Consider the following 288,358-nt stretch of genomic DNA (forward strand, 5'->3'; position numbering starts at 1 on the left):
CTCCAGCCCTGATTCATCAGTTACAGTGAAATTTACATGGAAAAATGGCTGTATTGCTTAATTTTAGTTGATCCCTTGTTTGTAAGGCAGGAGCTCTTCATTCATCTCTTGCTATTTGTTCATCCTTGCATTAGAGAGTATGAATATCTTTTGTGTTCAGAGCAGTAGTGAGGATTATCCATGGATTCATTCTTGTTTTCTATTTTTCCCTTCAGTAACCTGTGGAGCGGTTACTGTTCTGTGTGTGGCGTGCGTGCATGCTGAGGTCAAGTGGAGAGTGACTCAGACAATCAATATTACATTATTACAGACACTCTCTTTGAGTATGAGGCTGAATTTACCCTTTGACTTTTAAGGGATTGCTGCAGTGCAGAGAAAAATTACAGCGTCCTCTGCTACAGAAAGGCATTTTTTAACCTCTTCATTCAGGCTGGACGGTAACAGTGTAAGCAAAATAGACAACATTGGACAACGAAATTTAAATGTAAAAGGGGCCAGTTACATTGAAAGTTTTGGGATTATGTGGATCATTTTCTCTATTGCCTGTGTGGATTAGCTGCTGTGAAAACAGACATTGTCCTGGGACACATGTGATTTCACATCAGTCAGTTAGTAATAAGAAAACAAATTGAGAAAATTTTCTTGTCACGAAATATTTCACTTATCCCCTTGTGCACTGTTCTCTGATGGAGACTGTGAGCAGGTATTGGCTCTCGGGCCTTCACCAGGCAGAGCTGTTGGGTGGTGCAAAAATGCTGAGCCTTTCTTGTGGAGAACCATCTGGTCTCCATTGTTGGCACTGGCAGATCAGGAACTTTCCACATGAGGAAATACACACTTGAACCTGTGCCCCACCCCTTTGTGATACTGTTTAACAGCTCTGGAGCCAGCCCATCTGCCGCTGTGTAGTTCCCTGACAATGCTTTCTAAATAATAGGATCCTGTGCGAGAAGCAATGATGACAAGATATAATGGTGTTTCACTGATCTTCATTCTAGGTTTCCTTTTACAGAGGATCCTTGCCGGAAAACATACCTGAGGAAGCTGCCAAGAAACGAAAAGGCCCAGATTCAATGTGGCTGGCCACTTTGCCAATCAAATTGCCAGTAAGCTGCTTTATTTCCTTAATGTTGTCTTTTCTTCAGAGGATTGAAACAAAATTAGAAGCTGCCACAACTGGATCACTGCATGAATTTTATTAAGAGAAGAAAAGTTGGTGTTTAAGAAGCACTATATCACATTTCAAGAATTAAAGTGCATTGACTATTGCTATGTTGGCAAATGTGGCAGCCATTTTGTGCACAAGATCCTCTTAACATCAGCGAAATGAATTGGAGGTTTGCAGATGTTGTAGCATTGTTTAAAAAGGGTGCGAGGGATAGACCAAATAATTATGGGCCGTTCAACTGACCTTGGTGGGAAGCAAATTATTCGAATCAATTCTGAGAGAATAAACTGTCACTTAGAAAGGCACGGATTAATCAGGGATAGTCGGCATGGATTTGTTCAGGGAAGGTTGTGTCTTACTAACTTAATTGAATTGTTTGAGGAGGTAACAAGGAGGATTGATGAGGGTAGTGCAGTCTACATAGATTTTGACAAGGTCAGACTGGTCAGAAAAGTAAAAGCCCATGGGATATAGGGGAATGTTGCGAGTTGAATCCAAAATTAGCTCAGTGACAGGAAACAAAGAGTAATCATCAGTGGATGTTTTTGCATATGGAATGTGGATTCCAGTGGCATTTCACAGGGTTCAGTGTTGGGTCCCTTGCTGTTAATGATTCGGACTTAAATGTTTGAGGCATGATTGGGAAATTTGCAGATGACTCAAAAATTGGCTGTGTAGTTGCTAGCAAAGAGAATAGCTGTAGACTCCGGAATGATATCAATGGTTTGGTTGAGGGGGTGGAAAAGTGGCAAATGGAATGCAATCCGGAGAAGTGTGAGGTAATGCATTTAGGAAGGGCAAACAAAGCAAGGGAATACACAAGAAATGGGAGGATATTGAGAGGGGTCGAGGAAGTGAGAGAGCTTGGAGTGCATGTCCACAGGTCCCTGAAGGTGACAGGTAGATAGAGTGCTGAAGAAAGCATATGAAATGCTTTCCTTTATTGGCCAAGGTATAGAATACAAAAGCAGGAATGTAATGCTGGAACGCTGGTTAGGCCACAGCTGGAGTACTGTGTATAGTTCTGGTCACCGCATTACAGGAAGGACATAATTTCTCTGGAGAGAGTACAGAGGAGATTTACAAGAATGTTGCCAGGGCTTGAAAATTGCAGCTATGCGGAAAGATTGTATAAGCTAGGGTTGTTTTCCTTAGAACGGAGGAGGCTGAGGGGTGACATTTGAAGTGTACAAAATTATGAGGGGCCTAAATAGAATAGACAGGAAGGACTTGTTTCCCCTAGTGGAGAGGTCAATTACCAGGGGCACAGATTTAAAGTGACTGGTAGAATGATTCGAGGGGACTTGAGGAAAAACCTTTACACCCAGAGGGTGGTGGGTGTCTGGAATTCACTGCCCAGATCGGTGGTGGAGGCAGAAATCATCAACTCATTTAAAAGGTACCTGGACAGGCACCTGAAGTGCTGTAACCTGCAAGGCTACGGACCAGGTGCTGGAAGGTGGGATTAGTTTGGACGGCTAGTTTTTTCAGCAGGCGCAGACACGATGGGCTGAATGACCTCTTTCTGTGTCATAACTTTTCTATGGTTCTGTGAATGGCCAGTTAATCTGTCTCTCCTGGGACTAGTTGAGAGAGAAATATTAGCCAGAAAGCTTCAGAATATGTCCTTGTTAAAGTAGTGCCACGCGATCTTTAAAGTCCATCTGCAGCTCTGTAACAGACGAGCAGGTGATTGATTTAATGTCTCACTCTGAGGGATGGCATCTCTGATAACGCAGCACTTCCTCAGTACCTGAAGGTTATAGATTCAAGTCCAGGAGTGGGGCTTGAACCTATAATGTTCTAATTCTGATGTTAGACTGGTAACAAATATTATCTGTTTGCATACAGTCCAATTTCAAGCATGGTTTTTTAAAAACCTGATGCATTTTCTCTAGAAGCAGAAACCAAGACATCATAATGAGCCAAGAATGGAATCGTCCTATCCACCATTAAATCTAGGTGATGAAGGTGAGACTTATTACTTTCCAAATGTTAATTTTTGGATTTTTCTTTGAGCTGGTCGAAGTGTTGGGCCATGGAATACATTTTCTTCCTTTGCGGCCTAGTGTCAGTCGGCACCATGAATTCCCACGTCCAGTAAGTGTTTTCCACTGTGTCTGAACACTGTATCTTAGGACGAACTTTAAGAGGTTTACTGCAGCAGAAACATGGGTTCTGCTATTTCTGATATCATTCAACCATACTGCTGGACTGGCATCCTTATCTTGATAGTGATGGAAAAAATTAGACCATTTCCAATAGGTAATTTTGTGCCTTTTTTAACCTTCTGCCAGCAAAGCTTTTTTTAAACAAAGAGAAGAGAATCTTATTTTGTGAAATGAGAAGTATGTTATTAATGAGTATTTATGTCTCATTCTCCTTCTGCATCATCTTGCTATCTTGAATAATAGTTTTGTGGTAAACGCAAAATGGTAATCAATGTTGAACCATGAATAAATCTCATGTATGATTTGAATGGATGGTGTCAGCAGGCTTCAACTAGCATAACATTGTAAAATGTAAATATATAGGATTGCTTAAACATCCATTTAACTGCAGCACTTGATAAATTACTGACACTCCACCCCGGTAAAAGGCAAAGATAGACCACTAATGTCAACAATGCTATTGTCATTCATTGCTCGTTAGATTGTATCAGTAAAATAAAAACAAAATACTGCAGATGCTGGAAATCTGAAATAAAAACAGAAAGTACTGGAAATACTCAGCAGGCCTGGCAGCATCCGTGGAGAGAGAAACAGTTAATGTTTCAGGTCTGTGCCCTTTCATCAGTTCTGATGAAGGGTCACTGACCTGAAACGTTAACTCTGCTTCTCTCTCCACAGATGCTGCCAAGCCTGCTGAGTATTTCCAGCACTTTCTGTAGATTATTTCAGTGTCTGGCCATGTCTCAGAGGATGTGAGTCATAAAACATATTTTTCATTCATTCCTTGGGTTCAACTGCTTAAAAATATATTACATTCCCATTGAAGAGTAGTTTTCTTTTACTAAAACTGAATTTGCTGATGAATATTTTTGTTTGTGTTGTCTCCAATTTGCATTATAAAAATACCTAACAATACCTATCAGCGTATTAGTGGCCTTTACCAGCTTACATGCCATAAATCGACCAAGTAAATACACAAAAGGAAGGTCAGTGAGGGTCGGTCCCCAAGTAATTTGGGCCATTAGCAAGAAGTCTCTGGGGAGAGTTATAATACCACTTCCAGGTTAATGCACACCAATTCAATGTGAAAATGGCAGAAGAATTCTGGGGTTGAGTCCTGATCTGACTCCAGCACACAGTGGTTTAGACCCTTTCTGGAAAGTTTTCTCACAGGCTGTTTTGGGATTGACACTGGCTGGACATCCTGACTATTTTATAAACCTACTGTCATCTTTTTGAATGTTTTGAGAAAGCAGATGGTCGTGCCCACAATCTCAAAACATTAGGAACACATGATGTGGAGTTGGTATTTACAGTTTGGTGCTCTTTGCATTCTGCAGCTGCTGCTGTTGGGCTGCCAGTATATTACAACCTTTATTGAAGTTGCCCATTACTGGCATGGACAGTGGTAGCTTTAGCTAATACCCTTCACCAGGCAGGTGTCTCGTGATCTTTCTGATGATTTACTATTTGCTGGCATGAAGTAAGCCTGCTAAGTTTTGAGAATTCTCCCTTATTGTTACACAGTGAGTTGAAACTATATTCATGATTAGAACCCCAGTAATGGGAAGTGCTAACAAATAGATTCTAGAGCTACATAGCACTCACAGGTTCATGATACCATTACACATTGTTCTAAATACTTTCTTACTTTACTTTTGGACAGAAACCGGCTACCTCACTGAAGCTAATCTTTTGAGTATTGCAAGGAGAATCGGGCCGGAATGGCGGAACATTGGTATAAATCTCGGTTTACCCTATTTACAACTGGAAAGAATAGGATATAATAATAGGTGAGGAAGACATTTCTTCATGACTGTGACCAACAGTTTTGTTTAGTGTATTATTCTTAGTGTCATGATGCTTGTTACATTAATTTGGAGGACAGCAGCAATAGAAGATCTGTATTCGTCTTTTAACTCTTCTGTCATATGTTAGTGAGGGCAATGCATGCAAAGAAAAAGCCTGCATTTGTACCATTAGTAGTCAAGCCCAGCAAAGTGAGCTTCCAGATAAGCCCTCCTTCGCATTTAAGGGTGAGAAACATGGGTTTGAAACTAGTACCTTAAACTGAAATAAAGGCAATTCCAAAGATATGAAGACAGAGTTGGCTACAGTAGACTGGGAAAATAGATTAAAAGATAAGATGGTAGTGAAGCAGTGGCAGACATTTAAGGAGCTATTTCATAACTCAGCAATGATATCTTCTCCTTCTTCTTTGGCCTCCTTGTCTCGAGAGACAATGGGTAAGCGCCTGGAGGTGGTCAGTGGTTTGTGAAGCAGCGCCTGGAGTGCCTATAAAAGCCAATTGTAGAGTGACAGACTCTTCCACAGGTGCTGCAGATAAAATTGGTTGTCGGGGCTGTTACACAGTTGGCTCTCTCCTTGCGCTTCTGACTTCTTTCCTGCCAACTGCTAAGTCTCTTCGACTTGCCACGCTTTAGCCCCGCCTTTATGGTTGCCCGCCAGCTCTGGCGATCGCTGGCAACTGACTCCCACGACTTATGATCAGTGTCACAGGACTTCATGTCACGTTTGCAGACGTCTTTAAAGCGGAGACAAGGATGGCCAGTGGGTCTGATACCAGTGACGAGCTCGCTGTGCAATGTGTCCTTGGGGATCCTGCCATCTTCCATGCGGCTCACATGGCCAAGCCATCTCCGGCGCCACTGGCTGAGTAGGGTGTATATGCTGGGGATGTTGGCCGCCTCGAGGACTTCAGTGTTGGAGATACGGTCCTGCCACCTGATGCCAATTTACCTATCAACCTGCAAGTCTTTGGCTGTCTGTTTTTATATTTCTTGCTAGTTTACTCTCATATTCTGATGTCTCCCTCTTTATTTTTTTAGCCATACTTTGCTGGTTTCTAAAGACTGCCCCCCGCCCCCCCCCCCCCAGCAATGATATATACCATTGAAAAAGAAAGACTCTACAAGAAGGGTGCACCATCCATGGCTAACTAAGGAATTAAGGATGTTAGCAAATTGAAAGAAAAGATGTACAATACTGCAAAGATTAGTGGTAGGCCAGAGGATTGGGAGAATTTTAGAAACCAGCAAAGTATGGCTAAAAAAATAAAGAGGGAGACATTAGAATATGAGAGTAAACTAGCAAGAAATATAAAAACAGACAGCCAAAGACTTGCAGGTTGATAGGTAAATTGGCCATTGTAAATTGCCCCGAGTGTAGGTAGGTGGTAGGAGAATGGTGGGGTTGTGGTAGGGAATATGGGATTAATGTAGGATCAGTATAAATGGGTGGTTATTGGTCGGCACAGACTGGGTGGGCTGAAGGGCCTGTTTCAGTGCTGTATCTCTAAATAAATAAATAAAATAAACAAAAAGAGCTTTTACAAGTATATAAAAAGGAAGAGAGTAGCTAAAGTTAGTATTGGTCCCTTAGAAGGTGAGACTGGGAATTAATACTGTGAAACAAGGAAATGGCAGAGATCTTGAACAAGTGTATTTTATCTGTCTTCATGGTGGAAGACACAAAAAGCATTCCAAGAATAGCAAAATATCAAGGTTCAAAAGGGAGGGAGGAACTTACAACTATCACTATAGACTTACCTGAAGATAGGAGCGGCAGCAGCTGGCGGACTTGGGCAGAAGCTGATCCAGAGCAGGAGCTGTAAGAGAGAGTGCGGGGCTCGAGGCCCTCACTTACCTGAAGACAGGACCGGCAGTGGCTGGTGGACCTGCTCTCTTGGTGCGCATTGAGACTCGAGAAAAAAGCTTAGTGACATCACGGGAAATCTGCAAGGTGATTGGTTGGGTGAGTAGCAGCTGTTAGTGTATTTAAATAGCTTAAAAAAAGGGAAAGTTTTTTTGTTGAAAAAAAAAACCTCTAGTGATAAAAACACTACCGAAGTGTTTTTTTAAAATTCAGTGTAACTTATTAAGGACTTTAGATTGTAGTGGGTAGAACAAGGCCCCTAGTGTAATTAGTATGTTTCAATTAAGGGAGTAACTAATTAATCTAAGGGTAAGTAATGGCAGGAGAGCTCAGCCCCGTGGTCTGCTCCTCCTGCACTATGTGGGAAATTAGGGATGCTTCCAGTGTTCCTGACAACCATGTGTGCAGGAAATGTATCCATCTGCAGCTACTGGCTACCTGCATTACGAAGCTGGAGCTGTGGGTGGATTCACTGTGGAGCATCCGCGATGCTGAGAACATTGTGGATAGCATGTTTAGTGAGGTGGTCACACTGCAGGTAATGGCTGCACAGGCAGAAAAGGGATGGGTGACCACCAGGTGGAGTAGTAGGCGCAAGCAGGTAGTGCAGGAGTCCCCTGTGGCCATCCCCCTCTCAAACAGATATATCACTTTGGATACAGTTGGGGGGGGATGACCTCCCAGGGGAAAGCAGCAACAGCCAAGGTCGCGGCATTACAGAGGAAAAGGGGTGGAAGAGCAATAGTGATAGGGGATTCTATCGTAAGGGGTGCAGATAGGCGTTTCTGTGGCCGCAAACAAGACTCCAGGATGGTATGTTGCCTCCTTGGTGCTAGGGTCAAGGATGTCACGGAGCGGCAGTAGGACATTCTGAAGGGGGAGGGTGAGCAGTCAGAGGTCGTGATACATATTGGTACTAATGACATAGGTAGAAAGAGGGATGAGGTCCTGCAACAAGAATTTAGGGAGCTAGGTAGCAGATTAAAAAGCAGGACCTCAAAGGTTGTAATCTCTGGATTACTCCTGGTGCCATGTGCTAGTGAGTATAGGGATAGGAGGATAGAGCAGATGAATGCATGGTTGAGGAGATGATACAGGAGGGAGGGCTTTAGTTTCCTGGATCACTGGGTCTGTTTCTGGCAAAGGTGGAACCTGTACAAGTTGGACGGGTTGCACCTGAACCGGAACGGGACCAACATCCTTGCTGGGAGGTTTGCTCGTGCTGTTGGGGAGCGGGGGTTTAAACTAATTTGGCAGGGGGATGGGATACAGAGTGGAGGTACAGTAGGGGGTGAGGCACAGCCAAATATGGAAGAGAAACTGAGTCAGACTGGAAGGCAAAGCAAATATAGACCTGTTAAGGCACAAGTGAAAAATGCAAGGCTGGATTGCATATACTTTAATGCAAGGAGTCTTACTAATAAGGCAGGTGAATTGAGGGCATTGATTAGCACATGGGATTATGATATTGCTATCACAGAGACATGGCTGAGGGAGGGGCAAGACTGACAACTCAATATTCCAGGGTATAGAATCTTCAGGCGTGATAGGGGAGAGGGTGAAAGATGAGGTGGTATTGCACTGTTGATCAAGGAGTCAATTACTGCAGGAAGGAGGGATGATATCTTAGAAGGTTCCTCAAATGAGGCCATATGGGTAGAACTTAAGAACAAAAGGGGGACAATCACTTGGCTGGGCGTGTACTACAGGCCTCCAAATAGTCAGGGAGAGACAGAGGAACAGATATGTAGGCAAATCTCAGAGAGGTGTAAAAATAATAGGATAATAATAGTAGGGGATTTCAACTTACCTAATGTCAACTGGGATAGTCTTAGTGCAAAAGGCTTAAAGGGGGCAGAATTCTTAAAATTCATACAGGAGTGCTTTTTGAGCCAGTACGTAGAAAGTCCGACAAGGGAAGGGGCAGTACTGGACCTAATCTTCGGGAATGAAGCTGGACAAGTGATAGAAGTATCAGTGGGGGTGCATTTCGGGGCTAGTGACCATAATTCTGTAAGATTTAAGGTAGTTATGGAAAAGGACAAAGACAGGCCAGGAATAAAGGTACTGAATTGGGGGAAAGCCGATTTCAATTTGATAAAACAGGATCTGGCCAAAGTGGACTGGGACGAGCTACTTGTAGGAAAGTCTACATCAGGCCAGTGGGAGTCATTCAAATAGGAAATAGTGAGGGTTCAGAGCCAACATGTACCCATTAAGGTGAAAGATAGAACCATCCAGTCCAGGGAACCCTGGATGTCAAGGGATCCCTGGATGTCAAGGGATATAGAGGTATTAGATCAGGAAAAAAAAGGAGGCTTATGGCAGATTCGGAGCACTGAAAACAGCGGAGGCATTAGAGGAATATAGAAAGTGTAGGGGGGTACTTTAAAAATTAATTAGGAGAGCGAAGAGGGGACATGAAAAAAACATTGGCAGTCAATATAAAGGAAAATCCTAAGGCGTTTTATAAGTATATTAAGGGAAAGAGGATAACCAGGGAAAGAGTAGGGCCCATTAGGGACTAAAGTGGCAATCTGTGTGTGGAGCCGGAGGACATAGGTGGTGTTTTAAATTATTACTTTTCATCTGTGTTCACTGTGGAGAATGACGATTTAGGTGTAGAGATCAGGGAGGGGGATTGCGATATACTTGAACATATTAACATTGAAAGGGAGGAAGTATTCGATGTTTTAGCGGGCTTAAAAGTGGATAACTCCCCAGGCCCAGATGAGATGGATCTCAGGCTGTTATGTGAGGCAAGGGAGGTGATAGCAGGGGCTCTGACACAAATTTTCAGATCCTCTCTGGCCACGAGAAAGGTGCCAGAGGACTGGAGGACAGCGAATGTGGTACCATTATTCAAGAAGGTTAGCAGGGATAGACCAGGTAATTGCAGGCCGGTGAGTCTAACATCAGTGGTTGGGAAACTATTGGAAAAAATTCTGAGGGACAGGATTAATCTCCAATTGGAGAGGCAGGGAATAATCAGGGTTAGTCAGCACGGCTTTTTCAGGGGGAGATCGTGTTTAACTAACTTGATTGAATTTTTCGAGGAGGTGACTAGATGTGTTGATGAGGGTAAAGCAGTTGATGTAATATACATAGTCTTCAGTAAGGCTTTTGATCAGGTCCCGCATGGAGATTGGTTAAGAAGGTAAGAGCCCTTGGGATCCAGGGCAATTTGGCAAATTGAATCCAAAATTGGCTTGGTGGTCGGAAACAGAGGGAATTGGTCAAGGGTTGTTTTTGCGAATGGAAGCTTGTGACCAGTGGTGTACCACAGGGATCGGTGCTGGGACCCTTGCTGTTTGTAGTGTACATTAATGATTTAGACATGAATAAAGGAGATATGATAAGTAAGTTCGCATATGACAAGAAAATTGGTGGTGTTTTAAATAGTGATGAGGAAAGCCTTAGATTACAGGACGATAATAGATGGGCTGGTAAGATGGGTGGAGCTGTGGCAAATGGAATTTAATCCTGAGAAGTGGGAGGTGATGCATTTTGGGAGGACTAACAAGGCAAGGGAATATACAATGGATGGTAGGACCCGCAGAAGTGCAGAAGGTCAGAGGGACCTTGGTGTACTTGTCCATAGATCACTAAAGGCAGCAGCACAGGTAGATAAGGTGGTTAGGAAGGCATATGGGATACTTGCCGAGGCATAGAATATAAGAGCACGGAGGTTATGATGGAGCTGTATAAAACGCTGGTTAGGCCACAGCTGGAGTACTGTGTACAGTTCTGGGCGCCACACAATAGGAAGGATGTGATTGCACTGGAGAGGGTGCAGAGGAGATTCACCAGGATGTTGCCTGGGCTGGAGCATTTCAGCTATGAAGAGAGACTGAAAAGGCTAGAGTTGTTTTCCTTGGAGCAGAGAAGGTTGAGGGGGGATATGATTGAGGTAAACAAAATTATGAGGGGCATGGATAAGTTAGATAGGAAGCGACTTTTTCTCTTAGCAGAGGGTTCAATAACCAGGGAGCATAGATTTAAGGTAAGGGGCAGGAGGTTCAGAGGGAATTTAAGGAAAAAAATTTTCACTCAGAGGGTGGTTGGAATCTGGAATATACTGCCTGAAGTGATGGTAGAGGCAGGAACCCTCACAATTTAAGAAGTATTTAGATGAGCATTTGAAACGTCATAGCATACAAGAATACAGGCCAAGTACTGGAAAATGGGACTAGAATAGTTAGGTGCTTGATGGCTGGCACAGATATGCTGGGCTGAAGGGCCTGTTTCTGTGTTGTATAACTCTATGGCTATAGAAAAAGTACTTTGAAAACACGGGACTGGAGGCTGACAAGTCTCCTGGACCAGATGGCCTGCATCCTAGTGTCTTAAAAGAAGTGGCTGCGGAGATAGTGGATGCATTGGTTGTAATCTTCCAAAATTCCCTAGATTCTGGAAAGGTCCCAGTGGATTGGAAAGTCACGAATGTAACACTTCTATTCGTGAAAGGAGGGTGACAGAAAATAGCAAACTATAAGCCAGATAGCCTAACATCTGTGATTGAGAAGATGCTGGAATCCATTATTAAGGAAGTAGTAGCAGGACATTTAGAAAATCATAGTACAATCAGCAAAGGGAAATCATGTTTGACAAATTTATTAGAGTTCTTTGAGGATGAAACAAACCGGGTGTATAAAGGTGAACCAGTAGATATAGTGTATTTGGATTTCCAAAAGGCATTCAGTAAGGTGCCACATGAAAGGTTACCACACAAGATAAGAGCTGATGGTGTTGGGGGTAATTATTAGCATAGATAGAGGATTGGTTAACTAACAGGAAACAGAGAGATAAATGGGTCATTTTCAGATTGGCAAACTGTAACTATTGGAGTGCCACAGGGACCAATGCTGGGGCTTCAATTATTTACGATCTATATCAATGACTTGGATTAAGGGTTCTAGTGTATTGTGGCCAAATTTGCAGACGATATAAAGATAGGTAGGAAAGCAAGTTGTGAGGACGACACAAAGGCTAGCATTTTATTCGGCAATAGGGGTCTTAACCACTGGCAAATGCGCCAGCGAGAGCCCTGTTTCGCCTCCTCTGGGGATGTCCCGCCGGATCAAATGCCACTTAAGCTCTTAAGTGGATAGAGGTGGGCCTTCCCTGGGATTCAGGATCCCTGTGACAGAAGACCTGACTGCTGCCAGCCAGTCACAGGACGGCAATTCTTTACTGAGCAGCACCACTGTGGAAGCGGTGGCTGCTGCCATTGGAGCACTCGCCCGAGGCCCCGGACCCAGGTAAGTCTCAGGGGGGTGGGGTCATGGGGGAGGGGTGTGTAACGGGGTCGGGAGCAAGAGCAGGGAGTGGATCTCAGCGGGTTCCCCCTTCCCGATGTCAGGTCTCTCGTTCAGGCACTGTGACATTTTACAAGGGACCTCCCCTGAATTGCCCACTTAAGGGCCTCAATTGGTGTGGCGGGGGTGGGGGGGGTGCGGTGGAAGGCCGATCACAGGCCTCCCTGCCCTGGACTTAATTTGGGTGGAAGCAGGAAAGTGGCAGTATTCTCCCCCACCACCACATCCCGGTCAATTATATACTCTCCCCGCCTCCAAACCCGCCACGGGGGAGAGCATAAAATTCCCCTCAAAGTGTCTGCCAAGAGATATAGATAGGTAAGTGACTAGGCAAAAATTTGGCAGATGGAATATTATGTGGAAAAATGTGAGGGTGTCCACTCTGGCAGGAGGAATAGAAAAACAGAATATTATTTAAATGGAGAGAGACTGCAGAATGCTGCAGTTCAGAGGGATCTGGGTGTCCTTGTACATGAATCATAAAAAGTTAGCATGCAGGTACAGCAATTAATTAGGAAGGCAAATGGAATGTTGGCATTTATTGCAAGGGGATTAGAGTATAAAAGTAGGGAAGTCTTGCTATAACTGTACAGGGCATTGGTGAGGCCTCACCTAGAGTACTGTGTACAGTTTTGGACTCCAGGCTGGGTCATTGAATATATTCAAGGCTGAGTTAGACAGATTTTTGATCTACAAGGGAGTGAAGGGTTATGGGAGGATGTCAAGAAAGTGGAGTTAAGGGCACAATCAGATCAGCCCCCCTGCTCTCATGCTCACATCTCTGTCCTGGGATTGCTGCAGTGTTCCAGTGAACATCAGTGCAAGCTCGAGGAATAGTATCTCATTTACCGATTAGGCACACTACAGCCTGCTGGACTGAACATTGAGTTCAATAATTTCAGAGCATGACGGGCACCCCTTTTTATTTTTAGTTATTTTTTCTTTTTCTTATTACTTTTATTTGCTTATTTTATTTTAGTTTGTTACATCATTTTTATACTGTGTGCCTACCCACTTTTTTTTCATGTTTGTGCTTTGGGCCAGGGCTGATGATTTTTCTGTCAATTAACACCCTCTCTGCACTAATGCTTTGTCTTTCAACACACCATTAATATACCGTTTGTCTTTGCTCCATGACCTCCTGATCAGTTATTCTCTGTGACCCTCTGTCCTATCAACACCTTGCCTTTTGTTATCTCTTGCCCCACCCCTGCTTTATTTGCTTAAAACCTATTACATTTCTAACATTTGCCAGTTCCGATGAAGGGTCACTGACCTGAAACGTTAAATCTGCTTTGCTCTCCACAAATGCTGCCAGACCTGCTGAGTATTTCCAGCATTTCTTGTTTTTATATCAGATCAGCCATGATCTTATTGAATAGCAAAGCAGGCTCAAGGGGCCAAATGGCCAACTCTTGTTCCTATTTCCTGTATTCTTATATTCCTTTCTTGTTCTGATGCACAACTACTAACTGTTGCCTTTTGATGTCTACCACCCTTTTGCAAATGGCTGCATGCCAACCTGCCCGGTATGTGTAGCGCATTCCGAGTAAGTCATTGGCATAGCACAGTTGCTCATGTTTTGTTTGAGCTTGACCGTGAACCATTTGCGTTGGATGCCAAACTTATGTTTTCCCTTAAGTACAACAGATAAAGGTGCAGCTCTACTGGATCATTCACTGTCACCACATGGCTGATCCAGCATTACTCCAGCTTTATTAGCTTTGCCTTAATCCCAGTGATACTCACCCATGCAGAACCTTGATGTTGGGTGCTTTGATATTCAGGGTGGTGGACAGATTGCAGCCTCCTGTGTTTTTGACATGCTTTCTGCAGCAGGTTCAAGACTAGCAGCTGTGCAGTGGGGTGGATGTAATGACTTCTTGGTAAACTTTGACCTTAGCATGCATCTTTATACTGTGTTGATTAAACGCAGGCTTCCTGAGATACGTAGAGGATGCATTAGATTTTTTGATCCAGCTAATAACCTCTGGGTCAATAATATCTGAGTGGTGATGATGCCCCGGCTGGGAAAGTTTTGACCCCTTCAATTTGGGCTGTTCAATGGTAATTATTGGTGGAGCATGCAGATTGGGTAGGACAGGTTGGTAATCTTAGTTTTCGAGAGACTGATCATTAACCAGTAGCAGCTGTGACCAAGAACAAAGAACACAGAACAGAACAGTACAGCACAGGAACAGGCCATTCGGCCCTCCAAGCCTGCGCCGATCTTGATGCCTACCTAAACTAAAACCTTCTGCACTTCCGGGGACCGTATCCCTCTATTCCCTTCCTATTCATGTGTTTGTCAAGATGTCTCTTAAACGTCACGATCGTATCTGCTTCCACCACCTCCCCTGGCAGCAAGTTCCAGGCACTCACCACCCTCTGTGTAAAAAAAAATGTGCCTCGCACATCCCCTCTAAACTTTTCCCCTCGCACCTTAAACCTATGTCCCCTAGTAACTGACTCTTCCGCCCTGGGAAAAAGCTTCACTCTGTCCACGCCACTCATAACTTTGTAAACCTCTATTATGTTGCCCCTCCACCTCTGTCGTTCCAGTGAAAACAATCCAAGTTTTTCCAACCTCTCCTCATAGCTAATGCCCTCCAGACCAGGCAACATCCTGGTAAACCTCCTCTGTACCCTCTCCAAAGCCTCCATGTCCTTCTGGTAGTGTGGCGACCAGAATTGCACGCAGTATTCTAAGTGTGGCCTAACTAAAGTTCTGTACAGCTGCAACATGACTTGCCAATTTTTATACTCTATGCCCCGACCGATGAAGGCAAGCATGCCGTATGCCTTCTTGACTACCTTATCCACCTGCGTTGCCACTTTCAGTGACCTGTGGACCTGTACGCCCAGATCTCTCTGCCTGTCAATACTCCTAAGGGTTCTGCCATTTACTGTATACCTCCCACCTGCATTAGACCTTCCAAAATGCATTACCTCACATTTGTCCGGATTAAAGTCCATCTGTCATTTCTCCGCCCAAGTCTCCAACCGATCTATATCTTGCTGTATCCTCTGACAATCCTCATCATTATCCGCAACTCCACCAATCTTTGTGTCGTCCGCAAACTTACTAATCAGACCAGCTACATTTTCCTCCAAATCATTTATATATACTACAAACAGCAAAGGTCCCAGCACTGATCCCTGCGGAACACCACTAGTCACATCCCTCCATTCAGAAAAGCACCCTTCCACTGCTACCCTCTGTCTTCTATGACCGAGCCAGTTCTTTTTTTTTTTAGAGATACAGCACTGAAACAGGCCCTTCGGCCCACCGAGTCTGTGCCGAACATCGACCACCCATTTATACTAATCCTACATTCCTACCAAACATCCCCACCTGTCCCTATATTTCCCTACCACCTACCTATACTAGGGGCAATTTATATAATGGCCAATTTACCTATCAACCTGCAAGTCTTTTGGCTTGTGGGAGGAAACCGGAGCACCCGGAGAAAACCCACGCAGACACAGGGAGAACTTGCAAACTCCACACAGGCAGTACCCGGAATCGAACCCGGGTCCCTGGAGCTGTGAGGCTGCGGTGCTAACCACTGCGCCACTGTGCCGCCCGTATCCATCTTGCCAGCTCCCCTCTGATCCCATGTGACTTCACCTTTAGTATCAGTCTGCCATGAGGGACCTTGTCAAAGGCTTTACTGAAGTCCATATAGATAACATCCACTGCCCTTCCTTCATCAATCATCTTTGTCACTTCTTCAAAAAACTCAATCAAATTAGTAAGACACGACCTCCCCTTCACAAAACCATGCTGTCTCTCGCTAATAAGTTCATTTGTTTCCAAATGGGAGTAAATCCTGTCCCGAATAATCCTCTTTAATAGTTTCCCTACCACTAACGTGAGGCTCACCGGCCTATAATTTCCTGGATTATCCTTGCCACCCTTCTTAAACAAAGGAACAACATTGGCTATTCTGCAGTCCTCTGGGACCTCACCTGTAGCCAATGAGGATGCAATGATTTCTGTCAAGGCCCCAGCAATTTCCTCCCTTGCCTCCCTCGGTATTCTAGGGTAGATCCCATCAGGCCCTGGGGCCTTATCTACCTTAATGCTTTGCAAGACACCCAACACCTCCTCCTTTTTGATAATGAGATGTCTGAGACTATCTGCACTCCCTTCCCTGGGCTCATCATCCTCCAAGTCCTTCTGTTTGGTGAATACTGATGCAAAGTACTCATTTAGCACCTCGCCCATTTCCTCTGGCTCCACGCATAGATTCCCATCTCTGTCCTTGAGTGGGCCAACCCTTTCCCTGGTTACCCTCTTGCTCTTTCTATACATATAAAAAGCCTTGGGATTTTCCTTAATCCTGTTTGCCAATGACTTTTCATGACCCCTTTTAGCCCTCCTGACTCCTTGCTTAAGTTCCTTCCTGCTGTCTTTATATTCCTCAAGTGCTTCATCTGTTCCTAGCCTTCTAGTCCTTACAAATGCTTCCTTTTTCTTTTTGACGAGGCTCACAATATCCCGCATTATCCAAGCTTCCCGAAACTTGCTAAACTTGTCTGTCTTCCTCACAGGAACATGCTGGTCCTGGATTCTAATCAGCTGACGTTTGAAAGACTCCCACATGTCAGATGTTGATTTACCCTCTAACAGCCGCCCCCAATCTAAATTCTTCAGTTCCTGCCTAATATTGTTATAATTAGCCTTCCCCCAATTTAGCACCTTCACCCGAGGACTACTCTTATCCTTATCCACAAGTACCTTAAAACTTATGGAATTATGGTCACTGCTCCCGAAATGCTCCCCCACTGAAACTTCGACCACCTGGCCGGGCTCATTCCCCAATACCAGGTTCAGAATGGCCCCATCCCTAGTTGGACTGTCTACATACTGTTTCAAGAAGCCCTCCTGGATGCTCCTCACAAATTCTGTCCCATCCAAGCCCCTAGCACTAAGTGAGTCCCAGTCAATATAGGGGAAGTTAAAATCATCCACCACTACAACCCTGTTACCTTTATATCTTTCCAAAATCTGTCTACATATCTGCTCCTCTACCTCCCGCTGGCTGTTGGGAGGCCTGTAGTAAACCCCCAACATCATGACTGCACCCTTCCTATTCCTGAGCTCCACCCATATTGCCTCGCTGCATGACCCCTCTGAGGTGTCCTCCCGCAGTACAGCTGTGATATTCTCCTTAACCAGTAATGCGACTCCCCCACCCCATTTACATCCCCCTCTATCCCGCCTGAAGCTTCTAAAGCCTGGAACATTTAGCTGCCAATCCTGCCTTTCCCTCAGCCAAGTCTCTGTAAGAGCAACAACATCATATTTCCAAGTACTAATCCAAGCTCTAACACCAGTCCCGCTGTGCTCAACAACATCTCCCTGCCTGCTCTTCCTCTTAGTCCTACTGGCCTTATTTACTATGTCCTCCTCATTTATTTCACTAGCTGTCCTACTGCTCTGGTTCCCACCCCCCTGCCACACTAGTTTAAACCCTCCCGAGTGACGCTAGCAAACCTTGCAGCCAGGATATTAGTGCCCCTCCAGTTTAGATGCAACCCGTCCTTCTTGTTCAGGTCCCATCTGTCCCTGAAGAGAGCCCAATGGTCCAGATATCTGAAACCCTCCCTTCTGCACCAGCTGCTCAGCCACGTGTTTAGCTGCATTATCTTCCTATTTCTAGCCTCACTGGCACGTGGCACAGGGAGTAATCCAGAGATTACAACCCTAGAGGTCCTGTTTTTTCACTTATTACCTAACTCCCTAAACTCCCCCTACAGGACCTCATCACTCTTCCTGCCTATGTCATTGGTACCGATGTGTACCACAACCTCTGGCACGTTCCCCCTTCAGAATGCCCCCTGTCCGTTCAGAGACATCCTTGACCCTGGCACCAGGGAGGCAACATACCATCCTGGAGTCTCTTTCACGTCCACAGAAGCGCCTATCTGTGCCCCTGACTATAGAGTCCCCTATAACTATTGCTCTTCTGCACTTTGTCCCTCCCTCCTGAACAACAGTGCCAGCCGTGGTGCCACTGCTCTGGCTGCTGCTGTTTTCCCCTGATAGGCCATCCCCCCCAACTGTATCCAAAACGGTATACTTGTTAGAGAGGGGGATAGCCACAGGGGATTGCTGCACTGACTGCCTGCCCCTTCTAGCGTTCACCCATCTATCTGCCTGCATCTTGGGTGACAAAGCAATCCCTAAAATCTCTTGTGTGAGTGATAATTCAATGCTCAGTAGTTAACTCAGAGAGGCCCATGGGATAGTGGATATCATCAATTTCACCTATGTCATCAGTCAAAACATTCACTCTGATAAGCAAAATGTTGGTTCATTTTGTTTAAGGCGCAAAGTGCAGCAGTCTGAGGACTTACTAGAACAGTATGCAGCTGGAAAATATATATCACATGATGTAGTACAAAATGTATACTTCATCAATAGCTTTAGTTAATATCATTTTTCATTAGAAATACATCAGATTATTTCATACATACGAACATATGAATTTGGAGCAGGAGTAGGCCTTCCTTCTCATTTATCTGGTTAAGATGGTAGGTAGCCGAGCTGTATAGATCAGGATGATCAAAGATGGACTAATGTTTAGGGTGCTGCAGTTGCTTGGTGATGTGGGGTCAGTTTTTCAGTTGTATGCTATTGACGCTCCTTCTCCATCTCTCTGAGCCTCTCCACTGCTTGCCCGTCATCCACTCGTGGATGAGCCTTGACTTATTCCACTTAAAGCTCAGAAAGGCTGAAGCCATCAGTTTTGGCCTCTGCCACGAACTCCATCCCTTTCCACTGTCTCTATTTTCCCCCACAGGCAGTGTCACCGTTTGAACTAGCCCATCCACAACTTTGGCATCCTGTTTCATCCTGATTCAGCTTCTAATCTCATAACCACCCAATCACAAAAACTGCCCAGTTCCACCTCTGTAACACTGCCTTCTTCTGCCCCTACCACAGCCCTTCAGCCACTGAAATCTTATCCTTCCTCATCTCCAGATTTGTTTGCGCCAATTCTGTCCTCGTCGGTCTCCCATCTTCCAGCGTCTGTTCATCGAAAACATTGCTGCCTTTATCCAATCTTGCTCTAAGTCCTGCTCACATATCGACTCTTCCTTCACTGATCTACATTGACCCCTGAACCCCTTGCATTTAAATCCCTTTACCGCGCGCAGTGGTTAGCACCGCAGCCTCACAGCTCCAGTGACCCGGGTTCGATTCCGGGTACTGCCTGTGTGGAGTTTGCAAGTTCTCCCTGTGTCTGCGTGGGTTTTCTCCGGGTGCTCCGGTTTCCTCCCCCAAGCCAAAAGACTTGCAGGTTGATAGGTAAATTGGCCATTATAAATCGTCACTAGTATAGGTAGGTGGTAGGGAAATATAGGGACAGGTGGAGATGTTTGGTAGGAATATGGGATTAGTGTAGGATTAGTATAAATGGGTGGTTGATGTTCGGCACAGACTCGGTGGGCCGAAGGGCCTGTTTCAGTGCTGTATCTCTAATCTAATCTAATCTCTGTAACCTCCTCCTGCACTACAACATGCCTCACCCCACCTCTTGCCACTCCAGAACTCTTCATTATTCTGTCTTGAGCCACTTGTGCATCCTCCCCTCCATTTACCCCATCATTGTCAACTGTCCCCCTCTTGCCTAGACTTATGCTTTCAAGTATTCCTCTGAAAAGCTCTTCATTTCCCTCTCCTTAAAAACCTTGCTTAAATCCACCTCTTTGACCAAGCATTTGATCACACCCAACCATCCCCTCCTCACACCTCTGATGTGGATGTTTTCTACATTTGAAGTTATGCAAATGCAATTCCTTGTCATTACAAGACATTTTAATTTTTAAAATATGATTAACAACTGGTACAAAAAATGCAAGTGTTGCATTTGTACAGTATCTCTCCAAGCACTTTGTTTGCATTTGGTTGCATGGAAGTCCACTGACTGTTTTATAGCTAATCGTGGCAGCCAATAGGCACAGTAGCATCCTACAAACAGCAGTTAGATGAAAGACCAGTTGATTTTGCTCAGTGGTGTAGTTGAGGGAGGAATTTTGGCTGGAGCACCAGGGGAACTCCCTCCTCTACTTTGAATAGTATAATGGGAATCTTAATGTTCACCTGAACCAAATGGAACCTCCGTTTAATAGCCTGTTTGATGCTGTTGGCAATTTGGCACCATCTCTGTACCACAGGGCACTATCAAATCTAGTTGGCATGTTCAAGATGTTTAGTGGACCTTGAAACCAGCACCTTCCAACTCGGGTGAGATTTGGTACAGAATGAGAACTTTGTTAGGCCTAAGCCTCACAATCTGAAGCTTGAATAGCTCTAGGGATACATGCATTTAGCGCACTGTAAATACTTTTGTCCAGCACCATATAAATTATTGTATTGATAAGCAAACATTTTTCAAACTTGCTATGGCCTTTTTGAAATTATTGCTTTTACTTTGAGCCCTCAAAACTAATTTTGTGGTCGTTATTTTTGTAAATAATGTCATCTTTTGAAATCAGGACAGATATTTTTCTCGATTTGCTACAATTAGCTTTTACCTCCTTTCTCACCTTTTCTTTGCTAAAATTGGCAGGCGAGCAATCTAAGTTTACATATATTAAATAATTGTTAGGTATTTTTGAGGATGTAATGCTTCTTAATTTCTTTATGTTTCATCCGCTCTAGTCTCCTCAATCCAGTGGTTACCTAGCTCCACCTGCCCATGCTGCTCTGAACCAGCTGTGCCAGGAGGATCACAGAAGTGTTTGCTATTCTTTTTCTAGCCTTAAACTCCATCAGTAGCTGATATGGGGAACGCAGAAGAGTGGAGAACCAAGCATGTGGGCAATGTTTAGTTTAAGTCCAGTGAAAGCAAAATGTTATCCTTCTTGGATATTGCCTATAAAAGAAATGTTATTTAAACCAGCTCTTGTCTTTTCAAAACATTAATTCACTTTCTTTAGTGACAACCTGGACAAGCAAATCCTGGAGATGCTCTTTACCTGGGCGCACCGCAGCATGAATGAACCAGGGTGCATCAGTCAGCTAATTCAGGCAATGAAGAAGAGTGATCGTGAAGATATTGCTGAAGAAATACATTGTATTATTGAACTGGGCAGGAAGAAATATCATGATTCCATTCGCCGAGTTGGGCTGAGCCAAGAAAGCAGCAACGAAGATTCAGCTATAGCAATGGTATAAACTGGCAAACATTGCTCCACTATACAAAATGCATATGAACCTTTGTGGTGGTGCTTGAAGATAGGGCAGGTGTTATTCTACTTTAGACTTTTATTTTTGCTGGCAGGAGGTGTCATGGGGGACACTGAACTCTTGACAACATTGTATGGGAAATGGTGCGCTGTATGCGACGTCATCAGAGCTAATTCCACAAAAGTATCAAGACACCACTGTGACTGTGTTTTACAAAGAAACACAGAGCAGGCCACCAAGATTTGATGGTGGAGCCAATCGATTTGAGGTGATGTGCAATTTACAATTTTATTTATCTGGGCTGGAGCATTTCAGCTATGAAGAGAGACTGGATAGGCTAGGGTTGTTTTCCTTAGAGCAGAGAAGGCTAAGGGGGGACCTGATTGAGGTATACTAAATTTTGAGGGGCAGAGATAAGGTAGATAGGAAGAAAATTTTTCCCTTAGCGGAGTTGTCAATAACCAGGGGCACAGATTTAAGGTAAGGGGCAAGCGGTTTAGAGGGGATTTGAGGAAAATATTTTTCACCCAGAGGCTGGTTGGAATCTGGAACACACTACCTGAAGGGGTGATCGAGGCAGGAACCCTCACAACATTTAAGAAGTATTTAGATGAGCACTTGAAATGCCATAGCATACGAGGCTATGGGCCAAGTGCTGGAAAATGGGATTACAATAGATAAGTGCTTGATGCCTAGCATGGACACAATGGGCTGAAGGGCCTGTTTCTGTGCTGTATAACTCTATGACTCAGCCGGAGTGACGTGCAGTTTTATTCCACTGCTTGTTATCCAGAGTAGTATAACCTGCACTTAGTTTAAAGTTTTTTTTTGGTGAACTTCTTCACTGCCCTTCACACACAAGATGTCCACAGTGCATCATGGAATCTTATACATAGAATCAAGCCATTCGACCCATTAAATCTGCACCAGTGTTTTCTCCACATGAGCCACCTAATCTAATCCTACTCTGTTACTTGCTCCCCATGCACTTTAAATCTGGGATATCGGGTCTTTGCCATTTAAGCACATAAGCCTGAGAATTGAGAATCCTCTTGTATCACCGAGCCTCACCGTTGGTGAGCATGGATTGAAATTCCGGTGTACCACTTAGTTGCTATGAGCCATCCTTTATGGCAGGAATGAAAAAAACCAGGATAAGTGGGGGCCTGCAATGCCAGCCAGCGTCTGCTTCCTTGCAAAGAAGGAGTTATGTTAATGAGCTTCCATGCTAAAATTTGTACTGTTTGGATGATCTTCACCCCTTGTGTTTACCAGGCCTATATAAAATGACTGGCTAACTAATTCAGTGACCTGACCTTGAGTAGTTGGATTTTTAAAGGTGCCAGTGGCAGTGCCTACTCAGTCCCAACACTGTACTATCTCTCCAGCTCTGACTGCACTAGTATGATTTTTTTTTCACTTTTATCCTTTTTGGCCACACTGAGTGCAATTGTGCCAAACTAGGGACTTTTTTTCCCCTTGATATTACATAAATTTAACTACCCGCAGAGCACTATAAATGTTTACTGCAATCAACTGTAGGGTTTAATGAAAGTTATAATAACTGTTGGCATTTGGAGAAAAGAGAGCAATTAAAGTAGGAACAAGTATTTGATGTACCACTCTTTCTTCATTTAAAAGTTGCAGGTATATATGATAGCATGGGCTATTCCCTTCTAGTACAGAATAGTATGCCAAAACTTTGCCTTTCTGGAGTGCATGTAGCACGGTGTGGAAATGCATGAACCCCTAACTGAACTGGTTCTATGGGTGTGAGAGTACATAACTTATGGTCTACAGTACATCAGTTCAAATGCAAGTTGTCATACTTATTCCATCAGGCTGAAACCAAGTAAGCCTAATGGTATGTAGATGTTTTAAATGTTTCTCTTCATTTAACTGTGTGTGTGTGTGTATATATATATATATATATATATATGTTAATGTAGATATTCTGTGTTTATGTATGGCATCTTAAAATATTTTTTGCACTAATCTTTAATGTTTTCATCAAAAATTGCACTGAGCTTAGGAGCCTAATTTGTAAATTTCTTCTCTAACAAGTATAGCAGCCACTTCATGTTAATGTATTTTGGAAAACATCAGACTGAGGGGAGTTGTACAGTGAGTCATAAATAGCAGATAGTCAGGAATTCATTTATTCTAAAATGAATACAGCAATATGAATATGGATTGCCTCTTGCTTTCAACACATACTTAACTTTTCAAATATGGAAAATTGGGAATAACTTATTCCTCTTTTGAGACAAATACATTTTAAGAAAAATATACTGTCAGTTCTTTGAGTAATCGATATCTGATGCAGCTGCCCACAACATTATCAGCTGCCAGTTGCCTAGGTCTGAATCAATAAGTGAGTGGCATACTTGAAGGGTTGTTGAGTCCCAGGGATTTGTGCACTTGGAACCACAGCCTCCCAAGTACATTCAGAAATGTAGACTGGTTATGCCAGCCCAGCACAATGACATATTGTTTCTTTCAATATGACATCTTTCAGAATTAATATGTGCTTTATATATTTACCCTACTGGAGTATCTACCACTCTTCCAATACTCATTTACATTTCAGATGATGGGTTTCACAATACCACAAAACAGATATAGATGAGGAAGGCCATTCAGTCCACCTTAATTCATTCATCGAAGAAGGCTCCAAATATTCCTCTGGTATACACCCAAACGTCCTTTCCACGTGTTGATCATTTTTTCATCTATGTCAATCTAGCAAGTTAGCAAAAACAGACCAATGGATTCAAAATTGCTGAGAACTCAAAAAAAGAGCTCTGAATATAAGTGATTGGAAAACAAGTAATAACACTGAATATGAGGCAGGACACAAGGCTAGCGAGCTGTGGATATGCCCATAATTCCTTCACTCATATTCGAGTTAAACAAACATTAACTAATGAATGCTTGAAAAGGAATGCATTGTTTGAGGCACAAGATTAGTTTTCTAGGGGAATGACCCTCCCTCACCCCAGAGATTTTGAATTTGTGGCACTTTATTTGCTGTATTTGTAGCATTTTTTAAACTTATTCATTCATGGGAAGTGGATGCCACTGGCAAGGTAAGATTTATTGCCTGTGAGAAGGTCGTGGTGAGCCACCGGCTTGAATGGCTGCAGTCCACCAGGTGAAGTTCCTCCCACAGTGCTGTTAGGGACAGAGTTCCAGGATTTTGACCCAGCGACAGTGGGGGATCGGTGATATATTTTAAAGTTAGGATATATTTGACTTGGAGTTGGTGGCATTCCCATGTGCCTGTTGCCCTTATCCTTCCAGGTAGTGGAGGTCGTGTATTTGGAAGGTGCTGCCAAAGAAGCCTTGGTGAGTTGTTGCAGTACATCTTATAGACGGTACACACTGCAGACATGAAATGCTGATGGTGGAAGCAGCCAATGCTTTAAGTTGATGGATGGGGTGCCAAACAAATAGGCTGCTTTGTCCTGGATGGTTTGGAACTTCTTGAGTGTTATTGGAGCTTCACTGATCCAGGCAAGTGGAGAGTATTCCATCACAATACTGACTTGTGCCTTGGTAGAAAGGCTTTGTGGAGTCAGGTGACCTGCTCATTGCAGAATGCCCAGCCTCTGACCTGCTCTTGTACCCACAGTATTTATATCGCTGGCCCAATTAAGTTTCTGGTCAATTGTAAACCCCAGGATGTTGATGTTGGGGGATCCGACGATGATAATGCCATTGAATGTAAGTGGCAGGTGGTTAGACTTTCTCTTGTTGAAGTTGGCCATTGCCTGGCACTTGCATGGCATGAATGTTATTTGCCACTCAGCCCAAGCCTGAATGTTGTTCAGGTCTTGTTGCATGTGGGCACGGACTGACTCAGTATCATGTATATCAGTGGAACTGAATCTTGTGCAATCATCAGTGAATATCTTCTTATTATGGAGGGAACATCATTGATGAAGCAGCTACAGATGGTTGGGCCTCGGACAATGCCCTGAGGGACTCCTGAAGGGCTGAGATGATTTCCTGCAACAACCATAACTATCTTCTTTTGTGCTAGGTATCATGCTAGCCAATGAAGAGTTTTCCTACTGGTGGCTCCTTGATGCCACACTCAGTCAAATGGTGCCTTGATGTAAAGGGCAGTTACTCTCACTTCACCTCTGGAATTCAGCTATTTTGACCATGTTTGGACCAAGGCTTTAATAAGATCTGGAACCCAGTGTTCCTGGTGGAAACCAAACTGAGTACCAGTGATTAGGTATTGGTGAGTAAGTGCCACTTGATAGCACTGTCAATAACACCTTCTGTTACTTTGACAATTGCGAGTAGACTGATGGGCGATAATTGGCTGGATTGGACCTGTCCTGCCTTCTGTAAATAGGGTATACCTGGGCAATTTTCCACTTTGTTGGGTAGATACCAGTGTTGTAGCTGTACTGGAACAGCTTGGCTGGAGGTGTAGCTACTTCTGAAGAACAAGTCTACAGTTAGGAACATAGGAGCAGGAGTAGGCCATCCAGCTCATCGAGCCTGCTCCACCATTCAATACGATCACGACTGATCTTCCACGTCAATGCCTTTTTCCCACACTATCCTCATATCCCCTTATGTCATTTGTATTTAGAAATCTGTCAATCTCTGCTTTAAACATACTCAATGACTAAGCTTCCACAGCCCTCTGGGGTAGAAAATTCCAAAGATTCACAACCCTCTGAGTAAAGAAATTTCTCCTCATCTCTGTCCTAAGTGGCTTCCCCCTTATTTTGAAATTGTGTCCCCTGGTTCTAGACTCCCCAACCAGGGGAAACATCTTAGCTTCATCTACCCTGTCTATCCCTTTAAGTATTTTGTAAGTTTCAGTTAGATTACCACTCATTCTTCAAAACCCTAGAGGATACAGGCCCAGTTTCCCCAATCTCTCTTCATAGGACAGTCCCACCATCCCGGGAACAAGTCTGGTGAACCTTTGTTGCACTCCCTCTATGGCAATAATATCCTTCCTAAGATAAGGGGACCAAAACTGCACACACTACTCCAGGTGTGGTCTAACCAAGGTTCTATACAATTGAAGCAAGACTTCACTACTCCTGTACTCAAATCCTTTTGCGATAAAGGCTAACATACCATTAGCCTTCTTAATTGCTTGTTGGAATGTTGTCAGGGCCCAAAGCCTTTGCTGCATCCTGTATGCCTTCAGACGCTTCTTGAATCAGCTTGGCTAAAGACTGGTTTCTATAATGGTGAGGACCTCAGGAGGAGGCCAAGATGGATCATCCACTCAGCACTTCTAGCTGAATATGGTTGCAAGCATTTCAGCCTTGTCTTTTGCACTCACATTCTGGGCTCCAGCATCACTGAGGATGGGGATGTTTGTGGAGGCTACTCCTATTTGTTGTTTAATTGTCCACCGCCATTCATGACTGGATGTGGCAGGACTGGAGAACTTTGATCTGATCTGTTGGTTGTGGGATCACTTAGCTCTGTATAGCATGCTGCTTCCGCTGTTCAGCATGCATGTAGTCCTGTATTGTAGCTTCACTAGGTTGACATCTCATTTTTAGGTATGCCTGGTCCTGCTCCTGGCGTGCTTTCCTGCACTCCTCATTGAATCAGGGTTATTTGACTGGCTTGATGGCAATGGTATAATAAGGGATATGCCAGGTTGCAGATTGTGGTGGAATACAATTCTGCTGCTGATAGTCTACAGCGCCTCATGGATGCCCAGTTTTGAGCTGCTAATCAGTTCTGAATCTATCCCATTTAGCACAGTGGTAGTGTCACACAACACAATGAAGGGTGTCCTCAGTGTGAAGATGGGACTTTGTCTTCACAAGGACTGTGTGGTGATTACTCCTACTAATACAGTCATGGACAGATGAATCTGGCTTCTATATCCTCATCAGTGAGGATGAGGTGAAGTAGGTTTTTCCCTCTTGTTGGTCTTCTCACCACCTGCCGCAGGCCAGTCTAGTCGCAGTGTCCTTCAGGACTTAACCAGCTTGATCAGTAGTGGTGCTACCAAGCCATTCTTGGTGATGGGCATTGAAGTCTCCCACCCAGAGTACATTCTGTGCCTTTGCTACCCTCAGTACTTCTACCAGGTGGTGTTCACTATGGAGGAGTATTGATTCATCAGCTGAGGGATGGTGGTAGGTGGTAATCAGCAGGAATTTTCCTTGCCCATGTTTGACCTGATGCCATGAGATTTCATGGGATCCAGAGTCAATGTTGAGGACTCCCAGGGTCACTTCTTCCCAATGGAATAGCACTGTGCTGCCACCTCTGGTGGATCTGTGTTACTGATGGGACAGGACATAGCCAGGGATGGTGATGGAGGAGTTGATTGTAGGATGTTGGCTGTAAAGCATAATTCTGTGAGTATGACTCTGTCAGGCTATTTATTGACTAGTCTGAGTAACAGCTCCTCCAATTTATTAGTACAGTAACACAACCACTATGCTACCATTACCCTGTATTCATTTTGGAATCTAGTGAACATAGACATTGCATTTTAAGACAGGTGCATTTACTCAGTTTTATTAAAAGCTGTTTTCTATTTGCCATTTTAAAAGCTCTTGTATTAGCAACAGGTTACTAATTATTATCCATTACTGGGAGGGAATAATGTTTCAAATTGCCAAATACTAATTTTGGATTTGAACCCAAACATATTGGCCGTGGGCATAATTCCGGTCAGGGGTGCAGGCAGCAAATTTAGAATTGTACAAACTCCTTCCACCTGCTGCCACAGCATTCCCTTCGCAACACCTAGCAGAATCAATTGCAAAGGTATCCTGGTATGCTCTGTTGGAACATTTTTAATTTTTGCACTAAAATTGCTGCATTCTGGTTAATTTTAAACTGTTTTATATTTCACGATTAAGTAGTTTAATCTTTTTTTAAAAAGTAGGAAAACATTTGTGTTTTTTCTACACATCAAGACCATATTTCTCCAAAAGCTACTTGAACAGACACTACCCTCCCCTTTGCACAGGGACATTTCCTCCCTCCAGCTTTCCCACAGTTTAGAGGTATTCTCACTCCCTTTAATCAAATTTCCCAGCAGTTCACGCGGGCACTCTTTTCACCCTTTCCTATCACGGTTTATTAAAGTTGGCATTTTTCTCAGCCCCCCCACCCACCACCATAATTTAAACTAGCAGTGTTCGATCCCTCTCCTCCAGTTTAAAGTGGTACTCCTCCATCCGGGGCTTCTCCTGCCTCCTCTTGCTGCAGTCCCATGACATCTTCTGTGAATTCCCATTCACATTGTGCAACAACATCTAATTTCCTAGAGGAGGAGCACCAGGAGTTACCCTGAGAACACTGACCACATGGAATGTAGACATTGTGTGAAGGAGATCTTCCTGATGTCAGTCCTAAGTTTTCCTTTCACCACTGAAACTCTGTACCCTCTGAGGATTAATTTCGTGGCTCTGCACTGACTCCCAATGCTTGAATGCCTGGTGTCATCGATTGACAGTTGCAGCAAAAATTATCTAAATGGTACTGTTATCCAAAACTTTTTGTGACTTGTACATCTCATTCATTCAATCCAAATTTAAACAATGAATATAATTTGGATTTAGAAACAGAATTCTCGAAGATTATTTTTATTTTGAATGCATAATATGAAGTTAAATTACTCATGTAAAAATGTAGCTCCTAAGGTAACATGTCAAATGGGTTAAGTTGTAAATTCTATTTATAAAACTGTTTTACCAATAAAATGTGCAAAATTGTACAAAATTTGTCCTTCTGTGACCATGGACATGCAGACTAAGTGCACTGAGCTGAGATCATGGACATACAGATTGAAGGCACTGAGGTTCTGCCAAGATTGACATACATACGCAATGGCTATTGTAGGGAATGCAATGGAGGTTGTCTATTTAGATTTTATGAAAGCATTTGACAAGTACCACATAAAAGGCTGATTAACAAAATTGAGGCTCATGGAATAGGAGTGTCAGTGTCCGCTTGGATAAAAAATTGGCTTAAGGACAGAAAACAGTGAGTCGTGGTATAAATGGTTATTTTTCAATCTGGAAGATGGTCAACTATAGTGTTCTTCAAGAGTCAGTACTAGAACCACTTTTTGTAAAAAAAAACATAAATGACTTGGATATTGAAATTCTGAGTAACATTTCAAAATTTGCCTATGGTACCAAACTTGGAGGAGTGGCGAACAGTGATTTGATGCAAATCGACTGCAACAGGACACAACAGAATGGGCTGACAAGTGGCAAATGGAATTTAATTCAGAGAAGTGTGAGGTTGATCCATTTTGGCAGAAGGGATGAGGAGAGGCCATATAGACTAAATGGTACAGTTCTAAAGAGTATGCAGGGACAGAGGGACCTGGGGGTGCATGTGCATAGATCTTTGAAAGTGGTTAGCAAAGCAAATGCAATCTTGGGCTTCATAAATAGAGGCATTGAGTACAAAAGCAGGGAGGTTATGCTGAACCTTTATAAAGGTCTGGTTGGGCCCCAACTGGGGTATTGCATCCAGTTCTGGTCACCAAACTTTAGGAAGGATGTGAGGGTCCTTGGCAGGGTACAGAGATTTACCAGAATGATTCCAGGGATGAGGGCTTTTTGTTACAAGGTTAGGTTGGAGAAGCTGGCGTGTCCGCCTTAGAGCAAAGGAGATTGAGGGGAGATTTGATAGAGGTGTACAAGATGACATGTTTCAATAGGGTAGACAAACAAAAGCTGTTCCCATTAGCTTAAACAGGGAATAGGGGACACAGATTTAAGGTTTTGGGCAAAGGATGTAGGGGGATGTGAGGAAGAACTTTCTTATGCAGCAAATGTTAATGACCTGGAACTGGCTGCCTACGAGGATGGTGGAAGCACAGACAATCAATGATTTCAAAAGGAAACTGAATGGGCACTTGAAGGAAATAAACCTGCAGGGCTATGGGGATAGAGTGAAGGACTGGGACTGATTGGATAAATCTGCAGAGCTGGCACAGGCTGAATGGACTGATTGGCCTCCTTCTGTGCCATAAATGACTCAATGACATGGGAACAGGAGAAGGCCATTCAGCAACTCTCATCATTCAATGAGATCATGATTGATACCCACGCTCCATCCACCTGACTTGGCTCCATATCCCTAATACCCTTGACTAGCAAAAATCTATCAATCTCAGATTTAAATGATTAATAGTTTTTCGTGGGGAGAGTTCCGCACTTCTAAACCACTTTGCATGAAGAAATGTTTTCTAACTTCGCTGCTGAAATGAGTGGCTCTGATTTTAAGTTTATGTCCCCTTGTTCTAGACTCCCCTACCAGTGGAAAATGTTTCTCTCTCTCTCTACCCTATCAATTCCTTTCAAAGTCCTAAAAAATCTCAAGCAAATCACACTTTAACTTTTTATATTCCAGGAAATACAAACCTATGTAATATAATCTCTCCTCATAATCTAATGCTCGGAACTCTGATAACATTCTGGTGAATCTGTGCTACACTCCTTCTAAGACCAACATATTCTTTCCAAGCTACAGTGCCCCAACTGTATACAGTACTCCAGATGTGGTCTAACCAGGGCTTTGTACAGCTATTGTAAAACTTCTTCCCCTTTATGTTCTAGCCCTCCAGTTATGAAGGCTTCAGCCTTCAGACAGACATTCAGACCAAGCACATTGAGGTCCTCCTGAGATCCAGCCTGTGGGGGAGTGGTGTACTGTTGGAGGTGCTGTCTATGGATTAGATGTTAAACCAAAGCCCCAGCTGTTCTGTCCACTGGTTGTAAAAGATCCCATGATACTCTTCAAAGAGCAGAGGAGTTCGCCCAATGCCCTGACCAGCATTTATCCTTCAACCAACACCGGTAAAACAGTTTAATTGGTCATTTATTTCATTACTGTTTGTAGGCACATTTGCTGCTGTGTTTCCCACTTTACAACAGTAATTACACTTCAGAAAAAACCTCCTTGGTTGTAAGGGTCTCAGAGATGTCCTGAGGTCTTGAAAGGTGCTATAAATATGCAAGTCCTGTCCTTTTCTTGCGTATCTCAATAAGATTGCATTTCAGATACCTCCTTTCAAGGCTGTAAAAAAACCCTGTGGCCTTTCTGGTTTGTAGGACCTGGTTCTACAGTTTGAATTGAGTTGGAGATGGGAAAACACCTTTACTTCAAATAACAGCTGTCAGTAATGCTCTTTACAACAAATTATTGTGAAAACAGTCTCCAAATTAACACAGTATTGAGTTTACCAATTTCAGATCTTAACCACTGTTCTGATGAATGCCTCCTCTTCACTATGGACGTCCAATCGCTCTACACCTCCATCCCCCACCAGGATGGTTTAAGGGCTCTCCGCTTCTTCCTTGAACAGAGGCCCAACCAGTCCCTATCCACCACCACCCTCCTCCGCCTGGCTGAACTTGTTCTCACATTGAACAACTTCTCCTTCAACTCCGCTCACTTCCTTCAAGTAAAAGGTGTTGCTATGGGTACCCGCATGGGTCCTAGTTATGCCTGTCTTTTTGTGGGATATGTCGAGCATTCTTTGTTCCAGTCCTACTCAGGCCCCCTCCCCCAACTCTTTTTCCGGTACATTGATGACTGTATCGGTGCCGTTTCCTGCTCCCGTCCTGAACTGGAAAACTTTATCAATTTTGCTTCCAATTTCCACCCTACTCTCACCTTTACATCGTCCATCTCTGACACTTCCCTTCCCTTCCTCGACTTCTGTCTCCATCTCTAAGGATAAGTTGTCTACTAATATCCATAATAAACCCACCGACTCCCACAGCTACCTAGACTACACTTCTTCACATCCTACCTCCTGTAAGGACTCCATTCCATTCTCCCAGTTTCTCCGTCTCCGACGCATCTGCTCTGATGATGCCACCTTCCATGACAGTGCTTCTGATATGACCTCCTTTATCCTCAACCGAGGATTCTCCCCCACTGTTGTTGACAGGGCCCTCAACCATGTCCGGCCCATTTCCCGCACCTCTACCCTCACCCCTTCCCCTCCCTCCCAGAACCGTGTCAGGGTTCCCCTTATCCTCACTTTCCACCCCATCAGCCTCCATATCCAAAAGATCATCCTCCGCCATTTCCGCCACCTCCAGCGTGATGCCACCACCAAACCCATCTTCCCCTCCCTTCCCCTGTCAGCATTCCGAAGGGATCGTTCCCTCTGCGACACCCTGGTCCACTCCTCCATTACCCCCAGCACTTCGTCCCCATCCCATGGCACCTTCCCCTGCAATCGCAGGAAGTGTAATACCTGCCCATTTACCTCCTCTCTCCTCACTATCCCAGGCCCCAAACACTCCTTTCAGGTGAAGCAGCAATTTACTTGTACTTCTTTCAATGTAGTACACTGTATTCGCTGCTCACAATGTGGTCTCCTCTACATTGGGGAGACCAAACGTAGACTGGGATACCGCTTTGCGGAACACCTCTGCTCAGTCCGCAAGCAGGACCCTGAGCTTCCGGTTGCTTGCCATTTCAACACTCCCCCCTGCTCTCATGCTCACATCTCTGTCCTGGGCTTGCTGCAGTGTTCCACTGAACATCAACGCAAGCTCGAGGAACAGCATCTCATTTTTTGATTAGGCACACTACAGCCTACCGGACTGAATATTGAGTTCAATAATTTCAGAGCATGACGGGCCCCCCATTTTACTTTTATTTTTAGTGATTTTTTTCTTTTTTACAATTTTTTTTCTTTTGTTTATTTCATTTCATTGTAGTTTGTTCAGTTTGCTTACCCACTGTTTTTTTTCATGTTTGTACTTGCTGCTGTTCAATCTTCAGTTCGTTAACTCCCTATCTGTACTAATGCTTTGTCTTTCAACACACCATTAACATATTGTTTGCCTTTGCTCCATGACCTCTTGGTCAGCTATGTGGCCTTGTCCAATCTACACCTTCTCCTTTGTTATCTCTTGCCCCACCCCTGGCTCACTTGCTTATAACCTTTGACATTTCTAATATTTGCTAGTTCCGAAGAAGGGTCACTGACCCGAAATGTTAACTCTGTTTCTCTTTTCACAGATGCTGCCAGACCTGCTGAGTGGTTCCAGCATTTCTTGTTTTTAGTTCTGATAAATGAGTCTGCTGTTGCCATTTACAGCTTTTTTCAACCTATCTTTTCTTTCATAACTTGTCTTTAACTTGTCATAACTTTGCCAGCGATGCTCATATCCCATGAACGAATGAAAAAAACCTTAACTTTTGCTCACACCATCATCATGTTTGTCATTTAATCATTCCTGCCTTTGACCCTATCACAGATCTTCTGTTTTGTTCTTCCCTTCCTCCAGCCCCTTTCCCTGGCTCTGTACTTGCTTAAAACCAAACATGGACAAAAGAGCTGAGCTCCAGAGGTGAGGTGAGAACAAAACAGCTTGCTTGATCGGCACCTTAAACATTCACTCCCTCCATCACCGATGCACAGTGGCAGCAGTGTGTACCATCTACAAGATGCACTGCAGCAATTCGCCAAGGCTTCTTCACTAGCATTTTCCAAACCCTCAACCTCCACCACCTAGAAGAACAAGGGCAGCAAACGCATGGGAACACCACCACTTGCAAGTTTTGCTCCAATCATACACCATCCTGACTTGGAACGATATCATCGTTCCTTCACTGTTTCTGGGTCAAATTCCTGGAACTCCATTCCTACCAGCACTGTGGATGTACCCGCACCATATGGACTGCAGAGGTTCAAGAAGGCAGCTCACCACCACTTTCTATCGGGCACTTAAGGATGGGCAATAATTGCTAGCTTTGCCAGTGATGCTCACATCCCATGAACGAATAAAAAAAAACCTAACTTTTGCCAAGTCTGACAAAAGGTCATCAAGCTGTTAACTCTGTTTCTCTCTCCAAAGATAATGCCTGACCTGCTGAGTATTTTCACCGTTTTCTTTTTTTGTTACTAAATAGGCTGTTTAGAATTTGAATACTCAGTATGTATCGTGGAGGAGGTGCAAAATAAGGAGAGAAGAAATTACAAGGAGTGATCAAAAGCCTGTCACATTTCTTGATTCTGTATGAGTTACAATTTTAGCCTTTAAATTTGGGTGTTATGAATAGCATTCCCTTTGATATTCACTGCAGATTGTTAATTGACATAACCACACATGGTATTCAGGGTCTGTGATGCAGCAGGCTGAGATTGCATCTGTCTTTGGCTGTGTTGTCTGGATTGAACCTTCGTTTGGGAGCATATGTGAATTTTAAGTCATCTGTCACTGTGTGAGATAATGAATTGCTTGCAGAGTGTTATGTTTTCTATTCTAAGGGGAAGAATGTCTTAACTAAGTGTATGTGTATAATTTGAGTACATATCAGGCAAAGCCAGATACCTGGACTTCAGACAGGCCTAAGAACCAATACAAATAGGTTGAAGGTATGTAGTACAACATGTTATAATGAATCACAGATTAGTAGGTGATATTCTATAAAACAAGTAAATTACCTGTGTTACGACCAAATTGGGAGGAATGCACTGTCTTTGTCTAGTTCCACTTCTCCACAGGTCACTACATATATTTAAATATGTACCCAGTTACCAATACGGCCAATTATATACTCTATTTTTATTTCAGAATAAAATCCACTAATCAGGTTTCTTAGAGAAATAACAAAAGTATTAATTTATTGTAAAACAAGGCTGAGTCAATAAAAATGCAAAGCTTCAACAAACAGGTTGAAATATGACTAACTATGGTGACAGAAATCACACCTGCCAAATGGAAACATATTAATTTTGTCATATGAGACACTGCTTGAAACTTTTTATCTGACACTGCAAATAACTTGTCTAAAAAAAAAAGCAGAGCTGAGCGGCTGAAAACATGGTTGCAAATTTGCATTCTGAGAGACATGAATGGAGAGACAATGTGGGTGCTCCTTGAATCAATTAACAAGATTGGTCTGGACAATAGGGGTGATCCACATCCTTTGTGTAAGAGCCAGAACTCCACCCCCCACTGAGTGTGTCCGAAAAACTTTGAAATCCAACAACCCTCCCAGAAGCTGCTGTTTCAAACAGAGATGGTCACATGACCTGCCTGCTGGTAAGACTGCGACTTTTTTGAATTGTGCCTCAGAAAGGAAACAGACTGCAATTCAAACAAAAAGGAAAGACTGCAACTGGACTGGCAGAAGGAAAAGTTACTCTCTCTCTCTCTCCAGTAAAGTCCCAGGAAAACCACGGTGGCAGCGTAAACTGCAAGGCTACAGATAAAGCCTCTCTTTGGCTTTCTGGTACCAGAGAAGCAAGCTTGAAATTGTGCACTGAGGCCCAGTGAGGACTCCAAGATCTTAACTTCAATTGAAGACATTGTGTCAAGGACATTACCACCCACTAACAATTCCATTTATTACAAACTCTGCTTCAACCCGCCCCCCTACCGCCAATTCTTTCTTCCGCTCTGTATCTATTTGCGTGTGTGATTCTCTCGTATGCATGCAGTAGCAACACGTGTGGTGTTTGCCACTAACAGGATGCTGCCTATCATACAAATGAGTAATGTGGTGTATGAATTTCAATGCCAGTGTGATGCTAGGTATATAGGCTGTATGTCCCAAAGACTGACAGATCGTATCAAACAACATGACCCTTCCGCTGTTCACAACGGGCAAGGCATAGGCTGTACCCTACCAGCCCGTGCTTGCAAAACTCAGAACACAATGTCCAACATTAGATGTGATTCCCCGATTGGGCAACATGTGCTAAATAATCCTCAGTGTGCAAAGAATTATGCTGACAACCAATTTAAGTTTGTCAGTCGGGCTCACAGTGTGGCACATTTGCGGGTACTGGAAGCTATATATATTAATTCACAGGGTTCTGTTCTTTGCAGACACATTGAAAAGAATATGTACACACATTGCGCCTCTTTCAGCTAAACAAAATAAGTGACGGACATTCGCTGGTTCATTCCTCAGGGCAATGCCTTGACCAATCAAAGTCAAGCTGCCTGGTTTAAATTTCAAACAAAGCATGGAAGTTAACTGTCAGTCACCATAATCTGGTGCATTCTCCATGGCAATGCCTCTAATAATCAGGGTCCACTTGACAACCAATTAGCACTCTCTTCTCATAGGGTATAAATTTGTTGTTTCCCTTACATTGGTATTCTTGCGAATTGTCCTGATAAGTGCAAGCTTTGACAAAATGCCTTTATTTTCAGCAATACTCAAGTTCTGCACTTCCAAACGACGAAAAGAAAAAGAAAAAAACACGTTCATTCTCTCTCACTCCTCAAATTCACTCATTAATCTTAGAACTTCTGCAGCTGGCTTTGTCTGCAACAGCAATGCTGATCTAATTTTTTGGAGTTTTGACTGGGATGATTATATGTCATCAAATGGAATTAAAGTTTCTCTTGTTTCAATTTGTAATACCCTGGGAATGTGATCTCAATAAACATGTGGTTGTTGGTGAAGCTTCGATATGCAAATTTCCATTATTGCTTAAGGCAAGTTGTCTTGTATGTAATAGCTTCAACTGCTGTTCTTGCAACAAGTGGCTTTGATCATCCAGATTCCAGTACCTCGATAATTTTTCTCCCTATAGTGGTCATGGGTAATAAATTGGTTTTTAGCCCCTGTGAGTTGTCTGAGATTTCCACTGGGCCCGTGTCCTAGCGGAATTCTGAATTGAAATTGCTGGATTTGATTAGCTTGGGGTTTGGGACCTGATCATTGGGTTCTTCACTGGGTAGATCCACACTGACCTCACTTTTAGTTTTCTGGTGAGTCACAAAAGTGCTGTTTACTTCACGGCATTTTTCCTTCCCTTTTCCTGCTCACAGGTGTCAAACCCCCAGCTTTCACTGCACTCCCCTGCGCCACTTAGACTAGCTGAGACATACCCTCAGTGTTGATTTGCCCATTTGGGAACTTTCCTTGTCCCTCCAGGTTTCTGTAAATGTTGTTAGGAGCCTTAGGAGTTGTTCGGAGTTGTAAGGTGCCCCTTTGGCTTGCATTTACATAGGAGAGTGTGGGGTATAATTTCCCCAACATTTCAGCGTTGGCTAACCGGACAGTAGGGGGTTCCATTGGGAATCCTCCCTGCCCTCCTCTAACCGTCCACACTGTCCTTTTCGTCCCTTTTCTCCTAGTTGTCTGACAGACCTATGCATGTCTGTTCCCTTTTGTTTTTGGCAGGGGTCCCACACAATTCATCAGCACTCTCCTGGAGGGTTCCCCAAAAGCTGCTATGGGAATTAGGGGTGCAGGTTGGGGCTTCCCCACAACCTGGCACGTGTGGCAAGTCTTACAGAACTCCACCACATCTTTGTGGAATTTTGGCCAGTCAAAATGCTCTCTTATGCAGGCTTGGGTTTTTCGTACACTGACATGTCCAGCCATTGGAAGGTCATGAACCATTCTCAGTATTTCTTTATGGTGCCTCACCGGCACCACTATCTGGTGAACCACTGTCCACTCTTCGTCTTCAGGTCTGTGAGGAGGTCTCCACTTCCTCATCAGCACCTCATTCTTTAAATAGTAGCCCTCAGGGAATTCCTCTGCTTCAGTTTCAATTTGGACAGTCTGTGCTAACTTTAATATTGGGTCGGCTTGCTGAACCCAACTAGGGAAGATCTGTTTAATCCATTCTTTGGGTCCTCTAACTTCCCAAAGAAGGTTTCAGATAACCAGATAGTAGGATCATCTGTCTTCAGTGCTAGTTCTGCCTCCTCTGATGGAGCTTGTTTAGCCATGGACCAAGTCACCACATAGTCAGGGGAAATGCTGGGAACCCTCTCCTGCAAGTGCTTGGTTTCCCTGACCTCTTTCGATCTCTCTAAAACTACTGGGGAAGCTGCCACCTTCGCCTCCACCAGATTATTACCCAGGAGCAAGTCGACACCATCCACAGGCAAACTAGGGGCAATCTCCACGGTTATCGGTCCTGAAACTAGGTCACACTCCAGGTGCACCCGATATAAATGTATGGGCATATACCGCCCTCTGATAGCATTCACAGCACTCTCTGGGGGATAGGTCATTCCTTTTCCCAGCAGAAGGCATTTGGTGGCCCCTGTATCCTTGAGCATGACTTGCTTGCTTGCCCCACTCGAGGGGTTTGGGGTGACTGTTTCCTTAGGATACAAAATCCTAGTAACCTTCAGGGATCTTGTTAAATTTTCCCGCAAACACGGCAGTATGTTAACTTGGTCTTACTGCTGCAGTTAAAGCCACAGCCATCTCTGCTTTGCTTTCCATCAGGGCCCTGTCTCCTGCTCTGGTGTGGTGTGTCCTGATTAATCCTACAGGTTTTCTCCGCAATTTCCAGCGGTCAGCTCGGAGGTGACCTGCGTTGTTACAATGGAAACACACAGGTCTTTGGGTCTTACTCCTGCTCTCAACACCATCTTTTTTAGCTGATGGAGGGCCCCCTGTGTGTCCAGCTTTCCATTCTCGCCTAGGCTGTTCAGGCTCCTATCACCCTCCCACCTTTTATCCTGTTTGGGGTTGTGGGGGTGACTTGGGAAGGGTTTCTCTTGGGGTAAGGACTTGTGTACAAGGGTAAATTGATCAACCAGAACTGTGGCTTGCCTGGCTCTTTGAACCTTTTGTTCCTCTACATGGGTTTAATAGAAAAGGGTAGTGAGTCTTTGAACTCCTCGAGAAGGATCACTTCTCTGGGTTTTCATATGTGGGCTGTACCTTAAGTGCCCTTATCCACTGGTCAAAAGCAAGCTGCTTAACTCTTTCAAACTCTAGTTAAGTTTGGACAAGTTGCTTCCAGAAGGTTCAGAATTTCTGGCAGTACACTTCTGGTACTAGCTCAGATGCCTCTAGAATATCACTTATAGTCATCTCATAAACTGATGAACTTCCATCTAGCAATAGTGAATAAACTTCATGGGCTATTCCTGTTAACTTGCTTTGTAACAACAGCTTCGAGCTCACGGCCAGCCATTTCAGCTGTCTTGCAAGCTTTTCAAAAGTGACAAAAAATGCTTACATACCCCCCTTATTGAACTTTGGAATCAACTGGGAGAAGTTTAAGAGCTCAGCACGCACTCCTGAGATAGGGGTAGCTTCCTCGCTAGCCATGCCTTCACTGGGTGTACTGGGTCATCCCCTAGTTAATTCAAGCTGCCTGAGCTCTCTTTCCTCCTTCTCCTTCTGGAAAGCTCTCTCTTTTACCCTTTTTTGACATACTCTCTGCTCTTTCTTTCTCTGGAATTCTAATACGAGTCTACTCTGTTCTAATTGTATTTTTGCTAACATTACCCTGTCCATTTCTGACTCTAACCCTATTTCTGAATCTTCAGGTTCAAGTGAAAAATGGTTGGCCACAAGTCTTAGGATTTCAGATTTCTTAGCTTTTGCACAGAAAGTAATAAGAACATAAGAAATAGGAGCAGGAGTAGGCCATTCGGCCCTTCAGGCCTGCCCCACCATTCAATAAAATCATGGCTGATCTGCCCCAGACCTCAATTCCTCTTTCGTACTAGCTCCCCATAGCCCTCAACGCCCCGATATTTCAAAAATCTATCTACCTCCTCTAAATACTTTCAGTGATCTAGGCTCCACAACTCTCTGGGGTGAGAATTCCAGACATTCATTACCCTCTGAGAGAAGAAATTCCTTTGCATCTCAGTTTTAAATGAGTGTCCCCTTATTCTGTAACTATATCCCCTAGTTCAAGATTCCCCCACTCGTGGAAACATCTTCTCAACATCTACCCTGTCAGCCCCCCTCAGAATCTTGTACGTTTCAATAAGATCACCCCTCATTCTTCTAAACTCTAATGAATAAAGGCCTAAACTGTTTAGCCGTTCTTGATAAGTCAACCCCTTCATTCCAGGAATCAGACTAGTGACTCTGTTTTGAACGCCTCCAATGTAAGTATATCCTTTCTTAAATACGGGGACCAAAACTGCACACAGTACTCCAGATGAGGCTTCACCAACACCCTGTACAATTGTAACAAGATTTCCCTACTTTTAAACTCCAACCCCCTAGCAATAAAGGCCAAAATTCCATTTGCCTTCTTAATTACTTGCTGTACCTGCATGCTAACTTTTTGTGTTTCATGCACAAGAACACCCAGATCCCTCTGTGCTGCACTTTTTTGGAGTCTCTCTCCATCTAAATAATAATCTGCATTTTGATTCTTCCTACCAAAGTGCATGACTTCACACTTTGCTACATTAAACTCCATCTGCCAAGTTTTTGCCCACTCACTCAACCTATCTATATCCCCTTGCAGATTCCTTATGTTCTCATCACAACATGCCCTCTCACCTATTTTTGTATCATCAGCAAATTTGGATATATTACACTCTGCCCCCTCCTCCAAGTCATTAATATAGATAGTAAATAATTGAGGCCCAAGGACTGATCCTTGTGGCACTCCACTAGTTACGTCTTTCCAACCTAAAAAAGACCCATTAATCCCGACTCTCTGTCTTCTGTGAGTTAACCAATCCTCAATCCATGCTAATACATTACCCCCAATACCGTGAGCTCCGATCTTGTGCAATATTCTTTTATGTGGCACCTTATTGAATGCCTTCTGAAAATCCAAATACACTCCATCTACCGGTTCCCCTTTATCAACTCTGCTTGTTATATCCTCAAAGAACTCTAGCAAATTCGTCAAACATGATTTCTCTTTCACAAAACCATGTTGACTCTGTTTGATTGCGTTAAGCTTTATTAAATGTCCTGCTATTTCTTCCTTAATAATGGACTCTAGCATTTTCCCAATGACCAATGTTAGGCTGACTGGCCTATAGTTTCCTGCTTTTGTCTCCCTCCCTTCTTGAACAGGGGCATCACATTAGCGGTTTTCCAATCCGTTGGGACCTTCCCGGAATCCAGTGAGTTTGGTAATATTTCAACCAATGCCTTCACTATCTCTGCAGCCACTTCCTTTAAAACCCTTGGATGTAGGCCATCAGGTCCTGACAACTTGTCTGCCTTTAGTCCCATTAGTTTGTCAGATACTTTGTCCTTCGTGATGGAGACTGTTACAAGATCTTTCCTCCCATTAGCTCCTTGCTTATCTGATATCTGTGGGATGTTTATAGTGTCCTCCACCGTGAAGACCGATGCAAAATATTGGTTTAAGTTATCTGCCATTTCTCTGTTCCCCGTTGTCAATTCTCCAGTCGCATTCTCCAAGGGTCCCATGCTCACTTTAGCTACTCTCTCTTTCTTTTCATATACCCATAGAAGCTCTTGCTGTTTGTTTTTATATTTCTTGCCAATTTAATTTCATAATTAATTTTCTCCCTCTTTATTAGCTTTTTTGTCATCCGCTGCCGGTTCCTAAAAAATTCCCAATCCTCTGGCCTACCACTATTTTTGCCGCTTTGTATGTCTTAGTTTTTGATTGGATACTCTCCTGAACCGCATTTGTTAACCCTTCTCAGAGTTCTTTTTGACCAGGATAAATTTTTTCTATGCGTTATGAAATATCTGCTTAAATGTCTGCCACTGCTCATCCACTGACCTTCCCCTTAGTCTATTTTCCCAGACCGCTTTAGATAATTCTTACTTCATACCTCTGTAATTGCCCTTGTATAGGTTGAGGACATTGGTTTCAGACCCAAGTTGCTCGCCCTCAAACTGAATTTGAAATTCTACCATGTTGTGATCGCTACACCCTAGAGGATCCTTAACTACGATATCTCTTATTAATCCGACCTCATTACTCTGCCCAGCTATCTTCCACAACTCTTGAATGGATAGAGCCTTTAACCTATCCCAAGTTACTTCACCCTGGCTTAGGAACGTACTGGCCTTGAGTGTGGACATGTTAGCATTTTAGTATTCTAGCAGTGAAACATAAGAAAATTTGTATTGAAGTTTTAATTTTTTTTTTCTTAGATCAATTTGGTTTCCCACTTCCAATTTCATGTTGTCATTGGGTTATGATCCCGGACGAACCCCCAACATTCTGTTACGGCCATGTGAGGAGAGCGTCACAGTTGCCCCTCTTCCCCTTCCTCTTATTTGACTGCAAAAGGGTTTATTCCTTTTAAAACAGAGGTTGTGCTTACAACCTCCGTGAGTGTTTTACCTTTTACCTTTCCTGGGATCATGAAAGAACCAGACAGGTTTTCTTGAGTTTAAACAAGAAAGTGGCAAGTTTATTATACTTAATAATCTATCCCCTGATTTAAAAATATAAAAAAAATATGCTGCACATTCACATACACATTCACACGAGAATCTCACACACACACACACACAAATAGATTACAATGGAAAAAATAGATTTGGTGGTTGGATTAGAGTCCAGAATAAATGGAACTTAAATACACAGTCCGTGGAGTGGATGATTCGGTAGACTTCTGGCTGAAGCTGTATTCTTGAAATCTTTGGCTGGTCAAAGTGCACTTTGTGGTTCACCTGCTTTGCTCAGCGTTTTTCTTTGAGGCAGCATTGTAGTTGGCTCTCTTCCCCTGATTTCTGTCTGTAGCAGTCTGTAGGCTTGGAGGGTCCACAGTCACAGATGGTTTTCAACTTGATGTTTTCTGGAGAGAGAGAGAGAAAAGGTAGCACGCAGCCTTTTGCTGCTGCACACACCAAGTTGCCTGTCTTTGTCCAAGGGAATAAAAACACCTTCCCCAAGATGGACAGATGGTTTCATGGCTGCCTCAGGCTTTCTGGAATCTTCTAATGAAATTCAAGGTTGGGAATTGGCTGCACAGGCCCCAGGGTGCCAATTTACACTTGGAGGGGATTTACTCTTTCATAGTCAATGTGTTAGGATTGTCTCGACTCCATGCTAATGAAGACATTTTAGGCAATTCAATCACTTAGAGCAAGGCATTGTCCTGGGTCCATGCTGTTCAAACCTCTGGCTTGGGTGGATCTTTTAATATGAAAAGGTGTTTCAGATGCGAATTGTGGTGAGTTTTCTTGACACATTCAAATGACTTTTTAAAAAGAAACAAGTCCAGCAGTTATGGAATCACCAGTCCTAAACGAGTCCACATGCACAATTTTCAACCACGAGTCCTAAAATAATGTTAAAAATAGAAGCACTTTCATAACGCCTGTTTTAAATGAACTGGTTTCCTTCTACATTGAAAGAAATGGCCAATTTTGGCATATATACATGGTGGTGGATACAGTGTAGCCTTCGCATGGTTTTGAAAGTATACATAGTCCCTCAATTGTATCCCATTTTTGTACCCTAAAGTAAACTTCATTTCAAATGTCTTGAAGGTCCAGTTTGAAGATTGAAGCTGGGAAATTTGATTGTGTCATGACGTATTTATGCTGCCATGGTACCTTTTTGGGTGTAAAATGGTGTCCAAGCTGCATGTACACGTTTGGTGCATGCCACGCTGGATGCCATTTTGGATAGGTTGTTAGTACAGTTGCTGGAAGTGTGCAGACTAGGTAGATTGTGGCATCAGGCAGCTTGTTAACACCGATTTGACTGTAGCAGTGCATTTTCGACCTCAATGCTACAGCTAATGCCCACTCTTAACCGCGCGCAGCTGGCAGTAGCAGGAAGAACCATGCCCCTCCCCATAGTGCTATTTAAAAGGATCATCAATCATCCTCCGATTAGTTGCTGCTTGATTCCTACAGGCTGATGATGAGTTAGTAGACGTGTTTGGAGGTTTGTCTTGCTATTTAAAGTTGAAGTCTACAGGGAGTGGTGTATCACACTTCAACAGCTCTGCTCAGACCACTTGCTCCCAGTCATGGGTGTAGTAATTTTTGTCCCCCTTGACCTGCAGCATGACAGGGAGAATGAACAGAAGCAACACACAGAGGAGGACAAGCTGCTCAAAGAGAGAGAGGAGGAGGAGGGGGAGAAAGGCTTTCAGCAGGAGGTCATATCCAGCCATGGTCTTCAGGGAGCAATAATTCTACCTCAAACTCAGCGAGGAACAGTGTATGCAACATTCTGTTTCACTAAAGGGATCCTCACTGAAATTTGTCTCCCGTTACTTGCAGACCTATCCCCTCAGAGCAGGGTGAGGATGGCATTGCCTGTGGCTGTCAATGTGACTGTCGTTATGTTTTTTTTGTGTTGGGCTCCTTCCAAGCTGGAACAGGCGATATTTCCAACATCTTCAAGTTGCCGTCCACTATTGTATAAGGAAGGTCACTGAGACTCTGTATGCAACGAGAGCTGAATGCACCTCTTTGTCTCTTGCTAGGCAGAAACAGGTGGATTGAGCAGACGGCTTCGCCAGGATAGCAGGCTTTCCCACAGTATAGGGTGCTACTGATTGCACGCATGTCACTCTGTGGGTGGCGTATGCAAATTCAGAGATATGCTGCAAACAGAAGGGTTCCATTCCCTCAATGTCCAGCTGGTGTGTGGCCATACTCAACATCATGCAGGTCAATGCCTGGTATCTTGGCAACAGTCCTGATGCCTTCATTCAGCACCAGTCCCAATTACCATCAGCATTTCAGCCACCATGATTAACCAGAGTGTGGTCACTGGGCGACACAGGTTATCTGCTAACTTCCTGCTCCAGTGCATAACCCAGATATACATCCACTGCATAAAAAAGTCATGCTGCCACATGAAATACCATTGAGCAGATTTAAGTGCTTAAGAAACGCTTCCATTGCCTGGACCATACTGGAGGAACCCTGTAGTACTTAGCAGAGTGCGTCTCATGATTCATTGTGGTCTGCTGCATCCTGTGCAACCTGACCATGATAAGGGCTCAGCTCTTGTCAGGTATACAGTGAGCAGCTGAGGAGGAAGGGAGGAGGTGACCAACACAACCTTTTTCTAGTTGGTTGTCAGTCAATCCCAATTCCCCATTCAATAATAGTCTCACATCTTACCTTCCCTCTATTACTGACCATCACAGGATTCTCTGGGCCACATGCTGAAGTAAAAGCCATCGTAAAACAAATATTCTAAAACAACTTTATAAATTAAACCATCTAATATTCCATACAGAAATCAACTAATCCCCCTTATGCATTCCCTTAGTGCCTGTCTTCCATGTACCTTTGCCTGCCCTAGTGCTCCTTCACAGTCTTACCCAGTAGCTGCAACTTGGCTGGTGGAAGGCTGCAGATTTTCAGTGGAACAGACTGCACAAGGTCTTGAACAGCTATGGCACTAGAAGGCATAGCTTTGAACTGCACCACCTCAACAAGTGTGGCAGCAATCTGGGCGGGCTGGTTGACAGGCAACAGCATGGATACTGGTTGAGGAGCAGTGGTGGGAGGTCAAATGCTGTCATCTCAAGAGAACAGCAGGCTAATGCTTCACAGAACCACTGCCAATCCTTCAGAGTGGCATCTCAGCAATGCTAGTATGTTGGAGGACAGATTGCTGGACTAGTGTGACACCCTGAAAGCCCATTGAGCACTGGTATCTATTGCTATGATGGCAGCAGTCTGAGCTTGTGTGACATCAAGTTGAGCTTCTGTGACTTCAGTCTGAGCTTTCACCGCAACATTCAGATGTTGGGTGGCTTCTGCCTGTGCTGTAATGGAGGCTGAGACATCGGCCACCAGCTGCTGCGTCATGGTTAGGTCCGCAAGAGTTCTTGATGGGTTGACCACCACTTCCACACTGGAAAGGATGGGCTCCAAGCTCTCTGCAAACCACTCCACACTCCTTAAAAGTGACCACTGGCTTTCTGGCAGGTGCATCAATGCACCTAGCATTTCCATGTCCATACCCATCAGCCTTTTCCTGTACACTTCCAAGTCCTCATCTGGGTCCTCTGTAGCAGAACTCATGTGTGACCTTGCCCTCTGGCAAGCTGGCACCTGCACTATCCTTTCCCCCTGCCCTGGATGCAGGCCAGTCATGCCTGATGACTCACCAGGTATAGATCCTACTTCTATGCTATCCTGTAAAATAGACAGAGCCAGTATCTGAACTGGTGGCTGCAAGTGTGAGATCAAGTGATGGTGTTGCATCATTATCAGTCTCCTCTTTCTCTTCACACTCCTGCATCACTGCCTGGCCAGTTGGCAACTCTTGGGTATCTAGGGTTGCAACAGTGGTGTGTAAGCAATAGATGCATGCTTCAATCGTGCACCTTGTAAATCAGAATTGATTGTGGGATGAGGGGAAAGTGGGATGTGAGAAGGAGGATTCAGCATGAGCTGAGTCATCTTTGATCCTTTCAGCCCTGCCTTCTGTCATGGCCATTCCAATGATGATGAGCACCATCTTCTCCATCAGGGTGAGGACATGCACCAGTTAGGTGCTGCTGCCTTTAGTTATGCACCAATTTGTTCTGCAAGAGACAGGGAAGTGTGTCAGTGAGTGAGGTGCAATCTGTTTGGGTGATGTGCCTGTCATGGTTGGCACTGTGTGCAAGCTGTGAGATGTGCATATGAGGCTTGCAGCAATACTGACTGAGGGTGAGGTGAAGCTATGCATGCTGGGTATGAGTTGTGATTGATAGAGTTTGTTGGTAGGTGAGTGATGGAGGTGTGGTGCATCGAACAGTGTGTGAGGCTCATGGTGCAGCTGCTGGAATGTGACATTTGAAGATGCATCCACTAACCTTGACCAATCATGTGAGGTCACTGAATTTTTCTCGGCATTGCACACGGGTCCTTGGGACTACTGTGCCGACATTGACCTTTACGGCTCTCTGCTCCCATTGCCTTATCATTTTGGCTGGATGGTCTCTTTGCTCCTGTGGATAGTGACATCTCTCTTCCTGTTGACCTCCTGCACCAAGGCTTCCAGTGCCTCATGAGAGAACCTTGCAGCCCACTCACTGCCATATTGTGTTATTCCTGTGTCTTGCCCTGGTCAATGTCATTTGTGCAATAAATTTCAGCACCTGCTACAGCCAAAGTTCACCTCTTTAAGAAGTGCAGGCTTGCTTGAACTCATGCTAGTCTCGCACAATTGTACACTGCCTACTCAGACATGCAGCTACTCAACAGCACACTCATCATTGGCTGACCACTGCAATCTTGTAAGTAAGCAGGCAGCACAAAGTTTGCATGCTGTCTATGTCGGAACACAGTGCCCATTATCAGGCTTTATTTAATTTCCCCCCTGAATACTTAGATTTGTTTGTCTGTTGGATACTAAATTGTAATATTGCCATTGGCATCAATGGATTCAGAACACTGTATTTATTCTCTTAAGGAGTACAAAGGCTTCTAGCTGAAGAAAAAAGTGTAATTTTTATAAATAGAGTAAAAAGCTGTTTTACAGAAAAAGGGAATCACAATAATATTCGTCCCAACATTTCTCGCAATCCATAGTAAACTATTTCATAAATAGAGGTATTGAGTACAAAAGCAGGGAAGTTATGCTGAACCTTTATAAACCTCTGGTTAGGCCCCAACTAGAGTATTGCATCCAGTTCTGGTCACCACACTTCAGGAAGGATGCGAGGGTCCTTGAGTGGGTGCAGAGGAGATTTACCAGAATGATTCCAGGGATGGAGGATTTTAGTTACAAAGTTAGTTTGGAAAAGCTATGTTTGCTCTCCTTAGAACAAAGGAGACTGAGGAGAGATTTAACAGAAGTGTACAAGATTATGACAAGCCTAGTTAAGTTAGACAAGGAAAAACTGTTCCCATTGTTACGACCAGGTGAGAAAGGTGTCTAGGGTTCCCTCTCAGCCTTCACCTGATCTTACTGTAGCAGGGTTTAATTTTAAACACACTGTTTTTAGCTTCACCTTGGTGAATCCTTGTTCACTGCTTTCCAATTATAAGGCAAAGAAACCAGTCCAAACAGGTTTTCTCAGGTTTAAAGAGAAAGGTTGAAATTTATTAAACTTAAACTCTAATTCGGTTAACGCCTACAGATATATGGCGTGCCCGTGCTAGCATGCATACATGATAAACACACATGCAGATAGAGACAGAAAAAAGCAGAAGAAATAAAATGGAAAAGTTTGAGGCAATATCTGAAGAGGGCTTTTGTTTAGGTTCTTCGAGCTCACTGTAGAGTCCTTGATTGTAGGTAGATCTTGCTTTTCACTGGGGCCCCGTATTCTTCTTAAACCTTGATCGCTGTAGGAGACTTTTCTCTTTTGGGGTTCATATGTCTTCAGTGGATTTGGAGTTCTGTGAGAATGAGATGGGAGCAGACAGACAGGGGAGGTCTTCTTCAACCCAGGAGCATTCTGCAGTCTCTCAGATCAAACTTTGTACAATTCAGAAAAACCCAGGTTGCCAAGCAGGTTAGTCATGTGACTAGCTGGTCTGACCATGTCTTGGCTTTGTGGATTGTATCATCTTTGCAGGGCCTGGAATGCGCTTCTCTGCCTTCAACATCTGGTGCTCAAAGTCCACTGTGGGCTAAATGGATAAGGGAAGTAACCTAGTGACCTCTCTTGTCCCTATTGGTATGTAAATATCTTCCATCCAGGTGTCTGGCAGCCCTTGTAACAGGTCTTCTCTTCTTCCCAGCAACAATTTGAAATTTAATGTTCAAATGGCAAAATGAATATGCCTAATTCTTGGTAGGTGGGGATCTAGCCTGACACCCTTAAAAAATGGTACAAGGACTAGGGGACACTGATTGAAAGTTTTGGGCATAAGATGCAGGGGGAATATGAGGAAGCACTTTTTTATGCAGCAGGTGAATATGACCTGGAACTCTCTGCCCACAAGGGTGGTAGACAATCACTGACTTCAACAGGAAGTTGGATGGCACCTGAGAGAAATAGACCTGCAGGGCTATGGGGATCGAGCTGGGGAGTGGGACTGACTGCATAGCTCCGTGGAGAACCGGCATGGACTCAATAGGACGAATGACCTCCTTAGTGTACAAAATCATGAGAGGTATAGACAGGGTGGATAGCAAGAGGCTTTTTCCCAGAGTGGGGGATTCAATTACTAGAGGACACGAGTTCAAAGTGAAAGGGGAAAAGTTTAGGGGGGATATGCGTGGAAAGTTCTTTACGCAGAGGGTGGTGGGTGCCTGGAATGCGTTGCCAGCGGAGGTGGTAGATGCGGGCACGATGGCGTCTTTTAAGATGTATCTAGACAGATACATGAATGGGCAGGAAGAAAAGAGACACAGACCCTTAGAAAATAGGCGACATGTTTAGATAGAGGATCTGGATCGGCGCAGGCTTGGAGGGCCGAAGGGCCTGTTCCTGTGCTGTAATTTTCTTTGTTCTTTGTTCTTTGTTCTGTGCCGTAAATGACTCCATGATTCTATGGATGCAACTCAAAATAGCCTTCAACTTTATTACAGCTTCTCATTTACCTGTGTAGGTGAGTACCTTCGGACCTGAGCTTTTTAGCACCATACAGTTCACACTTCTACAGACAATGCAGATTGGCAGTATATATACAACATCGGCTACTGCCCTTTTCTGCCGCTTGCCTGATTTGGAATGTTTGATAAATTCACCTTTTGCACTAAAGTGCTGTTTGTCTTTCCTTGTCACTGCCTTGGTTAAAGTCAATTGAGGAGTGGTCCAGCAGAGGTCTAGTGCTTGTATAGGGCATAAAATAAGATCACTCAGAGTTTTGGAGGCTTTTCAAAATTTTGATTCGGGTTAAACAGTCTGAAAATCAATCTGTCACCATAACAGTTAAGAGAATGCGTAATGCTTAATAAAATTGTAAAGCAACTACATACACAAGAAGCCACCAGACAGCAAAACTCTTTCATCAGAAGAAAATATCTATTGACGACTGCAATTAATTCGCTTGCATTTTATTGCTTTCTCAAGTTATGGATGATTTTCCTTTGTTTACCTTATTGTAAAAGCTCCTGCTTTATATAATTTGTAACCTTTCACTGAAAACTTTTGCAAGGTTACATATGCCAGGTTTTTCCAGCTAAAGGATCACCATTTACTTACTTTTATTCATATCCCTTGACATATAGTTAATAAATTTCTATCAATCTTATTTTTGATAATTACCATTAACCTAGCATCCACAGCTTTTGGGGGATAGACTTCTTTATTTCCATTATCCATTTCATGAAACGCAAAGCTGAATGGTCTAGCACTAATTTCAAGATTATGCCCAGCCAGTCAGGTAGCATCTGTGGAGAGAAACAGAAATAACATTTCAAGTCTCTGACCTTTCATCAGAACTGTGCTGCCAGACCTGCTCAGTATTTCCAGAATTTCTGTTTTTATTTCAGATTTCCAGCATTTTGCTTGTGTAAAGATTATGCCCCCTTGTTTCCCCACCAGTGAAATCAGTTCTCTCTATTGACTCTGTTGAATCCTTTTATAATTTTAAAGACCTTGATTACACACCTCGATCTTTTAAACTCAAGGGAATACAAACCAAGTTTATGCAACCTGTCTTCTTAATTTAACCCTTTAAGCTAAGCTATCATTCTACTGAATCTGCGCTGTACGCCTTCCAATGCAAATATATCCTTCATGAGATGCGGTGCCCAAAACTGAATGTAATACTCCAGATGGGACCAAGACTCTGTACAACTGAAGCATTACTTCCTCCCCTTTGTATGTCAGCTCCCTTGAGATAAAGGTTAATATTCCATCAGCATTTTTCATTACTTTTTGCAAAAGTGCATGAGCCTTTAGTTATTTGTTTACATGGACACCCAAATCCCTTTGTTCTTTTTCAGTTCCTGGTCTCTTGCCATTAAGAACATTTTCCAATTTGTCTTTCTTGGATCCAGTGGATAATCTCACAATTCCCCACATTTAATTCCTCAGTATTACCACTCGATTACTCTGTTTATGTAGTTTGTACAATTTATTGTGCCTTCAAACTAGGTGACATCTACAAATTTGAATATATTACTCTATTCTTTCGTCTTAGCCATTAATATATGTGGTAAATAGTTGAGGCACATTAAAGATCCCTGGGGAATACCACATTTCACATCCTGCAAATCAGAGAATACTCTCTTTACACCTACGCTCTTCTATCTCCTAATCAATTACCTAACCATGTCACGTATTTACCTCCAATTCCATGCACTTTTATTTTTGCTAATAATTCTGTGCAAAACCTTATCGAATGCTCTCTGGAAGTCCATGTAGACAACATCCATAGATACTCCTCTGCCCACAATGATACCAACCTCCTCAAAGAAACAGCTTAGTCAGGCATGACCTACCCTTCACAAATCCATGCTGACCTTTTGATCACCCCATCCTTGTCCAAGTGCTTAGCCACTCTATCCTTCATGATAGATTCCAGCATCTTCCCACATATTGCTTGGGTTTCTATCTGGGCGACAGGGGTCTTGGCCAATAGCGAGAGCCCCATGTTGCTTACTCTGGGGAAGGCCTGCTGTATTATGTTGCAATTTGGCACTTAATTGGACAGCGGTGGGCCTTCAGGACCGCGATGATGGAAGATCTGCCCGCTGACAGCCAATGGCCAATCAGGTTGGCAGATTTTTAACTGAGCAATGCCACCGCAGAGGCGATGGCTGCTGCTGGTACTGGACTTACTGGAGGCACAGGACCCAGACAACAGGTGAATCAGGGTGGGAGTGGCTTCGTAGGGTGCAGGTTGTGGGGGGAGAGGGGGTTGGCAGCAAGGACCTGGGGGTGGCTCTCAGCAGGCCCCTCCCACCTTCCTGATGCTGGGTCCCTCGATCAAGCACAAAGTGTCTTTGAATGAGAGACCACCCCCCATCCCCGGAGCCGGCAAGCAACCTACATGGGTTTGCTTGGCATATACACCTGCGGCACAGTGGCGCAGTGGTTAGCACCGCAGCCTCACAGCTCCAGGGACCCGGGTTCGATTCCGGGTACTGCCTGTGTGGAGTTTGCAAGTTCTCCCTGTGTCTGCGTGGGTTTTCTCCGGGTGCTCCGGTTTCCTCCCACAAGCCAAAAGACTTGCAGGTTGATAGGTAAATTGGCCATTATAAATTGTCACTAGTATAGGTAGGTGGTAGGGAAATATAGGGACAGGTGGGGATGTTTGGTAGGAATATGGGATTAGTGTAGGATTAGTATAAATGGGTGGTTGATGTTCGGCACAGACTCGGTGGGCCGAAGGGCCTGTTTCAGTGCTGTATCTCTAATCTAAAAAAATACCCCTTGCAGCAACAGGCCCGTCCATCACTGGGATAATACCATTGATAGCAGAATAAGACCCTTAATTGGGCATTAATTACCCATTTAAGGGCCTCAATTGGTGGCAGGGTAGGCAGGCCGCCCCATGGCCTTCCTGCCTTGGACTTAATCTGGGTGGAGACGGGGCTCACCACCCCCTCCCCCACTGCCACCATCCTGCTTGATTATATGCTCTCCTCGCCTCCAAAGCCGCTGTGGGGGAGAGCATAATATTTCCCCCATTATGTTAGACACCTCGGTCTGTAGTTTCGTGGTTTCTCTCTCCCATTTTAAATAATGGTGTGACATTTGCCATTTTCCAATTCAAAGGCACAATTCTCAAATCTAAAGTGGTTTGAAAATTATGATTAACGTATCTGCAATTTCCTCATCTGTTTCTTTTAATGCCTGAGGCTGCAAACCATCAGGCCATGGAGATTTGTCTACTTTAAATCTCATTATTTTCTCTATTAGCATATTTAAGAAAACATAATATATACAGTGTTCCTCCCACTTATTTTTAAGATGCCCTTGTACCACCAGTTTTTTGTCCTTCCTCATTTTAAAAATGAATATAAAGTATTAATTTAACATCTTATTATTCATTATAGAATCACCTGCATCTGCCTTTTATGGAACTACGTTCCTCCTAACCACTCTCTTTCTCTTATGTATATGCATGAAAACAGTTACTAATGCTTTGATATTCCTTGCCAGTTTTTTTTTCATATTCTGTTTTCATACTTCATTGATTTCTTTGTATTGTTTGTTGTTTTTTATAGCTCTCCCAATCTGCTAGATTTTCACTTTCCTTTGCATTTGTATAAGCCTTTTCTTTTAGCTTCATATTGTTTCTTAGCTCATTTGTTGACTGTTGTTGCTTAACTGCACAAATGGAACTTTTGTTTCTCAGGTTATGTATTGGTTTGTATCGTACCAAATACTTCTTTGAATACTTACCACAATTTGTCTGTAGGTTTACCCATTAACAGTTCAGTCCTGTTTACTGCGGACATTTTATTTCTCATCCCTTGGAAGTTTACTTAATTATATTTAAACCCTTGGTTTGTGACCCTCCCTTCACTCTCTCAAACCTAATATCAAACACAATTAATTTATGATCGTTATTCACAAGTTATTTTCTGTCAGATTGTTAATTAATTCTGGTGTGTTACTCATCACAAAATTTAGTACAGCCTGTCCCCTTTTCAGTTCTAAAGCATATTGTTGTAGAAAAGTACCTGAAACATTCCAGAAATTCATTGCCTTTACTACTTGAGCTGTTTTGCTTCTTCCACTTTATGTGAAAATTAAAACCTCCTATTATAACATTGTTTCTGCTGCAAGTTTCCCAGAGTTCCATATTGATACATCACCTCACCTACATCACTACTGTTCTGTCGACAATTCATTTGTTTTATTTCTCCAGCCCTGCGGGAGTGAGCTGGAGGTGGGATGGGGGCATAAAATTGAGTGGGAGGCGAGGAGTGCCATTCCCGTCTCCTTCCCGCCCCCCACTGCATTTTACCAGCCATGGGGGGAGGTGACAAACAGCCCACCCTCGGCCAATTAAGGTTCTTAAGTGGCCAATTAATTGCCACTTAAGGGCCTCCTCCCACTGCAAGCAGTTGAGTAAAACCTGGTGGCCTCCTTGCAAGCTGTGGAGGGGGGTGGGCGGTCCTCCTGATCGGACATCCTGTGCCCCACGGAGGGTCCCTCCCGTGGCACCAGCTGTCCCCACTGCAGCATATCCCCCCCTCCTCACAAGTGACCCCCCGCCCACCACCCTGCCTCGCCGGGGCCCAGTCGATTGTCCCTGGTGAGGCCCCACACACCTACCTGTATTCCGGGGCCTCGTTCATGTTGCCAGTCCTTGCTGGGTGCAGTCCCAGCAGTGGCCACTGCTCCCAGTGCTGACTCGCTGAATGGCCGGCAGCTCTTGGAGGAGGGATTTTCTACCTCAGAGGGGCAGATGTCCACCCGAGGCCAATAAAAGGCCTGGGCCACATAAGGTAATGGTGTGGCTTCCAGGCCTGGAGGAGGCAGGCTCGCCACTGACTTTTTTTGGCGGTGGGCGGGGCCTCCGGACTGGTGTAAAATTCCAGCCATATCTTTATATTGGGTAATTGTTGCCACTTTGCCTGTGCATTTCTCACACATTTTAGCTTATCAAACTTTTTGTCACTGAGGTTTTCTACAATGCTATAAAGGGGATGTAGTATTTTCTTATTTGCATCACCCCTGCTTTATTTTTAACAAGTATTTTATTATTACTTCCTATAACCTTTTCTTTTCCTGGACCATTTATAGCTTCGTTATCACTTTTTCTACTCTGACCTTTGTTCTGATCCCTTTTTCTTATCTTAAGATAATATTGTTCCACCTGCCACTCCTCCCACCGTCCCTGCCTCCCCCTGCCCTCAACCTTTAGTGGTTTAAAGTCCTTTCAACACTACTAATTCTTCCAACTCAGACTTTGGTCCCAGCAGTAACAGCTCCTTCCTGTCTGTCTCACTTGTGTCTCCTTGAAGTGCATCCTTCTCCATGTTGCCTTGTTTAGCATTCTGACCATTATTCCTGCAACCTAAGAGACAGAAAATATGATTTTAAAAAAGTCAGTACGGATTCCAAAAGTTATGCTTAATGAACCTGATAGAATTCTTTGAAGAGGTAATGAAAAGAGTAGACAATGGAAATGTAGTAGCTGTCATATACTTGGATTTTCAAAAGGCCTTCAATAAGGTACCACACAGACTCATGACAAAGGTTATGACATGTGGAGTCAGGGGACAATATATATAGCAAATAGGCTAAAAAATGCAAAGCAGAGTGTCTGGATAATGGGTAGTTATTCAGATTTGATGAAGTGGAAAGTGGTCTTCCACAAGGATCAGTGTTATTCATAATTTACATTAATGATTTTGACTTAGGAATTTAGGTCAAAATTAGCAGATGATACCAAACTGGGGGTGCAGCTGACACTGAGGAAGAATGCAACATAATACAGTAAGACATGAGAAAACTTGCAGACTGGGAAGTGGCAAATGAACTTTTTGTTAGATGATACACTTTGGTCAGGAAAATAGAAACATCACTTACAGCCTAGCAAATAAACTAAATGGGATAATAGAGCAAATGGATCGAGGGATACAGGTGAAAAAACTCATGAAAAGCAGCATCGCAAGTCAGCAAAGCAATTAAAATGCTAACAAGGAAAAGTGACTTATTTCTAGGGTTTCAGAATTCAAAAGTAGTGAAGTTATGTGAAACTTGTTTCAGACCATGGCTAGGGTGCACACTGTTCTGGTCTCCATACGATGAAAAGGACATAGAACCACTGGAGAAAGTGAAAAAAAGTTTTAGAAGGATGGGACGAGATATGTGAGATTAGAGCTATTGGGAAAGATTAAACAGGTTGGTCTATTCTCTTTAGAAAAGTGACTTGGAGGTGACCTGATAGCAGTTTTTACAATTATGAATGGGTTAATGAGGTAGATTCAGAAAGAATGTTTCCACTTGTTGGAGAATCAAAAATTAAAGACATAAGTATAATATAGTTACCAATAAATCTAATAGGGAAATAAAGAGAAATTTCTTTACTCCGAGAGTGGTTTGAATATGGAACTCACTTCCACAGGAAATGGTTAAGTAAATAGCTTAGATGCTTTCAAAAGGAAATTACATGAGTACAAACAAGAACAAAGAACAGTACAGCACAGGAACAGGCCATTCGGCCCTCCAATCCTGCGCCGATCTTGATACCTACCTAAACTAAAACCTTCTGCACCTCCGGGGTCCGTATCCCTCTATTCCCATCCAATTCATATATTTGTCAAGATGACTCTTAAACGTCGCTATTGTACCTGCTTCCACCACCTCCCCCGGCAACAAGTTCCAGGCACTCACCACCCTCTGTGTAAAGAAATTGCCTCGCACATCCCCTCTAAACTTTGCCCCTCTCACCTTAAACCTATGTCCCCTAGTAACTGACTCTTCCACCCTGGGAAAAAGCTTCTGACTATCCACTCAGTCCATGCCGCTTATATCTTTGTAAATCTCTATCATGTCGCCCCTCCACCTCTGTCGTTCCAGTGAAAACAATCCGAGTTTTCCCAACCTCTCCTCATAGCTAATGCCCTCCAGACCAGGCAACATCCTGGTAAACCTCTTCTGTACCCTCTCCAAAGCCTCCACGTCCTTCTGGTAGTGTGGCAACCAGAATTGCACGCAATATTCCAAGTGTGGCCTAACTAAAGTTCTGTACAGCTGCAGCATGACTTGCCTATTTTTATACTCTATGCCCCGACCGATGGAGGCAAGCATGCTGTATGCCTTCTTGACTACCTTATCCACCAGCGTTGCCACTTTCAGTGACCTGTGGACCTGTACGCCCAGATCTCTCTGCCTGTCAATACTCCTAAGGGTTCTGCCATTTACTGTATACTCCCCACCTGCATTCGACCTTCCAAAATTCATTACCTCACATTTGTCCGAATTAAACTCCATCTGCCATTTCTCCGCCCAAGTCTCCAACCGATCTATATCCTGCTGTATCCTCTGACAATCCTCATCACTGTCCGCAACTTCACCAACCTTTGTGTCGTCCGCAAACTTACTAATCAGACCAGCTACATTTTCCTCCAAATCATTTATATATACTACAAACAGCAAAGGTCCCAGCACTGATCCCTGTGGAACACCACTAGTCACATCCCTCCATTCAGAAAAACACCCTTCCACTGCTACCCTCTGTCTTCTATGACCGAGCCAGTTCTGTATACATCTTGCCAGCTCTCCTCTGATCCCATGTGGCTTCACCTTTTGTATCAGTCTGCCATGAGGGACCTTGTCAAAGGCTTTACTGAAGTCCAGTGGCGCAGTGGTTAGCACCGCAGCCTCACAGCTCCAGCGACCCGGGTTCAATTCCGGGTACTGCCTGTGTGGAGTTTGCAAGTTCTCCCTGTGTCTGCGTGGGTTTCCTCCGGGTGCTCCGGTTTCCTCCTGGACAAAGACTTGCTGGTTGATAGGTTAATTGGCCATTATAAATTGCCCCTAGTATAGGTAGGTGGTAGGGAAATATAGGGACAGGTGGGGGTGTGGTAGGAATATGGGATTAGTGTCGGATTAGTATAATATGGGTGGTTAATGGTCAGCACGGACTCGGTGGGCCGAAGGGCCTGTTTCAGTGCTGTATCTCTAAACTAAAACATCCACTGCCCTTCCTTCATCAATCATCTTTGTCACTTCCTCAAAAAACTCAATCAAATTAGTGAGACACGACCTCCCCTTCACAAAACCATGCTGCCTCTTGCTAATAAGTCCATTTGTATCCAAATGGGAGTAAATCCTGTCCCAAAGAATCCTCTCTAATAATTTCCCTACCACTGACGTAAAGCTCACCGGCCTATAATTTCCTGGATTATCCTTGCTACCCTTCTTCAACAAAGGAACAACACTGGCTATTCTCCAGTCCTCTGGGACCTCACCTGTAGCCAATGAGGATGCAAAGATTTCTGTCAAGGCCCCAGGAATTTCTTCCCTTGCCTCCCTCAGTATTCTGGGGTAGATCCCATCAGGCCCTGGGGACTTATCTACCTTAATGCTTTGCAAGACACCCAACACCTCCTCCTTTTTGATAATGAGATGAGACTATCTGCACTCCCTGCCCTAGGCTCATCATCCACCAAGTCCTTCTCCTTGGTGAATACTGATGCAAAGTACTCATTTAGTACATCGCCCATTTCCTCTGGCTCCACACATAGATTCCCTTCTCTGTCCTTGAGTGGGCCAACCCTTTCCCTGGTTACCCTCTTGCTCTTTATATACGTATAAAAAGCCTTGGGATTTTCCTTAATCCTGTTTGCCAATGACTTCTCATAACCCCTTTTAGCCCTCCTGACTCCTTGCTTAAGTTCCTTCCTACTGTCTTTATATTCCTCAAGGGATTTGTCTGTTCCTAGCCTTCCAGCCCTTACGAATGCTTCCTTTTTCTTTTTGACGAGGCTCACAATATCCCGCGTTATCAAAGGTTCCCGAAACTTGCCAAACTTATCCTTCTTCCTCACAGGAACATGCTGGTCCTGGATTCTAATCAGCTGACGTTTGAAAGACTCCCACATGTCAGATGTTGATTTACCCTCTAACAGCCGCCCCCAATCTAAATTCTTCAGTTCCTGCCTAATATTGTTATAATTAGCCTTCCCCCAATTTAGTACCTTCACCCGAGGACCACTCTTATCCTTATCCACAAGTACCTTAAAACTTATGGAATTATGGTCATTGTTCCCGAAATGCTCCCCTACTGAAACTTCGACCACCTGGCCGGGCTCATTCCCCAATACCAGGTCCAGGACAGCCCCATCCCTAGTTGGAATATCTACGTATTGTTTCAAGAAGCCCTTCTGGATGCTCCTTACAAATTCTGCCCCATCCAGGCCCCTAGCACTAAGTGAGTCCCAGTCAATATAGGGGAAGTTAAAATCACCCACCACTACAACCCTGTTACCTTTACATCTTTCCAAAATCTGTCTACATATCTGCTCCTCTACCTCCCGCTGGCTGTTGGGAGGCCTGTAGTAAACCCCCAACATCGTGACTGCACCCTTCCTATTCCTGAGTTCCACCCATATTGCCTCGCTGCATGACCCCTCCGAGGTGTCCTCCCGCAGTACAGCTGTGATATTCTCCTTAACCAGTAATGCAACTCCCCCACCCCTTTTACATCCCCCTCTATCCTGCCTGAAGCTTCTAAATCCTGGAACATTTAGCTGCCAATCCTGTCCTTTCCTCAACCAAGTCTCTGTAACAGCAACAACATCATAGTTCCAAGTACTAATCCAAGTTCTAAGTTCATCTGCCTTACCTGTTTTACTTCTTGCATTGAAACAAATGCACTTCAGACTACCAGTCCCACTGTGTTTAGCAACAGCCTGCTCTTCCTCTTAGTCTTACTGGCCTTATTTACTAGTTCCCCTTCATTTATTTCACTTGCTGTCCTACTGCTCTGGTTCCCACCCCCCCGCCACACTAGTTTAAACCCTCCCGAGTGACGCTAGCAAACCTCGCAGCCAGGATATTTGTGCCCCTCCAGTTTAGATGCAACCCGTCCTTCTTGTACAGGTCCCATCTGTCCCTGAAGAGATCCCAATGGTCCAGATATATGAAACCCTCCCTTCTACACCAGCTGTTCAGCCACGTGTTTAGCTGCATTATCTTTCTATTTCTAGCCTCACTGGCACGTGGCACAGGGAGTAATCCCAAGATTACAACCCTTGAGGTCCTGTTTTTTAACTTTCTACCTAACTCCCTAAACTCCCCCTGTAGGACCTCATCACTCTTCCTGCCTATGTTGTTGGTACCGATGTGTACCACTACCTCTGGCTGTTCACCCTCCCCCTTCAGAATGCCCCCTGTCCGTTCAGAGACATCCTTGACCCTGGCACCAGGGAGGCAACATACCACCCTGGAGTCTCTTTCACGTCCACAGAAGCGCCTATCTGTGCCCCTGACTATAGAGTCCCCTATAACTATTGCTCTTCAGCGCTTTGTCCCTCCCTGCTGAACAACAGTGCCAGCCGTGGTGCCACTGCTCTGGTTGCTGCCGTTTTCCCCTGATAGGCCATCCCCCTCAACTGTATCCAAAACGGTATACTTGTTAGAGAGGGGAATAGCCACAGGGGATTCCTGCACTGACTGCCTGCCCCTTCTAGCGGTCACCCATCTATCTGCCTGCACCTTGGGTGTAACCACTTCTCTAAAACTCCTGTCTATGACACTTTCTGCCACTTGCATGCTCCTAAGTGCATCCAGTTGTCGCTCCAACCGATCCATGCGGTCTGTGAGGAGCTGCAACTGGGTACACAGCCTGCGGATGTAGTCGTCCGGAACACTGGAAGCGTCACGGACTTCCCACATCTCACAGGTGAAATACTTCACCCCTCTAACTGTCATTTCTAGCACTAATTAGTTAATTAATATAAAATAAATAAATACTTATTAAATCCTTACTAAATTGTTACAATTAACTATATTGTCCCTTGTGCTAGATTTCTACAATAAATATTAAATGCGAACTAAATACAGCAATCTCCTCCCTCTGGTACATGAGAGAAAAGGGAATAGAAAGATATGCTGAAAGACTGAGATAGATGGAATGGGAGGAGACTCGTGTGGAGTAGCACGAGTCTTGGAGTAGGCACGAACCAGCACAGGCTAGTTGGGCAGAATGGTCTGTTTCTTTGCTGTACATTGTACGCAATTCTATGTATCTCCACAGATGGAAAATATATTATACCTGCTGGACAGGACCAAGTTCTGTGTTTCTTCCATCTCTAACTCCACTAGGTTTTCCCTATCCTGCCATTTACACAATCCTCTTCCTGTACCTGTACCGGTCTATGTGGCGTGACAATGTTGTAAATTATCCAGATATTTCTCCTGCTCCCTTATGTGTCAGAGTGTCTCTAACCCACGTTCCAGCTTAGTGATTTTGAACCAAAGTGACTCAACAAAGACATTTCCCAGGAGTGTGACCATCCAGGAAAGTTTCGATGTCCACAAATCCCTCCTGACATTACCTATTTTCTAGAACTTGCATTTATATGTGCCTTTCATGACCTCAGGATGTCCCAACGCTCTTTACAGCCAATTAATTACTTTTGAAGAGTAGTCACTTGCATTGTAGAAAAATACAACAGCCATTTGTGCATAGTAAAATCCCACAAATATGACAATTAAGCTGTCTTAGTGCTCTTGGTTGAGGGATAAGTGTTGACTAGGACACCAGGAAATCTCCCTTACTCTCTTACTCTTCTTCAAATAGTGCCTCTTTTAAATCCACTTAAGAGTGCAGATCGGACCTTGGTTTAATACATCATCCAAAAGCTGGCACCTTCGTCAGTGCAGCAGTCCCTCAGTACTGCAATGAATTGTCAGCTGAGATTACCTGCTCAAATCTCTGGAATGGGGCTTGAACCTACAACCTTCTCAGAGGCAACAGTACTGTCACTGAGCCAAGGATGACACTTAAAAAGCAAAGTAAGGTACTAAATGGTATAAAAAAAGTTAAACCTGCAACACGACTTAAAATTAAATCATGACAAGCGGATACGGATTCGAACTAGTGAATGACAAATTTAAGACAATTGGGACGGTTTTGACTTAAGAATGGTTAATGCACAGAATGGACTCGAGGGTAGATTAATGGAGTCAAAACATGGAAACATTTAAGAAACAGTTGGATACTATTAACTCTTTCTGGATGGATGAACTAAGTCGAACCCTTCAGTCTTTTCATCTGTACATTTAATACATTTATTCACTGTTGTCTCTCCTCACAATTTTGGTTGCATGCTCGCATTGAGGTGGGTTGTGCTCACCTTTGCAGGATCTACTGTTAGTAGCGTAATTGCAGCAACTATATGGGCATTATAAAACAATGTTGCAAACTACTTGGGGAGGAAGATTTTGTATTAAGTTGCCTATTCATATTCTTTTGCTCCCTTGTAGTGAGTAACTTGAAATGCAATCTCTGACATATTGGCAATTTATTTTCCAAACTAGTACTCCCCACATAAAAAGTAAATAAGTTGGTGTGGAAGGAACCTTATCTGCCATTCAGATGTTGCAATATACAGCAGGAATAAATTACTTCCAGTATTATATTTGAAACCTACACTGCTGTTGGGCGATGACTAAGCGAATGAACAGGACTGTTTTTTTTTGGATGGGAACTACAAAGCATTCATGATCTTCCATTTGATGTACGTTAGTGGATGCATTGGTTCTAATTTTCCAAAATTTCCTAGATTCTGGAAAAGTCCCATCAGATTGGCAAATAGTGAATGTAAGTCTGCTATTCAAGAAGGGAGGAAGACAGAAAGCGGGAAAATACAGACCAGTTAGCTTTACATCTGTCATAGGAAAAATGCTGGAATCTATTATTAAAGAGGTTATAGCAGGTCATTTGGAAAATCTCAGTGCAATCAGGCAGAATCAACATTGTTTTGTGAAAGGGAAATCGTATTTGACTAATTTATTCGAGGTCTTTGAGGAAGTAACAAGCAACGTGGGTAAAGGGGAACCTGTGGATGTGCTGTTCTTGGATTTTCAGAAGGCATTTGACAAGGTGCCACATCAAAGGTTACTGAACAAAATAAGAGCCCATGGTGTAGGGGATAACATATTAGCATGGATAGAGGATTGGTTAGCTAACAGGAAACAGACAGTAGGCATAAATGGGTCATTTTTAGGTTGGCAGGCTGTAAGTAGTGGCGTGCCATAGGGATCAGTGCTGGGGCCTCAACTATTTACAATCTATATCAATGACTTGGATGAAGAAACTGAGTGGATGGTTGCTAAATTTGCTGATGGCACAAAAATAGGTAGGAGAGTAAGTTGTGAAGAGGACATAAGGAGTCTGCAAAGGGATATAGATAGGTTAAGTGAATGGGCAAAGATTTGGCAGGTAGAGTATAATGTGGGAAAGAGTGAACTTGTCCACTTTGGCCTAAAAAATAGAAAAGCAACATACTGTTTAAATGGAGAGAGACTGCAGAACTCTGACATGCAGAGGGGTCTGGGTGTCCTAGTACACGAAACACAAAAAGTCAGTATGCAGGTACAGCAAGTGATTAAGAAGGCATAAGCAATGTTGTGATTTATTGCAAGGGGAATGGAACATAAAAGTAGAGATGTTTTGTTGCAGTTATATAGGGCATTGGTGAGACCACAACTTGAGTATTGTGCACAGTTTTGGTCTCCTTGAGAAAGGATATAATTGTATTGGAAATAGTTCGGAGAAGGTTCACTCAACTGATTCCTGGGATGAGAGGGTTATCTTATGAGGAAAAGTTGGACAGGATGGGTCTGTATTCATCGGAGTTTAGAAAGATGAGAAGTGATCTTATTGAAACATGTAAGAGCCTGAGGGGATTTAACAGGGTGGATGTTGAAAGAATGTTTCCCTTTGTGGGAGACTAAAACTAGATGGCACAATTTAAAAATAAGGGATCTCCCATTTAATGAGGAGAATTTTTTTTCAATTCATTCATGGGATGTGGGTGTCACTGGCTATACCAGCATTTATTGCCCATCCCAAATTGCCCTTGAGAAGGTGGTGGTGAGCTGCCTTCTTGAACCGCTGCAGTCCATATGAAGTAGGTACACCCACAGTGCTGTTAGGAAGGGAGATCCAGGATTTTGATCAAGCCACAGTGAAGGAACGGCGATATAGTTTCAAGTCAGGATGGTGTGTGACTTGGAAGGGAACTTGCAGGTAGCGGTGTTCCCATGCATTTGCTGCCCTTGTCCTTGTTGGTAGAGGTCATAGGTTTGGAAGGTGCTGTCTCAGGAGCCTTGGTGTGTTGCTGCAGTGCATCTTGTAGATGGTACACACTGCTGCCACTGTGCATCGGTGGTGGAGGGAGTGAATGTTTGTAGATGGGGTGCCAATCAAGCGGTCTGCTTTGTCCTGGATGGTGTCGAGCTTCTTGAGTATTGTTGGAGCTGCACCCATCTAGGCAAGTGGAGAATATTCCATCACACTCCTGACTTGTGTCTTGTAGATGGTGGACAGGCTTTGGGGAGTCAGGAGGTGAGTTACTCGCCACAGGATTCCTAGCCTCTGACCTGCTCTTGTAGCCACGGCATTTATATGGCTACTCCAGTTGAGTTTCTGGTCAATGGTAACCCCTAGGATGTTGATTGTGGGGGATTCAGTGATGGTAATGCAGTTGAATGTCAAGGTGAGATGGTTAGATTCTCTCTTGTTGGAGAAGGTCATTGCCTGGCACTTGTGTGGCGCAAATGTTACTTGCCACTTATCAGCCCAAGCTTGGATATTGTCCAGGTCTTGGTGCATTTCTACATAGACTGCTTCAGTATGAGGAGTGGTGAATGGTGCTAAATATTGTGCAATCATCAGCGAACATTCCCCACTTCCGACCTTATGATTGAGGAGCCTGAGTCTGTGGAACTCTGGAGAACGGTGGAGGCTGGGTCATTGAATGTTTTTATGGCAGAGATAGGCAGATTCTTGACAAACAAGTCAAAGGGTATTGGGGGTAGGCAGGAAAGTGGAGTTGAGTCCACAAACAGAGCAGCTACGATTTTATAGCATGGCACAGCAGTTTCGAAGGACCGAATGGCCTCCTCCTGCTCCTGCTTGTCAGGTATGTAAGAGATAACGGTTTAAAATCACAAATCTGTCACATCGGTACAAGCTGCCTTTTCCTAACCAATTATCCTTAAATTTGGACGGCGGGGGGGGGGGAACACTAAATAACGAATGCAAACAAGTAACGCATACGTGCCACTCATTTGCTACAGGACAAGGTTGCTCTGAAGACTGGTGGAAGCTGGAGAGTGCAACCCTGAGAGTCTGGCGCGCGCAGCTTGACTGCCCACCCCCGGGAGACGTGCGCGCGCCCGCACCTGTCGGCAACACGTGCGCGCCCACGCCCGCTGCCAGTCTGGGTCTGTGGACGTCGCGAGCAGCCATCTCAATCTTGTTCATAGATGATTTTTGCGGGAGAGACTCGGTGAGGTAAGGAGCGCTTGGCGAAATGCAATAGTTAACAATAGCAGAATGCAATATATAAGAGAGGAGGGTGGAGCGGTCTTTCAGATTTTGTTTAGTTGCCGCTCCTTGCACTCACCTAGTGGTTTTATGAATCAAGTCGCATTTTGCAGCACGCATACTCACAATTTGGGAAGTCCAGAGCGATTAATGGAACGGCGGGGTACTATGTATCAAAGTAACTCGTAACCCAGTCAACGTGCTGGAACCGGTGTTATTGTGCAAAGTGTGTTCTGTAAATGCGCATGTTTTTTTTAAAGCATGGATTTTTATGTGAACGTTTAATCGAACGACAGCCCAAACATCGTCGCCGGTTCCTATCAATTTAATCCTGACGCGATTAACGGTGGAAAGCTGCAGAGAGACTCGGTGGAACCAACTACAAATCTGGCTCATTATCCAATAGGAGACGCGTCAGCCTGTTTAATTCACGTTTTATTTATTTTTGTTGTAGTTCGCAGCCGTGCAGTGTTTCAAGTAACTAATTGCAAACCGAGTTGACAATGAATGAGTGAGGACAGTGCAATGGCTGCTCTAGAATGTACTGAAGAGAAACAAGACTGAAGGAAACATTCCTGGTTTATGTTAACAGATGGTATGCGAGAAGAGAAGGGCGTCCTTTGATTTTAGACTTTGAGAGAAGTCATTTTGTTAGTATTTATAAGGGTCGTTTTTTTTTCACATGAAAATCTAATATGTTTATTTTTTTTCAAATGTCTTGTTCGGATTTTACTTTGGTCTCAAAAATATTGGTATAGAATGGACAGCAGAGAGCGGAGTGAGTCTACAGGATTCCGTGTGCTGGGCTTGGCATTTTGGCATAGTTTGGAATTCCACTCTGAGGCAACAAACATTTTCCAACCTTCACGTTCGCAGTAAAATTCCAAGGATGATGAAATAAAACAATGATGAACATGCATTTTTTTTTGCTCTTGCAGCCCATTAAACTTTGCTCGCCTCACCGAAACGGTCCAATAAGGTCAATCGTGATAATCTGATGAAGGCTGATAAGATGAGGCCATTTATTACATTGTGTGTAAAGCCAAATTGCTGTCAACTTCCTACAATGTTGAGTTACTTCAAAGCATACTGTGTGCAATGTTCCCATTAGTGTTTTAGGTTTACTGAAAATTTGAAAGGAAGGTTTGCATTGCTGTGAGCCTTACGCTGGTATGTTCTCGTTAGTAGAATTTCTGTACTAACATTTTATTTGAAGATGGCCACTGTACATATTGGGGTGTTTGCAGCCATCATATTCTGAGTGTTGAATTTTTAAGAGTATTGCAATGGTCAAATATCACGTAGGGGCACTTGATTTTTTTTTCCTTACTGAGACAGCTTGGTGAAGGACACCACCAAGATGGAAAAAAGTGGGAAGGGGACAAGATCATTTGAGAACAAGTGTTTGTGATGTAAACGTTAGGCTTTATATGGCTACAGTCTGTAGGAGGAAGAGAAACTAAGAGATCTGGGGAAAGGTAAGTCAGGCTATGTTGCCATTGGTCTTGAACAGGGCTGCTGGTTTCTCACAACCAAAGATGTCAGATTCTGTTTTTAATACATTGGTTTTGAAAGGTGTTTTGGAATTCGATTCTGTGATTAGGATCATTTTGTGTGCAAAGGTGGAAATCAGTAGTCCTCGTTCTGAACTGAAAATGTAGGAAAAAGGAAAAGTATATAGGCATATATACAGGGATTGGTGCTGGGACTCTTGCTGTTTGTAGTGTACGTTAATGATTTAGACGTGAATATTGAAGGTATGATCAGTAAGTTTGCAGATGACATGAAAACTGGTGGTGTCGTATGTAGTGAGAAGGAAAGCCTTAGATTACAGGACGATATAGGTGGGCTGGTAAGATGGGCAGAGCATTGGCAAATGGAATTTAATCCTGAGGAGTGTGAGGTGATGCATTTTGGGAGAACCAACAAGGCAAGGGAATATACAATGGATGGTAGGACCCACAGAAGTACAGAGGGACCTTTGTGTACTTGTCCATAGATCGCTGAAGGCAGCAACACAGGTAGATAAGGTGGTTAGGAAAGTATATGGGATACTTGTCTTTATTAGCCAAGTCATAGAATATAAGAGCAGAGAGGTTATGATGGAGCTGTATAAAATGCTAGTTAGGCCACAGCTGGAGTATTGTGTACAGTTCTGGGCACCACACAATAGGAAGGATGTGATTGCACTGGAGAGGGTGCAGAAGAGATTCACCAGGATGTTGCCTGGGCTGGAGCATTTCAGCTATGAAGAGAGACTGAAAAGGCTGGAGTTGTTTTCCTTAGAGCAGAGAAGGCTGTGGGGGGACATGATTGAGGTATACAAAACTATGAGGGGCATTGATAGGTCAGATAGGAAGAAACTTTTTCCCTTAGCAGAGGGGTCAGTAACCAGGGGGCACAGATTTAAGCTAAGAGGCAGGAGGTTTAGAGGGGATTTGAGGAAAAAAAAATTCACTGAGGGTGGTTTGAATCTGGAACGTACTGCTTAAAGAGGTGGTAGAGGCAGGAACCCTCACGACATTTAAGAAGTATTTAGATGAGCGCTTGAAACGCCACAGCATACAAGGCTACGGGCCAAATGCTGGAAATTGGGTTTAGAATAGTTAGGTGCTTGATGGCTGGCACAGACACGATGGGCCGGTTTCTGTACTGTATAACTCTATGACTATGACTCTGAGACTGAAATTAAAAAAAAAGGGAGCAGTTCAGAAGAGCACTGATGGTATATTGATAATGACAAAAGAGATTGTGACTTGGAAGGAGAAAGCTTGGAGGTTGGAGATGAGAGAAGGTTAGCCTATTGGTAGACAAACCTTGCTTTTGTGTCTTGTGCCAGAGGTGTTCAAAAGGTTTCCCTAATATAGCGTACACCATTTTACATCTCCTTAACTTAAGAGCTTGAAGGATGTGATAGCTACAATTCTGTTGATATATGGCACTAATGTTTATCATTTTTAAAAATGAGACTTAATGTAAATGTCACCTTCATCTCTTACCCAAGGAAATGGGGGATGAAGGTTTTCATTAGCAGATATTGGGCATCTTCCCTGGGGACTTCCTTTTTTTGAGCTGCTTAACACTAAATTTGTAGATCATGTGATGTTATTGTACACAGTACAATATGTAAATGAAGGAAGAGTGCCTCTCTTTTCAAACTCCAACAATGTTTAATTGTGACATTGGATTTGCACTTCAATATGATCGTAATCCCTTCATTGCTCCTGACAACTAGAAAGAGAGTAGTGAATACCTAGAAGGGCTATAATCTCACTCGGGTTCAAAATCCAGTTTAAACCATTAGGGTAAAGATCACGCAGTTTATAACTGCCATTGAGCACAGATTAGATTCTAGTCTGAGCATCATTTTTAGGTACTTATTACAATTTTTAATTTTACCTCCATCTTTCCCCTCACGACGCTGCCCCCCCCCCCCCCCCCCCCCCCCCTTTTCCTGAAGACACTGCCTTTTGCTGGGATGCAGTTCCACATTTGCCACTTGCCCTCCAGTATCTCGTTCAGTTGGTCAATCTTATGTGAACGTATCGTATTGTTGGTTGACTATTTTAGCATAGAGGCCTTTGCAGCCAGTCTGGTTTTGTGCCCACCCAATGACTCCATCCCCAAGAGTTCACTGGATAGTAATCAGGAACTGACTTATCTCCACTTTAGCTGAGCCTGATTGGAATATCTGAACTGCTGCATTGCCTGAGATTGGCACAAAGCAAGAATCAACCTAGAAAGCTCATGGTCTCTGTGATTTAGTTCTCAATTTGCTTAGTGCATTTATGCAATAGACCATTTAGAAGCTTATTATTTGTTATATTGGGGAGTATACCATTGAATTGATGGGGTGATTTTATTTCATTGTGCTCCATTTAAATTACAATGGGTTCCACGGCAACCATCAATGGCTACTGCATACCATATCATTGATGTGTGATGACCTCCATTTTGACAAGATTAGCAAATGTGACAATCAGTGCAAAGTTATCACTTGGTTGGCAATGGGCCTATTTAACTCAAGATTCTTCAGGGAGCCTTACCACTGCCTACGAGAGAAGCATTTTTAAATTTAGAAATTGTTACTGTGGAGCCAGGATAAGCACAAATGCTTCCACGACTCCAGAGCACTTGCCATCAACTCACTCTCCTCCGATGCCATTCCACCTTTACCTCACAGGACTTGCCTTCAGGCTGCTGCAGCTGTGACAAGTGACCTGACATTCCACTTTACAAAATGAGATGCGACAGGCAGCAGCCTTTGACCTCGAGTATAGTGTAGCTGGTTGCAGAGCTAAGCTCCCTGTACCCAGCAATATCCCTTAACTCCAACCTCAGAAATGAATTGCTCTTCCAATGGTGATGCAATGCAGGCTGTGTGAGGTAAAATAAACCATCCTACCTCATTCATGTTCTCTGGGCTACACTTTTAGTCAGGAGCATATGCTAAGATATCTAGGCATGTGGTTGCTCCAAGCTAAGGAAGAAACCAGTGCAACCAGTATATGCTGCCACTTTTACCCAGCTATACAGACAACTCATTGTTGATGTCAGTCTATGAGGATGAGGAAGTTTGAGTTGATGTCACTTAGTATATAGGCAAGCTGTCTGGAGAAATGCTATATTCAACTATTTTGCTGGAGCTAACATCAATGGACAGAGAGAATGTGACTTTTCAATGATAAGGCCAGAATTAACAAGGATACTGATTTTTAAAATCTATTGTGCTGCTATGCCATCATGATGATTTTGTGCTTCACTAGTAGTTTAAGGATAGCATCAGTTTAAAATCAATTTTTGTCTGGAAAATAGAGAAGGAATTTTCATTCTGTCTTGGATAGAATCAAATTCAGGCTGTAGCAGGTTTATTGTTTGTATTTATGTCTGTCATGTGTGTATGTATGTATATATTCATAATCAAATAGATCATATATTCAAAAAAAACTCTCCAGTCACTAGTTATGAAAACAAATAACACAAAGATAGTACAGTTTATCGTTAGAGGTGGAGAAAGAAAGTAAGATTTTAATCTTCTCTAACTTTTTAAACATGCTGCTTTGGTAGTTGACAGCGTTTGATCTAGGTGTGTGAGATTGGGATAGAGAGTCATGGATTTATGGGACGTGAAGGAAGCAGTTCTTAACAAGGACTGGGGATGAGTGGGATAAAGGCTGACATTGTGCTGTAGGCAGCTGAGAGCGTAGCAGAGAAGCTGACGAGAGTGGGTTGCTAACCCTCATGCGAAAAAGGATTCAGGGTAAGAATGGCTGTGCAGGGGCAAGTGATGATTCTGCTATCTGGCTTCTCAAATTGAGGAGGAGAAATGGCAACGATGCCTGATAAAGCCTGATGACCTGGATGGTAGGGAGACAGCTGGTTTTTCTGTTTGTGATATATGATTTTGTGCATACAATAGCAGCTGTCCAACCTGATAATTGAACTGCCAATCTGGATAGTCACACTGATTTCACTCCGTTTTGCATTAGCTAGATTCTGCTGTATTTAATTTAAGATGAAAATTTATGTTCCTCTTTGAGTGGAAAAATGTTGGGGTTGTGTTTCACCGGAATGCTACATTTTCAATTAAGTACAAAAGCTGTTTTTATTGCAAGACATTTGAAAAAAATCCTTCTAAACAGGATTAAAAAAAAACTAAATTAGGCAAAAGAAAATAACACTGCACAATTGAGGCAGTGTTTGATTTGTAATATGATTTGGTCTCTATAGAGAGAGAATAAGCAGCCATTTTATCTGGAGTTGGTTTCCTTTTGTTGTGCAAAAAACTTTTTTTTTAAAAGAAAGAACTCTTCATTTAGAATGGCTGTCTGGCAAATATCCAGACCGCTGCTTCATAAAGTGATTTTTTTTTCTTTTAAAATAACTTGAATCGTGCTTCACATTCATCGATGTGCACACCTGTGAAGCATTTCCACATCTGCACTTTCATTACATAAGGATTTTTAATTTTCAGATGAAACAGTTACCCCATGTAAAGCTAAAACCAATACCATAACTGCAGTGGTGTTCATCTGTATACCTTTCCTCCATTCTGTTTCCTGAAGGCACAGCCTCTTGCTGGAGTGTGCTACCATAAAGCTAGGGGCAATCTCACCCAGACTTGTCCATATTTCATGTATGGCAGTGAGTAGTGGAATTGTGATTTACTGGGATGGTGATTGTGGGGACAGATTAAACACAATCCTAATTGTGTAGATTTATTTTCTTGTACTTTATTTCCTTTCATTTTGCTCAATTTTAGAAGTTATTTTGAAGGTGACAGGATAAATAAAAAAGCAGTTTTTATATATAATATATCTAATTAAAAAATGAATCATCAAGGGTCACTGGATACCATTCATGATGAAAATTCTGGCTGGTTTCCTCCCTGCCCCACCCACTCCCATTAAAGCCTGACTTGGCTATAAAATTAAAACCCGACCCAACCACAGCCAGCCCGGGCCCGAGTCCTTCAATTTTTTTTTCATGCCCGACCCGAAAATATCAAACACTGACCTGAAAATATCAAACATTGACCTGAAAATATCAAACATGTTATTAGTACAGAAAAAAAAATCGTATCAAAATGTAGATTAAAAAGAAAACAATACAAAATAAACCAGATCACAGCCAACCTGAACCTGACCTGAGCCTGAATGCTGGACACTGAATCTAGACCCAACCTGAACCCGACACGTAGTTGGATTTGGTCGGGTTCGGGTTGGGTAGCCAGGCTTTACCTCCCATAAGTTTAGGAATTTGATGGAGATTACAGTGCCACTATTACTTTCCTCCCTAGCTGAAATCTGCTAACTGGCATAGACTGATGATGGAAGCTAAACCTTCCTGGCATTGGCCAGCTACACAAAGGCACTGAACAGTTAAAGGGAACTTAAGCTTACAGATTTGTAAAAGCACTGATTCCACTTTTACAGAAACTTATACTCTTCAATCAGGTTTGTCCATTAAATAGTTGCACTCCAAAATAACTTCAAATAGTAAAGAACATTCCTAAATTATTTCACTGGTCAGATGTTCTCCTCTTCTCATTACAGTGTTCATAAACCTGCAAATTTCACATGCTCATTGTTCCATAAGAGTTGCAGAGCTAGAGAGCACTGCATAATTCACATTCATCTTTGAATAGCCTGCAGTGTTGAATCTTCCATTTTGGTGCCGAGCTGTTTCTGCACAGATTGGAGGATTAAGGGCTTAGTTCTGGACTGCCTGCTTCTATTTTTTTTTAATTCATTCATGGGATGTGGGCGTAGCTGGCTAGGCCAGCATTTATTGCCCATCCCTAATTGCCGTTGAGAAGGTGGTGGTGAGCTGCCTTCATGAACCGCTGCAGTCCATGTGAGGTAGGTACACCCACAGTGCTGTTAGGAAGGCAGTTTCAGGATTTTGACCCAGTGACAGTGAAGAAACGGCGATATAGTTCCTAGTAGGGATGGTGTGTGACTTGGAGGGGAATTTGAAGGTGGTGGTGTTCCCATGCATTTGCTGCCCTTGTCCTTCTAGGTGATAGAGGTTGCGGGTTTGGAAGGTGCTGCCAAAGGAGCTTTGGTGTGTTTCTGCAGTGCATCTTGTAGATGGTACACACTGCTAACACTGTGCATGGGTGGTGAAAGGAGTGAATGTTTGTAGATGGGGTGCCAATCAAGCGGGCTGCTTTATCCTGGATGGCGTCAAGCTTCTTGAGTGTTGATGGAGCTGCACCATCCAGGCAAGTGGAGAGTATTCCATCACACTCCTGACTTGTGACTTGTAGATTGTGGACAGGCTTTGGGGAGTCGGAAGGTGAGTTACTCGCTAAGGGATTCCTAGCCTCTGACCTGCTCTTGTAGCCACGGTATTTATATGGCTACTCCAGTTCAGTTTCTGGTCAATGGTAACCCCTAGGATATTGATAGTGGGGGATTTAGTGATGGTAATGCCATTGAATGTCAAGGGGAGATGGTTAGATTCTCTCTTGTTGGGGATGGTCATTGTCCGGCACTTGTGTGGCGTGAATGTTACTTTCTGCTTATCAGCCCAAGCCTGGATATTGTCCAGGTCTTGCTGCATTTCTACATGGACTGCTTCTGAGGAGTTGCGAATGGTGCTGAACATTGTGCAATTATCAGTAAACATCCCCCTTCTGACCTTATGATTGAAAGAAGGTCATTGTTGAAGTAGCTGAAGATGGTTGTACCTAGGACACTACCCTGCTGTGATGTCCTGGAGCTCAGATATTTGACCTCCAACAACCACAAACATCTTCCTTTGCGCTAGGTATGACACCAACCAGCAGAGAGCTTTCCCCCTGATTCCCATTGACTTCAGTTTTGCCAGGGCTCCTTGATGCCATACTCGGTCAAATGCTGCCTTGATGTTCAGGGCAGTCACCTAGGTCGATGCCGGGTGGTCCATCCGGTTTCATTCTGTTTTATTGACGGTTAGCAGTTAGATACAACTGAGTGGCTTGCTAGGCCATTTCACATGTAAGACAGACCAGGTAAGGACAGCAGATTTTCTTCCCTAAAGGACATTAGTGAACCAGATGGGTTTTTACAAGAATCGACAATGGTTTCATGGCCATCCTTAGACTAGCTTTTTTAAAAATTCCAGATTTATTAATTGAATTCAAATTCCACCTTCTGCTGCGGTGGGATTCGAACCCAGGTGCCCAGAGAAATACCCTGGGTCTTTGGGTTACTAGTCCAGTGACAATACCACTACGCCACCGCCTCCCCTAATTTACTGTTGAAAATGCATTTCCCTATTTGAGTCTAGTCTACGTAATATCATGTAAAATAAATATCGGGCTAAATTGTTTTGCTTCAAATTATATGTGAGGTTACTTGCATTCAGTGGAATTTTCATCGTTATTGCTGGAGTGAGCTGACAATGAGTCATGCTCCTCTGAAAAATTCAGGAGATGAATTCCACTTGAGATTTGTGATGTGGCACACAGACATAAGAAGGGCCCCCTATGTGATCTATTCCTGCTCCCTGACTTTATATAAGACTTGGAGTCTTTGGTTCATTGTCAGATGCGAGAAGGAAATTGTGAGACACATTGTTTGAAAGAGGGGAAGAGTAGGTGTCTTCATCAAGTACCCCTTCAGTCCCTGAGCTGTGTAGGGTGGAGTAGCCATACTCTTTGACTGTATGTTACTTTGACGACTTGAGGGTTGTCCCTGTCATGACCTGCAGATGAGTACTTTCTCAAAAGGAAGCTTTGCCCTTGCCTACTGTTGTGGGGAAAGCCATAAGGTGATGCTATTCTTTTTTGAGTTTCTCTTCTTCTGAACATATTAGCTAAGGAAAAAAGTAGCTCTTTTTGTATAACATCTGCCATCTCCTTAGTATGTCCCAAAGTGCTTCAAAACCAAGGAAATACTTTTGAAATGTACTCATTGTTGTAATAAATGTAAACACCGCAGCTAAATAGCACAAAGCAGACTCCCACGAACAGTAGTGAGATAGATGATGAAATAACCTGTTTTTTATTTAGTGATGTTGATTGTGGATAAGTATTGGCCAGGAGATGGGGGAAAACTCCTCTGTTGTTTATCGAAATATTGGCATAGGATCATCTTTATGTACTTGATCAGGAAGTTGGGGCTGCAGTTTAACATCTCATCTGAAAGATGGCACATCTAACAATGCTGCTCCTGCTCAGTAGCGCACTGACGTGTTTACCTACTTTATTATGGTATCGCTACACAGAGAGCATTGACCCTGCAACTTATTCAAGTGTTTATTATTCATGGATGTGCCTCGGCAGTGAGTGCCAGCAAGCCATCCGATGCTGGAGCATATCACAGGTGAACCCGATCCTGCCCCCGCTTGCGCTTCAGCAGAACCCTCTGTATATGGATTAGAAGCTGGACCTCTGGCTGATTTTTCCAGTATAAACTGGGTGGCCAACTGTAGTGTCCCCAGCTACTTTCCTGCTCAGATAATGTGGTAAGTCTGCTATTGTTAAATGGGGCGTTCGTTGTGTCAGTCACAAATTTTATGATTTCAACATCTCTGTGCTTATGTGTACATAATATATTGTACAATTTTTTAAGTTCGATTTAAATGTATGAAATTGAAAGATACAAATCTTTGAATTGGCTTTTTTCAAAAACATTTCAACTATAAAGTGCTGATTTCTGTCACATGCCTTTATTTCTGTTTACTTAAAAAGCCTAAGGGTCAAATGTTAGTTACATGGTCACAGCTTAGCATGGAACTTAATACCATAGACTGTAGATTAAGGGAATACGTGTAAGTTTTCTAAAACTATATAATCAGGTATTATAGTACGTACAGAGGCATTGCATCTGTAATTTAAATGAGTTGATGCTAGTACTTTTGAAGTCTTATAAGGGAAAGATTTCATGAGGTAGGCTTCTGAAGAAGCCTCCTGAGACAGAAGGCAAATGTAAACTGCAGCTCATCATAGTGTTGGGCGCTGTGGTTAGATTAACCTCTCCAGTGTTCACATTGCTGGTCCACATTGAACCGCTCCCAACTGAGAATGGAGAACTTGATGGCCAGAAACTTAAAGTTATGACTGCAACTTTACAATGATGTACATTGTTTGTTTGTTTGTTTGTTTATTATCAGCATTATCATTGGTGCTATCCAACTGGCTCCCAGTGTAAACAGGTTAATTCATTTCAACTGCATCCTCGTCACTGTAGAAATGTTTCTGTTGACAGTAGTTTGTAATGTAAGCATGCCAGAAGATGCTTCCTTTTTCCCCCGTTGGGTTCAATGCAGTTTTACTGAATTCTGGTAAAATGACTGAAGATCAATGGATCTATATTCAAAACATGGCCATTATTATACAACCTGGAATTTCAGTCACTCTGTCTCATAGGACATTTTCCTCCAAATATAGGAATACAGTTTATAAACTAAAAGATGGATTACTCTCATGAGTAAGGATCAGCACCTCAAATGCAGCATTTGGATGGTTGAGTGTAGATCTTTGATTGGAGCATGATGCAGACCCTGCCTCAGTTCTGGCAGATACTGTTCTCAAACCCAAGGCTGCAGTATAACCATGCCATACTATTGCTCTGCAGCTTGATTCTATAGCACCTTTTAGTTGGTGCAAATTCTTATTTGTTGAAATGGTGTTTCCTCAATAAGGGTATAATATTTAAAATGAATGCAAGATTGGCTGTAGGCCAAGCTCCAAATATTGCTGTGATCCTGCAGTGTCTGATCCTCCAGCTCAGATACTTTCATTGTAACCTGTTGTTTCAGATGGGCTGACATTCTAAAATGAAACTGCACCATAGGATATTATTAAATCTTTACATCCTTAAACTACAAGATTGCCAGCCATCATATCAGTATAGTTTAGTTACATTGCAGTTGTGACACATTGATTTGTGTTCTTATACCTTGTTTTTTTTTCCACAATTGTAATTTTCAACCCATTATCTTTCAGCTGATGTATCAGTGTCTTTTAGTTACATGCTTGAATGAGCACAATGGAAACTGGTACAAGTGTAGCCCTTTAAAATGAGATCTCGTTTATAACAGTGTACAATATTAGCAGCAGACTGCATGTTAATTAACAAAATGCAGCAAGAGGAGAAAGCAGCAAGTTGAATTAACAGTTTAATGATGTAAAGCTATGATGCTCACTAACATTCAATGAGCATGACGCAAAAAAGTGTCTTGCTCGTCGGCTGTTTTCGGGCATGCTACGACATGTTTTACTGTACCTAAGAGTGATGGCAAATGGGATTGTACTGGCTATTCCCTGCACAGTGAACTTCTTATTTCACTGTGGGAATTTGGCAAGTGGAGAATGGGCACTTTCCCACACCAGTGGGAAATAACATGGGATCAATGAGAATTCCGTTAAATATACTCCTATTTTTGCCTGCCTAACAATAGTTACTGCACTCCAAAATGAATTTATGTGAGATGCTTTCACACATTTCAATGACTCAATGATAATGTGCCATCTAATTGGTAGTTTCTTTAAAATTTTAATCGAGCCCTTAAATTTACTATTGGAACCCCTAATCATGCTGCTTCCCAATTGCTTTGCTGCCTTTTACTGGAAAGCAAAAATGAGAAGTAATAGCATTAAAGTTAAACTTGATCAACATCCCTCAACTGGGAAGCTTGTGATTGGAGTCCTGTAGACAGTAAGTCTGATAAGACCAATAGCTTCCAGACTGAACTTATGAATAATAATTTTATGGAGTAATTCCAAGACCCCCTAAATACAAAGAAGGTACTGAATTCACTGTGTCTTCAGACTCCAAAATAATTTTAACTGAAAGATTGACTCCTGAATTGGAGTAAACCTTTTATACAATTAAGATGAGCGCCATCAATGCAGAGCAAGCTTTTTAAACTTCAATATTTCCTTTTTTAGTGCTGGGAAAGAGCAGACTGTTCCTCGGTTCCTCACCAATCTTTGCCATCAAAATATGGATTTAATGTAGAGTGGAGTTTGGCTGACTGGAGAATGTTGCAGATCCCAACTGTAAAACTCAGCTGCTGACTCTGAATCATTTTAGCAGGTACTGTTCTCAAACCTAAAAGTGCAGTATAACTATGCCATTTGTTGCTTTCTAGTTTGGTTCTAGTTCACCTGGAACTGAGGCAGTACTAATTGATCTATCTGGCTTAGAGACACCTTCCCATGTTCAGTGGCTTCAGTTGCTCCCATAAATCGTCTGAGAGTCTTACTTTTATGGCAGTTGACTCACTGTCCTGTATCCCCTTGTAATGTACTGGGAACTTGGAATCTGGGCCAGGTAGCTAGTGTCTTTCACTTGTGTTTTTCTTTTTAATTTCTTCAGAAGCAGATCAAGTTAACCTTGGGCGGCGCAGTGGTTAGCACTGCAGCCTCACAGCTCCAGCGACCCGGGTTCAATTCTGGGTACTGCCTGTGTGGAGTTTGCAAGTTCTCCCTGTGTCTGCGTGGGTTTTCTCCAGGTGCTCCGGTTTCCTCCCACAAGCCAAAAGACTTGCAGGTTGGTAGGTAAATTGGTCATTATAAATTGCCCCTAGTATAGGTAGGTGGTCGGGAAATATAGGGACAGGTGGGGATGTGGTAGGAATATGGGATTAGTGTAGGATTAGTATAAATGGGTGGTTGATGATCGGCACAGACTCGGTGGGCCGAAGGGCCTGTTTCAGTGCTGTATCTCTTTAAAAAAAAACAAACCTGAAATGGAAACAGAAAATGCTGCAAATACTAAGGTCTGGCAGCATTTGTGGAGAGGGAAACAGAGTTAACCAGGTCAATGAAAGGTGAGTTCTGACAAAAGGACTTGAAATGTCAACTGTTTCTGTCTCCACAGTTGCTGCATGACCTGTTGAATAGTTCCAGCAGTTTCTGTTTATATTTCAGGTTTCCAGCATCCTCACTGTTTTGCTTCAAGTTAACCGGAGATGAGATGAAGCTTAATGTTGAACTATTGAGTGGCTTTAGTCCATAGTATGGGGAGCTATCAGAGCAATGGTTATGATCAGTCATTTAGTTCAATCATGATGTCATAAGAATAATGAACAAGCTGCACTTTTTAGTTTCATTTAGGTTGTCATCCTTGACTTTAACTCCTCTGCATTTTGTCCTATAGCCCCCCTCTCTCTCGTCTCTCTGCAGATTCCTGTCTTTTTGCAGCCTTGTAGCACTTTGCTAGCTGACTGCCTATTTCATTTCTGTATTCAGGTTTAAAAATTCTCCTTCTGTGAGAAAAAGCCTGTCCCTCTCCAATTCACCTCATAGAACAACAAGATCAAAAGCTTTTCCAATGCAATGATAGGTATTTTTCTGATTAATGAATCTCTAATTGTTTAGTCACTGGGGAAAACAACTTCACATTACCCACCTTTTATCTGATTTCAGATTTGAATCCCATTGGCACTGTCCTGAGGAACTGACCTATTTTAAAAAAAAATGAACTTTAGCTTAAAACGTATTTTAAAGTTACTCCAATCTAATTCCTTTGAGAATATGTGGGGCAAATGATGGTAGAGTCTTAGAATATGGCCTTGTAGGATGTAGTTTTAAAATCATTATAGAGTGAACATTTCCATTAAGAGAACTTTCACAGGTGAGTAGTTCAGTAAATAAACAATTATGTCAAAATGTGAAAGGATTCTGAGATGGTTCATAGCTCTTTATGCTGAACAATGGCAAATAAACTCTGAATTTCATTATAGACAGATAACAATCTCACCATAACCAAGTAACTATTCCATTTTCTCTCTGCGTGAAGAAACTAGGTCAATTTTTCTCTGTAAACATGCTCCTCTATATATCCAAGTTCACTTAACTGTGCTTTGCTCACTCTCCTATACCAGCTTATTTCAAAGAGAAAAATCGGACTTGAAATCATATGAACCATCTGAGAGTCCTTTCACATTTTGCCATAACTATTTATTTACTGAATTACTTCTCTTTGAAAGTTTTTTTAATGGAAATGTTCACTCTATAATTTTAAAACGACACCCTGCAAGGCCATATTTTAAGATTCTACAATCATTTGCGCCCCAAGTGCGGGTATCCTGATATATCATTTTGCTTTAGGGCCTACATTCTGACTGCCTCAATGTAGCAGCCACCAAGCCATCACCTGTTTTTAAAAAAAAAATGTATTTCAATACACAACCTCTCAGATTTGCCTTTAAAGTTGTGGCCACAGTCACTATTTTGGCGATACTTCTCATTCCTACAGCATCTTTCCACATTCTTCCTGTGTCTTCCCTTTTCCAACTGCTATCTACCTTTGATATTTTTTTTTTCCTCTTTCTCTTTGTGCCAAAGATGTTCTTGACCAGTGACTGACACGTTGCCTGTTCTTTCCTGCTAGTATCAAATGTTGAATATATTAGTTGCAAAGTCAGTCCTTCCCTCTGCCACATCAAACCTTTTATTAATTCATGCTATATCTGCTTCCAGTGCAGTGTATTTTGTACAGGACTGGAATATGATAGTCTAATTAGTATTCTGTTTTTGAAAAACATCCCACAATCTATGAAGCAAGTCACATAAACACCTTTGTAAAGTGGTACTTTAAACGCATAGGAATGTACAACATCTGAGCTGAATACTTGGTAGTGGGTTGGGAGTTTGATTGTCACATTATTGTTTCTCGTACCATTGCCCGTCACCCTCAGTTGTTTGGACATCAGCGTTGCACAATTACACCCTGCTGGGCCTGTGAGGCAAAGAATCTATTGGGTGCATTTGTGATCTGCAATTTGATACATTTCCCAATGTCACTTTGGTGTTTAATCATGAACCACATTATCCCCCACAATTTTATGTCCCGCTTTTCTGACAAAGATGACTCGTGCTCGGTATATTCTCTCAGTTGGCCATTTTGCTTATGCAAGTTTTCCAATTCTCATATACAAATTCCTCCTTGGTGTTAAAGCACCCACGTGTGCACCCTCCTCCCAGCTTGCAACCTCTCCAATCTTGACTCTGGTCTATTAAGTGTGGCACCTGCCTTTTTCCTACCCCAATTCCACTATTGGTGGTTTTTTAAATTCATTCATGGGATGTGGGTGTCACTGGCTCGGCCAGCATTTATTGGCCATCCCTAATTGCCCTTGAACTGAGTGGCATTTAAGAGTCAGCCACACTGCTGTGGATCTGGAGTCACATATAGGCCAGACCAGGTAAGGATAACAGATTTCACAGGACATTAGTGAACCAGATGGGTTTTTACAACAATTAGTGGATTCATGGTCACCATTAGACTAGCTTTTAAATTCCTGATTTATTAATTGAATTCAAATTTCACCACCTGCTGTGGTGGGATTTGAACCCATGTCCCCAAAGCACTAGCCTGGGCCCTCTTGAACTAGTAGTCCACTACACCACCGCCTCCCCCGAGGTTAGCTGGAACCTTCATTCAGTCTGCTTTTGTACTTTTAGAACTCTGTTTCTAGACTCTTCCTCTAAGTTTATGAAACCTCGCCTCTCAATTTAACCCTTTAATTGCCAGTATCATTCTGGTGAATCTGCACTGTACCTATTTCAAAGCCAGTACATCTTTCCTGAGGTTCGATGCCCAAAACTCAGTGCAGTACTGTAGATGGGTTCTGATCAAGATTTCTTTTCTACGACTGAAACATCACTTCCTCTTTTTTTTATTCCAGTCCCCTTGAGATAAAGGCCAATATTCCATTACCCATTTTTGATTATTTTTTGTACCTATGCACTAACTTTAAGTGATTTATGCACATGGACACCTAAATCCCTTTGCTTCACAGTCCCTGGTCTATTGCTATTTGGAATTCTTTGATCCAAAATGGAAGATCTCACGCTTGCATTGAATCTTATCGATCACAGTTTGCCCACTCACCTATCTGTCCCTTTGCAACTTCCTGATCTTATCTTCACACTTACTGTGTCTCCTAACTAGGTGTAATTTGCAAACTTGGATATACAACTCTTGATTGCTTCATCCAAATCATTGATAAATGTAAAGCTGAGGCCCCAGTAGTGTTGCCTGTTGCCAGTCAGAGTGCATTCCCTTCATCCTTATCGTGTGTCTCCTACCTCCCAGCTCATTATTAACCTGTGCCACAAAGTTACTTCCAATTCTGTGTGCTTTTTTTTTTACATAGAATATGCAGCACTGAAATGGGCCATTTGAACCTACTAGTTGGTTCTGGTGTTCATATTCCAAACGAGTCTCCTCCCATTGCATTTACTCATCTCAGCCTTTCAGCATATCTTTCTATTCCCTTTCCTCTCAAATGTTTTGGTTCGCTTGATATTTTATCCTCTTCCTCTACTGTGACAGTGTTCGTTTCGCAAGTCTACCATTTCCTTATTGGCCATTATAGTCTTACCTGCATCTATCTTTAATTTGCCCACATTCCCCAACTTGCTCATGTGCCCCGATGGTGCTTTTCTCACGCTTTTTAGACATATCACCCTTTTATTTCATTGTCCTCTGTACAACACTATACAGGCAATATGTTCTTATTTTTCATCGCTCCTATATTTATAACTGGTGTTTTATTACCACCAAAAGCTTTTATTTTACTGGCATATTTATATTCATCACTTTTTGTACTCTGACCTTTGCTCTTGTCCATTTTTTATTTTTATGTTAATATTTCCACCATTTCCTCGCCCCCCCCACCCCCCCAATTAATGGTATAAAGTCTGATTTGTACTATGAAGCACCTTGGGATGTTTCACAATGTTAAAGGTAGTATATAGATGTAATAAAAACAAGAAATGCTGGTAATACTCAGCAGGTCTGGCAGCATCTGTGGAGAGAGAAGCCGAGTTAACATTTGAGGTCAGTGACCCTTCATCAGAACTAGCAAATATTAGAAATGTAAAATGTTTTAAGCAAGTAAAGCTGGGGTGGGGCAAAAGATAACAAAAGAGAAGGTGTTGATAGGACAAGGTCACAGATATATAGATGTAGATTGTTGTCAGCGACCTATTTAATCATGTGAGTGATCATAGCTGAATCTGACCATGTGCTGGCTAGATGTTCAAGCATGTACTTTTCAATATGCCGGATTGTGATCAGTAGCATGATCCTTCATCAGTTTTTCCTCTGTCTAGAACAGTAGCTGTATGATCAACTAACTCAGAACAGGTTTGGGAGCAAACACAAGACCTTGTTCTGTATGCTCAGTTACATGCTGGACAGCGCACTTACCCATTGAGCCATTAGGGAGGCTAATAAAGAGTTCCTTAAATGTCGTTATCAGCCTGGTGATTTTGTCAAGATATTTGTGCTGTTTCGAGGCACTTGAAGTTTTTGTAAAGTAAATGAAGTATGAAAGTGTGGCATTATAATGTTAGTAAATGGTTTCAGTTAATTTCACCTTTTGGAAGTTTGGGAAACAAATTGGAGATGCACATTTAGACTGGTCCTCCCTTCTGTTTGTCAAGGTCACTGGAATCTTTTAACATCTTGGTTCCTTCTGAAGGACTAACTCCTATGTTGTGATTCCTTTGTGTTGTTCTCTCTGTGATACTTCATTTAGTCAATCTATCAGCCTAGACAGAAGGTCGCCACTTGACTGGAGAGATGGCTGATCACAGCCAGACCTGATGGTGCCTTCACCTGTTATCTACATGGATGCAGTTTAGGAACAGGAATAGACCATTGAGCCCCTTGAGTCTGTTTGTCTATTCAATGAGCTTGTGCTCATCTGCACCTCAAATCCACTTGACTAATTTTTCTTCATATGCCTTAATACTGTTATGATCCCCATGGAGACCACCAACAAATGAAAAGAATCGAATCCACTGATTGATGCCAAATTTAGGAAACCAAACCAAATGGGCAAGATTTCACTTTTATAAATTTTACTTCCAACACTCAAACTAAAACCAACATAAATTAAATATGAAGCAACAGACAGCTCATGGGTCTCTAAATTGACGTTCCAGTCACCAATCAGAAATGACATTAATGGAGGAAGCCACAATGCATTCCAATTGTCCTTTGCCTGATGATTTAATACAGGCGCTATCTTGGCTAATTTGCATGCGTTAATGCCTCTGGAAAAATGGTGGACAGAGAAAAGCATTAAATGTCAAATGTTTAATATGCTAATGGTCACTCCTTGGTTCATTACTCATCCAAAAATTATATGAAATTCTTAACAGATTTGAAGCCCAGCAAAAGATAACTGTTTAATATTTACAATCTCACTCATACTTTTAATGCTTAATTCTGTTAATGTTCTGTGCAGATCAAGAAAGTACAAAAATGTTGTGTTAAGTGTACTGATACCGTTAGGAGAACTGACTTAGTGGATGGGCAGTGTGAGGATGCAGGCTAAAGTGTCCCAGGTCAGCTAGTTGCCCAGCTGATGTGACTGTACAATATTGGCTTCAGTAACTTCAGACTAGCCTCGCCTGTTGATATCAGTGTTTACTGTTTGAAATTATGTTACTGCAATCATAATTCACTGCACCTGTGCTTTTCTTCAAAGAACGATGGTGGTTGCCATCATTTTTAGAGGGCTTTGAAGATTTCCTCCATTCCTTATGTCAGTTGTGTGCATTAGATGTGTGTTTTAAACAGGAACTGCAAAAGGTCTGTTCACAGGAAGCAAATGTGCAGCACCCTTGAATTTGTTTTTTCCCAAAACCACTTAGAATGTTATTTCCTGCTATCTCCCTTCCTGCCTTCAGAAGCAGTCCCCAAAAATTAATCTGGTTAACTGTGCCTTCAGTCTCCTGCCTTCCCCATGTTGTTTTACATGTGGAACACTGCATAAAGTGCAACGATGGAATCCTAAGTGATCCATGGCCCAGTGTGGATCCAGAAATCGCGAATGGTTGATGCTGTAATTTGTGTGTGTTTTTTTTTTCATCAATCCAACCATGGCTGTTTTGCCTTTTTATTTGAATGCCTCCTCCATAGTGATGCCATCTGCTGATTGTTCTGCTCAATCTGCAGCTGATGGCTTATTCCACGTGCCTATGTCTCACCAGCCCCAATTTTTTTTAAAAAACAATTTCAGGGTTTATCTTGGGGAGAAAACAAATTACCCCCTCATCAAGAAATTCACAACCAACAAAATTCAAGATCAAGACTTACCGGATAGAATTATCGAATGGTTACAGCATAGAAGGAGGCCATTTGGCCCATGATGTTCATGCTGGCTCTCTGCAAGAGCAACTCAGCTAGACCCACTCCCCTGCCTTTTCCTTGTAGCCCTGCAAATATTTTCTCTTTGGATAATCATGCAATTCCCTTTTGAATCTGCCTCCACCACATTCTTAGGCAGTGCTTTCCACAACCTAACCACTCATTGCATAAAAAAGTTTTTCCTCATGTCGCCTCTGATTCTTTTGCCAATCACTAATTTGGTGTCCTCTGGTTCTCGATCCCTCCATGAATTGTAAGTTTCTCCCAATGTACCCTTACAACCGATCGCTCAATTCAAAGCCCCCAATCAAAATATACGATTCTGATTGTGGTGGGAGAAATGCACTGTTAATTCAATCCCATCTCTCCACAGATCGCCTAACATATCATTTTTAAACTTTCCAAATTAAAGAAAGACCCAGCCAAATTGTGTCATCTATTAACCCCCAAATGAGGCTAACCAAACCAGGTGTCTTTAAATCAACAAATAAACTGCTTAATTAGAAAAACTAAATTCTTAAACAACACTAAGGTATAAACAACATTTAAAATAGAAAAAAATAGAGTCCTTGCAGCTTTGTGCTCCTGCCGGATGTGGAACAGTCCAAGGTTGCTTGAAGTCCTCTCGGCCGTCCGATGGGGAAAAAAGGTTCTTCAACAGCAGAACAGTCCGTAGTCTAATTCAGAAGTTGAAATTGTTGCTCCTTCTCCAGCGATGAACTTCAACAATTAACAACTTGCAAACAATTTTTAATGAATCAATTTGGCTTTAGAATTTTTGAGGGATAAAAGATTGTCACAGTCGAACTTCCCTTCCTTCAGTTTGAATTATCAGAGATCTCTGTTTTGGCTTGACATTTTTGAATTTTGAGAGAGAATAATAAATAAACAGACTCAATTCTCTTCCTTCAGTTTAACTGGTCTGAGAGCTTTCCTTTCAGGTGCTAACACACAGCTGTCTGTGTTTCAAACTGTGTCTCAAAAGCCAGCTTTTCAATTAGTTTCAAATGTCATTCGGCAACAGTGTGTCTCTCGATGATCAGTCCGAATGGCTGTATCCCAGGCAATGAGAATGCTCTCTTTGAATCAGTTTCTGGCTTGCTGTCTTAAAGCAGTACGGCTCCCTTTCCAGCCTTAAAGGCACACTGCATTGTTTCCGAAAAAAAAAACTACAGGATCATAACCATACTCTGTCCAGACCCCTCATCATTTTGACCACCTCTGTAAATCTCCTCTCAACCTTCTCTCAGAACCCCAAGTTCTCCAGTCTATCCTAACTGAAGTTCCTCATCCCTGGAACCATTCTCGTAAATAATTTCTGCATCCTCATGCCTTCACATCTTTCCAAAAGTGTGGTGCCCAGAATTGGACACAATACTCCCGTTGAGGCCCAACCAATGTTTTACAAAGGTTCACCTTTTGTACTTTATGCCTCTATTTATTAAGCCCAGGATTCTTATATGCCTTATTAAACACTTGCTCAACCTGCCCTACCAACTTCAATGATTTGTGCACGTATACCCCTAGGTGCCTCTGCTCCTGCACCCCATTTGGAATTGTAGGGTATTACTGCTACTTTAGCTCATGTTGGTGGTCCATAAGCTAAGTAGGCTTTTCAGAGTGAACAGGATAGGGATTCACATGATGCAGGTAACTTTAGGAGTGCAAATATGTATTTTAGCCAAAATTATTTACTTTTTATTGTTTTCTTACATAATAAGTCACTTGTGCCTTGTAAATGGTGGACAGGCTTTGGGGAATCAGGAGGTGGATTACGCACCACAGAATTACCAGCCTCTGACCTGCTCTTCTAGTCGCAGTGTTTATATGGCTGGTCCAGTTCAGTTTCTGGTCAATGGTAATCACCAGGATGTTGATAGTGGGGTATTCAGTGATGGTAATGCCACTGAATGTCAAGGGGCGATGGTTATATTCTTTCTTATTGGAGATGGTCATTGCCTGACACTTGTGTGCGTGAATGTTACTTGCCACTTATCAACCCAAGCCTGAATGTAGTCCAGGTCTTGCTGCATATGGACACGGACTGCTTCAGTATCTGAGAAGTTGCGAATGGTACTGAACATTGTACAATCAGCAGCAAAGATCCCCCACTTCTGACCTTATGATAGAGGGAAGGTCATTGATGGAGCAGTGAACATGGTCGGGCCAAGGGCACTACCCTGTAGTGATGTCCTGGGACTGAGATGATTGGCCTCCAACAACCAATTTACATTGCTGGATTGTAAGAAACTGAACACCAAGAATTTTATTAAGATTACCAGTACCTCTCAGTACTTCCCTCATCAGGCTGTACACAGCTGGACGTAACTCTTAAAAATTCCACAGGACACTTGCTGATGTATGAAGTATGGGTCGATTTTTCTTTTTACCAGTCTGTTGCGAAGTACAATGGGTTATACTATCTTTCAACTCTTGAACTGGCATTCACTTACAGTTCAGATTCTTGGGATGACGCGTGTTCTTTTCTGTCAGCCAGAAAGATCCAATGTAAATGTGTTTGGACAGTCTCAACCCGGTTCTGATTGTTGTGAAAATTGCCCAAAGCCTGGTACCAATGGTTGGTCCCACTCGGAGAAACGGTAAGGTTGGTTGATGTGGAAAGTAGAAATGCCACACCAGCACGGTTAATCAAGCCTTTCATGAGGTTGGGACTGAAGTACCTTGTTGGGGGAGAGCAGAGGGAGCCTGCTCTATATTGGGCAATGATGTGTTTGAGCTGAGAGATCTTGGTGTTGACACTAAGGATTGATTTTTAACTCCCATGCAGCAAAGTGAGCAGCATTTCCAACCAGGAGTGGCAGCAGGCAAGCTCAGCCCAGTCTGGTGGCCAGGCCTCAATTACATTACTGGTGGCCTGGCCATTAAATTTGGGCAGCAGGAGAGCAACCCCTGGGATCCAGGGGCTTGTTACCCCAACACAAGAAGGGGAATCCCATGGGGGGGAGGGGAAGGGCGAGGAAGGCCATGGCAGGGGAGACCTAAGGATTTTTTGTGAGGTTCGTAGACTACACTAAAAGTGTAGCTCCTGCTACTGTTGCACCACCACTGCTGCTGCAGTTGGCCCACGAGGAAACTTTTTTGTAAAAAAAAAGGTGTGTTTTTGTGGTCTTGGCTGTTCCTATCAGGTTTTGCCGGGTGGGGAAGCCACCACTGCTACCCTGCTCAGGCCTCTGATTAAAATGGCACATTGGATTTCGGTGATGGCATCTGCTTATGTGGGTGCTGTTCGGTGCGAGAAAGGAGCGGATAAGTCCCCTGCTCCGTTTTAATTACCCCACTGCCTGGGTAGTGTCAGATACGGGGAGTTAAAAGCAAACACAATTCAACAGTAACACCTTGTACAGTTTAATTTCTTAAAGCTCCCTTGATTCTTCACGGTCATAGTGCATCCTTCCAACCAACGTTGAGTGTAGACTTCTTAAGCGTACATGCCCAAGACCAAATCTACCTGCTTCTTTTCAGTGTGTAACAAGGGTAATATTCTGTAACACTGATCTGTATTCTGTCTCTTCCCAACACCCCACTCCCTCCATTGCAGATGTTAATCCATTAACTTTTTGTTTACTGCTCGTCTAAGTAGTTTACTAAGTAAGTCTTCAAGTATTTGCTAGCTCTATTACTACAAATACTGTGTGCTGTCTCTGAACAGATCTGCAGAAACTTAGCAAGGGTCAGTGTGCCTTTCTTAATGCAAAGTTAGCATAATGTATATCAGTGCTAAATATTGTGGCTGTCATTACATAATAGATATTGTTAAAATAAAGAACAGCAAAGAAAACATTTGGGTGTGTAACTTGACCAAATATTTAAAGTGTTACATCAGAAGGCAGCAGTTACAAAGACAAATGGTAGAGTGCAGTCTGTGGGAGAGCTTTTAACTCTGGAATCATGGTAAGAGGCTGTTGATTGCCTGGATATCCTACTTGTAAAGTGACTGAAGCAGCTAAAAGGACTAAAAATAAATTACTCACCGTGGTGACAGGTCTTAAACCAAAGAGGCAGAGGAGCTAAATCTGACTCCTTCAAAGACATTGTAGGTAGATCAGTATGTGATTTAATACTGAGGCCAGGAAAGTCCCAGCTTTGGTTCCTGTTTTGTCCTGAGTTAGTTGGGCTGAGCTGAAATGGAGATGTTTCGGTTAGTCTAGGTAAGGGCTGCTGCAAAATGGCAATGTAATAATGACCAAATAAACTATTTTAGTGATATTCATTGAAGTATAAATATCACCCTAAGGAAAGTGAACTAATTGGGATAAACTAATTGAAATTTAGTTTCTTTTGTATTATATTATCTTAAATTTTTTTTGTTTGTTCTGTTGTCCCAGAACCATGGAGATCAGAAATCCAATTTCTACATCAGTGGTGTAAAAGTAAATGCCACGCTACACAGGCTGCTCTTCAGTTCCACTGAACTGGATATTTGCAGACATATTTTCAGGTTATGCTTTGAAAGGTCATTTAGTGAGAACAGTTCCACTGTTAGTGAAACTTGCGTTATCAGTAATGCATCCATTGTTTATGCATCCTGTCTATTCCTGCCAGCCAATTGATTGTGACTAAATTTTCACTCCCTCTGCCTTTAGACTGTTGGATTGGTTATCTGTGATCAGATTTTCCCTCTGCTATGTTCAATCGAAGTGCCTTTAGGACCTCTCATCTTTCAAGTGTTTAATTGGTGCTGGAAAGTATCTGATGTTGCAAAATGGAAGGCCTTGTGATAAATAAGTGCAGAGGTACTGCCTTGGTCATTTAGTGTTTCACAGTTATGCCTTTGGGAATTTCAGTCTATTTGACCTGGGAAATTTGCAGTCCAACAAAGGTCCTAAATTGGTGAATTTTCAGTCAACTCATTGAGCAGTGTTAGTACAGGCCATATGCAAGCAGCCTGGACTTGTCATTTTGCCTTATTAATGGTGTATAATGATACATAGGAACATAGGAGCAGGAGTAGGCCATTCAGTCCATTGAGCCTGCTCCACCATTCCATTAGGTCATGATCATCCACTGATCATCTACCTCAATACCACTTTCCCACGCTATCCCCATATCCTTTGAAGTCATTAGAACCCAACTTTCTGTCCTTAGAACCATAGAAAAATTACAGCACAGAAGGAGGCTATTCAGTCCATCTTGTCTGCGCTGGCTGATTAAAACTAGCCACCCAATCGAATCCCACCTTCCAGTTCCTGGTCCGTAGCCTTGCAGGCTACAGCACTTCAGGTGCACATCCACTTACCTTTTAAATGAGTTGAGGGTTTCAGCTTCCACCACTGTTCCTGGCAGTGAATTCCAGACACCCACCACCCTCTGGATCACACCTCATTCTTTGAGGAAACTAAGCCTGTATTCCCTCAATCTCTCTGCATAAGACAATCCCACCATTCCAGGGATTAGTTTGGTGAATCTCCCTCTATGGCAAATATATCCTTCCTTCTGCAATATGTAATCTGCTTAATCAATGAAAAGCAGTTTCTGTGTTATACTTTTTCTTTCCCAAGTCTCCGTTTTCCTCATTTGTCCTTAAAAAAAAATTAGAAAAACAGCCTCCCTTTACGCTTTGTTTACAAGTTAAAGTATGCATGAGTGAGTGAGTGAAAGTGCATGTGCGTCTGTTTGTAGATTTGATGTGCTAGTACTTAGCTTTTAATCCCTTGTGAGCCAATTTCCTTTTCCTTTCCCAGTATTTAATGATGGGGCCTAAAGGCAGGCTGTGAGACATCCAACTCCAGATTAGTCTGCTGTTCTTGCAAAATGGCCAAATATTTTCCTCAGCGGAAAGTGTTTTCCTGTCCCTTTCTGGTGTTTCTCTTTTGGCTATCTATGCAGTCATATGAATTGCCAGGTCAATTATAGGAAAAAATTGCTTCCTGTTTTTATTTTAAAGAAGTTTTTAATTTCATACTTGGAGCTGCATTCTCAGCAATTTCTGCTCTCGCACTTTGAGGAAAAACTGAAATATTGTTAATTAAAACCAATTACTACATCATGGTTTACTTGAAAGAAAACCTTATTGTATGCCCATCTACACTTTCATTGTGCCTTGTAGGTTCTCAGCAAAGGTGAATGAACTGATGACAGCAGCGCTTGATTCATTGTGATATATCTGGTGCATTTGCACCATGTTGCCATTCCTGTGATATAATAGATATCTTGTAATCACTTCAGTATTGTCCTTTGCACAACCATTTTTGAAAATGTAGAATGCATCACTCCAGTGGTTTCAGTAATTTATGGGTTCCCAGAGAATGCTCAAATGATTAAAAATATTCAAAATTGCTTGATATTAGTGAGGAAATAACTATTATGATTTGAGCTTCCTTCCAACTATTTTGCATTCCCAGTCGTGAAGAAATTTCTACGAGCAGAAGGAGTTTCCTGTGGACTGAACCTTGCACTATTAAATGTTTACTGTGAGTAGGATAGCTTGTCATAAGAATAACAATTACCCATACCCTCGCTATCTCCATAATCTCCTCTAGCCCTTCAACCATCTGAGATATCTGCATCCTTCCAATTCCTCTTGAACATACCTGGTTTAAATTGCTCCACCATTGGTGGCTATGCCTTCAACTACCAAGGCCCGAAGCTCTGGAATTCCCTCCCTAAATCTCACCGCCTCTCCTATTCTCTCCTTTGAGACCCTCCTTAAAACCTACCTCTTTGCCAAAACGTTTGGTCATCTGCCGCCTTATCTCCTTACGTTGTTCAGTATCAAATTTTGTTTGGTAACTTTCCTGTGAAACACCTCAGGATGCTTTACTATGTTAAAGGTGCTATCTAAATACGTGTTAGTTTTTAAAGGTCTGGCAGTTCTGTGTGATATCTACAACATTCTATTGCCTTCTGCAAAGCACAATCAATACCATACGGTCAGACTGTTGGATCAGGCTAAAACTAATGTCCCGAAGTATGATAATTACCCAAACAATAACAGTCAGTGAGAAACTAGCACAAGAAATAAAACAACAAAGATGGTATCAGTGCACATTTGGGTTAATATCCATTTTTAAAATGTATTTCTTATAGTCCAATAATTTGAAAGACCTATGGATGAAACCGCCTTTGCCGACTTCTGAAAATAACGTTGGAGTTGAGTAATATGATTCCTAAGTCAACCTCACAAACTTTAACATGCCAGTCAAACTGAGCTAGCGTTTAGTGGCTAGTGGATTTTTATAACGAAAGAAGTCTGTTGTGTCTCAGATTTTTAATGGTACTAAAGGGACAGATCAAGTAAACCTTAATGCAAATCAACAGTTTCCTCCATGATGGATCCTTTGTGCCCTGTTTGAATCTTTCCAGTTGGGTTTCTGTGCCTCCCCTAACACCAGAGCCCATTAACCCCAAATGTTGTCTGTGACTATGGGGCATTACCCCTCTTCCACTTCTCTGCAGCTTTTGTTGCAGTTCATCTTTCTGTGCTCATCTCCAAAGTCTATCATGAGTTGTCCAGCTCCCTCGGACTGCTTTGATCAAAGCCAGAGCATCTTCACTGGCTTCTCTTCGTTTGCATTGTTAACCTCTGGCATCACTCCAGTATCTATTCCTGGACCCCTCCTCTTCCTAATTGGTCTGCTTCCCCTTGGCAACATCATCTGCAGATACACTGCCAGCTTTGCCATCTATGCTGATCCAGCTGTACCCCTCCTCCACTTCTGTCGATCCCTCCACTGCCTCTGTACTGTTAGCCTGCTTGTCTGACAATGTCTTGCATGAGCAGCAGTTCTGATCTGGATCCAACTGTGAGAACTATATTCACAGAATTGGCCATGGAGGTCGCTTTGGATGTAACGGTGTTGCCATAAACCTAATCATTGAAGAGGACAGGCGGACACTTCTTGACATTGAGTCGTTCAACACTGCTGTGGATGAGGTGCCGATGAGTGTGGCTGATCTGATCTAATTTGGTTTTGCGAACCTGAAATTCAGGCTGTGAATGCTGACTTGTTTACTTGCAATCACAGATTCTTTTCTTTTAAACACAGTGTTGAGTGTCACCTGGATGCTCAGAACTGATCATATTGCAGTTGACCATGGAAAGACTGAAGCTAGTGTTTCTAGTCCCCTCTACAAACTCTGTACCTTCAGCGCTGATTCCAGCCCCCTCCTCGGCCACTGTTTCAGGTTTAACCAGAGTTAGCAACTTCGCTGCTTTATTCAACCCCGAGCTATTCAATCCCATATCTTCTGTATCACAAAGACTGCCAGCTTCCACCTCCATCAGTACCCCATCCTATCTGCCATTGAAACCTTTATCCATGCAATTGTTCCCTACTGATTTGACTATTCTGATGTTCACTTTGGCCTCTTCCCATTCTCCACACTCCCTAAATTTCACTTCATTCAAAATGCACTCCACCCTATCTCTAAACTCTCTGTGCCTCTTATGCATCCCCTTTTGACCCACCATTGGTAGGTGTGCCTTCAGCAACAGTGGGCGCTGGAATTTCCTCCCTAAATTTCTCTGCTTCTTTACCTCTTGCCTTCAAGATCTTCCTGAAAACTTGCCTTTTTGGCAACTTTTGGTCCCTCTTCCTAATATCTTCCCTTCTGGCTTGGCATTTTGTTTTAATTGATTATGCCTAAATTTGACTCTCAGCCATATAAAGAGATATTAGGACAGGTGACTAAAAGTTCCGTCAAAGAGGTAGGTTTTAAGGAGCGTCTTAAAGGAGGGACGAGAGGCAGACGTGTTTAGGGAGGTGTCGTTAAACAAAAGCCTGCTGAGAGCGAGTTGATTCAGAAGTTGTAACAATTGTTTACAAATAGAGTTTATTTCATAGTGTAATTTCTTTTAAAAAGTGTATAGTTGCGCAAGGTGGCAGGACCGTATCTCCAACACAGAAGTCCTCGAGGTGGCCAACATCCCCAGCTTATACACACTACTGAGTCAGCGGCACTTGAGATGGCTTGGTCATGTGAGCCGCATGGAAGATGGCAGGATCCCCAAGGACACATTGTACAGCGAGCTCGCCACTGGTATCAGACCTACCGCCCGTCCATGTCTCCGCTTTAAAGACGTCTGCAAACGCGACATGAAGTCCTGTAACATTGATCATAATTTGTGGGAGTCAGTTGCCAGCGATCGCCAGAGCTGGCGGGCAGCCATAAAGGCGGGGCTGAAGTGTGGCGAGTCGAAGAGACTTAGCAGTTGGCAGGAAAAAAGACAGAGGCGCAAGGGGAGAGCCAACTGTGTAACAGCCCCGACAACCAGTTTTTTCTGCAGCACCTGTGGAAGAGTCTGTCACTCTAGTATTGGCCTTTATAGCCACTCCAGGCGCTGCTCTACAAACCACTGATCACCTCCAGGCGCTTACCCATTGTCTCCCGAGACAAGAGGCCAAAGAAGAAGAGTTGTGCAAGTGCAATATTGCCTCTAAAAAGAAGGGCCTAGCCCTTGTTGAATTGCCAGATTGCATTGGAGAATTGCTACATGAAATCGGAAATAGGGATGAAACCGGACGGACCACCCGGCATTGACCTAGGCACCGGAAACGACAACAGCAAACCCAGCCCTGTCGACCTTGCAAAGTCCTCCTCACTAACATCTGGGGGCTTGTGCCAAAGTTGGGAGAGCTGTCCCACAGACTAGTCAAGCAACAGTCTGACGTAGTCATACTCACGGAATCATACCTTACAGAAAATGTCCCAGACACTGCAATCACTATCCCTAGGTATGTCCTGTCCCACCAGCAGGACAGACTCACCAGAGGTGGCGGGACAGTGGTCTACAGTAGGGAGGGAGTTGCCCTGGGAGTCCTGAACATCGACTCCGGACCCCATGAAGTCTCATGACATCAGGTCAAACATGGGCAAGGTAACCTCCTACTGATTACCCCTACTGCCCTCCCTCAGCTGATGAATCAGTACTCCTCCATGTTGAACATCACTTGGAGAAAGCACTGAGGGTGGCAAGAGCACAAAATGTACTCTGGGTGGGGGACTTCAACGTCCATCACCAAGAGTGGTTCGGTAGCACCACTACTGACTGAGCTGGCTGAGTGCTAAAGGACAGAGCTGCCAGACTGGGTCTGTGGCAAGTGGTGGGGGAACCAACACGAGGGAAAAACATACTTGACCTTGTCCTCATCAATCTGCCTGCCGCAGATGCTTCTGTCCATGACAGTATTGGTAGGAGTGACCACCGCACAGTTAAACAATTAAACAACTAACTGGAGGAGGTGGCTCCACAAACATCCCCTTCCTCAATGATGGGGGAGCCCAGCACATCAGTGCGAAAGATTAGGCAGAAGCATTTGCAACAATCTTCAGCCAGAAGTGCCGAATTGATCCATCTCGGCCTCCTCCTGAAGTCCCCAGCATCACAGATGCCAGACTTCAGCCAATTCGATTCACTCCACGTGATATCAAGAAACGACTGAAGGCACTGGATCCTGCAAAGGCTATGGGTCCTGACAATATTCTGGCAATAGTACTGAAGACCTGTGCTCCAGAACTTGCCGCGCCCCTAGCCAAGCTGTTCCAGTACAGCTACAACACTGGCATCAACCCTGCAATGTGGAAAATTGCCCAGGTATGTCCTGTACACAAAAAGCAGGACAAGTCCAACTTGGCCAATTACTGCCCCACTACCGTCTACTCTCAATCATCAGTAAAGTTATGGAAGGTGTCATCAACAGTGCCATCACGCAGCACTTGCTTAGCAATAACCTGCTCAGTGATGCTCCGTTTGGGTTCCGCCAGGGCCACTCAGCTCCTGACCTCATTACAGCCTTGGTTCAAACATGGACAAAAGAGCTGAACTCGAGGTGAGGTGAGAGTGACTGCCCTTGACATCAAGGCAGCATTTGACCGAGTGTGGCATCAAGGAGCCCTAGCAAAACTGGAGTCAATGGGAATCAGGGGGAAAGCTCTCCGCTGGTTGGTGTCATACCTAGCGCAAAGGAAGATAGCTGAGGTTGTTGGAGGTCAAACGTCTGAGCTCCAGGACATTACTGCACGAGTTCCTCAGAGTAGTGTCCTAGGCCCAACCATCTTCAGCTGCTTCATCAATGACCTTCCTTCAATCATAAGGTCAGAAGTGGGGATGTTCGCTGATGATTGCACAATGTTCAGCACCATTCGCGACTCCTGAAATACTGAAGCAGTCTGTGTAGAAATGCACCAAGACCTGGACAATATCCAAGCTTGGGCTGATAAGTGGCAAGTAACATTTGCGCCACACAAGTGCCAGGCAATGACCTTCTCCAACAAGAGAGAATCTAACCATCTCCCCTTGACATTCAACTGCATTACCATCGCTGAATCCCCCACTATCAACATCCTGGGGGTTACCATTGACCAGAAACTCAACTGGAGTAGCCATATAAATACCATGGCTACAAGAGCAGGTCAGAGGCTAGGAATCCTGCGGCGAGTAACTCACCTCCTGACTCCCCAAAGCCTGTCCACCATCTACAAGCTCCAAGGCACAGTCAGGAGTGTGATGGAATACTCTCCACTTGCCTGGATGGGTGCAGCTCCAACAACACTTAAGAAGCTTGACACCATCCAGGACAAAGCAGCCCACTTGATTGGCACACCATGCACAAACATTCACTTCCTCCACTACTGATGCACAATGGCAGCAGTGTGTACCATCTACAAGATGCACTGCTGCAAGGCACCTTAGGCAGCACCTTCCAAACATGCGACCTCTACCACCTTGAAGGACAAGAGCAGCAGATGCATGGGAACATCACCACCTGCAATTTCCCCTCCAAGTCACACACCATCCTGACTTGGAACTATATCGCCGTTCCTTCACTGTCGCTGGGTCAAAATCCTGGAACTCCCTTCCTAACAGCACTGTGGGTGTACCTACCTCACATGGACTGCAGCGGTTCAAGAAGGCGGCTCATCACCTTCTCAAGGGCAATTAGGGATGGGCAATAAATGCTGGCAAAGCCAGTGACGCCCACATCCCATGAATGAATTTTAAAAAATGATCGTTCTTTCAGTGATTATGTTGGAAGTGTTGTACACTTGCTAGGATGAATCTACTTTTGAGTATAGTCACATTTCCTAATTTACAACTGACAACACTTCAAAATTGCTTCATTGACTGTCAAGTGCTTTGAGACATCAAAGGTCATGAAAGGTGCTATATAAATGCAAGCCTGTCTTTATTTTAGTTAGAAAGCAGATTTGTTTCTGGCTCGTAAGGAGTTTCGGATCTCTGATACCCTGTCATGTGGGGGAGGGAGGTGTAGCAGAGGGGAGAAAGTACTGAGTCAAGGTGAACTGCTCACTCTCAGAAAAGAACAATCTGAATGCAGTCCACCTTGGGGAACACTCACATTTGCAAGCAGGTGGTTGAACAGCAGATTTGGCAGAGAACTGGCAGTGCGTCACCTTGGCCCACACTATGGGTTTGTGATGCAGCAAGCTTAAAAACAGTTTTTTTTCCACAAAGTACATACACAGTGTGACATGATGCTTTACTGTGAACCGCATGATGAGTCTGTCTTGTGCTTGATAAATTTGACTGCATGTATCCAATATAATCGGGTTTGATCAATGAAATCCTGAAAGTAAGATCCTGATGTGCATTACAGGCTATTCAGTTCTTCGCTCCAGTAACCAAATTCTTCATTGTCTGTCCTCCCCAACAAGAACTGTACTTCCATATCATTATAAGGACGACCAACCTCCCAGGAAAGAGGACTCTTTCCAAGCCATAGTATGGATGTTTAAACATTTGGGATTTAAGTCTGCCAGTTCCATTGTTTTCATGTTGCCTCTGGCTCATGCCCAGTCAATCTTTATAAATGCTCATCAATCAACTAAATTAACCTAAACATAGAACAGTTCTGTCACATGGAGTTACCAAAATTGGGGCTGATTTAAACTAGAGACTTCATAATTGTATTCAGAAACTTAAAAAAAAAAAAATTGTCAATTCTAATTCAAATAAATAAATGATTATAAACATAGTTTATAAATTCAATAGTGAATGATGTTTAATATAAAGCTAACATCTCTGCATGTTCAGCCTGTCTTGTACATCACATTATTTGAAGATGAATGAGTCACTTTGCTATTGCTGAGCATTGTAAATCATGGTCCAACAGGACACAGTCCTGGAGCACTGTCTGGTTTTATTCTCAGGCAGTTAGTCTATTACAAATGAGTGTGGTAGCTGTGTCACATGTAACTATTCCAGCGATGGTTTTTTATTAATATATAACTTGTTTCTGCTTGATATGCATAACACTGAATGCATAAGGTGCTCTGAATCAAAATTCATCCTAACAACAAACTGTCGAGATGGATTGATTTGAAAGCTTAAATTATTCCAATTGATGTGTTATTGGCTCAACTCAAATTTTCAAAACATTATAACAATGATTGGTGAACTAAACAAAGGGTTCGTTATTGAAAAATAACAGGATTCTAGGAGAGCTCTTCAATACGCATGCTGCTTGTTGACTGACAGTGCTCCAATATTGCATCACATGTTAACTTGCATCACTTCCTCTGATATATACTAAATTATTTACATATCAGTAATATTTTAATATTAAAGCAATATCACACCAATCTTTTTCTTGTTTCTGTTGACTGTTTTCTCTCCTCAGTTACGATCCCCTCTCCTTCAAATCTGCCGTCATCACCCCCACCTCCAAACAAAACTCTTGATCTCCCCATCCTTGCAAACTGCTGTCCCATCTCCAACCTTCTATTCTTCTCAAGACGTTGAATGAGCCTTCGCCTCCCAAATCCATGCCCATCTATCCCGTAACTCCATGTTTTCTTCCCTCCAGTCAGGTATCCGCCCTGCCGCAGTACCAAAACAGCTATTATCTAAGTCACAAATTATATCCTATGTGTCTGTGACAATGATAAATTATCCCTCCTCGACGTACCTGCAGCCTTTGATAAAGTTGACTACACTATCCACCTCTGACATCTCCCCACTTCGTCCAGCTGGGTGGGACTACACTCGCCTGTTTCCATTCTTCGCCAGAGTATCAACTGCAGTAGCCTCTCTTCCTGCTCCTGCACAGTTACCCCTAGTGTCCTCCAAGGATTTATCCTTGGGCCCCCTCCTATTTCTCATCTACTTGCTGCCCCTTGGCGACATCATCCAAAAGCACAGCGTCAGTTTCCACACGTATGCTGATGACATTCAGCTCTAACTCACCACAACCTCCCTCGACCCCTCTGCTGTCTTTAAATTGCCACACTGCTTATCCAACATCTCGCACTGGATGAGCAGAAATTTACTGCAACTAAATATTGGAAGACCGAAGCCATTGTCTTTGATCCTTGCCACCGAATCCATCCCTCTACACATCAGCTGTTTGAGGCTGAACCAGATTGTTGGCAACCTTGGTGTCACATTTGACCCCGCGATGAGCTTTTGACTACTTATCTGTGCCACCTCTAAGACCACCTCCTTAACATTGCCCAACTCCTCCCCTGCCTCAGCTCATCTGCTGCTGAAACTCTCATCCATGCCTTTGTTACTGCGAGACTTGATTAATCCAACGCACTCCTGGTTGGTCTTACACATTCTACCCTCTCTAGCATTGAGATCATCCATTCACCTATCATCCCTGTGCTCGCTGACCTGCATTGACTCCCAGTCAAGCAATGCCTTGCTTTTAAAATGCTCATCTTTGTTTTCAAATCCCCCCCAAGGCCTTGCCCTTCCCTATTTCTAATCTCCTCCAGCCTCACAGTCTTCCAAGGTATCATAGAATTCTTGCCTCTTCACACCCGATTTTAATTGCTCCACCAGTGGTAGCCGTGCCTTCAACTGTCGATGTTTTAAGGTCTGGAATTCTCTCCCGACATCTCTCTGGCTCTCTACCTTTGTACAAAAGAGTTTTACATGAACAGATTAACTTATGTGGTACCCAAGTATCCTGATGGAGGCACAATATGCTGACCCATTTCCAACAGAGGACCTCAGTGACCCACTTCATTCTGTTAATATTCAACCAGTTGCTTTTGTTGGATCTGCAGTAAACAGAAATCCAGTGTAGTAAGTGACGTAACTATATACAAGAACGGTGGGATTAAAGACTGTTGAGACTATTCAGACCATCTGTCACAATTAGAAAATCATGTTGAAATGAACAGTTCGGCTCACAGTAAGTTATTGCAAAGCTAATCAATGGAGATAACTAGACTTCTGCTTAAGTTAGGGTTGTGTGTAGACCATAACAGCATGTGCTTAAATGAATGACAGTTAACATAATCAAACAAGCTTCCACATAAAAAAATGGAGAAACTGCTTTTAAAAAAAAAATCTTCAAATTTAAACTAAATTTGCAATTGAGAGATTAAATGAAATGAAGTGCTCAGAATTGCATTTTTTCAACTTTTTTTAAAGGAAGGATTTTTTTGACAAACTTTGCTTATAATGACGTTATGGAGAAGGTAACTAATGGGAAGCTTTTTATGTTGTCTGATGCAACATAAATGAGGTGTGGAGTTCAGTTGATTGAGGATCTCAAACAGGTTTATTAACAGTTAATAAGTATATACAGTACAGAGTTGACTATTTACAGGACTTGCCTCTTTGTATTACAGTTACAGAGTGACTCTGACAAGTAGTCACAAGATTATGTCCTGGCACTTAGTTCATTAACGTACTAAAGGGACATCAAGCACTCTTAAAGGCAATTACACAACATCGCCCTTCTTTCCAAAGTTAAGTCTTGTTTGCTAAAAGTACAATCATATGAAATTAGATGCATCAAAATTATTTACACATGGATAGAGATTGTGAACTTTACAAATATGGTGGCTCAAAAGCCCATAGATCATCTCGGTTTGACAACTCTGGCTTGGGGAGTTTACATCTCATCTGTTGCTGTTCTTTTTACAGTTTCTCCCTCTCTACATTCAGTTTCTGTTGCTCTGCCTACAACCTGTTAGCATACTTTGTTGCTTTTCTCACAATGACCATTTTTGGGGTCTTGTGATTCTTAGAAAGTTCTGGCACCTCCTCGTTAAGAGTTAATAGACAGTGCTTCAACTCATTCCTCCTCTGCTTCTTCAGGACATTGTGTGTCCTTTTTCCTCATCCTCTGCGTCTGTAGGCTTGGGGCACCAGGTTGCGGACTTGTTAGGGGAAGAGTACTTGGTCTCATGGAGATTTCTGTCTCTTCTGGCTCATTGTGGTGCTGGCGGTTCTCTATAGAGCAGAAGTGAAGGTGCGGCATAGTGTACTGTTGCTGGGTTTCCAGACTGCATTGTTTGGTGCTGGTCAGAGTCTGCAAGCGGGTTCCAGTCCCTGGAGATTTCGCCTTGGCAATGCTCTCGTGGGTGGTTATGACGTTGAGGTCCTTGCACGCTGGTAATCCTGCCACTACTGGTCCGCTCGTGTCCACTAGGTAGAACGTTTGTGGTTTCTGCGCTGTCTTGCCATAGCTGCATTGCATTGTTAATGTGCCACTGCATAGGATGAGTGACATAGGATGTATGCAGATAACTTGGCAGATGTCGGCTGTATCATTAATTTCCAACGACTCTGGTACATATCCTTGAGGATTTGGACTGGTAGGATATTTGCAGTAGCGTCAGTGTCAGTCATAACCTTGAGTGTATGTTTGCCAGCTTTCTTTTGGCATGTGATGTTGATAGTGGTGAAAGCTTCCAGTTGTTTAACTTCATCAGCATGATGTGTCAGGTTCACAGTGTGGAATGCCTGTTTGCAGTCTGAGGACTACTTTCTGAGTCTTGTCTCTGATCTGTTTCACTGTGGACTTCATGTATCGGCTTGTGTTTGTGCAGGTCTCTGGTGCTTTCTTTTCTGTTGTTGCCCTGTTTTCTGTTTGCCTGTGTCCTGCCGTGAATTTTGACCATGTCTTTGGAGCCAGATTTCCTGCACAGGCGGACCCAACATCCTTTTGCATCACACGCCTTGCACAGATTGTGAAATACAGCACAACGTGTGGTGAGTTGGATCAACCACACTTGCCACACAGCTTGCTTGCTTTTTTTGACCTTGTTATGGTGCTGATACTGTTGGTTGCACCTAGTGCTTGCAGGTGCTGTTGTCACTCTACAATGGCTTCGTATTTCCTGCCATCTTCCAGCAGTACGTAAATGCTGTGACCTTTCTTTTTCCCCAAGAGGTCTTTCTGAAAGGCTTCAATGGGTGTTGATACAATCACCAGCTGCATTATTTAGTCTGACAGCTCAGCTTCTGAGAAATCATATTCGTTGCCCTTACTTTGGCATCTACTGACGAACCGGTGTATTGATTCCTGTGGGTGTTGCCTGTAGAACATCAATTCCAGGTGAATCCGAAAATTCACACTCAATCGGAGCTGATCTTCCAGCAGTTTCCATATCTTTGCGGGATCTTTCTGGTCCTGCTCAGATAATCCAGAGGTATTGATTCTGTGCAATTCCTCATTTCCAATGGCTATCATTACTTTCACAGCCTTTTTTTCTGGTTCTACAATTACTTGGTCTGTAAAGCATAATTCTTTGTTGGAACAGTTTGAACTCAGATGGGATATCCAAGGCTTTCCAGTTCATGTTGGGAAAACTGGTATCCATCATTCTGCTGTTCTTTTGCTTAGAACTTGCTTCAAAAACTTGCTTTATGACTCTGTACTTGTTTCCTCTTTAAGAAACTCTCATGGCTGCTTTGATTGACAGGAGGATGTGTTTAGCACTGCTTGTCTGTTTATCTAGCTTCGAGCCTAGAGTCAGTCTGTTTATACAGCTGTGCAATAGGCATTTCAAGTGCTTTTTTTGGGGCAAGAGTTTGTTTATACAACAGATAAATAGGTAATTCTTGAGTGGTTTTATGAGCTTTTTGAAAGCTCTTCATGCTTGAGTGATTTAATTGTTTCGTTTTATAGCTTTTGCTGTGAGCTGCGCGAATGGAGGATTCTGCTGTTTTTGCTGTCGGGCGCCTCCTGTAATGGCACGGACATGATCAGCCCTCGGGGAGCCTTTTGTACAGTGCAGAGTTGACTATTTACAGGACTTGCCTCTTTGTGTTACAGTCAGTGATTCTGGCAAGTAGTCACAAGACTATGTCCTGGCATTTAGCTCATTAGCATATTAAGATCTTAAAGGGATATCACTCTTAAAGGCAATCACACAACTGTAACAACATCCATTTTGGCCACCCAGTGTCAGCACCAAGCACTTCCAGGTCAGGTGGGTGCCATGGATTTGAGACACAGTAAAAGTCACTTGACTGTATCCCACCAAAATGTCTTAATTTTAACCTGAGAGAAGTACCTCATCCTGTACCAGTGTGGCTTTTTATTCTCCATGATAGCGATCTTTATTGCCTCTCTGAGTAAGATAACTATAAAGAGGTGCTATGTTAGGTGAATTTTCTGGGCCTGTTCACATTCATATTGGATTAAGATGGCCTAAATTTGACTTGCATTGGACACTTCACAATATGGGTAATGGGTAATTTGTCTCTTTTCTGGATTGGATTCAATCTTGAAGATGGAAGGGCAGGGTATCACCCAGTCCTCAAACTGGCAGCTGCTATGCTGCTTATGGAAACCCAGGCAGCAGAACCTCCTATAGCCTTTCTCATAGTGAGGTTGAATTAACTGAAAAGAGCAGGGGCAATGTTGAAGTTGAAGTCTGCCAGTGCAGAATCGTAGTGCTCCAAAAGCACTGTGTGGCACAGCACCGGGAACTGGGTTTATGCACCCAACTACAGTTGCTCACCTGAACAATAGTCTCCCGAGAGGAAGAAAGGGACAATTTGATTGTGACTTAGGCCAAGCCACTCTCGTATTCTTTCCGGAATCTGTATGCATGCCATCTGTTATGTTTTGGAGATCTCATTCTGGAGGGGAAACAGGTGATCTGTTCCCAGACTGCTGTCTGTGTCATCTGTAAGCTGCTGATGAAAGATGCATAAAAGTGGTAGAAGTTGATTCTTCAACACTTTTTTTTTCCCTCCTGTTACAGCCACGTGGTGTGACGTGGGAGGTTCCCACTGTTCAACTCCCCACCTCACTGCAGTAAGTGTATTTGTATTGGAGTTTAACCCCTTGGTGGTTATGTTTCAAATAAACAGATGATGACAGGTTTTCTTGTAAGTTTAAAAAAAAAACAGCCAATTGTTTATTGATCAGCTCGCCTTATCCCAAAATTGTCTCAACCGCATCCACACGCGGATTCGATCGTGCACGTGTACACACATACACAAAAGAAGGGAAAGAAGAAGGTGGTTTTTAGTGGAGGAGAAAGGATATGATAAAGCTATTGAATTCTTTTGAGAGACCAGTTCTAGAGGGTTGCAAGCCTGATATGATAGATTTCTTTCTTGATTGAAGGCTCTGTAGAAGATGGTGGATCACTTTCAGCTCTCTGCTGGATAATGTAGATGTTGGATTTTTCCAGCAAGGCATGTGCTTTCTGGCTTGCTGGAATGCCAGCTGTTACAGGTTGCATTCCCTTCTGGGTCAGTCTGTTGCTTCCCCCTGTTGCTCATGCGCCTGCCCTCCGTCTCGCTCGCTCGCTTGCTGTCTGGCTCTCTCTGGCCCTCGTGCGCTCTCCCGCCCTCTCCTTCTCTCTTTCCCCCCCCCTTCTTTCCCTCGGTCCTCGCGCACTCTCCCTCTCCCCTTCTTTCCCCCCCCCCCCGGTCCTTTCCGGGGTCCCTTCTCCCCCTCTGGCCATCGCGCCCTCTCCCTCTCGCTTTCTCTCCCTCTGGCCCTCGCGCGCTCTCCCTCTCCCCTTCTCTCTGGCCCTCGCACTCTCCTGATTGTGTGATTTTCATAAGTGTGATTCATTTTTCCTTTTACTCCAGCGATAAGTGTTTCCCTAATCTGTTCCATGTCCTCTGGGAGGCTACTCGTAGGTGGCTGTCCACCTTCCACTGCACAGTCCTGCAGCACTTCAACTATGTGATGCACCTCCCTCACTCTTGGCTTTCCTATTTGGGAACTTCCCTCATCTCTATTTAAATTTTTTAAAAAAGTTTTCAGTTAACCATGTCTCGTTTGTTTTTCTTCCCGTTTTTTCAGTTTTTATCATAGAGCCAAAAAGATTTAAAGAAGCTGTTCGGACCCTTTTCGATTCTTCTGGCTCTATTGCCCTCTGTGGGATTTTTGGAACTTCTCCATTGCTCTGCAGTTGTACTGAGTTTTGTTTGTTACACTCAATGTCTGCAGCCTCTGTGGACTGTCTTGGACCCTCTGGGTACAATACTGTGCTTCCTGCCAAGTCATTGCCCAGCAATAGGTCTATCTCCTGCATGGGTAAGCTCAGAATGATTCCGGCTGTCACTACCCCAGTGACCAACTTTGTAAGTAAATTTTAATTAAGGGAACCTTCAAGCATTTGCTAGTAAGCTCTATTGCTAATAGCATGGTATTTGTTCTGCTTTCTGGTCGCATTTCTGTCAGTTTGGCTGCCAGTGACGTTTTAAAACGGCCTGTATCCCTGAGGATGGTTATCTCCTTGTCTGGTGCCTGGGACATAGAAGAAGCCATTTTTATTTGGTGCAAAAAGTTCTAATATGTGCTCTGCTTTTGCATTAAATTAGAATACAGGCTTCTTATTTTCAAAGCTAGACACAGGCTTGACTGCAGCACCTCCTGTTGGTTTTTTGGCATACCAGCAATTAACCTTGACATGCCCAGATTTTCCACACTAGAACATGTCGGGCAGACTCCTACTGCTTTATCACCTGGCTTCCTTTTCAATGTTAGACTGGTCGGGTTTTTCTATCCTGCTCTCTTTTTCTCCCAAGCCCATTTCTGCTTCCTCTGCATCCCTGCTCTCTCTTCCTAGCTTATCCAAGTTATTAGACCCAAATTTATTCTGAGGTAGGGATTTGTGTATTAATTAATAATTGTCAACCCTTTTAGCTGCCTGCCTTACTCTTGAGACTGTTCTTCGATGTTCTTATAATACTTGGGATGCTATTTTTAAACTCTTCCAGCAACATCACTTCTCTCAAATTTTCATATGAGGGTTCCAGCTTGAGAGGCCATATCCAGTTATCAAAAGCCACTTGTTTGATTCTTTTGAGTTCAATGTAAGGTTGTGTGGGTCTTTTCCAGGTATGTCTCAATTTCTGTCTATATGCTTCTGCTACCAGCTCATATACATTTAAAATTGCAGTTTTAGTTTGTTCATCATCAGAAGAACTTTCTTATTACAGCGAAAAAGCTTTGCGAGCCCTACCCAAGAACTAGCCTTGAAAGAGGAGAGTCCAGAATTCTTTCGGCCATTTTAGCCTGGTAGCTATTTTCTCAAATGAGATAAAATATGACTCAACGTCCTGCTCATTAAATTTTGGCTCTAGTCTTAAGTGTCTCAGCACACCAAAGTTTTGCTCTGATTTGGGGATAAGGTTTGAGTGTCTGGCAGCATTTTCATTTTGGGTTTTCAGTCTCTGTAACTCAAACCTTCTTGCTGCTTCCTCTCTTTGCATCTCTCTTTCCTAATTTCTTTTTGAAGCTCTTCTCTTTAAAACTGTAATTGGATTCCAGCTAGAATTATTTTTCAGACTGTGATTCTCGGCTTTCTTCTAATTCAGGGGTAAGTTTAAAATGGTTAGACTTTTCGCCAGTTCACCTGGTTTCTTGCTTTTTGTCTGAAAGTGACTCCCACCTCTGTAGCTAAGCTTTTTAAATCTTCAACATTTAATTTGTTTAACTCATGGGATATCTCTCCCAGCTCTATAATCTCGTTAGCATTAAATGTGGCCATCTCTTTTGCTTCTACCACCATAGAGAAAAAACAGAAGAATACAAGAAAACCTGTTTGTTCATTTTTCCACAGTTTTAGATGTCAGTTTTCCTCCCGTTTCCCAAATCTCTCATTTGTCTGGCTGTTCAGATCTGGACTTCGAGCCCCCAATTTGTAATGGCCACTTGGTGTGACGTGGGTGGTTCCCACTGTTCAACTCCTCACCTGACCGCAGTACGTGTATTCATTTTAGAGTTTAGCCGCTTGGTGTTTTATTTTTCAAAGAAACAGCGACAGGTTTTCTTGTAGGTTTTAAAAAACAGAAAATCAATTGTTTATTGGTCAATACACCTTATCCTGAAATTATTGCAACCACGTCCACTCATGTATTGGTTCGCACGCATACGCGAGAAGAAAAAGAAGGTGGATTTTAGTGGGGGAGAACAGTTAAGATAATCTCGTTGAATTCTCTTGAGATTCAAGTTCTAGATGGTTGCAGGCCTGATGTGATTGTAGATTTCCCTCTGGATTGAAGGTTCAGTTGAAGATGATGGGTCACTTCCAACTCTCTGTGCTGTATAATGTAGCTGTTGGATTTTTTTTCAGCAAGGCATGTGCTTTCTGGCTTGCTGGAATGCCAGCTGTTACAAGTAGCTTCACTTTCTGGGTCAGTCTCTCTGTTTTTGGCTGCCTTTTTAAAAAGTAAAACTGTGCCACTTCTCACCTCCTGTTAGGAGATATTCTGGTTTCTTTTCCCATGGTGATTGCACAATGGCCCAGGATGTGGCTGTTTCACACCACCTTTTGTTTTAGACGAAGACGTTCAATTCTGGAATGTTTTTAGGATAGGTGTAAGTTGGGTTTCATTAACACCTTTTGACTTTGAAGATTTGTCCTTTGTCTTTGTCAGACTGTGTTTGAATACACTAAATGCCAATTCCCTTTTTTCTTTGCCATTTTGGACCATTGCTCACTTTTAAAATAAAGGTTCATTTTTTGAAAGACAGTATCCGTTTTTTCATAAATCTTCAGAGCTAGTCCGTGAATGTTGTACCATCGCACTTCCGACGTATGTGACATTGTTCTGTAGAGCATATGCCTGAATTCTGCTTGTAGCTTATACTTTATTCATTTTTTGGAATGTGCCCTTCGCTGACTAGAAGAGCATTTATTGCCCATCCCTGAGGGGGTGGTGTTGGGCCACCTTGAACTGCTACTTTGTGTGTGGTGAAGGTGCTCCAATAATGCTGTTGGGATGTGAGTTCCAGGATTTTGTAGCAGTTTCGCACAACTGTGGCTTGCTCGGCCACTTCAGAGGGCAGTTATGAAATAGTCACGTAAATGTGGTACTGGAGTCACACATGTATGCCAGACTGGGTAAAGATGTCGGACATGTAGAGGAAAAGGTTATTAAGACTAAAACATAAAATTTTTCTATTAAATTAATTAAATTACAGCTAAAATGGCTCTCACTTTTTTGCTTGAAAGACCTCTTGCAAATAGAATAGTAATTCCAGATGACACCTCCCTCTCCAAATTATAATGCTATATATTACAATGAAAATTTTGCATGTAAAGAATATTGAAACAGTGCTGTTAAGAAAACCGGTGCCACTCCATGCTCCTCCATACTCGCTCCCCTCCTATGTGAGACAGCCAGCCCACTCCTGCCTTCCAGCTCACACTTTCACGTTATTTAGTGGACCTGCTGGAAATACTCTGTGTACGCCCAGGGGTCTCAGCCCCCAGTTTGCAAACCACCACTCTGAAAGACATGTGTGAACTACAGTTCCAGTATCCAAAATGCGGCTGTTTGAAAATAATCAAAACCCATTTTGCTCAGGTCCATCCTTATTTTTAAACTTTTCATAGAGTATGTAAAAGAGTTGCTTATGTAGAGGAAAAGGTTATTATAATACTAAAATGTAGCATTATTTTTCTGAAGATTAAAGCTAAAATGCTTACATAGTCAGCACACTGCACTATAAGTCTCTCGTGATTATGCTGAGACTGTATAATGTACTGGCAAGACTACCAGCAAAGCACTGAGAGAGATTCTGGTTAACACACCTCAAAAGGAATGTTCCTAAATTGGAGGAGCGAGCAGCAACAAGGATGATTCCCAGTACAAACAGGGATGAACTCGGGCAAGATTAGAGGAGCTTAATCTTGACAGTCTAGTGTCCAAAAATCCGGTCTCCAACACAGTGTCAGTCCCGAGGGTGCTGGATTTTGGACAATCCAACAGCTTCATGGCCACTTTTATTTGTGGATTTTTTTGGAAAATGAATTCAAATTCTGCAATGATCATGGTGGGATTTGAACTCTATTATGAGTGTGTCCATTTTTTTGTTTAAATTTTGAGAATTTGCTTTTTAATATTGAAAAGGATTCCATAGATGCTGGAACTTTGGGTGTTTTTAAAAAAAAAAGCAAAAGGAGGTCACCAGAAGGTTTGGATTGAGTTTGAACTGTAAACAGTTACTGGAAGGCACTTGTTTTCAAATAGCCCAGCAGGGGTTGGTTTTGACTTGGAGAGTTGTTTACACAGGAGTGACCAGCAGGATTTATAGATGTCAGGAGACTGGACTTCTGGAAAGTTTTGGTTTCAATTTGAACTGTTAAAGCCAGTTGGTGTTTTTGCCTGCAACAGAAGTAGTACAGCTTAGCTATTTCTCTTGAAAACAAACCTTCCATCCAGTGTTTCCGATTCCTATTTCCTCTTGTATTTGACGAAACCCTGCATGTTTGAAGGAACCTTTACATCGAATGTGTGGGATCTGAAACCTTGTTGCTGTCTTCCTCTATAAGACCTATTTGGAGCCTCTGTAGCTGCATCTCTTGGAAACTGATCTTCAACATCGTCTGAAAGCACTGTTCTAGGAAGATCCCAGTGACTGCCATCAACACGCATTTGGGACGCCTAACCAAAACAAAGGACATCTTTCCATTACTTTTTTTTATAGCCTAAATGTTTTTAATTCCTTTTATTTCTTTGTAACAGCTGTAAACAAAATGCCTTTTATTTTTTCCTGGTTAATGTGCGCGCGTGTGAGGGCTAGGATAAAGGGCTTTAATATTTCAATTTGTGTGCATGTTTTACATTATCAGTTAAGACTTGGTTTATAATAAATGGATAATTTTGTTGTCTATTTAAAAAAAACTGGTTGGTGTGTTTTATTCTGGGGAAAAAGAGAGTCTATGATTGACCATATCGGTGAGTGGGGAAATTTAAATATATGTTGTGACCTGTTGAGAAGTGAGACTAGAATCAACAGTGCACTCCTCCCTCCTCAATCATAACAATTCTCATTTTCTGGAGTATTAGTTCCAAATGGGGCAGCAGAGGTTGATAATCTTCCTAATGGTTAGTCATTTTATAGGTTTATATCCAAATAACTCCATGATACTCTTTATTTGTGTGCCAGATATGTATTTTAATGCACACCATATCAGATCGACTGGCATTGCCTCCAGTGAATTGGAGGATAAGCAGTTTTGTAACAATCGGGATGTTGTGCCAAGGGATACATTACATGTGCGCTTGAGAATCTTGAGTTAGGGGATTAAATTCTGCAACTCTGTTCAATGTTGTGTGAAAACTATAAATCAATGATGTTATGCTCTTACATACCCTTACCTTTGTATTTTGTCTTAATCTGTTGCTATTTTTAAAAAGACCAGGTCATGCAAGTTGTAGCAAATTGAAAGCAGATATCTGACATTTTAGCAATATGGGAAAGGGATTACCATTTACGAGCACTGACGGGATGGTCCTGGGATTTGGCAGAATTGGAATCCTGGGGTTTAGCACAATGATGAGAGGAAGGAGGTCCAGTGATTTGGCTACACTGTGGTGAGAACTCTCCGATTTGGTAGAATGGTTGGGTAGAATTTGTGATTTGGTTCACTGGTCAGGAGCGGACAGGGGTCTGTCAGCATTTATATATAAAAAAAAAAATTTGCTTGGCTATGTTATATTCAAGAAATAGCAACAGATCACAACTGATCAGAGAGGTAGGTCCCTGAACCTCCCATAATGCTGTCGAGCTCCAGGTTCCTCTTTCACATTATACTTGTACCCACTGTCTAATGCTACCAAAGCTCAGTATCACCTTCAAGTTCACTGTTACATCCCGCCTATCTACTTTCTGTCTGCTACTTGTTGCTTGCTAGCCTCCTGTGTATCCAGGCTTGTCAAAAAGTGATAAAGAAAAACTTTATATGAGTGAAACCACTTCATTTCCAATTTTTCCAGAAAAGTGGAGTGATTCATGGACTGAATGACAATCCCAGAGCACTGTGTTGTTAAAAGCAGAATTTGGCTTGTTTTGTCCTTGGATATTGGTGACTCAAAAATACATTTTTGCATCAGATGGCGTAGCATTCCTATTGTTAGAGAAACAGCACATGTTACAAATTGTGTATCTTCCAACTCAGCATATATAACACAATGGAGGATCATGTGTGCAATATATGCACACTAAATATAGCCTGAGTATTGTATGTATTTAACATTTAGAAAATATCGAGGCTTCCTTAATTTGTATTGGTTTTTAAGTGGTGAGTTTTCTGATTTGGCTCTTCTGTTTACAGGTGACCGAATTAAGTAAACAACCCCTCTCCATCTGGCTGCACAAAACTCTGAGGTTACTTTGTGTATTTATCGTCGAGTTGAAGAATCTTTTCTTTCCAGAGAAGACTTGTGTTTTGAATTAAATGGCTGATAAACAAATCAGGTATTTGCACTGATGTTATTTTCACTTGAAAATTTTTTCTTCTAGATTTTAAAAAAAATCTGTGCGAAATAAATTCCATTTAAAATCATTAAGTAACCTAAACCCACATCTGCAGGCATTACAGCATGAGTGATTGAGTGTTCAAATCCTTCCTGAAGAATCTGTTTTAACTCTAGATAGCAGTCCCTTCCTTTTAATATTTTCCCTCCTCCAAAGCACTCGTGTACATTGGGATACAGTTTCAGTGACATTGGTTAACCGTGCCTTTTCTTCATGTGTGTACCTAGCCAATGACTGTTGATCAGCTGTGGAAGTTATCACAATTGAATGTTTTCTTCCCTTCACCTGACATCTACATCTTTGATCAGTTGCGCTGGATAATGATGAAGTGTAGGTACCTTGTTTGTTCTCCCACCCGCCCCTCCAACTTATCCCCTTGCTGTCCCAAGGACAATGAAACTGTGGTTAACCACAGTTTACTCCTATTAATTGAAAATCACTTAATTTGACTTTCAGTTAATTTGTATTAAAATCATGCAGAAAACAGCCTGCACTGTTATCAGAATTAATTTATTTATCCACTGAATGATTCCTTTTTTAAACAAAAAAAGACTCAAATTACCAGGAGTCTACTATAACGCCGCATAGACTAGAGACCAAATCGCAAACTCTCCTGACCAATATTATTACATGGCTGGAATTTTACGCCCCCTCCCCTTGCAGGAGTGGGCTGGTGGTGGGGGGATGTAAAATTGATTGGGAGCGGGGTGGGGTGGGGGGGGGGGGGGTGCGATGGCCATTCACGACGCCTTCCTACCCCGCTGCAATTTTCTGAAGGGGCGGCGGCGAGAAATGGCACACCTGTCCCCGGCCAACCAATGCCCTTAAGTGGCCAATTCACTGCCACTTAAGGCCCTCCTCCTGCAACGATTGGCTGGCGGGCGGGCAGCTCAGGCTTTCCAGGAAGCCGTCAAGTGAAACCTGGCAGCCTCTTTGGGGGTTGCAGGGGCCTTTCTGATGGGGCACCCTGTGCCCCACGGAGGGCCTCCCACAGCCCAACCACTCCCACTGGATAACACTTCCCCCACCCTCTCAACCAACCCCCCTTGCCTTGTCGGGGCTGAGCGCAGTCCCAGCAGTGGCCACTGCTCCCGGTGGCACTGCTGGGACTGAGAGTTTCTGGCCCATTGATTGGCCGACAGTGCCGTTATGCAGAACTTCCTGTCTCAGAGGGACGGAAGTCGCACCCAAGGCCAATTATGGGCCTGGGGAGTATAACATCCTGGTGTAGCTCCCCAGGCCCAGTGGAGATAGGCTCACCCCAACTTTCTGGCTGGTGGGCGGGGCAAAAGCTGTAGCGTAGTGATAATGGGGAACTTCAATTATCTGACTATTCTGGAACACACTGCCTGACGAGGTGGTAGAGGCAGGAACCCTCAACATTTTATAAGTATTCAGATGAGCACTTGAAACGCCATAGCATACAAGGCTACGGGCCAAGTGCTGGAAAATGGGATTAGAATAGTTAGCTGCTTGATGACCGGCACAGACACGATGGGCTGAAGAGCTTGTTTCTGTGCTGTATAACTGACTATAAACTGGCCCATGTGACGTGCATATCTCCTAAATAATTGTGGAAGCAGGTGTTCAGACAGACACTGTTACATTCATGTGACTTTGATAGGCAGACCATAATTCGCCAGCTTTTCGATACATTCAGAAATGCATCACGTGGGAAATCTTACACTGATTATTTTACTTGCTATATCCTTCTGCACGATTCCCCCGTCTACTTCCTACAGAGGATTTTGTTTAGCTCATTTTTTATATGCTAAATGTTTTTTGCAGCTTGGAAAAGATGCCTGTGATTTCTCTCCACGTTGTTCTCTGCAGTGTATTTCTGTGGGCAGCATATTTGTTTTGGGAAATGGAGCACTTCATATTTTAGGTAAACTGTGACAGCAAAACATGTTAGGTCAAGGTTAGACACGGAGTCGAGCTTCATCTGGTCTCTTCTCCCCTCCCCTTCAACCTTAAAATAACACTCTTTATTGCACCAGTGTGGCATTACCCTTCTCACCATAATGTTGAGAATATGTGGCATTATCAGAGACCTGGCTCAAAAAGGGCACTCATTATTCCTGGATACAGGATGTTAAGAAATGATAGAGAGGGAAAGAAAGGAGGAGTGGTGGCAGTATTGATTTAAGGAGAATATTACAGTGCTGGAGAGAGAGGATGTCCTGGAGTGGTCAGGGACCGAATCTATTTGCTTAGAGTTAAGAAACAATAGAGGTGCCATGACATGACTGACTGTATTCCGTAGGCCACCAACTAGTGGAAAAGGTATAGAGCAGCAAATTTGCAAGGAAATTACGGAGAAGTGCAAAAAACTGGGGGGACTTCAATTATCTGACTATAAACTGGGGTAAAGGGCAAAGAGGGGTAGTGCTATTCAAGTGTGTTTAAGAACATTTTCTAAATTAATATATTTCTAGCCCAACAAGGAAAAAGGCATTGCTAGATCTGATTCTCGTGAATGAGGTGGGTCAAGTTGATCAATTTTCAGTTGGGGAACAGTGATCATAGTATCATGAGGTTTAAGATAGCTATGGAAAAGGACAAAGAGCAATCTAGAGTAAAAAATACTTAATTGGAAAAGAGACAATTTCAGTGGAGTGAGAATAGATCTGGCCCAGGTAAATTGGCATGAAAAACTGGCAGGCAAAACTGTAACGGAAGAATGGGCTGCTTTTAAGGAGGAGATAGTTTGGGTATAGTCAAGGCATGTTCCCAAGAGGGGGAAAGGTAGGGCAACCAAAACCAGAAATCTCTGGATGATGAAAGAGATTGAGCAAGAAGCAACAGAAAAAGGATGCTCAAGACAGATTCAAGTAGATAATGCGAGTGAGAACTCGGCTGAATATAGAAAGTTAAGAGGGGGAATTGAAAATGAAATGACAGGCATAGAGAGAGTATGAGAACAGACTGGCAGCTAACATAAAAGGGAATCCAAAAATCTTCTATCCACATTTAAATGGTAAAAGGATAGTAAAAAGAGGAGTAGGGGCCAAAAAGGGGATCTGTGCATGGAAACAGAGGGCATGGCTAAGGTACTAAATGAGAACTTTACATCTGTCTTTACTAGGAAGAAAATATTGCCAAAGTCATAATGAAAGAGGAGATAGTTGCATGGGCAAAAAGTTGATAAAGAATAGATATTAGAAAGGCTAGCTCGGGTCTGCAACCTGTGGCTCCGGAGCGGCATGTGACTTTTTAGCATCTCATTTGTGGCTCCCAACCTTTTCAAGTTGGATTGCGTTAACACCAAAAAAAAGCCTAAAAGAAATTCAGTCAAGGAGGTAAAGGTCATGTTTTTATTGTGGGAATAAAAAGCTAATCATTATGCTGCACTTTACAGTTTCAAATGATTATTTTAACGAAAAGCATCATCGTTCTCTAAATAAACCTGTTTTGAGTGCTATCGCTACACCATGGTTATAAATAATGCCTTTGGTTTGGGAGCAGGTTTTATGGTTGTGACCATCATTATTTCTAATATAGCTGAGGTGATGAATTGTTCTGAATGTACTATGAGAAGCTTTTTTTAAAATCACGTGAATCAATAACTCAAAAATTTTCTTAATTCGACACATTTTAAGTTATAGTTTGTTTTAAAGATGACTTTACTGACAAAATTGTAGTGAAATAAAGTCAAAAACGCAATAATTCAGAGTTATAGTTTGTTTTAATTTTGATTTTTTTTCTATTGATACATAAATTCATGTATTTTATTTATTGTATATACAAATTATGCATTCTACCAGAAACTTTTGGCAATTTGCCAAGTATTCAGATTAGAAATGCCAAAATTTCATCTTACGATTCCCAATAGTTTTTATTATTGGCAGATTTTTTCAAAAAAGCTTTACAGGTAAAAATGCTTGCTAACTCCTGGGCTCGTTGTATTGAAGTTGATAGGTCACCAGGACTGGATGAGCTGCATCTGAGGATGCTGAGGAAGTAAAGTAGGAAATTGCGGACCGTAATCTTCATATCCTCCTTAGATATAGGGGTGGTGCCAAAGGACTGAAGTATTGCAAATGTTACAGCCTTATTCAAAAATGTGTAAATGGATAAACCAAGCAGCGACAGGCCAGTCAGATTAACCTCAGTGGTGGGAAAACTTTTAGAAACGATAATCTGGTACAAAATTAACCCTGACTTGGACAAATGTGGATTAATTAAGGCAAGCCGGCATGCATTTGTTAAAGGCCAATCTTGTTTAACTAACTTGATTGAGTTTGTTGATGAAGTAACAGAGGGTTGATGAGGGTAATATGGTTGATGTGGTATACATGTACTTCTAAAAGAAGTTTGATAAAGTGCCACATAACAGGCTTGCCAAAAAAGTTAAAGCCAATAGAACAAAAAGACGATGTCAGCATAGATAGGAAGTTGGCTGAGTGACAGGAAAGAGAGAGTAGTGGTGAATGGTTTTTTGGACTGGAGGAAGGTATATTGTGGGGTTCCCCAGGGTTTGGTACTATGACCACTGCTTTTCTTGATCCATATTAATGATCTAGATTTGAGTGTACATGGAAAATTTCCAAAATTTGCAGATGACACAAAATGTAGAAGTATTGTGAATTGTGAGGAGGGTAGTGATAGACTTGAGGAGGACATAGGCTGGTGGAATGGGCAAATGCGTACGGATGAAATTTAATGCAGAAAAGTGTAAACTAATACATTTTGATAGGAAAAATAAGGAGAGGCAATATACTCTAAAGGGTGCAATTCTAAAGGGGATACAAGAATACCTGGGGGTATAGGTACACAAATCATTGAAGGTGGCAAGGCAGGTTGAGAAAGTGGTTAAAAAGGCATACGGGATACTCAGCTTTATGAATAGAAGCAGAGAATACAAAAGCAAGGATGTTATGATGAATCTTTATAAAACGCTGGTTTGGCCTTAACTGGAATATTGTCTAATTCTGGACACAGCAGTTTAGGAAGGATGTGAAGGTTTTAGAGAAGGTGCAGAAAAGATTCACAAGATTTTTTTATTTGTTCATGGGATGTGGACATCACTGGCTAGGGCAGCATTTATTGCCCATCCATAATTGCCCTTGAGAAGGTGGTGGGGTGCTGCCTTCTTGAACCGCTGCGGTCCTTGGGGTGTAGGTGCACCAACAGTGCTGTTAGGGAGTTCCAGGATTTTGACCTAGCGACAGTGAAGGAATGGCAATATAGTTCCATGTCAGGATGGTGTGTGACTTGGAGGGGAACTTGCAGGCGGTGGTGTTCCCATGCATTTGCTGCCCTTGTCCTTCTAGTTGGTAGAGGTTGCAGATTTGGAAGGTGTTGTCTAAGGAGCCTTGGTGCATTGCTGCAGTGCATCTTGTATATGGTACACACTGCTGCCACTGTGCTTCAGTGGTGAAGGGAGTGAATGTTGAAGGTGGTTGATGGGGTGCCAGTCAAGTGGGCTGCTTTATCCTGGATGGTTTGGAGCTTCTTGAGTGTTGGAGCAGTACCCATCCAGGCAAGTGGAGAGTATTCCATTACACTCCTGATTTGTGCCTTGTGGACAGGCATTGGGGAAATGGGAGGTGAGTTATGCTTCGCAGAATTCTCAGCCTGTGACTTGCTCTTGTAGCCACAATATTTATGTGGCTGGTCCAGTTCAGTTTCTGGTCAGTGGGAACCCCCAGGATGTTAGTGGGGGATTCAGCGATGGTAATGCCATTAAACATAAAGGAGAGATGGTTAGATTCTCTCTTATTGGGAATGGCCAGTGCCTGGTACTTGTGTGGCACGAATGTTACTAGTCAGTTATGAGCCCAGGTTGTCCAGGACTTGCTGGGTATGGACATGGGTTGCTTCAGTATCTGAGGAGTCGCGAATGGTACTGAACATTGTGCAATCATTAGTGAACATTCCCACTTCTGACCTTATGATGGAGGGAAGGTCATTGCTGAAGCAGCTGAAGATGATTGGGTTTAGTACACTACCCTGAGGAACTCCTGCAGTGATGTTCTGGGACTGAGATGATCGACCTCCAACAACCACAACCACTTTCCTTTGTGCTAGGTATGACTCCAACTAGTGGAGAGTTTTCCCCTGATTCCAATTGACTCCAGTTTTCTTGTGCTCCTTGATGCCATACTTAGTCAAATGCTGCCTTGATGTCAAGGGCAGTCACTCTCACCTCACCTCTGGAGTTCAGCTCTTTTGTCCATGTTTGGGCCAAGGCTGTAATGAGGTCAGGAGCTGAGTGGCCCTGACGGAACCCAAACTGAGCGTCACTGAGCAGGTTATTGCTGAACACGTACCGCTTGATTACACTGTCGACGACCCCTTCCATCACTTTGCTGATGATTGAGAGTAGACTGATGGGCGGTAACTGGCCGGGTTGCATTTAGCTTGCATTTTGTGTACAGGACATATTTGGGGCAATTTTCCACATTGCCGGGTAGATGCCAGTGTTGTAGCTGTACTGGAACAGGTTGGCAAGGGGCGCAGCTAGCTGTAGAGCACAGGTCTTCAGTACTATTGCTGGAATGGTGTCAGGGCCCATAGTCTTTGCTGTTTCCCTTGCCCTCAGCTGTTTCTAGATATCTCATGGAATGAATCGAATTGGCTGAAGACTGGCATCTGCGATGCTGGGGACCTCAGGTGGAGGCCGAGATGGATCATTAACTCGGCACTTCTGGCTGAAGATTGTTGCAAATGCTTCAGCCTTATCTTTTGCACTGATATGACTCTGATTAGATTAGAGATACAGCACTGAAACAGGCCCTTCGGCCCACCGAGTCTGTGCCGAACATCAACCACCCATTTATATTAATCCTACACTAATCCTATATTCCGACCAAACATCCCCACATGTCCCTATATTTCCCTACCACCTACCTATACTAGTGACAATTTATAACGGCCAATTTACCTATCAACCTGCAAGTCTTTTGGCTTGTGGGAGGAAACCGGAGCACCCGGAGAAAACCCACGCAGACACGGGGAGAACTTGCAAACTCCACACAGGCAGTACCCGGAATCGAACCCGGGTCCTTGGAGCTGTGAGGCTGCGGTGCTAACCACTGCGCCACTATGCTGGGCTCTCCCATCGTTGAGGATGGGGACATTTTTGGAGCCACGTCCTCCAGTTAGTTGTTTAATTGTCCACCACCATTCACGACTGGATGTGGCAGGACTGCAGAACTTAGATCTGATCCGTTGGTTGTGGGATTGCCTATCCCTGTCCATCGCATGCTGCTTCCATTGTTTGGTGCACACACAGTCCTGGGTTGTGGCTTCACCAGGCTGACTCCTCTTTTTGAGGAATGCCTGGTCCTGCTTCTGGCATGCCATCCTGCACTCTTCATTGAACCAGTTTGGTAACCCAGCTTGTTGGTGATGGTAGAGTGAGGGATATGCTGGGCCATGAGGTTACAGATTGTGGTTGAATACAATATTAGGGATGGGCAAGAAATGCTGGCTTAGCCAGTGACGCCCGCATCCCATGAACGAATAATAAAAAAATTTCTGTTGCTGCAGATGGCCCACAGTGCCTCATGGATGTCCAGTTTTGAGTTGCTAGATATGTTCGAAATCTGTCCCTTTTAGCATGGTGGTAATGCCATGAAACATGATGGTGGGTATCCTCAATGTGAAGATGGGACTTTGTCTCCACAGGAACTGTGTGGTGTTCATTCCTACCAATACTGTCATGGACAGATGTATCTGTGACTGGTAGATTGGCGAGGTCAGAGTCAAGTAGGATTTTCCCTCTTGTTGGTTCCCTCACTACTTGCAGCTATCCGTTAGGACTGGCCAACTCAATCAGTAGTGGTGCTACCGAGTCACTCTTGGTGATGGATATTGAAGTCCTGCACCCAGAGTACATTCTATTCCCTTGCCGCCCTCAGTGCTTCTTTCACTTGGTGTTCAACATGGAGCAGCACTGATTCATCAGCCAAGGAGGGGTGGTAGGTGATAATCAGCAGGAGGTTTCCTTGCTCATGTTTGATCGGATGCCATAAGACTTCATGGAGTCTGGAGTCAGTGTTTCAAACAGCTTTGAGTTTGACTCAATGAGAGACTGTTGAAATCACATGGATTATGAAACTGAGAATGCTTCATATATTCCGTGTTGGAAGGCCGAACATGATGATCTCTGCTTTTTGGTAGACCGTGATGTCGGCTGAAATGTACTTTTTTTTTGTTGCAAATCCCAGGTGAAAGGTCAAGGCCTGCAATACAGGGCACTACCAATGTTGATAAGTTAGATAGAAGATTGCAGTGATCAATCTCTGGAGCAGACTCCCTTTGGAGACAGTGGAAGCAGTTGATATTCACTAATTCAAAAGCAGATTGGAAAGATTTCTTTCAGAAAAGAACATTTTGAGATACAGTGCATCAGTATTTTCAGATATGCCATGTAAGTATAGCATACTGGGGAGGAAAATGGTGAGTTTGGGCTTATAGTTACATATGAACATATGAATTAGGAGCAGGCCATTCGGCCTCTTTGAGCCTGCTCTACCATTTAATAGGTTCATGGCTGATCTGGTTATGGCCTCGACTCTACTTTTCTGCCTACCCCTAAAGATCTCCACCACCTGGATTTGCCTTGTGTCATGTTTGGGCTTGTTGTAGAATAATTGATAACTTATGATAGCAATCAATTTCTAACAACTCCATTATTGTACCATTACAAAGTATGTTGGTCATACCATGTTGGTGTTGATGCTCCACATGAGCCTCCTCCTACATCTCTTCATCTAGCCCTTCAACATATCTCTTTTTTCCCCTCTCTCCTGCTTATCTGGCTTCCCCGTGAATGCATCTATGCTATTTGCCTCACCTACTCCCTATGGTAGCGTGTTACACATTCTAACCACTCTCTAGGTAAAGAAGTTTTTTCTGAATTCCCTATTGGATTTATTAGCAACTATCTTGGCCCCTAGTTCTGGTCTTGCTCACAAATGGAAACAACTTCTCTATGATGTGACTACCAGGATGGTAGAAGGTGATCTAGATGGACCATAGTTCCTATATTCCTATGAGGTTAATCAAGAAATGATGAGTGAGGAGGGAAAGAAAATTCTGAAGGAAGTAGAGATGTGCAGTTTTGAGATCCTGGGAAATAAGTTAGAGTAGGGACATTAGGGATGTTAATTTGGCATCACTACTTAATATAAAGCCAAATCCATACCCTTTGGAGCACTTCATTGGCAGTTTTAATAGTACCAAGCTGCTCTTGTTGTAATCTGGAGGCCGAATCATATGAAGCCATACAAATGCATCATTAATCTGTCACTTAATCTGCCACACAAAACCATTTCCTTTAATGTTTTTTCCCACACCCCCTCGGTCTCCTCTAACATGAACCTTTGTTCATAGTAACCTGAAACTCAAAGCAAAGAGTTTTTAGTGAGTTCTGAATTCATTTGGCAACGCCACTGTTTTCTCACTGTGCGGCCAGATCACTGTGGAGCATAGTAATGAAAGATAATTGAGGCTGTTGGCAGCTCGATCAGTTTCCTCACTTCATCATTAATCCTGTGCTGTCCACATGAATGTTTTGAATCAGTTGGTCTGCAGCCCAAAAGTGGCTTTGCATGACTGACCCCTTACTCCTCTGGCACTTTCTCTTCCTTTGAGCATCTCACCTTGTTCCACCCCTCTCATGTCATTTAAAATCCTCGTTCTTGACTGCCCACCCAAGTAGCAGAAAAATTTTCTGAGTAATCTTCACTGCTTTCCTCCCTCAGTCTCTGCACTGAGTGACTTCTAATCCTCAGTGATTTCAACCTCCATCTCAACTCCTCATGCTCTTTAAATTACAAGGAGAGATTACGCAAAATAGGATTGCATTCCCTGGAATTTAAAGATTAAGAAGTGATTTGATTTAAGTTTTCAAGGTATTAAGTGGAATAGATAGGGAGCAACTATATCCACTGATTGAGGAGATTAGGATTATGGAGCGTAGTCTAAAAATTAGAGCCAGACCTTTCAGGGCTGAAATTAAGAAACACTTCTACATGCAAACGGTGGTAGATGATTGTAACTCTTGCAGAAATGGCAATTGATGCTAGATCAATTGTTAAATTTAAATGTGAGATTGTTTGTTTGATTTTTGTTAGCCATAGGTATTAAGGAATAAGGGGCGAAGGTGGTTTTATGGAGTAAGGTTGCAGATCAGCTATGATCTCATTGAATGGCAGAACAGGCTCGAGGGACTAAATGGCCGCTTCCTGTTGCTTTGTTCTGCCTCCTCGGAGTTCACTGCCCTCCTATCCTCCCTTAATCTCTCTATAAGAGCTCTCCAACCCACATTCACAACCACCCCTTGACTGTATCATCTCGTGCCCTCACTACCCCAATCTTTCAATCACTGTTAAGGCCATCTCTGATCACTTCCTTGTATCGTTCTCCATCCACATCCCCCTTTCTCCCTCCCAACCCTGCTTCCTCTGTGTCCATCTCTGGGGGGAAAAAAACTCTCTCCCAATTCACATACAAGCTCACTTTGAAAATCCCAATGGTCTAGCCTATGGCCCTCCAATCACCATGACATTTCTGTGCGACAGATCTGCTCAACCACACTGTCACCTCTAACTTTGATACCCTATTCCCCATTAAAATCAATACTTTTTCTTACCCTGGCTGCTGCCCTGTTAAGGCCTCCTGTTCCACTCTCTTATGTTCAAGGGATGCCGACTTGAAAGAGTATGGCGAACAACTGTTTGGCCATTCACCACCAGATCTGGCTGTATCAAATAAAGCTCTTTCGGGTCCTCATCTTGTGTTGTAATATTGTGGCTTCTCTTCTGTATTGCAAGCTGTCTTCTTAAGCCATTCTCCCCTATTTTCCTCCACCCTCACCTCCAAAAACAGGTGTGTGGTGGAATTCTTTGTCAACAAGCTTGACACCATCTAATAAGCTGCCTCTGCCATTCCCCTCCTTTCCTCTTGGCTCACTGGGCCAAACCTTCTCTATAGCTCCCCTCAGTCCTAGACCTAACTTTCATCTTTCTCCTAGTTTTTCTCCTCTTTCCCCTCATAGACAAAATGAGCTCATTTTGTCCTTAAGACTCACCTCCCGCTCCCTCAACCTTATTCCCACTAAACTGCTGACCACCCAACTTGCCTTCCTGACTCCTATGTTAGTTGATATTGTTTTGCTTCACTCTCCTCAAATACTGTCCCCATTCCTTCAATAGTGCCATCATCACCCTCTCTTCAAAAAAAAAAACATCCCTTGACCCTACCGTCCTGGCAAACGACAGCCCCATCTCCAAATTTGTGCCATCTTTCCTGGAACTCCATGTTTGAATCATTCCAATTAAGGTTTTGCCCCACCGCAGTACCAAACTAGCTCTTGTCAAAGTCACCAGTGATAGTTTATGTGAGTGTGACAGTGGTAAACTAACTCGTCGTCTCTTCCTCCTCAACCTATCTGCCACCTTTGACATGGTCGATCACACTGTCCCCCTCCAAGATCTCTTCACTGTTGTCCAGCTGGGTAGGATGGCACTCACATGGTTCCATTCATATCTATCAAATCATAGCCAGAATTTCAGTTGCAGTGGCTTTTTTCCCCCCCCTCTGCACAGTTATCTCTGGTGTCCCCCAAGGATCTGGGGGATCCCCCTTTTTGTTTCCTATCTACTTGCTGTCCCTCAGTGACATCATCCAAAAAACACAGCGTTAGTTTCCACATGTACACTGACAGCACCCAGTTCTACCACACTACCACCTCTCTCAACCCCTCAGTTGTTTTTAAATTGTCAAACTGCTTGTCCGACATCCTGTACTGGATAAGCAGAAATTTCCTCCAGTTAAATATTAGGAAGAAAGTTGCCGTTGTCTTTGCGCATTCCCATGGAGATAATCAAACCAATTTTACCGAACGACGGAATAAAAATGGAATAAAACAAATGGACAGGATTTCACTTTATTAACTTTAATTTTAACAATAAACCAAGATCAACTTAAGTATGAATTAACAGACAAATCATGGTCAATATATATATATTACAAATTGCGCACAAATTATCAGATACGATAAAGATAGATTTCACAGATTTACTGGGCAGTCCGCTCAGCATATATGGCACCAGTTACACCTGTGAAGTTCCTCAAAGCTCTGAACTTCCTCACGTAGGTTAGCACCGCAGCCTCACAGTTCCAGCGACCCGGGTTCAATTCTGGGTACTGCCTGTGTGGAGTTTGCAAGTTCTCCCTGTGTCTGCGTGGGTTTTCTCCAGGTGCTCTGGTTTCCTCCCACATGCCAAAAGACTTGCAGGTTGATAGGTAAATTGGCCATTATAAATTGCCCCTCGTATAGGTAGGTGGTCGGGAAATATAGGGGACAGGTGGGGATGTGGTAGGAATATGGCATTAGTGTAGGACTAGTATAAATGGGTGGTTGATGGTCGGCACAGACTCGGTGGGCCGAAGGGCCTGTTTCAGTGCTGTAACTCTAAACTAAACTAAACAGATCTCCAGCTTCTTTCTTCAAAGATGTAGCTTCCAATTCTCATCCGACAGCGGTTCCCCTTCACTCCGAACTCTATGGGTATGGTCTTCACCCAAAATGGCACAAGTGTCCAGAACCTTCTCAGCTCTGCTCACGATAGTCGTGATGGCATGGATCTACCAGTATTACTTTTATTCAAGCCCTTCAGTGATGACTCTATGCACTGTATGGGTCTGGTTAATCAGTCATTTTAAGTAACAGAAACAGCTGCAGCAGCATCTGGATGCAGACTTCACTTTGTTCAGCCTGCCAGCGCTCCACTCTTGAGTGATCTGAGCTTGGATAGCTTTGTGCTCTTTATATCTGGTTCAAACCAGTTTCTGTTTCCCCAGAAAGCTGAAGTTTTCGTTTGTGTTTCTGCCTTCCTTTCAGTTAGAGCCTGTCTTGAAGAAAAAGATTTGAAATCAAGGTCACTGCAGCTAATGGAACATTCGACAAATCATCTCTTCAAACTACAGCTTGCACCCATTCCTCCACTGATGTCACATACCGCGGATTCCATCACAGCACCCTTCCACCAACATCCCCCACCCACCGGCCCAAAAAAAGCTCTTTTCCCTAGCCACTGACTCCATTTCTTTACTTGGAAACTCTGTGAGGCCGAACCAGACTGTTGGCAATCTTGGTATCATATTTGAGCCGAGATGAGCTCCCTACCACCTATCCACACCATCGCTATTTCCATCTCCATAATGTTGCCCAGCTACACCCCTGCCTCAGTCTATTTGCTGCTGAAAACCTCATCCATGCTTTTTATCAACACGAGACTTCACTATTCTAACACTCTCCTGACTGCATCCCACATTCTACCCTCCTTAAACTTGAAGTCATCCAAAACTCTGCTGCCTGTATTCTAATTCACACCATATCCTGTTTAATCATCACCCCTGTGCTCATTAACCTACATTAGCTCCTGGTTAAGCAAGACCTCAATTTTGAAATTCTGATGCTTGTTTTCGAATTGCTCCATGGCCTCACCCTTCCCTATTTCTGTAATCTGCAGCCATACAACCCTCTGTGATACCTGCACTCCTCCAATTCTGGCCTTTTGAGCATCCCTGTTTTTAATTGCACCACTACTGGCAGCTGTGTCTTTAGCAACCAAGGCCCCAAGCTCTGGTTCCCTCTCTGAACTCCTCCGCCTCTATACTTCTCTTTGTACCTTTAAGACACTCCTTAAAATGTTTCTCTTTGCCCATCTGCCCTAATCTTGATGTCAGATGGTGTTCTTATAATGAGGTGCCTTGGGACAGTACACTACATGTAGCATAAGTTGTTGCTTGTAAATCAGTGATCTGGTTTGGACAGTAGTACTCCACACAGTGTTGGTGATGATCTCATAGAACCATGCAGCACATACGGCATGCTTATCTTCATCGGTCGGGGCATAGAGTATAAAAATAGACAAGTCATGCTGCAACTGTACAGAACTTTAGTTAGGCCACACTTAGAATATTGCGTGCAATTCTGGTCGCCACACTACCAGAAGGATGTGGAGGCTTTGGAGAGGGCACAGAAGAGGTTTACCAGGATGTTGCCTGGTCTGGAGGGCATTAGCTATGAGGAGATGTTGGATAAACTCGGATTGTTTTCACTGGAACGACGGAGGTGGAGGGGCGACATGATAGAGGTTTACAAAGTTATAAGCAGCGTAGGCAGAATGGATAATCAGAAGCTTTTTCCCAGGGTGGAAGAGTCAGTTACTAGGGGACATAGGTTTAAGGTGAGAGGGGCAAAGTTTAGAGGGGATGTACGAGACAAGTTCTTTACACAGAGGGTGGTGAGTGCCTGGAACTTGTTGCCGGGGGAGGTGGTGGAAGCAGGTACCATAGCGACGTTTAAGAGGCATCTTGACAAATACATGAATAGGATGGGAATAGAGGGATACGGACCCCGGAAGTGCGGAAAGTTTTAGTTTAGGCAGGCATCCAGATCGGCGCAGGCTTGGAGGGCCGAATGGCCTGTTCCTGTGCTGTACTGTTCTTTGTTCTTTGAAGGAGATCAACCCACCCATCGTGCCTGTCTTTGAAAGGGTTATCTATTCATTGCTCTTGGTCTTTTCCCATAGTCCTGTGAATTTTTCCCCTTTTAAGTATTTAATCAATTCCCTTTTGAACATTACTATTGATTGTGCTTTCACCACCCTTTCAGGCAAAATCAATTGTAGTGTTTTAAAAATGTTTTTCTGTTTTTCTCAGCAACTTAGTTTCTCAGTTTTCCATCTCCAAGCACCCCACCCAAGTTGGTCCAACACATTTGTTCTTTTCTTGGTCAGGAGACTGGGGTATTCCAATCCACAGGTACCTTTGCTAAAGCTATAAATGCAGCTTGCTTGAGTCCAAGCACTGTTGCCTTGCCTTGCCCACAGTCACAGATAACCAGAAGAAAGAGGTAGAAACAAAGGCAAGGAAAGGATTGAGAAAAGGGGAAATGCGAGAGAAACAAAAGTGGAGGGGAAAGGGAGACTTGTGAAGAAAATGGTGGGAAGAGGAGAGAATGAAGTGAAGGATGTTAAATAGTATGGTTCAAGGCCTCCCAAGAAATGGAAACATAGATGAGGAGGTGGATATGGTGTTTAATTATAATTCTGGCTAATTCAAAAGTGACTGCCCCACTGCTTCAAATGGTTGGACATATCTGTTGTAGAGGAAAGTCAAAAAGAAAGGTGAGAATAGGATTCAGACTTTGTTTTTTAATTGTTCATGGGATTTGAGTGTCGCTGACTTCATCCTTCATCGACCATCATTAATTGCCTTTGAATAGGTGGTGATGAGCTGCCTGCTTGAACCACTGCAGTCCTTGGGGTGCAGGTACACCCACAGTGCTCTTAGGAAGGGAGTTCCAGGATTTTGACTCCGTGACAGTGAAGGAAAGGTGATATAGTTCCAAGACAAATCATAGTGGTGTGTGACTTGGAGGGGAGCTTACAGGTTTTGGTGTCCCCATGCATCTGCCAACCTTGTCCTTCTAAGTCGTAGAAATTGCTGGTTTGGAATCTGCTGTTGAAGGAACCTTGGCAAGTTGCTGCAGTGCATCTTGGAAATGGGATACACTGCTGCCACTATGCACCCAGTGGTGGAAGGAGTGAATGTTTTCAGTGGTGGATGAGATGCTGATCAAGCAAGCTGCTTTGTCCTGGATGGTGTCAAGTGCTTCTTAAGTGTTGTTGGAGCGGCACCTATCTAGGCAAGTGGAGAGTATTCCATCATAATCAGAAATCCAACTAATTCAAACAACTTCCCTTCTTCCCAGTATGTGTTTTAGATCTTGCAATACAAAGGTCATAATGTGTGTGTTATATTTCTTCATAATATGTGCATGCACATGCCACATTGTCAGGAAGGAGTGAAAAGCAAAAGTTGCAATTTGATTTATTATAACTGGTGCCTTTCAGCTCTGTCTGCCCATTCTACTTCTAATGGAGTTCAATAGCTGGTGAAAAGGATAACCACTATGATTTAGTTTGTGTGTGTGTGTGTAATAACGGATGCCTAGTTAATGATGTCTCATATTCCAGTGTGTCTATTGAGTTGGAGCGGGTTGATTAACCATGAATTTGAAATGATTGGGTCTTTTTTGGCTGTAAGACTTGATTTTTTTGTTAATTTACACTATTGCTCTTCGACTTTGGTTATTATATATAATCTTGTGTATTGATTGCACCAGTACCAGCTGTACTGGAGATTTTCACCTCTGCTTGACAGGAGAAGGGGTCCCTAAATTTCAGGTCCTTCATTTTAGGCAAAGCTCAATCTTTTTCACAAAATTAGCCATTACTTTACCTATTCAAGGTTTCTGTCTCTTTAATGTATTAACCTTACACTTCCACACTTTCCATGCACTCTCAACTCCTTTCCCTCAAAGTTCCTGTAAAGCTGAGATCTGTAAACTAGATTTCTGTAATGTACTGTTTCAGAGCTAGCAGCAATGCCTCTTGCTCAAGCTCTCAAAATGTGTCTGCAATGTGGGCCATCTGTTGCAGTGATCTCCCTCTTTTCTAATAATCATATCCAATTACATAGCTGCTGCAGTTCATCGCTGAAAGACACAGCTTTGTTATTGGTTGTGAAAGTATGATCTGTCAGGAATTTTGACATTTAGATGCTTACTATGATGTGGGCCTGTGCTGAGCTCACCATATTAATGTGAAAAACCTTGAAAATCGAGGCTGGGAAATTTATGGGTGGAGATATTTTTTTCTTGGCAGAGAAAATTGATTCTGATCCAGCTGCCTTGAGTCTGCATCCTGTGCACGGAAACAGAATTGGTTGATTTTTCCCAGTTAACTGTTGGTAGCAGTAAGCAGACAAGTTTCACTCAATCAAGCGGCAAGCTGAATGGATGGGACAAGATAGGAAAGTTTTATTCTTTCATGACAAGGCCAGCATTTGTTGCCCATTCCTAATTACCCTTGAGTGGTGGTGAGCTGCCGCCTTGAAATGCTGCAGTCCTTGGTGTAGGAAAACCCAACAGTGCTGTTAGGAAGGGAGTTCCAGGATTTTGACCCAGCGACAGTGAAGGAATGGCGATGTAGTTCCAAGTCAGGATGTGTGACTTGAAGGGGAACCTGCAGGTAGTGGTGTTCCCATGCATCTGCTGCCCTTGTCCTTCCAGGTGGTAGAGGTTGTGAGTTTGGAAGCTGCTGTTGAAGGAGGCTTGGCGAGTTGTGGCACTGCAGCTTGCATATGGTACATACTGCTGCCACTGTGCGTTGTAGGTGTTGGGAATGAATGCTTTAGGTGGTGGGTGGGATGTGGATCAAGCACACTGCTTTGTCCTGGATGGTGTCAAGCTTCCTGAGTTTTGTTGGAGCTGCACACATCCAGGCAAGTGGAGAGTATTCCAACACACTTCTGACTGTGCCTTGTAGATGGTGGAGAGGTTTTGGGGAGTCAGGAGGTGGGTTACTCACTGCAGAATTCCTGACCTCCTCTTGTAGGCACAGTATTTATATGGCTACTCAGTTAAGTTGCTGGTCAGTGATAACCCCCAGGATGTTGATGATGGGGGATTCAGTGATGGTAATGCCATTGAATGTCAAGGGAAGGTATTTACATTCTCTCTTGTTGGAGATTGTCATTGCCCGGCACTTGTGTGGCGCGAGTGTCACTTGCCACTTATTAGCCCAAGCCTGCATGTTTTCCAGGTCTTGCTGCATGCGGACATATACTGGCTCAGTATCTGAGGAGTGCGAATGGTACTGAACATTGTACAGTCATCAATGAACATTCCCACTTTTGGCCTTATGATGAAGGAAAAGTCATTGAAGCAGCTGAAGATGGTTGGGCCTAGGACACTACCCTGAGGAGCTCTTGCAGCAGTGTCCTGGTCTTAGATGATTGGCCTCCAGCAACCGCAACCATCTTCCTTTGTAATAAAAAAGCAAAATACTGTGGGTGCTGGAAATCTGATGAAAGGTCACAGACCTGAAACTTTAACTCTGTTTTTCTCTCCACAGATGCTGCCAGAACTGCTGAGTATTTCCGGCACTTTCTGTTATATCATATATTTTGTACTAGATATGACTCCACCCAGTGGAGAGTTTTCCCCCTGATTCCCATTGACTTCAATTTTGTTAGGGCTCCTTGATGCCACACTTTGCCCCTGACACCAAGGCAGTATTTGACAGTCACTCTCCCCTCACCTCTTGAATTCAGCTCTTTTGTCCATGTTTGGACCGAGGCTGTAAAGAGGTCCGGATTGTTAGAACCCAAACTGAGCATCAGTGAGCAGCTTATTGCTGAATTAGTGTCACTTGTTAGCACTGTCGATGCCACTTTCTATCACTTTGCTGATGATCAGGAGAAGACTGATGGGGCAGGAAGTGTCAGATTGGATTTGTCCTTTTTTTGTGGACAGGGTATACCTGGGCAATTTTCCACATTGTCGGGTAGATGCCAGTGTTGTAGCTGGAACAGCTTGGTGAGGGGCATGGCTAGTTCTGGAGAGCACATCTTCATTACTACTGCCGGGATGTTGTCAGGGCCCATAGTCTTTGCCGTATCCAGCGTCTTCAGCTATTTCTTGATGTCACACGGAGTGAATCGAATTGGCTAAAGACTGACATCTGTGATGCTGTGGACCTCAGCAGGAGGCCGAGATGGATCATCCACTCGGCACTTCTGGATGAAAGTAGTTGCAAATGCTTCAGCTTTATTTTTGCATTGATGTGCTGGGCTCTCCCTTCATTTAGGAGGGGGATGTTTTTGGTGCTGTCGTCTCCAGTTAATTGTTTAGTTGTTCACCATCATTCACGATGATATGTGGCAAGACTGCAGAGCTTTGATCTGATCCGTTGGTTGTGGGATCACTTAGTTCTGTCTATCACATGCTACTTCCACTGTTTAGCATGCATGTAGTCCTGTGTTGTAGCTTCACCTCATTTTTAGGTTTGCCTGGTGTTGCTCCTGGAATGCTCTCCTGCACTCCTTTTTGAACCAGGCTTGATCCCCTGGCTTGATGACTATGGTAAAGTGAGGGATATGCTGGGCTGTAAGGTCACAGATTGTGGCTGAATACAATTCTGCTGCTGGTGATGGTCCACAGCGCCTCATGGATGCCCAGTTTTGAGCTGCTAGATTTGTTCTGAAACTGTTCCATTTAGCATGGTGGGAGTGCCACAACACGATGGAGGGTATTCTCAGTGTGATGTCGGGTCTTCACCTTCACAAGGACTGCGGTGGTCACTCCTACTAATGCTGTCATGGACAGATGTATCTGTTAATGGTAGATTGATGAGGGTGAGGTCAAGCAGGTTTTTAACCTCTTGTTGGTTCCCCCACCACCTGCCACAGGCCCAGTCTGGTAGCTATGTCCTTCAGGACTTGGCCAGCTCAGTCAGTCGTGGTGCTACAGAGCCACTCTTGGTGATGGGCATTGAAGTCCTCCAGCCAGAGTACATTCTGTTCCCATGCTACCCTCAGTGCTTCTTCCAAGTCATGTTCAACATGGAGGACCACTGGTTCATCAGCTGAGGAAGGGCGGTAATCAGTATGTTTCCTTTCCCATGTTTGACCTGATGTCATGAGACTTCATGGGTCCAGAGTCAATGTTGAGGGGTGCCAAGGCAGCTCCCTCCTGATCTGTACACCTCTGTGCTGCCACCTCTGGTTGGCCAATCCTGCTGGTAGGACAGGACATACCAAAGGATGGTGATGGAGGTATCTGGGACATTGGCTGTAAGGAGTGATTCTGTGGGTATGTCTCTGTCAACCTGTTGCATGACTAGTCTGTGTGACAGCTCACCTAGTTTCACCAGACCCCAGATGTTCATCAGGACTTTGTAGGGTCAACAGTGCAGGGTGTGCCATTGTTGTTTCTGTGCCTAGGCTGATGCCAGGTAGTCCGTCCAGTTTTATTATTCTTGGACTTTTCTGTAGTGGTTTGGTACAACTGAGTGGCTTGCTAGGCCATTTCAGAGGGCAGTGAAGAGTCAACCACATTGCTGTGTGACTGGAGTCACTCGCATGCACTGTTGTGTATTGCACTGAATGACTAAGGTGGACTCCCAGCAAGCCACCATTATTGAACAAACTTTAATTACACCTCCCCAACAGAGAGGGCAGTATAAAAATAATGCTCAGCTATTACAATACACTACACCCCTCCCACTTAAAAAAAAACTTATACATTAAAACAAAATCACAAAATTGTGACAGTGCAGAAGGAGGCCAGTCGGCCCGTCGTTTCTGCACCGGCTCTCTGAATGAGCAATTCACTTAGTGCCATACCCGCACCTTCTCCCTATAACCCTGCACATTCTTCTTTTTTCATATAACAGTTTAATTCCTTTTTGAATGCTTCAATTGAACCTGCCTCCACCGCATTCTCAGGCAGTGCATTCCAGACCTTAACCGCTCGCTTTATGAAAAAGTTTTTCCTTATGACACTTTTGCTTTTACCAAATACTTTAAATCTGTGCCCTTTAGTTCTCGATCTTTTCATGAGTTTCTCCCTATCTACTCTGTCCAGGACCCTAATGATTTTGAATACCTCTATCAAATCTCCTTTCAGCTGCCTTTTCTCCAAGAAAAACAGTCCTAACTTCTTCAATCTATCTTCACAATTGAAGTTCCTCATCCCTGGAGCCATTCTTGTGAATCTTATCTGTAGTTTCTCCAATGTCTACACATCTTTCCTAAAGTGCGGTGCTCAGAACTGGATGCAATATGCCAGCTGAGGCATTAAATGTGAAATGATACATGTACATAATTTAACAGGTTGGGTTGCATGCTTATTACTGTAATCACAACTAAAACATATATGACCAATATTTCCAGAGTACTTTACATGTTAAAATGTCCTTAACACCAGTACGTATTTAACACAAATACCATTTGACAGGAAGTAATGAAAAAACAACAAATTTTTCTTCCTACATACTTTCACTTTACCTGTCTGGGTATCACCTTCCATTTCCTTTAACTTGACTATGCTGACTCAACACCTCATGCTGTCTGGAAATGACTGACTTTCCCACAGGCACAGCAGTTTGACTGGAAATGGGGGCATTTAGATGGTTGGTGGCTAACATGATGATGGTAGCATTTAAATTTCTGACTGAGCCTGTGAATTTGGTTGCCACAGCCTGGTTCCCACTGAAATCTGGTGGACCTCCCCAGCTGGCTCAGGAAATGAACTACCTTGCAATTTGCAAAATGCTAGCTGTACATTGTTGTTTATCTTGACTTAGTCTGAGTGTAGTTTATTGTAATAGCTGAGCATTTTGTTCTGTTCCCATTGTCCCAAGTTGTGTCTTCAGTGCCATTTTTTCAGTTAAATACCGTGCTGACTCACTGAGTTGTACCTGGGGGGGGGGGGGGGGGCGGTGGCATAGTGGTATTGTCACTGGACTATTAACCCAGAGACCCAGGGTATTGGTCTGGGGACCATGGGTTTGAATCCGAATATGGCAAAAGGTGGAATTTGAATTCAATTAACAAATCTGGAATTAAAAGCTGGTCTAATGGCCATGAAACCATTGTTGATTGTCGTAAAAACTCATCTGCTTTCCTTTCCGAATGTCCTTTAGGGAAGGACATCTGCTGTCCTTACCTGGTCTGTCCTACATGTGACTCCAGACCCACAGCAATGTGGTTGTCTCTTAAATGCCCTCTGAAATGCATTTGCAACAGTCTTCAGCCAGAAGTGCCAAGTGGATGATCCATCTTGGCCTCCTCCAAAAGGCCCAGCATCACAGATGCCAGTCTTTAGCCAATTCGATTCAATCCATGTGATATTCCTGGGATGGCAGGACTGACGTATGAGGAGAGATTGAGTTGGTTAGGATTATATTCGCTGGAGTTCAGAAGAGTGAGGGGGGATCTCATAGAAACCTGTAAAATTCTCACAGGACTTGACAGGGTAGATGCAGGAAGGATGTTCCTGATGGTGGGGGGAGTCCAGAACTAGGGGTCATAGTCTAAGGATACAGGGTAAACCTTTCAGGACTGAGATGAGGAAAAATTTCTACACCCAGAGAGTGGTGAGCCTGTGGAATTCACTACGACAGAAAGCAGTTGAGGCCAAAACATTGCATATTTTCAAGAAGGAGTTAGATATAGCTCTTGGGTCTAAAGGGATCAAAGGGTATGGGGCGAAAGCAGGAACAGGTTACTGAGTTGGATGATCAGCCATGATCGTGAATGGCGAAGCAGCCTCGAATGGCCTACTCCTGCACCTATTTTCTATGTTTCTATATCTAGAAATGCCTGACGGCACTGGATACTGCAAAGGCTAGGGGCCCTGACAACATACCGGCAATGATACTGAAGACCTGTGCCCCAGAACCTTCCACGCCCCTAGTCAAGCTGTTCCAGTACAGTTACAACACTGGCATCTACCCGGAAATGTGGAAAATTGCCCAAGTATGTCCTGTACACAAAAAGCAGGACAAATCCAGCCCGACCAATTACTGCCCCATCAGTCTACTCTCGATCAGTAAAGTGATGGAAGATGTCGCCGACATCTTCAAAGGCACTTGCTCAGCAATAAAGCTGCTCGGTGACCCTCAGTTTGGGTTCCGTCAGGGCCACTCAGCTCCTGATCTCATTACAGCCTTGGTTCAAACATGGACAAAAGAGCTGAACTCCAGAGGTGAGGTGGGAGTGACTGCCCTTGACATCAAGGCAGTATGGCATCAAGGAGCGCTGGCAAAACTGCAATCGGGGAAAACTCTACGTTGGTTGGAGTCATACTCAGCACAAAGGAAGATGGTTGTGGTTGTTGGAGGTCAATCATCTCTGCTTCAGGACATTACTGCAAGTGTTCTTCAGGGTAGTGTCCTAGGCGCAACCATCTTCATCTGCTTCATCAATGACATTCCTTCAATCATAAGGTCAGAAGTGGGAATGTTGGCTGATGATTGCACAATGTTCACAAGTCCTCAGGTACCGAACCAGTCCATATAGAAATGCAGCAAGACCCAGACAATATCCAGGCTTGGGCTGATGTGTGGAGTGAATGTTACGCGCCACACAAGTGCCAGGCAATGACTATCTCAAACAAGAGAGAATCTAACCATCTCCCCTTGACATTCAATGGCATTATGATTGCTGAATCCCCCACTATCAACATCCTGGGGATTACCATTGACCAGAAATTGAACTGGAGTAGGCATATAAATACCGTGGCTACAAGAGCAGGTCAGAGACTAGGAATCTTGTGGTCAGAAACTCACCACCTAACTCCCCAAAGCCTGTCCGCACAAGTCAGGAGTGTGATGGAATACTCTCCAGGTGCCTGGATAGGTGCAGCTCCAAGAACACTCAAGCTCAACACGATCCACCCCCTTCAACATTCACTCCGTCCACCACCGATGCACAGTGGCAGCAGTGTGTACCATCTACAAGATGCACTGCAGCAATGCACCAGGGCTCCTTAGACGGCACCTTCCAAACCTGCGACCTCTACCGCCTAGTAGGACAAGGGCAGCAGATGTATGGGAACACCACCAGCTGCAAGTTCCCCTCCAAGCCACACACCATCCTGACTTGGAACTACATCACCATTTCTTCACTGTTGCTGGGTCGAAATCCTGGAACTCCCTTCCGAACAGCATTTTGGGTGTACCTACCCCAAATGGACTACAGCAGTTCATGAAGGTGGCACACCATCAGCTTCTCAAGGGCAATTAGAGGTGGGCAATAAATGCTGTCCTAACCAGCGACTCTCACATCCCGTGACGAAACTAAAAATACGATATGCACTGACACGGAGATATCTTTCAAATCTGCCCCAAACCTTTTCAAAATCAACTTTGGGAGCTCCAAAAATTGTTCCACAATGTTCTTCTGACCTTAATTTCTCAAATGAAATGTAAAAAAAATTCAATTCCATTTTATCACCATCTTTCTGTTGTGTATTTAATTGAGTGACCAACATGTGGACTCACAGCAAGAAGCCATTCTTGAGCAGTCTTTATTTACACCTCCCCAACAGAAAGGGCAGTATAACATAATGCTCAACTATTACTCTGCTAGGCACACGCAGTCACATGTTTGCGCTCACGCATGCCATCGCTCACTCACTCACACGCCATTGCTTGCTCTCTCACGCCATGGCTCACTTTTGCACGCACGCACACTATGGCTTGCTCTCGCGCATGCAATCTCTCTATCGTTTGCATGCACATTCTCACTCGTTTGCACTCATTCATGCTTGCATTTGTTCTCACGTGCACACATGCATGCGCTGTCCCCACACACTCGCGCGCTTGCAAGCACTCACTCGTACATGTGCAAGCACTCATGCCCTCCCTCGCGCCCCTCCCTCCAACTGGTCCATGCTGATGTTCATGTTCCACACAAGCCTCCTCCCAACTTATTTTATCTAACTCTATCAGCATATCCTTCTATTCGTTTCTCTGTCATGAATTATGATCATGATCTGGAATGCATTTCCTGAAAGGATGGTGGAAGCAGCTGCAGTTGTAACCTGCAAAAGAAAACAGACTTGCAGAGCTAGGGGGCATGAGCAGGGGAGTGGGACTAATTGAATAGCTGTACCAAAGAGCTGGCACAGGCACAATGCGCCGAATTGCCTCTTTCTGTGATGTCATCCTACTTTGGTGGGAAAGCATATCCTCCTTTAACACATGTAGTGATAACAAGATTTTTAAAAAATTTGTCGTAAAGCATTTTCAGATGCAGTAATATAGCTTTTGTAAAGAGCTCTGACCTGTTCGAGATTAAATAAGTCAATAATGAGGTTCATGAACCAACTGTCAATCTATATTTGTTTGTAAAAAAACATGATTTTTATACCAAATCTCTTGGTTTTTAGGTTTGTCTCTTGATTTATGAGACAGTGGTGTTGGCATGCCTGTTATGGGCTCGGAATTCTTCCCTCTAAACGTTGGAGCTTGAATGTAGAAGTCTTTAGTTGCAGCTCTGTGTAACGGAGCCAGTCTCTCTGTTGAAGCAGTCTCTAGCTGCTTTTCGGTTAGTTGGAGTCAGTTTAATGACCATTGTTCCCACATGGCGTTGATTGCTTGCATTATCATTACTTTACAAGGAAGAGTGGTTTTCACTTTCCCTGCAGTGCTTAGAAAAATGGCCTTTCAGCTTTTGCACTAGGGTTAAAACCCCCTCTGCAGATAAATGTGCTGCATAGTCATCTGACAATTTGCACAGCCTCAGTCTGGTTCCCAGAGCAATTCAGATTTGACTGTAATTTGGAATTTTCCTCCTTCTCCTCCTCCTCCTCCTTTCCTCCACTCCCCCCGCCCCCTGTCAAGTTTCTGTCTTGTTCTTTGGGAGAAATTGACTTGCCTTATATTACAACACTGACTTCACTTCAGAAGTACTTCATTGACTGTAAAGTGCTTTGGAGTCTTGAGGCAACAAAAGGCACTAGAGAAATGCAAGTTAGTTTTTTCTTTGCTCTGGTCTATACCTGTGCTGATCTCTGGTATTTCACCCAAGCGGGTTCTTCATTTGTGATAATTGGTGACAGGTTATTTTATTGGGGGTGGGGGGGAAGCGCATGGGCACCAAGACCAAAACTGTCTTCGCGTGATGTTCATGTACTTTTCAGCAGGGGCAACCGGTTAAACATCAAGACTATGAAGTTGGCCATTTAGCCCCTTGAGCCTGTTCCAGCATTCAGTGAGATCATGGTTGATCTGCAACCTCTTTCCCTCATATCTCTTGGATTTTTGTTAGCCAGAGGTAATATCAATCTCCGTTTTAAAATTAACAATTGATCTGGCATCTTCCGGAGGAGTGTTCCAACTTCTATCATCCTTTGTGTGTAGAAGTGTTTCCTGATTTCACTTCTGAAAAGCCTGACTCTAACTTTTGACTATGTCTCCTAGTACTAAACTTCCCAACCTGCGGAAATAGTTTCACCTAACTTACCCCCTCTGTATCAAATCACCTCTTCGCCTTCGAAATTCCAGGGAATGCAAAGCTAGTTTGTGTAATAAAACAGAAAATGATGGAAATATTCAGCAGGTCTGACGGCATATATAGCGAGAGAAAGAGAATTAATGTTTCAGGTTGATAACCTTTTATCCTTTCATCCCCTTTGTCAGCCATGATTCAGTAGGTGGGCACTTTCACTTCTGAGTCAGACGGTTGTGGATTTAAATCCAGAGATTTGAGCACAAAATCTGGGCTGACACTTCAGTTCAGTACTGAGGGAGTGCTGTGCTGTTGGGGATGCTATCTTTTGGATAATACATTAAACCAAGGCCCCATCTGCCCCATCTGGTGGATGTAAAAGATTCCATGGCTTTGTTTCAAAGTAGAGCATGGAAATTCTCATCAGCATCCTGGCAAATACTTATCCCTCAACTAACATAACTAATGCTAATTATCTGGTCATTATCTCATTTCTGTTTGTGAGACCTTGCTGTGCTCGAGTTGGCTGCTGCATTTCCTACAACAGTGACTACACTTCAAAAGTACTTCATTGGCTGTAAAGTGCTTTGGAATATCCTGAGATTGCAAAAGGTGTTATATATAAATGCAAATCTGTCGTCTTTTCTGTGAACACTGGCTCATCTTTTTCACTGCTTCTTAACCAGGGAACTGTAGTGCCAATAATAAAAACAAAGTGCTGGAAATACTCAGCCAGTCGGGCAGCCCTCTGTGGAAAGCGAAACAGAGTTGACGTTTCAAGTTGGATATGACTTCTTCAGAAGAAGTCATTTCTGACTCAAAACATCAACTCTGTTTCTCCCTCCAGAGGTGCTGCCAGGCCTGCTGAGTATTTCCAGCACTTTGTTTTTATTTCAGATTTTCAGCATCTGCATAATTTTGATTTTATTAACACGAGTCAAATTTAGCATCCCAACTGCTGTCTCAGCTGAGACCAGCTGACTCAGCACAGATTGGAACTTGAACCTGGAATACTCATGGTATGTGAGGCTAACAACTGTTTTTCTTGACAACTAAATCTTTCGGAGAGGATGCAATTTGAAGTTAGTGGTTATACGGATGGCTGGGAACAAAAATGCTACTCTTGTGTTGTAGATGCTTTGTTGAACTTGGTGTGGGACTTTGGTTGTGAGGGTGGTGTGTTAAGGTACATTCCTGAGGCTAAGTTGAGGAACTTTACGTTTCATCACAGCATGCTATATTTCAGTGCTCACTGTGGGGCAATGTTGAAATGTTTCCACCCATAGAGGCCAGATCCTTGAAATTTTCCCGACCAGCTGGACAGCAGCTATTGTCATCGAAGTATTCCGATCCTATCCAAACAGTACATTGTCTGCAGCATATCTACAACCTTAACTGAACCCCGAACGATTCTGAATACCATGCAAACCTGTAAAGTAAATTCACAAAATCTACTATGTTCTCCTTTGCTTCAGGAAAATAAAGAAGTCTGAAATATTTGAGGGGTTAGAAAACTTTTTTAATAAAAAAACAAGATTTGTTTTTAAAGAATTTTTTTTGTAATCATCATACTTTTTCCCCTGCCCTTAACTGAAATTAATTAACTATGTTAAGTGGTTATTTTTGTTTTAAATGTTAAAATTACAAATTTTCACACACTGCTGCAACCTAGCATGTCACAGTTTTTTTTTGGCTGTTAAAATCCAGATGTAAAATGTTGTTTATTTGTAATCAGTAGAAGTGGCTGCCAGATTAATAGGGACAGGAGTTGACCATTCAAATCCTTGAGCCTGCTTTGTTATTCAGTGAGATCATGGCTGATCTATACCTCAACTCCCTTTGCTCACTGCAGCTCCATACCCTTACCTAACTGAAATAATTTTGTTATTTTATACACTGTGTAAGTTTAATCTTTGTACCTGTTTTTGCATTCTCTAATTTTAAGGACCATACTGTTTGTTGAAGAGACTTTTTCCCCCCCACTAAAATTGTAAAAGTAAAGCAGTGGAGTGACTAGCACGCAGGTATATTGGGTTTATGGAAATTATGTGGTGTTGAACCCAAAGTTGATGTGCTTTCCTTAGCAACTAGTAAGTGATCGAACCAGGAGTTTAACCGCTTGAGTGAAGCATGTTTTTTTTCCCCCAGAGGCGCGATTGGTTTACTTCACTGCGCACAGTTGTTGTGCTCTGCATGCCTCTGTAATTAAGGGAATTAAGAAACTCTGAAACTGCAGTGAAACACCAGGCCGAAGTTTACACGACGTCATGGAAATTACTTCCAGGTGGAAACAGATTGCTATTGTTTCCAGGCTGAAGACCACATCTGCAGTGTAAGCTGTGTAAAAACAAAGGGAACCATCTCAATATTTGAATGTAAATGGATCTTACCTGCTTACTGCAACACCTAATGAGTCAATTAAAAGGTTATTTTTTCTTTTTCACAGTTTACCCGCCAAGCTGATCAACGGAGGCATTGCAGGCTTAATTGGTGTCACCTGTGTGTTCCCAATAGACTTGGCAAAAACACGGCTTCAAAACCAGCAAAATGGCCAGAGGATGTACTCCAGCATGTGAGTATAACAACCTTACACCCAAGCATTACCACCTCCGTGTGATCCAGCTCTTTATCTTAGCAGTAGAAATGAGGGCTATATGCACTTGATAACCTCTAATTCAGGTTGTGCATGTTATTTTAAAAAAAAATAATTCTTTGGAATGTCTGTGAGATCACAATCACTAAAGATAGTTTTACTCGAATGAACTCCTGAGAGTGTTTTTTAAAAGCACGTTGCTATTCTTAATACACAGGACAGAGAGAAACTTTCCACATAGAATCTACTACAAGCAAGAACTTATCTAATGTTGCTTGTTTATTTTAGAATAAATGGTAAAATTTAACTTCACAAGCAGTTTTCTCCCCTCCTTATTCTGCAGTAGCTTGTTAATTTTGCTTCCTTTCAAGGTGCAAGGGTGGGGGGAATTTGTGAAGTTTATAAAATACCTTTTTACCACGTGCTGCATATAGCTTGGCAAATATAAACGATGATTGGGAGAGGTCTTCAATGGGTAGTTGAGCTGATATTGCACATTTTGTACTGTCATCCAAAGTCAAAATTAACGTGTGTTTTGTAGTTAACCATTATTATCACGCATAGGTCGCATAGTGATGCAGCTATACATGGCCACGTTGTGGATCTGATTTTCCTCATGTTCTCTTTCCTTGCCTCATCAACAGAATATGAATTCTAGCTCAACCCAAGGACTCTATGCTTGGAGTAACACAAATTGAAGCTAACCAGCCAACTATATCATGAATAGATGGTTAAAAAAACAGGTTTTCTTATTCGAGTTAAACATTACGGTGTGTAAGAAAATGCAAGTGAGAACATTGTGATGATGACCTTGTGGAGCATCATTTCACATGCAGGTTGCAAACTTGTTATACTAGAATGAAAGTGCCATTAATCATAATGTTGGTGAATCTTTGGCCTCCAACTGTAACTGCACTTGGAATAGAAAAGGAGGCCCCCACTCTTGGCAATACTCACTGGATCCACTGCTAACTGAACATGGACTGTACTGGCAGTATCCCCTGCTCCTACTCAGCCTGCAAGTGTGAGGAACGATAAGTGACATGTCCTTTATTTCTGTATTCTGCTGCAAAAGGATTCATGACTGACAACTTCCTTCACTCCTGGCTTTCAGTCTTTATACGTGCAAAGAGTGAGACTGGTTGCAATCCTGGTTAACTGCATAGGAGCATTGTTTACAGAGACTGAAACACCAGAAGCAACTTGCATTACTTTGCTGTCAAAAAGAGGTAAAGAGTCTACGAAGGGATATAGATAGATTAAGTGAGTGGGCAAAAATTTGGCAGATGAAGCATAATGTGGGAAAATGTGAACTTGTCCACTTGGGCAGGAAGAATGGAAAAGAGAGATTGAGTTGGCTCGGATTATATTCGCTGGAGTTCAGAAGAGTGAGGGGGCAATCTCATAGAAACCTATAAAATTCAACAGGACTTGACAGGGTAGATGTTCCCGATGGTGGAGGAGTCCAGAACCAGGGGTTATAGTCTAAGGATAAGGGGTAAACCTTTCAGGACTGAGATGAGGAAAAATTTCTTCACCCAGAGAGTGGTGAGCCTGTGGAATTCCGTACCACAGAAAGCAGCTGAGGCCAAAACATTGCATGTTTTCAAGAAGGAGTTAGATATAGTTCTTGGGTCTAAAGGGATCAAAGGATATGGGGGGAAAGCGGGAACAGGTTACTGCGTTGGATGATCATAATGAATGGCGGAGCAGGCTCGAAGGGCTGAATGGCCTACTCCTATTTTCTGTGTTTCTATGTGAAAGCAGTATACTATTTAAATGGTGAGAGATTCCAGAACTTGGTGGTACAGAGGGACCTGGGTGTCCTGGTGCATGAATCACAAAAAGTTAGTTTGCAGATACAGCAAGTGATTAGGAAGACAAATGGAATATTTGTTGTTTATTGCAAGGGGAATGGAACATATAAAAGTAGGGAGGTTTTACTGCAGCTGAATAGGGCCTTGGTGACACCACATCTGGAGTACTGTGTACAGTTTGGTCTCCTTATTTGAAAAAGGATATAACTGCATTTGAGGCTGTTCAGAGAAGGTTCACTTGACTCATTCCTGGGATGAAGGACTTATCTCATGAAGAAAGGCTAACCAGATTGGACTTTACTAGAACTGCAGGACACAGTTTAAAAATAAGAGGTCTCCCTTTTAAGACAGATATGAGAAGAAATATTTTGTCTCAAAGGGCTGTTCTGTGGAATTCTCTTCCACAGAAAACTGGAGGCTTGATCATTACATTTATTGAAGGCTGAGTTAGAGTTTTGATAGATAAGTGTTATGGGGGGGCAGACAGGAAAGTTAAATGAGACCACAGTCAGATCAGCCATGATCTTATCAAATGGCAGAGCAGGCTTGAAGGGCTGAATGGCCTACTCCTGTTCCTGTGTTACTGGACTAGTAATTCAGAGACCTAAACTGATGATCTGGAGACATGAGTTCAAATCTCACCATGGGAGCTGGAGAATTTAAATTCTTTTTTTTTTAAAGTAAGTCTCGAATTAAAAGCTAGAATTAGTAATGGTAACCATGAAACTATAAGATGTTTGTAAAAATCCATCCAGTTTACTAATGCTTTTGAGGGACGGAAATATACGTGATTTAGCCGAAATGTGATTCCAGGCTTACAGCATTGTAGTTGACTCTTAACTGTCTTCTGAAATGGCCGAGGAAGCCATTCAGTTGTATTCAAGAAAATGGCTCTCCACCACCTTGAGGGCAATTAGGAATGGACAATAAATGCTGCCCTACCAGCGATACCACATCCCATGAATGAATAAGGAAAATCCTGATGGGGTGGTAATTGGTTGGATTGGATTTATTCTGCTTTTTATGGACAAGTCATTCCTGGGCAATTTTCCACATAGTTTGGTAGATGCCAGTGTTGTAGTTGTACTGGAACAGCTTGACTTAAGGTGCGGCTATTTTTGGAGCATGAGTCTTCAAAACTATAGCTAGAATATTGTTGGGATCCATCATCTTTGCTCTATACAGTGCACTCAGCCATTAGATTCATAGAGTCGTTCAGCATAGAAACAGGCCCTTCGGCCCACCGTGTCCATGCCGACCATAATGCCTATCTATACTAATCCCATCTGCCTGCATTGATTTCATATCCCTCTATGCCTTGCTCATTCAAGTACCTGTCCAGATGCCTCTTAAATGCTGCTACTATTCCAGCCTCCTCCTCCACCTCTGGCAGCTCATTCCAGATACCCACTATTCTTTGTGTGAATGATTTACCCCTTTGATCCCCTTTAAACCTCCTCCCTCTCACCTTAAATCTATGCCCTCTAGTTTTAGTCACCCCTACCATGGGAAACAGACTCTGGCTATCTACCCTATCTATGCTTCTCATTAATTTTATATACCTCTATCATGTCCCCTCTCAGCCTCCTTCGCTCCAGGTAAAACAGAGCCAGCCTATCCAATCTCTCTTTATAACTCAAGCCCTCCAAATTTACTTGATATCAAGTGAGTGAATTGAATTGGTTGAAGACTGGCTTCTGTGAAGGTAGGGACCTCAGGAGGAGGCTTAGATTGGTCAGCACTTCTGGCTGAAGGTGGTCACAAACATTTCAGCTTTGTCTTTTGCACTGACAAGTTGAGCTCTGCCATCATTGAGGACAGGGATATTCATGCAGCCTTTTCCTCCTGTTCGTTGTTTAACTGTCCACCATTCACAACTGGATGTGGCAGGACTTCAGGCTTTTGATCTGATTCATTGGTTGTGGGATCACATATATCTATCTATAACATGCTACTTCCACTATTTAGCATGCATGTAGTTCTGTGTTGTACCTTCACCAGGTTGGCACTTTTCTTTTAGGTATGTCTGGTGCTTCTCATGGCATGCTCTCCTATACACATTGAACCAGGGTTGGTCCCCTGGCTTGATTGTAATGGTAGAGTGACTGTGTCCTTCAGGACTTGGCTGGCTTGGTCAGTAGTGGTGCTACTGAACCACTCTTGATGATAGATGTTAAAGTCCCCCGCGCAGAGTACATTCTGTGCCATTGCTACTCTCAGTGCTTCTTCCAAGTAGTGTTCAACATGGAGGAGTACTATTTTTCAGCAGAGGAAGGGTCTTGGGTGGTAATCAGCCAGAGGTTTCCTTGCCCATGTTTGACCTGATGCCATGAGATTTCATGAGATCCGATGTGAATGCTGAGGAATCCTAGTGTTGCTCCATCTTGACTGCACATCACTATTCCAGCAGCACTCATGGGTTTTTCCTGCCATTGGGACAGGGATAGTGATGAAGGAGTCTGGGGCACTGGCTGAAAGTATGATTATGTCAGGCTATTACTTGACTATTGTGTGGAGCAACTATCCCAATTTTAGTACAAGCCCCCAAATGTTAGTGAGAAGGGCTTTGCAGTATTAACTGGGCTGGGTGTGTCTCTGTCACGTCTGGATCTGGTGCCTCGGTTGAAGCTGAGCTATCAGTCCACTTTTATTTTTACACTTTTTCTTCACGGTTTGGTGCAACTAATTGGCTTGCTAGGCCATTTCAGAAGGCAATTACGGAAGACAACCACATTTCTCTGGATCTGGAATCACATATAGGCCAGACTGGGTAAGAACAGCAGATATAAACATATATTTGTTAAATACATAATTGAGACAAATTTATGTATTTTTTTCTTGGATGAGCTATTGACTGTAGTATTTGCTGCATTGGAACTTTGTGACTTTGGGCTCGGGATAGTCAGAGGATGTTGAGAAATCTTCCTGTACAGAGCTTTCCTGTCATCATAACATGGAATGACATAAATAGGAGCTATAGGTAGGTCAACTAGACCAGAGCATGACGCAGCGACAGTGTTGCTGCTCATAGAGATACAGCTGGAGTTAACAAACACCGTACAAGAGAAAACTCTGTTTGTTCGGACAGATTAATCATAGTCATTAAGAAAGTTCTCCTCAGAATGTGAGCATTAGCAGTCTCGGGTAAGGTGTGCTGCGATCCGTCACAAGATCCTTAAGGATGAGGAAGGCTATTGGCCCAACTTGCTTCGTCCAGACAGAGCAACTCTACATTTCAGCCCCTCCTTCTCACAACAGCACCCGCCCCCCCCCCGGCCAACTGCTGCATCTAATTGTTAATTAATTCCAGGGTTTTGCTCCATTCAAACTGATGTTAACTGCATGAATAAGAGCTTCCCACCATCTATCCTGGTTACCTTTTACCTGTTTGAAGCAAATTCCTTTTCCCTACTCCAACTGTCTTATTTAAAGTAATAACCCAAAATAATATTTTCCATGCTATTTGCTATCTCTTAGATCTCTAAGATACCTCCTTTCCAGGCTAAAAATCCGAAGGGGTAGATTTCAAGTCAATGAAAATTAAAATGGGCAGTTTCTATATCTGGTGGCTGATCTACAATGGCATTTCTATGCCAAGGTGACAAATTGGCAATCTACCCCAATTCTCCAGTTTTACCTCTCACTTCAAGCCACTGGTTTCATCTGGAATGGGGATTGAACATTGCATCCTCATGATTTAAAGGCAGGGATGCTACCACTAAGCCACTTGCAGAGATAGTTATCAATCAACCTTACAGACTAGACTGGTCTCACTGCTGATTCTACTCCAGAAGAACTCTGGGAACACATCAAAGCTGTAGTACTGGATACTTCCAACGAGATCATTGGACCCAGCACCAAAAAGAATAGGGACTGGTTTGATGAAAATGACCATTCAAGATGTGCTAAAAACAAAAAGGTCAGCTCATCAGGTTCACCTGGCTCAGCCGGCCAGGCAAGAGAAAAAGACAGCCTATCGTCAAGCATGCAGCACCCTTCAATGTAAATTGAGAAACGTCCAAAATGACTGGTGGATTGCACTTGTGGAAAAAACTCAACTGTATGCTGATACTGGCAACATAAGTTTCTATGAAGCACTAAAATCTGTCTATGGACCAGCACATCAAACCCAAAGCTCCCTGAAGAGCACCGATGGCCAGACCCGACACGCTTACTAAGGGTCAGTCCTGGATCGCTGGTCAGAGCGCTTTGAAACTCTCTTTGGTGCTAAGTGCACAGTGCATGATACTGCCATCAATTGCATCCAGCAACAGCTTATCGAAGAAGAACTGGATGAGAGCCCAACTCTGGAGGAAACTGTGACCATCATCAACCAGATGAAGAACAACAAAGCCCCCTGTGCCGATGGAATTGCGCCCGAAGCATGGTGGCCCTGCTCTATACACCAAGCTCCATGAGTTTTTCTTGGCCTGCTGGAAACTGGACAGGATTCCATGGGATCTTTGTGATGCCATTATCATCGCCTTGTACAAAAACCAAGGACAAAAATCAACTACAGTGGGATCACCCTCCTTTCTATTGCTGGGAAGATCCTGGCTAGAATACTTCTGAACAGGCTTGCGCCTACCATTGCGGAAGGAAACCTCCCAGAGAGCCAGTGTGGTTTCAGAGAAAACCAAGGCACCACAGACATAGTATTTGCACTCAGAAGTGTCAGGAGCAAAACAAAGGCTTGTACATCACTTTCGTAGACCTCACCAAGGCATTCGACACTGTAAGCAGAGATCGACTTTGGAAAAACTTGGAAGCCCACCCAGGTTCCTGGCCATGATGAAGCAGTTTCATGAAAATCAGTACGGACAAGTCAAGCAAAACAGCGACCTCTCGTGTCCCTTCCATATCTCCAGTGGCGTGAAGCAGGGATGAGTGCCGGCCCCGACTCTATTCATCTTTTTCAGCATGATGTTGCAGCAGGCAACGGGAGACCTTAAGGGAGTTTACGTACACTTCTGGACTGACGGAGGCCTTTTCAACCTCCGACGTCTTCAGGTTCACACAAAGATTAAAAAAAACTAATCCATGAACTTTCTGCTGATGTCTGTGCTCTCCTGGCCCACAGTCAGTCAGACTGCAACCTATAACACATTTTTCTGAGCCGGCACAACACTTCAGACTAAAAATCCGTTTTTAAAAAAAAAACTGAAGTCCTGCATCTGCCTGCATCCCAAGAAGAATATCGACCAAATATGGTCATCGAGGGAACCGAGCTGAATGCCATCAAGCAATTTACTTATTTGGGGGGCATCATCTCATTTGATGCCACCATAGACAAGGAAGTGGACAATAGGCTTTCAAAAGCAAACCGAATATTTGGCAGACTGTACAAATGTGTGTGGAGCAACCACAGCCTCAGAGCACAAACCAAACTCAAAGTGTACAAAGCCATAGTCCTCACCACCCTTCTGTATGCCGCTGAGTCATGGGTCCTATACCGCTGTCATGTATGCCTTCTAAAGTGCTTCCATCACCGTGGCCTCCACAGCATCCTCAAGATCCGCTGGCAGGACCATATCACAACCATTGAAGTTCTGGAAGCAGCCAACATCACCAGCATCGAGGCCATCCTCCTGCAAAGCCAACTGCATTGGCGGGTCATGTTGCCTGGATGGATGACAGTTGCCTGCCCAAGATTGTGTTGTATGGAGAGTTGACCATGGGTAAAAGGAACAGAGGGGCTCCTTGCAAACATTTCAAGGACAACTTGAAGAAGTCCCTCTCTGTGTGCCACATCAACCATCACCAGTTGGAAGTGCAGGCCATAGATCACGATGCCTGGAGATGCTATATTAGGAGGGCTGCAGACCCCTTTGAGACTGAGCGAAGGACCAGCATGAAAGCGAAAAGGAGGAGAAGGATAGATCCAATTGCCCCCAGCAGCAACTACACCTTCACTTGTGCCCGCTGTTGGAGAATCTGCTGGTCACAGATAGGCCTGACTAGCCACCTACGGGTCTGCAATCAATGACTACAACCTTCACAAAATCTTTGTCCACGAAGAAATGCCAAGAGACCTCCCATTTCAGATCCCTGAAACCAGGGATGAGCCTCATAGTTCTCTGCACCAGCTCCAGAACTTGAGCATCTCCCTTGTTTCTTGGCAATTAGACAGACATAACCAAGGTGTTATCTGACCAGAAGGCCGTACAGTTCATCATGACTTACTCAGAATTGTGTCCTCCTGTTTTGGGAAGGAAATTCCAATCCTGTTGCTGCTTTGCATTGGTTGGGAATGTTGAGCACTGATCCTACTCATTCTCTTGTGTCTCTTTCAGCCTCACCCCTAGCTTTTTAGCACCATTCACGGAGTATAATTTTTGCCATTTCTCCTTCCTATATGCAATACTTTACTTTTGTCGGCGTTAAATTTCCTTTGCCGACTCACATTTTTGTTAACTCATTCTGTAATTTGAGTGGCCTCCTTTGATCTATAGCTCCTCAGAGTTTGATATCTGCCAATTTGCATTGAGTTTCTGAATCCAAGTTTATTAATGTAAATTACAAATAGTGGGAGTCTCAACTCTGGTCCAGAGCACCCTATTCAATACTCCTCCATCTGCCCTCCCCAACCCTCACATTACCCCTCAAACCAGTACCCGTTCTTTTCTATCCTTTACATCCAGTTTATTTTCCATACCAACATATTGCCTGAATCTCCAGAGCAGTGAACCTAATTAGTAACCTGTCTTGTGAAACTTTTATCAAACACATTTTGGTAGTTTAAGTACATAACACCCATTGTAGGATTTATCTTTCAGCTTACATTGCTACTTTCTCAAAGAAGCTCAGGAGACCATGAGTATTGTGCACAGTTCTAGCCTCCATTGTATAAAGAATAAGAATATAGCATCACTGGTGAGGGTGCTAAAAAAGTTTCACCAGGACAATACCAGAGTTGAGAAGTTGTACAGTATAACTGCTACTACATTACAAAAGAACTTCATTGGCTGTAAAGTGCTTTGAAATATCCTGAGGTTGTGAAAGATGCTATATAAATGCAAGTCTTGTTTTACTCATCAAGAAAGACTAAGGCACAAGCCTATTAAACACTTATGGTTATGTGCTGGTTCATTTCAGAAAGACCAGGTGCAGCTTTATCAGTGCTTAATCCATCAAGCTTTCCCAAAATAAGAACAAGAAATGCTGGAAATACTCAGCAGGTCTGACAGATTTTATGGAGAGAGAAGCAGAGTTAACGTTTCAGGTCAGTGACTTTTATCAGAGACCTTTCTGATGAAAAGTCACTGACCTGAAACGTTACCTCTCCTTTTCCCTCCACAGATGCTGAGTATTTCCAGCATTTCTTGTTTTTATTTCAGATTTCCAGCATCTGCAGTATTTTGCTTTTTTTTTTAAAGCTTTCCCAAGATGTAAGCTACCAGGTTACTGCCAGCTGGCATTAGCTATTAGTCAAGTTGACCCTGCTTGATGTAGATAAATCATGGGTTAGGTTCCTGAACCTCATAAGTGTGAAAGCTCTTGCAAGTTCCAATGATTTTGTTACTCAACTTAAAATTTGAAGGACCTTTTTAATGTGCATGTTATCTATTGTATCCAGTAAAAGAGAAAAAGAGGACATGGGCTGCTGAGCTTGAATGGGCACTAGACCAACACTGGCATTTGGATTGCATCATCTGCTTTGCCTGCTAGTATCTGAAGCGTGTTTTACATTAATTCTCTTTTCCAGAGGGTTTGTTTTAACTTAACATTCTCTTCTACCCCAGCTTTCAGTCTCCCATCAACATGCACTATTCCTCTGCGTAAGCAACCCACTTCAACGGCTAACTACTTCAAAATCTAAGCTGATACAGCTCTACAGATGCATGAAACCTGCTTTCCATGCATTGTTAGCCCTTTAGAGACAATATCCACTTGTCTGCATTTAATAATGAAAATCGTATGCATTCAAAGCCTTCTGCACTTAATTGAGGCCATCCCATGTGGTCAATTATAATGGTCCCAACTCTGCTGTCAGCTACACAGCGCCTTGCTCCTACCTTGTGGTTCTGCTGTTTTGCTCATGGATCAAACTATGCATGCCCCCAAAGGAAACAAAGATGATCAGATGTGACACTGAATGAAACCATCTACCAGTTGACAATAAACATTGTCAATTGAGCATGAATTGGGAGCTGGGGAAATCCTGATTCCATCAGATTGGGAAAGCCTACCCCAGTGTGCAGGTGGGTTTGATCTTTAAGAGCAGCGGCATGACGTAGGCTGTGGGGCAGAAAAATGCTGGAGTGAACGGTAGGAAGGGGTAGGAATATGCGACCTTGAAGGGAGAGAAGCACACCAGCAGAAATTTGGGGAGGGGATAGGAACAGTAAATGAGGCATGCCAACATGAATTGGGAGGAGGAGGAGAGCCAAGAAGAACCTACTACATTCTACCTTTAATACAATCCAAAATAGCAAGAACACTGAGGAAACATCAATACAAGCTCCACTAGTTATAAAAGAAGCCTCACTATTTGAGCTCTGCCTCTGAGAGACAAAATGTTAACCAGCTTTATTGGCACTTCATTGCGAGCCAGTAACTTCTCATGGAAAGTACACGTGTATGGCCTTCAGGTGAGAATAGGTGTGATGGCCTCTGTAGCTCAACGGCTTCTGGCCTTTACTGTCTGAGCTCGCAGGCAAAGCATAGCCAGTTGGGTGAGGCACAGAAAAAGGCACTGCTGCAGAACCATACGCTAGCACAAACTGGCACCTTCAGCAGAGAAGGCAGGGTAATTGTAAAGCAATTAAAAGAATTTGGATGAAAGGTCACTGACTTGAAACATTAACTGTTTCCCTCTTCACAGATTCTGCCTGACCTGCTGAGTATTTCTAGCATTTTCTGTTTTTATTTCCAGTATCCACAGTATTTTATTTATGTAATTGTAAAGTAAGGTAGGCAGGTGGAGTATGCATTGCTGTTCCTTTTTAAATAGTAATAATCATTAAATTTTTAGTGTAAAGAAAATCAGGAAAAGATTTGCAGAAGATAATTTATGAAGACAGAACTGGCTGATCTTTTTGATCATTTCTATGCAAGCTTTCCAATTCCAAGTCCAAAAATTATATGGCAAGACATCTCAGATGCCAATTGGATGATTTCGCTCTTGTGTGTTGCTGGATTGCAGTGGCTTCAAACAGACTCTTGGATGGAATCTATTTCCAGGTTTTTTTTCCACCAATAATTGCCCTTGCCATTCTTCCTTAACCATTTACTTCTCATTCCCTTGCTGTCAGCCTGGAATTTAGTTGGTAATATAGCATTGTAAGAGAAGATTTGTGGAAAAAGATAGTAAATATAGTTTAAGGTTTCAGCTTGAGATCTATACATGCTTGTGTGCTAGAGGTCACATATAATATCTTTGCCCTTGAAAGTGAGGGATGTGGGTAGAGAGGCAGATGTCAATGACCGATGTAATGAAAAGTTGTTGTAAACATCAGTGCAGGTTAAATGGCTTAGAAGTTGAGACTTGTCCACATTTATCTCACCAGTTCAACTTAGTTATGCAAAATTCTTGACATTTGCAGTAGTACCCAAATATTACAGACCATGGAACCAGAGAAAAGTTTACAGCATGGAAGGAGGCCTTTCAGCCCGTTGTGTCTGCGTGGGCTGAAAAAAACTAGCTGCCCAATCTAATCCCACCTTCCAGCACCTGGTCTGTAGCCTTGCAGGCTACAGCACTTCAGGTGCATTGTCCAGATACCTTTTAAATGAGTTGAGGGTTTCTGCCTCCACCATCAATCCGGGTAGTGAATTCCAGACACCCATCACTGTCTGGATGAGAAGTTATTCCTCATATCCCCTCTAATCCTTCTCCCAATCACCTTTTTCTGGTACATTGATGACTGTAACGGTGCCGTTTCCTGCTCCTGCCCGGAACTAGAAAACTTTATCAACTTTGCTTCTAATTTCCGCCCTTCTCTCACTTTTACATGGTCCATCTCCGACACTTCCCTTCGCTTCCTTGACTTCTCTGTCTCCATTTCTGGGGATAGGCTGGCTGCTAATATTCATTATAAGCCCACCGACTCCCACAGCTACCTCGACTACACTTCTTCACATCCTGTCTCCCGTAAGGACTCCATTCCATTCTCCCTGTTTCTCCATCTCTGATGCATCTGCTCTGATGATGCAATCTTCCACGACAGTGCTTCTGATATGTCTTCCTTTTTCCTCAAGCGAGGATTCCCCCCAACTGTGGTTGACAGGGCCCTCAACCGTGTCCGTCCCATTTCCAGCACCTCTACCCTCACCCCTTCCCCTCCCTTCCAGAACCACGACAGGGTTCCCCTTGTCCTCACTTTCCACCCCACCAGCCTCCAGATCCAAAGGATCATCCTCAGTCACTTAAGCCACATTCAGCGTTATGCCACTACCAAAAGCATCTTCCCCTCCCTTCCCCTGTCAGCATTCCGAAGGGATTGTTCCCTCTGCGACACCCTCGTCCACCCCTCCATTAGCCCCACCACCTTGTCCCCTTCCCACGGCAGCTTCCCCTGAAATCGCAGGAGGTGTAATACCTGCCCATTTACCTCCCCTCTCCTCACTGTCCAAGGCCCCAAACACTCCTTTCAGGTGAAGCAGTGATTTACTTGTACTTTCAATTTAGTATACTGTATTCGCTGCTCACAATGTGTGGTCGTCTGTACATTGAAGAGACCAAACGCAGATTTGCTGATCGTTTTGTGGAACACCTCAGCTCAGTCCGAAAGCATGACACTGAGCTTCTGGTTGCTTGCCATTTCAAGGCCCCCCCCACCCACGCTGTCATGCTCACATCTCTGTCCTGGGATTGCTACAGTGTTCTAGCGAACATCAATGCGAGCTCTTTTTTTAAAAAAATGTTAATGTTTTTGCTTTGCAGTCAATTCACACCCTCTCTGTACTAACGCTTTGTCTTTCAGCACACCATTAACATATCGTTTGCCTTTGTTCCATGCCCTTCTGGTCAGTTATTCTCTGTGACCTAGTCCTGTCAACACCTCTTTTGTTATCCCTTGCCCCACCCCCTACTTTACTTGCTTAAAACCTTTTACATTTCTAATATTTGTCAGTTCTGATGAAGGGTCGCTGACCTGAAACATTAACTCAGCTTCTCTCTCCAAAGGTGCTGCCAGACCTGCTGAGTGTTTCCAGCATTTCTTATTTTTTATTTCAGATTTCCAGCATCTGCAGTATTTTGCTTTTACCTTAAATCTGTGCCCCCTGGTAATTGACTGCTCCACTGGGGGAAACGGGTCCTTCCTGTCAACTCATCATAATTTTGTGTACCTCAATTAAGTCACCCCTCCGCCGCCTCTGTTCTAAGGAAAGCAACCCTAGCCTATCCAATCTTTCCTCATGGCTGCAACTTTCAAGCCCTGGTGACATTCTTGTAAATCTCCTCTGTACACTCTCCACAGCAATTATGTCCTTCCTGTAATATGACAAGAACTGTATGCAGTACTCCAGCTATGGCCTAACCAGCGTTTTATACAGTTCCAGCATTACATCCCTGCTTTTGTATTCTATACCTCGGCCAATAAAGGAAAACTTTCCATATGCCTTCTTCACTCTATCTACCTGTCCTGCCACCTTCAGGGACCTGTGGACATGCACTCCAAGGTCTCTCACTTTTATCCCTCTCAATATCCTCCCGTTTATTGTGTATTCCTTCGCTTTATTTGCCCTCCCCAAATGCATTACCTCACACTTAGTTTAGTTTAGAGATACAGCACTGAAACAGGCCCTTCGGCCCACCGAGTCTGTGCCGACCATCAACCACCCATTTATACTAATCCTACACTAATCCCATATTCCTACCACATCCCCACCTGTCCCTATATTTCCCTACCACCTACCTATACTAGGGGCAATTTATAATGGCCAATTAACCTATCAACCTGCAAGTCTTTGGCATGTGGGAGGAAACCGGAGCACCCGGAGGAAACCCACGCAGACACAGGGAGAACTTGCAAACTCCACACAGGCAGTACCCAGAATTGAACCCGGGTCGCTGGAGCTGTGAGGCTGCAGTGCTTGCCACTGTGCCGCCCCTTCTCTGGATTGAATTCCATTTGCCACTTATCCACCCACTCAACCAAGCCATTGATCTCATTCTGGAGTTGTAAGCTATCCTCTTCACTATCAACTATACGGCCAATTTTTGTGCTATCAGCAAACTTCCAAATCATGCCTCCCACATTTAAATCCAAATCATTAATATATACCACAAATAGCAAGGGATCCAACACTCAGCCCTGTGGAACGCCACTGGAAACAGCTTTCCAATCGCAACAACATCTGTCGACTACTACCCTTTGTTTCCTGTCCCTGAGCCAATTTTGGATCCAACTTGCCACATTCCCCTGTATCCCATGGGCTTTTATTTTTCTGACCAGTCTGGCATGTGGGACCTTGTCAAATGTCTTACTAAAATCCATGTGGACCCCATCCACTGCACTACCCTCATCAATCCTCCTTGTTACTTGCTCAAAAAATTCAATTAAGTTAGTAAGACATGACCTTCCCTGAACAAATCCATGCTGACTATCCCTGATTAATCCGTGACTTTCTAAGTGTCAGTTTATCCTGTCTCTCAGAATTGATTCAAATAATTCAGACTGACCGGCCTATAATTATTTGGCCTATCCCTCGCACCCTTTTCAAACAATGGTACAACATTCATAGACGTCCAATCCTCCGGTACCTCGCCTGTATCTAATGAGGATTTGAAGATGATCCTCAGAGCATCCACTATTTTCTCCCTGGCTTCCTTTAACAATCTGGGATACAATCCATCCAGCCCTGGTGATTTATCCACTTTCAAGGATGTTAGATCCTTCAGTACATCCTCTCTCATTATGCTTATCTTATCTAATATTTCACACTCCTCTTTTACTACAATGTCTGCATCATCCCTTTTCTTTGTGAAGACGGAGGCAAAAAACTCCTTAAGAACCGTACCCACATTTTCTGCCTCCACTCATACAGACAATATGTCACCCTAACAGGAAGCTGTTCAACTCACCAGTCACACAATGAGATGACAGTTATGAGGCGGGCAGAAACTGGCTGCAGTCTTAAAACACAAAGAATACCACAAATATTGGGGAATATGAAAACGCTGGTGCCAGAGAATGATGGATTGTGGTTTTATAACTTCAGCTGTGCATGTACAGCAGGGGTGCCTAATTCAAATTAAACACCTGTTCCTGAGGAGAGGAGCTGAAGAAAGTCAAAAGAACCACCACTAGACCCTTGCTACCCATCTCCTTTTGTTAGCAAAGTTGGAAGCTAAATAGGTCTGCCCCTTGGCCAGAAAATGATTTTGGTTGAGGGTGGGTGGTGGTTGGGGGTGGGGGGGGGATGGGTAGGGACAGTGGATGGTCACAAAGATAAAGGTCCATTGAAGTCTATCAGACATTCTCGTGCAACTTGAAAGAATCGAATAATAAAAAAATGAGGAAGTCATGGCACAATGACGACTTAACCCCTCTTGGTATTGAAAGAAATCACATGCTTAGCGATCTCTTGTGAAGTGGTTTATATGTATTTTATTGGTGATTAAACTTTACGTAGTAGAGAACGATTTTATTTGTACACCATCTGTAGTGAAGTTATTAATGTGAGAATGGAGAACATGTTTTCAATTTCATCACAAATGACAACTTGAGGAAATCTTTCAGTATCTTCAGCAGTAGATTACGTATTTGTAGACTGTGCTGTAAAATAAGTATCTTTTAAAATGGAGATTTTTTTTCTTTCCCAATTTTGTACTTGCTGAAGAAAAAGTTGTAATTCTCCATTTTATTTCAGGTCCGACTGCCTTATTAAGACAATACGATCCGATGGCTATTTCGGGATGTATCGAGGTAGGTGTTTCAAAATTTCTGTTTTCATATTGTTTCATTATTAGTTTGCAGTGCAATTCATATCTAGTGAAATATATTTAACTCCCTTTCCCTCTGTTTAGCCAATGCCATAAGAGGTTACTTCATGTTTTGGCAGACCATTCTCATATCTGTGCTACATTTCAGGTCATACACTATGCCACTGTAGTTGCTTAGAAAATCTTATGGTATCAGTAAAGCTGTCAGTGGATGGGGAGCAAATTGCAATGTGTGTCACTCCATGCTCCTTCCCATGTTGAGGTCTAGGAACAGGCCGCTGGCCTACTTGCGTTGGTAAGGCAGAGCAGTTAGTTTTTTAAATCCCTCATCGCTTTATTTATTGGTGAGTGTAGTTTGTAATGAGGATTTTAAATGGAATTTACAAACCAAAATATCAAAACCAGCAATTTTCAAGCAGTAAAATAAAAGCAAAATACTGCGGATGCTGGAAATCTGAAATAAAAACAATAAATGCTGGAACCACTCAGCAGGTCCGGCAGCATCTGTGGAAAGAGAAGCAGAGTTAACGTTTCGGGTCAGTGACCCTTCATCGGAATTTTCAAGCAGTGTTGGAAATCAGCAATTTACAAGTAGCGTGTTGGAAATTAGCCATTTACAAGCGGCGTGTTGTGTGTGCATGTGTGAAAATATCTCCTGTTAAAATATTGTTCTCATGTTCTGTTGCTCACAACACTGTCAAATTGTGACTGATATAGGGTGAGAAGATTTGAGTTTACAGTTCTTGGAATCCCAAATTAAAAGCTGAGAATTTAAAAGAGAGTGTTGCTGATAGGTTCTAGAGAACAATCTGGAAATTTTCAGGTGTCTCTTTTTCACATCGTAGTCTGAGAGTGAGTGCTCGGTGATTTTTGCTGGGTCAACAGAAGCAAAGTGACTGTTGCATAGAACTGATAGAGCAGACTACTTTTATTGAAGTTGGACATCTCACTTGCCTGTTTTTGTGCTATTTGTGGGGGCTGCAGCCACTACCCTGAAAGCCCCTCATCAGCAGCAGCAAATGCGTCTCTTTAAACTCGAGTCCCATTCGAATGCAAATTCCACCATTGGCAGGGCAAATACCTTACTTTCCCAACTGCTGTCAGTGCCCTTCTCCTAGCAACGGTTTATCTTTCTCCAGAAGTAAGCTAGCCAGGGTTTAACATTTCATTTCTGTGCCTCATGCGGTAGGAAAGTGCCAAGCTGGATCTTGAGCTAAGGCATTAATTAGCTGATCTCAGTTGGAGTAGCTCTGGGGGTTTGGAGCAATTGATCACATTGGCACTGGAAGGAGGAACAGCCAAGTACTGAGTGTTGCTGCACTTGACCACTGCTGAATAGCAGTGTGGATGAGATCTGTATTTACAATTACCCACCACAAGGTCAAATAACTTGTTCATTTTCAATGTGTGTTATTCCTCCTTCTGAACTGTAAGCCAGCATATGCCACCACTTTCTGGGGACTGGACATTTTGGAGGAGATAATAGAACTGGCTGATGGCTATCTTTGGATAGCACTGCATGAATTGACTCTTAATAGCTAGAAATGCCATTGTTTACATAGAATAGTTAGCTACAATATTGGGAAATATAAACGTAGAACAAGTGGAGGCCTTTCATTCAGCATCTGATTTCTGAATGCTTTGTAGTTTGAACAGGTGATGGCTGTTCTTTAAACCTAAAGGTTAGCAATTCGTGGGACTTAAAGTTAAACAACAAAATATGATGGACTGACTGTTGAAGAAGTGGAACCTTTCTCTTTTTCTTGCTAACTTTTTCCTTATCTCTGCACTTCTACCTTTCCTAAAACCATTGGCTTCTAATCGGCTGCAATGCCACAGGTGCTAGGCACCTTCTTGCTGCTTCACCTGTGACCATTATTCATGCACAATCCTTGATGAATGCCAGCAAGCTAAATGATCCTGGAGGAGTCATATCCACACACAACTTCTCTGGTATCACCAGATCAGTTGCTAATTGTATATCAATAATGTTTAAATATATGCAGGTGGAGGGCATTAATTGGGGTTTCTCTTGAGCAGATATAAAGAGACACTCACTGAAACTGGGCTGTAATTGAGTTAGTAGGTGTATGCTTGTAATGTTTCTCTCTAAATAAATGCTAGACTGAGTAAAGATTTGCCCCAGTACTATCCTTCACCAGCTGGCTTTCTGGAATATAACGTTAAGTGACCAGGAACAGGGATACTAACTAATTACTCTAACCCCCCAAACCACCCCCAAGTCCATGGTACTGAGCCCAGTTGTAGTCATTTATTGCTGCACTACTGTGACTAGCTAAGTCAATGCAAACTGGGACTTCCTGATCAGCATAACCTAGCTACTGAATACACTGGCTGAGACATTGGAGGGAGCCCCCAAGTCTTTCCTTGCCAGTAATGCACAGGTCTAGTGTAAGGGAAGTTACATAGAATATACAGCACAGAAACAGGCTATTTGGTACAACTGGCCTATGCTAATGTTTATGCTCAACACAAAGCATATCTCTCCCTATCAACATATTCTTCTTTTCCTTTCTCCCTCTCACGTACCTATATAGCTTCCCAAACAACAATAATTTGTTTTGTGTAGCACCTTTAAATAAGTAAAATGGCTCAAGGTGCTTCACAAGAGCGTTATCGAGCAAAATTTCTCCAGTTCTGAATACAGGTCATTGACCTGAAACATTAACTGTTTCTGCTTCATAAATGCTGCGTGACCTGAGTATTTCCAACATTTTCTGTTTTCATTTTAAAATTTTCCCTTAACTGCATCAATGCTATTCACTTCAGTCACTGCATATGGCAATGCGTTCCACATTCTCATCACTCTTTGAGTAAAGAAGTTTCTCCCTCAATTCCTTAGTAGACTTATTAGTGACTTCCGTGTAGTTTTGGACTCCACCACAAGCGGAAAGATCTTTGAGTTATGCAGCATGGTCTTTGTACCAGGTTTTTGGTTCGCTGCATAGCAGCAACATTGCTGCATTTGACTTCAGCATCCCTCTTCAACAGAGCAAAATGCAATCAGGGTTCCCGACCGCGAATGATATCCACTGATCCCTGCTGGAAAGCGTATGCAGGTGCTCGACTACTTTGCCTCCCATAGCTGAATAGGTAGCCAGCACTGGCTGTCTTCGTGTGTGACGTCTGACAGTAATCACGTTGGCAGGGTGCTAGATAAGTGGAACTGTATCTTAGCAACCTGTGGAACTGTATCTTAGCAATGGCCAGTGTCTTCTGCAGTGCTAAATCTGGAAGGAAAAAATCTGGTTTAAAAAAAATAAATAAAATTGAGTTAGTGTTTCATGTCTCTGTGATGGAGGTTCTGAGCTACAGCATTAAAGGGTAGAAAATCCTTTGGGGATGTAATGTTGGTAGGAGTCAAATGATGCAAAAAATCTAGGTAATTTTTCTTGCGGCACTGTTTCTGCCCTATACTTTTTAACAATATAGATGATCTATGTGAGCTTTCTTCACCTATGCTTAGCAGGCTTTGAGGGAATTCCCACACTGCTGACAGTAAGATTAAAACACTGCTGCATGTCCATCTTGTTTGTGTACCAAGAAAATGGGATTTAAATTCTTTTGCCCGTGCTTAACCTGAATTTACAGGAATGCATGCTGGACGAAGGGAGGACCAAGAGTACTGGGGGCACTCTTCCCAGAAAAGAGTGGTCCAGAGCAAGTGGCAGGAGTTTTTTGATGGCTTGAATGCTGTCAGCAAGGCCCAGAGGACCTGAATCCAAATGAGGATGAAGATGGCAGGAAGCTGCTGCCATAAGACTACCCAAGTGTATCTCAGACTAAGTAATTTCCCCAGTAAACCTGTCACAAAATGATTATCTGTTAGTCTTGTCCTGCTGTGACTGTGATCATGTTGGATTATTCCTCCTTGACCCCTCTAATAGTGTTTGGCATGACCTCCTCTAATGCCTCTCATCCAAAACTCTGTGGCCATAGACTGTTCTGCATTAAGTTCTGCTCGCACATCACCCCTGTCCTTGCCAACCTAGATTAGCTGCTGGTACCCCAGTGCCCCAAAATTGAAGTTTTCATCACTTGGTAGCTGTAGCTCAATTTCTTCCTCAACTGCATTGCTTAGGGATTTGGTCCCCTCGAGGCCTGCTTATAAAAGATTGAGTACTCTTTGAGTAAGATTGTCGACAAAAATCGCTTGTATCCATCTGTAAAATACCCTGCAAGGTATGGTAGGAGTGTGGAGGACTTCATTCCCGGTTTCTCTGCAGTCCTGCAAGAATGCTTTTCTGAACTGCAGTCTATCGTGGCATGTGAGCTAGTTCCATTAGAATCTGCAGCTGGACCTCTAGTGACACTTGATTTCAAACGCAATGGCGGTGTTTCTCTTGAACCCTCCACATTGCTACTATGGAGACCTTGGGTTGCAATCTTTTTTGTAGCTTTACTGTGCTGGGTGATCAGACATCGGGCACCAGTGAGGTTTGTGGATCCCTGGCTCAAGGTCTGCTCTTATGCCTATTAATGAACATGCTGAGGTATGAACATGCCCAGCATCAGCTACATGGATGAAATAGGCACAGATGAGACTGCAGTCTCTCAAACCATGTCATATCTGTTTTCCTGTGCAAGTGACAGCATATGTGCCTTGGAAAAGTTCTGAAAAGTAACAAACTTGGTACTTGTGTCAGCATGCTGAGATGGATTGAATTGTGACTGTGCGATCAGAGATGGGATGTGTCTGAAGGGGAAGTATTCTGGATTGAGGAATGTGGTGAGTGGAGATTCTCGGGGCTTAGTGTTGGAATGGGTGTTTTTCAATATGGTCATAAATGATCTGGACAAGGGTGTCAGTAGCTTCCCCTCAAATTTTATTGATAGTATTAAGATAGTGTTTAATGCAGTGGAGGATGGATACTTGGTGTGTTTGGGGTGATGACTAATCAATTGTCAGGTGCTGTTAAGTGTAGAAAAATCTTGAAGATATGGAGCAGGCACAGGCATTGTAGACTAAATGGGGATATACTGATGAGGTGACTCTGGGAATCAGAGAGCCCTAAAAACATCAAAACAATGTTTAGCTGTTGTTAAAGCTACCAGGATGTTAGGTTGCACAAAAAGAAAGTTACCTTGCCTCTGCACTGAGCATTAGTCAGGCCTCGCTTAATGTATTTTGTGCAGTTCTGGGAATTAACTATAGAAAGGATGTCGTTGAGCTCCAGTATGTACAAAGAAAGGTTACTAAGATGATTAGGGGCACAGGGGGTGGTGGGTGCTGAAGAATAAAACCTGAGAGTATGGCCAAAAAACTGGGACTCGACTCACTGGGGAGGAGGAGACTGAGGGGAGAAATTAATAAGGCTCCGGAATATAGAGGTTTGGTTAAGAGCTAGTTAAATTGGAAAAACACAGCATCCATTCAGCAGGATACAAGGAAACATTAATAAAAGGGTGGTCAGTGTGTTGAACAGCTTACAGAGCGAGATTGTAGGGATAAGTAGCTTACGTCTTCAAAGTAATTTTGAGCAAGTTTCTTGAAGGGAAGCATGTTATCGGATGCATTTGTTCAGATAGATGAAGATGGTCACTATGGATCCAAGGTCTCTTCTGGTCATGAGATTTTCTGGGTTACTATGTGACATGAAGTAGGCAGACATGGTTGAATGAGTTGCAAGGTTGTCTCGTGAACCAGCAAAAAATGGTGCAAGGACATCTGAATATTAAGTGGCTCCCACTAAAATCCTGCAGCAAATAAACCCCCTTATCCTTCAGCTAAAGAGTCAGTAGTTGTTACATTGTAAGAATTAAAATTTCTAAACAATACACTGGCACTAGGAGGGAGCACTGTAGCAAAAGACTTTTAACATAATTTTCTCACAATGCCACAAAATAGCTGAATAAATTGATTGCATTGCATTTGAACTTCCAGATATTTATTTCTAATTGAGTGGAATAGCTTCATGTTAGTTGATGTGAAGGGCAGGGTTGTGGAAAGTGCTTTGAATCACTTTCTTCCTTAAAGGGTCAGCTCAGGCACTCATCTGAGCTCGCACTCAAGGGGCTGATTCCTCCTCCCTACCCATCTCTAGTCTAGCCACAGATGTTCAGTGTTGCGCTTCCTCTGTTCCTCCCCTTGACCTCACCTGAGATCAGCTAATTCAGCATTGAGTGAGCCTGAACCTTCTCAGTCTGTACGTCTTGGTACCACATTGGGTGGTGTACTTATCCACATTACATGTACATAGAATTTCTATTTCAATTTGAAATAATTTTTGAAGCTAGTCACTGCTTGTAGCCTTTTTGGGTAAAATTTGTGTTTTATTTTGTAGCTGAGATATTTGAAGGTGCTTGTGAACTTCTATTTGAATATGTGAATGGGAAATGCATGCAGAGCTGTTATAAAGGAAGCCTACAAATGTAGATGTGAAAATACCTGATTTGTTTTCTTTCAGAGTACGAGAAAATATGGGCACTCAAACGACCAGTGCCACTTTTAATGGTATGGTAAATGCATATAATGAAAGCACTTGTTGCAATGTCCTTTTTGGGGGGAAGAATGGGAATGTTGAATAAATGCTTTTTGTACAGAGTGGTGAAGGGACAAGTTTGGAGCAGGGCTCATTCTCTTACTAACTGGTGTTTTGCATGGAACTCACATTTTTCCAAGTTGATGGTCTAAATGTTTCCAGCTGTTTATAGCCTATGCATAAAGTTTTTTTTAAAAAAAATGCATGTCTCATGGAGTCGCAACATTTTAGACCATTACATTGATGGCGGTTTTTAAAAAATACTTTTTTAAAAAAAAAATCATTCTTTGGATGTGGGCAACGATGGTAAGGTTGCACTTATTGCCACTCCAAGTTGCCTTGCTAAGGTGGTGGGCCTTCTCCTTGAACCGCTGCAGTCCTTGTGGTGAGCATGCCTCCACAATGGTGTTGGGTAGGGAAATCAGAATATTAACCCAATAATCTTGAAGGAGCAGTGATATATGTCTATATCAGGATGGTGCCTGTCTTGGAAGTGACAGTGCTTCAAGTTCCTCTCCAAGTCACACACCATCTAATGGTTCACTGGTATCACTGAATTGCTGAAACACAGACACATATAGTATTTCTAGAAACCATTACCCTGAAGGCTGTTTATGCGTTTGTTTTGTTTTAGCCTAACTAGATTGCAATTTTCTTTTCAGTCCAAAAATGCTGTGGATAAAAGTTTGAGTATCAGAGCATCATGGAGAAAGGGAGATGGTTTAAAAATTATCTAAAATGATATGTAGTAATATAATGGAGCTGATCATGTGACATTGTATGAAGATTTTGTCTACGTGAGGTTGCAAACTCCTTTTCAGTTACTTTCTCCCTAGTCTGTCATGTAGCCAATCTGAAAATTGGCTTCCTGTCCTTCCCAATGCCTCTCTGCTACACTAGTTACTAAGAGACCTCCAGCAATGCATCACACACCCTCCAATTTTTAATTTCCCCTCTGAGAAAGCAAACAGCTTTTTGCTGGATTATAGCCAAGTTCATGAATTTGGTAATGTGTGCGATTGAATTTGGGGCCCGTTTTTCGACCATCAATACAAACCCCCATTTATATTTCGAAGTGATTCCTGACAACGCAGCCGGCCACTGACATCATCAGGCTGCGTCAAGGTGTGCACATGCACAGACGGGCTCCTGCTCTCTGTGCGTGCGCTCTGTTCCGACTTGCCAGGACTGGTTAGCGCATGCGCCGTGACGTGTGCATCTTCGGGCAACGCGCCAGGTCGGCCTCTACGCTTGCGCTTTACGCATACAGCAATGCAATGCCAACGGGTATTCACCCTTGTGTTGAGCTCCACTCCCCCCACCCTCACTGCTCTCTCCGGCCGCTCCGTCCTTGGCCCGCTCCACTCCCCCCCCCCCCCCCCCCCCCCACACCCCGGTCCCCAGCACCCGGCATGCTTGCTCGCTCGCCCTCCAGCCATTGTGTGCTGCCATGTGTTTAGGTTAGGTTGCCTTTGTGTGATTATTTGAGCAGCGCCATCTTTAGTCCTGGCAGCTGCCTGAAGTCGCAGACTGTGACGTTTTAGTGGCACATGCTGCATTTGCGCATGTGCCACTGCACCGCCACCTAGTGGTAGCATTGTCAGCTTACGCAACCTTTATATTTACCCTGTTGCATCACTAGGAATTTAGGCAGACAACTCACTTTTCAGCTGTAAACTGGCCAAAGGATATGTGAACAGTCTGGGAATCCATCTTTTAGGATTCACCCTTTATGGTCGGAAGCTATCTTTGTATCACTTTTTTGTTGCTTTAGAGCTATTGCCAGCATTATAGAAATTGCTATTTGACACCTAGAGTCTATTGGGCATTGCCATCACCCCACAACATTGTGCTAGCATTTTTCTTGATTTCCACCATTGTTTGTTTAATTTGGTCACTTTATTCCACTAGTGACCAGCTGACTAATTATGAGAATGGTCTTTTCCTCTCCCTACCTCCCATTCTGCCTGAGCGCCTTAACCCCTGAATATCCTGCAATGTAGAGAACAGGAGGGAGATGAGTGTGCTGGGCTTGCCTAGTGTGTCTGAGGCACATTGAAATGACTATCCTTTATTTTCCTTTTGGCATACACTAGTCTGAGACTAAGAACTCGGTAACCCAGGAGATGGGCAATAATATTTTTTAACTGTTATGAGCAATGGAGGATCACCTCAATCTAGTTACAACATTTACATTGAGAATTCAATCAGAGAATTGCTACTTCCACAAATACAACTGAAGTAGAGCAGGAGCTGTTTAGAATTTGCTAGCATGAAATCTGGTTAGAAAAGCTGTATTGACTGTGGAAAATTTAACCCACTCCACACTGGAGTTCATTCCTGTCTAAGAGGATGTGTGTGAAATTGAATATCCCACTCATGTCCCTATCATATTGCTCCATGCCCAGCTACTAGTGAGTGTTCACAGGAGACTGTCCCTTCAATTACATCTCCTCTCCTGTGAACAGTTGCCTGGCCCCTAACCCACCTGATATTGGTACAATACCATTAGTATGAGGCACTCTATACTGCAGGGCTTTGGAGCTCAAATGTTTTCTGCAACCACTTGGCCCTAAGAAGCGGTGATTTTAAAAAGTTCCCTGTGAGACCTCTACTTTTGAAATACTTTCCTTTCATCATAGGCGTCACTGTTGAGGCTGGCATTTATTGCCCATCCCTAGATGATCTGACTGAGTGGTATGCTAGACCACTTCTGTGGGCAGGAAGAGTCAACCATATTGTTGGACAACAGGTTTCCTTCCATAAAGGGCATTAGTGAACCAGTTGGGTTTTTAACAATTTGACACCTTCATGTTCATTTTTACTCATTTTAGATATTTATTTGCATTTTTTTCAAACTAAATTTAAGTTCTCTATCTACCAAATTAGGATTTGAACTCAAGTTCTCTGGATTATTAGTTCCAGTAATATAATCGCTACACTACTGTAACCTTATTGAACCCTTTGGAGGTTTGCAATAAAAAATAATGCTAAATAAATATTGCAAGGTATAATGAATTTATGTACAATGCATTTTTTACTCTGCACCATGAGTGTTTTTAGCAGACTCATTTCCAATATGCTTAATGTAAAATAGTCAGTACAGTCATATGCCATACTTCCAGATTTTTATACCACCGACCCCATGGTTACCTAAAGTGACGAACCATATTGCAGCAGCTTGCTGTGCATCAGAGATTGCTTTGTCTGTCCATCCTTTATTTATTTATTTATTTTGTTTTTATTTATTTAGAGATACAGCACTGAAACAGGCCCACCGCGTCTCTGCCGACCATTAACCACCCATTTATACTAATCCTACACTAATCCCATATTCGTATCACATCCTCACCTTTCCCTATATTCCCCTAGCACCTACCTATACTAGGGGCAATTTATAATGGCCAATTTATCTATCAACCTGCAAGTCTTTTGGCTCTGGGAGGAAACCGGAGCACCCGGAGGAAGCCCACGCAGACACGGAGAACTTGCAAACTCCACACAGGCGGTACCCAGAATTGAACCCGGGTCGCTGGAGCTGTGAGGCTGCGGTGCTAACCACTGCGCCACTGTGCCAAACATGCCAATCTAGCACCTATGCAGTCAATAAACATTGTGTTCTGAACAGCTCTTTTATTCTTCCTACTCCTGTAAATGTATTGCCTCGAAGAAGTAGTATTTTGTACCACAGAGCAGTGAATGTGGGTTTACTGTACATTTCTTACCTCACTCGCTGAGTCACCTGAAAAACCATGCTGTTTTTCCCAAGAAAATGGACAGGAAAAGATCAACTGATGCATCCAGCCTTTCACTCCTGACATGATCGAACTTTCATATACCATCGATTGCATCCCACCTTAGGGAGGCAGCAAGTGGGAATCAGGCACTTACTGCATTGGGGGAGCGAAACACCGAGAGAGGCTTTTTCCAAGGCCACTATTGTGTATCTCTTACTTCCCCTAGCAGCAAGTTTGAGAATGATCACCTTAGAGCAGGTTACTTGTCTAATCCCACCCATCCACCCACCTCCCAGCTGCGGGTGATGCAAGCCATGAGGTGACCAAAATCATGTGGGCTTAAAACACACCGCCACGTAGAAGAAAAGTAACAGATGACCTATAAAAGAAAGGCTTGTGTGTTTAGGAAGCTGATAAAATTTGTCAATAATAAAAAGGCTATGACCCTCTTAGTGACAAAAGTTCACAATTTTTTTCACTGTAAATTGTGGCTTATTTTGTTTCCTATTTGTTCTGATTCTTCTCTCCTCCTAGTCTGCTCACTGAGACCCGCCTCCAAGCAGTACACTGCCAATTTCACAACTCCTTGTTGGAGCTACTCTATAGTATGATACTGGGGACACCATTCGAGGACAAATGGAAGTGTAGAATTGCCACTCAACTCTTTATCTGGGCTAGTATTTTTTATAAAGAAAAGGCTGCCTACAGTATCTTGAAGCAACAGCGCTCTAATGTTGGTTTACACAGCACTTATCCCACATGTTGAGGCTGCTCCTGTTATATTCTTGTGTTCAGCCATGTTTTTATTTAATGATTCCTGCTTTGTTGGTAGATTTTCGCAGTCATAAAATAGTTATAGCGCAGAAGGGGGCCATTTGGCCCTTCATGTCTGTGCTGGCTATCTGCAAGAGCAACTCAGCTAGTCCCAGTCCCCTGCCCTTTTCGTCATTTCCCTGAAAATGTTTTCTCTTCAGATAATTATCCAATTCACTTTTTGAAGTCATGATTGGATCTGCCTCCACCACACACTCAGGAAGTGCATTCCAGATCCTAACCACATGCTGCCTTTTGGTTCTTTTGTCAATCACCTTAAATGGGCGGCGCAGTGGTTAGCACCGCAGCCTCACAGCTCCAGCGACCCGGGTTCAATTCTGGGTACTGCCTGTGCGCAGTTAGCAAGTTCTCCCTGTGACCGCGTGGGTTTTTGCTGGGTGCTCCAGTTTCCTCCCACAGCCAAAGACTTGCAGGTTGATAGGTAAATTGGCCATTATAAATTGCTCCTAGTATAGGTAGGTGGTAGGGGAATTGAGTAAAGGCGGGGATGGGGTAGGAATATGGGATTAATGTAGGATTAGTATAAATGGGTAGTTGATGGTCAGCACAGATTCGGTGGGCCGAAGGACCTGTTTCAGTGCTGTATCAATAAATAAAAAAATAAATCTGTATCCTCTGGTTCTCTGCCAGTGGGACCAGTTTCTCCCTATCTGGTCTGTCCAGATCCCTCATGATTTTGCACACCTCTATCAAATATCGTCTCAACCTTCTCTAAGGAGAACAATCCCATCTTCTCCAATCTATCCACACAACTGGTAATGCAGGATTTATAGTCAAATATCAGGACCAGACCAATTCAAACTATTCTGTGCCTAAAAACAACCAGAGTCTAATAATGAAGTTCAGCAGCACCAACAAAGGGAGGGGCAACCAGCTTCATGAATTAAGCGTTGTCCCTAACTCAACTTGGTTTAAACAAAAAGCTGACAAAGACTGTACTGGAATAAATGTACCTTCTGTGCCAGTTAAATATTGAGACCACACGATAGTTGAAATAATTTGTCTTGTATATGAAAACAATCCCAATGCCACATCCCCACAGCTTTTCCTTGTGTTCATTTTCAGACTTAGCAAAATTTGGTAACCCTTGCAGGGAGGGAGCTTGAAGGGCAATTTTATTCTCCCTCCCTCCCTCCATGACTGTGTCTAACTGAGAGTTGACAATGAGGCAAGCACGCAAGTTTGCGTGATGGCAATCCTGATGCTGAAATGCTGCGTCTGAATTGGGGTTGAGCTATCTTTTATCCCTCATTATATATTTTTAAAATATATAAATCACTTAAAATTACACTTCCAGTCTAAAACTGCTCTAATTATGTGTTCATGTAATAGTGAAATCCCATCTGATTGGGTGCTCCTGTGTATATGTATATTTGCTGACTAATGTTGTGCTAGCATGCGATCAATCTTTGAACAGAAGGGAGCTGAAAGTACGCAGTGACATGTAGAAGTAATGAGTCATGGCGCATAGTTGGTGCATGAAATGTTTTACCACTGATCATCCCACATAAGAGCTGCAGCCTCTTTCAAAGCTTTCCTTTACTAACTGTATGTTGTCCTGCTATTTCTATCCTCTGCAGTCTGCTACCTTCAATTAGTGCTTTCATGCAACATTTGAAAGCTGTCACTGTGGACTGACAGAAATGTAAATAACTGTATTAGTTTGTGTTGTTGCTTTATAATAGCCCACATGTTTCTGACATATTTGCATTAAAGGTTTGAATTTTTGTAAGTTGAAGTTTTAGAGAGAAAAAAGATACTTTTCATAACTGGAAATGCTTTGTTTTTTTCCCCTTCTCTTCCTTCCGATCTACACCATTCTAGGAGCTGCTGTCAATCTTACCCTAGTTACACCTGAAAAGGCCATCAAACTTGCTGCAAATGATTTCTTCCGTCAAATGCTCTCCAAAGATGGGTAAGTGGAAGTTTCTTTTAACAAATTAAGACAACGATGAAAGTACTGGGGGGAGAAACAGAAATTTCTCACCTGAAGTGTAGTTAAACAAAGCAGCCAAAACACAATGCTAGTGACTGACTGCTTCAGAAACCGTGCATCAAACTTTTCACTGAGCATGCCACTAAAATAGTGAGGATTATAGAAATATCTCAGTTGGTTCAGACTGCAACTATGAACATGTTTTCTAAATGTTGTTTGTTTTAATGTTACATATAGAAATGCAACATCTCCACCTACAAATGCTCCAAGTTATATAATTGCACCTGAATGCTGCGCCAAAGCACCTGGACCGCATTAATTCCCTAGTGTGTAAAGGCTTTCTGCTTTTATGCACTTTTCACCACTTTAAACCACCCTACTTGGACTTTCCATGAGGCCCTATTTAAGTGGAGGCCAGCTGTAGCCTGGGTGCAGTTATCTGGCAGTGGATTTGGAAAGGTTGAAGGGTGCTTTGGTCTTTTTTAAATGCTAGCAAAGTTGCAGTGCATGTGGTGTAAAAGACATGGCCAGCCAGTTACTGAATTTCCAGACATGCAATAGAAGGGCTTCCTGCAGCCCATGTGCACGACGCACAGACCTAGCAATGAGGTGGATTCCTGACAAAAAAGTGAAATGATTGCAAGAAGGGAGGTAAACTGACCTGTCACTCAACACCCTAGTTGTGGCATCGGCTGTGAGATTTTTGACTGTTTAGGCGGGACATTGACTAGCCTTTGACCCACAAGGTACAGACTCTGGTTTCTTAAATCAAGAAAGAGAGTTTATTAATCCAGCAAGAATATACAAGCAATACTTGACCAACAGCAGTAGTTATACAGCGGAGTGCACGGTGTCCTCGGTTCTTGGTTCCCAAGCTGCTGTGGTGCAGTCTTCTCTCTTGAGGTGTTCTGTTGACTGTAGGGCGGTCTTTTTGAATCGGTGCACCCTGATGTTTTTCAGTACCTTTCATTTATGCCCCCCTCTGAGAGTTCCTATATTCCGTATTAGGTTACATTCCACCTTAATCCTTTCGATTGGTCAGGTATGACCAATTGATTATTTTATAATAGTTAGATTAGCCAGATATGACCTCATGTTCCATACATTATCTCTACAGGTAGCTTGATGACCTAAGTCATTGTCACACAATGGGGAATGTTTGCTATCCCCATCAACATTCCAGTCATGAATGGTCTCTGAATACCTTTACTTGCTTTTCCATCCTCATGAGGCCTACAAGTAAGACAAATTACAAAATTCTGAGTCTGTCTTAATTGAAATGCAGAAGGGCAGTTATCAAGACATCCTGTCTCCTAGCAAAAGTCACTTCTGCTGTTGTTAAAGTAGACACTGTCTTCCACCATCTCTCCAGTATAGCATACAAATATACATTTCACATAACATGATTCCAAATGCAAGGTCCATAACTTAATTCTCATATAATACATTGTTACATATAAAGTATAACTATTCCCGAGCATAACTGCAACATCACTTAAAATCATTCTACTTTGAAACATAGCACTTCATGTGAATTGCATCAAGCCATAACTTGCATAGATTCATCCAACAGATTAAACATGGCAGTTGTTAACCCCTTAGTACCTACAGTCCCCACCGTGAGGGTGAAATGCTGGATGGTATTGATTCCCTCATACATTATCTCTTGAGGAGGGCATATCATTTCATAGTCTCCTGTCTAACTCTCATCTTCTTTAACATTCCCATAATTTTGTCTTAAGGCACATACCAAAATCAGAATTATCACTAATTGAACAATTACCAAGATATGGGAAATCGTCCTGATCCAAAGGGGTATTTCAGTGTTTAACTCTATGTCCCACCTGTGGCTGTCATCCCCTATCTCAGGGATTTCCTTCTTAATTTCCCCATTTTGTTGTTGCAGGACATAAAAGTGTTTGTTGGCTCTATTGATTCTTTGCAATAGGTCAGTCTGATCAGGTAAAGGGGTAATGTCGTAACCAAATCTACTAATGTATTGATGTAACTGCTTCTTGAGGTCATCTTTAGCAGTGGTATTTATTTGCTGATAATTCCTTATACTGCATAGAACATTGTTTTCTATTTGAGCTGTTAAAGAGGGCCTTAAGCAAAATTCTCCCTATTTAATTGACACACTAAACTGCCATGTATATACTCTGTGTGGGTAGTAACAACACAATACCTTCACTCACCTTGGTAGGCAGAATGAACAGGGAACTCCTCTCTGCTCACTATTTCCATTGTACAGTTGAGACCATCTTTAATCCAAGTGAATTCACATGCTGGAGCAGTGTTTTCTACAATATTATAGGGACAAACAAAGGCATCCTCTGACTGGAGACACCCAGTCAAGTCTGGAGCAACCCAAGTAGTTCCATTGACTAGGGAGATATACTTAGGTGGATTTTAGTATCTAACAATTTTATTCCTCATTATAATCTGTTCCTTAACTGTTGTAATTCCAGATTCCCAAGGCCAATTCTTTATTCTTTTTCTGAAGCATGTTAATTCTAAGTTGTTGGCCTGTTGTAAGTACTTGTGTTTCAAGTAACAGATCAAGCATGGACTTAAAAGATTCTCCAGCTCTCCCTTTACTGTATCCATCTTGTGGATAATTTCTAATCCTTCAACTGTTTCTCTGAACTTTAATCTTACTCCCTCTGCCCAATACCAATGTGTTTAATTTTATTCTAATTATTTTCATGTCAGTTTCTCTATGGAATATGTGTCAATGCCTTGATAGTTTAAAAAATGTTTCACTTTACTGGCCACAACTGCTATGCTGTTGTCAAGTAGGTGAACATATCTGAGACCTGTTGTTCAGTGTATTTCACCATGGATTTTGCATGTTAGTTACTTTTATGCATAACACACAACATTTGCACACTTATACTGGTGTCCCAATATCATGTCTCACATTCTTGACTCTCCAGTGATCTTATCAAAAGATTGAAAAGGGGAGGGGGGGGGGAGGTGTCTCGAGAGCCTTGCTCATCTTACCCTGCGTGGTCCCAATACCTTGGGTAGTGGCCAGAATGTCGAATTCAGTTTTTTTTTTAAAGAAAAAAGGCAAGGACACAAATTTCCAATAGAAAGCTATCAATTTACAATTCTTAACAGTCTCCTAACTCCTCTTCAAAAGTTCTGGGATTCCTGGAAATTATGCACATTAATTAAACAGTTGAATTCTGATTCTGCCAATTTTTGCCCCCAAAATTCCTTTATTAGCTCTCGCATCAACCAAATTTTATTTCCAATTCCCATTAATTACAAGTCTAATTTTGAGCCCTGGAGAAACTTTACAGAGCATTACCCATAATATCTTTCAAACAAGAATCGAATGGATCCTTAATCATTATCTTACCGTAGCAGCAGTCCCCACCGACAAAACACCTTGCTCAGCAACGGTTTACCAGCAGGCATACATGTTTTTTTTTAAATAAAATTTTGTTTATCTCTAGCAACTCATCAATTTATTTTATCAATTCCAGTGTTATAAATAGTTATCACCAGGCTTGATGATTTTAAATGGTGCTTTTACTTCAGACAAAAGTGCTTGCATATGTTTAGAGGTTGACCTTCACTTCTCTTGTCCTCGAGCACTCTGTCTTGAAAGATTTTCAAAACTGCTGGATTTCTGTCTGTTCTCACTATACCATCATCACCTGTTTTAAAAAGAAACACAAAGACTCCATTTGGCTCTGGTTAGGAGCCCCAATGGGTTAATATGTCCAATTTTTGTTTGTATTTGTTAATTCATAAACTTAACATTTCAAAATGCCCAAAATACTGTCGGTAAATCTTCAATGAGCTAAAAGTTGTGCGGTGAGCAAAGCTGCTAGCTGAAAGGGTTAACTGTCTCTGCCAGTTCGAAAAGAGGGCAGGGCAAAAGTTCTCCGATTACATCACCACCTTTTTTTAAAGAAGTAAAGCCAATACATTTCTCCAAGTCATGTGCACACACCAAAATGGGTTAGAACATTTTAAATTAAACTCCCTGTTGTTCCCAAAACACTTTAGCTTCACAAAGACCCAAGAATAATTCAACACAGGTGATTGAACCATCACCTCAAACACTCCAAAATCCAATTTACACTATCAAACCTTAAAACTACCTCACTCTTATATGTGTGAATTTGTATCCGGATTAAAATTCCCACATATTTTGTCATAACAACTAGAATGTCACCGTAGCCACCAATGAAATTCTAGTTTTCGCAACTTAGCTTACTTTGTAATTCCACATCCCTTTACATTAAAGGCCTGCTACCCGACCCGAACCCAATGGCACCCGCCAACATGGGTCGGGTCACTCTTCCGGGTCTGGCTTTCGGGCTCGGGTCGGGCTGGGTCCGGGTTGGGGACACACAGTCAGCATTGCATTTCGCTCTGCTGGTAAGTGTCAAAAGTTGAAAAGCCTACCTGACGTCAAGGAGGGAAACTCTGAGTCTGCGCAGTGAGCGAGTGAGTGTCTCTATGACATCATGCTCATGCTGCAGCTTCCTGCAGATTGGGAGTCGGAAGGTAGAGTCGGAAGATAAAGTTACCATTCTGGTGGTCGAGTCGGGCGTAGGAAAAGTGGAGGGACTCTGGCCAGGCTCGGTTCCGATCTGTCGGGTTCGGGTTGGGTTGGTTTTTTTTATCATGACCTGAGCAGGCCTTTACATTGTGCTTACAATTCTCATATTTAACTCAAAGTGCCAAAACTACTATATCCATATTGCGATTCCCAGGGATAAAAATTACATATTACAAATGTAGACAACAGTTTCCACTCCAGACCACAAAGGGTTAAACAGCTTTCTGTTCACTGCAGAGAACAGTGAAGACGGCACCAAAAAAAATGTCAAACAAAATAATCTCTCTTTCTCACACATACAGACACCCCACCCCCCAAAAAAAACTGGAAGAGGTCTTTATTTAATAAATTAGGAAGCTTCCTCTCACAAACGCTGCAGTCACTCTGGGTCTTTTCAACTTTAATGACTTAAAACTACTTTATCAACTCAACACATCAGAATAGCACTGCTTATTAAAAGGGAAAAAAGAAAACAAAAGGAAACCTTTAACATTCTTAGCCCAATAAGAAAATCACCCAGCAAAGTTTTTGCAGCCTGTTTTGCAATGCTTCCACACAAGGAGATTCTTAAAGAGACAGAACACTGCAACCTCACATTTTCAACATAACTTATCCTTCTTCCTGTTTAAACCAACTTTGATACAAATGTATACTGTACACTCTAAACAACTAACAATCTTAAAACAACATGCAAGACTGGACCACAGAGGGTTAATTAGTCTGCAATTCAGTGACACAGCACTGAGCACACACACAAGGGAATCTCACAGGCAGACAAGAATTACCTTTTATTTAAATTTCTCGACATAGGAGCTGAGCTGGCAATGAACTCCAGTGACGGTTTCAACTTCTTTACACGACTAATCCGATAGCTCACACGCTATCCTAACCTTTACGGTGGACTATCTTAATTTCTTTTTCTCCTCGCCATTCTCCCTCATGCGCAATATATGTTCAAGTTCAGAAATTCTCAATTCACACTGAGTTCCCATTTTAATAATGTCTAACTCGTGGACACAGGCTTGTAAATCGTAAGGGTTGGGATCGGGAATTAGTTCCCGTCTTGGTTTAAAATATGGGTCTCCACCACAACATTAACAGGAAGGTCAGGCGTAGGAGGTCCGAGACCCCACAGGTCTTCGCCCGAGCAGTACTTGGAGGCTTTCTCCTCTAATGGACCCCAATCTACCTCTGAGGAATCAGCTTAGTCTGGATCACCTGGAACAACGGCAGACACAAGCATTTGCTGTTCCCCAATTTTTTCTAACTGCTGGATTTTAAGACAGCATGCTCGGTGGTCTGTCTGCTAGTGGGGTTGCTGAAGGGCTTCCCTTAGAGCACTATGCGAGTCTTCTAACTGTCGGCTAAGTTTTTTATTTTCCTCACTCATAACTATTAAGCAGGACTTAGATATTTCGAGGGACAGCATAGCACTCCCTGCCTGTACAGCAGTGACCCACTGCTACTGAATTACTGCTGATGCACTAGGCAGCTGCTGCTGTAACACATCAATCTGACACTTCTGGTCTCAAACAATTTTGTCCTTTTCCTGGACTAACCGATCATCCCTCTGCACACAATATGGTGCTGCATAAGATTGAGCTTGAAGGCTCAATCTACCTTCAGCTTCTTCTCATTAACTCGTTCTTGAATAAACTTAACGCGATCCTTAGTTTTATTTAAACATTCTGCAAGGAGGACCTGTAGGTCATAGAGTTATACTGCACAGAAACAGGCCCTTCAGCCCATCGTGTTTGTGCCGGCCATCCAGCACCCAACTATTCTAATTCCATATTCCTGCACTTGGCCTGTAGCCTTGTATGCTATGGTGTTTCAAGTACTCATCTAAATACTTATCAAATGTTGTGGGTGTTCCTGCCTCCACCACCTCTTCAGGCAGTGCGTTCCAGATTCCAACCACCCTCTGGGTGAAAACATTTTACCTCAAATCCCCCCCTAAACCTCCTGCCCCTTGCCCTAAATCTATGCCCCCTGGTTCTTGACCCCTCCGGTAAGGGAAAATGTTTCTTCCTATTTAACCTATCAGTGCCCCACATAATCTTGTACACCACAATCATGTCCCCCCTCAGCCTTCTCTGCTCCAAGGAAAACAACCCTAGCCTTTTCAGTCTCTCTTCATAGCTGAAATGCTCCAGCCCAGGCAACATCCTGGTGAATCTCCTCTGCACCCTCTCCAGTGCAGTCACATCCTTCCCATAGTGTGGTGCCCAGAACTGTACACCGTACTCCAGCTGTGGCCTAACTAGCGTTTTATATAGCTCCATCATAACTTCCCTGCTCTTACATTCTGTGCATCGGCTAATAAAGGCAAGTATCCCATATGCCTTCCTAACCACCTTATCTACCTGCGCTGCTGCCTTCAGTGACCTATGGACAAGTACACCAAGGTCCTTCTGACCTTCTGTACTTCCTAGGGTCCTACCATCCATTGTATATTCCCTTGCCTTGTTGGTCCTCCCAAAATGCATTACCTCACACTTTTCAGGATTAAATTCCATTTGCCACTGCTCCTCCCATCTTACCAGCCCATCTATATCTCCCTGTAATCTAAGGATTTCCTCCTCACTATTTACAACACCGCCAATTTTCGTGTCATCTGTGAACTTACTGATCATACTTCCTATAGTCACATCTAAATCATTGATGTACACTACAAACAGCAAGGGTCCCAGCACCGATCCCTGTGGTACACCACTGGTCACAGGCTTCCAATCACAAACAGCCCTCGACCATTACCCTCTGCCTCCTGCCACTAAGCCAATTTTGGATCCAATTTGCCAAATTGCCCTGGATCCCGTGGGCTCTTAACTTCTTAACCAATCTCCCATGCGGGACCTTATCAAAAGCCTTACTGAAATCCATGTATACCACATCTACTGCTTTACCCTCATCGACACATCTAGTCACCTCCTCGAAAAATTCAATCAAGTTAGTTAGACATGATCTCCCCCTGACAAAGCCATGCTGACTATCCCTGCCTCTCCAAGCGGAGATTAATCCTGTCCCTCAGAATTTTTTCCAATAGTTTCCCTACCACTGATAGACTCACCGGCCTGTAATTACCTGGAGTATCCCTACTACTCTTCTTGAATAATAGTACCACATTTGCTGTCCTCCAGTCCTTTGGTACCTCTCCTGTGGCCAGAGAGGATTTGAAAATTTGTGTCAAAGCCCCTGCTATCTCCTCGCTTGCCTCACATAACAGCCTGGGATGCATCTAACCTAGGCCTGAGGATTTATCCACTTTAAAGCCTGCTAAAACAGCTAATATCTCCTCCCTTTCAATGCTAATATGTTCAAGTATATCACAGTATGCCCCCTCCCTGATCTCCACACCTACATCGTCCTTCTCCACAGTGAACCCCGATGAAAAGTAATAATTTAAAACCTCACCTATGTCCTCTGGCTCCACACAAAGATTGCCATGTTGGTCCCTAATGGGCCTTGTTATCCTCTTACCCTTAATATACATAAAACACTTTGGGATTTTCCTTTACTTTATTTCTTTTTAGCTTTATTACCTAGCTTGGCTTGAAAAGCCTTCAACACTGGTTTGTCTGTCATGATTATATGTTTGCGAGAAAACAGCTACTGGCAATCAAAATATACTGGCATGCCCCAGTTGCAGGTTCCCCTTCCCAGATCAAATGCTGGCCAGGCAAATGACTGAGACTCTACCTCAACAAAGACCACAGCAGCTTGGGAAGCAAGAACCACTCTGCTGTATAACTACTGCTGTTCGTTAAGTATTGCTTGTATATTCTTGCTGTGCTTAATAAAATCCCTATCTTTATTTCAGAAACCAGAGTCTGTACCTGTGGGTCAAAGACTAGTCAATGTCCTGCCTAAACACAAAAATTTTGCATAAATTCTCTTTGCCAAGGTCCTTCACATGAGGATCTGGTTTAAACTATTCATGATGCATAAGCCTGGTAGGCATTTGACTTGGATATCCGAAACATCAAGGTGGCTGCCATATCAAAGATGGCCCTGATTGACTAGATTTTTCCACAGTGCTGAAGATCGATATCTTTCATGTAGCTGATGAGGAAGCTAAGACTCGGGACAGCATCTACTGGAACTTGTTACCTGGAGGCTACATGGTTTGTATCTAGGGCTTAGTGCTTATCAATTTTGAGTTGAGAAGTAAATAGTTGCTGCTGAAATACTTCCAACTAGTGGAGTCATCATTTAGTGAGGTATAGATGTACCCATGCTGCAGTCAGGATGATGATTGCGATGCACTCAAATAATTTATGGTGAACTGTGCAATTCACCATACAACTTGCCATGAGTTCCTGGTACCTGCTGTGTATCTCACAAGGGCTCAAAACCTCCACTTGTCAAGGGTCCAGTGACCGGCTTATGACTGTCCGCCTTGCAGCTAGAGGTTAGTGGGATTTGTTTGGTAATAAAAGCAGCTCCAAGATGGCATGGGTGAAAATTTGTAACCGTCAACTCTGGCAGACTTAGTAATCCAGTACTTGAACCAAGCAGACCTGCAGCGTCCGAGGACATTGTTGATGATCAGTGAGCCTTACTGTTGGAAAGATAGACCAGTCGCTGGAGGCTGGCATTTTTTCCACTCAATTCCAGACAACCCTGCATGACAGAGCCAGAATCAGGTGGTCCTAGCTGAAGAAATGTTGGAAAGCCTATACATGACAATACTGTTACATAATATGTAGTTTTAGTTGGTTATGGACCCCAACAGTACACTTGGGGAAATCCCAAAATCTTGACTCTGCTCGCTTGCACCTCTCACTAGTCTACAGAGAGAGATTATGCACACCACTTTGGGCAAAGAGAAACGCGACAGGTGTTTCTAGGTCATTTTGGAGACTTTTAAAATATGCCAGAAGACCTGACTTTCTCTTGGGGACCCCACATGGTTGTTATAACTCAGATCACAAATTTTAATTTCCATTGGTGACATCTTCTGGTCCAGTTAAAACTCACAAAATGACAGTAAGGTCCATTGCAGCAAGGCTTAAATAAGTCATGCAGGATATGGTGTCTTTCCCAGGTTCTTGAAAACCTTGATGTGTTTTGTTATGAATTGTGCAATTGTACTGATGTAAATAACGTGGGTGCTGTTTGAAGGATAGTGAAAAGCTGAATATTTTTATAGCTTTGATTTTAGAAAAAAAGCCCTATTCATTGCTAGATCTAACTTTGGTACTTATTCTTGTTTTAACCTTGCAGACGGTCAAAGTTATTTGCAGCTCTGGCTGACTCAAATCCCTATGGAGAAGCTAGCAGATGCTCTTGCACGTAATCACAATGGATAATGGCTGTTTCCGCTATGAGAAGCAGGTGACTGGGGGATGGGAGATACAGACTAGCACAATGAAGCAGTCTTTCTCTCTCAAGTCCAATGCAATAGGGGGAAAAAACCTTGTTGGTTAAGCTTCCATTGTGAATTACTAGAATGGTCCCTGTCTTGTGGTTTGCCTGCAGTTTAACCTTCAGTGCTAGCTTCCTATTGCATGACTAAATCAAAACTGAATGTCATCTTATCCTGTCCATTGCAGATGCAGGGGCCTTGGAGTGTTGTACAAAAAACAAATCTGAATTAGTTAATTTTTTTAGGATGAACTCGTGAGCAAGACTGTTGAATAAAGTTCCCTGTCAATGTGCCCAATACTTAATGGGGAAGGGAAATACTTAGTTCTCTACATAAATTGATCTTTTTTGTTAGTTCTCATACCTTTTGAGTTTTTAAAAATTTTGTGTTCAAAAAATGTAACCTTGGAAGTGTGTCCCTGGTACTGTCATTTGACAGGTTGCGAGAAAAGTGCCAGAAGATGTTAGTCAACATCACAAATTCAGCGCAATGCAAGAAAGAGTCACACTCACTCTTCTGCATGACAAAGCCAAACTCGGGTAATGACTTTACCAAGCATGACATCACCAAATTAAATGGTCACAGCAAGGACCTGCTCAGATTGTTTTTTAAAATTACTTCTATAATTTTTTGGCATAAGATTATCAGTAAGGGATTGTTCACATGGAATGCTTCATGTTTCCCTAAACAATAAATATTATTGTTTGAAAAATATAGGGAATGCATAAATGGGCATGTTAGACCTCTTAACTAGTACCTGCCAGTTGGTCATAATGTTATCCTTGTGCGTACAAGAAACTAAGGTCTTCAGTTAATGTTGTGCATGCATCAATGTACAATTATTAAGAGCAGACTAATGCCACAAGATAATGGAACTTGATGCAAATGAATTAAGCATTTGTGCATTAATATTTATGCAACATAACTTCAAGACCTAGGTATTCTACTTTTGCTACAGTATCTTCAGTTCATAAATAGATATGGGGATGATTTTGTTTAAATGTGTGTATTTTAATTGGCTTTATTGAGGATTATTGCAATCATCTTCTCATCCCTGCCCCCCCTCATCGTTGGTTTCAGGTATCAAATTCCAATATGTTTAGTTTTCTCTATTTAATATAAGGGATTTGTTACATTACCTGTTGGATAAACTAAGGATTTGAAACGGATTTGAAGCTGGGGTCACTTGCACAGCCAGCTACTCTATAATTGGCTCTGCCTTTTTTTTTGACGGTGTTTGCTGACAATGCAACCACTAGGTGGCGCAGTGCCAGTGCATACACAAATGCAGCCTCTTCCACTGAAATGTCACTGTCTGAGATGTTTCATGTAGCTGCCAAGATTAAAGATGGCGCTGCTCAACTTTTCACAAAAAAGAAATTCAACCCCAAAATTCCTTCATTGTCTGCCATCACCACCTCCATCCCACCCCCAGCACTCCCCTGCTCCCTCCTGCCATTGTGCTTCTCTTTGCTGCTCCCTACTGCACCCTTCTTCACAGCGCTGGATCCCCACTGCCTTCCCTTAGCCACTCGCTGCGGCCCCACTGGCCACTCTACCCCTCGGCCACTCGCTTCAGGCCTCCCAGCTTCTCCCCCCCCCCCCCCCCCCCCCCCTCAGCCATTCGCTCCCGCCCTCGATGCTTTGTTTCCCCCCCGCCCTCCTCCCCACTGCCCTCTTATCCCGCAGTCAGATTTGGTTGGGTTAGGATCGGGTAGCCAGGCTTTAGGCTGGGGGGGGTGGGGGGGCTGAGGTTGGGGGGGGGGGTGATGAAAGTGTCGCAGGCAGAAGCGAACGGTTGAGAGGCGGGAAGCTGGGAGGCCTGGAGCAAGTGGCTGAGGGCTGGAGCGGCCAGTGGGGTGGGAGCGAGTAGCTGAGGAGGGAAAAGCGGGCAGGGGGAGCGAGTGGTTGAGGGAAGGCAGCGGTGTGGCGGGGATCGAGCGGGGTGAAGTGGTAATTGAAGCAGGGATGGTGGGAGGGAGCAGAGTACTGTTCAGATGAATGGAGACGGATGAATCGAGATGGCTATTGAGGGGTGAGGACGTCATTGCGTGGTGGCGTCATGTGCGCGCATGCACACATTCATACTGGCAAGCTGGCAAATGTTCGCACGCATTGATGACGTCTGCGATCATTCTTTGCATGCTCTGCGTTGTCAAGAGTCACTTTGGTTTTTTTCAGTTTTTTACTCCCTTGCTGTCCTGAAGGCACTGACGCGTGGAGTAGCACAAATTAGATACCAAAAAAATCATCAAAATTGCTAATGAAAGTTTGGCCTTTCCTAAGGGGCTGGAATATAAAGGGGGATGATGCAGTGCTTGAATTGTACAGAGCCTTGCCCAGGTCCCATCTTAAATACTGCATTCAGTTTTGGGCACTAAACTTTAGCAAGGATATATTGGCTTTGGAGGGGGTGTAGAACAGATGAGGACATGTTGCATAATTTTGGCTTGAGTTTAGATGTTTGAGAGGTGATTTAGTCGAGGTATTTAAAATGATAAAGGAATTTGATAGGGTTGGTACAAAGGAACTATTTCCTTTGGTGGGGGGGGGGGGGGGGAAATCTCAAACAAAGAGGGTTCAAACTAGTTTGGCAGGGGGATGGGAACCGGAGCTACGGATCAGTGGCTGGGGTAGCTGTTGAACAGGCAGATACAGAGTGCAGAGAGTCTGTGAGGAAGGTTAGACAGTTGACAGGGCAAAGTTGCAGCCAGTATGATGGGTTGAAGTGTGTCTATTTTAACGCAAGAAGTGTCAGGAATAAGGGTGATGAACTTAGAGCATGGATCAGTACTTGGAGCTACGATGTTGTGGCCATTACGGAAACTTGGATATCACAGGGGCAGGAATGGATGTTCCTTTTGAAACATCTAAACCCCGGAATAGGGAGGGAGGTAAAATAGGTGGGGGAGTGGCATTGCTAATCAGGGATAGTATCACAGCTGCAGAAAGGGAGGTCGTCGAGGAGGGTTTGTCTACTGAGTCAGTATGGGTGGAAGTCAGAAACAGGAAAGGAGCAGTCACTTTATTGGGAGTTTTCTATAGACCCCCCCCCCCCAATAGCAACAGAGACACGGAGGAACAGATTGGGAGGCAGATTTTGGAACGGTGCAGCAGTAACAGGGTTGTTGTCATGGGTGACTTCAACTTCCCTAATATTGATTGGAACCTCCTTAGTGCAAATAGTTTGGATGGAGCAGATTTTGTCAGGTGTGTCCAGGAAGGTTTCCTGACTCAATATGTAGATAGGCCGACTAGAGGGGAGGCTATGTTGGATTTGGTGCTTGGCAACGAACCAGGCCAGGTGGCAGATCTCTCGGTGGGAGAGCATTTCGGTGATAGTGATCACAACTCCCTGACCTTTACTATAGTCATGGAGAGGGATAGGAGCAGACGGGATGGGAAAATATTTAATTGGGGGAGGGGGAATTACAGTGCTATCAGGCAGGAACTGGGGAGCTTAAATTGGGAACAGATGTTCTCCGGGAAATGCACGACAGAAATGTGGAGGTTGTTTAGGGAGCACTTGCTGCGACTGCTGGATAGGTTTGTCCCAATGAGGCAAGGAAGGGATGGTAGGGTGAAGGAACCTTGGATGACAAGAGATGTGGAACAGCTAGTCAAGAGGAAGAAGGAAGCTTACTTAAGGTTGAGGAAGCAAGGATCAGACAGGGCTCTAGAGGGTTACAAGGTAGCCAGGAAGGAACTGAAGAATGGACTTAGGAGAGCTAGAAGGGGACATGAAAAAGTCTTGGGTAGGATTAAGGAAAATCCCAAGGCGTTCTACACTTATGTGAGGAACAAGAGGATGGCCAGAGTGAGGGTAGGGCCGATCAGGGATAGTGGAGGGAACTTGTGCCTGGAGTCGGAGGAGGTAGGGGAGGTCCTTAATGAATACTTTGCTTCAGTATTCACCAATGAGAGGGACCTTGTCGTTTGTGAGGACAGCGTGAAACAGGCTGATATGCTCGAATGGGTTGATGTTAAGAAGGAGGATGTGCTGGAAATTTTGAAAGACATGAGGATAGATAAGTCCCCGGGGCCAAACGGGATATACCCAAGGTTATTACGGGAAGCGAGGGAAGAGATTGCTGAGCCTTTGGCGATTATCTTTGTGTCCTCACTGTCCACTGGAGTAGCACCAGATGATTGGAGGGTGGCAAATGTTATTCCCTTGTTCAAGAAAGGGAATAGGGATAACCCTGGGAATTACAGACCAGTCAGTCTTACGTCGGTGGTGGGCACATTATTGGAGAAGATTCTGAAAGACAGGATTTATGATTATTTGGAAAAGCATAGTTTGATTAGAGATAGTCAGCAGGGCTTTGAGAGGGGCAGCCTTACAAGCCTTATTGAATTCTTTGAGGATGTGACAAAACACGTTGATGAAGGAAGAGCAGTGGATGTGGTGTGTATGGATTTTAGCAAGGCGTTTGATAAGGTTCCCCATGGTAGGCTCATTCAGAAAGTAAGGAGGCATGGGATACAGGGAAATTTGGCTGTCTGGATACAGAATTGGCTGGCCCATAAAAGACAGAGGGTGGTAGTAGATGGAAAGTATTCAACCTGGAGCTCGGTGACCAGTGGTGTTCCGCAGGGATCTGTTCTGGGACCTCTGCTCTTTGTGATTTTTATAAATGAGTTGGATGAGGAACTGGAAGGCTGCGTTAGTAAGTTTGCCAATGAAACGAAGGTTGCTGGAGTTGTGGATAGTGTGGAGGGCTGTTGTAGTTTGCAACGGGACATTGACAGGATGCAGAGCTGGGCTGAGAAGTGGCAGATGGAGCTCAACCTGGAAAAGTGTGAAGTGATTCATTTTGGAAGGCCGAATTTGAATGCAGAATACAGGCTTAAAGACAGGATTCTTGGCAGTGTGGAGGAACAGAGGGATCTTTGGGTCCACGTCCATAGATCCCTCAAAGTTGCCACCCAAGTTGATAGGGTTGTTAAGAAGACATATGGGGTGTTGGCTTTCATTAACGGGGATTGAGTTTAAGAGCCACGAGGTTATGCTGCAGCTCTATAAAGCCCTGGTTAGACCACACTTGGAATATTGTGTTCAGTTCTGGTCGCCTCATTATAGGAAGGATGTGGAAGCTTTAGAGAGTGTGCAGAGGAGATTTACCAGGATGCTGCCTGGACTGGAGGGCATGTCTTATGAAGAAAGGTTGAGGGAGCGAGGGCTTTTCTCATTGGAGCGAAGAAGGATGAGAGGTGACTTGATAGAGGTGTACAAGATGATGAGAGGCATAGATAGAGTGGATAGCCAGAGACTTTTTCCCAGGGCGGAAAGGGCTATCACCAGGGGGCATAATTTTAAGGTGATTGGAGGAAGGTTTAGGGGAGATGTCAGAGGTAGGTTCTTTACACACAGAGTGGTGGGTGCGTGGAATGCACTGCCAGCGGTGGTAGTAGAAGCAGATACATTCGGGACATTTAAGCGACTCTTGGATAGGTACATGGATGATAGTAGAATGAAGGGTATATAGGTAGTTTGATCTTAGAGTAGGTTAAAGGGTCGGCACAACATCGTGGGCCGAAGGGCCTGTACAGTGCTGTACTATTCTATACTGTTCTATGTTCTATAATCTTAAAATTAGAGTCCAGCCATTCAGAAGTGAAATCAGGAAGTACAGTTTCACACAAAGCAATGGAGATTTGGAATAGTCTACCCCATCAAAGGTCTGTTGAAATTTTCAACATTGAGATTGAATTATCAGGTAAGAATATCAAGGGATATGGGTCAAAGGCAGGTAAATGGGGCTGTTAAGATCAGCTATGATCGAATTGAATGGTGGAACTGGCTCCAAGAGACGAATGGCCTACTGCTTATCTTAAGTTACATTTGCATTAGCTAGCTTCCTGTACCTCACCAGTGGATGTTCTTAACGTGTGCCTAGACAGTGGAAATTGGTAAGCTACTTGGCTGTGGAGTCCAATGCAGCCAACCCCAATCTCCTTTTGCACGATTTTCACACATGCACTTACAAATGGGAAATCACTGAACGGTGAACAGGAGCTGGAGCTCTGGCTAATATTTGCGCCCCATTGCCCGCCACCCCCTCCACCACCCAGCTTAACTGAACTGAACCAATAGTAGCATACAAATTGCTGTTTGCATCTCCTGCTTCAAGGTTTAGGGATAATATTTTGCTTGAGGAAAGCCATGAAGTGTCTGGCAGTGGATGCCGTGCTTCAGACATGAAGTATAATATGCTGTATTTTCATCATGAATCAGAACTGTACAATCTTCTGAGTCAGAAAAGTCTATCTGACAGTATTTAAAAATAGATTAATAATGTAACTTGACTGATAATGTAAATCATTTAATAATTTGATTTTAGGAATCATAGGGATTTGAAATTATATAATTAATTAAGTCTGTGCGTGTTTTGGCGGAGTGTGCCAAAATGAAAAATTGAGAAAAATGTTGTCAGTTATGCAAGAAAGAACTGTGGGGATTGAGGTCAGTGGAAATAAAAATTAGGAAAGATGTAAAACGGGCTGCTGATTCAGTATCACCAGTTTTACACCATCGTGTAGTTGAGATCTACTGCTCTTCTATGTAGTGGAAGGACTCCATGCAATGACGACTATCTTGGTAATAATCCTTAAATGCAGAAATATGGCTAATCATATCATTGACTGCTAGAGGGGCACACAACATCTCGTTGGGAGGTTTTCTTAATGACTAGATCACAAAATCATAGCAATGAGGATTAGTTGGCTTATTTTGACTGGCTTTTGTGTTGAAAGGGATCAGTCAGGCTCAGTTGGCTAGATGGCTAGAGTGTGATGCAGAAAGACACCAACAGTGTGGGTTCAATCCCCTTACCAACTGTGGTAGTTCATGGAGGCGTGCCTCCACCTTGCCCCACGCTTGCAGTGTGGTGACCCTCAAGCTATATAATGAATTTGCATCTATAATGGGGAGAAATGCCAATGATCCTTTGGGACTGTGGCTAGAAAATATAGTGTTGGAAATCTCAGATGAGTTAAACCAACCTATTTGGGAAGGTTGGCTAAATAAGGGGGTATGTAATGTGTTAGTTGAGCTCGGTCTAACCAGCCATATGGGTGTTGCAGTTGGCATCAGTACCCTTGAGTAACAGAGTAGACAGATATATCGGTCTGGTGACTTGACCATTATCCAGTAACCCATACTAGAGTGTGTATGTATCTTGTTTGTATGTATAATTAAACATAAGGAACATTCTTAATTGCTAAGTGCCCCACATGACTGGATAGCTTGCCTACATTCACTATCTAATACATGCACAATAGCAACTGTAGAAAATCCACCTATAATGTTGACTAATTTTTTTTCAAAAGGGTGATCGTTACCTAAAAGGATTTCCCCAGTGATATAGCCATGCAGTATCCGATTCCAGACTTCAGTAGAGAACAAGCTGAGCATTAATTAGCACTGGCTGAAAGCTATCCTGCTGATTGTTGAGGCATGCACTTGGACTTCTCACTCAACGCTCCAGTGATGTGCAAATCCTATTCTGCACTTATATCTAAATTAGTATGTAGGAGGGAAAACTCTGAAGTAGCATCTTAAGACACGTGTTCTTTAGTTTCTGCGCATATTAGTGTCTAATACGGATGGCGCAGTGGTTAGCACTGCAGCCTCAGCTCTAGCGATCCGGGTTCAGTTCCGGGTACTGCCTGTGCGGAGTTTGCAAGTTCTCCCTGTGACTGCGTGGGTTTCCGCCGGGTGCTCCGGTTTCCTCCCACAGCCAAAGACTTGCATGTTGATAGGTAAATTGGCCATTTTAAATTGCCCCTAGTGTAAGTAGGTGGTAGGAGAAGGGTGGAGATGTGGTAGGGAATATGGGATTAATGTAGGATTAGTATTAAATGGGTGGTTGTTCGGCACAGACTCGGTGGGCCGAAGGGCCTGTTTCAGTGCTGTATCACTCTAGGACTCTAATGAGAAATATTATCAGACCTACATGGGTTTGTAAAGAATTCTAACTGAAAACTGTAACAGCAGTATTCAATAAAATCCCAAACCTCCCTACCTTTCAATAATGTAAATAAAAATGTGGCTTCCTTTTTCTCAGTTCCCTTTTGTTATGAGGTTGAACTGGATACATGTAATCCTTAGAATTGAGACTACCAATCACCAACTTCAATGAGTAGCCCCCAGACATAAAGGGTGGAATCTTATCGCCTTAGTTATTAACGAAAGGTCAAGACCATTTTTGGGTCCCAACCCCGATCGTTTCTGAGGTCTGCATGAATTTACAGGAGGCGGCCAATTAACAGGCTATCTCTGGGATCACCATCAAGTTAAGGATGTTGCTCGGCTGCTCAGGCAAGAGGACCAATGGAAGCAGCCGGCAGCCCCACCAGGAGAGGTGGGCACTGCCGCTGTAGGTTGGTGCCTTAAGATGGAGACGTCCTTTGAAGACTTCAACAAAAACTTAAACTAAACTGTAGCCACAGCTGCCAGGCCATCATTGTGGAGGAGGAGCCTCTGGCATCCGCATCTCCATGGAGGAGGGGAATTAAAGGAGGCCCTGCTGGCCTCCAGGCCTGCCGCCGGGAGGCTGCATTCAGCCATCTGCTGGACTTTGGCCTCAGTCGGGGGGTGGGTGGGGGGGGGGTGATGTGGGTAGTGGTAAAGGAGGGAAGGGGTTTCAGGCTCACTGCTGGTAAGCAACAGCGGCGTCACCAGTTTGCACCTAAATGGGTACTTAATTGCTCCTAATTAGCTACCCGCTGTTGCCTGTCTCACCCTGCCACCGGCAAGATTGCTTGGAGGCAGGAACGCATTGGGGAGCCACCCCTCGACACAAGATTTCCTAAAATTGCTTCCTCCTCCCACCACCAAAGCTGCCTCTTTGCTGATAAGATTCCGCCATTGAGAGCAGAGGAACCGCTCCCTCTATATATCCACATAATCTGCAGGTTCAGAGAGGTGATAAATATGAAAAAAAAGGGGGGACCTCTTGCTTATGGGAACATTTTAAGGTTTGCTACCCATTGTTTGAGTTGCCCAATGCATTTAAGAACTGTATTGTCACTGAGCAATATTATCTTATATTGTACTACAGTTTTATTTGAAGTGTTAGAAAGGGATGCTGGGAGAGCTTTCTTTCTATTGAGCCAATAGAAACCCCAGCGAGTCAGTTTAAAATGTTCAGAGTTACTACTTTCCAGTTTAAGTAAGAAAGACAGACTTCCATTTATATGGTGTCTTTCAAACTTCAGGATGTCCCAAGCATTTTACAATCACTGAAGTACTTTTTGAAGTGTAGTCACTGTTGTAATGGAGAAAATGCAACATCTGATTTGCAGACAGGTCCCAGAAAGGGTAATGATGTTTTAATGATGTTGATTGTGGGATAAATATTGGCCTGGACAACAGGGAGAACTAACTTTCCCTTTGAATAGTGTCATGGGATCTTTTGCATCCACCTGAGAGGGCAGATGGAGCCTCGGTTTAACATTTCATCCGCAAGGCGGCCGTTCCAACTGTACAGCATTCCCTCAGTACTGAAGTGCCGGCCTAGATTATGTACTCAAGTATCTGGAGTGGAACTTGAAGATACCTCCTATTGACTCTGAGGTGAGAGTGCTACCCACTGAGCCAATGCTGACCTTAGTGCTGTGTTAGGTTTTTGAAGCTTTTTATCCCATGCCCAGTTGCAACACAGTTTATAAAATCATCTGTCTTTAAAACCACTTGTCATAACAAATTTCACATCCCTTCAAGGAACATATTCATTTCTAATTAATCTATCAAGACCATCTGCAGTCCATCCTGTTGAATTGTCAGAAGCTTCATATGCATGACCCAAGCTGTTGAGGAAAATGCAGTTCATATTTAATAATTTTTTTGTGTTTGTCGTGCTGAGAGATGTCAGTGCTAGGGAATGGAACACTTTTGGGCATCTGTTGTCAGCATAATGCAGTCCCAAATCAGGTATGTAATTTGACTTTGGTAAGTGTAACAGGTTCTCTGCTTTACCCCAACAGAGGGATGAAATTGGAAATGGGTGGAATTGCTTTTGCTGTCTGTTAATAAGACGCACTCGGTATTCAGTGTTATTGAAGTCAGTGGAATTGAATGTTGGCCAGTGTGTATAACAGATGAACAATATGATATTTTCTGTATATTATATATAATAGCTCCTGTTTTGTATCCCTGCCCATTTTCAATTTCACGCTCAATGTATTTTATCGTATCTCTCAGAAGAGCATCTCCTACTACACGAGTGCATGTTTCCACTTCCCACACTCTGAGCAAGACTGACAACTGCCAGGCTTTATGTGGTCGTGCATCCATTCTGGGATTGGGTTCAGTATAGGCTCCTAGAGCAAGTGAAGACACTGTTATCCCGCCAGTCAGGTGGAATCAGACCCAGCTGCTGGAAGTGAAAGAAAGGTGTGCTAAACCATTAAACTATTCATCCCTCTAGGAGATACAGGACTTTGTAGGAATATTAATGTTCCTAAATCAAACCTTAATGACTTCTGTGTGAAATTAAACCATTATAATCAGGGACCTTTAAGAGGTTCCTTTAAAAAGCTATCATTTTGACCAAGCTTTTGGCTACCTATCTTAATGTCTCCTCCTTTGGTTGTGTCAATTGTTGTGTCTGATTCTACTTCAGTACATGTGTTGGGATGCTTTACTACATTAAAGACACCATATCAATTAAAGTTGTTTGTTGTAGTATTTACGCCTTCATAGTCTTGGGATGGTTCATGGTGATTTCAAATGTATCTTGTTAGCTATTCCCAGGACTTTGCCTTAAGGTGAAGTTATTGTACCAATTCTCATTCTGATATATGCAGCTTACTAATATTACATTTTTATCTTTTGAGGAAGTGAGGTACACTGTCTTTCCTACTTCCCCATGTTCAACCAAATGAAGCAGTTCAAGTCCGAGGGGCTGCACTTACCTAAGCTAACAAATTCTGAGTTATTTGTATCGTAGCAACTACCAAATCCCTCTTCTGACCGAAAGCTGCATTTCTGCTATCTCAGCCATTTCACTGATACCACTGCTTCTTACCGTGTATCGTTTAATAGAGGTAAACATCATCTTTATGCTTGGTAGCAATCCAAAACACATGAATTGCATGCAACTCAATAACCAGAACTTTCTTCTAAAGATGTGTAGATGATAGTATCACACTAGACTGTGAATTTAATACAAACCTAGAAGGTCCCGTCTTCAATACTCTGGATGGAATGCTAAAACTTGCCTAGTCTAGGAATGGGGACATAAGCCATCCATTGACCCTTCTGGAAAATGCATGTGTGTGCATAATAGTGAAGGCAGGATTGGGTTTGGGGGTTCGGCCCTTCCAGAGTAAAATAGGCTGAGGATCTTACCTCAGCTCCTACAAGAAGCATGGATACTTGTGTGAGGTACCAGAGTGTTGTTGGTGCCAGTAGAACTGTACTTCAAGAGTCAGCGCCTTTAGCACTCGAGAACTGGGAGGAAAATGGTGAATAAACCTTTGAAGACCACAGAACAAAGTGCTGCATGAGTAATAGATGGTGGGGGAGTGAATGTTAATTTATATCACTGGAGTACAAGAAATAATCGACTCAGAATCTGGGAACCTTGAGGAAATGCTGTGAACCAGCATGTTAGAGTTTTATAATGAAGTACACTGAGCTCCCTTGACACATTGCTGATCCATAACCAGCTATAGATTATTTCATAAAACATAACATAATTTACATTTCTGACGTAAAGTGACCAGTACCAGAAGAACAATAGCACTCTCGGGTTGGTCTCAATTCTTCACATTGGTTTTTCGTGATAAACATTTCCTTTTCTTATGCACTTTTTATCTATTATCTTATCCAAATTCACCATAGAGCCAGACTACTGACTTTAAACTTAAAAGACAATACTTAAAGGAATACCTAGAAACTTTCCTGCCCTTTTGCAGTTTAGCTATTTTTTGAATCATCTCATTGGAGTGTTCCAAAGGGGATAGCCAATTGTTTCTGTCCCATTCTGTGGATTGTTTGAATATTTGTGTTTGTTTTTTCACCACTGACTGACTTTGGGTTTATATATCCCATCACAGATAAATCACTTGCTAAACCAATCTAAAGTAGATCTTTTTTATTCTTTCACAGTGCGTGGGCATCGCTGGCAAGGCCAGCATTTATTGTCCATCTCTAATTGCCCTTGAGAAGGTGGTGGTGAACCATTTTCTTAGGTAGGCACATCCACAGTGCTGGTAGGAAGGGAGTTTCAGGATTTTGACCCAGCAACAGTGAAGGAATAGCAATATAGTTCCAGGTCAGGATGATGTGTGGCTTGGAAGGGAACTTGCAGGTGGTGGTGTTCCCATGTATTTGCTTCCCTTGACCTTCTAGGTGGTAGAGGTCGCAGGTTTGGAAAGTGCTGTCTAAGGAGCCTTGGTGAGTTGCTGCTGTGCATCTTGTAGATGGTACACACTGCTGCCACTGTATGTCGGTGATGGAGGGAGTGAATGTTGAAGGTGCTGAATGGAGTGGCAGTCAAGTAGGCTGTTCTGTCCTGGATGGTGTTGAGCATCTTGAGTATTGTTGGAGCTGCACTCATCTGGGCAAGTGGAGAGTATTCCATCACACTGCTGACTTGTACCTTGTAGATGAACAGGCTTTGGGGTAGTCGAGAGGTGAGTTACTTGCCACAGAATTCCCAGCCTCTGACCTGCTCATGTAGCCACATTATTTATATGGCTGTTCCAGTTCAGTAATCCCATTCAGGATGTTGATAATGGTGGATTCAGTGTTGGTAATGCAGTTGAATGTCAAGGGAGGTGGTTGGATTCTCTCTTGTTGGAGATGGTGCTTGCCCGGCACTTGTGTGGCACAAATGTAACTTGCCACTTATCAATGCAAACCTGTATGTTGTCCAGGTTTTGCTGCATCTGGACATTAAACAGGAAATTAGAGACGCATGCGATAAAGGAACATCTGCAATTATGGGTGACTTTAATCTGCGTACAGATTGGGCAAATCAAATTAGTCACAATACCGTAGAGGAGGAATTCTTGGAGTGTATACGGGATGGTTTTCTGGACCAATAAGCTGAGGAACCAACTAGAGAACAGGCCATCCTACACTTGGGTATTGTGTAATGAGAGAGGAATAATTGACAATCTAATTGTGAGAGACCCCTTGGGGATGAGCGACCATAATAGGATAGAATTCTTCATCAAGATGCAAGTGATGTAGTTGATTCTGAGACTAAGGTCCTGAATCTTTGTAAAGGAAACTACGAAGATAGTTGGCTATGACGGATTGGGAAACGTTACTTAAAGGGATGATGGTGGATAGGCAATGGCAAACATTTAAAGAGCGCATGGATGAACTGCAACAATTGGTTATCCCTGTCTGGCGCAAAAGTAAAACGGGAAAGGTAGCCAAACCATGGCTTACAAGGGAAATTAGAGATAGCATTAGATCCAAGCAAAAGGCATATAAATCTGCCAGAAAAAACAACAGACCTGAGGATTGGGAGCAGTTTAGAATTCAGCAAAGGAGGACCATGGGATTGATTAAGAAGGGGAAAATAGAGTACGAGAGCAAGCTTGCGGGGAACATAAAAACTAACTGTAAACATTTCTATAGGTATGTGAAGAGAAAAAGATTAGTGAAGACAAATGTAGGTCCCTTACAGTCAGAAACAGGAATTTATTATGGGGAACAAAGAAATGACTGACCAACTAAATTTGTGTCTTCACAAAGGAGGACACAAATATCATAGCAGAAATGTTGGGGAACACCGAGAGAGGAACTGAAGAAAATCCGTATTAGTAGAGAAATGGTGTTGGGGAAATTGACGGGATTGAAGGCCAATAAATCCCCAGGGCCTGATGGTATGCATCCCAGTGTACTTAAGGAAGAGTCCCTAGAAATAGTGGATGCATTGGTGGTCATCTTCCAAGATTCTATAGACTCTGGAACAGTTCCTACAGATTGGAGGGTAGCTAATGTAACCCTACTATTTCAAAAGGGAGGTAGAGAGAAAGCAGGGAATTATAGACCAGTCAGTCTGACGGTAGTGGGAAAAATTCTAGAGTCCATTATCCAAGATTTTAGAGCACTTGGAGAACAGTGGTAGAATCAGACAGAGTCAGCATGGATTTACGGAAGGGAAATCATGCTTGACAAATCTTCTAGAATTCTTCGAGGATGTTACTAGTAGAGTTGATGAGGGGGAGACAGTGGATGTGGTTTATTTGGACTTTCAGAAGGCTTTCGACAAAGTCCCACTTAGATTAGCATGTAAAATTAAAGCGCATGGGGTTGGGGGTAGTATATTGTGATGGATAGAAAATTGGTTGGCGGACAGGAAACAAAGAGTAGAGATTAATGGATCTTTTTCTGAATGGCAGGCAGTGACTAGTGGGGTACTGCAGGGATCGGTGCTAGGACCCCAGATATTCACTATATATATTAATTTAGATGAGGGGACAAAATGTAATATCTCCAAATTTGTAGATGACACATCTGGGTGGGAGGTTGAGTTGTGAGGAGGATGCAGAGGGGCTTGTTGAGTGAGTGGGCTAATGCATGGCAGATGCAGTATAATGTGGATAAATCTGAGGTTATCCACTTTGGTAGCAAAAACAGGAAGGTAGATTATCTAAATGGCTATAAACAGAGGGGAATATGCCAGCGAGACCTGGGTGTTCTCGTACACCAGTCGCTGAAGGTAAGCATGCAGGTGCAACAGGCGGTAAAAAAGGCAAATGGTATGTTGGCCTTCGTAGTGAGAGGATTTGAGTACAGGAGCAGGGATGTCTTGCTGCAGTTATACAGGGCTTTGGTGAGGCCACACCTGGAATAATGTGTGCAGTTTTGGTCTCCTTATCTGAGGAAGGATGTTCTTGCTATAGAGGGAGTGCAGCAAAGGTTTACCAGACTGATTCCTGGATGGCGGGACTGACTTATGAGAAGAGATTGAGTCAGTTAGGATTATATTCGCTGGAGTTCAGAAGATTGAGGGGGGATCTCGTAGAAACCTATAAAATTCTCACAGGACTTGACAGGGTAGATGCAGGAAGGATGTTCCCGATGGTGGGCAAGTCCAGAACCAGGGGTCATAGTCTCAGGATACGGTGTAAATCTTTCAGGAATGAGATGAGGAGAGATTTCTTCACCCAGAGAGTGGAATTCGCTACCACAGAAAGCAGTTGTATATTTTTAAGGAGGAGTTAGATATAGCTCTTGGGCCTAAAGGGATCAAAGGGTAGGAGGCGAAAGCGGGAACAGGTTACTGAGTTGGATGATCAACCATGATCATAATGAATGGCGGAGCAGGCTCAAAGGGCCAATTGGCCACTCCTGCTCCTATTCTCTATGTTTCTATGACACTGACTGCTTCTGTATCTGAGGAGTTGCAAATGGTGCTGAACATTGTGCGATCATCATATGCAATATTATTATAGTTACATACATCATATTGCTGTGTTAAGGATTTGTTCTGTGTACACAAGGCAGTGCTTCAAAACGTAAACTGTAAATGGAGCTACTACTGTGGCTGAGATGCTGGTTCCTTTAAAAGTTCCAAAATTTGCATGCATGACTGGTTGAATGGATTAGCATACTGTCCAGTCAGTTTTGAAACTGAGAGCAAATTCCAGCTCTAACTGATGGGTTGCAAGGCATCTATCTCGAACAACATCAATCATATTATAGCATGAATCTATCGTGCAAGATGCAGCATTGGTTGGCAATAAACTGAAAGTGCTAAAGGAGTTGGTACAGGGAAAGCTTTGCCTAGCATTTAACCCCTGCTGTGTCTGTGCTTGAAGCTAACGCTGGCTGAGCAAAGTAAAATCCAATACCTGTGTCCTTGAGTACAAAAATAGAAATGCAGAAATGATCCGGTTCCATTTTTCAACAAAAAGCTTTTAGAGCACGAAATGAGCTCGATTTCCATTGCACATTTCAAGCTATTACTGTGGAGCGAGAGGCTCAATTTTCAGTGCTTATTACCAGATTCGCTGTTACCTTTTTTTTGCTTTTTGTAGGAAGAAGCTGACCTTGATCAAGGAGATGCTCGCAGGTTGTGGTGCTGGGACCTGTCAGGTTATTGTAACCACCCCTATGGAGATGCTGAAGATCCAGCTGCAAGATGCAGGACGTCTAGGTATGTGGCAGTAAGAATGGAATATTTACAGTAGCTCGGGTTGCTAACCCTCTCAGGGTTGTTGGGGTGTCTCCAGAAGTTAAAGATTAGTCTCTCACACTTAGACTTGTAGACAACTGGGGAGAAAAATTATAGGGGCTAAAATAGAATTGCTATGTGTTTTTGATTTTCTTTGAACACCTTTGTTTACTGGTTATAAAAATATTGGAGATAGAAACAGACTGTTTAACCTAGTGGGGCAGTTTAAGGCAAGAGGTCAAGTGATGAAGCATTTCAGAATACTTCTAACCAGAGTTGGCTACTTTAACAGTAACGCACTTATGTAAATCTCTGAAGGATGTTTCAAAGCCTTTTCTGCTAGGCCCATTTTGTAGCCGAACCAACAATTTCTGATTAACTCGCTGTCTTCTCAACATTCTCTGCTGAAGCCACTATCACTTGGGGTATTGGTTCTGCAGCACCTTTACTGTCTTACCCAAATGGCCATTCTTTATGTGTGAATCTAGACATTGAGTATTAAGCTATTCAACTGCAAGAAGCAGCATTGCCAACACCAATCCTGCCCTAACCCGACATCCTCTCGTGCATTTCGAACAGGGGTCACTGCATCACAAGTGGTTCTCTGATTTGGGAACAGGTTAGCCAACCATAGCTCTTCCCTCAACCCTCACTATTGCCCTGGCTGAGATTAATAAATTCAGTACTAACTGGCATTGAAAGCTGCGACTTTTGCAGTCTTTATGCTTGACTTACATATTGCCTGTGCCACCAGAGGTACTGGGGAGGAGGAATCCTTTCTAATTTTTATCATGGCTGAGCAGATGTATGAATAATGTATTTTATTTTAATATGGCAAACTGCCAAGATAAACAGAACTGTAACCACCTCCTTGAGCCTTGCCTTTCCCCAGAAACCTCCCTGCTATGTATCTAATTACTGCAGAACAGAACTGATACTGTGACTTTTGAACATGGAATATTGCAATCTAATATTGAAAGTGCAGAATTTTTTTTTTACATTGCCGAAATGAAATCTACAAAATCAAATAAAATATTGGGGCATTTATATTAAATGCTTCCCCACTGAGTCGTAGTTTTCCGACATCTTACTGTTAGTACTTCTGGCATATAATTTATTGCTAGAAATCTTGTATACTTTGGACAAGGGAGGGGAACAGAAATGCTGGGGTTCCCACTCCTGATCTTTATGTAATGACTCCAGCTGGGTAGTGTAAATGCACTGGTCTTGAGTAAGAACAGTATCAGCATTACCTGTGAAGTGGGAAACCTCTGGATAGCCTTTTGATACTATAGGGCCCGCATGTGAACACCGGCCTCTTAGAGTGGATATCTGTGGAACTATACTCCAGTATGAGTCAGCACCTTCTGGACGTGATGGGGAAAGAAAGACAATTGGAGCGTCAAAAATCTTGGTGCCTTGTTCATTGACACTGAAGTATGCTACTGTGCTACATGATCTGGCTTGTTTAATCTGCTTGATGTAACTGACTTCCTTTCTGTATCTGATTACATGCAGCAGCCCAACAGAAGCTGATGGCAGCCCAGGCAGTGTCGAGTCCCCCCTTGGGGAGCCCCATCTCCAGCACAAGTAACACTACCTCCCAACAGACTGCTACACAGATCACCAAAGAGCTGCTGAGGAGCAAAGGAATTGCTGGCCTTTACAAAGGTTTAGGGGCAACATTGCTAAGGTAGCAACGTGACATGATAGGCTGGATTTTACAGTCCCCCCCCCTCCCCAACATCGGGGGTCGTGGCAGTTGGTGGGGGGAGGAGGTGGAGGGCAGGGGGGACGGAAAAAGACTCTGGCAGAGGCCTGCCACGGGCCTTGTTACCACGAAAGCCTGGCCTGATGATGTCGGCAGTGACGAGGCCTCGTGGCGGCCCCTCCCCTCCCCCTCCCCCCAAAACACCACTCTGCGACGGGAGCAGAATTTACATATTAAAAAAAAAACAAATTAATTACTTCCCCGCTCCCATCGTCTGTCCCGCTCCGATATTGGTGCCAGTGGCCGGCACTCCTGCGCCTTCGGATCTCCATCTGGAGATCCGATGCTGGATACTGGCGGGGAAGGGAGAGCAGGTAAGTATTTCAGTGCAGGGGGGTTGGGTGGTGGGTGAGCAGGGTCAAACTCATCTTGTTGGTGGAGTGGATAGTGGGAAGGGGTTGGGGGGGCGGTGGTGAAAAGAGGGCAAGGAATGAACTGTGTGGTTGTTGGGTGGGGTAGGAGAGCGGCTGGAAACATTTTTTAAAAAAATACAACAGCAATGCATTTATGTAGTACCTTTAACATAGAAGAGGGCTCCAAGGCATGCACAAATAAATGAATGCTGAGTGAAAGGAAGAGCTATCAGGAGGGGTGATCAAGAGCTTGGTCAAAGAGGTGGGCTTTAGGGAGAGTCTTAAAATAGGAGGGAAGCTGGAGGGGTTTAGGGAGGTATTTCCAGAGCCTTTAGCCTATGTGTCTGAAGGCTTGGCCTCCAGTGGCGCAGCAAAGAGAGTCGACGATGTACAAGAGACCAGAGGCAGCAGAATGGAGAATTCAGGAGGGTGAGGAAAAAAGGTTGTAGGTCTTGGGGTTACAGAAATTGTGAAGGGGTTTAAACACAAGGATAGGAATTTTAAATTTGAGGCAACAGTGTAGGTCAGTAAGTCAATTGGCAGCAATTTCAAAAGCCTAGCTGTACCAATGAAAGACTGGCAGCATTAGCCAGAAAACAGTAGACCAAATGTGTGCCGTTCAAAGACAGTCATCAAAATACTGCACCCAGTGATTCATAAAAGGCAGTTATGCTGAAGACCAACTAACAGTTCCAGTACCTCTCACTCATTGGATGGCAGTACTACAAGTAAACCCTTTCACTAAAGAGTTGATGAAAAGGCTGAGTTATACACACCAGCATTTGGATTTTAAGGAGATCTCTTCATCAGCACTGAAACTTAAACAGATCAAATGAATTGATTTGTAATCTGTTTATTAAAAATATATTTCTATGAACTATCAATGCTAATGACCCAATTAGGTAAATTGGCTGGGATGCTGAGAGGAAGGTGGATTTATTCCAGTGGAGATACTACTGTTAACTCAGCTTTTCACCAATGAGATTGTCAGTGCAACCCCCTCGTGTTTGACTTTTAATAATAAGCTTCCCCAGGCAATCATCCCTCATCCAACAATGCCAATCAATACTCACTATTTAAACCAAAAACATTCCCCTGAGATCAGCAGAAATAGAAATAAATCAGAGGGTTTGAAGTTGATTCACTTTTAAAAGGGCTAATGAAAGTGGAGATCTGTCTTTTTGTTCCCAATTTTCTCCTTGATTTTATTAGCAACACTGATTCCTTGTCGGAATGGTTATCAGCTGCTCTGTCACCCAAGTGGTCATTTTGCTAAATGAGCCTTGGCAGGGTGTATTCGGTTATTTGACTTTATAGAGTATAACAGCAGAAACTAGCCATACCTGCATCCTTAGAGGGTAGTGTGAAATAGTGGAAGGATTTTCAGACTGATCAACATGCAGGCTCCTTCCATGGCCATAGCCATCTTTATAGCAGCCGATAGGGTGGTTAGTCCTGGACAGCAGGAAGGCTTTATGGAATCCTGCAACCTATATGATGATGGGACAGGACAACCTAGGGTTTGAACCTTGCACCTTCTGACTCGGAGGCGGGAATGCCAAAGGCGCATCTTTCAGACTAACTGTTCGCTCACTTTCCTTCAGGAGCAGGAACTCTTGCCAGTTTTTCCATTTTTTAATCCAAGGGTTCTGAATATCCCTGGCTACATGCAGCAAATTTAGCGCAGACTGGTGATCAAACTTGATCTTCCCAATCTATATGGCTTAGGGTATTTTCCCACCAGTCAGTCAGGTAACTGGGTTTCTTGAAGTGCTAAACTGTTATAAATGAATCATTGACAATTACGCAACGCTTGATTTAACAATATAAATGAATGTACAACATTTTAATGTTGCAGTATAATTTAAGTTTTAGTTGCAGTTTCTTTGTATTGTCATATTCTGTTTACTGGTGCAGTTAATATAATTTTGTATGCTTCAATGAACTATTATTTTGAGGGAAAGGGTTATTTTGCTATGTACTAGTAAGCAGCCAACAAGACAAGCACACAGGCAACCTGCTCGGTCCGCATCCATTGCCATCCTTTAACTGTGCACAAGGGGTCAGAAGAGCAGTTGGGGGGGCTCAGTTTGTGTCTCTCAGTTCTGAAGCTCAGCCACCCTGCTGTGTTGGGGGGAGGGGGTGGGAGTGCAGAAGCGCACTAAATGGAAACCAAGATGCTTTTCCCAAGAGGCTTAAAATCAATGGAGAAAGGCCACCAAGCTACTCTTGTTGCCAGGTTGCAGAATAATGTTCGATGAGGTCTGGGAGCAACTCGTGATTAAGAGGGTAGTAAAATAAAGTCTTCAGTGCAGCATGTTGACCAAGAATGGCTTTTACTTATAATTAGGTCATCCAACAGCTACATAGTTATTGGTTGATTTCGCTGATGAGGGAAGTGTCTATTGGTTACATACTTGGGCCTCACATGAACGAGCAGCTCAACCATGGAACGTAATGGAGAGGTGCATAGGAAGGAGGGCATGTTCTCGGGAGATAATTACATACCTCCCACCTAATTGTAGAATTATATTGAAACCAAATTGTGGAGTAATCCATGACACTAATCAGCTCGCCCTCCTTGAATACAGTGGAAAGCATCCAGTGAGGAGAGATTTGGAATCAGTAAAAAATATATTGAGTTATTTAACACCTGTAAATACAATTGGAACCATTCCTTGAGACTGTTCCACCTGTGATGCTCTAGTCCCCAATAAAACTTTGACTGTTACCCCTGGTTCCGCCCTCATCTCTGCTTCCTTAAATCCAAGGGATGCAGACTTGAAAGGATATGGCGGACAACTGGTTTAGCCATCCACCGCCAGATCTGGCTAGATCACACAGAGCACTATCGGGTCCTGCTCTTGTCTGCTAAAGTTGCTCATTATTCCAAGATCATCCTGTAATGCAAAGACAATTTCTGGCTTCTTTTGTGTACTGCAAACCGTCGTCTTAAACCCCTGTCCCCTGTCCACCCTCCAACAATAGGTGCAAAAAGCTCGAGGATGTCTTTTTCACGAAGATTGAGACCACAATCCCTCTCTTCCACTAGCCAAACTTCCCCTCATTTTCCCCCTTGCCTGAGCCCTGAGCTTGAATCTTTACCTAGTTTATCTTCTAGATGCCCTCATGCCCTTATCTTTTCCATGAGACCCACCTGCTCCCATGGCCCTAGTCCCACTAAACTGCTGACTACCCAAGATCCCCTCCTGGCCCCCATGTTATCTGACATTGGTAATTCTTTCTCTTCAGTTGCTGTCCCTCTCTCCTTTAAATCTGCTGTCATCACCCCTTTTCTCAAAAAGCCAGCCATTGACCCCACTGTCCTTGGAAACTACAATCCGATCTCCAGCTTCCCTTTCCTCTCCAAAGTCCCTGAACATGTTGTCGCCTCCCAAAATCTTGCCCATCTTTCCTGGCACTATGATTGAATCCCTCCAATCAGTTTTCCACCTGCCACAGTACCAAAATGGTTCTTGTCAAAAGTCACAAATGACATCCTATGTGACTGAAAAGGTAAGCTATCCCTCCTCAACCCATCTGCGGCCTTTGACATGATTGGCCACACCATCCTCCTCCAATGCTTCTCCACTGTCGTCCAGCTAGGTGAGATGCTCTCACTTGGTTCCATTCTTATCTGTCTAATTGTAGCCAGAGTATCACTTGCAGTGGTTTCTCTTCCCGCTCCCGCAGCATTACCTCTGGTGGCCTCCAATGATCTATCCTTGGCCCATGCTATTTCTTATCTACATGCTGTCCCTCAGCAACCTCATCTGAAAACACAGTTAGTTTTTACATGTATGCTGATGACACCCAGCTTTAACTCACTACCACCTCTCTCAACTCCTTCAGTGTTGCTGAATTATCAGACTGCTTATGGGACATCCAGTACTGGATGAGCAGAAATTTCCTCTAATTAAATATTGGGAAGGCTGAAGCCATTGTTTTCAGATCTCACTCCAAACTCGGTTCCTTAGCTACCAACTCCATCTCTCTCTCTCGCAACTGTCTGAGACCAAACCAGACTGTTTGCAACCTTGGTACCAGGTTTGACTGCAAGATAAGATCCCAACCATATATCCACAGCATCATTAAGACCGCCTCTTTCTACCTGCATAAAATTGGCGACTTCTCCACTGCTTCAGCTCATCTGCTGCTGAAAATGACATTTGTGTCTTTGTTACCTCTAGACTTGACAATTCCAGCACACTCCTGATTGGGTTCCCACATTCTACTGTTTGTAAAGTTGTCATTCAAATCTCTGCTGCTGGTGTCCTTACTCGCAACAAGTCCCATTCGCTTATCACCCCTGTGCTCGCTGACCTACGTTGGCTCCCAGTCAAGCAGCACCTTGATTTTAAAATTCTCATCTTTGTTTTTAAATCCCTCCATGGCCTTGCTCCTCCCCATCTCAGTAATCTCCTTCAGCTCCAGTCTTCCAAGATAACTGTGCACTTCTAATTCTGGGCTTTGGAGCATCCCCGATTTTAATTGCTCCACCATTGGTAGCTTTGCCTTCAGCTGTCAAGGCCCTAAGTTTCTGGAATTCCCTTCCTATGTCTCTCCAGCTCTCTACCTCTCTTTCTTCCTTTACGACATTCCTTAAAACCTACCTCTTTGACCAGGTTTTTGGTCATCTGACATAATATCTCCTTATGCGGCTCAGTGTCATATTTTTGTTTAAAAATGTTCCTGTGACGTGCTTTGGGATGTTTTATTATGTTAAAAGTGCTATATAAATATAAGTTGTTGTTCAGTGATCTCTTGAGTTAATTTTGATTTATTTCAATAGAGGTTGGAGGTTATTTACAGCTCCAGCCAGTCACGTTTGAATAGTTGCTGTATCTTTCCGGACCTTTTAAATATTCACTATGCTATTATGTCTCCTATCTGCACAGTTTCATCATAGCAAAATTTTAAACTAGGTTCAAAATGCTTCCATAAACTCTCCAAAGACCAGTTTTGATTAGAAATGGTATTTGTACTTATGTCTTTCAAAATGTTTGAACAAGCCATAATTTAAAATATACATTGAGATAAAATAAAAGGTCTAGGTGCTGTTGTGTGTAACGCACTCTGGTTAATGTTGTTCTGTTTATTTAAAGGGATGTTCCTTTCTCCATCGTTTATTTCCCACTCTTCGCTAACCTTAACAAACTGGGGCAGAAGAGTCCAGATGAGAGAGCTCCATTTTACGTATCCTTCATCAGTGGCTGCATCGCAGGCAGCACAGCTGCTGTAGCAGTGAATCCTTGTGATGGTAAGGCACCATTTTCATCTTTCCAGTGAAATGTTGTAGGAAAATCTACCTTCTCTTCACCCTAACTCTCACTCTCCATGGGTCTGACCATCTATGTTTGCCATTAATGTGTGTCTCTCTCTCACTTCTCTGGAACATAGGAACTGGAGTAGGACATTCAGCCCCTTGAGCCTGCTCCATTCAATTAGACCATGGTCAATCTGTACCTTAACTACACTTACCTAACTTAGTACCATATCCTTTGATACTCTTACCTAACAAAAGTCTAGCAATCAGCCTTGAAAGCATGAATATTTCTATGGCTGTCTGTGTTTGTCTTAGTACCTGTCCCATTTCCTTACATGTTTGCCCTATGAAATGATTACTAAGGACTTCTTTTGGCTGGTGTGCCCATATTTCCCCTCAACATTCTAAAAGATTTTGAACCTACTGTTACGAAAGTGCCTTTGTGTTCTGTTAAATATATTTTTTGAGGATTCATTTTTGAAAGATTAAAGAAATGTTAAACTTTGGGGTTTTCATAGGGGTCATGTAAAGGCCACTTGACTTTGAAAAAACAGTCCCTGGAAATGTTTTTTAATAGGGACGCTGAGAGGTCTTGAGGAAAACAAGCCTTTCCAGGAAGCCACCTGACTTCCAGCAACAACAGCAAGCCTTTCCAGGAAACCACCTGACTTCCAGCTCAATAAACAACAGCGAACTTTGGATACCTGGAGAAGTCGTTTACAAAGAAGTGACAGGTCAAGATTGTTGGAGGTCAAAAGGTTGACCTCCTGTTGTCAGTTTTGATTTTGAATTGTTTTGAATTCGGGGTGAACTGTATAAAAAGGGAAAGAACTTCCAAGGAGAGAAGAGACTTCCCAAGGAAGGAGAGGAGACCACAACCCAGCTCAGGTTTCCCACACCTCTCTAAACGATGGTGAGAAGTCCATCGTGTCAACTCATCTCATCTCCTGTCTTTGAAGAAAAGCCTGCTAAATTAATTCTCAACGCCGCCTAAAAAGAACTGTTCCAAAAGATCCCAGTAACCAGTCTACGTGTAGTTGGAGGCCAGACTGCATGCCAGTTTTGGAACACAACATATCTCATCTGTTGTTTCTTTAAAAATGAGAAAGTATTCATCCCAAGTGGGTTTTTTTTGCCTGTAATAGAGCTCTAAAAACAAAAAAAAATCTTTATTTTTCCAATTAACTGGTGTATCAATCACAAACAAGAATCTTAAACTTAAAGCTAGTTACGAAGACTCTATGACTCTAACTGGTTAAGGTTAATTGGGTAAATAGACTGGAAGGTATTGCAGTAAATGAACAGTGGGAAACATTTTAAGAAACAATTCAAAGGGTTCATCAAAAATGCATTCTGTTCAAGAACAATAACTCGTCCAGAAAGACTCATCCGTGGCTCACTCAAGAAGTTAAGGAGAGTATTCGACTAAAAGAAAAGGCTTGCAATGTTGCCAAAAAATGGTAGCAAGTCTGAGAATGCAAGTGTTTCGAAACCAGCAAAGGCCACCAAAAAGTTGATTAAAAGGAAAAAATAGAATGAGAGTAAACTAGCCAGCAATATAAAAACAGATTGTAAGAGCTTTTATAAGTACATAAAAAGGTAGAGAGTAGCTGAAGTAGACATTGGTCCTTTCGAGGCAGAGACAGGAGAAATCATCATGGGAAATGAGGAAATGGCAGAGGCATTGAACCAATATTTTGTGTCTTCACAGTAGAAAAAATAGGCAGTAACCTAGGGGCTAAAAAGAGTGAGGCTATTAAGGATATTGATATCAGCTGAGAAAAAATATTGGAGAAACTTGAGGGACTAAAATCTGACAAGTCACCGGGACCCGTTGGCCTACACCCTACGGTTCTGAAAGAGATAGCTGCAGAGATCGTGGATGTGCTGGCTATGATTTTCCAGAATTTCTTAGATTCAGGAATGGTCATGTCAGATTGGAAGTTGGAAAATGTTACGCTGCTTTTCAAGAAGACCGCAATTGTTGACAACGCGATCGGTAGGTGGCGCTGTTTTGGCACATGCGCAGATACAGCATGTGCCACGAAAACGTCACAGCCTGCGACTGCAGCAGCTGCCAGTACGAAAGATGGCACTGGTCAAAAAATCACAGAGATGAAAACTAACAAACACGTGGCAGAATACAATGGCCGGAGTGAGAGAGTGGAGCGGGCCGGGGAGAGCAGCGCGGGGAGGCCAGTGGTAGAGGTGCCGGGGGTGGGGGGGGGAGAAAGGGGGAGACCAGCGGAAGCGGTGCTGGGGGTGCGGGGGGAGAGAAAGGGGGAGACCAGCGGTAGCGGTGCCGGGTTGGTGGGGGGGGGGGGGGAGGGAGAGGAGAGAGGGAGAGGGAGGGGGGGGAGAAAGAGGGAGAGAGTGGGGGGGGGGGGGGAGCAGCGGAACGGAAGAGGAGTGCCTTTTTCTGTGCATACGCTATGAACACAACAGCAAAAGACTTACTGGCCAGTCCCTGGACCCGGTGACACCAAGGTCTTCGCACGCTCGCTCCCTGCGGCTCTCTACGGCCTCTCGCTTCCGACCCTCTCCATTCAGCCCTTCCCTCCAGCTGCGGATGCCCAATCCAGTTGCTTTCTCCCCTACCCAGTTGCTTTCTCCCCTACCCAGTTGCTTTCTCCCCTACCCAGTTGCTTTCTCCCCTACCCAGTTGCTTTCTCCCCTACCCAGTTGCTTTCTCCCCTACCCAGTTGCTTTCTCCCCTACCCAGTTGCTTTCTCCCCTACCCAGTTGCTTTCTCTACTTCTCCACAGTACTTCAGGCATTGCAACTGTCTGGTCCCTGCATTTTGCATGCTCCCCCTCTTCACCCACCCCTCCCCCTCCCCCTCTTCACCCACCCCTCCCCCTCCCCCTCTTCACCCACCCCTCCCCCTCCCCCTCTTCACCCACCCTCCCCCTCCCCCTCTTCACCCACCCCCTCCCCTCTTCACCCACCCCCTCCCCCTCTTCACCCTCCCCCTCCCCCTCCCCCTCTTCACCCACCCCCTCCCCCTCCCCCTCTTCACCCACCCCCTCCCCCTCCCCCTCTTCACCCACCCCCTCCCCCTCCCCCTCTTCACCCACCCCCTCCCCTCCCCCTCTTCACCCACCCCCTCCCCCTCCCCCTCTTCACCCACCCCCTCCCCCTCCCCCTCTTCACCCACCCCCTCCCCCTCTTCACCCACCCCCTCCCCTCTTCACCCACCCCCTCCCCCTCTTCACCCACCCCCTCCCCCTCTCACCCACCCCCTCCCCCTCTTCACCCACCCCCTCCCCCTCTTCACCCACCCCCTCCCCCTCTTCACCCACCCCCTCCCCCTCTTCACCCACCCCTCCCCCTCTTCACCCACCCCCTCCCCCTCTTCACCCACCCCCTCCCCCTCTTCACCCACCCCCTCCCCCTCTTCACCCACCCCCTCCCCCTCTTCACCCACCCCCTCCCCCTCTTCACCCACCCCCTCCCCCTCTTCACCCACCCCCTCCCCCTCTTCACCCACCCCCTCCCCCTCCTCTCCTCCCTTCCCCCCCCTTCTCTCCTCCCTTCCCCCCCCCCTTCTCTCCTCCCTTCCCCCCCCTTCTCTCCTCCCTTCCCCCCCCCTTCTCTCCTCCCTTCCCCCCCCCTTCTCTCCTCCCTTCCCCCCCCCTTCTCTCCTCCCTTCCCCCCCCCTTCTCTCCTCCCTCCCCCCCCCTTCTCTCCTCCCTTTCCTCCCCCACCCTCCCCTTCCCCTCCCTTGAAATGTATTTTCAGAGCAACTTACCTTGGAACAATCTCCTCTGTCTAATAAAAATGAAGCAAATTTCCAAAATGACTAAATAATTGAGATAAAATGCCCGACGAAACCTCTCCTTCCATTTTCAAAAACTAGCGCCGAAGCTTTCGGAAGATTGACGCACATGCGCACACGGGCTCCGGTCATCTGCGCATGCGCTGCGGTCCGGATTGCCAGGACCAGTTTGCGCATGCGCAAAGGCCAACCTGAGGAAGATGACGTTACGCGATGACGTCGCCTGTGCATGCGCAAACTGGTCCTGGCAATCCGGACCGCAGCGCATGCGCAGAGGGCCCGAGACCATGTGCGCACCGCGGCGCATTCTGATGACGTAGCGTTGTCATCAATCACTTTGTTTCAAGAAAGGAGGTAGAGAGACAACAGGGAACTGCAGGCCGGTTAGCCTAACATCAGTCGTTGGGAAGATGCTGGAAACTATTATTAAAGAAGTCTTAACATTGCACTTGGAAAAGCATAGTCTGATCAAAACAAGTCAGCTTGGTTTTACTAAAGGGCAATCCTGTTTGACAAATTTATTAGAGTTTTTTGAGGATGTAACTAGTAGGGTAGATAAAGGGGAATCAGTAGATGTAGTATACCTGGATTTCCAAAAGGTATTCGAAAAGGTGCCATATAAAAGATTAATAGGCAAGTTAAGGGCTCATGGTGTTGGAGGTAATATATTAACGTGATAGAGGATTGGTTAACAGACAGGAAGCAGAGAGTGGGCATAAATGAGGCATTTTCAAGTTGACAGGCAGTGAATAGTGTGGGGCCTCAGCTATTTACACTCTATCGGCACAGTGGCTAGCACCGCAGCCTCACAGCTCCAGCGACCCAGGTTCAATTCTGGGTACTGCCTGTGTGGAGTTTGCAAGTTCTCCCTGTGTCTGCGTGGGTTTCCTCCGGGTGCTCCGGTTTCCTCCCACATGCCAAAGACTTGCAGGTTGATAGGTAAATTGGCCATTATAAATTGTCCCTAGTATAGGTAGGTGGTAGGGAAATATAGGGACAGGTGGGGATGTGGTAGGAATATGGGATTAGTGTAGGATTAGTATAAATGGGTGGTTGATGGTCGGCACAGACTCGGTGGGCCGAAGGGCCTGTTTCAGTGCTGTATCTCTAAACTCTAAACTAAACTATATTAATGACTTGGATGAAGAGACAGAGTAGTGTATCTAAGTTTGTTAATGATACAAAGCTCGTTGGAAAGTTAAGCTGCAGGGAGGACATAGGCTGCAAAGAGATATAGACAGGCTAAGTGAGTGGACAACAAGATGGCAAATGGAGTATAATGTAGGGAAGTGTGAAGTTCACTTTGGTCATAAAAATAGAAAATAATTTTTTTTAGAAAGTGTGAAACTGGTAAGTGTTGATGTTCAGAGAGACTTGGAGGTACTCGTACAAGGAACGCACAAAGTTAACATGCAGGTGCAGAAGCTATTAGGAAGGCAAATGGCATGTTGGCCTTTATTGTAAAAGGATTGGAGTACAGGAATAAAGAAGTCTTACTAAAACTGTGCAGGACTTTGGTGAGACCGCACGTGGAATACTGTGTGCAGTTTTGGTCTCCACATTTAAGAAAAGATATACTTGCACTGGAAGCGGTATAGCAAAGATTTAATAAATTGGCCCCTGGGATGAGGGGGTTGTCCTATGACGAGGATGAGTAAATTGGGCCAATATTCTCTGGAGTTGAGAAGAATGAGGCGATCTAATTGAGACATACAAGATTCTGAAAGGGCTTGATAGGGTAGAAGCTGAGTGATCGTTTCCACTGGTCGGGGAATCTAGAATGTGGGGACACAGTCTCAGGATAAGGGGCCAATCATTCAGGGCTGAGATAAGAAGAAATTGCTACACTCAGAGTTGTGAATCTTTGGAATTCTCTACCCCAGAGGGTTGTGGATGCTCCATCATTGAATACATTTAAGGCTGGGATAGATAGATTCTTGGTCTCAAAGGGAATCGAGGGATATGGGGAGTGGGCAGGAAAGTGGAATTGAAGCCCAAGATCAACCATGATCATATTGAATGGTGGAGCAGGCTCGATGGGCTATTTGGTCTACATCTGCTCCTACTTCTTGTGTTCTTGTGTATATGTGAGTGAGAGTGTAAAAATGGAACTTTAATATTTCAATCTGTGTGTTTATGCATTACTTCATTACTGGTTAAGACTTGTTTTATAATCTGTTAATTTTGTTTATTAAAGAAATCTGGTTGGTGTGTTTTCTTCTGGGATAAAATTAGTGTCTGTGATTGAATAATTGGCAAGTGGGAAAAATTTTAAATCTATGTTGTGACCTGTGGAGAAGTGAAACTAGAATAAACAGTGCACTCCTCTTGCCTCTGTCGTAACACTACTAAAAGAATAATTTCTCTCTCATCAGTCCGGACTGCGTTTGAACCTGTGTTCCAGAGATCTAGAACAGTGTACTAACCCACTCTACCACCCCCAGTCCCTGCCTAATGCTGCTGTTCTGTTCCCTCCCAACAGGAATAAAATCTTGTCTGAAATATGACTGTACCTCAGAGCAAAGATTTTTTTTTTTCAGTCAAGAGATCTAAGTGATAGTGCCAGATTCCACCAAGGTTGAAAAGAGTAGAAGAACAGATCAGACAAATCAGGAAATAGTGATTAGGTGATGTTGGGTTAAGTGAGACAAGCCTGTACATCATGGGAAAGAGGGAAAATTGTTGGATGTAATAAGTTCCACCATTTTAAGATCCTGGAAAAGAATAAAATAAATAAGGAGAGAGTAATTTGTGGACATTTGATCCTGGTTTGTTTCAGTTCTAGCCAGCAAATAATCTTGGAGATGTACTGGATTATTCTTGTGGTTAATTATTAGCCATGAGCAGATAATCAGGACTGCCCAATGGACTGTGTGGAGATTGAATGCACTTTAAACCTTTCAAGAACAGAAAGTTCCATTCATTGGAATGCCTGAGAGCAATAAAAGTTTGATCAGTAAGTAAAACTTATGGCTGGGCAAGATGCAAGTCAGGATCATATTTACTTTGTTTTTTATGTCTCTGTTATTATAATTGCCAATTTAAAAAAACTCTGACCCAAACAACACTGACATCCCCAGCATCACTCGCCAGGTGAGGCGGGTGGTCTCGGGCTTCCCTCTCGCCCCTTCTCTTGTTTGATCGCAACAGGGTTTTTTCCTTTTTAAAAACAGTGGTTATGCTTACCAACTCAGTGAGTCTTTTATCCTTCCTCTAATATGATTGCAAAGAACCAATCAGACAGGTTTTTTGAGTTTAATCAAGAAAGAGGCAAGTTTATTACACTTAACACTGTAACCCAATTTAAAATACTAAAAATATGTTATACATTCCCGCGCACATTCACACAAGAGTCACACACATACACAAATAGATTACAGAGGGAAACAGATTTTGTGGTTGGATTAAAGTTCAGAATAAATGGAACTTAAATGCAGTCTGTAAGTCCTTGGTTGAAGCTGTAGCCTTGAAGTCTTCACTGGTCCAAGTGCACTGTGGTTGGCTTGCTTTGCTCAGGGCTTCTGAAGGCAGAATTGGTTGTTGATTCTCTTCCCCTGGTTGCTGGCTGTAGCAGTTTCTGAGCTTGGAGGAGGTCTCCCAGTGGCAGCCAGTTCTTTTCTTGGTATTTTCTGGGAAGAGAGAGAAAGAGAGACATGGGGAGCAGCTGCCGTCTTCGCTGCTATACCCTCAGTTACTGTCTGTCTGCTGTCTGTCTCACAAAACTATAGTTTTCTCAGATGAGCCAACATTCATGTGGATCTATCAATCCCCCTTGTTTGCAATGAGGTTTTTTCTGCAATCTTCTAATGAAATTCAAGGTGCTACATGCCCCAGGTGTCCATCCACAATTGGAGGGGGTTGGTTCTTTCAAAGTCAGTGGGTGGGAATGGCCTTGACGGCCATGCTGATAAAGCCATTCTAGGTAATTCAATCACTTGGGGCAAGCCATTGTTCTGGCTGAGCTTCTGTTAGACTATTGTCTCCAGTCCAATCTCCTGGTGTTTCAAATGTAAGTTGCAGTGGCCAACGTGGCTGCTAGTTTTCTTAAAAGTTAATTTGTAGGATTTTTTCCATTAAAAGTCTACGGTGAGTTTTCAACAGATGAAATTAATATGTCCCATTTGGCATATAGGATTTTCCTGACAATAGCTAATTGAACACAGACAGGGACCTTGCTGGTTGACATGCCTTCACACCACACCAGTCCTCTAATTTTAACCAACGAGGCTTGCGTTATACAATTTTGACTCTGTTGAGAGTGCTCTGGAATGTATCTGGTCTGCCAGGGAGTGCCTAATGCTGCTACTAAGCATCAAGAGTCATTTGTCCCATAGTCAGAATTGTCATTCTTCACCTTGAAGGCAGAATTAACCCCTGCCATCCAAAAATTTTACATGCCATTTCACTATTTTAAAAAAAATTACATGGCACTAAAAGCTGCTGTTCGCCCTTAGATACCGTTACTGAAGAACCCATTAACGTTTCTGGCTCCTCCATAGAATTTTTCTTAAGTATTGAAGCTGCAAATCTACCATATTAAATTCTGTTCTACCATGAGCAAATAGAACACGACAGTGTACTAATGTTTTTGAGTTTCCAGCTTTTTTCGAACAGTGTGCTTTTTTGAAGCTGCTCGTCAGCTTTTCCCTCCCTCATTGGATTCCTCTTTCCTTTTCCAAGCAGATGATCTCTTTTCTCCTCTGGACATTTTCCTCAGAAAAGCCTAATTTGAAAAATAGAAGTTCATTCAGTTCTGTATCTTCTGATGTTTTGGTGCTAGTAAATGAGATTTTTGATTAAGTTTTTAATAGCTGGAACTGAAGCATCAGAGCTGAAGCCACTCCCCTGCCTCTCTTCTGAGCACATTGGGTTTGAGATTTGGCAAAAGTCAGTAACCCAGCTCCATGCAATTAACTTGCATGGTAACTAGAGTAAATCACAGCCTGATGTATTGTGTGGCCCTTTTATAAGGATGTGGCATCGATGAGTAATTACCCTTTGATGAGTAATTCTAGGAAATTTGGAATGCTGTGGACAGTTTGAACACCAGCCAGTGTAAATTGTGGTTTATATACAGGCTAAACTTTTACATTTCCTGTTTTCTTGGGCAGTGAGAGTTTTCATTTCAGCCGTAGCCCTTGACCAGAATCTGAAGATATTACAAACGAGAAGCTTATAAAAAAAAAAGAACAGATTGAGAGAGCAGGAGAAAAAACACATGTACAAGAAAAGAGAGAGAATGAGCTGTAAGCAAGTTATTACAGAACAGGGGATGCTTAACTTGCAGACATGATAGTATTGCAAGACAAAAGGAAGCACGGTAAGAGAAAATAAAGAAATAAAAGATGTGTATGGGACGCAGAGAATGCATGAATACTTAAAGCAAGTTAGCTAAAGTGGAGAGGGGAGCATAAAAACCTGGCAAAGCGGAGTGGCCCAAGATTCTGGTGGAACAAAAAGCAGGTGAACACCAGGGGCTGAATTTTACAGCCCCGCTGACATCTAGGGTCGTGGAGGGGGCGGATGGAAAATGCCCGGCCCCATGCAAGGCCTTGTGGCGGCCCCCGCCCCAACCACTCAGCGACGGGAACCAAATCTAAATATTTAAATAAATGTAAATTAATGAATAAATGTCCCACCCGCTCCCGCCGTCCGTCCCCCTTCAATATTGGTGCCAGTGGTCAGCACTGCTGCGCCTTCGGATCTCTGTTCGGAGATCTGAGGTGGGACACTGGTGGGAGGGAGAAGCAGTTAAGTTTCTCTGTGCGGGAGTGCAGGAGAAATGGGGTCAAACTCATCCGATTGATTTAGGGGATGGTGGGAAATGGTAAAGTGCATTGTTTGTGAACTTTTGGGGGGTGGGGGGGAAGATCAGGTGCACAAGGTAAGTATTTTGGGGGGTGGGGCGGAGAGGGCAAGGAATGAATTATATAATTATTGGGGGGTTGGTGGGAGAGGGACTAGAAACATTAGTTTAATTTTTCCAAATCAACTTCAAATCACTCTTTAAATATTACAATTGTAACGTTAGGGCTCAAAGCCTTTTAAAAATGGCATCGCCGCCTGCGCAGTGGCGCACGACGCCTTTGCTGGAGGGGGGGTGGGGGGGTGCGGTTCGCCCTGACCATTTAAATATCGTGGTGGCTCTGCGACGTGCGGACCACCATTTTTGAAGGTCAGCAAGCTTATAAAATCCAGCCCTAGTGTGCAGACCACCCTGTACCGATGGAAAAGGAATTCCCACCCAACCACCCGCTCCTTCCCCCATGCTTGGAAGTACGGGTGTAGCTATCCTGCTGCTAGAGAGAAAATGGGCAGTGTGATTAAAATCTGAAGTTGTTGAATTCAGCATTCAGAACATACAGTGAAAAGGTGCCCAGTAGAAAACAGTGTTTTTAATGAGATTGCAGGGCTTCAATCCACGAACTGCTCTCAAGTGAGCTGATCCCAGCAGGACAGCAGTAGGGACATTACAGTTGACTGCAGTGCATCGAGGCTACAGAAGAGAAAATCATCCAGTATTCCTTGTCATGATCACTATTTTGTGAATCCGCTAGAAAGTCAGAGTTTGTCAATATTTAATCAGGATGTAATGAGACTCCGCTGTGATCATCAACCTTCCACTGTTCAGTGTCTGGATTCGCACATCAAGAGCGGCCACTTGGGTGAGGTGCTGTTTAAGGGCAGTCTGCATTCCCGGAACTGTGCACCAATGTGAGAAATCGTGCTGAAGCTAATTTGGTACCTACAGTAATTTGCTATTACAATAAGAACTTTTTCCTTTTTTTTTCTTCCTCGTCAGTAATAAAGACAAGACTTCAATCTCTTCAAAGAGGAGTTAATGAAGACTCATACTCAGGAATAGTAGACTGCACCAGGTAATAGTTCAAGATGTATATTTTCCTAATCACAACCTCTTGCATTTATATCATGTCTTTAACATAGAAAAGCACCCCACAGGACGTTACAGGGGTGTGTGAAAAACTGGTGCCAGGGTGAAGGAGCAGTTAGGATGGATGATGTAGAACTTGGTCACTGGTGGGTTTTAAGGAGGATTTTAGAGGAGGAGAGGGGATTAGAGAAGGAATTTACATTGGGACCTAGATGGCTGATGGCACAGATACCGAAGAGCAGAGGGGTGCATAATATACAGGAATCATCAAAATGCATATGGAGGGTGGGTGGGAGCTTTTAGGGTTTAGAGATGAGGAGTGGGTGAGGGCATCAAGGGATTTAAACAGAATTTCAAATTTAAGGCTTTGTGGGACCAGGATGGAGGTAATGATGAGAGGGATGATGAATGAGTATGACATATGGTATGGGATAGAATCTGGTGCTGCAGAGATTTGAATGAACTGAAGTTTGTGGAGGCTTGGAGGCCAGCAAGGAGAGCATTGGAGTAATCCAGTCTGGTGACAAATTCTCAAATGACCTGAAGTAGGAGCAGAAGCAAATGATATTAATCATGTAAGTTGTGATTAATATTTTGATACTGCAGTTTCCAACTCAGTTTAGGGTGTGTGGCTGTAAACTAGAATCTGAAGGTAACAGCAGGATATTTGTATTTATTAAAAGTTGAAGATATTACTTTCTACAGAGTTACTTTTACAAACCAAGTTTACTTCTTAGCATGAAATCTGTACTTGGGCTAATTTGCTTGAAGATTGACATCAGCAGGAGACCAATGCCTGTTGACAGTCTCTGATATAAGGATTTGGGGTCAGTGAGCATAAGATAATGTTTTACTAAAATGATCAAGTCATCATTATTACAAAATATTTTGTTATTCAGTAACTCCATTGTTAATTATAACCAATATGCCTCCTTTTAGATAAAACTTGTATCACGTTCAAGATAATGATCCTGATTTAAAAGTTGATGAAAGTGAATTGAAAACCTTGTGAAATAATTGACATTGCATTGTCGATCTGACTTGCATGGGAAACTATATGGGTGTTTGTTGGGGCAATGCTACCAGTGACAGGCATAACGCCTGGGTTTGAGTGACTATGCCCTGTTGGTGTTTGAAACTTGCCATGGTCTGGCTGTGCATCAACCCTTACACAACTGCCATGGAGATACCAGCATTATTAATGCCAGGTCATCTGTTTACTGGTCATTGTATCTCCACTAAATCAGGTTTGAAATATATTGAGCTGCAGATAAAACATATTTTTGAACCAAAAATCAGGCTTTCAATTGAAAAGATCATATTCTGGGAACACCCACTGTGTGGAATCCCGAGTACAGGTGTAATATTAAGTAGTCCCCAATTGGTCTGCTTTATCTAGTTAATAGCACTTCTTCCTCTGAGATAGAAGGTTGAGGGTTCAGGCTTCACTGTGGACACAATGGAGACTGACATTTCAATGCTGTACTGAGTGTTGCAATAATGGAGCTGCTGTCTTTCTGATGAAGCATTAAACTGAGTTCCCATCTACCTATACAGATGAATATAATAGATTCCATGGCACAATTTGAAGAAAAGCCAGGGGAGATCTTTCAGTATCTGGGCCGACATTTATCCTTGATCCAGCACTACCAAGCAGGCTGACTGGTCACTTATCTCATTTGTGAAAATTAGTTACTGTGTTAGCAAGCTAACAGTGACTGAATGTCACGACTGAGAAACAGATTTGCACATCCTCAGAATGCGAAAGATGCATATAAATGCCAGTTGTTTAATTTGTAGTCAGACCAATACATCTTTCATCAACTCTGCTACACATTTTTATTTGTTTATTGAATGTGGGCATTGCTGAGCAGGCCAGCATTTATTGTCTATCTCTAATTGCCCTCGAGAAGGTGATGGCGAGCCGCCTTCTTGAACCGCTGCATATGATGTTGATAATCCCACAGTGCTGTTAGGTCATGAGTTACAGGATTTTGACCCAGTGATGATGAGGGAATAGGGACATATTTCCAAGTCTGGATAGTGTGGGACTTGAAGATGGTGGTGTTTCAGGTCAGAGACCTGAAACGTTAACTCTACTCCTCTCTCCACAGATGCTGCCAAACCTGCTGAGTATTTTCAGCACTTTCTGTTTTTATTTCAGATTTCCAACACCTACAGTATTTTGCTTTTAAATTATCCCGTTCTCTTTTGAAAGCCACAGTTGAATCAACCTCCACCACAATCTCAGACCGTACATTCCAGATCCGAACCACTTGCTACGTAAAAAAAATGTTTTTCCTCATGTCACAGTAGGTTCTTTTGTCATTCATCTTAAATCGGTGTCTTCTGCTTTCTCAACCTGCCCTGCCACTTTCAGTGACTTGTCCCCATATACCGCCGGGTCCCTCTGATCCTGCACCCCCTTTTAGAATTTTATCCTTTATTATATTGCCACTTCTCTTTCTCATTACTGAAATGTATCACATCACACTGCTCTGCATTAAATTTCATCTGTCCCGTGTCTGTCCACTCCACCAGCCTGTCTGTGTCCTCTTGAAGTCGCAATATATATAGTTCACTCCCAAGTTTTGTGTCATCCGCAAATATTGAAATATTGAAACCCAAGTCTAGGTCATTAATATAGATCAAGAAAACAGTGGTGCTAATATCGACCCACGGGGAACCCCACTATATACCTTTCTCCAGTTTGAAAAACCACCATTCACCGCCTCCTTCTGTTTCCTATCACTTGGCCAGCTTTGTATCCATGCTGCCAGTGTCCCTTTTGTTCCATGGACTTTAACTTTGCTGACAAGTTACGTGGCACTTTATCAAACACCTTTTGGAAGTCCATGTACACCATGTCAACATTACCCTCATCAACCCTCTCTCTTATGTCATCAAAAAGCTCAATAAAGTTAGTTAAACATGATTTGCCTAAAACAAATCTGTGCTGGCTTTTCTTAATTTATCCACAGTTGTCCAATTGACTCTTAATTTTGTCCTGGGCTATTATTTTTAAAAGCTTTCCCACCACTGAGGTTAATCTGACTGGCCTATAGTTGCTGGGCTTATCCTTGCATCTTTATTTGAACAAGAGTGTAATATTTGCAGTTCTCCAGTCCTCTGGCACCACCCCTATATCTAAGGAGGATTTGAAGATTATGGCCAGTGCCTCCACAATTTCCATCCTTGCTTCCTTCAGGATCCTTGGATAGATATGATCCGGCCCTGGTCACTTACCAACTTTAAATGCAGCCACCTTTTCTAATACCTCCTCTTTATCAATTTTAAGCCATCCAATGTCTCAACTACCTCCTGTTATGACTTTGGCAGCAGCATCTTCCTTGGTAAAAACTCATTTAGTACCTCAGCCATGCCCTCTGCCTCCATGCATATATCACCTTTTTAGTCCCTAATGACTCCTCTTCCTATCCTTTTGCAATTTATATGCCTATAGATGGATTTTTGGATTCCCTTTTATGTTAGCTGCCAGACTCTTCTCATACTCCCTCGTTGCTTCTCATTTCTATTTTCACTTCCCCTCTGAACTTCCTATATTTAGCCTGGTTCTCACTTGTATTATCAACCTGACATCTGTCATACACACCCTTCTTCTGCTTTATCTTACTCTCTATCTCTTTCATCAACCAGGGAGCTCTGGCCTTTTTTGTCATACCTTTCCCCCTTGTGGGAATGTACCTTAACTGATCTTAAACTTTCTCCTCTTTAAAGGCAGCCCATTGTTCTGTTACAGTTTTCTCTACCAATCTTTGATCCAATTTACCTGGGCCAGATCTGTTCTCTCCCTATTGAAATTGGCCTTTCCCAATTAATTATTTTTACCCTGAATTGTTCCTTGCCCTTTTTCATAGCTAACCTAAACGTTATGATATGATGATCACTGTCTCCAAAATGTTCCCTTACTACCACTTGACACTCTTCATTCCTCAGAACCAGATTCAGCAATACCTCCTTTCTTGTTGGGCTGGAAACATTCTGAGCTAGAAAAATCTCCTGAACACACTTCAGAAACTGTTCTCCCTCTCTGCCCTATACACTATTACTATTCCAATCTATATTAGGATATTTGAAGACCCCATTATAACTAGTCTAGTTTTTGCACCTCTCTCATTTCCTTGCAAATTTGTTCCTCTAATTGGTGGCCTATAGAATATATCCAGTCGTGTAATGGTACCTTTATTGTTTCTTAACTCTAACCAAATAGATTCTATCCTTGACCCCTTGAGAACATCCTCTCCAGCACTTTAATATTCTCAATCAATACTGCCACCCCTCCTCCTTTCTTTTCTGAACACCTTGTACCCAGGGATATTTAGTCCCCAGTCCTTCCCTTTTTTTAAGCCAGGTGTCCATCATTGCCACCTCATCATATTCCCATGTGACTATCTGTGCCTGCAGCTCGGCAACCTTACTTACCATACTCCATGTGTTCACATATATGCACAGGAAACTGAATTTAGATTTTATTTCATTTTCTCTCACTTTGACCCCATCCCTTATTATTTGTTGCTATCTGTCTCCTCCCACTTTGTGCAACTTGTGTTTCCTCTCTAATGTTACCTCCTGGTACTCAGTCCTCTGCCAAGTTAGTTTAAACCCTCCCCAATAACACTAACAAACTGCCCCTCAAGGACGTTGGTCCCTGCTCTGTTCAGGTGCATTCTGTCCAACCTGTACAGGTCCCATCTCCACCAGGACTGGTTCCAATGTCCCAGGAATCTAATGCCCTCCCTCCTACACCATCTGTCCAGCGATGCAGTCATCTGATCTATCATCTTATTTGTATACTCTGGCTGAACTCCCGAGAGGAGCCATCATTCTCTCCAGTATTCAGAACTGAATATTGGCTGGAGAGTGAGCTATACTCAGGGGACTCTTGCACTACCTGCCTGATCTTCCTTGACTGTCTGGTGGTCACCCATTCCCTCTCTGCCTGCACTCCCTTAAGCTGCAGAGTGACCATATCCAGAAACATGCTATCCATGAAACACAGCCTCGCGGATGCACCGCAGTGATGCCAGCTACCACTCAAGCGCTGAAACACGGAGCTCGAGTTGCACCAGCTGACGATACTTCATGCACATGTGGTTGTCCAGGACACGATAAGTGTCCTGGAGTTCCCACATGGAGCAGATGTGCACTCCATGGCACTGAGTTGACCTGCCATATCTCTATTTATTAGACTATTAAGTTTATTTCTGTCAAGTCATTTAAGACTTAAATAAATCAACACTTAGCAGCTTCTCACCAATCAACTGCTTCCTTTGAGTTGATGTCTCGTTATTTTATAGGGAGTTAACTTAAATGTCTTACTTAACTGTTACTGTCTATATTTTTCATGTTAATTTACTGAAAAATTCAGAACTATTTAATGTTACTATCCCTTGTTATTTAATTTTAACTATCTTTTGGATCTGATTCACTAATTAAACACTGATTGTAATTATATAATAAATTATCGAATTGGCTTTAGTTTTATACTAATTAATTGATCTAGTCTTTACTTGCAGTTGATTAATTAAAATTAAAATTAATTGCTTACCAGTATATTCATTCCGCAGGATTCCTAGTTCTCTGGCGTCACTCTGCAATTTTTCTTTTCCCTCCCATTCAGTTCAGACTTACAGCCTGATCACTGTGCCCTCTGCTCTGAACCCTGGACCTCTCCTTTTGTGCTGCTCTGCTCTGATCCCTGGGCCTGTCCTTTTGTGCTGCTTTTTTTTTTGTAGCTTATTTTTTATTCTTCACTGGATGTGGCATCACTGGCAAAGCCAGCATCTATTGCCCAATCCTAATTGCCCTTGAGTAGGTGGTGGCGAGCTGCCACTTTGAACCGCTGATGTCTGTGTGGTATGGGTACATTCGCTGGTTGGGAGTTCCAGGACTTTGACCCATTGATGATGAAGGAACAGCGCTGTATTTCCAAGTCAGGATGGTGTATGACTTGGAGGGGAACTTGCATATAATGGTCCCATGCATCTGCTGTTTTGTTGTTCTTTGCGACATTTCAGAGGGCAGATGAAGAGTCAGCCACATTGCTGCCCTTGTTCCGGAGTCATACATAGGCCAGACCTAGTTAGGATGGTAGATATTCTTCCCAAAAGGATAATTAGTAAATCTGATGAGTTTTTACAACATTATGGTAGTTTCATGGTGACCATTGCTGATATTAGCTTTTATTCGAGATTTATTTAATTATCTGAATTTAATTTCCACAGCTGCTATGGTGGGATTTGAACTTATATCTCCAGGTCACTAGTCCAGGCCTCTGGATTACTGCAATGCTACCATACCCTATACAAATGGTTTCTGATATGTAAACGAGTTTAGTAAAGGGTTTGTTTTCAATTAGGTTCCATCTTAGTCTAAATGTTTTGATGGGAGAGGTTATAAATATCACCAGTGGGTCTTTTTAAAGTAACTGACTTCACTGCTCTGGGTTAGGCAGAGAAAATAGCTGGAAGGTTTTTGCCATCTGATTGCTGTCCACCAGCTGCTACTGGAAAGTGCTTGTTTGTGGATATCAGGAGAGGACTGGATCAGGCTGTGCTCTGATGCCTTTGTTACAACCACGTGAGAAAGGTGTCTAGGGGTCCCTCTCAGCCTTCACCTGGTCTTGCCGTAACAGGGTTTAATTTTAAACACAGCATGTTTTTAGCTCCCCCTTGGTGAATCCTTGTTCACCACTTTCCAATTATGAAGCAAAGAAACCAGCACAAACAGGCTTTCTTAGGTTTAAAGAAGAAAAGTTGAAATTTATTAAACTTAAACTGTCATTCAGTTAACGCCTATGGATACACGATGCGCCCATGCTAACATGCGATACACACATGCAAATGGAGACAAAAACGAGCAGAAGGAAAATAAAGTGGAAAAGTTTGAGGCAACATCTGAAGAGTTTTTGTTACGGTTCTTCAAGCTCATTAGCATTCTTGATTATAGGTAGATCTTGCTTTTTGTTGGAGCCTAGTATTCTTCTTAAACCTTGTTCGCTGTAGGAGACTTTTCTCTCTTGAGGTTCATGTGTCTTCAGTGGATTCAGAGGCTTGTGAGAAAGAGATGGGAGCAGACAGGAGAGATATTCTCAATCTAGGAGCGAACAGTCTTTGAGTTCAAACTTGTTTGTACAATTCAGAAAAACCCAGGCTGCCATGCAGGTTAATCATGTGACTAACTGGTCTGCCCCCGTCTTGGATTGTATCACCTTAGCAGTCTCTGGAATGCACCTGTTACACACACTACCTGGTGATCAAGGTCCATTGTAGGTTGAATGTGTCAGGGTCCTTTGTCCTTCCAATCACCATCTGTTAATACGCAAATGTCTTTTCCAGCCACGGCTGATCTGTTTAACAAGTCCTTTCTTCGCTCCGGTAACAGTTTAAAATTAATGTTCATGACAAAATTCATGTGCCTCATTTGTGGCAGGTGGGGGCCTAGCATAACACCCTCCATTGCCAAATAAATTGCCGATGCTGTGTAATCTTGCATGTGAATAATGGCTCCTTGGGTGAAATACTGGAAAGTACTCAACTCCCATGGATCTGTTCCTCAATGAGAAAATAGTGCCTTCTGCAAAGAAGGGAAAAATTAGGAATGTAAAAATTGCTGTGTAATATCCATGAACAAGAGTGCAGACAGCTAGCTTCCAAGTACACCACCATTGTTACTGTGAAAACTGACTTGAGGTAGTGCTTGAGTTGTGTTCTGTGTTCTCTTTCCAGTGTTGCTCTCTGACATTGTAGAGAAATACCAGGCCTCAGCTAGTGACTCCCAATGGAGATGTGTCTGCGATTGGGAACTTGATAGTGCCGAGGACCTCTTTGTAGAATGCGCTAGTGCTGCAGCACTTAGCCAACATGCTAATTTTGCATCAAGGTCATCTTGGTCCACGAGTAGACATGCTTGACCACTATCATGGCATTTGAAATTGTGAAGAGTACTGATTTCCTGTTGTATTTGCCCATTGTAGGAAAATCTGGAGAAATGAAGGCGCAAGAGCATTCCTGAAGGGGGCGTACTGCAGAGCCCTGGTTATTGCACCTCTCTTTGGCATTGCACAAGTTGTTTACTTCCTGGGAATAGCAGAGACCGTGTTAGAGATGCTTCCGAGCAGCCAATATTAACCCAGGTGGAGCATCTCTGCAAGACATCTGACCTGGTTTCACAGGGTGAAGTATGTCAGTTGAACAGCACAGTTTTTGGAGACTAAAATTCAAACCACCTTCCTCCTGCCTCATACCCCTACCCCCACCTTCATCACAGAAACAGAACTTTATTTTCCTTCTCCCAATTATTCCTAAAGACCGTCAGTATTTTTTGTTTGTTTTGTTTAAATTGTTAACACTAGGATGAAAATGCATCTGGACTCATCCAGCTACAGATATTATAAGAATTATTGTAATTCTGTAACTTTTATGTTGGTCAGTACTGACAGCAGGAATCTTTTAAAGGGATCATCCCTACAGAAAGCAGAAGGCCCCCTCATCCAGTCATTCCCATGTAAGATGTAGAAAGAACAATGTGGGGGCCTGAATGGAATTCCAATAGTAGAGCATTCATTAACTGGCTTGTTAATACTTTTTTTTTTAAATTCTGTGCCCAGGTGCTAGGTGTCTTTGTTTTTTTAAAGAAAAATAGTGCCGTCCATCATTACAGTACTGCCTTGAATATGGTTTTGTTGGAATAACATTTAATTTGGTCTTTTTACATCTAGGCGATGAAATTCATCTTAGGTGGGTACACAAATGGGTGGTACTGCATTGTCTGCCTGATACATGCCCTGCCTGAGGTTCTGTTCTGTTGACTTCAGTGGAATTGAATATGGGCAGGGCATTTAACAACCAGCTGATGTGATACCACCTGTCTTGTGTTCCCCCCAAGTCTAATTTCATACCTCACCCCACCAAGTGTCTGAGTCTCTATAGTTTTGAAAATGTAACTTGAGACAAAGCAAATTTAAAGTGAAATTGGGCATCACAAAATTTACATGTGTACAAAATAAAACCTGGAGAGATCAATAGTCAATAGCTGCTGGTGGCTGGGGACTGGCATCTTCAATGTATGAACTCTTCAATTGGCAAAGCTGAAACAGGAGATCGAGACACCTGGGACAGTGCTGAAGAAATCTTGGTGCAAGCAAGATAAGCGATGGTGATTAATTGAAATTATCTTGATTGGTTTTGAGCTGAATGAAGCATTGAAAGCACAACACTTAAATTCCAAATGGCTCCTGAATTGTGTTTACTTCAGCACTGCCGGCCTGCATTTGCAGCTGCATGATCTGCGTGGGGAGTTGATGGAGTTTCCCGCTGTACTGCACCAGTGCACTTTGAGCCAATGTCTTCTTATCACTGGCTCCCAGAGGCCAACTTTGGTGCCCGCGTGCTCCTGTTTGGACGGCTGGTTATTCCTCTTATGTTTCAACCCAGTATTCTAGGGAATGCTGCCTCGTGGCTTGAGAGTACCTGCCTCATCTGGTACTACGTTAACTCGCATGTGATATTAGAACAAGTAGCCATCAGCATGAATGGAATTATATATATGAAACGCAGGATATCAGCCTCTGGATTACAGGCAACTGCATTGTCACAGTACTCATGTCAATATACTTTAATCTTCAGTAAGACTCTTAATTCATGTAATCAAATTGCTTCCACTACCTTCCATCAACAGTGTCTGACCAGCCACCAGTAGATCATTCTTGTGTGATATAGTTCAAAATATTTTCTCCAGTACACCCTTTATTTGGAAAGACAAAATCTCCTTTTCACAGTTCAAGTGGATGTAGTGTGAAAATTTCAGTGGTCCACCATTAAACTTTACTAAAACCCTGGTGACGTTGAGGCAGTAAATCTCGATGATAAACAGCTAACAAACTGGTGAAACTTTGTTCTGAAAGTTTTGATATCTAAACTGTGAGTGAATTACTGCCTGGTAATCCATTGCCCAGACATCTGGTATCTTCTGTACATATATGTAAATTTTTGAGGGCTGATATGTTTTATGCTGCTGTAGACTGGAACTAGAGAGGAGGCTTTTGGATATACATGTCGTCATACATGCTGCTAATATTCAGTGGAAAGAAGAAACACGGGTACAATACACATAGGTTTAGCTTGGGAGAATTTTGTTTTTCTTAAATTAACAGAGTAATATTTTTGTAAAGGAGACCATTTCTTCAAACCCCTAAGCACCAATTCCTTTTACAACTATGTTTTTAAAATTTCTGATGTGATCCCTTAGGAATGCTGGAATGTAAAGTTCTGCTTTTTTACAATACTTCTTATACCTAGATTGTCAGTATTACTTGACCTCTGATTAACATGGCTCAAGAGGATTAATGTCCCCATCCTTTTGGAGGTGCTGAAAATTGTGTTTTAATTACCAATGAAATTGTATGCTTATAGGCTGCACAGGGATCTAAGATTTTGCTTTTATCTAAGATCAGTGTTGGTTGTCTGGAAGTATTGAGCACACTTGAGTTAAGGACTATTTGTTAAATGACTCATCTCTGGCAAAAGTTGCACTTGGAACTTGAGACATTCAAAGGTTCTTCCCATAAATGTGCAATATAGATAAAAAGAAAATCTGTGGGAGGACTGGGTCATGCATTGGGCTACACTGCTGCCTTATACCTCGGGTCATGAGTTCAAATTTAGTTCACACATCTCTGGTTTTATGAGCCCTATGTGAAATGAGCTTAGGCAATCTCTCAAAACTGCTAGTAATTGGCACTAAACTGCCAATCTTACTAAGATACGCTACAAGCTGATTGGTGTAGGAAGTGGGGCAATGTTATGTCGGAACAATACTCTTCAGGAGTTGTTAGAGCAGGGTACTTCATGTCCTGCCAACATCCTTCACCTTAATGAGCACAAGATAAACTGAATGCTTAAAATCTGAATCAAAAACAGCTAATGGAGGGAGATAAGCTAAATCCATCAGATGTTGATTGACCTGCCAAAAATTTCAGCATTTGCTATTTTTGTACACTACAGTGAAACTCCATTATAATGAAACACTTCAATAGACCCTGTAGGGTTACCAGACTATGATTCGGATGTGTATAAAGGATTGGTAGACAAATTTCACCCAGTATCCTAGATTGTACTCGATCACTTAGTTCCTCCCTAGGCCAGTCAGACAATGAAAATCTGACTTTTTCTTTGCCTTAATTCCTGTTTTGGAGTATTGGGATATTGCGGACAACATATGGGTGCCTTGAAAATCTTGTAATTGTTGGAATTACAAGTTTCCAGATTGCAGCCATATTTCCCCAAGGAACTAATGGAAGTGAAAAAATGGTTGGTGGTATAATGGAACTGTGCACACTGAATTAAAATTAAATATACGTAGGCGAAAGCTGATTCATGTGCCATAAACCCAGTTGTATGAAATTGCAATCCCTGGGCAAGAATATTTAGATATAGTTCACATATTTGCTATTCTGAGCTCTGTGTCTCCCCTAACTTCCTTTTGCTTGAAGGGCAGATGAGTAAACTGTGCATTCAGAGGACCAGATTGAATCAACTATGCACTTGTAAAACCTTGCGGTCTTTCCTTTACCCCAACCTCAACCCATATTGCTTATATCTTCCTTATCGGTGCTCTCACTTAGGACCATTTTAATTGCTGAGTGTTGCAGAGTTAAATGTGGCCGTTACATCACTGTGTGTCCAACAGGTGAGTTATATAATCTTAGTTACTGCATTTGTGAGAACTGTGCCCTTGTTTTGTAAAGCAGCATGAGGTGGGAGCAATCCATAATTCTGTTTTCATGACAGAATTTGTTTTCCAGATCGGTTCTTTTAACTGCTTGCTAATACCATTTTAGTTAATCTATTAATAATACATATTAGAATATCACAAGTGTAAAGTGTTGCTAATTTTATATCTAATATATTCTATGCTGCTTAATTCCCCTAGAATTATTCAGAAAATACAGTATTTCCTTGAGAAAGTGCTACTTTACATGATTCTGTTGATGGAATTACATTTTTTTTGTTTTCTCCTGTTTCACTTTAAAAGGAAAAGCAGCTCAGTGGTGGGAATGAATTCAGTGGTTAACAGGAATGTTTCTGCAATGAAGACAGTTTAGTGATGTTTTACTGTATTCATTCTCTCACGGTTGGTTTGGGTATAGCGAGTCAGCATAAGTGCAGGATCCTTCAGCTCGCTAATAGTAGCAGCTTTGATTATTAGGAGCAGTGAAAGAATAGAATTTGAGGTTCGAATTATTGGATAGATTGGGCCTATATTCCTTAGAGTTTAGAAGAATGAGATGTGATCTCATTGAAACATATAAAATTCTTAAGGGGTTTGACAGGGTAGATACTGAGAGGATCTTTTCCCCCAGCTGAGGAGCCTGAAACTAGGTTTCATAGTCTCAGAGGCCGGCTATTTATGACTGAGATGAGAAATTTCTTCACTCAAAGGGATGTGAATCTTTGGACCTCTCTACCCCGGAGGACTGTAGATGTTCAGTCGTTGAGTATATTCAAGACCAACATTGATAGATTTTTGGATACTAAGGAAATCAAGGGATATGGGGATAGTGTAGGAAGATGGAGTTGAGGTCCAAGATCAGCCACTATCTTATTGAAAGGTGGAGCAAGCTTGAATGACCAAATGGCCCACTGCTGATCCTATTTCTTATGCTCTTATGGAAAATTGAATTCTAAATCTGAAGTAGAAGTTTGCCTGGCATTGTCTCAATGCTATGATTTGTTCTTATCCATGTCCTCCTATAATTGGGTATAATAGGGGCATCAAAGATAATTGCATTGAATACCCGCACCGAAACCGGTCACTTGGCCTAACTGGCCAGTGCCAGTGTTTATACACCACACTAGCCACCTCCTACTCTAATTATCTCTTCTAGCCCTGTCCCATATCCCTCGATTCCCCTGCCCTCGTGGATGCATCAAACCTTCCCTTAAATCTATCAATATCTCTTTCAACCACTCCATGTGGCAGTGAGTTCCACATTCACCACTCTGAGTAAAGTAATTCCTCCTAAATTCTTTGTTTGATCTGTTAGTAGCTAGCTTGTATTTATGCCCTTTTTGTTCTGGATTCACCCACAAGTGGAAACAATTTTACTTGTGTTATCCACAAAGAACAAGACTTTTTTTTTATGAAGAGGAATACTGTGTTCTGCCTATATTTCGTTTATTTCCTTGTGTCATAGTTTATTGAGAATAATTGTCATGTTTAGGTTATGTATTTGAAAGGCCCCAAACTTTACCTTGACCATAGACGCATCCTTCCATTCATTGTCATTTACAGTGCTACCCTGAATTTGTCCACACAACCTCACAGTTTACACAAATTCAATGGGGGCAGTTTTAACTTACAGTGGATTACAGGGACAGGGCAAATGCAAAACACACTCACAGGCCCAAATATGAGGCACAGGATAGTTAAACTCCAGGCCTTATCTGCATGTCATTGATCAACTGCCTTCCCAAAATTGAGGAAAAGCAGCAGCTGGCCAGCAAGCGGGAGTGTAAGTTTGAGCAGCTGGAGGCAAGCTCCAATTGGAAGGCTCGCCGACAACCAGGGAACAGTGTTTCAGGAGGGTCTTGCAGGATTCCAATGGTAAGGCTGAACACTCCATGTAAAAGGCCCTTCCACCTAGTTTTCGCCAGGCAGGGTGGGATAAAATTACCCTCAATGTGTCACTGTCAGGCACATCTGCCACCTGCCACTTTGTGATCAATCACTAGTCCACACTAGCACTAGTGCTCTCTTTCCCTCTGTTAATCATAATCAATTGCTGCCTTTTTCTCTCTCCTGACAGACCTGTCATTAAGCAGCTCCATACACTTAATTTAAAAAAAAAAGTATTTATACTTTTCCATAAGCACCAGTTTAAGGAGACTTGTGCAATAATACTTGCCCAACGGCAATTTTGAGCATGCCGTGTACCCCATCAAGTTGCAGACTTGAGACCTGACACTTGCCTCAGTCCCATTGTCAGATGGCAACACATCCAGTCGAGACATGAGCATCAGTCAACTATCTCATTGACCTGTTCTGCTCAAGTAATTATCTGTGATAGTGTGCAGCAGAGGATTAAACTTCTGCTATGCCTAATTTACAATAAAATTTTAAGGCAGAGCAATAAAGAACTTTAAATCACTACTTTTGATAGCACCAAGGATTCAGACACATCCATGATTGAGGGTGTCTCCATGAGGAAATGCTGGGTGATGGCCCTTACCTTAAGCTCACGATAGATTTTGTTTAATTTTAAATGACAGAGGGAAACAGCTGTAATTTGCTGCTGCTAAGGAGAATCGGAATAATGGTTACTCCACTGTCAGTGGGATCAGATCTGACACCTCATTGGCCCTGAACCCTCAAGGGTTGCATACAAATTTGCACGTACATCTTTCTGCCTTTGTTCTCTAATTCCTGACTCCGGCAGCATCCTAAGCAATTGGGCAATAAACTGTCATGTAGAGATAGATGAAAAAACGAGTACAATGAGAACTACTGGTGATGGACAGGTGGGTCATATGCAGCCTCTGAACTATGAAACCCACCAATGATTTTTTTAAAAATTCATTCATGGACGTGGACCTCTCTGGAAAAGCCAGCATTTATTGTCCATCCTTAATTTGCCCTTGCGAGCCACCACCTAGAATAGAACTAAGTGGTTTGCTCACCCATTTCAGAGGACAGTTAAGAGTCAACCACATTGGTGTGGATCTGGAATCAAATATAGGCCAGACCAGGTAAGGACGGCAGAGTTCCTTCCCTAAAGGACATTAGGAACCAAATGTGCATTTACTTCAGTCTGGTAGTTTCATGGTCACCTTTACTGATACTAGCTTTTTGTTCCAAGTTTTCTTAATTCTTCAAATAGAATACAATGCATTTAGCCCTGCCCAATTTATGTCTAAACCCTGCTGCATTTTGTTGCAATTAGAGGAATGAAGGCCCCTTGAATTATATTTGTGCTTTAAAATTGTTTATCCTTTTAGTAGGTCAATTGTTTATCCTTCTCAGATATTCTCTGTTGACCCATGATCAACACTCTGAGCATTAGGTCTGAATTCAGAGTTACAGTTTTCACTTCTCCTAATCTCAGTTACAATCATTGTCAGTTGCTGCACTTATGTGGAGGAGAGACACGGAGCATGATTAAAAGACTGCCAATTTTGTTCCTTTTTTGAATCGACACAATTTGAAGGTGAGAAAAGTTGCTACATGAATTTTCTTGAGCAAAAACAGAAAAAAAAATCTGAATAATACATTCTACAACGAGCTGAAGTGAACAGATAGAAATATTAACTACACTTTCAGTACAGAATTTGGGAATCATGAGTCATAGTACTTACATTGTCTCTGTCTCTGTTATGAACGGAGCACTGAGCATCTTGCAGGTGGTAGAACTGTTACCAGGACTGATGTAAAGCTGGTCATACAGGGCAAGTTGGGAAAAGGATCAGTGGAGGGAAATTTTAGGTGTAGTGTTGTCTGAGAAATTAATATACTTTATGAACGTGAAGCTATTGATTGGTGACACTTGTGATGTTGGCTAGATTTTTTTCATTGCAGTTGTTTGAAAAGAAACCGCGTTGTGCATTGTTCAGTAATTCGTCATTCAGTTAATTCATATGCAAAATCTGTGTTTTCTATGCTAGTGCATTTCAATGTCATGAAAAATTAGTGTTGTAATTCTTCCGTTTACAGTTTAACAATCCATGTAGATCTTGTTTCATAAGATAATTCCATTTATTACAACACTACGTAATTGTGCAATATCCCTGAACTGAAGTAGCAGCAGTTTAAAGAGGGAGCTTAGTGATATTTATTTTGGCAGAAATGTTTTGTTTTGGGGGAAATGGTTGGTAAGTATCTCAGTGATGGTGACTTCACTACTTATATTTTCACTTCTGACTGTTTTAGATGCAGTGGTCATTAGCAAAGCCTGTTAAAGTCCTTGGTTGTTTTCAGATTTTTTTTTTCAGCTTGGTGCAACTGATAACACAGTCACCTCCTGGGTGGGAAGTTTGTGCGGTTGCATGCACATAATCTCAGGTGACATTTCAGTGTGGTAGTTGGGGAGTGCTACATTTTAAGGTGCTGTGTTTCAGCTGCAACATTAAACTGAGGCGGCCCCCTCTACCCCACATCGTTTGCTTGCCGCAGCGCTTTAGTTGACCGTTTAAAGACCCCATGATGCTATTTGAAGACCTGAAGGGCTTCCCCTGGTGTTGTGGCCAACATTCCTCCCTCAACCAAATTGCTTGATTGTTCATGTCATTATTTGTGTGACTTTGTAGGTGGAAAATGGCAGCCTACATAACGAGCCATTTCTCTGCCAAAAGTCATAAATTGCGTGAAGTGCTTTGTGAAGTTTTAATGTCCTAAGGTGCTATGTAAATGCAACTTTGTCTTTCACTTTGTAAATTCTCTGAACTGTTTGCAAATTATTTACAGAGAGGACAGTATATCATGAATGCAAAGGGAGGAGAAGAATGTTTGGTTCTTTATCCTCCATAATAGTGCTGGCAGTGGGTAGAATTGAGATTTGTATTAAGTGAGCAAAACTCTTAAAATTAGCGATAAACAGAATATTTAATCTGAACATTGAGGGGGGTTAAAATGGACAGTTTTTTTTTAAAATTACCATGGAGGGAGTTAATTGATTCATATTGTACCGTTATTCTGCAAGCAGATTAGCTGTCAATATAGTGACTTGAGTAGTGCAGAAATTTTGTTGGTGCGTGCAATTCCCTATTGTATTTCTCTGCAAACCTAAGAACTGGGCTGTTTGGGATTGAGGCAATTACCCGTAAGCCACCCTCAAGTTCGAAAGCAGACTCTCTACAGGTTAAATGAACTAACGTAAAAGTTTCCACAACATTTTAGTGATTTGCTGTTTTTAAACTTTAGGAGATAAATGCAAATTCAGTTATTTATTGCTGATCACAACTTAAAAGTGAATTCAGAATCTAAAGGCATACTTTCAAATGTTGACAACTAATTGTAAAGGTCCGTTGTTATAAAGTCCAAAATCCTGAGCTGACACCTCTTTAAAATTTGCAGCAAACAGGATGCCCTGTTCTGTCCGATGATGTCACAGATACAGGAAAGAGAAATAGAGGTAATACATCAAATGACATGATTAGAGGGATTAGTCAGTTTGGTCATTTGGGAGTGGACTGCATTTGACAATCTTGGAGTATAATTCAGGATCTGAATCATTTGGCCATTGTAACTTGAAGTATTTGTAGTTAGTTAGGAAAAAGGTTGACACTGATGGTTTAGATTAAAGATTTACTTCAGAGTTGAATAAATACTGGATAATATTTGAACAAAAGTTAATTTGAGATATTTAACAACACTGCATTGCTGAACACTAGCTCCTTTAATATGTACAATAGAGTGCAATTTGTAATTGTTAATTTATAAATGATGGAAATATGTGCTGAACAATTTGTGCAAGAATTTAGTTAAAATTATATTTGTGTATTTGCCCATTATTGCAGAATAATGGAGGTAATAGTTGACCTGCAAATCATGAAATCTACCATGTTTTAGTTCCTGCTGTAGTGAGAACAGCTCTCCTTACCACATTAATTGAAGTTTGTGATTTGCGAATGGCTTATTTTTGCGCTTATTGTTCTGAGCAGCACATGCTTTCCCCCCCACACTTTAGAATTTTCTTTTAATGGATGCTTAAAAAGAAAAATAGTATTTTTTTGAAGTCTATGAAAATGTGAAATGTTTTCCTCAGCAGTGGGTTGTTTAAATGCAATTGTAATTAAGATCCAAAGTTAATCTGTGATGTGTGTAATATTTGTGAATTACTGTTATTTGAAGTGAACCCCTGTATACTGTGTTCAATAGCTACTGCATAATGGCGCTGTTTAAATCTGTAAATGGACCTGTATCAAAAGAATCATTGAATTGTGTAATTTGTCATGTGGCAAAATAATAAAGGTTATTGAGACTGAAGCACTGAGTTGAATCAGTTTATGCCCTTTCTGTTTTTCCATTTCTTATTCCTGATGGATATTATGTCAGCTTGGTTCAATCAGTAGCACTCTGGCCTTTTGTGACAAAATATTGAAGTCCCATTCCACGTCTTCACATGTGAAATTAGACTGATCATTCAGTGCAGTTCTAAGGAAGTTCGACATTCAGAAAAAACAAAGTCTCTGTCTGTCTGTTCCACTGATGAGATGGACTTTAAGGATGCCATGGCACTACTCATACAGGTGCCATGCTTCAGGTGCAACATTAAAATGGCATCCACTCACTCCTCAACCCCCTATAGGAACAGCAGGGGAGTTTGGTAATAGACCAGTAGGCATAGCAGGGGAGTTTGAGACCAGTAGGCATAGCAGGGGAATTTAGTAAGAGTTATAGGGACAACTGCTATTGTACAGGACTTTGGTGAGACCACACCTGGAATATTGTGTACAGTTCTGGTCTCCATACCTAAGGAAGGATATAAGTGCCTTAGAAATGATGCAGCTAAGATTCACTAGGTTGATTCCTGGGATGAGAGGGTTATCCAGTGAGGTCATATTGAGTAGAATGGGCTTGTATTCTCTAGAGGTTAGAGGAATGAGAGGTGATATTGAAATATATAAAATTCTTAGTGGGCTTGATGGGGTAGGTGCTGAGAAACTGTCTCCCCTGGTTGGAGAGTCTAGAATTAGGAGTCATAGTCTCAGGATAAAGGGTCAGCCATTTAGGACTGAATTGTGGGGGGATTTCTTCACTAAGAGGGTTGTGAATCTTTAGAATTTTTTATTGCAGAGGACTGTGGATGTTCAGTCATTAATTATATTTAAAGCCAAGATTGATCTATTTTTGGATGCTAAGGGAATCGAGAGCTGTGGGGATTGGGTGAGAAAGTAGAGTTGAGATCAAAGATTTTTATTGAATGGCAGAGCAGGCTCAAGGGGCTGTATGGTGTACTCTTATTTCTTATGTTCTTGGTTTACACAAATGGGATATGCCCACGCATGTTAAAACTGTGACAATTTTGCAGAAGTGGCCAATCCTACAATTATGCAGTTGAAAAGCATCACAGGTAGTGCATGCAAATCAACTAGACATTGAACCATTGACGAGGCAAATCTCACTATGCTGTCAGTGTTACCAATATTTTTCTCAGTATCGCATCAGTGTGCATTTGCAATACAGATTGGGCCAGTACTGATTGTTTCCCTGATTCAGTCTGTTAAAACTTGTCAGCAAATCACAGTGATGAAACAGTCCATGCTTTGAATACCTAATTCTGTATAAAACCAGTAAAAACACACAAGGATGAAGAAACTAATTGGAACAATCTTAAGTTTCCAGTCCCCAGGTCTCTGAAGGCCAGGTACAGGGTTGAGAGCTCTTTGTTCTCAGTGGAATTGTTGGGGTATTCAGATGATGGGTGAGATGTAAAAATGCTTTTAAATGATACCAGTGTAAAGATTGTAATGTCACAAAAAATGAATCCATCTTTCATTGTGTAGCAATGTTTGCTTAATATTTACAGTCTATTCCCAGAATAAGAGGGACAGTGTGGGCACACATTGATTCCATGAAAAATACATGGAGTAGGTCCTGAATATTTTTTTAAAAAGCAGTGAAAAACTTCAGCTTCTCTATCTGTTCCAGGGAATTGAAGCTTCTCAATCCTTCTCCAATAACAGCAGCCACAGAACTATAGAAACATAGGAGCAGGAGTAGGCTATCCAACCCGTCTAGCCTGTTCTGTCATTCAGTTAGATCATGTTTGAACTGTACCTCAACTCCATTTACCTGCCTTTGCTCCAATATCCCTTGATCCCCTTATTTAACAAAAATTAATTGAACTCGACCTTGAAAGCTTCAACCGGCATAGCATCTATAGCTTTTTGGGGGAAGTAAGCTCAAGATTTTTACTACCCTTTGTGAGAAGGAGTGTTTCCTGATTTTAACCCAAATGACCTGGCTCTAATTTTAAGATTATGCATCTTTTGAATTTCTCTGCCAGATGAAATAGATTATCCTATTGCATTCCTTTGTCATATTAAATATGTCAGACAACCCCTGGGCCTTCCAAACCCCAGGGAATATAAGCCAAGCTTTTGCAACCTGTCCTCCTAATTGAACCCTCGAAGCCACAGTATCGTTCTGGTGAAATTGCACTGCATTCCTCCCAGGCTAATACAATCTTCGAGATGTGGCACCCTTAAAGTGAATGCAGTGCTCCAGATTGGGTCTGATCAAGGCTCTGTACAACTGAAACATCACTTCCTCCCTGTTGTATTCCAGCCCAGGTTAGTGCAACCATCCATCAACATCCTGATCCAACAGAGCTGGCAGAAAGAATGTTGATTGGCAAATCATCTGAAACATTGTAAACAAAATCATTGTGATTTAGGGAGAAAGGGCTGGATTTGAAGCAGTCAATGTGGGTCCAGACATCAGGCCAAAACGGTGAGGGGAACTTCAGCTGCATTTTACGGCACATAGGCAATTAACTGTCCAGTACTGGAGTCCCCGTTCCTTTAACAAGGTCCTGCCTCCAAGAGCTGCCGGTCAATCAGAAGGGCGATAGCACAGCAGTGCCAATGGGAGTGGTGGTCACTGCTGATACTGCAGTGGGGCCAAGGACCAGGAGCAGTGCTGGAGCCCTGGAGAAGTGGTAAGTGGGGAGGGCTAGTCAGACAGAACCGGGTGGTGAGGATGGGTAGGGGCAGGGTGTGGTTGGCACAAGGGTGGCCTTTGCCACTGGGGGCCCCTCGTGGGCCACAGATTTCTCAAGCAGGTGGCCCCCTCCCCCATACACTAGCCCACACAGTGGCTGCCTGATGTTACTAGGCAGCCTCCCCAGGTGGCGGAGGGCCCCCAGCTACTGGTAAAATGTCAGCAGTGGTGGAATGAGGCCATTAAGTGTTCTGAGGGAGGAGGCCAGGGACCTGAAGCTGTGGGGGTGTGAAGGATGGAGGCGTCCTGAAGGGGATATTACAGGCCTTGGGTGTGCTGGGGAATGGAAACCTAGGAGCGGGAATTTGAAGGCCACAATGGGTGGGGGGGTTGGAGTCTGGAGGACGGGGATGTGGGTGGAGGGATCAGAGGTTACGAGGTGGGGGAGGTGGTATCAGGAGTCTGGTGGTGAGGGGAGGAGGTCAGAGGCCTTGTGGTGTGATCGGAGACCTCAGGAGTGGGGGTATAGGTGGGTGCTGCTGGTGGTGTAAGGTTGTTGGGGTGTGCTCGATTGCGGAGGTTCCTCGGACAGGGACCTGGGTCCAGGAGGTAGGTGTCAGGGCACTTAACTCCTGAATCCACCAAGTACTCACCTCAGTGAAGCTGCTGTGCTTTGAGAGTTGGAAAACCCAACTGGCAGCAGTTAAAGTTAAAAACCTGAATGACAGTGAGGCCTGCAGATCAAGACTGCCTCCCTAGCCGTGCACCTTTCAGCCTCAGTTAAAGCTGGAAATAGGCATGTTTGGGTTGGGAAACAGATTTCTCAACATTTAATCCCCCTCCTTGACCCAAACCCACCCATTCTTTTAGTTTAAAATTCCCCTTACTCACCACCCCCAACTCTGTTTCTTTCTCCACAGATGCTACCTCATCTGTTCAGTCTTTCCAGCATTTGCTGTTTTTTTTTATTTCTTATTTCTGCATCTGCAGTATTTTGCTTTTGTGTCTGTCAAATGAATGTCCAGAGTTGCTAGGTAGCAGTAAAAATATGTAACACTTCAAGGATGTGGCTATGAACATTTCTCCACATTTTCCAGCCTCCATTTTTAGTATGATTTGGTTTCCAACCGAACAACATAAGCCTTAATTTTTTTTTAATTATCTATTTTAAAATGATTATTTTTATGTTGGGTATCACAACCAAAGCCTGTTATCAACTAATGCACACATTTATTTTCCATCAGGAGCAGGAAGCCTGGCTGCTTTTTATTTTCCCACCACCCTACCCCCAGGAATGTTACAATTAGTTGTTGCAACCTTACAATGGCTTTGTTGAGATCATCCAACTTGATTCAGCCCAAAGATAGAAGCTAGCACTTTTCAGCTCTGTACGGCTCAGTGGTCCACCACCCAGTGAGCTATTGGGGAAGGCTTCTAGTTCGTGTTTAATCAGACCAGAAAAGTGTCCGCAGTCAGATGTCGCTTGAGTTACTAAATATCACAACTGAGTACTCTCTTCAGTGAATCCAAAATGTAACATTAGCAAAAATGCCCAGGGAAAGTTACAATGTATTTTTAAGTGTACATCAGCTCCCTCTACCGAACAAGTCACAATCTGTTCCACTGCAGTAGCTTCCATTCTCCAAATTAAATTGCCCTCAGGAATAGTATGAAAACAGTTACGTTGGAAGTTTCCTTTCCTGTGAGTGTTTTTGAATTTACTGCAGGGAATTGTGAACAATTTATAACCCATCAGCAGCCATAATTTTTCATAGAATGTGTCCTGTAAAGAGTACCTTTGTCATCTTCCTCTCAGGGTGTCAGTTTATTAATTAATTAATATTGGCATCAACAGGACAGCTGTTGCACTACCTTTAACATTAGGTTAAAATGGTTTTGATAGTGTGTTAGTCAAAGTCTAGAGATTCGATCTTAAGCTGTGAGCTTTGAGAAATATAGTGCAGATGAGTGCAAAAGGTGTTTTTTCCTGTTTTGTTACAGTTAAAGCTTTGGAATTACACTAAGATAATCTGTAGCACCCTGTGCTGATGTCCCACTGTGCCACCTCAAAGTACTGATTTTACTTCTATATCAAGCTTTGTATTCTCCTCTCCTCCACCCCCCATCTTCCCCATGTTTCTCTAGTTCAGACAGTGCATTTGACAAACACCAGTAACTCAAAGAACAGAAAGAGTTCATTCCTTCCTCTGATGCAATCCTGCCTTTCATGCTTACATTCAATAGTTGCTGCACTCTGAGACATTTCAACATGACAATGCACTATAAAAATGAGGCTTCTCTTTGCCCCTCAAAGGTGAATCAAGCTAAAATCAGAATATCGATCCAAGGACTTAGGAATAAGAGTAGACCAATGAACTGCTCAAGCTTGTTCCATCACCATTCAGTTAGATCATGGATGATCTGGCCTGCCATTCTGTATTCTACATCCTTGATCCTTCTTTGGTATAACATCACAGGTAACATTTCAGCCTGATCTGAAGTGGCAGAACAGGCTCTATGGGGAATATGATAAACTGCTTCTATTTCTTATATTCTTAGGACCTTAAAACTTCCTCATTCTGGCTATCGGTGTCATCATCGTTGTGCCAAGCTTCTTCAGAGGGATGCTTGGCGGATTGCACATCTCCATCTCATGGTCCTTGGCTTTCCTCAGCAGAGAAGATCCCTATATTCTGGCACTTGAGGTCAACTGCAATGTTCAAGAACCAGGTGCTTCTTGGCCTTCCTCTGGGTGCAAGTGGGTCAGGGGGAAGTTGGGGAGGGTACTCATTTCCCAATGTTTGGAGGACAGGCTATGAAGATCCTGGAGGACTTGTGGATCAGTGAAACCATGTCCAAACAGTGATTTTTTTTTTTATGGCAATTTTGACACATTAGCATTACCTAAATCATAACATTTGAGTTGGCTACTCTTCATTGCTTCTCTTTTCAAACTTGGTGTCATACACTATGGTTTTGAACCTTTATCTAGGTTTCTCATTTTTAAACAAACATAATTTAGGATATGCTGCATATCTTCCATTCTGGTGAAAGTCACATATATCTGTCTGTCTCAAAATATCTTAGTTAAACATACCAGCTTTTGCCATCTCATTGAATGGACTTAAGTACTCGGCTTAGGCGATGTTTTTCCAGAAATGGGAGGATTGACTACACCAGTCAGGAAAATTAGCTGAACAAAATAAAAGGAAAAGACATGAACACCAGTGGACTCTCCAAATAGGGAAATTTCAGGGCACTTCCAGAGGTGGCAAAGAGACTTCTCCCTCCTTCGAGCCCTATTAATTCAATAACTCCTATACTTTTGTGCTGGAGTCTTCTTGGATATGGCCATAAGTGAACATGGGATGGATTAATTGGGAAAATGCTGGAATTTATTTGTAATATTGACCAGGTAAGGCAGGCATTTAGGAATTTAATTAAGAAGCAAAACACTACAGATGCTAGAAATCTGAACCACAAACATAAAATGGGAGAAGCACACAGCCGGTCAAGCCCTCTATGAAGAGTAGATTGTTGAAAGATTTTCGGAAGACTGAAACTGAAAATGATAACTTGTAGAGACAATGTGCAAGTGCTGATGGATGTGCTATGTGTTTCCAGCATTATCTGTTTTTGTTTTAGGAGTTTGACCCTGTTAAATAATTATCTAAAGAATATATATGTGCTCACAAAAGTAAACACTGAGCCCTGATCTTTAGTTCTTGACATTGTCACAGCAGAAAAGATGTTGTTACATACAGCAGTGTATAAATAATATTGAAAGATATAGCATTCTATGTGAATTTAGGAGGAAATCAGGAGAGATACAATGGCAAAATTGATTGGGGGAACAATTGAATTTTCAACAAATGTGAGTATCTGAGGTTTGTTTAATAGTGCTGTAAGAGGCAGTCCCAGGATAAATATGGTGCAAAAGTAATTAAAAAGACTAATGAAATTTTGTCCTCAAGGACACTAGAATACAAAGAGGAGGAAGTTAGGCACTATTAGCAAAGAGCTTTGGTCAGACCCCATCTACACTGTTGCATTCACTTCTGGGCACCACACCTTAGAAAAGATATATTGACCTTGGAAGGGGATGCAATGCAGATTCACAATGATATCAGAGCTTAAGGGATTATATTATGAGGATAGGTTATATAAACTTGACTCGTATTCCCTTGAGTTTAGAATCCTCAGTGATTTCAACCTCTATCTCAATTCATCATGCTCTCTCTCTCTCCCCTTTGACTTCACCCCACTCCTATAATCTCTCATTCCATTGTTACGATCAGGTGAGGAAGGGTTGAAAGTCTCCCCTCTTGTCTCTCTCCTTGTTTGACTGCAACAAGGTTTATTTCTTTTTAACAATGGATATGCTTACCAATTCAGTGAATGTTTAACCCTTTTATTTGCTATGATCATAAAAGAACCAATCAGACAGGTTTTCTTGAGTTCAGACAAGAAAGAGGTTAGTTTATTGCACTTAAAACCAAACCCCAATCTAAGTAAAATAATAAACCATGCTCCAACTTTCTCTCTCTCTCTCACTCACTCACACACACACACACACACACACACACACACAGGAATCACACATACACAAATAGGTTACAGAGTCGAGAAGAAAAGATTGGTTGGATTAGAGTTCGGAACAATTTTAAAATGGGTATACATTCTGTAGAGTCTGGTGATTTAGCTGTCTTCCAGATGAACTCGGTGGTCCTGAAGTTCCTGGCTGGTAGATGCGGCCAACTGTGTCAGGGTTTTCTTGGAGACAGTGATGGAGGTGGTTTTCTTCCCAGGTTCTCTGTCTGCAACAATGATAGACTTGGATGTTTTGCAGCCAGCAGGCAGGGTTTGAACTTGCCAGGTCGCCTGCAGAGGGATAGAGAGAGAGACCCCACTTGTGTCCTGTACTCATCAAACCCAGGTGATTGTCTGCAGTAGAGAGAAGGAACTGCAAGTTTTCACACAGATGGATGGTCTGTCACCTGATGGCCGAGTGTATTCTCACTTTTGTACTTTAATTATATCAGCTTTAAGAATTCCAATCTCTCAGGTCTCATTGTTTCAATGTTTACCCTTTGAGTGGTTTGTCTCCACCAAAATAGCCTTGAATGCCTTGTTAATGAATGCAAGGCAAGTAGCTCATTCAAAATGCTCAAGCCATTGTTCTGGTTGGACATTTTATCTGCTAGCAGTGATCGTTCTTTCAGTTTTTTTTTGTTGCCTCCTGCTTTCTTTTTAATGTTTAATTCAAGTTCTTTGTCTCCTGCTTTCTTTTTAAAATTTAATTCAGGTTTCAACCAATGGATTAAAAAAATAATAATTCAGCATAGCAGGTGTTCATATCCATCCCCTTGGCATTGCAGGGGAGATGGTGCTGTATGTCACTGACCTAGTAACCCAGAGGCTCAGGATAATGCCCTGGGGACACAGGTTCAAACCCCACCATGGCAGCTGGTGGAATTTAAATACCAATTAATAAAATTCTGGAATTGAAAGCTAGTCTCAGTAATGGTGCCATGCAACTATCATTGATTGTTGTAAAAACCCATCTGGTTCACTAATGTCCTTCCTTTCGGGAAGCAAATCTGCCGTACGTACCTGGTCTGGCCTACATTGTGATTGTCTCTTAACTGCCCTCTGAAATGGCCTAGCAAGCCATTCAGTTGTCAAGGGCATTTAAGGATGGGCAACAAATGCTGGCCTTGCCAGTGATGCCCATATCCCATGAAAGACTTTCACATGGCCTCACTTCTCCCATTATGTCCATCACAGATAAGGCCATCTCTGCTCACTTCCTTGAATCGCTCTCCACTCACATCCATTCCCATTCCTAATTCTACTTCCTTTTGTGTCTGTTCCTGGAAAAAAAAAACTTTTCCAATTCTTTTACAACTGCACTTACAAAATCCCAACTGTCTAGCCTTTGGCCCTCCATTTACCACAACATTTCTGCAGCAATTGATCTGCTCAACCGTACCCTCACCTCCACTTTTGATGCTCTAGTCCCCAGTTAAACCATTACTCTCCCTCATCCTGGCTGTTCACCCAGTACAGCCCTCATCTCCACTCCCTTAAGTCCAAGGGACGCGGACTTGAAATGATATGGCGGCAGTTGGTTTAGCCATTCACTGCCAGATCTGGCTAGACCACTTAAAGCACTATCAGGTCCTGCTCTCATCTGCTAAAACTGCTCACTATTCCAGGATCATCCTGGAATATAAAGATAAACCCCGGCTTCTCTTCTCTACTGCAAATTGTCTTTTTAAATCCCTCTCCTCCACCCTCACCTCTAACAACAGGTGCAAGGAACTCATGGACTTCTTTGTCACTAAGAGTGGGACCATCCAATCAGCTGCCTCTGTCACTTCCCTGCCTTCCCGAGCCCACCGGTTTGAACCTCCTCTAAGGTCTGCCTCTGCCCCAGCCCTGAACTCGCATCTTTAGTTTCTCTCCTATTTCTCTTCGTGCCCTCTCCAAGCTCATCTTGTCCATGTGATCCACCTCCTTCTCCCATGACCCCATTCCCATTAACTGCTGACCATCCAGCTTCGTTTCCTAGCTTCCATGTTAGCTGACATTGTGATTTACTCTTTCTCCTCAGGTTATGACTCTCTCTCTCCTTGCAATCTCCTCTTATCACCCTTCTCAAAAAAAAACACATGATCCCTCCGTCCTTGCAAACCACTGCCCCATCTCCAAACTCCCTTTACTCTCGAAAGTCCATGAATGTGTTATCGCCTCCCAAATCCATGTCCATCTTTTCAGGAACTCCATGTTTGAAACCCTCTAATCAGGTTTCTGCCCCTGCCACAGTATGAAACGGCTCTGATCAAAGTTACAAATAGCATCTTATGTGACTGTGGCAAAGGTAATCTATCTCTCCTCATCCTTCTCGACCTGTCTGCAGCCTTTGGCACTGTTGACCACACCATCCACATACAACACCTCTCCACCGTCATCCAGCTGGTTGGGAATGCACTCACCTGGTTCTAGTCTTCATTATCCAGTCTTACCAAAGAATCACCTACAATGGCTTCTTTTTCCACTCCAGCATTGCTGCCTATGGCATCCTCAAGGATCTATCCTTGGCCCCTTTCTATTTCTCATGGCTGCCCCTCGTCGACATCATCCGAAAACACAGCATCAGTTTCCACATTTGCACGGATGACACCCAGCTCTACCTCACCAACACCTCTCTTGACACCTCTACTGTCTCTAAATTGTCGCACTGCTTGTCAGCCATGCAGTTGTGGATTAGTAGAAATTTACTCTAATTAAATATTGGGAAGATTGAAGCTATTCTCTTCAGATCCTGGGACAAACTCCATTCCCTAGTCACCAATTCCATCCCTCTCCCTGGCAACTGTCTGAACCAGAATGTTTGCAACCTTGGTGTCATATTTGACCCTGAGTTGAGCTTCCAAACACATATCCACGCCGTCACTATGATTGCCTATTTTCACCTCCATAGCATCGCCCCGCTCTACACCTGACTCAATTCATCTGCTGCTGAAACCGTCATCCATGCCTTTTTTGCCTTTAGACTTGACTATTCCAATGCATTCCTGGCTGACCTTCCATTTTCTACTCTTGGTAAAGTTGAGGTCATCCAAACCTCTGCTGCATGTGTCCTAGCTCGCATCAAGTCCTGTTCACCTATCAACCCTGTGCTCAATGATGCATATTGGCCCATAGTGAATCATAGAATCATAGAAACATAAAATGGTTACAGCACAGAAGGAGGCCATTCAGCCCATTGTGCCCATGCTGGCCCTCTGTGAGAGCAACTGTGCTAGTTCAACTCCTCTGCCCTTTTCCCATAGCCCAGCAATTTTTTTCACTTCAGGTGCTTACCTTTTGAAAGGCACAATTGAACCTGCCTCCACCACACTCTAAGGCGTGCGTTCCAGAACCTAATCATGAAAGGTTTCTTCTCATGATGCTGTTTCTTTTGCCAATCACCTTAAATCTGTGTCCTCTGGTTCTCAACCTCTGCCAATGGGCACAGTTTCTCCCTATCTGCCCTGCCCTCATGATTTTGAACACCTCTATCAAATCTTCTCTCAACTTGCACTTCTCTAAGGAGAACAACCCAAGATTGTCCAAACTGTCGTTGTAACTGAAGTCTCTCATCCCTGGAATCATTCTCATCAACCTTTTCTGCACCCTCTCTAAAGCCTTCACATCTTTCCTAAAGTGTGGTGCCCAAAATTGGACACAATACTCCAGTTGAGGCCGAACCTGTGTTTTCTAAAGGTTCATCATAACTTCCTTGCTTTTGCACTCTGTGCTTCTATTTATAAAGCTCAAGATCCCATATGCCTTTTTAACTGATTTCTCAAATCTGCCCTGCCATCTTCAATGATTATGCACATATACCTCCAGCTTTTTCTATTCCTGCACCTCCTTTAGAATTGTACCCTTTAGATTATATTGCCTCTCCTTGTTCTTTCTACCAAAATATATCATTTCACACTTCTCTACATTAAATTTCATCTGCCACATGCCCGCTCATTCTACCTCTCTGTCTTAATGTTTATCACTCTCCTCAGTTCATAGTACTTACAAGTTTTTTGTCAGCTGTAAATTTTGAAATTGTACCCTGTGCACCCAAGTCTAGGCCATTGATATATATCAAGAAAAGCAGTGGTTCTAGTACCAACCCCTGGGGAACTCCATTGTATACTTTCCTCAAGTCTGATAAACAACAGTTCACCATTATTCTGCTTCCTGTCACTCAGCCAACTTTGTATCCATGCTGCCACAGTCACTTATGAATTTTTGATTCCTTTTATGTTAGCTGCCAGTCTCTTTTCATAGTCCCTCTTTGTCTCTCTAATTTTCTTTTTTATCTTCTCCTCTGAACTTTCTATATCCAGCCTGGTTTTCATTTGTATTATCAACCTGACAGATGCACCCTTTTCCTGCTTCATCTTACTCTTTATTTCTTTCATCATCTAGGGACCTCTGGCTTTGGTTGCCCTACCTTTTCCCCTTGTGAGAATATGCTTCGACTGTACCTGAACTATCTCCCCTTTAAAGGCAGCCTATTGTTTCTTTAACATTTTACCATCCAATCTTTGATTCCAATTTATCTGGGACAGATTCATTCTCAACCCACTGAAATTGGCCCTCTTCCAATTAAGTGTTTTTACTCTAGATTACTCCTTTTCCTTTTCCATAAATAACCTAAATGTTACGATACTATGATCAATGTTCCCCTACTGACATTTTATCCACTGGACCCACCTCATTCCCCAGAACCTGATCTAGCAATGTTTCCTTCCTCTGGAAACGTACTGATGTAGAAAATTCTCTTGAACTCACTTCAGAAACTCTTCCCCCTCTCTGACCTTTACACTATTTCTATCACAGTCTATATTAGGATAATTAAAGTCTCCCAGTATCATTACTCTTTAGTCTTTGCAGCTCTATGTAATATCCTTACAAATTTACTCCTCTATATCTTTCCCACTATACGGTGGCCTATGGAACACACCCAGTAGTGTAATAGCACCTTCAATGTTTCCTACATCTAACTAAATAAATACTGTCCTTCTTCTTCTTAGGCAGTCCCTTAAGAACAAGGATGACTTTCTTCCACTGCAGGGTTGTGGGTCCTTAGGTGACTGAATAGTCCAATTCTGGATCAACACACTCTGCCACAGGTGAGGCAGGTGGTGTTTGGTGGGGTGAGTGAATGGGATGCTTGAAATTCCAAGCACTCCTTCCGCCGTTTGCACTTGGTCGCTGCCTGGGCATGTTGACATTGTTTGAACTGGCTGGCATCATCGTGGATGCTTCTCCATTTTGGACGGTCTCAGGCAAGCGATTCGCATGAATCAGTGGAGATGTCACATTTTTTCAGGGAGGCTTTAAGGACATCCTTGTAGCATTTCCTCTGTCCTCCTGGTAGCCTCTTGCCGTGACGGAGCTCGGAGTAGAATGCTTGTTTTGGGAGTCTTGTGTCAGGCACGTGAATGATGTGGCCCGCCCAGAGTAACTGACTAGCCACGACCAGTGTCTCAATACTAGCGATGTTGGCCTGAGATAGGACAGTGATATTGAAGCGCCTGTCCTGCCACTGAATTAGCAGGATCTTGAGGCGGCACCGCGGGTGATATCTCTCCAGGGCTTTGAGATGTCTGCTGTACAGTGTCTATGTTTCCGACACGTACGGGGAGGGCAGGTAACACTGCGGCCCTGTAGACCATGAGCTTGGTGCCAGGTTTGAGGTTTTTACCACCAAACACTCTTTTCCTCAGATGACTGAAGGCTGTGCTGGCACACTGGAGGCAATGCTGAGTTTCATCGTCAATGTCTTCCCTTGCTGTGCGGAGGCTCCCAAGGCATGGGAAGTGATCCACATTATCCAGTGGTTTTCTGTGGATCTTGATAGTCAGGAGGCAGTGTTGCACTGCGGGAGCAGGCTGGTAGAGGATCTTTGTCTTCCGGATCTTTAGCTTAAGGCCCATTCTTTCATACACCTCCGTGAATGCATCAACAAGGATTTGAAGCTCAGCCTCTGAGTGTGCACATACGCAAGCATCGTCAGCATACTGTAGCTCGATGACAGAGGTTGGAATGACCTTGGTATGGACTGGAGGCGACGTAGGTTAAATAGTTTTCTGCTTATCCTGTAGAGTATATCTACTCTGGCAGGGAGCTTCAAGGAGATGAGGTGGAGTGTTGCAGCGAAGAAGATGGAAAAGAGCATTGGTGCGATGACGCAGCCTTGCTTGACCCCAGTTTGCACTCGGATTGGGTCAGTGGAAGATCCGTTGGCAAGGATTATAGCTTGCATGTCAGATAGATGCTGTCCTTGACCCCTCTAGGACATCCTCTCTCTCCAGCACTATAATATTAGCCTAAATACTGCCACACCTCATCCTTTCTTTCCTTCCCTATCTTTCATGAACAACTTATATCCAGGATTATTTAGTGCTTAGTCCTGCCCTTTTTGAGACATGTCACTGTTATCACCACAACCTCATATTGCCATTTGGTTATCTGCAGCTGCAGCTCACCAACCTTATTTACCATGTTTTGTGCATTTACATACTTGCACTGTAAATCTAAATTAGACCTTATTGCATTTCCTCTTACTCTAGTCCCACCTAATACCTTACTATTTAGTCATTTGATAGTACAAAACATGAGAATTGCTGAGACATTTTGTTGAAGCTTTTCGTCTTGCACTCATCAGGACAATTTGCAAGAATACCAATGTAAGGGAAGCAACAAATTTATACTGTATGAGAAGGGCGTGCTGATTGGTTGGCAGGTGGACTCTGATTGGTAGAGGCGTTGCCATGGAGAATGCACCAGTCTATGGTGACTGAAAATTAACTGCCAAGCTTTGTTTGAAATTTAAACTAGGAAGCTTGACTCTGATTTCCTCAGGGCAATGCTTTGACCATCAACCAGCGAATGTCTGTCACTTATTTTGTTTAGCTGAAATTGGTGCAATGTGTGTACATATTCTTTCCGTTTGCAAAGAACAGGGCCCTGGGTATTAATATAGGTAGCTTCCAGTACATGCAAAAGCACCACACCGCGAGCCCGACTGACAATCTTAAATTGGTTGTCAGCGTAATTTGTAGCACACTGTGGATTATTTAGCAAATGTTGTCCAATCGCGGAATCGCATCTAATGTTGGACACAGTGATTTGAGTTTTGCAAGCACGGCTGCCTGTTGCGAACAGCGGAAGGGACATGTTGTTTGATATGATCCGCCAGTCTTTTGGACGTACGGCCTATATACCTAGCATCACACTGGCATTGAAATTCATATATCACATTACTCTCACAAACAACTTTGTTGAATTCCATGAGAAATATGTCTTCGAGGGAATGACACCTAACCTCCTACCTCTTGCATATTTCCGATATGTAGATGATACGTTTGCTATATTTGAATCCGCAGCTGCATGTAATAATTTCTTTACACATCTTAATGGGCTCCATCCTGCGCTCAAATTCACCTTTGAAATGGAGCAGTCAAATGAGCTCCCTTTCCTTAACATACTAGTTGAGAAATCTGCTATGGGGTTCTCTATTATGATCTACTGCAAGCCTACCTTCACTGGCCAATACAGGCATTGGGATTCTTACAGTTCCACATGCTATAAGATTGGCCTTTTCAGCAACATTGTAAATAGAGCCCAAGCCATTTGCTCACAATGAAAGCTTGGTGCTGTAATAGGGCGAATCCAAGGCATCCTGTGTGGCAATGTCTCCCTGATCAGATTATTTCTCGCTGTATATCGCACAAACTTATGAACAGGCCTAAGGCTGTCTTTTTCGGCCCTGAAAAGTGCCCAGTCTACCTCAGATTATCCTGGAAGAGTAATGCATCCCAAAAATGTGAGCAACAGGTGAAGCTAGCTGTTTCACGCTGCAACTATGCACTAGCAACACGTGTGGTGTTCGCCACTAACAGAATGCTGCCGTCAAGCCAAAAAGTTGTTTTGCCTATCACACAAATGAGTAATGTGATATATGAATTTCAATGCCAGTGTGATGCTAGGTATATAGGCCGAACGTCCCAAAGACTGGCGGATCGTATTAAACAACATGTCCCTTCCGCTGTTCGCAACAGCAAGGTACAGACCATACCCAACCAGCCCGTGCTTGCAAACTTCAAAACACAGTGTCCAACATTAGATGTGATTCCGCGATTGGACAACGTTTGCTAAATAATCCTCAGTGTGCTAAGAATTATGCTGACAACCAATTTAAGATTGTCAGTCGGGCTCGCGGTGTGGCGCATTTGCGCGTACTGGAAGCTACATATATTAATACACAGGGCCCTGTTCTTTGCAGACAGAAAGAACGTGTACACACATTGTGACTGTTTCAGCTAAACAAAATAAGTGACAGCCGTTTGCTGGTTCATTGGTCAAGGCAATGCCTTGACCAATCAGAGTCAAGTTTCCTGGTTTAAATTTCAAACAAAGCTTGGTAATTAACTGTCAGTCACCATAAACGCGTGCATTCTCTATGGCAATGCCTCCACCAATCAGAGTCCATTTGCCAATCAATCAACACTCTCTCCTCATACAGTATAAATTTGTTGCTTCCCTTACATTGGTATTCTTGCAAATTGTCCTGATGAGTGCAAGATGAAAAGCTTCAACAAAATGTCTCTATTTTCAGCAATATCTTACTATTTCTTACTCTAGTGTTAATTGTCTCTCCCAATCCTTCATGCTCTTTTTATTTTCCTTTCTGATGCTACACCTTCGTGTCCATTAACCTGCCAAGTTAGTTTAAGCCCTCCCCAATAGCACTAACATACTGCCCCATGAGAACATTGGTCCAAGTTCTGTTTAGGTGCAACCCATCCGGTCTGTACAGGTCCCACCATCCTGAAAACCAGCCCCAATATTCCAGGAATCTAAACCCCTCTGTCGTGCACCATTTCTCCAGACACGCATTCATCCGCTCTATCCTCCTTTTCCTCGGCTCACTAGTGCATGGCACCGGGAGTAATTCAGAGATTGTTATCTTTGAGGTCCTGCTTGCTAGACTCTTTTTTAACTCCCTAAAATCTGCCTGCAGGACCTCTCCCTCTTTTTACCTCTGTTGTTGGTAGTGATATGGACCACGACCTCTGGTTGTTCACCCTCTCTCTCAGAATGCTCTGCAGCCGCTCAATGACATTCTTGACCCTAGCACCAAGGAGGCAACTTACCATCCTGGATTCACATCTGCGCCCACAGAAATGCTTGTCTGTTCCCTTAACTGTAGAATCCCCTATCACTATTGCTTTCCCAATCTTCTTCCTTCCCCCCTGTACAGCTGAGCAATCCATGGTATGATGGACATGGCTCTGGCTGCACTCCTCAGAGGAACCATCACTCTCATCAGTATCGAGAACTGAATACAAGTTGGGGACCGAGATGTACTCAGTGGACACCTGCATTACCTGCCTGGTCCTCCTTGACCGCCTGGCAGTCACCAATTCCCTCTCTGGGGTGATCACATCTAGAAACATGCTATTCATGTAGCTCTCAACCTCACGGATGTATCACAGTGATGCCAGCTGCTGGTCAAGCTTCGAATCCAGAGCTCAAGCTCCTCCAGCACATGTTGTTGTCCTGGAGTTCCCACATGGAGCAGGATTCACATTCCAAAGGACTGATGCACCTGCCATGCCTCTATTGATTAGATGAGCTAAACCTTAACAGAAATAAAAACTTATTAAAGACTTATATTAAAAAAACTCACCAGCTACTCATCAATCAGCACTTTCTCCTGTGCTGTTGTCACTTTTAAACTTTTTTAGCCTCGCTCCCTGACATTCACATTCATTGCACTCTGCTGCTCCCCACTGTACTCCTTCAGGTACACTCTCTTTACCTCCAGAGACTCTGAACTTGTTAAAGAGATAAATTACTTTGCTGTTTACTGACCCTCAGAAATCAACCTGCATACTGACTGTGACATTAATGTTGATGTCACTCGTTCAGAATTCCAAGAATCCTCTGGTGTTTTTGCAGGACAACTCGTCCCTTGGAGTTGGACACTGACTGGGGATTCTCCATCATTGCAGCTCCTTTTTAACTGGCCAGCTCCTCTCTCAGTACTCTGTGCTGAAGCAACACCTCGATTTTAAAATTCTCATCCCTTGTTTTCAAAACCCTCATCCTCCCTATCTCTGTAGTCTCCTCCAGCCCTCCGACATATCTGTGCTTCTCCAATTCTGGATTCTTGAGCATCCCTGATTTTAATCACTCCACCATTGGTGGCTGTGCCTTCGGTTGCCAAGGCCCTAAACTCTGGAATTCCCGTCTAAACCTCTCTGCCTCTCTACCTGTCTTCGTCCTTTAAGACACTTCTTAAAACCTACCTCTTTGACCAAGCATTTGCCCTAATATCTCCTTATGTTTTACTTGATAATGTTCCTGTGAAGTGCCTTGGGGCATTTTAGTGTGTGAAAGGTGTTATATAAATACAAGTTGTTGTTATTGTTGTAATTTGGGTGTTTAAGTGACAGAAGGATTTGATTGGGTAGATACAGAGAAGCTAATTCCTCTGGTGTGGGACTCCAGATAAAGGAGACACAATCTTAAAGTTGGAGCAAGGCAATCTCTGGAGGGGTAATGTACACCATTTTCAGTTCATCCTAAAGGAAGAGTGAATGCCAAAACAAAGTGAATTGATCATCTGATACCCAGCACTAAACTAATGCTTAACACCAGTCCAATTCCTCATGTTGACTTGATGATGCAATACTTAGGCTATACTCCGATACTGACCTAATGATATCGCAGAGTATTCCCCATGTACTTTGTTAATGTGTCGTCAAGTATTTGAGTGGACCATAAATGCTGATAGAGTTAGATGAGGAAAGATGGGAGGGGGCAGGTATGAAGCCTAAATGCTGGCATGGATTGGTTGGGCTGAATTCCATGTTCCTGTGCTGTATACTCCATGGAATTCTATGTAATTAGAGTTAGGCCACCTCAGCAGGTGTGTTCCACAGTTTTCAGTTCATTATAAAGCTGTGTAAATGTCAAACCAAATTAAATGAGGATCTGACACCGAGCACTATAGTAATGTATAATACCAGTCCAAATTTGCCAAACTCAGAAGATTCTAAAGTTCAGGTGTTAATTGACTGGAGATGTTGTAATCAATGTTAAGTATTATCGTCCACTAACAAAGATTACTGTTATAAAAGACTAATGACTGGCTATTGATTTAATAAATCATGGGAGATAGATTTTTTCGGGAACTGCGGTGGGTGGGTGCTCACTAACTCCATGGTCACAGTTTAGTGGCTACAGTCCAACAGGGGTTATTAACTTTGAGAGGCAGCTATTTCAAGATCAATGGGCGTGGCTCTGATTGCCTAGAACCCTTTAAAATTGAAAGCCTTTGAAGCAGAGAGTTCATTGCACAGGATTTCATTTGAGAGTCTGAGGGTCAAAGAGAACAGTCAGTTTGTGTGCAGCTCACAGCCAATAGCTGTAAGGCTATTGGATTTCAAAATTATTGTTGTTCTGGCCAGGGAAGCAGTGTGCATTTACAGGAATTGAACTTTTATTTAAACACCCATGTTAAGGAGAAAGTGAGCTGCCATCTTTGTTATTTTATAAATTAAGTGTGTACAGTTCATTCATCTCTCTTATGTAGGTAAGGCGGAAAGAGAATATAGCCTGCCTCTAACTTGTCTCTGTTAGCTCCATATTTCGGCAATGACAGAGGTAGGAGTATTTACTGATGTACCATTCAGAGTGTTACGGCACATGTCGTGCGATGTGGGCGGCTCCCACTGTTTAACACCCAACCTGACCGCAGCAAGCGTTTTGTTATTAGGGTTTAATCCCTTTGGTTCTTTATTTTTTAAGTAAGCAGACAGTGACAGGTTTTCTTGTAGGTTTTAAAAAACAGAATATCAATTGTTTATTGATCAATATGCCTTATCCCGAGATTGTTGCAACCACATCCACACACACACACACACAAGAAGAGACAAATAGAAAGGGAAGAAAGGAAGGCGACTTTTAGTGGGGGGAGGTCATGATAGACCTGTTGAATTCTCTTGGAAATCGAGTTCTCGGTGGGTGCAGACTTGAGAAGATTGTAGATTTCTGTCTTGATTGATGGTTCAGTTGAAGATGGTGGGCCACTTCTAGTTCACTGTTGAATGACATAGATGTAGGATTCTGCAGCAGAGCATCTGCCTTCTGGCTTTCTGGAACACAAGCTGCTAGAATGTTGCTTCTCTCTTTCTCTTTTCCTCTGGCTCTAGGCTGTCCTGTTTTTAAGGTAAAGCTGTGTTACCTTTCATCTCCTGGTAGGAGACGTTCTCATCTCTCCCCATGGCACAATGGCCCAGGACGTGGCTACTTCACGCATTCATTGTTTCAGAAGGAGACATTCAATTCCGGAATGTTTTTAGGATGGGGTGAAATTGAAACCTCTTAGCTTCGAATATTTGACCTTGTCTTTGTCAGACAGTGTGAATACACAAAGGCCAGTCTCTTCCTTCAGCAGACATTTTGGGATAATTTTTCACTTTTTTAAAATAAAGTTTCATTTTTGAAGACAAAGTCAGTTTTTCATAACTCTTCAGAGTTCGTCCATAGTTTTCATCATTGCACCTCTGGTGTGCATAACGAGAGAGAGAAGGGAATTCATGTGGTGGCACATAATACATTCCAGCAGTTGCATTATAGGTGTTCTTTGTTATGGTCTCTGGGTCTTGGTATTGCTTTCCTAGATACTAAACATGTAAAGGTGCAGTCCAGAATGTAGAGGACTTGAGGCCACTTACAAAAGCTACCAGTGATACTGAACTTAAAAAAAACTGGGACAATAACCCAAAATTGTGACAGACACTTTTACACTGCACTGCAAGAAGTTTAGTCAACTCTCTTTTCATAGTAAACCAGTGGGCACCACTTTTCCATTGTTTGTTTATAAGGCTGCTCTCAGACCTCTCCTTATTACTGTGCCTCCTGCTTTAGAGATCAGGACATACAACACAATAGCTCTGAAGATAATTGAGAAAACTCAATGATTGAGAGAGGCAACATCAGTGGTAACAGGACAGTGAACCTGAATTGAGGAATCATTGCATGCTGCTCACATGATGGCTTCATCTTGCTACTTGTAATCATGTTTATGTTTCTGGCACAAAGTGACATCGCAGATATACAATGAAAACCTCATCTATAGGATATTCCCAGTGTTGGTGAAGTGGATTATAATCTTGCCCCTTTTTGGGCCCATCCCGGATCAGGTATACACCCCAGATGATCACTTTCACTTAAGATTGCGAAAGATAGATCTCTCAGACACTTGAATGGGTCTGAAGAACTGATCTAACTTTCCCCAAAGGAATGGAACCAGTTAAGGACTTTACCATCCTTCAGATAGCCTTTTTAACACGTTTTAGCCAGATTATAATAACCCGGATATGATAAGGGTCGAGGCATCTCTCCTTAATAATGTACCTCCCCACTGAAGAGTGTGCAGTGACAGGTTCTCGAGTTTGCTATACAGAAAACTATATAAGACAATGTATTTTCTAAATGATATAAAAGTTAATTAAAGAATTGAACAAACAATTCACGTGATGGGAAGTCAATCGCAATGTTAATAGTTCTAGGAAAAGAAAGTATTATCTTATTTCTAGTAGATAATCCAAGTTTTAGTCTAAATGTCATTACAGTAAAATATTTGAGATAGCCATCAATATTTAAAGCAACATTTACCTTAAATCCCCGAGTAGAAAGCTACAGAGTTTAGCGAGATGCCTCTATCCTAATTAAGGGGAGAACTATCAACGTCATACCACTGGAACAGAACCTTTACCATGAGAACTGCTGGAGTGAATCCAATGAATGTAAAGATCCACTGTGTGATTTCAACATTTATACAGTTTCTAAGCTGCATAACTAGTTTTTTATGTATGGGGGTGTTACCTCTCTTGCTGGCCTGGCCAGCGATGCCCATATCCCATGAAACAAATTTTAAAAATAGGTTTGTCCCCTTTTATTTCCCAAATAAGGCTGTATAACTGTTAATTTCTGGTTAAGATCCACCTTCTTTGATTTCAAAGAAAGGCTAGGTCAATACTAATTTGATTGAGTTTTTTGAGGAAGTGACGAAGATGATTGATAAGGGAAGGGCAGTGGATGTTGTCTATATGGACTTTAGTAAAGCCTTTGACAAGGTCCCGCATGGCAGACTGGTGCAAAAGGTGAAGTCACACGGGATCAGAGGTGAGCTGGCAAGATGGATACAGAACTGGCTCAGTCACAGAAGACAGAGGGTAACAGTGGATGGGTGTTTTTCTGAATGAAGGGATGTGACTAGTGGTGTTCCGCAGGGATCAGTGCTGGGACCTTTGCTGTTTGTAGTATATATAAATGATTTGGAGGAAAATGTAGCTGGTCTGATTAGTAAGTTTGCGGACGACACAAAGGTTGGTGGAGTTGCGGATAATGATGAGGATTGTCAGAGGATACAGCAGGATATAGATCGGTTGGAGACTTGGGCAGAGAAATGGCAGATGGAGTTTAATCCAGACAAATGTGAGGTAATGCATTTTGGAAGGTCTAATGCAGGTGGGAGGTATACAGTAAATGGCAGAACCCTTAGGAGTATTGACAGGCAGAGAAATCTGGGCGTACAGGTCCACAGGTCACTGAAAGTAGCAACGCAGGTGGATAAGGTAGTCAAGAAGGCATACGGCATGCTTGGCTTCATCGGTCGGGGCATAGAGTATAAAAATTGGCAAGTCATGCTGCAGCTGTACAGAACTTTAGTTAGGCCACACTTAGAATATTGCGTGCAATTCTGGTCACCACACTACCAGAAGGACGTGGAGGCTTTGGAGAGGGTACAGAGGAGGTTTGCCATGATGTTGCCTGGTCTGGAGGGCATTAGCTATGAGGAGAGGTTGGAAAAACTTGGATTGTTTTCACTGGAACGACGGAGGTGGAGGGGCGACATGATAGAGGTTTACAAAGTTATGAGCAGCATGGACAGAGTGGATAGTCAGAAGCTTTTTCCTAGGGTGGAAGATTCAGTTACTAGGGGACATAGGTTTAAGGTGCAAGGGGCAAAGTTTAGAGGGGATGTGCGAGGCAAGTTTTTTACACAGAGGGTGGTGAGTGCCTGGAACTTGTTGCCAGGGGAGGTGGTGGAAGTAGATACGATAGCGACGTTTAAGAGACATCTTGACAAATATATGAATAGGAAGGGAATAGAGGGATATGGGCCCCGGAAGTGCAGAAGGTGTTAGTTTCGGCAGGCATCAAGATCGGCGCAGGCTTGGAGGGCCGAATGGCCTGTTCCTGTGCTGTACTGTTCTTTGTTCTTTGTTCTAATAGCAAGGTGTGAGTTTCTCGTGATGGTCAATATCCCTTAGTCATCTAACTGTGTTTCAAGATTATAATTCAGTTTCTTGCGTTTAGTCAGCTTTGTCAAAATTTCAGTTGACTGTGGCTTAGGGCTGTCAGATTCATAAAACAGTTGGAAAAATACTTGAATATTTTAATCAGCAGGCATGCCAATACCTGTGCATATTCCTCAGATCAGACCTGATAAAAGGTAACAGACCTGAAACAGTAACTCTGGTTCTCTTTCCACAGATGCTGTCAGAGTATTTTCAGCAATATCTGCTTTTATTTTAGATTTCCAGCATCCGCAGTATTTTGCTTTTACCAAATAATTCAATTCTGCTTTGATTGGACAAACAAGTACATTCACTGAAACTTTTTTCCCTTCATTCCTGGGATGTGGGTGTCACTGGCCAGGCCAGCATTTATTGCCCATCCCTAATTGCCCTTGAGAAAGTGGTGGTGAGCTGCCTTCTTGAACTGCTGCAGTCCATGTGGGGTAGATACACCCACAGTGCCGTTAGGAAGGGAGTTCCAGGATTTTGACCCAGTGACAGTGAAGGAACGGCGATATAGTTCCAAGTCAGGATGGTGTGTGGTTTGGAGGGGAACTTGCAGGTGGTGTTCCCATGCATTTACTGCCCTTGTCCTTCTAGTTGGTAGAGGTCACCGGTTTGGAAGGTGCTGTCTATGGAGCCTTGGTGCATTGCTGCAGTGCATCTTGTAGATAGTACACACTGCTGCCACTGTGCGTTGATGGTGGAGGGAGTGAATGTTTATGGATGGGGTGCCAATCAAGCAGGCTGCTTTGTCCTGGATGATGTCGAGCTTCTTGAGTGTTGTTGGAGCTGCATTCATCCAGGCAAGTGGAGAGTATTCCATCGCACGCCTGACTTGTGCCTTGTAGATGGTGGACAGGCTTTGGGGAGTCAGGAGGTGAGTTACTCGCTGCAGGATTCCTAACCTCTGAGCTGCTCTTGGATGCATGCATGTAAACATGTCTCGAGTTCCTTTTCAATGCAGCCATAGATGAGAGTGATGATGTTCAACGTGCCTTCAAGTCCTTGAAGTTCAGATTGAATTAGGTGCTGAAATACCTCCGAAGTTCAGCCTCTTGTATCGGAAAAGTCCAATGCGAGTAGAGAATACAGTAAGATATCTCATTCTCCTGCAAGTTTGATTTGATGGCAGCCTGCATTGAGGTCAAGTTTAGCGACGTGCTTAGCACCATTCACTTTCTTTATGATATCACAATTGTCAGTGTCAAGTGTCTTTCTCGTTGTATGGCTTGGTCTGGTGATCGCATGTCAATGCAGATTCTAATCTGGTTCTTACTCTTGGGTTTCTTGATGACTTGTATGGGTGAGACCCAAGGGATCAGCTCATGATCAACTTTCTCAATAATGTCAAGGTCAAATAGGCGTTGATGTTCTTTCTCTGTCCGTTTCCTGACATGAAATAGTATTTGTCGCCATAGATGTGCAACTGGGGGCACATTAAGATCTACATGCAGCTTGCATGTAACACCTTTCAGTTTGCTGATACCAGTTGTACAGTTTGAGAATGTTTTTGTTATGTGAAGGAATCGTGTATGTGACAACAATCATTTGCAGATCTGTTGCTATGTGTCACATTCTCCTGACGTGACATAAAATACAGCATTCATCCTAGTGCCTTTGAATGAGACGCGTTTTAAAAGTTCCTAGAATTTTCAGCGGTTTGTCACTGTTGTAAGTTTTCGTATTCCCTGGTTTGCAAAGAATGGGACAATCCTGAAGTTTATTGAATGTTTTGTCTCCCATGACATTTACTGCCGCTCCTGTGTCAATGACAGCATCTACGTCCAAGCAGCCAATGGTCACTGTCACACTTAGCTGTTTGCTGTGTCTGAGAGAGAGCTCAAAAGTATGTTCAGGGTCATCTGCCTCTACATTAGCTACATTCTCTCGCCTTTTTGCTGTGGTGTGCATTTGTGACAACCTTCTGTTGGTATTGGTCTTAGTAGTTGACTTTACTGATGAGCGACAGACACAAGCAAAGTGGTTGGGTTTTCCACAAGCTTTACACTGTTTACTAGTAGCAGGACACTCTGTCCGTGTGGGTAAGCACCACCACAGTGGAAACATTCTTTGGATTAGTCGCAGCTCCATTTCTGAGATGGTTGTTGCTTTGCAGGTCTTTTCCTGTCACGTGAGTGATGAATAGTACTCACAGGAGTTGAACTTGGAGTGTGGTAGTTACTGTTAATGTTACACCAATGTGTTGTGTTGAATGATAATTTTCTTTAATCCACTGACTGGAAATCTGAATTTATATATTTTTTAAAAAGCTGCCAGCAAAGTCATCCTTTCAGCGTGAGATGATCGCCTAGTTTGCAACACTGTATCCTGCATTGCAAAGGACTGTGAGTCTGCTCAGTCCCCAGCAAGAACCAAGACCCAGGAAGTTTAAAGGAGCTACCTGTTCTCGCAGCAAGCAGAGAAATACTGCTAACTGCTATGTTTGAATGACTGAGTGACTGTTATGTGACAAGCCCCGTCCCATCTGTGTTTTTAAGCTGGTGTTTTTCTCTGCAGCAGGGAGAAACAACTGGACTCTGACATGTGCAGACACTAAGTGGGGGTCCCTCTCTGTCTCTCTCTCTCCATTCCAACTTGAAAGCTTTCAAATCCTGCTTATTCACTGACAACCTTTGCATACTCTGGCTACAATCAGAACCTTGTTGGAGGAAATCATCCACATCACTGTCACCAAGAGACCCATTGAACCAGTCATCTACCTCTTCAAACTAAAAACCTCAGTACTACTGAATTCAGCTAGAAGCCAGCTGAATCACTAAACACCACAGGCTTTATACCCCTTTTTTTATATTGACTTGAACTCAACCAGTCTATCTTTCCCCTCACTGTAACCTACTGGTGTGTGTAAACCTCTAGAGTGTGTGTGTAAGTGAAAGTTGGTGATTTGTTTATTATTTTATTAGGTTGGCTTAGGTACAATAAAGTTAACCTCTTTCTTTGTTAACTCAAGAAAACCTGGCTGGTTGGTTCTTGTTATGATCATAGCAAGTAAGTAATCAAGCAGCTACTGACTTGGCCAGTACATCTATTTTAAGAAAGAATTAAACCTGTTGTGGTCAAACAAGGAGAGGGAAAAGAGAGAAGCCCTTTGGCCCCTCCTCACTTGACCGTAACAAAAATTTGGGGGCTCGTCCAGGATCAAACCCAAAGACAAACAGGAAATTGTAAGTGGAAAACCAAATTGATCCCTAACAATAATTTTAAAACTTCAATACTGGTTTTCTTGTGGTTTCAGTTCCAAAAGGAGAAGGAGGAAAGGGAGTTAAGGGGTCTCAAACTAACTACGGGAAGACCCAGTGTACCAAGTGAAGGCACTGCTAGTCAGGGAATTACCCCTAGCTCAGGACAGGTGCTGAGCTCTTAAAGTTCTCCTGGTTGATACCAACATTCAATGAGGGGGGTGTGGAAGCTTTTCCATCTCTTTTGAAAAGCTTACAAAACAGTTGAAGCAGACACTGGAAACTGTTATTGCAAAGCAAACTAACAGGAAAAGTCCATGAGGTTTATTCACTGTTGCCTGATGAGAGTTCATTAGATTATGAGATGACTAAAAATGCTCTCTTGAGTACATACGAGCTAGTACTGGAGGCATACCGCCAAAAATTCCAAACTCTCCGAAAGCAGCCGGAACAAACTTGCATCAAGTTTGAAAGGGTTCAGCAACTCGTTTTCAACCGATGGTTAAGCAAACTTAAGATAGAGTCCACCTATGAAAATGTCAGCGAGGCAATCCTCCTCAAGGAGTTCAAAAACACACTTCCCCTTTCCATAAGAAACTACGGAGGAACAAAAAGTTCCAAGAGCCAGGCAGGCAGCAATCCTGGCTGATGATTATATACTTATTCACAAGCCATGCCCCAATGGAAATCCTTCTGGCAAATGGAGGGAAATGTGGGAAAATGTGAAATTGTCCATTTTGGCAGGAAGAATAAAAAAGAAGCATATTATCTAAACGGTGAGAGATTGCAGAGCTCCTAGATGCAGAGGGATCTGGGTGTCCTAGTGCATGAGTCGCAAAAGGTTAGTATGCAGGTACAGCACGTAATTGGAAAAGCTAATAGAATGTTATCGTTTATTGCGAAGGGAATTGAATACAAAAGTAGGGAGGTTATGCTTCAGTTATACAGGACATTGGCGAGGCCACATCTGGAGTACTGTGTACAGGTTTGGTCTCCTTACTTAAGGAAGGATGTAAATGCATTGGAAGCAGTTCAGAGAAGGTTTACTAGACTAATACCTGGAATGGGCAGGCTGTCTTATGAGGAAAGGATGGACAGGCTAGGCTTGTATCCGCTGGAGTTTAGAACAGTAAGAGGCAACTTGATTGAAACATATAAGATCCTGAGGGGTCTTGATAGGGTGGATGTGGAAAGGATGTTTCCCTTTGTGGGAGAATCTAGAACTAGGGGTCACTATTTAAAAATAAGGGGTCACCCATTTATGACAGAGATGAGGGGAATTTTTTTCTCTCAGAGGGTCGTGAGTCTTTGGAACTCTGTTCCTCAAAAGGTGGTGGAAGCAGAGTCTTTAAATATTTTTAAGACAGAGGTAGATAGATTCTTGATAAGCAATGGGCTGGAATGTTATTGGGGTAGGCGGGAATGTGGAGTCGGGGTTACAGTGAGATCAGCCATGATCTTATTGAATGGCATAGCTGGCTTGAGGGGCCGAGTGGCCTATTCCTGCTCCTAATTCGTATGTTTGTATGTATGAACAGCCAGGAGTGAGAAGGGAGACAAAAACAAGAAATGCTGGAATCACTCAGCAGGTCTGGCAGCATCTGTGGAAAGAGAAGCAGAGTTAACGTTTCGGGTCAGTGACCCTTCTTTGGAACTGACAAATATTAGAAAAGTCACAGATTATGAGAAGGGGGAGCTGGAAACAAAGGGGCCTTCCTCAGGCCAAAATGGAAGATGCTGAGAACAGGAGTGATGCCCGAAAGTCTGTATGTTTTTGTTGTAAAAAGGCAGGTCACCTTCGAGTTGACTGCTGGAAGTTATGGGGAAAACCCATAGGATTAATCAGGGTACACCAGACCAGTGCAGGAAAAGGGGCCCTGATGGAAAGCACAGCAGACCAGGCTGTGGCTTTAACTGTGACAGTAAAACCCAGTAAACCTACCACTGTGCGGGAAAACTTAAAATTCCTGAGGGTTACCAGGATTTTGTGTCCAGAGGAAAAGTGACCCCATACCCCTCGAGTGTGGCGAGCCCATAGTCATACTTAGGGATCCAGGGGCCACCCAATCCCTTCTGCTGGGAAAAGACACAACTTTTCCCCCAGAGAGTGCATTGAATGCTAGAGTGCGAGTAAATGGTAGGAAAGTATATGCCCTTACCTTTATACCGGGTGCACCTGGAGTGCGACTTTGTTTCAGGACTGGTAACTGTGGGGATTGTCCCTAGTTTACCTGTGGATGGGGTTGACCTGCTCCTGGGGAATGATTTGGAGGGGGCAAAGGTGGTGACTTCCCCAGTGTTTTAGAGAGATCAACAGAGACAGAACAGTTACAGGAAAAGGTCCCGGGCACTTTTCCTGTCTGTGTGGTGACCGGTCAATGGCCAAACAAGCTCTATCAGAGGAGGCTGAACTGGCACTGCAGACAGATGACCCTACTGTCTGATTATGTGTCTCAAAGATATCGTCGAATTCTTCAACTCCATGGTGTAGAAGCAAGACCTTTTTCCTTGTGTTGTCGATGATTGCAAAACCTGCCATTGTGCCTTCAAAACTTCACAGGCACATTTGCCAATGTGGTGCTACGGATGGTGGCTCTGAATGCACATTAAAACATGGTAGGTTGGGCAAAGACAACACCATGCTGAGCAGCAACGCAGTGATAAAGGCTTCGGGATCACGCTCCTTTTAGAGGAAACTTCTCTGCAGTGATCTGAGACAATATATATTTGTTTTTGATTGGATGATTATTTTGGAGAGATCAGTGTATGTAAGCTTCCTGTGTGTCAGTCCAACACAGTTTGCAGTTAAAATGCTGACTGTAAAAGTAGACAAAAGCTTCCAAAATTTTCATTTTTGTTTCCATTTAAAAAAAAATCCTTTTTCTGTTTACCATGTCGCCATTGTGATGTCATTGGGCCTTGAGTGAGGTTTCGCTGAGTTTGGTATAGGATATGAAGCAAAGACAGAGAGACAAAGACTGCAGCAGCTAGACATTAAAGTCTTCTCTTTTATTCTGTCTGTTTTACTTTTTCCTTGCTAGCATGGATGTTCTACAGCAGCCTCTAGAGTACACAATACAATTGCAAGTTCAAAACACTACAACACTACAGCTGTGGTGCCTTCACACTCTCGTCACTCAGCTCTTCTCCATCTACAAGCCTGTAGCCCCATCAAGGCCCTTTAAGCCCTGTGATGCCTGGATTTCTGGTGCCTTCCTTCCTGCTTTTGCTCCCAGCCCCTGCCTCTGAGCTGGTTTTGACTAGCTCCCAAGCACCTCTCCACTATCCTCCCAACTCATTCTCTGCAACTATCTTCCCCACACCCCCACCCTACACAATTCCAGGTTTCCTTCCACCCAATAGTCTTTGGAATCTGAAATAAAAACAAGAAATGCTGGAACCACTCAGCAGGTCTGGCAGCATCTGTGGAAAGAGAAGCAGAGTTAACGTTTCAGGTCAGTGACCCTTCTTCAGAACTGACAAATATTAAAAATGTCACAGGTTATAAGCAAGTGAGGTGGGGGTGGGGCAAGAGATAACAAAGGAGAAGGTGCAGATTGGACAAGGCCACACAGCTGACCAAAAGGTCATGGAGCAAAGGCAAACAATATGTTAATGGTGTGTTGAAAGACAAAGCATTAATACAGAATAGGTGTTAACGGACTGAATATTGAACAGCAGCAAGTGCAAACATGAAAAAAAAACAGTGGGTAAGCAAACTGAACAAACTAAGATGAAATGAAATAAATGCAAAAAAAAAGGTTGTAAAAAATGTAAAGGAGAAAAAAGAAAAAACAACTAAAAATGAAAGTAAAATGGGGGGCTGTCATGCTCTGAAATTATTGAACTCAACGTTCAGTCCGGCAGGCTGTAGTGTGCCTAATCGGTAGATGAGATGCTGTTCCTCGAGCTTGCGTTGATGTTCACTGGAACACTGCGGCAATCCCAGGACAGAGATGTGAGCATGAGAGCAGGGGGGAGTGTTGAAATGGCAAGCAACCGGAAGCTCAGGGTCCTGCTTGCGGACCGAGCGGAGGTGTTCCGCAAAACGGTCACCCAGTCTGCGCTTGGTCTCCCCAATGTAGAGAGATTCTTTGGAATCTCTTCTGCAAGGTGTCAGCTTTGGCTTAGTGCTAGCACTATAGTTTCTGTTTCAATGGTTCAAGTTCCATTCCAAAGACTTGATCACATCATCTAGGCTGAGCCTCCAGTGCAGTACTGAGGGAGTGCTGCACAGTCAGAGGTGATGTCTTTCAGATGAGATATTAAACAAAGGCCTCGTATGTCATCTCAGGGTGATCATAAAGATCCCATGTCGCTATTTGAATCAGGGCCAATTCTGTGTTCTCCATCACTCATCAGCCCACAGCCTTCTCTTGTTGGCCAACTTACAGCTTCTCCCTGCTTTGGGGACCAAAAGGTTAAAATTCTTTTGGCAATATTGAGAGTTTGTTGCCCATGGAGCGACACAGGGCTGGACAGGTGCACCTGCTGCTGAGACTTACTCAAACAAGAGCTGAACAAACACAGGTTTACTGGCTGTTCATCCCATTGAATTTTGTGGGACCATGATGTGCACAAATTGGGCTGGATTTTATTTTCCTACCATGGGAGCAGCAGCGGGCATAACAAATGGCAGCCAGCATGTGCGTGCTGCGTGCCGCGACGCTGCTGTGATCTTGAGTGCAGTGGCTCATTTAAATATGCAGGTCGTCTGCCCCTGCTGCCCCCCAGTCACGTGGCAGGGGCGGCCTTGGTGCCATGAATGGCGTCAGCTGTCTCTGTGCAGGCGTTGGTGTCATTTTTAAAGGGCTGCCAGCCCTGCTCAGAGAATGCAGAGTTGAATCACTCCACCCACAACCCCACTACACTAAAAATAAATGTTTGGCCCATTTGCCCTGCACCCACCCCCCACCCCCAGTACACTGAAATTGAAGAGGTCACCCCTTCCCCCACCCCCCCCCCCCGCCACACTAAAAATGCAGAGTTGCCCCCGTTTCCCTCCTCCTCAACTACATTAAAAATACTTTGATCCCCCTTCCCCACCTCAGTGCATCTTTCCCTGGACAGGAAAGTGAAGGTGCGTGTGTGCCTCCGTGGCACTGAAGATCCGGAACCAAAGGTAAGATTGCAGGGAACTGGATTTAAATGAATGCATAGAGTTTATTTCAATATTTAAAGTTGGGTCCGAGCAGCAGGGGGCGCTGCGACAGAGCCTCATTGTTGCCGGGATGATTGGGCCTGGCAATCCTGGAGTTAGGCTCCATGGCGGGCCGCTGCCACTGCGATCTTCCGGTACCCACCCCCACCATGGAGCATGATGTCGTCAGCTCAACAAAATTCAGCCCATTGACTGCCACATTGGCCGACAAAATAAAAGTGACTATAAATTTAAGAGTATTCCATTTGCTGTAATGCACTTCTTGAGGCTGTGAAAGGCAAGTTCTTTCTTTCTAAAGGGATCAGTGTTCACATGGGTCGTCCATTTGGGCCATGGACAGCCAGTGAAATTTAATGTAAGTCCAGTTCCACAAGTAACTTCAGAAAAAAAGCACTTTGGGCAGAACCACAAGCATTTAGTCAGGGACAGAGAGTCCCAAACAGCCCAGCAGTTAAAGTCAATGTACAGTTCAGAACAAATGACTCCCCACAAAGAGGCCCTTAAATGTCAAAGAGCATACAGGGCAGGATAAGACAAAAAAAAAGGAAGCTTATGTTACATACCGTACTGTAAAAAGCCTGGAGTAATATAAAAAGTGGAGTGAAATTAAAAGGAAAATTAGGAAAGCAAAGCGAGGGCATGAAAAAATATTGGCAAGTAAAATCAAAGCTAACCCAAAGATGTTTTATAAATACATAAAGAAAGAGTAGGACCTATTAGAGACCGGAAAGTTAACCTGTGTGTGGTGGCGGAAGACATGGACATGGTTCTTAATAAATACTTTGCGTCTGTCTTCACAAAAGAAGGTTACAATGCAGACGTTGTAGTTAAGTAGGAGGAGTGTGAGATATTGGATGGGATAAACATAATGAGAGAGGAAATATTAATAGATTTAACATATTTGAAGGTAGATAAATCACCAGATCCAGATGAGATGTATTCCAGGCTGTTCAGAGAAACTAGGGAGGAAATAGTGGAGGCTCTGGCCATCCTTTTCCAAACCTGTCTGGCTACAGGCATGGTGCCGGAAGACTGATAACATTGCACTATTGTTTAAAAAAGGAGAAAGGGATAGCCTGAATAATTACAGGCCAGTCAGCCTACCCTTGGTGGTGGCAAATTATTGGAAAAATTCTGAGGGATAGTAGAAATCTTCACTTAGAAAGGCATGGATTAATCAAGGACAAGTCATTTTGGATGTATTAAGGGAAGGTTGTGTCTGATTAACTTGATTGAATTTTTGAGGCAGTAACAAGGAGAGTTGATGAGGGTAATGTATTTGTTGTTGTCTACATGGATTTTATCAAAGCTTTTGACAAGGTCCCACATGGCAAACTGGTTAGAAAAGTAAAAGCCCATGGGATCCAAGGGAAAGTGGCAAGTTGGATCCAAAATTGGTCTAGTGGCAGGAAGCAAAGGGCAATGGCTGACAGTTGTTTTTGTGACTGGAAAGCTGTTCCCAGTGGGGTTCTTCAGGGCTCAGTATTAGGTCCCTTGCTTTTTGTGGTATGTATCAATAATTCAGACTTAAATATATGCAGCATTATTAAGAAGTTTGGATATAACACAAAAATTGGCGGTGTGGTTGATAATGACAAAGAAAACTGTAAACTGCAGTAAGATATTGATCAACAGGACAGCTAGGCAGAAAAGTGGCAAATGGAATCCAATCCAGAGAAGTGTGAGGTAATGCATTTGGAGAGGGAAAATAAAGCAAGGGAATGCACAATAAAGGTAGGATAGTGAAAACTGTAGAGAAACAAAGGGAGCCTGAAGTGCATGTCCACAGATCCCTGAAGGTAGCAGGAGAGGTAGATGAGGTGAGAACCACAGAACCAGAAAAAAATTACAGCATAGAAGGAGGCCATTCAGCCCATTATGTCTGTGCCAGCTGTAAAAACTAGCCATCCAATCTAATCCCACCTTCCAGCACCTGGTACATAGCCTTGCTGGTTACAGCACTTCAGATGCATGTCCAGGTATCTTTTAAAAGAATTGAGGGTTTCTGCCTCCACCACCAATCTGGGCAGTGAATTCCAGACACCCACCACCCTCTGGGTAAAAAATGTTTCTCCTCCTATCCCCTCTAATCCTTCTACTAATCACCTTAAATCTGTGCCCTCTAGTAATTGACCTCTCTGCTAGGGGAAACAGGTCCTTCCTGTCTACTCTATCTAGGCCCCTCATAATTTTGTACACTTCAATTAATACACCCCTCAGCCTCCTCTGTTCTAAGGAAAACAACCCTAGCCGATCCAATCTTTCCTCATAACTGCAACTTTCAAGCCCTGGCAACATTCTTGTAAATCTCCTCTGCACTCTCTCCACAGCAACTATGTCCTTCCTGTAATGTGGTAACCAGAACTGTATGCAATACTGCAACTGTGGCCATTCCAGCATTACATCCCTGCTTTTGTATTCTGTACCTCGGCCAATAAAGGAAAGCATTTCACATGCCTTCTTCACCACTTTATCTACCTGTCCTGCCACCTTCAGGGACCTGTGGACATGCACTCCAAGGTCTCTCACTTCTTCTAGCTCTCTCAATATCCTCCCGTTTATTGTGTATTCCCTCGCTTTATTTGCCCTCCCCAAATCCATTACTTCACACTTCTCTGGATTGAATTCCATTTGCCACTTTTCTGCCCACTCATCCAAACCATTGATATTAGTCTGGAGTCTACAGCTATCCTCTTCACTATCAACTGCACAGCCAATTTTGTGCCATCAGCAAATTTCCCAATCATGCCTCCCACATTTAAGTCCAAACCATTAATATATACCACAAACAGCAAGGGACCCAACACTGATCCCTGTGGAACGCCACTGGAAACAGCTTTCTGTTCACAACAACATCCGTCGATTACTACCCTTTGCTTCCTGTCACTGATCCAAATTTGGATCCAACTTGCCACATTCCCCTGTATCCCATGGGCTTTCATTTTACCGACCAGTCTGTCTTGTGGGACCTTGTCAAATGCCTTACTAAAATCCATATAAACCACATCCACTGCGCTACCCTCATCAATCCTAGCCGTCACTTCCTCAAAAGACTCGATCAAGTTAGTAAGACATGGCCTTCCCCTAACAAATCCATGCTGACTGTCCCTGATCAGTCCTTGCCTTTCTAAGTGGCAGTTTATCCTGTCCCTCAGAATAGATTCTAACAGTTTACCCACCACCGAGGTCAGACTGACTGGTCTATAATTATTTGACCTATCCCTCGCACCCTTTTTAAACAATGGTATAACGTTCGCAGACCTCCAATCATCTGGCACCTCGCCCATATCCAGTGAGGATTTGAAGATGGTCCTCAGCGCATCCTGGGATGCAATCCATTCGGACTTGGTGATTTATCCACTTTCAAGGATGTCAGACCCTCCAGTACTTCCTCTCTCATTATGCTAATCGTATCTAATATTTCACACTCCTCCTCTTTTACTACAATGTCAACCCCCTCCTTTGTGAAGACAGAGGCAAAAAACTCATTAAGAACCCTGCCCACATCATCTGCATCCACATGTAATTTCCCTTGTACATCTCTGATAGGCCCTACCTTTTCCTTAGTTATTCTCCTGCTCTTAATGTACTGATAAAACATCTTTGGGTTTTCCTTGATTTTACCTGCCAATATATTTTCATGTCCTCTCTTTGCTTTTCTAATTTCCTTTTTAACTTCACCCCTGCACTTTCTATACTCCTCTAGGCTTTCTAAAGTATTGAGATTTTTGTGATTGTCATAAGCTTTCTTTTTCTGCTTCAACATATCCTGTAAGCTTCTAGATAACCAGAGGGCTCTAGATTTGACCGTACCACCCTTTATCTTTGTGGGCACATGCCTACACTGTGCCTGTAGAATCTCGCTTTTGAACGCCTCCCACTGGTTTGCCACTGATTTTCCTTCCAGTCGCTGTATCCAGTCCACTTTCACCAGATCACCTCTCAGTTTCGTAAAATTTGCCTTCCCCCAATTTAGAACTTTAACTCCTGTCTTATCTTTGTCCTTTTCCATGATTATGCTAAAACTAACTGTAGTATGATCACTATCTCCAAAATGGTCACCCACTGTTACTTCATCTACTTGTCCAGCTTCATTACCAAAGACTAAATCTAGAATTGTGCCCCCTCTTGTTGGGCTTGTTATGTACTGCCTAAAAAAGTTCTCTTGCATGCAGTGGAAGAATTTTGTGCCCTCTGTGCCCTTCACACTGTTTGTATCCTAGTTGATATTAGGTTAGTTGAAATCCCCAACTATTATTGCCCTATAGTTTTTACACTCAGAAATTTGCCTACATATTTGTTCCTCGATCTCGCTCTCATTATTTGCGATCTATAGTTTTATTTCTGATCTCCACCCATATAGCCTAATTTGATGATTCATTTAGCATATCATCCCTCCTCACAGCTGTTATTGATTCCTTAACTAATAATGCTACACCCCCTCCTTTATTATCCCCATCTCTATCCCGCCTGAAAACTCTATATCCAGGAATGTTGAGCTGCCATTCTTGCCCCCACTTTAAGCCAAGATTCTGTTTTAGCAACAATATCGTGTTGCCATGTGTCTATCTGTGCCCTCAGCTCATCGGCTTTATTTACGATACTTCTTGCATTTAAATAAATACCTTTTAAAACTGCCATATGGGATACTTACCTTTATTACCCAAAGCATAGAATATAAGAGCAGGGAGGTTATGCTAGAACTGTTTAAAGCACTAGTTAAGCCACACCTAGAGCACTGTGTACAGTTCTGGTCACTACGTTACAGGAAGGATATGATCGCACAAGAGAGGGTGCGAAGGAGATTTATGAGGACATTGTCAGGAATAGAGAATTTTAGCAATAAGGTAATATTGGATAGACTGGGATTCATTTCCTTTGGACAGAGGAGGCTGAAGGGAGATTTAATTGAGGCGTATAAAATTATGAAGGGCCTAGATAGAGTGGATAGGAAAGACCTATTTCTGTTAGCAAAGAGGTCAATAAGCAGAAAGCAAAGATTTAAAGTGATTGGTAAAAGGATTAGAGGGGAGTTGAAGAGAAATATTTTTCCCTAGTGGGTGGTGGGTGTTGTGTTTTCTTTTCCTTGTGCTTACTAAGACTTCAGGCATCAAAGTACTTAAATAATAGGTGCCTTTATTGAGGGTAGTAGCATAGCATTACATTGCAAGAGAACATCTTTACATGTCTGGTCTGTTTGGTGATCAGCAGCAGACAGAGGATGAGTCTCAGTCACATGGTATGTTACATTATTTCCTCTCTAGCAAGGTGTACTGAAAATGTAACCACCCCCACTTAAAGGTGTACGACAACATCCCCCTTCTTTGAACTAAAAAGCTCCCCCTTGTAATTAAACATAACTATTTACAATGGAAGAAAAATGTGGGTCTATGCATTGCAAAACAATGAGCCAGGAAACTCACAGGGTTATAAGTCTCTAAACCTTTGTGGTGGTCGGCTCACACGCCCCAACTTAGTAACTGTAATGTTGGTGTGTGGATATTGAATCTTCCCACAGAGATCTGTGGGAGTAGTATGCTTGGATGTTACACACTGAATGTGGTCTTGGACCTTGTCCTAGATGCAATGGAGTTACTTAGATGTTGAGAAGGATGTACTTATCTGATTTGCCCTCTGCTTCTTCTCACGGTTGCACCACTGAGTGTATTGGCTCTGGACAGATCCGTGTTACTTCAGCTGGCTGCCATGTACCTTCCGTGGCATGCTGAACTCTTCCTTGCTGTCCTATCCTCCGATCTGGCAATTCTTTACCTCCTTTCCTGTCATGCACATCTTTCATCCTCCCCTGTTTTTTCAAAAATGCCTCTCTCGCTTCTGAAAGGGTTGAGTGATGAAGTGAGGTCGCTTTGTATGTACTGGCCTACCAAATAATAGCTCCACCGGTGAGGGTATGGTTGCGCTAAGAAGAGTGGCTCTGAGTTGAAGCATAACAATGTGTAGATCCTGCTTTCCTACACTTCTGAATTAGTGATTTCACTGTACAAACCATTCAGCCATGCCATTGGATCCTGGATAGTGCAGAGATGACATACCGTGATCAATGTTCCACTTTTCGCACATGTCCCTGAATGATTTCCCCGTGAACTGAGGTCCAATGTCCGAAATCACAGAATCACAGAATAATGCAGTGCAGAAGAGGCCCTTCAGCCCATCGAGTCTGCACTGATGCATTAAAACACCTGACCTGTCTACCTAATCCCATTTGCCAGCACTTGGCACATAGCCTTGAATGTTATGACGTGCCAAGTGCTCATCCAGGTACTTTTTAAAGGATGTGAGGCAACCCGCCTCTACCACCCTCCCAGGCAGTGCATTCCAGACCATCACCAGTCTCTGGGTAAAAAAGTTCTTCCTCAAATCCCCCTTAAACCTCCCGCCCCTCACCGTAAACTTGTGACCCCTCGTAACTGACCCTTCAACTAAGGGGAACAGCTGCTCCCTATCCACCCTGTCCATGCCCCTCATAATCTTGTACACCTCTATCAGGTCACCCCTCAGTCTTTTCTGCTCCAGCGAAAACAACCCAAGCCTATCCAACCTCTCTTCATAGCTTAAATGTTCCATCCCAGGCAACATCCTGGTGAATCGCCTCTGCACCCCTTCCAGCACAATCACATCCTTCCTATAATGTGGCGACCAGAATTGCACACAGTACTCCAGCTGTGGCCTTACCAAAGTTCTGTACAACTCCAACATGACCTTCTGCTTTTGTAATCTATGCCTCGATTGATAAAGGCAAGTGTCCCATATGCCTTTTTCACCACCCTATTAACCTGCCCTTCTGTCTTCAGAGATCTATGGACAAACACGCCAAGGTCCCTTTGTTCCTTTGACAGGTCCCACCTTCCCCAGAAATGGTCCCAGTGGTCCAGGAATCTAAAATCCTCCCTCCTGCACCAACTCTTAAGCCACGCGTTCATCTGTGCTATTCTCCTATTTCTATACTCGCTAGCACGTGGCACTGGGAGTAATCCAAAGATTACAACCCAAGAGGTCCTGCTTTTTAGTCTACTGCCTAACTCCCTGAATTCTTGATGCAAGACCTCATCCCTCTTTCTACCTATGTCATTGGTACCAACATGTACCATGACCTCTGCCTCATCACCCTCCCCATTCAGGATGCCCTGCAGCCGTTCAGTGACATCCCGGACCCTGGTACCAGGGAGGCAACACACCATTTTGGAGTCACGTTGACGGCCACAGTAGCGCCTATCTGTTCCCCTGACTATAGAATCTCCTATTACTATTGCTCTTCCTCTCTTTCCCCCTTCCTGTACAGACAGGCTGCTTGCGGTGCCAGAAGATGGCTCTGTCCGCACTCCCTGGAGGAACCAGCCTCATCAGCCTCCAAAATAGAATACCGATTTGCAAGCAGGACCCCAGGGGACTCCTGAACTACCTGCCTGTTTCTCTTAGACTGCCTGGTGGTCACCCATTCCCTTCCTTCCTCAAGTCCCTTCAGCTGCGGTGTGACCACCTCTCTATACGTGCTATCCACAATGCTCTCAGACTCGCGGATGCTCCACAGTGCTTCCAGCTGCCGTTCCAGCTCTGAAACTCGAGCTTCCAGGAGCTGCATCTGGACACACTTCCTGCACACATGCTGGTCCCGGGGACTGAAAATGTTCCCGGATTCCCACATGCAGCAAGAGGAGCAAACTACGGCTTTAAGCTCTCCTGCCATGACTAAACCCTTTAAATTTAAAACTTTAGATTCTAATTTTAAAAAAACAACTAAGTCTTGCTAAAACAATGGCTTACAATTCAATCCTGTTTGAAAAATACCCACCAGGACTAACTCACCAGTCAGCTGAAACCCTCGGCTCCCCTCACCGTGGACAGGGAGGAAATGAAAGGAGCTCCTCGCTCCCTCCTCACCGAACTTCCTCAGTGACCTCCCTGGGTGCTCCAAATAGACTGAAAATGGCATTTAGTGTTTCGGTGACCATTGTGCTTGACGTACTGTGCAATTGATGGATGATAGGATACTTTGAGAAGTCGTCTGTGACAGCTAAGAAATCATCCCATGGGCATGAATTAAATTGAACGATCTTGGCTCATGGATGAGTAGACACCTCGTGAGGAATGAGCAGTTCCTTTTGCTGACTTGGCATGTTTTTTGGCACACACTGCTACACTGTGACCTCAATGTCATCCTACATGCCTTGCCAATAGACTGTTTCTCTGACTAGTCTTCTGGGCTGATCAATGCCCATATCAGATTGGAGTAGTTGTTGTATTATGTCACATCTCAATACTTCTGGCATGATGACCTATTTACCTTTAAAAATAGCAAAATAGCTCCCCTGGACATACTAAGTTCGTCTCAATATTCCCAAAACTGTCTCACATACTCGTGGACATCCTGAATCGAGTCTGGTCTTCCTTCGAAATCATGATCCAAAGAAGCTATAGTGTTGGTTCCTTTGCTGACTCAACCTGCGATTGTTAACATTTCTGCTGCGCAATCAGATCCACATGGAATACATCCTCTCGCTCCACGTCTATCAAGTTGACTTGTAAATCAACGTTTACGTCTGCAGTCCTCGCCAGATTGGGTAGTCTGCTTAGCATATCGGACGTGACCATCAGATTGCCCAGTTTGCACCACATGTCGCAGTTGGAACCCTGTACCTTTACCAACAGGCGTTGCAATCCTGGCGGTGCGCTAGTCAATGGCTTCTTCCAAATCATCTCGAGTGGTTTGTGATCTGTTTCTATCAAAAATCTCTTCCCACATTGGAATGTGTGAAAGCACATAATTCCAAACACCAAGGCTAATGTTGTTCTCTTGATGTTTAAGTAGGTTTTTTTCATTTGTTCACAGGATGTGGGTGTCGCTGGCTGGGCCTGCATTTGTTGCCCATCCCTGCAGACAAAGATTTTGATGTGAATGCACTGGGCTTGCCTTTCTGTGAAATACATGCTCCTAATCCTTTCTGGGATGCATCCACATCGTGAGTGGTCACCTCATTGGCGTCATGAAACTGTAACAACGATGCTTCTGATATCGACTTCTTCAGTTCCTGAAAAAGGTCTTTGTGCCAAAAAAAAGACGCCTCCTTCTTCGATAATTTCCATAGAGACAACGCTTTATGTGCAAAATTTGGGATATATGGAGATAAAAAGTTGAAGAGACCTAAACAATGTTGGACATCCTCCTTATGTTGGGATGTTGACATTGCATGAACATCCTCCAGCTTGCTGGGGTCAGGACAAATACCTGCACTCGAGTATATTGACCCAAAACAGTTGACTTGTTGTACATTGATCTTGCATTTGTGACTGTTGACTACTAGTCTTCTTTGCGTGTTGCTTGCATCAGGAGGTGTAGATTTCTGTCATGCTCCTGTTTCATCCTTCCCACTATGGCAATGTTGTCCACTATGCTTATGCAACCTGGTACCGTACAAGTAATACGATCTGTAAGCGCCTGAAAGAGATCTTGGCTAATTGATAGTCCAACAGGAAGGTGTTTAAAGCAATATCGACCAAGTGGGGTATGGAATGTAGTCAGCTCTTGAGACTTCTCAGCCAAATGTACTGACCAATAATCTTTCTTTGCATCTAGTTTTGAGAAATGATTGGCTCTCGCAGATTTCGGGTTAAGCTCTTCCAATGTGGAAAACTTGTGTGGACAACACTTGAGCGCGTTGTTCAACCTTCTCAGATCCAGGCAGACTCTAAGTGATCCGTCTTTCTTGACTACACACGTGACTGAGCTGCACCAGTCCGTGTGTTCTTGTATCTTTCTGATGATCCCATTGGTTTCCATCTTGTCCAAGACGACTTTCAACTTGGACTGAATGTGGATGCTACATTTGCAGGGTGGGTTGATTGACAGTACAGCATCCTCTCTTAGATGTAAAGTTGCAGCTCCCTTGAAGCTGGTAATTCTATCAAAGCAATCTGTGTACCCCACTGTTAGATCGCTGACTGAAGTGATGGGCGTATCTTCTAATACTGGTTTGCCTTCCGGCACCCGGTTGATCCCGTGTATCGTCACCAAGGTTAGATCTCGGCACACCGGTAGACCCGCAATCACTGGACCTGTTCTCTGTACGACGTAGAATGCTTGCGACATTCAGGATGAATGGTTATATTTACACTCTATCACGATGGATCCTAAGCACAGAATGGCTGATCTGTTGTATGCAGACAATTTTACAGCAGTTGGTTTCGTCATTGCCTTCCATTTGTTTGGGTACATTTCCTGAGGAATCCTCAGAGGGAGTATGTTTGTGCTCGCCCCTGTATCTATTTTGGCAAATAATAAATGTTTGTCAACTTTTTTGTGGACTGATGATCTGGGTCATGGCAAAATCTTCAGATAATGCGATGACATCTATGTGTTCTGTGATACAGATGATATAGAAAGTGTGCTCACCTCACCTCGCATCAGCTTGCTCTTCATTGCCACTGTCTGCCTTGTTTTCTACCTTATGTATGCATTTCCTGCTGAATCTGTTCTGGTCATTATTGCTGCCTGAAGGTACTGTCTGCCTGTGATCCACTGGAACCTTTGCGTGACTCCTCACAGCTCCTTCAACCTTTACTCTTCTCATTGTTTCTGCCAGTGGCCCTTGTTCATAGTTCATAGAAAATACAGCACAGAACAGGCCCTTCGGCCCACGATGTTGTGCCGATCCTTTGTCCTCTGTCAAGGACAATTTAATCTATACCCCATCATTCTCCTTTATCCATATACCTATCTAAAAGCCGTTTGAAAGTCCCTAAAGTTTCTGACTCAACAACTTCCCCAGGCAAGGCATTCCATGCCCCGACCACTCTCTGGGTAAAGAACCTTCCCCTGACATCCCCCTTATATCTCCCACCCTTCACCTTAAATTTATGACCCCTTGTAACGCTTTGCTCCACCCGGGGAAAAAGTTTCTGACTGTCTACCCTATCTATTCCCCTGATCATCTTATAAACCTCTATCATGTCACCCCTCATCCTTCTCCGTTCTAATGAGAAGAGGCCTAGAATGTTCAGCCTTTCCTCGTAAGACTTATTCTCCATTCCAGGCAACATCCTGGTAAATCTCCTCTGCACCCTCTCCAAGGCTTCCACATCCTTCCTAAAATGAGGCGACCAGAACTGCACACAGTACTCCAAATGAGGCCTTACCAAGGTCCTGTACAGCTGCATCATCACCTCACGGCTCTTAAATTCAATCCCTCTGCTAATGAACGCTAACACCCCATATGCCTTCTTCACAGCCCTATCCACTTGAGTTGCAACTTTCAACGATCTATGCACATAGACCCCAAGGTCTCTCTGCTCCTCCACATGCCCAAGAACCCTACCGTTAACCCAGTATTTTGCATTCGTGTTTGTCCTTCCAAAATGGACGACCTCACACTTTTCAGGGTTAAACTCCATCTGCCACTTTTCAGCCCAGCACTGCAACCTATCCAAGTCCCTTTGCAGACGACAATAGCCCTCCTCGGTATCCACAACTCCACCAACCTTTGTATCATCTGCAAATTTACTGACCCACCCTTCGACTTCCTCATCCAAGTCGTTAATAAAAATCACAAACAGGAGAGGACCCAGAACTGATCCCTGTGGCACGCCACTGGTAACTGGGCTCCAGGCTGAGTATTTACCATCTAAGACCACTCTCTGCCTTCTATCAGTTAGCCAATTCTTAATCCAACTGGCCACATTCCCCACTATCCCATGCCTCCTGACTTTCTCCATAAGTCTACCATGGGGGACCTTATCAAATGCCTTACTAAAATCCATGTACACCACATCCACTGGTTTACCCTCATCCACTTGCTTGGTCACCTGCTCAAAGAATTCAATCAGGCTTGTGAGGCAAGACCTACCCCTCACAAAACCGTGCTGACTGTCCCGAATCAAGCAGTGTCTTTCCAGATGCTCAGAAATCCTATCCCTCAGCACCTTTTCCATCAACTTGCCTACCACCGAAGTAAGACTAACTGGCCTGTAATTCCCAGGGTTGTTCCTATTCCCTTTCTTGAACAGGGGCACAACATTTGCCACCCTCCAATCACCTGGTACCACCCCCGTCAACAGAGAAGATGAAAAGATCATTGCCAGCGGCTCTGCAATTTCATCCCTTGCTTCCCATAACATCCTTGGATATACCCCGTCAGGCCCGGGAGACTTGTCTATCTTCAAGTTATTCAAAAACCCCAACACATCTTCCCTCCTAACGAGCACTTCCTCGAGCTTACCAGTCTGTTTCACACCGTCCTCTTCAGTAATACACCCCTTCTCATTCGTAAATACCGAAGAGAAGTACTCATTCAAAACCTCACTTATCTCTTCCGGCTCAACACACAGTCTCCCGCTATTGTCCTTGACCGGACCTACGGTCCCCCTAGTCATCCTCATATTTCTGACATACGCGTAAAAGGCCTTGGGGTTTTCTTTTATCCTACCCGCCAAGCATTTTTCATGCCCTCTCTTAGCTCTCCTAATCCCTTTCTTCAGATCCTTCCTGGCCATCTTGTATCCCTCCAGAGCTATGCCTGTGCCCTTTTTCCTCAACCTTATATACGCATCCTTCTTCTTCCTAACAAGACTCTCAACCTCTCTTGTCAACCACGGTTCCCTCACATGACCATCCCTTCCCTGTCTGACAGGGACATGCTTATCAATGGCCCCTACTATCTGCTCCTTGAAAAAGTTCCACATTTCGACCGTGCCCTTCCCTGCCAGCATATGTTCCCAACTTATGCTCCTCAGTTCCTGCCTGACAGCATCATATCTACCCTTCCCCCAATTGTAAACCTTGCCCTGTTGCACATACCTATCCCTCTCCATTACCACAGTGAATGCTACAGAATTGTGATCACTATCTCCAAAGTGCTCGCCCACCAACAGCTCTATCACTTGCCCTGGTTCATTACCTAGTACCAAATCCAATATTGCCTCCCCTCTGGTCGGGCAGTCTACATACTGAGTCAGAAAAGCTTCCTGGACATACTGCACAAACACTACCCCATCCAAACTATTCGATCTAAAGAGTTGCCAATCAATATTTGGGAAGTTGAAATCCCCCATAATTACTACCCTGTGACTTCTGCTCCTTTCCAAAATCTGTTTCCCAATCTGCTCTTCCACCTCCCTGCTGCTATTGGGGGGCCGATAGAAAACTCCCATCAAGGTGACTGCTCCTTTCCTGTTCCTGACCTCAACCCACAGTGCCTCAGTCGGCAGATCCTCCTCGAAAATTCTTTCAGCAGTTGTTACACTATTTCTAACTAACAATGCCACCCCCCCACCTCTTTTACCACCATTCCTAATCTTATGAAAACATCTATAACCAGGTACCTCCAAGAACCATTCCTCCCCCTCACCTATCCACGTTTCAGTGATGGCCACAACATCGTAGTCCCAAGTGCCCATCCACGCCTTCAATTCACTCACCTTATTCCTGATGCTTCTTGCGTTGAAGTATACGCACTTTAACCCTTCTCCGTGCCCATCTGTCCTCTGCGACAGTGCTACCTTCCCCAATACCTCACTACACTCTTTGTCTTTCTGAGTGGACCCACTGGTCCCTGGACTACAAGTCCGGTTCCCATCCCCCTCCCAAACTAGTTTAAACCCTCCCGAACAGTACTAGCAAACCTCCCTCCCAGGATATTGGTGCCCCTCTGGTTCAGATGCAGCCCGTCCTGTTTGAACAGGTCCCATCTTCCCCAGAATGCAGTCCAATTATCCAAGAACTGGAAGCCCTCCCTCCTACACCATTCCTGCAGCCACGTGTTCAGCTGTGCTCTCTCCCTATTCCTAGCCTCACTATCACGTGGCGCCGGCAACAAACCAGAGATAACAACTCTGTCCGTCCGAGCTTTCAGCTTCCAGCCTAACTCCCTAAACTCACTTCTAACATCTGTGCCACCCTTCCTTCCTACGTCGTTGGTGCCAATGTGCACCACGACCTCTGGCTGCTCCCCCTCCCCTTTAAGGATCCTGAAGACGCGATCACAAACATCACGGACCCTGGCACCAGGGAGGCAACAAACCATCCGTGCGTCTCGCTTGCTCCCACAGAACCGCCTGTCGGTACTCCTCACCATCGAGTCCCCGATGACTAGTGCTCTCCCGTTCTCCCTCCTTCCCTTCTGAGCCACAGTGCAGGACCCCGTGCCAGAGGCCCGTTCACTGCAGCCTGCCCCCGATAGGCCGCCCCCCCCAACAGTATCTAAAACTGTATACTTGTTGTTGAGGGGAACGACCACAGGAGATCCCTGCACTGACCTCTTCCCACCTCTAACTGTTACCCAGCTGCCTTTGTTTTGTGGAGTAACGACATCCCTGTAGCTTCTATCTATCACCCCCTCAGCTTCCCGAATGATCCTCAGTTCATCCAGCTCCGCACCTTTAAAGAAAATACCTACCCAGGAGTCCTTGCTGCCGTCCAGCTTCCGGTTCCTCCCGCGCCAAAAGTAACTTGAACACAAGGAAAACAGTAAGTACAACTTTTAAAACACAGCTCCTGGTGCCTTCACTTACCCACCGAAGAGTCGCTACCTTCTCCTGCTGCTCCGCCGGGAAATGAGGCCGAGTCCACGGAGCTCCGCACCTTTAAAGAAAATACCTACCCAGGAGTCCTTGCTGCCGTCCAGCTTCCGGTTCCTCCCGCGCCAAAAGTAACTTGAACACAAGGAAAACAGTAAGTACAACTTTTAAAACACAGCTCCTGGTGCCTTCACTTACCCACCGAAGAGTCGCTACCTTCTCCTGCTGCTCCGCCGGGAAATGAGGCCGAGTCCACGGAGCTCCGCACCTTTAAAGAAAATACCTACCCAGGAGTCCTTGCTGCCGTCCAGCTTCCGGTTCCTCCCGCGCCAAAAGTAACTTGAACACAACTTCATACTGCATGCTTTGCAGAAATCCGGGCAACTCTTTGGCACATGTAGAAATCCACATCTCTTACATGGTTTCCCAAGCTTGCATACTCTTGTCTGTGTGTTCACCATCATGGTTATACATAGACCTCGTAGACTCTATCAGCCTGCAATGATGGCTTCATATTTGCCTTCGTCCTTAAGCAATTTGTCAATGCTGCAATTTTGGGTTTATCTAGCAGAACTTTCTAAAATGCATTGATTGGTGTGGATGCAATCACCAGCTTGGTGATTCTTTCTGCTAGCTCAGGGTCTGAAAAGTGCAGTATGTACCCTTTTCCCTGCACCTACTAATAAAGTGGTCAATGGACTCATGGGGTTGCTGACAGAATGCCATAAACTCTGGTCTAATAATGCGAAAATTAATTTGGATTCTTAAATGGCCTTCCAGAGTTGTCCAGATTTTCTTTGGATCCTTTTGGTCCTTTTCTGTGAGCCCAGCTGTATTTAAACAATGTAGGCCTTCATTTTCAATTGCAATACAGATTTTGATCGCCTGCTTATTTGGCTTGGAGACTCCCAGGTTGATGAACCAAAGCTCTGTTCTTTGTTTGAACAACTTGAATTCCAATAATAAATTGGCCGTTTTCCAATAGATGCAAATTTTGCAGTCATTTTTCTGTTTTTTTTCAGACTTTCCTGCTGCTTTCTGTGTTTTAAAATGATGTCCTGTCGTTTTGCTGCTCAGGGCCTGAATACTGCAGTCAATTGTCATGCCTAGTAAAGATATATCATATTCCTACTTTTAAGATATGAACTTTATTCAATTGTGGAATCTTTCAAATTGACTTTTCCTTTAAAAAAGTGGACAGTGTGCTGTAAGATGGCCACCAAAGGTCAGATGACCTGGCCTATGTATTCAAACTGTCTCACTGTCTCAAAAGGAACAAAAGGATATATTTCAGACTAAGAGGTGTCGACTACACCCATCCTGGAACCATCAAGGGACATTCCTGAATTGAATGGTTTTCTACTGAAACAAAGAAGGTGTGAAGTAGACACATCATAACAGAATAGTACCCATTCAAACATTATTAGATAGCCATGCATTCCACATCCTGGTCCATTGTGTGGTCACACCAGAGGAGAAAGCCCATGTGTCAACTAACATAAACTCTAACTTGATGGATTTTGACCTTTAAAAGGTAACCCTCTGGAGAGAGAGGAGAGATCACAGCAACCTCACAAAAGGCGGTCCAGCTGTGGAATGACCCAGCCTAAACAAGAAGAAGCCCTGCTGCTAATTCTACACTTCAAGTTGTTGCAGCAGAGAACTGAAAGTGACTGCCACCTCCAGTCTTGATATCTTAACCACTAGAAATCTACAAAACCTCAAGAAGCCTAAGACTACAAGCACCCAGGCCTGCACCTTTAAAAGAAACTGTCCGCCATAGAAGCTTCAACAGGTTTACCACGAACACCTACCACACCTTAAACTCTTACCCTTTACCTTCTAGCTATCTTCTCTTGAGAGTGCATTTGAGAGTGAATGCTTGCATGAGTTGTGTTGCAAACATTTCGGGTAATGAATATTGTTCAATAAATAGTTAACCTTCTGTTTTAAATCTGCAAGAAAACCTGTCACTATTGTTTATTTGGAAAGTAAAACACTCGGGGGCTAACCCATCATTTAAACAAAACATGTTTGCGGTCAGTTGGGAGGTGAATAGTTGGAACCACCCACACCACTTCCCACCTGTCAGTAATACGCTGTAAACACTGCAGTTCCTCAGCTTGCCACAGCTTGTCCTATTGCTGAAGCACTAGTTAAGATGGGTGGTGCTGTTGCCACGTTTCCTGAGTTGGCCCACGAAGGTCAGTTTTGGTGGGAATGCATCACAATGCTTGCACAGCCTGAAATGACAGCACAGACTTTACTTTTATTTTCACCATTAACGTTTGTGACCTTTCTCGGTCCCATTTCAACAACGGTTCTGATTTCGCTTGCTCGATCAGTCCGGCTGCCCATGTTCCACTAACTCACCTTTCCTAGCTGAGCACTGCCTGACACTATACTTCTCAATGTGCTGTTCCAGTTTCTAAATCTTGCAGAATAGCCTGCATAGCAGTCTTCAGATTTTACACCACACACTCTTTGTGAACTAAGCGGTTTTGACTCCGAAGTTTGTTGCTGCTTCCACTTTATCCACTAGCGATGGTTCCATATTACAAACGGCGAACTTAGATTTCGAGAATCATTGAGTCTTCAAATCTTCACCACGATTGGCTGATGTTGTATTTGGTGGACTCTAAAATGAAAAACTCTCCATCGCTACTGCCATATTGTGTTTTCTTTTCCAAGACATCAAGGCACTATCCATGCAACAGGGGTCAGTTAGCACTTAAATAGTGGGCTCCTTTATTGACGACAGTAGCATGGCATTACATTGCAAGAGAACATCTTTACATGTCTGGTCTGTTTAGTGATCAGCAGCATACTGAGGATGAAACTCAGTCACAAGCTATGTTACATAATTTCCTCTCTAGCAAGGTGTACTGAAACTGTAACCACCCCCATTTAAAGGTGTACTACAACAATGGGGGTCAGGGACTCACTGCTTGAAAATGTGGTAGAGGCAGAAAACCTCATCATATTTAAAATACGCTTGGATATACACTTGAAATGTCAAATCTACAGGGCTATGGACCCAGAGCTGGAAAGTGGCATTAGACTGGAAAGCTGCTTTTCGGCAGGCACAGACATGATGGACTGAATGGCCTCCTTCTGTGTTGTAAATTTCTATGATTCTTTGATTGTATGAGTATCCGTAAATCAAGCAACATGGATGAGCTTTATGGAAATTTAAAAATATGAGCTTCCAGTTTGATTTGTCTCTGTTTTAGGGATATATTGAAGTGCATGTTTTATATTATTTTAAATATGAACAGCATGCTTTGAACCACAATAGCCCTGAGCCTACATATGTATTTTTTTAATGGTTTTATTGCACAGTACTATTTCTTATGTGGTTCTTGGACTGTTTTCACAATTTAAAAGTAACATTATTTGTAAATAGTAGCAGAGAATTTTGGAAATACTCAACAGTTCAGGCAGCCTTTGTGGGAGCGAAACAGTCTTAATGGGCCAGATTTTATTCTGGTGATGGAGATCCCGGCAGTGGGCCGGAAAGCAGGGGGTGACCCTGCCTTGGCCCTCCATTGGACCCCTGTTGCTATTTCACTGCGGGCAGGCAACTAACTACCCACCATAGAGGACGCTGCCCCTTTAAGGGATGAGCTGCTGCTTCCAGGAGCTGCCAGCCAATCGGAAGGCTGGCAGCTCTGCAATTCTGGCAGTGTGACCAGGAGCAGTGGCCACTGTTGGGACTGTAGGAGGACCTGCAGAGTAGAAGACTGGACAAGACCCCGGAAGAGGTGAGTGGGAATGGGATCGCTAGGGCCATTCAGGCAGGCCTTGGTGACAGGGTGGGGTGAAGTCTTCCTGGGGCGGCAGCAATTGCTATGGTGGGGGGGGGGTACCCTCCGCTGCCCTGGATTGCCCCCAAAGGAGGGACCTCCCCCAGCCCCTCTAGGACGCCGCCAAGTTTTACCTGGCAATGGGCCCCTCCATTCTCCACTAAATTGAGGTGGAAGAGGCCCTTAAGTGGCCATTCCCCACTCTGGACTAAATTCGAAGATGTCGGGAAGGTGACGGGCATTCCACCCCCCGAACCCCCCCCCACACCCCCCCCCCACCCCTCACCCACCACCTTCCCAAGCAATTCTACGGGCATCCTGCCTCCATTCTTGTCCCTAGGAGGCCAATAAAATTCAGTCCAATATTTCAGGTCAATGACATTTCACCTCCTTATTTCCACTCCTTCCACTAAGGCCTACAGTTCATTGTCAGAAAACCCTAGGGCTTGGTCGCTCACATGTTCAGCCATTCGTCAAATTGTCACAGCCCAGATTACATTTTCAAAAAACTCCCACCACTTCTTGTAGCCAGCCACACACCTCCTCTTTAAGAGGTACAGATTGCCTTTAAGTAGCCCTCGCCACGTGATATTGGGCCCCCTGCTGGTGAGTGCGTCAATAACCAGCATGGGCAGCATTGGCTGCACGCAGTAATCATTTAAATCAGCAGTCAGCATCAATGTAATCAGCTGCTTGCACCGTAATGAACAGACACCGGTTAATCATATATCATGATCTCCGTATCCATTTTCCTGGGTTATCCAATTTAACTCCCAGTAGGTTGTAATTTTAACCTAATCCGTCCATCAGGAAACTGACAGTACTCGTGCAATATCTGTTTTATACTACACCCAATTTTACACTCCATTGCAGTTAACAGAGAGTAATATTGGGCTGGGTTTAAATGAGAGTTCCACCAATTCTGGAGGCTCCACGTGTGCCGAGTTAGGTTAAAATTACCCCTGACATTCTCCAACTCACCATGTGCAACATGGAGGTTGAACATATGATGCATTGGGCTAAATTTTAACCTGGAAGAGCACGTGGGTTTGGGTGCAGGTGAAGGGGCTTAAAATCAGAAAAAATGTCAGCTCATCGAAAAACTGGCTCCAACCCGTCGACTTCCATATATAACTTGCATGTGTTAGGCTGCATGCACACAACCCTCTTGTTCACTTACAGCAATATTAATGTCAGGTCCACGGGTTTTCCAGGCTTCCTGAAACTCACCAGTGAAAACAAGGCAAGTACACAGCGGCAATTGAAGCGGCTGAGTCAACCTCAGGGAAATATACCAATAAGTACTTAGTTCCTCACAGCTGCACAGTACTTTTGCTGTGAGGTTAGTTTCAACACTTTGGAGGTTTGCTCTACCACAACAGGAGGAGTGTTGCTTCTACTGCTTTAGATTGAACCTCAGATGAGAACCAAGATGCCAGCAGCAGCATCAGCATCAGGACCTGCAGCAGCCTGCTGCTCACAGACCTGTAACTCCACAGGAGAGAGGACAGCAGCAGAGAAGGGACCAATAGAGAAGGGACCTGCACAGAGTGGTCCAGTAGAGAATTGCAGCTCAGAGGAGGCGCTACTCACGAAACAGGGTCTATAGGTAGAGACTGAGTTTTAATGACATGCTTGAATAGTGTTTCAGGAGGCTCAGGACATCATGAAAGCTGTTGTTCTGGAAAATCTTTTCTCTGCCAGCCTGGTAACCTGAAGGAGCGATGTCCTGTATTGACAGAGGAGGTGTGTTTGGGGGATTGGAGTGGAAGAAGGACCTCCAGACATATGCTGAGGAGGCAGTCAGAAGAAGTAGCGGTGGAAGTCAATGCCAAGAGCGTTTCTCCAAGAACATGGATGGGGACGTTTGTGGAGCCTCCTCCACCCATTAGTTGTTTAGTTGTCCACCACCATTCATTATTGGATGTGGCAGCACTACAGAGCTATGATCTGATCCATTGGTTGTGGGACTGCTTAGCTCTATAGTATGCTACTTCCACTGTTTAGTATGCATATAGTCCTGTGTTGTAGCTTCATCAGGTTGGCACCTCATTTTTAGGTATGCCTGGTGCTGCCCCTGGCATTTTCTTCTACATTTCTCATTGAACCAGTGTCCCCTGGTTTGATGTTAATGGTAGAGTGAGGGATATGCTGGCTATGATAATGGTTGAATACAATTCTGCTGCTGCTGATGGCCCACAGCACCTCATGGATGCTCAGTTTTGAGCCGCTAGATATGTTCTAAATCTATCCCATTTGGCACAATGGTAGTGCCACACAACATGATGGAAGGTATCCTCAGTGCGAAGTCATGACTTCATCTCCACAGGGACTGTGTGGTAGTTATTCCTACCAATATTGTCATGCACAGATGCATCTGCGACAGGTGGATTGGTGAGGGCAAGGTCAAGTGTGTTTTGCCCTTGTGTAGGTTCCCTCACCACCTATCGCAGGCTGAGTCTGGCAGATATGTCCTTCAGGACTCTGCCAGCTCGGTCAATAGTGCTGCTACTGAGCTACTGTTGGTAATGGGCATTGAAGTCCCCCATCTAAAGTACATACTGTGCCCTTGCTACCCTCAGTGCCTCTCCAAGTGGTGTTCAGCATGAAGGAGTACTGATTCATCAGCTGAAGGTGGGCAGTAAGTGGTAATCAGCAGGAGGTTTCCTTGCCCATGTTTGACCTGATGCCATGAGAATTCATGGGGTCCGGAGTCTCACATATTGCAGGACACACACAGACACACTTCCCTTTCTCTTGCAGGAGAAGATGCTGCGTAACAGGAGGCAGCAGGAAAGAGCTGTAGGTAGATAAATGCACTGGCATATTTTATCCCCCATGGAGTAGACAGTGCTGACCACCATTGGAAGGAGCATGACTGAAGGCGTGGCCACAGGCAGGATTGATAATGTGTGTATCTGCATATCTAATCCTCTTTTCCCACTTCTCCCTCATAACATGATCTCTACTGACTCACAATCTACAGATGAGTTAAGCATGTATTTCTTACTATCTCCTGTCCCCTCACCACAAACTAACTCCTGTCCATTTTTCATTTCAGATACTTGTCATGCAGGCCCCTCCGCCTACCAAGAATGAGGCATATTAATTTTGCCACATGAACATTAAATTTAAACTGTTACTGGAGTAAAGAAAGAACTTACTTTTTATAAAAAAAGACTCTTGACTGGAAAGACATTTGCATAGTAACAGACAGTACTTGGAAATGACAAAGGGACCACTCCCTGCTCCAATTTAATCCACAATGGACTTTTGATTATGAGATGTTGAAGGTGGAGAAGCTAGCATTCCAGGTTGATTGCTACGATGCTCCCAAAACACAGAAGAGACCTGGTCAAACCAATCAATCACATGACCACTTGCTGGCCAACTAGGGGAGTTTTAAATTGGCAACAGAGAATTTGAACTCAGAAAGCGCCTGACTCCTGAATTGAGAACATCTCTCTCCTGTCTGCTCCCATCTCTTTCTCACGTCACTCCAAAAACCGACTGAAGACACATGAACCGCAAGAGAGAAAAGTCTCCTACGGTGAACAAGGTTTATGAAGAATACTGGGCCCCAACGAAAAACCAGATCTACCTACAATCAAGGACTCGACAGCGAGCTCGAAGCACGATAACAAACCCCCTTCAGAGATTACCTCAAATTTTTTCACTTTACTTTTCTTCTGCTCTTTTCTGTCCCTATTTGCATGTGTGCATCATGTGTGCATGCTAGCAAGGGCGTGTCATGTAGCTGTAGGCGTTAACTGAATTAGAGTTTAAGTTTTAATAAATTTCACTGTTCTTTAAACCTAAGAAAGCCTGTTTGTGCTCATTTTTTTTGCCTTATAATTGGAAAGCGGTGAACAATGATTCACCAAAGGGGAACTCAAAACATAGTGTGTTTAAAACAAAACCCTGTTACAATAAGACCAGGTGAAGGCTGAGAAAGACCCCCAGACACTGTTCTCACCTGGTCATAACATACTCAAGAACTGGAACCTTCCTGGTCTGAAGAGTAACAGGAAGAACATAGTGAAGGTGAAGGAACACTGTCATTCGATCTTACACTTGCAGATACTGATACCGCACATACTTTAGAGGATAGGCTAGAGGTGGAATCTGCACCTGTATTTTACCTGGATGGCAGGGTCCCAGAGACAGGCTGGAATGGAATTCAATCTGGAGAAGTGTGAGGTAATGCATTTGAGGTGGCCAAACAAAGCAAGTGAGTATACAATAAACATTGAGCGGGGTAGAGGAAGTGAGAGAGCTTGGAGTGCATGGCCACAGGTCCCTGAAGGTGGCAGGACAGGAAGATAAAGTGGTGAAGAAGGCATATGGAATGCTTTCCTTTATTGGCTGAGGTATAGAATATAAAAGCAGGGATGTAATGCGGGAACTGTATAAAACGCTGGCTAGGCTACAGCTGGAGTACAGTCCTGGTCACCACATTACAGGAAGGACATAATTGCTCTGGAGAGAGTACAGAGGAGATTTACAAGAATGTTGCCAAGGCTTGAAAATTACAGCTATGAGGAAAGATTGGATAGGCTAGGGCTGTTTTCCTTAGAACAGAGGAGGCTGAGAGGTGACTTAATTTAGGTGTACAAAATTGAGGAGCCTAGATAGAGTAGACAGAAAGCACCTGTTTCCCTTAGCAGAGAGGTCAATTATCAGGGGGCACAGATTTAAGGTGATTGGTAGAAGGATTAGAGGAGATATGAGGAGAAACTTTATCACCCAGAGGATGGTGGGTGTCTGGAATTCACTACCCGGATCAGTGGTGGAGGCAGAAACACTCAACTCATTTAATAGGTACCTGGACCTGCACCTAAAGCGCTGTAACCTGCAAGGCTACAGACCAGGTGCTGGAAAGTGGGATTAGAATGGGTGGCTAGGTTTTAAGCCAGCACAGACATGCTGGGCTGAATGGCCTTTTTTTGTGCTGTAACCTTTCTGTGGTTTCTATGGTTTCAGGGGGCGACCCTGCCTCAGCCTTGTTTTGGATCCCTGGCCGAATTCCACAGTGGGCAGCCACTTAACTGCCCGCTGTCAGGGTCCCCGTCCCTTTAAGGATGGGGATCCTGCCCCAAGAGCTGTCAGCCAATCAGCTCTTGGCCAGCGGAAGCAGTACTATGGGAGCCCTGGGACCAGGACCTGGAGCCGCAGATCTTGGGTGAGAGTGGAGGACTCGCCCATGAGGGTGGTGGGGACGGTGGTCATTGAGGATGGGGAGGGGTTGTTTGCGGAAGGGCGACCATTGCCACTGGGGGCCCTCCGTGCCAGGAGCGTTTCTCCAAGAACATGGATGGCCCTCAGCCACAGAATGCCCACGGAAGAGGGCCCAGCCCCACCCCCTCCCCCCCCCAGCGCATAGGGAGGCCGCTTTTTTTTACTGGGCGACCTCCCCATGTGGTGGAGGCACCCCTGCCAATGCCAAGATACCAGCGGCGGCAGGAAGAGGCCCTCAGCCTTCTCCAAACCGGACTAAATTCCAAGGCATCGGGAAGGCGATGGGCATTCCATCCCCCACCTTCTCATTCAATTTTATGGACCCCCCCGTCACCGATCCTATCCCTAGGCGTCCCATAAAATTCAGCCCGGTAAGACACCAGCCACAAGTGTGCATGAGACAGGGCAGGAGGGAAAGGATGGCGCAGGTGTCCGGTTGACGTGTACTAGTCCTGTTGCGGGGGAATTCGATGAGGACGTCAATGGGCCAGGCTACAGAAGAAGGCTGATGGGTATACACAATTAAATGCTTGGTGCACTGAAAACCTGCCCGACAGCCCGTGCACAATATTAAAGAGCATGGAAGAGTCCAGCACCAATTTGGCATAGAGCATTGTGCAGACTTTGGAGCCCATTCTTTCCAACATGAATAGAGTGATCAACTCCATCAGCACAACTGTGGAACCAATCACAATGCAGTATCTGATGGCTGATGTCACAGCTTCAATTGCATGGCAAGCAGCTTCTATGAAAGAGCTGAGTGCTGCAGTGGAAGCTCAGACTGCTGCCATTATGGTTCTGTATGCCACTGTTCAGAGGGTGTCACAGCACTCCATCAATCTGTTCTCCAACAGATTGCTAGGATTGCTGAGGCGCTGCCCCGGGGGAGTGGCAGAAACTCTGTGGAGCATTAACCTGCTGTCCTCTCTCAGGATGACAGCATTCCTGCTCTGACCCCTTACATTCCACCAGTGCCCTTGCTGCAGCCTGTCAGCTTGCCAGCCCGGACTGCTGCAGCTCAGACTGAGGCCGGGCTTTCTAAACACAGAGCTGCTGTGTTTCGCTTTCTTTAACACAAGCACATCAACTACATCAGGAGGATTGGTAACTAAAATAAATGGATTCTTTATTTGAATATATGAAACTATGTCCAAACATAACTGGGAGGTTCTCTAACACGTCTGGTCACTCTGACGACTCCGAACTTCTGCTCGATGATTCCATGAGTATATACATCATATCCTGTCTGTTGATAAACAGCAGTGTTAGACATGCCCCTTAAAGTTATACCACAACAAGAGCTACTTGAGGTCATCTTCTAAGGCTATCTGCAGTCTTCTCAATTGAATGTTTGCAGCATTCCACCAGCCATGCTGCAACCAGTGGGAAAATACCTTACAGGAACACAGAAATAGGCAAAGGCACATTGAAGACAGGCTCTCTGGAAATGCAGAAGGGTGATTAGGTTAATTTTGTATGCGGTATGTCATGAGTGAATTTATAAAATTGGATTGGAATGTGCATTTACCAGTGGTTTTTATTTTTGTGCTGTTGGAAAAAGGACAATGTGATGGTCAGTGATAGAGGAAAGGCAAGGAGTATGGAATTGTTGGTAAGTAGGGAGTTGTGGTTGAGAGCCCAGGTAAAAAGTGGCTTACATTATATCCCCTCGTCCTCTTCCAGTTCCTGACTTCCTGGTGCACTTTCTTCTCCTCCTTTTCCTCCTTTTCCTCATGCTCCTGCTCCTCAGATTCTCACCTGGCAGGTGGTGCAAGGATTGTTCCCTCATAATGACCAGGTTGTGTAGCATACTGCCGCAAATGTTGATACCCACTCATCTAAGTACTGCAAGGCTCCTCCAGAGTAGTCCAGGCAATGGAAGCTTTGCTTATGGTTTTGCTGTAAAATGTACATGGCATGTAAAATGGAATGGAAGGGTTGTGAAGCAACTCACCCCTGTATTGAAGAAAACTGATTTCCTTTGCACTTTCTGGAATGTCAACTTGGTGCTGTTTTGAACTGTTTTGTAATGTATTTTTTTTTAACAGATTTTATGAATAAAGGATATTTTTGAGAAAAAAGTGGAAGCTTTTCTTGAGTACACCGATGGAGTACCTGGTACCTGGTAGTCTGTAAATTTAAGGTATGGCAGGGCAGCTCTGCCCAGTGCAATCTACATCCTGCGGTAGGTGGGACGTCATGGATGCACCACGTGTCCCAGATGAACACATCTGCAGGATGTGTCACCGGCTGCAGAAGCTTGAGCTCCATGTTTCGGAACTTGAGCGGTGGCTAGAGCCACTGTTGTACACCTGCGAGGTGGAGGACTATGTGGATAGCACGTTTAGGGAAGTGGTCATACCGCAGGTTAGAAGTATCCAGGCAGATAGGGAATGGGTGACCACCAGGCAGTCTAAGAGAATCAGGCAGGTACTGCAGGAGTCCCCTGATATGATCTCACTCGCTAATCGTTTTTCCATTTTGGATACTGGTTGGGTGATGATTCCTCATAGGAGTGCAGTCAGAGCCAAGTTTGTTGCACCACAGGTGGCTCAGCTGCACAGGAGGGGAAGAAAAAGAGTGGAAGAGTAGTAGTGATAGGGGATTCGTTAGTTAGGGGAACAGACAGGCGTTTCTGCGGCCATAGACGGGACTCCAGGATGGTGTGTTGCCTCCCTGGTGCCAGGGTCAAAGATATCACGGAGCGGCTGCAGAACATTCTTCTGGGGGAGGGTGAACAGCCGGAGGTTGTGGTCCACATCGGTACCAATAACATAGGTAAGAAGGGGGATGAGGTCCTGAAAGCAGATTTTAGGGAGCTAGGAAGGAGATTAAAAAGCAGGACCTCTAAAGCAGTAATCTCAGGATTATTCCCAGTCCCATGTGCAAGAGAGCATAGGAATAGGAGAATTGAATGATTGAACATGTGGCCGGAGAACTGGTGTAGGAGGGAGGACATCAGATTTCTGAGATATTGGGACCGGTTCTGGGGCAGATGGGACCTGTACAAGATGAACGGGTTGCTTTTAGCAGGACTGGGATGAATATCCTTGCAGGGAGACTTGCTGGTGCTGTTGGGGAGGGTTTAAACTAAATTGTCAGGGGGATGGGAACCTGAGAGGGAGCTCAGATTGGAGGGAAGCAAAACTGGTAACTTGTCTGGGGTGTGGGAACCAGGAGCAAGTAATAGAGAGGAATAACAAGGTGCACAGAATACTAGGGGAGATAGATAGCATGAGAGTAGGGAATAGTACGTTATTAGGTAGGGTCAGAGTAAGGGAGAAAGTAATAAAGTCTGAATCAGGGTTAATGTGCATGTTTGTGAATGCACGGAGTGTGGTTAATAAGACTGGTGAGGCACAGGCGCAGATTGCCATGTGGAAAT

General features: G+C 43.4%; 2 protein-coding genes across 11 annotated transcripts in view; both read left to right on the forward strand.

The window, feature by feature from the left end:
* pidd1 (p53-induced death domain protein 1) overlaps positions 1-29,207 on the forward strand; it is a 127,425-nt gene extending 98,218 nt beyond the window's left edge. For 5 of the 6 annotated variants that reach the window (XM_068046028.1, XM_068046026.1, XM_068046025.1 and 2 more), the window contains 4 exons: positions 999-1,106; positions 3,067-3,139; positions 5,006-5,132; positions 21,288-29,207. In XM_068046028.1, coding sequence (XP_067902129.1) covers positions 999-1,106; positions 3,067-3,139; positions 5,006-5,132; positions 21,288-21,525 — 546 coding nt within the window. In that variant the 3' untranslated portion in view covers positions 21,526-29,207. Of the gene's footprint in view, positions 1-998; positions 1,107-3,066; positions 3,140-5,005; positions 5,133-21,287 lie in introns of those variants that run through there. The other variant, XR_010976339.1, reaches the window with a different exon arrangement.
* A 35,743-nt stretch (positions 29,208-64,950) lies between these two features.
* On the forward strand, positions 64,951-230,426 carry slc25a22a (solute carrier family 25 member 22a). Of its 5 annotated transcripts, XM_068046033.1 has the most exons (13): positions 64,964-65,022; positions 65,510-65,650; positions 65,814-66,225; positions 77,438-77,585; positions 110,925-111,067; positions 139,404-139,529; positions 155,186-155,241; positions 168,157-168,247; positions 194,230-194,348; positions 195,885-196,059; positions 201,596-201,750; positions 212,337-212,412; positions 220,423-230,426. In XM_068046033.1, exons 5-13 carry the CDS (start codon positions 111,048-111,050, stop codon positions 220,574-220,576), a joined length of 972 nt encoding a protein of 323 aa, XP_067902134.1. In that variant the 5' UTR covers positions 64,964-65,022; positions 65,510-65,650; positions 65,814-66,225; positions 77,438-77,585; positions 110,925-111,047; the 3' UTR covers positions 220,577-230,426. The 5 variants fall into 5 exon arrangements, with proteins under 5 accessions (XP_067902132.1, XP_067902136.1, XP_067902134.1 ...); XM_068046032.1 differs by lacking the exon at positions 65,814-66,225; XM_068046031.1 differs by lacking the exons at positions 65,510-65,650; positions 65,814-66,225 and having other exon boundaries at positions 64,951-65,022.
* The last annotated feature ends 57,932 nt before the right edge of the window (positions 230,427-288,358 follow it).

This window comes from Heterodontus francisci, chromosome 14 (genome assembly GCF_036365525.1).
Source record: "Heterodontus francisci isolate sHetFra1 chromosome 14, sHetFra1.hap1, whole genome shotgun sequence".
Classification (NCBI taxonomy): Eukaryota; Metazoa; Chordata; class Chondrichthyes; order Heterodontiformes; family Heterodontidae; genus Heterodontus; species Heterodontus francisci.

Coding starts and splice junctions, on each gene's coding strand:
- slc25a22a (XM_068046031.1), top strand. CDS start 111,048: ATGGCTGATAAACAAATCAG. Junction 139,530..155,185: donor CAGAGGATGTACTCCAGCAT/GTGAGTATAACA, acceptor ATTTTATTTCAG/GTCCGACTGCCTTATTAAGA. Junction 196,060..201,595: donor TTAGGGGCAACATTGCTAAG/GTAGCAACGTGA, acceptor GTTTATTTAAAG/GGATGTTCCTTTCTCCATCG.